This window comes from Heterocephalus glaber, unplaced genomic scaffold, assembly GCF_053883595.1.
Source record: "Heterocephalus glaber isolate CG9 unplaced genomic scaffold, H.glaber_assembly_v1.0 deba00001571, whole genome shotgun sequence".
In the NCBI taxonomy this organism is placed as follows: domain Eukaryota; kingdom Metazoa; phylum Chordata; class Mammalia; order Rodentia; family Bathyergidae; genus Heterocephalus; species Heterocephalus glaber.
In genome coordinates this window covers 1,069,416-1,306,120 of record NW_028258356.1, presented here as the reverse complement: position 1 = coordinate 1,306,120, position 236,705 = coordinate 1,069,416, and the positions used below count along the sequence as shown (strand labels likewise).

At 38.9% G+C, this 236,705-nt stretch overlaps 3 protein-coding genes, 1 long non-coding RNA gene, 1 other non-coding gene and 2 pseudogenes across 7 annotated transcripts; 3 read left to right on the top strand and 4 right to left on the bottom strand.

The window, feature by feature from the left end:
• Window positions 1–24,029: 24,029 nt before the first annotated feature.
• Window positions 24,030–24,136, bottom strand: LOC147823650 (U6 spliceosomal RNA). The gene has a single exon (XR_015443490.1). It is a non-coding gene; the product is annotated as a U6 spliceosomal RNA (small nuclear RNA).
• Window positions 24,137–30,113: 5,977 nt separating this feature from the next.
• On the top strand, window positions 30,114–36,663 carry Lrrc10 (leucine rich repeat containing 10). The gene has a single exon (XM_087192492.1). It carries the CDS (start codon window positions 31,257–31,259, stop codon window positions 32,094–32,096), a length of 840 nt encoding a protein of 279 aa, XP_087048618.1. The 5' UTR covers window positions 30,114–31,256; the 3' UTR covers window positions 32,097–36,663.
• Window positions 36,664–38,081: 1,418 nt separating this feature from the next.
• Window positions 38,082–59,555, bottom strand: Cct2 (chaperonin containing TCP1 subunit 2). The gene is made up of 17 exons (XM_004845060.3): window positions 59,545–59,555; window positions 52,559–52,829; window positions 51,715–51,789; window positions 51,555–51,620; window positions 50,962–51,073; window positions 50,255–50,331; window positions 50,029–50,141; window positions 48,847–49,049; window positions 47,746–47,846; window positions 47,412–47,539; window positions 46,130–46,233; window positions 45,361–45,480; window positions 44,855–44,983; window positions 44,359–44,462; window positions 43,887–43,986; window positions 42,520–42,661; window positions 38,082–38,362 (listed from the first exon to the last, which is right to left on the bottom strand). Exons 1-17 carry the CDS (start codon window positions 59,553–59,555, stop codon window positions 38,332–38,334), a joined length of 1,887 nt encoding a protein of 628 aa, XP_004845117.2. The 3' UTR covers window positions 38,082–38,331.
• Window positions 38,738–39,682, top strand: LOC147823649 (PEST proteolytic signal-containing nuclear protein pseudogene; annotated as a pseudogene).
• Window positions 59,556–59,773: 218 nt separating the features above from the next.
• Frs2 (fibroblast growth factor receptor substrate 2) lies at window positions 59,774–184,044 on the bottom strand. 3 transcript variants are annotated; one of them, XM_087192490.1, is made up of 11 exons: window positions 183,899–184,044; window positions 117,929–118,025; window positions 116,837–116,877; window positions 76,856–76,950; window positions 75,762–75,778; window positions 71,507–71,518; window positions 71,309–71,400; window positions 68,897–69,083; window positions 67,683–67,841; window positions 67,182–67,345; window positions 59,774–65,463 (listed from the first exon to the last, which is right to left on the bottom strand). In XM_087192490.1, the coding sequence occupies exons 4-11, from the start codon at window positions 76,909–76,911 to the stop codon at window positions 64,513–64,515; spliced, it is 1,638 nt and encodes a 545-aa protein (XP_087048616.1). In that variant the 5' UTR covers window positions 76,912–76,950; window positions 116,837–116,877; window positions 117,929–118,025; window positions 183,899–184,044; the 3' UTR covers window positions 59,774–64,512. The 3 variants fall into 3 exon arrangements, with proteins under 3 accessions (XP_087048616.1, XP_004845118.1, XP_012927786.1); XM_004845061.4 differs by lacking the exons at window positions 71,507–71,518; window positions 75,762–75,778 and having other exon boundaries at window positions 183,899–184,042; XM_013072332.3 differs by lacking the exons at window positions 71,507–71,518; window positions 75,762–75,778; window positions 76,856–76,950; ... (1 more) ...; window positions 117,929–118,025; window positions 183,899–184,044 and adding an exon at window positions 76,074–76,098.
• LOC101726735 (large ribosomal subunit protein eL22 pseudogene) lies at window positions 121,447–121,925 on the top strand (annotated as a pseudogene).
• A 12,378-nt stretch (window positions 184,045–196,422) lies between the features above and the next one.
• On the bottom strand, window positions 196,423–236,295 carry LOC147823648 (uncharacterized). Its single transcript, XR_015443481.1, has 3 exons — window positions 234,295–236,295; window positions 201,732–201,859; window positions 196,423–197,353 (listed from the first exon to the last, which is right to left on the bottom strand). It is a non-coding gene; the product is annotated as an uncharacterized LOC147823648 (long non-coding RNA).
• Between the last annotated feature and the right edge of the window lie 410 nt (window positions 236,296–236,705).

Here is a 236,705-nt window from a genome sequence, read left to right as displayed (position 1 = left end):
ATTGCTCATATTCAAGTAAGTTCCTACTTTGCTACTTTTGAAATATAATCAATTTGCATACCTAAATCTAACATAATAAATTATCTGAGAGTAGAATAATACATTTTGTGTAAGGATAAGTGAGTGTTAATTTATTTCTGCTTCTGTCCATTCCTTTTATGCACCTTTATCCAGAGAATTAATTTCCTCAATATTTCTTCAAAATTTGGAATGGCCTCCCATTTTCTCTTTGCATGGAAAACTGAATTATAATTTGTTCTATAAGCCTGTCTGGTGGAAATTAGCTATAAATTCAAGCCAGTTCAGAGCAGATGAAAAAATTCTGTACTCATTCTAAAGTGAGTTTTTACCCAGCACAAACCAAAGTTGCAAAAACAAAAGAATTTGGGCCAGGGATTTAGCTCAGTGGTTCTGCCACTTGCCCTATAAGCACCAGGACCCAAGTTCAATCCCCAGTACCCACCCCCTCAAAAAACGATTTTCTTCTCATGTGCCTGATTTTCATAACTTGCCTAGCCTACGTTTTCCTGAGCTCTGGAACTTTCTACTACATAAATGATGGTCCCGTGGCCTGGGAATTTGGTCCTTTGGTCTTGACCATTCCAATAGGCTCAGCTTTGCTCTGCATTAAGTGTAATCTACAAGCCAGAGCGTGAGGTGAGACCATGCCCTATCTGTTGCATTCTCTCCCTGCTCTCCGAAGATAACTGCCTGACACTGGGGTCCAAATTCAGTAACGTAAAGACCCACTAACTTCTTTGTTGCCCAAGAGCGTAGTGATGACTGGCTCCTGGCCAAACAAAGATGGCTGTTCTCCCCTTCTTTTATTATCCTGTCTACTTCGTGGCTAATCACTTTCACCACTCCAGGCCTGGTTTCAGCCTTGTTCAGCTAAGCTGCAGAAAACATATTTTAAATGGAACAGAGAAATGTAAAATTTTTCATTAGTAGAAAGAAAATACTTAGGGTCTGGGAGTGTAGCTCAGTGGTAGAGTACTTATCTAACACGTGTGAAATCTTGGCTTCCATAACCAACAATGCCAAAAAAGAAAGAAGAAAAGACTCACACACACCCCTTCTTCTTCAGTGTCTTCTCTGGTGGCTTTCTCTTCTCCCAAGAAACTGATTCAATCTTTAATAATTTCTCAGAAACCTGATTATCATGATATCTGCTGTCTGAGAGTCTGGCAAGCCCAGGCAGGCAGTTATGGAATAAGTGCTACAAAAAATGACACATGAATTCCCTCAGGAATAGCTTTAGAAACTTGAACAAGCAACTGTCCTTTGCATTTCATATTTCCTTCTGTAAAATGTGCCCTTCTCTGGATCATTTCACTGGGCCATCAAGAGGCATTTTAGACGGTGGATGTGAAAAGGCCGGGGCCCTAGGCCTCACCATGCATAGAACAGGTATGATTGAGATTGACGCCCCTGAGGATTCACCATGAACTTCTCTTTCTCCACTTTGGTAGTTTGTTTATCAGGATCCCCTTATTCTCTGGGATTCTAACCACTTTCATTCACAAAGTTTTCCTTCTAACATTCATAACATTAAGATTCCAACTTATTAATCTTGTCTTTCTCTTTGGGATTCTTTCTTCCCAACTTTCACATCTTTCTTCTCTTTGGCATTTTTCATCCTTCCTCACTCCCCACAATATCCCAGACCTCACCACCATGGCAATGAATGAATGAATGAATGAATGCCCTAACCCACTGTATCAACCCCCTCAATTAAAACGTAGAACCAGAGAAAATTAATTGTGTGTGTTCTATCCACTATAAATCTAGAAGATTTAGAACCCTTGATTCAAGGTCAGAAGACCCCAGGACATTTAATTTCCCTAACCCTAAGTTCATAAGGAATAATACTTAAAATGTAAAACTCCTAAGCAAGAGCAAATTAGAACTGCCTTTCCCTCATGACAATCACACGTGATCAACAACAAACATTTTCTGATCTGTGCTATTGAGAGAAATAACCAAGGACTTCTCATTTTGTCTTACTGAAATACAGAAGGTAGATCCTCAATTCTTTTGAACATTTTTGTTTTGCTTAGGTCTTTGAGCTCTAATTTTTACGACAGTCTTTCCAATGATACAGCCATTGAGTTGAAAGATGGAATTCAAGAATACAGGATTGTTCTCTGACTGTAGATCTTACAAGACCCAGAAGAAGGATTCCAACTCATAGGCCAGGTTTGGGAGACACCAACCCAACAAACATTCAGTTAGCTCTAAACTCCCCCTTAACCACTTCTTCGTGTCCAATTAGCAAAAAGAAAACAAAGCAATTTTTCCACAAGATAGAGACTTGAATACCAACGTTTTCCTAAATACTCCATTAGCTTAGACTGGGGATTAACTGTTTGCTTTGTTTCATTTCTGAATTAATTCAGAAAATAAGGGCTGGGGATTTAGCTCAATGATGTGCTGCCTGCCGCACAAGGTCCCTAGTGCAATCCCCGGTACAAACAAAAAAAAAGAAGAAAATAAGCCCAAATTTTCATTTGGCCACATAAAACCATCTCTGAGCTACTAGTTTTAGACATTTGCCTAACAAAGGAAACTTTGTGTGTTGTATCTTGAAAACAAATAGCAACCTTTCCAGAATAGATTTTGCACAGAAATGCTGATGTTTCCCAAGTTCTTTGTCTGGGCTAGCGGATCTCAACAAGACATGATTTTGTGCACTGGGCATGTCTGGAAATATTTCTGGTTGTCACACAGGGGTGTTAATGGCATCTGGTGGCCAGAGGCCAGGAACACTGCTGAATGTTTGCGACACACAGGTCAGACACCACAACTATCTGGCCCAAAATTCCAAGACTAAGAAACCTAATTTAGGCTAAAGGAAGGTAAATATGAAACAACCATCAAGGAGATTAATGATGAGAGATGAGTTAGAGAAAGATACAGAACTTGAGAGAGGATAGATGAACCCAGCTACTGGCTAAATCCCTGTTCTGTGCACAGCTGAGAAGTAATCACCATTACTCTTGTGATGCTAGAGGATTTGATGTCTCAAATCCCAGAGAAATTTGATTTGGACTTTGCAGTTCGCTCTTAGAGAATTCGTTGGATGGCTGTTACCAGTAAGAGTAGTTAAATGCCACTGCTGGCATGACTGTAATTTTTTGAAATTGTAGTTCAAATAAAGGATAACAATGTATTCTACCAAATTTATTTAAGAACTTGTACCAACAAACTGCTAGACTATGGATAGACAACTGATCAAGCTTCAGCTTTAATGCATGTCCTATCTAGAAGCAAAGACACCATATCTTCTAGCCAGATAATTTAACACTTTTTTATAAAAATGATTATTTTTTACTAGAAAATAGTTACTATAAAGAAGATTCATTACTTCCTTCACATAGGCCATTCAAATTCATGGAATCTTGGCACTTCTAGGAGAAAAACATTAAGGAATTGATGAAGTCCTGGATGGTGTCACCAGTTTGATTTTTATTCCTAATCATTCATAAAACATTAGCCACTGCAGCATCTAGTGTCAGGTATTCAGCTATAGCCAGGTACCCAGGAAGTCCTGGTCCTCCCAGCTCTGCCCCCCACACACAGATAAACAACAAAAAACCCTCTGAATTTCATTAATGTTTGCTAGTATATTTGTTTCCTTTCATTCCCAATTCTGTTCCCCTCCCAACTATTTTAGTTTGTTTAATATAAAACCCTTTGTATACATTTTTACAAAATGTGTATTTTCATTTTGTGTGTATTTTTAACTAACCTAAATGTTTTTATATTATAGGTCTCATCTGTTTCTTTGTTTGATTGTTGGTTTTTTATTCTGTACAATGTTTTTTAAATCCTACCAATTGAGTACATCTGATCCATTGTTTTAGCTGCTACATATTCTAAGATCTTTTATGTCTTGGTGCCCCAGTTCCCCAGTTGCCTTCCTGCCCTCTGTAAGCATCCTTATAGAGTCTCTTTTTTAACTCAAAGGGTTTTTGGGGGGTGTGCAAACCTGAAAGCAGGTTGGCCTCTCCCAGAAGCACGTAAGTGTTCTTGCATCTCTACACTTCGCCTTCCCCACCCCAAGCTTGGCATCACCACCTCCACTTCTAAATTTTACAGCCTAACGAGTATAAGCTGACACCTACTTGTTGTTTAATTGGCATTTATATGATTACTAATGCCATTGAGCACCTCCTCATATGCTTTTTAATTCCTTTGGGACTCTTTCTGAAAATTACCTTTACAAATTCTTTCCCCTTTTATCTAATGCAGTTTCTGTATTTTTCTTACTTAAGAGTACCTTCATTGTAGTAGATGATAATAGGCCCTTGCTGGTTTTAGACATTGCAACAGTCTTTTCTAATTTTTTGTGTGTCTGTCAAAAGTGTCTATGATGCCATTCATTGCACAGAATTCCTTAATTTTATATAATCAAGGTCATCAATTTATTACCTTGTGCTTTTGAAGTTTTGGATAAGGAGTCTTCCACATCCCTGACATGATATTCACCTGCATGTTTTGTTCTATTGTCTTTACAATGTTAAGTAGGGACCAGTTTTATTTTTCCCCATAGAATGTGGTGGTTTCCCCACAACACATCTTACTAAATGACCCTAAATGGCCGGTTTATAATCTCCACATATTTCATGCAAACCACATACACTAATATGAAACAAAATCACCTCTGAGAAAGATGATATCAAGGTGGTGTTAATGGAAGAAAACCTTAACCTGATGAAGCTCAGGCTCCTCCTCACTAAATATAAACCTTCTCCAAAATACATCACCTCCTGCTACCTTTGGACTGATAACTTTCCCCTTTCAATGACCTGGGTGCACACATCTACGCAAAAGTCCACTAAAAATAAGCCATTTCTTTTATCAGACTGACACTAAGCTGAAGAGCAAAGCCTGATGCATAAGGAGCTGTTGCTGAATGAGAAGCAGAGATAATGTTACATGGAGAGTTTAAGATCCTTTAACACTCAAAAGAAGGAGGATCAGTTTCAGAGTCACAGAGTCCACCATCTGATGGGGGAATTGGGTGTTTACTACCACCGGTGACCATGTCATTGGAAATCAGCTGCCATCCAGATGGTTTCAGAAGAGAATTAATCTCTTCTTGCCTTCATTTCTCTAGAACAAAACTTTCTGAAAGAGGCAGGCTCCTTGACACTAATGATAAGCTCATTATTCATCCATGGTCATTGGACCCAACAAATTCCAAGGGGAAAACACTTTTGAAGACTAGAAAACATTTAACCAGGCATGGTGGTTCACGCCTATAATCCCAGCACTCAGGAAGCTCAAGCGAGAGGATTGCTGCAAGGTTGAGGCAGCATTTCAGCTTGTTGAGTCTCAGAAAAGCCCTAGATCAACCCAGCAGGTAAATTAGCTGAAATCAAGGGTGAATGATGTTCATCCTCAGGATAAAAAAGGTTCTCAGATGCACTTGACATTGTCCCTTGGGGAGGAGACTTGGGACACAAGTAGACACGGTTGGAGTAGTCAGGGCCACCCTACGGTGTGTGGCATCCCATCTCTGTAAACAGTTTCAGTCAGCCCAAATCAATCTCAGCACCTTCCTCTGGTGACCCAGTCTCACATAAGGAAAACAAACAAATGAGCCAGTCCTAGAAGTGCTCTGATCACCAGGCAGTGAACTCCCCTGCACTTGCCAAGTACTGAAGGACAACCCATAAGCTTCAGGGCACCTTTCACAGATGGTACATCCAGCACTCCCTCCCAGCTGTCCCAGGGATGATCTTGTACATGAGAAACTATAGAGGAAAGAGCTCTGAAGCACAGAGGGGATTGAGGAAGGGTAGGAGCCTCTTTAGGGACAGGTGTCCCTGGGTCTAAGGTGATACCAAAAGCTAAGGCAGGAAGCATAAGGTAGAAGGGGAAGAAAGAAAAGGAGCAAAAAATGGGAGGAGTATCCCATGTGACCCTTCAGGCCCACTCAGTAGCCCCAGTGCCACAAGTCCCTGTCCCTTCCTTAAATTCTGAACACCAACCAAACACACACCCCAAGGGCTTCATAAGGTTAGGACCAAGAACAGTCCAAGAATGCACACATTAGTTATTTCTGAAAACTTTTGCCAGACATAGCGGCACATGCCCACTGTTAGGGCTTGTACCTGGATGTCCCCTCAAAGCCTCATGCGGTAATAGGTGTGGCTTTTCAGAGTTGGCTGGATCTAGGGTGTGAGAATATGGATTAAGGATGTGTGAAATCTAGATTAGTACCCTAGTTGGATTACCACAGTTCTGGGTGTGGCTGAATGGATTTGCCAAAGAGAGAAACCACACCCTGGGTGTGGGTAGTACCAATCAATAGGCTCATAGCCTTCATGGACTATAAAGTGACAAGTCAGGCTTGCTACTTCTTGACTGCCGTGCCATGGACTGTTTTTCCTCATCAGTGCCCCTCTTCAATGCCACCTTGCCTTAGAACCAGCTGACCATGGACTGAAACCTCTACAAACTGTGAGCTAAAATAAAGCTTTCCTGCTTTAACTTTGGGTGTCAGAGATTTTTGTCTCAGCAATAAGAAAAGTAACTAAGACACCTGTAATTTTAGCTACTTGGGAGGCTGAGACAGGAGGAGCATGAGTTTGAGGCCAGCATGAGCAGCTTAGTGAAACCTTGCTCAAAATAAAAATAGCTCAGTACCACAACACCTGCCTAACATGCATGAGTCAAAAAAGAAAAGAAAAATTTTGTCAACATTTAAAATCCTTCCGAATAGATTATTTACCAAAGACCGAATCCAAGAAATGACCAGCTGAGAGTCATGCCAGGAGGGGAAAATGACCCAACAAAGATGAGAGTGTCATCCAAGATTAGGGAGGTGACACAACAGCCCCCTTCCAGGCATGGTTGACCCCCAGAGCCTAGTCAGATTAAAGAGTGTTCAATCAGACTTTTTGTTAAGACCACAAGCTCTCTGAGATGAAGGGCTTATTGAGCTACTGTGGATACTAGCCAAATGGTGAGAGGACCAGTCCCAGGACAGATTTTCCTAAGCCACCAGCAGCATGGCCAGATAGCAATTGGGAAAACGTCTATGGAAACTAGGAGCCCCAGGCGTTTCATAATGAAATCTGGGGGTGAAAAGCATAAATCATTGTTTATATTGAACATACACTGGCTGTAGATAAGTGGGGCAGGACACCATGAAGCGGGCAAAGTTCAGGGATAAATTAGTCCATAAAGAGAAGTTTTGTACTTCCCGAATGGCTGGTTCTGAATGCAGAATGTGATGAGGCCTTGATGGGTGATCTTCAGCACACAGGAAAGGAATGTGGAGCAGTCTTCTTCCTTTTTCTTTATTGATTTAACTTGAAGCTGTGAGTTAAAATGACCTTCTCTTATCTCTTTGCTCCCTCCATTCTCTAGCCTGTAACTTAACTCAGGACATCTCTGAATTCTTCTCTTACCAGGAGACAGATGAGAAAGGCAACAGAGAAGGTGATACTGTCAATACCAATCTAATACAGCAACTTGCACAGGGGTAGGGAGCTTCAACCTTCACCACACCTGGGACCCCTCCACTCCAGCAGGTCTTGTCTTCTCAAATCAAGGAGAAATTGTGGGATGGAGAGCTGTTTGTCTGCAAGACACCAAGGAATAGACTACAGAGCTGCTGGCACCCACTGGCTCCAGCTAGTTACAGTGAATGCATTCACACTGGGTCTCTGTATCAGACAGTATATACTAGAGAAACAGACACAACACAAGATATACAAATATATATGAATTTACAAGATTGGTTTACAATGACCACCCACAGAGTCATGAGGAAGAGTGCAGAGGGTCTGTCTGCACACTGGAGACCGGAGGATTTAGTCAAAGGTCTGGAGCTCACTGCAGTGTCCCTTGTGAGTCCATATCAGGAGGTTGATGGGTCTGCAATGGAAGGCTGAAGAGTCTACGCCAGAAGGCTGAAAGATTCATGCTGGAAGGCAGGAGATGACGTACAAGGCAAAGACCGGAGCTTCTTCGAAGGAGCAGAAGCAGATCCACCCTTCCTCATTTCCTCTTTATACCATCCATTCCCCTTTATACTAAGCCCTAGGGCGTGGAACTGCTGAACCAATGAGCTAAGCTTCTCTTAACCAAACTTCCCAAGGTGACACAATCAATCAACCATCACAAGTCTCCATGTCATTGATCAGTCAGTTCTTAGAATAGTGGTGTAAGAAAGAAATTTTGATGTTGCATAATTAAATGCCTCATTGTGTGATGGAATTCTACCTATAATATCTACAATATCCCTGCCAAGATTCACCCAACCAGAATCCCTCTCCCAGAAGACAGTTCACAGTCCCACCCACCCCCACCCCCGCCCAAGGTTGCACTCTGACCATACTTGGAAGGCCTTCTCCATGGTGGGCTGAAAGCTGCCATTGGTTCTTTTTTGAATTTTTTTTAGTGGTACCGGGAATCAAACTAAGGACCTTGTGGTTGCAAGACAGGCACAGTGCCACTGAGCTAAATTCCTGGCCCTTCGTTCTTATTCCACCTAAGAAGTTCATCCTTCTGCACATCAGGACAGGCCTCAAAATCCTAGGAGTATGTTTTTGCCACTTCTGTACAGGACACGCACACGCGCACACACACACACACACACACACACATACACACACCAAGGTACGTCTTTATTGAGAGTGAACCCTGCCAAATCAAGAACCAAATTGTTCTTTACATGTCATTATTTGAGTCCTTCATCGTCCTGATCATAATTTCACAATAATCCTTCTCAAATGTGTACTGAGAAGCATACACGACACTCCTCTTTCTGTTCATTTTAGTTTGAGTTGGTTGATTTGGGTTAGTTTGGTTCTGGCTTTCACCAGATCATGCAGTAAAGCAGTGTAAATGCCCCCTTGTCATAGACACTCTGCTTCTGTTCATGTGGCCCATGTTACCTGGGCCCACGCCTGCTCTGTGGAGTGCTATGCTTCCTGGAAATCAGGCCACTGTCTGGGGCAGGGCAGATGCTCAAGAGGTATTTGTTTCATACATGAATGGTATCTTGGGCATATCAGCTCTTTTTGTTTTATTGTTTGTTGTTGTACTTAGTGACTGTTGTTGTTATTAACAGTCAAGAGGAACTGTAGGATTTCTATATGACATGATACTTCAAGGTTTGCTGTTGGAAATCTGTAGCAAGGTTTAGGTTTACTAATTGTGCCCAGTATCCATCCCAGGGGTGGAGAAGTGACTAAATTTGGGGAATGGAATGTGAGCAAAATCTGCTCACTCTCTTTCCCTGTTCCTGCCAACTAGGACATAGGGTAACTGGAGCAGTCCTGGAAGGCCTGTGTTGAGGATGACAGCGCCACCTATCTGCCCTGGACCTTATCCATGACTTGAACGTAAACTGTCTTGTATGTGGGCAATGTCTCTATCTTGTTTGAGTGCTATAGTTTGGGATCTCTTTGTTACAACGTGTTAGCTAGTACATTAACTAATAATACAATAGATCCTGGAATTTCATCATAGGAACTCATTGTAGCATTAGCCTAGACCATGTAACCTCTTCAGTAATATTTCAGACCCTGTTATCACCAATACCATCACCACAAGCCCTCAGAGCAACAGTGAGAATTCCAAGGACTAATATTAGACTTAACGTTTTCAATCAACCTCTGAAATCCTAACCCCAAGGCAAAAGTATCTCCACAAGAATTGATAATTACAAAAACAGAATCTAACCTGAATATTGAAAATGTTATTAAAAGAAAAAAATCAAAGACAGAGGTGCCAATTTTTTTTCTCAAGGTCACTACTGGACACAGTTTTGGCCTTGATTGTATTGTTTTTCTTTCAACCTATTTCTGTTGGACCTACTAGTCTCACAGCAACTATGCAGTGTTGGTCACTATTATTTCCACTTTCAGATGAAGAGTCAGAGACGGGAAGTTTCACATAGCTGTCTCAAAGTCATGCAGCTACCAGGCAACAAAAACACAAGTCAAGCCTGTCCACTCCAGAGCGTCACCACCCACTAGGACTTTGCTGGTACCACCTCGAACATGGAGAGGAAGAGGAAGAAGGCACTGCATATTTCAGCTCTGAGGGGGGTCTCCTTCCTGAGGCTCTGGACTCACCCACCCAGTTGGGGTAGGAGGGCCCCCCAAGGCAAGCCAAGAGCTTCGGGAATTTGTATAGAGGGGCCATCAGTGAGGGAAGTGTTTGAAACCACAATGATTGGGCACCTGTCACAGCAAAGTTAAATCTGCTCTCAAATGTTCACACCCAGAGAACCTCTCCCAACATACACACATGGAAATACAGTTTGCCAAGATTCAAAATAGCAGAGGCACTTTATGCCAGATGGGAGGTGGTGAAAGCATCCACCCTGAAGGCCTCCAGTGTATCCTATCTGAGGAGAGACATCAAAGAAGATTCCTGAAATGCCCCAGGGATCCCAGAGCTCCAAAGAGGGAGTTGGGACCTCCACAGACACAGCCACCCATATCCCTAGCTTGCATCTACACCCTCCAGTGAGCTGTGCAAACATTCTCTGGGCAGTTGCACAATGTACCTTACAGGACATTATACACTGAATTGCAGACCAAGTGAACATTCAAAGCTGCACACCTCATCATTTTATTTACAAAGTGTTGTGGGACTGTGTGATTCAAAAGTTAATTACTCCCCTAGATTCTGTTGTAAATTTGATGGTTGGAGTGTGTTTGCCTCGGGACAATGGACAATCAGTAATAGGGCAAGGTTACTCAGCCATCTGTTTGCCCTAAATCCAAATGTCCCGGGGCCCAGTATCTATAGGACAATCTGTAAACAGGGTGGTCGTAACTGTCAGTCAGGATGTCTGCTGAACATCAGCATGTGACAATGAGCCACTAACCTTTGTTCTTTTTTTTTCTGTGAATCCACATGTTAACCCCTCCCCCCTTAACCCCCTATAAAACAACCTCGGACTCTGAGCCAGGTGCCTCTCTGAGCTATTTTGCTTTGGGAGTGCCGTCTGGCCAGACTAATAAAGGTCTGTTTCCCAACATGGCCGGTGTGTTCCTTCCCGGGTGTGCTCCACTCCAGCTCCTTGGAGCGTTTGGTAAGGCCTTTGGTCTTACATTCTGGAGGCACCGCTGGGATCCCCGGGTGTGCTCCACTTCAGCTCCTCGGAGCGTTTGGTAAGGCCCTCGGTCTTACAGTGTTAAATCTTTCAAGGGACTATCCTCAAAGTGAGACACACAATACAGTGCACAGGCACCACACCCCTGGTCTCTGCTCCCTCCTCAGCTCCTCAGCTCACTTCCCACAGCTTCCCCCTCCTTCTCCCAGCCATTCGCAGCCTCACTTTGTCTTTCTCTTTTCCCAGCAACCTGCGTACAGTTCAGCTCTACTCATAGCCTCTATTTCCTCCAGCCAGAGCCCTTTTTCCTTCTGAGTGAAACCACCAAGCCCAAAGGGGCCACCATCTGGTTAACACCCACCGATCCCCAAGGATGTCGCTTCCCGCTAGAGAGATTTCTCCCAGCCCGGGGTTCTTCCTACAGGATCCCATGAGCTTTCATGTCCCCTGACTGAGTACACAGTCTCTATTAAACTGAAGTTCTGTGATGATGCCAAATAAGACAGTGCATCTTTTTCAGTGCCTAACATAGAGTAGACCTTAATAAATATTGTTGAATTTGTCTCTCTCTTAGCTCACAAGCTCTGTGAGGGCAGAGGCAACAGGCCCAGGTCTTAGTTTGATACCTTTCATATGTTAATCATCCATGAATGCTTTTAGAGGCATGATTTTTTTCTTGTCAAACTAAGACCCAGTCAACACAAGTTTCAATGTTACTGGCTTTCCCTGAACGAAAGGCAAGGTTTAGTTTACTTTACTACAGCTTGCCACCCCCCGCCCCCATTCCACCTGGGGAAAGGGACAGAACAATGATCCCTTTTGTCAAGTGCTAAAGTGGATCTCATTTTACTACTCAGATGTCCTCATAAGTCACCCAAACTAAATTTCCAAAAATGGCCTCACTCTTTGGTTCCACACAAGTCCTTAAGAATCAGGGAGATTCCCAGCAACCCAGAACTCTCAATTTATGATCAGCTGATAGTTTTGACTCCTCTGAACAGTATGATACATGAAGCATTTTCTGGGCACGTCTAAAAGACGTGATAGTAAAAATACAAACCACAGAGCAATAAATCAAGCAAAAGAGCCCAGGAAAAACCTAAAAGCAATTATATTACAGTGGCTTTCCTCACCCTCCTTCACAGAGGTTTGTTAGCAACTTCTTTCCGTGAGTTTGGTCCAGTGGATAGACCCTGAGTACAGGAATGACCAACACCACCCAGAAACAATTCACTTCAATGGCCTTTGCCAACCCTGAAAAATCAAAAAAATAGATATTGAGAAGTCAAATTGGCTACAGCAATGAAAGAAAGTGCAGAAGGAAAAACACACTTTCTCAGACCCATTTGAGCAGGAGCTGTTTGCTTTCTATGTCACAGGACCAAAGATTCCCAGTCAGAGAGATGATTGTCATGTCTCTGATCCTAGAGGCCTTGCACAGCCAGGTACCAAATCATAACGAGCCACACCTTCCTGAAGGCACTGTCAACTCTGCAGAAGCAGTGAGATGAGGACAAAGGGCATGAGAGGCAGCATGACAAGACCTGGGATTTTGGTGCATTGTCACTTACTGTGTGGCCTTAGACAAGCTACTTTAGTGAGTACTCATTGAGAGAAAACATAAAAAGACGTTAGAAAAGCAAAGCATAAGTACTAGTTATTGTGTGATGGTTAATTTTGTGTCAATTTGGCTAGGCCTTTGTTGGGAGCAATGCTACATAATTTTAGGGAAAAATCATTTGATTAGGCCTAGTTCTCCTGCCTACAGCCCAGCTATGGCATTCCGAGACATAATTCCATTTTGGCCTCCGGCCACAACTGAGACTTCAATGGTCCAGTGATGCTGTGATGCTCCAGGACAAGATTACACCAACGGGAGACATCCTGGGAGGAACCAAATCTTCATCTGTTCAGTTCCTCATTGTTCTTGGATTTCCACCCCCCACCCCACCCCCCTGTCTTTTGTTACACCTTGTTTATCCCCATGTGAGGTACCAAACTCTCTGCATTTCATCTGTTGCATTTGTTTCTCCCAATGTACTGAACAAAAGGTGCAGCAAGCTCGGGGATTTTTGTCTTTGCTGCCCAGAGCAGCACTGATCAGGCCCAAAGCTCAGCTTCTTCTCCAAGTCTCATTTTGTCTACCTTTCCTGTATAATAAGTTAATTTGTCGTGTGCGCCATGGCTCGAAGAGAGTAGGACTCACTGCAGAGCTTCTAGTAACATCCCCTTTCCCAGTTCCCTACAGGCTTTGATGCCCAGATATTATTCTAACACTTCTTTTCAGACAACTTTAGATTATAGGAATTAAAAAGAAGAAAATAAAAGGCCTGAAGATGGAAATGAATTATTCTCCATTAAGATAGCAGTCCTAAGCAGTGGCTCCTGATGGTAGAATTTACTCTGCACCAAGAATGCGAAATTTGGTAAATAAACAAAATGATGGATGTTAGATAAGAAGAGATCTGAGCAACTCAACATCATCTTGCACACTGAATGAGCGGATTACAAAATGTTAGCAATGACTAAGGAATTTAACGTGTGTTTCATCTCTGTCCTTCCTGCTACAGGTAAAGACTCAGAGGCTCAAAGCTGAAAACATAGCTGGCCTGGGAGAATTAGGAGCGATCAGTCTTTGGCATACACACCTCTGCCTCCAACAGTCCAGTGTCCTTCAGTTACCCCTACAATTTGAGGAGGTCACAATCCTATCCTATAATACCACACTACTATGTCAGTTCAGGCTGCTGTAACAAAATATAGACTACAGGGCTTATAAACAACAGAAATTCATTTCCCACAGTTCTGAGGACTAGAATGTCTGAAGTCAAGATAGTGGAAAATTTGATGTCTGGTGAGGGACCGCTAACCGATGGAGAGCCACCACTTAGCTGCGTCCTTATAGGTGGACAGAATTATCCTGTTTGTGTTTTTTAGAAGGGCACTAACTTCATTGTGAAGGCCCCACCCTCTTGCCTTCATCTAACTCCAAATATTTCCTAAAGGCCCCATCTCCATTTACCAAAACGTTAGGAATTAGAGCTTCAAATAGGAACTTAGAGAAAAACACAAACTTTCAGTCTATGGCAATTATAAATTACTAAATAAGTAAACTTCATTCTAAAAGTACACTGTTTCACTCCAAGAACCTAGGGCGGTAACTCCATTAAATATAAGAGATACATAATTTTGTTGCACTAGGGGATGTATTTAACTTCAGTGGTTTTTGTTTGGTTAGTTTGTTTTAATCTTTCATTCCTGTAATATTTCATGTCTAATGATGTTTCTTATCAGGACGCCTTGGGCCAGAAATTTTTCTCACTGCAAGAACCAATAATTCTAACAATTTTTTTTTTTTTTTGGTACCGGAGATAGAACTCAGGTCCTTGCACTTGTGCAGCAGGCGGCAAAACCACTGAGCTAAATCCCCGGCCCAAGAACCAATGATTCTAAAGCCCAGGCTCTTCCTCACCTGACATATATTTGTGGGCATGCATGGTATGTATGGCAGGCACTGGTCTGGATGCTGAACATACACAGTGAGCCAAAGAGAAAAAGGACCTCCACTGGAGGAGAAGTGGGAGTGGCCAGCAACACATACATTCAATAAATCTAGGGCAGGGAATTACCTCAGTGGCACAGTGCCTGCCTGGCAATTGTGAGGTCCTGAGTTCAATCCCTGGTACAAAAATAAATAAATTAATTAATTAATCTATAGTTTAGTAGATGGTGATAGTGCTCTGGAAAAATATCACAGGGCAGGTAAAAGAAATCACAGTTCTTGAAAAAGTAATGGAGGAAGACCTCACTAAGAAGCCTTCTTTTGAGCAATGATGTAAATGTTGGGGAATAAGTCATGCAGTATGTGAGGGAGGGTGAGTGTTTCCATAAGGCAGTGGTGGCAAACCTATGGCACATGTGCCTCAATGGGCACGCAGACTCCTCTCTGTTGGCACATGAGGCAAGACACCCCAGCCAAGCATTGGATAACAGCACACACCAGGGCACAGGTGTGTTTGGAAAGGAGTAGCAGTGCCAGCAGATGATGTCACAAGCCATGACTCATTAGCTGCAACTCTTCTGAGCTTTTCCATGGCCAGCCAGTGTGCTGCCAAGGAGATAAACTGGACTGGGTGAGTTTTAATACTTTCATTTTTATTAACACAAGATTTTCAGCTTTGAGTTTATGAAAATTTGGAATTTAATATCTGAGATTTAGCAAAGAGATGTTCTAATTAAGAAATTGAGATTCTTTTAATGTAGGAAATTCTACCACATTTGTAGATAATCCTACAATCCATCAGGAAATCTGCAGGGAATTTTCAAGCATTATAGAAGTTCCAAGGGAGAATTTTATAGTTCCATAAGAGAGACAACCCTATGTTTTCTTACTTCTCCAGATAAAGCCAAATTTGAAGAACTTGAACTTTCCTGCTTCCAATGGTTAGATTTCAGAAATCTGGAAATGGAGGTATTGGAATTTCAAGAAAGCTGTATCTGGAAAAATAAATTCTATGACCTGTGTGCAACACTTGAGAAGACAGAGAAGATCAAGTGTGAAGGGGTATCAAATGACAGCACAGTTGGTAGTTCTGAAAATGAAATCCTTAAAGTGTGGAATTATCTGCCAAATAATTTTAAGTCAATGAAAGCACTTGGGATTGCTTCTCTTACTTTGTTTGGATCAGTTTATGCTTGTGACCAGATGTTTTCAGCTTTGAATTATATCAAACCTGATACAGGAAATGGACTAACACTTGACCCAAGTGCTGCATATGTTGCTCTCAAACAACGAAGTATGAGCCATGGTTTGACAGATTATCAGTATGCATATTGATCACATTAACTGTGCAAAAGCACAACAAATGCAAACTTTTACTTTTCAATAAAAAGCTGTTTGTATCATTGAAAACTCTGCTATTGTATTTTTCTTTTAAGACAAAAGATGTTGATATATGAGGGTTTTTTTCTAAATAAAAACCTCAGTATTCATGTTTAATTGTAGTGTTGGCACTTTGCAATAAATAAGTGGGTTTGGGGCTGGAGTTTGGGCACTTGGTCTCTAAAAGGTTTGCCATTACTGCCATAAAGGAAACAGTAAGTGTAAAAGCCCTTAGGCAAGGGAATCCTTTTCCCCTCATTGGATCCATTTAGTCAATATTAAAAATATATCTAGGGCCAGTGATTTAGCTCAGTGGTTCTGCTGCCTGCCTCACAAGCACAAGGTCCTGAGTTCAATCCCTGGTGCCACATATATAAAAAAAGTATCTACTATAATTCCAACTACTTGGGAGGCTGAGGCAGGAGGATCCTAGGTTCTAAGCCAGTTTGTGCAACTTAACTAGACCCTGTCTCAAAATAAAATAAAAAGGCCAGGTTTGGTGGCATACATCTATAATCCCAGCACTCTGGAAGGCTGAGGCAGGAGGATTGCAAGTTCAAGTTCAACCTGGGCAACTTTGCAAGACCCTGTGATATTGCTCAATGGAGTGCTTGTCAAGAATGCATAAGCCCTGGGATTCAATCCCCAGTACTCAAAAAACTTAAAATTAAAAACTTACTTACTCAAAAGAAAGGAACATTGGTTCCTTCACCAATTGCCTATCCCTCCTGTTAACCAAAACATGGCTCCCTTGCTGATGGTGCTGGGTGCTACAGAGCAGACCCACACCAATCTCACTGGGGCAAATGTCACTCAGGCTCAAAGACAGCCTTCCACTCTTGTTTGCTGCTGCTAGTGTGGCCAGCATTTCCCATCAAAGGCCAGGAAAAAGCCCAGAAAAGAAGAAGTCGCTGACTGCAATGGGGCTGCAGGAGAAGCTGGGGCCTTCAATGTGTGAACTACAGCAGCTGGGCACAGCGGCCCTGCCAGCCAGCAGGTCGCCCTCTACCTTGAGGCCCAAACAGCTCCCCATCAATATTCACAAACCACCTGGTCCCGCCTCCCTTTCACACTCAGCAAGGGACGTGTGCTATGCCATGTTCCACAAGCAAGGCAGACAACACTGATGAAGACTGACAAGTCCCAGCCAGGGCGGCATTCACTCCCTACTGGGGGAAACAGGCAAAACCTGGTAGAGTGAACAAGGCAATGTCAGTGTGCAATGAGGCTTCTAGAAAAAATAAACAGAGCAATGTGATGGTGACCATGAGAGGCAAAAGAGGGTCTCCCTCGGATGTGGTTGGGTTTTGGGAAGGCAAGGGAATGTTCTCTGAGGAGGTACCATTTTACCTCAGGCCCAAGTAGAGGAAAGAACCATGGCTGGAAGGATCTTTCAGGATGGGCGTAGACCACACAGGTTTCACAATCCAGAATGGGGAATTTGGATTTTATTCCCAGAGCAATGTGAAGCTCTCAGATGTTTCCATGCCAGTTTCTACAGTTGGGTTTAGCTTGTCAATGGGGTACTCTCACAGCTGTATGAAGAGCGATCTGGACAGATGATGGAGACCTGGACTGAATAGTGGCAGTAGGGGTAAGGAGTTGGGGAGGAGTGGGAGAGTATGTATCAAAAAACAAAAGCAACAACAACAAAAAGACAAGTATTGCAGGTTTTCTCTCATGTAGAAAGGGAAAAAAAGACAATCTGAAAGTAGAAGAGGGACTAATATGGAAGGAGGAGGGACTCGGGGGTGGAGAAAAGGCGAGAGAGGGAATTGGGAAGATAGGTTCAAACCAATCACCATATATGTATGTATGGAAATGTCAAAGGGAAGTCCATTCATCTGTACAATTAACATGAGTTTATAATTTTTTAAAGATGTGTGGTTCAGATCTAAAATGTCCCCCAAAGTCTCCCATGTTCAGAGGTGGGGCTTTGAGAAGGTGGATGGATCACAGGGCGCTACACTCAACAGTGGATTAACCCATCAGGAGTTCCTAGCTAAATGTGCTGTTAGGGGCTGGGGCTGGTTGGAGGGGCTCACTAGGGGCGTGACCTGGAAGAGTGAATTCTTATCCCCAGTTCCTCCCTTCTCTCTCTCTCTGTTTCCTGGCTACCACGGTTGAGAAGCTTTCCTCTTCCATGCCCTTCTGCCATGCTGTTCTTCCTTGAAGCCAGCAGACCATGCATAGGCTGAACCCTCTGATGTGAGCCAAAATAAGCCTCTTCTTTTTTTTTTCTTTTCCTCAATACTAAGGATTGAACTCAGGGCCTTCACACTGAGTTACATCCCCACCCCTTTTGTTTATTTTTATTTTTATTTTTATTTTGAGACAAGGTCTCACTAAGTAGCTAAGGTGCCCAGGCTGGGCTCAAATTTCAGCTCCTCCTGCCTCAGCCACCCAGAATGCTGAGATTAAAGGTGTGTGCCACAACACCCAGCTACCTCGTCTCGTCTCCTTTAAATTACAGGTGTCTGGTATTTTCTCCTAGCAACAGGAACATGACTAATACAAAAGGGGAAAAAAAGGCAGGGAGAAGTTAAATGTATTTTACTAAGTCAAAAAAAGCCAGTCTGGGCCAGGGATTTAGCTCAGTGGTTCCAGCGCCTGCCTCACAAGCATAAGGATCCGAATTCGATCCCCGGTACAAAAAAAAAAAAAAAAAAAAAAAGCCAATCTGAGAAAGCTACATTCTGAGAAACAGAAAACTATGGAGACAATAAAAGATCAGTCGTGGCCAGGTACTAAGAGATGGGGAGGGATGACCAGGTGGAATACAGAGGAGTTTTTAGGGCAGGGAAAATACTCTGTACTATCTCACAGTGGTGGATACATGTCATTACATCCAAAGCCACAGAACGCACAGCACCAAAAGTGAACCTCACTGTGAACTATGGGACTTCGGGAGGTGGTACTTTTGTCAGTGGAGGTTCATCTGTTATAACAAATTTACCACTACCATTACAGATGTTAATAGTTTGTGATTGGCATGGCAGGGACAAGAGGTATATAGGACATTCCTGTACTCTATGTTCAACTTTGCAATAAACCTAAAACTGCAATAAAATAAAGTTTGTTAATTAAAAAAAAAAAAGCTTTAAACCCAGAGAGTTTGGCTCCAGAGCACACTCCTTCAACTATTAGGCTCTGCCTGTCTCCAACCTATAATAGAAGGAGAAATCCAAGTTTTAATAGAAGTTAAAAAGAAAAACTATACATGCAAACTGAAACGAGGAGATTCTAGTTTGGGGAATATGGCTACAGTTCAGCCCACCCGTCCTTCCTAACACATCTGGCAGCCAGGCAAGGCCTGAGGCTGACTGAGCCAAGGAGTGTTTGATAACAAGCGCCTGACATATGGTGCAAGGCCAGCACTCCGGGGACCCTTTGATCTGGAAGACAGCTGTGAATAATGTGGGCTGGGAGAAGAAAGCTTTATCAGTAACCTGTCCTAGAGCTGCTGGGAGGCTCTCCATCTGTTTGTGTGGCTCAGCCTCCAACTGCCCTATTTTTAGACAGAAGTGTTTTTGCTGGGCACACTGATACAAAGCCAGCTCTGTCCTAAGACCTAGCCAGAGTAGATCACGCCACTTCTATTCACTTTCTGCAGGGGTTTTTTTTGTTTGTTTTTTTTTTGGTACCGGGGATCAAACTCGGGTCCTTGCGCTTGCAAGGCAGGCTGCGGAACCACTGAGCTAAATCCCCAGCCCAACTTTCTGCAGGTTTGTAGACCACCCTCCACTGCATTTAACCAAAAGCTTTATAGAATGCTAGCTCATCAGCCAGTTAGGATTACCCAATGTAATGTGGCCTTATATCCAAGGAAGGGGCACATATGGCATTGCAAGTTATGGTGCAAGCAGTAGCATCTTGCCAAGAGCCCTAAGTATACCATCCATGGTCACCCAGCAGAAAGTCCATGCTGCCAAGCTTGGTGGGGCTCTTAGGGGTAATATAATCTAACCCTGTTGTTTTCAGGTGACTGAAAGGAAATCACGAGAAGGCAAACAACCTGCTCAAGGTCACTTAGTAATTGAAAAACTTCAAACACAAATTTTTGGAGTCTAAGTTCCATGCCTACCCAACAATATCACTCCAACTGAGAAGGATTCAGCAAGTATTCAAACTGAACCCAACTGGTCTCCTGAAGTGGGATGACATTGAACTCCAAAAGTAAGTGAAGAACTCTAACAAGAGAAAAGTCCTGGGCCTCAGAAGAGTCCAGGTTGGTTTGTGGTCCCTTAGAGCCAAATGTACCCAGATAGACCCATATAATTACTCATGTAATCACATAACTGCAGTTTGTTGTCCTGGAATATAAACACACTTCCTGAGGGGTGCCTCCTGGATATCTCCAAGCAAAACGTCCAGCTGGTGATGTTCTATGAACTTCTTCAGTGTCCCTGTTTCCCAAAGGTGATAACTACTGGGCATAAAATGGTTCAAAGAAATCTTGAGCTGGGGATTTAGCTCAGTGGTTCTGGCACCTGCCTCCCAAGCGCAAGGTCCCGAGTTTGATCCCCAGGGCAAAAAAAAAAAAAAGAAATCTTGAAAAGCTGGAGGGCTGGCAGTGTAGCTCAGTGGTAGAGTACCATCCTGGCATGTGTAAGGCCTTGAGTTCAATCCCCAGCCCTGGGGACCAGAGGGGTGCTGAGCTCACAATCACAATATTGGTCTCATCCCCATTTCAATTCATCTCATTCCAACATCAACTCAGCAATGTCTGGGGAATGAGAAGTGACAATTAAGGAGAGACAGTGTCAAAACCTGAGACTGTGCCAAAGGTTCCCTTATCTCACCTTGCCTACAACAATCTGAAAACACACCAGGGCCCACAATCAGCTTCATTGTTCTTGTTGTGTCCTCTGCCCACCCACCAGACTTTTTGATGGCTCACTGGTTTCCAAAGTTGTGAGGCTATCCCATCAATTCCAGGAAGTTCTAAATTGGCAGCAGTTTTCTCAGTGGCTGGAGCTGATCACAGACTTGGGCAAATATCTACATTCCTTAAAGATATGAGGTCTCAACAAACAAGGACTGAAAAAAGAGAACATCTGGAGAGGGACAGGAAAGAATTGATGTATATTAAGCTTCTGCTGTGTACCAAGTATTTACAGTCATTAATCCTCCCCCAAATAATAGTATTATTATTATCCCCATTCAAAAAATGTAGACTTTCAAAGTACATAAACAACTTCTCCAAGGTCACATAGTCAAAAATTGGTAGATGCTCAGTGGTAGAGAACATACTTAGCATATGAAAGGCCCTGAGCTCAATCACCAGCACCAAAAGAAAAAAGTAATGGCAGAAGCAAAATTCCCACACAGATCCACATAACCGTTGCCTCTACACACCAGCCATGCAGGGGCAGGCACTGCAGATTTCCTACCTAACCTCCCACTTCTTGCTTACTGATAAAACCCTGGTGGTGTTGAGGCCCAGTGTGCCCAACCCCAGGTGGCTCCAGAGTTAGTAGCGTCTCCCATCTCTGCATTACCTCTTGCTACTTGCTCTGATGCTTGGACAGCAGCTCAGAACCCATCTCCACATAGAAATCATCTCACACACAGTAGTCAGTAATACACAAGCACTGACCATCCATGGACTATCCACACTATCATCCAGCTATTTGGGGGTGCTAAGGCAACTTTTTTAGGTTGATCTGGGTTACCATGATGTATGGCATTGTTTCTACTGGAAAATCCATTTCAAGATTCACCAGCCCATGTCTGACAGCCCAGTCAGCCAAAAAGATTCACTTAGTAGATTCATTATATAAGGTTCATTAGTAAATTCACATTTCCTTGGTCCAAACCTAAAGCTGCTTTCACAACATCATTCCTTCACCCATCAGAAAGATCTAGCAATAGCAGGATTGCCAAAAGAAAGTCTTGAAAGTAAGACTCCACACGGGGTACTTCAATACTATCCCACTCCCACTTTATTAAATTGAAAGAAACTCTCCCCTAAAGGTGAAAAAAATATCACTCCACTCAAGAAGATAAAATACCAGTAGCTTTATCTATTTTATGATTATATTGATGCAGTTGCCGGGGAAAGGATTGGCTGGCATCAGTATAGCTCAAGTGTCCAAATTGCAGCACAGAAGACAATTGGGGCTGGATTGTCTGGCTGTGGGTGGGGTCTGCCCTGTTTACTAAGTTACTGAGTTGCCCAGGCTGGGGTTGAACTTGCAATCTTTCTGGCTCAGGTGTGTACCACCCTTACTTTCTTACAGGTGTGTACCACCATCCCTTACTTCAATCAAATCCTGTAAATCCCAACTCTTCCCTAGCTCACAGAGGTGCTGCTAAAACCTGCTTGGTAGCAGGGTGTGGTGGCACATGCCTGTAATCCCAGCACTCAGGAGGCAGAGCCTGGAGGATCGCCAGGAGTTCGACCCCAGCCTGGGCTACAAAGTGAGTTCAGGGCCAGCCTGAACACAAAGCAAGACCTTTTCTCAAAACAAACAAACAAACAAACAAACCTGCTTGGTGCTCGGGCACTTGCTCGGTGCTCATCCTGTTCGTAAGGGGAGAGTACAGATTCCTGGCTCACTGCTCTGAAATGAACCTAGTGCAGCATCATGAGTAAACAGCCTTTAAGCACAGAAAGAATGTGTTTCTAGTAAGCACTACCACTGACAACTGTGTTCACTACTTGAAGTATATCCTCAATCTAATCCTCATAGTAGTCCAATGGGATGGATAACAGAAACTTTATCCAGAGCCCTGAAACAAATAGATGACAGAGTCCAGACTCAATATGTAAATGATCTCTTTAAGGACAAAGTCTCTGCTCCTATACTAAATTCTACTGCCACCTCATAAACCAAACTATGATAGTAAAAGAGTCTGAAATCATCAAAAGTCAACATTACGGAATATAGTAAAAAGAAATTACTTTTAACTTTTAAAACCATGGAACCAAGTCAACCAAGTACTACCATGAGGGAGTTCTGTTTTGATTGGCTGATTGCTTTCACTTCACATCACTGTTTATTTGGGTTTTGTTTGTTTGTTTGTTTTTTGAGATAGGGTCTTGCTATGTAGCCCAGGATGGCCTTGAACTTACTTTGATCCTCTTGCTTCAGCCTCTCAAGTCCTGGGGTTACAGGCATGTGCTACCATGCCTAGCCTAAATGTTTATTTGTAATGGTTAATACATTTTCCTGTCATCAACTGCTGATACAGCTGTTACATTAATCATGACTGGACTCTTTTTTGAAGATTTTAAGATTATAAACCTTCCGTTCAACCATGTGATATTTGAACATGTGTGTCCAATTATTTCACTTAATAGGATAGTCTCAAAGTGCATCCATTTAGCTAGAAATGTCTCAAGCTTATCCTTCTTTATGGCAGAGTACTACTCCATTGTGTTAAACACACACACACACACACACATTTTCTTTATCCATTCATCAGTCGATAGACATTTGGGCTGTTCCTAAGATTTAGCTATTACCAACTATGCCATGAATGTGAAAATACCATTGTGGTATGATGCTTTTAATTCTTTCAGGAAGATAGCAAGAAGGGGAATAGCTGGGTCAAATGGAACTTCTAGTTTTAGTCTTTTGAGGTATTGCCACACTGATTTCCACAGTGGTTGCACCAGTCTACACTCCCACCAACAGTGGTGAAGGGTTCCGTTCCCCACACTCCCACCCGCATTTTTTATTGGTTGATTTCTTGATAATAATCATTCTTTCTGGAGTGAGATGAAACCTCGCGGTGTTTTGTTTTTGTTTTTTTTTTTGTACTGGGGATCAAACTCGGGACCTTGTGCTTTCAAGGCAGGTAGCGGAATCACTGAGCCAAATCCCTGGACCTGGGTGTTGTTTTAATTTGCATCTCTCAAATAACCAGTAATGTTTAACATTTTTTCATATATTTATTTGCTGTTTCTACTTCATTTGAGAAGTGTCTTTTCATTTCAGATGCCCATTTTTGGATTGGGTCTTTAAATTTGGGAGATCTGATTTTTTTGAGTTCTTTTTATATCCTAGATATTAGTCCTCCTTTTAATTCTTTCTTTCTTTCTTTCTTTCTTTCTAAATGGAAAGCTTCATGAATTTGCGTGTCATCCTTGTGCAGGGTCCATGCTAATCTTCTCTGTGTTGTTACAATTTTAGTATATGTGCTGCCGAAGCAAGCACTGTAATTCCTTTTATTCTCCTTCTGCTTAATTGCTCGCCCTACCTGATATATTCATTCCACTAGACTTTTTGGCATCATTAGCTTCATTGTCTTTTTCTAGAATATCCCTGATAAGTTGATATTTTTTTTGTACTGGAAATCGAACTCAGGGCCTCACGTCTTGATAATTTTTAAAGGTGCTGGTTTGGTGGTCATAAATTTCTCAAGAAGCTCTTTGTCATGAAAAGGTCTTATTTCTTCATCAATTTTGAAAGTTAGTTTTGCAGCCTGGACCAGAAGTTGTTTTCACTCTGCACCCTCCTAGCCTTTAAAGTTTGTGTTTGAGAAGTCTACTATAATTCTAATAGGTTTATTTTTTATTTGTTTATTTATTTATTTTGTACCAGGGATCGAACTCGGGTCCTTCTGCTTGTGAGGCAGGCAGCGGAACCACTGAGCTAAATCCCCAGCCCTTATAGGTTTATTTTTATAAGTAATTTGTTGCTTTCCTCTAACAGCTTTTAATGTTGCTTTCCTCTAACAGCTCTTTGTGTTGGACTTCTGGGATTTTAACTATGATGTGCTATGAAGGAGTTCTTTTCTGATTGTGGCCATTTGGTGATCTGTATTCCTTGCCTACCTGTATGTTAAATTCTTTCCCTACATTTGGAATATTTTCTGCTATTATTTCTATAAACAGGGTTTTTTTATGCTACTGATTTTTCACTAATTTTAATTAATCTTAGGTTAATCTTTACTTTACCTAGCAGCTATAAGATTCATTTTTCATGATCTCTTGTTGTTTTAAGGTATCTCTGAGTACATGGTCCACTACATCAGCCCTATCTTCTAATTCTGACACTCCATCCTCACATTGATTTCTACTGATCATACTTTCAATAGAGTTTTCTAACTCCTTAATTTGTTTGGACTCTAATTCTCTGGATTTGTTTGGACTCTAATTCTTTGCTAAACTAGTCATTCATGTTTTGTACCATTTTATTTAAACTAGCTTTTTATTAGTGTCTTCTCTAAGGTCACTGATCATTTTGTTTATTGTCTATTATCAATTTAGTTATATCATATGACTTTGAGCTCACCAAGCACCTTATTGATTTTTTTCCTCTTCTTTTATTTTTTGGTACTGGGGATTACACTCAGGACCTTGCACTTGTGAGGCAGGTGGCAGCATCACTGAGCCAAATCCCTGGCCCTCCTCCTCTTTTATTACTCTGTATAATTCAGCTGTTTGGCTTTGGATAGCTTACCCCATCAATGCCCCATGGGTCAGCTTTGGAGGAGTTGGAAGTTTTGGAAGATATTTTGTTGCTGTTTTCTCTCCTTTCTTTCTTTTTTTTTCTTTTGTGCTGAGGGTTGAGCACTGATAAAAGTGGAAAGATTTTGTTGTTAGTATGAAGACCTCTCTAGTTAGTGACAGTTTCCAGTGATGCACTCTGGGCCTGTCTAACTATAGATCTTTGCCTTGATCCCAAGATCTGACCACCTCTATTAATTTGGGGTAGAGAGGGTGCAGTATAACTGATTCTCTGGAAATAAACCACAGTAATGTTGACACAAAGACAAACCAAGTGCTGGCACACTATATAAATAAATTAATAGCAACTATGCCACCACAGGCAATAGCCAAACAACAACAACAACAAAACCCCAGCAACAATATTACAGTCAAAGACAAAATGGATATTAACATACTATGAGAACCAATAAAAGTCACCATCATACCACCCTTAACAACAGAAAAGAGATCTGCACCAACAATACTGCCACAAAGACAAACCAAATATTATATGTGCTGCCAAAGCAAGCACAAGACAAACCAAATATTGACAGGCAGAAAATATCTGTTAAATGCAACAACTATACCACCATTAGCAATAGAAAAGAATTCAATAATAATACCATAGAGTCACTAAACATCTGTAGATTAAAAAAGCTTAATAATAATACTAATAAAATGGAGGTGGTGAGGAAGGGAAAAATGAAAGAAATAAACTTTGACAAATAAAGAAAAAGGTGGGGGGTGAAGTAAATGATCTAATTAAAAAGTAAAAGAAGGGCTGGGGATTTAGCTCACTGGAGCCGTGTCTGGCTTGCAAGCACAAGGTCCTGAGTTCAATCCCTGGTGCCGGAAAAAAAAAAAAGGAAAAGTAAAAGAAAGTTAATAGATAAAAGTAACAGAAAAGAACAAACAAGAAAAAAAGTACAAAAGAGTAAGAGCAAAAGAGGGGGAAAAAAGAAAATTTAAAAGAAAAAAACTCAAACTGTCATAAAGCAACAACAAAAAAAGAGAAACAAGTCCCCAAACTTCCTTCATGTGTTTAACTAAGCAGTTTCTTTCCAGGGTCTGCAGCACTGAAATCCACCAAATATGGGAGAGGGATAGTGAGTCACTACTTCAGTGCTATTCTGTTTCCACACTCAGATTTTTATGTGGAAGTGCTAGGACCTGCCCTGCTTTCCCTGCTGGGTATGGTCAATGGTGTCTGCCTAAGGCTACATGCTGCTGCTCCCAGTTTCCAGGTCCTGCTATGTGCCCCAAGTCATTGCTTTTTGTCCCTACCTTTACAGCCTGTGGGTTTATGAGATGGCTCCCTGCTCCAGAGGTCCCTTTTCTGTACGACCAGGGTATGGCAACTCTTCAAGCCAATGAATATCCCTGACCTTGTTGGCAGATATAGAAAGCACACAGACTAAGCACACCACTAAACTCCGTGCTGGATACAAGTGGCCAGCAGAGGGATCAACCAGTTTGGTGGACTTAATGCTAGCACTTTCAGACCCAGTCCCCTCCAAAAACCACACCATCCTGGCTTCTCACCATGGGTGGGCAGGATTCTTCCTGGTCTGATTTTAAACTTCTCAGGGACTCTAATGTCTAGCCCAGCCCTTTCCACAACTGTATCTTGTTGCTCCCCAGTCACTGTAGTAAGGTAACCCCAGAAACACTGAAGTGTAGTTGTTCTGTGTTTTCTCCTTTTTTGTTTTTTTTTTTTTTTTTTTTTTGATACTGGGGATAGAACTCAGGTCCTTGTGCTTGTAAGACAAGCAGCGGAACCACTACGCTAAATCCCCGGCCCCTGTTCTGCATTTTCTGATTCCCTGACTAGCTCAGTCTTAAATGATTAACTCCTTCCCAAAATGGCTCCTGGTTAAATACTCTCAAATATGGAAGGTAGTGGAATGGATTTCTTCTCCAACTCTAGCCTGCCGTGCAGAAGAAGTTACTTTCACAGTAAAATCCCACACTGTTTCTGCAGCTTACAATAACTATGGGCTTTTCTTGGGGCCAGTGCTGCTAGCCCAGTCTTTCTTGTTCCTGGGGCTGCCGATCCTCTCAGGCCTTACCTTGTGTTTGTAAAAATAGGTATCCTTGGTTAGCATTCCAGCCTGCTTCCTTCTAGTCTCTGTGTTGTCTTCAGTTTCTCCAATTTCTCTGTAGTTTCTAGTTTTCCTGTCAGCTCTTTCTTGATTTCCAGAGATCTACTTTTTTTTCTTCACTGAGTTGTTTTCCAGGTGTCTCAATTCTAGGTTCCAGAGAGGCTGTATTTTGCTGCTGGTCTTTACTCTGCCAATTTTCTTTTTTTTTTTCATGGATGTTATGTCATCCAAGAGGAGGCACAATATTTGGAACACAAATTGTAGAGCAAGATTACCTGGGTTCAAATCCTGGCTCTGCTACCTGCTAACTTGTTGAAGTTGCAGAATCTCCTTATTCCCTGATTTCCTTGTATATCAAGTGGAAAAATTAATTGTTCATACATTTTAGCATTGTTATAAGGATTAAGTGGCTAATAATACTATGCCCAACAACTAGGTACTATATTTAACTCTCTTAAAATATTACAGTATAATTAATCATGATTGTTCTTCTCTCTCCTTTGCTGTTTCTTGTTTTCTTTTATTCTGTTTATTTTCATTTCCATTTTTCATGTAAAAACCTTCTTGGTACTTGGTTATTATCTTAGTCTGTTTTCTGGTGCTGTAACTAAATACCTGTGACTAGCACTTTGTAAAGGAAACAGGCTTTTTTTTTTGGTACTGGAGATCGAACTCGGGACCTTGCACTTTTGAGGCAGGTGACGGAACCACAGAGCTAAATCCCTGGCCCAGAAACAGACTTATTTAACTCAATTTTGGAGGTTAAAGAGCAGTGTGCAGGCATCTGCTAAGCCCTGATGACTGCCTCATGGAGGATGGTATTGTGGTGGGAGCTCAAGGAGAGGCAAGAGACCATGGCAGGGCTAGGCTTGCTCTTTTTCAAACCACCCCATGGGAACTCATCCACTTCTACCAGACCTGACCCATTGCCAGGAGGCCCTGACCCACTATTCCTACCACCTCAATGCTGCCATACTGGGGGGTGACCTTCCAGGCACATGAACCTGTAGGGAACAAACCACATCCAAACCATAGCACTTAACCTGCTTATACTTAGGGCCCGCATTAAAGTGCCCAGTGAAAGTTCTCTCTACAGGGCAAAGTCTGTAAACTTGTGTGGACTCTCTGTCCTGATACAATTGGATACCCTGTGAGATTGGGGTCTTATTGATAGTCACTATATTCCTGCCCAGTAAATATTCAGTGTCATTATTAATGGCTCTTTGAGCCATCCTTTGTTCATTTGAAAAGTGGAGTGAAACATTTACCTGTGCTATAACAATTTATATAAACACTGTGGATTTAGCTCAGTGTCACAGCGCCCGCCTGGCAAGCTCGAGGTCATGAGTTCGATCCTCTGTACCAAAAAAAAAAAAGTATTTACATAATCACCTAAAGCACCTGGCATAGTACTTATATGTAGCAGATGCTCAATTTATCATAACTAATAGCAATATATCATAATCATTTCCACAGACGACAGGGCTGCTGCTTCATGACCATTTGTGGTCACCACTCACCATGCTAAAAATAGAGGAGGCAAAGCATGGTACTTGTTGACGGGCTAGTTTACTTATTAGTTATAAGTAAAGCAAGGAGAGGACTCAAGTGCCTCAACATTCAATGCATAGAAACCCTAAGAACACTGGCTTCAGTGGTGACCTTGAAAGCAGAAATTAGATAGTGCCTCTGCTTCACTAAGTGTCTCAGTAGAGCCATCGTTCACACAGATGTTCCGGTCCATAGCTCAGCCCAGTCTGTTAGAGTAAGGGGGTGAAGGGGGTCCAACGATGAGCCACTCCTCCCACACACCCAGACACATTTTGAAGAGGACAAGTAGGCTGATTGATTCATTTTTGTTTTCTAGACTACAGTTTTTAAACTTATCATTTTTTTAAACAATCAGTATACACAAGGGTGTAATGGAAAAGACCGCATCCCTATCACCTCCAAATCTCCATGCAGATCCCTCATAATCATATTTATTACAGATATTTTTATGTATATACAAAGATATAGGCATAGTTTTTCACAGATAGGAATCATTAAAAAACTGCTGTGAATCTTGCTTTTTTTCCCCCCAATTTATTTTTCCAAATCAGTATGTGTAGGTTTACCTCAGTTTTAATGACAACTCTATTCATGAGATAATATAACAAATAAGCCCCCGGATCTTAATGACTTAATTAAAGTGTACTTCTCACTTAAATCCAACTGGTGGTTGAGTGGAAAGTGGGAGAAGGCAGGTGTCTGCTCCTAGCACTTACTCAGGAATCCAGAATGACCTGAGGCCCTGCCAACTTGAACATGTGACTTCCACATACTTGGTAGCTTCTGCAGTCACCCTGGATGATAACATCCAGCCAAGGCTAAAGGTGACATTAAACATTTCTACCCACATTCCCACTGGCCAGAACTGGGAGGCCCCTCTTCTAGGAAAGGTTCTGGCTGGCTGCTGCTTCCTTGCAACAACTGGATACTACACAAGGGAAGCACAAAACTTTGACAGACATTAAATGTATCTGACACAGTTGCACTGAGGGAATGCATTCTAATTTATTTAAGCTTTTTTTTTTCTTTTTTGTTTTTTTTAGGTCGTGCTATGTTGTTCAGGCTGGCCTTGAACTCATTCTATGTAGTCCAGGCTGGCCTCAAACTTGTAGCAATTCTCCTGCCTCAGCCTCCCGAGTGCTGAGATTACAAGCCTGTGCTACCACACTCAGCTATTTAAGCCTTTGAAGGCTAGCTTTCTTCATTTCTTCTTTTCTTCTCTTTTGTCAAAAGCAAGATTTGGGGGCATGGGGGGAAGTAGGTAGTCCATTGATAGAGACTAAACCCATGGCCTTGCTTATGCTAGAAAAGTTCTCTACTTCTGAGCTACATCCCTATCCAAAGGCAAGTTTCTTAAATATGGAAAGATATTACCTGGTAAGAATGAAGAAATAAGGAAATGGACATCTGTAGCCACTGCTTCTGGGTATATACACTGGTCTAGGTTTGGTGTTGGTAGAGAGAAGACTATCAATTAAAGATCTTTAAAGGATGTATACCTTTGACCCAGTAATACCATTAAGGACATTTCCTATAGAAATCAGTGGCTCACTGTTCACATCTGTATGTACAGTACAAGAATATTTATAATAGTCACACATTGTAAGTAACCTAGATGCCCAACAGTGGAGAACTGTTTAAATCACTGTACATCCATATAATAGAGTAGTATGCAGGCATCTAAAATAATTATTTAGATACCTGGAAACAAAAATACATGTATGATATATTATAATAAAAGACTCATATGGTACAATTTTTTAAACAAATTGATCGCTTTTAGCAAAAAGGATGGAGGCCCATATTCATCCAAATGTCTACAATATTTATCTCTTCATAGTAGAAAAATTTGCATTTTCACTTTCTTTTGTACCTTTATGCAATATCTTAATATTTTATTAGAATAAACAACACATTTTCTGCCTGGAATGAAAAAAAGAGAGAGCGAGATAAGGGGGATTAGGTGATTAACGGCAAGTATGTAAGTTAGGCATGGCCTCCCAGCCCCTGCTGTCTGTTGGACCTGTCATCTAACACTCAAGTTGCTATCAGGAGCACTTTTCTGTCAAAGTGACTGGCTTTTGTTCTGCCATCTCTAGGTTATAAAGGGAGGGTAGGGGAGCCTCAAGGCAGTGAGCAGAACAGCCCCACTCGCTTGGTGAGTTGGTGGCCAGGTGCCTCTAGCTCCACATGGGGAACATCATCAGGGCCCTCATGGCCTTCATCCCTGCAGACCGCTGCCAGAACTATGTGGTCAGAGACCTCCGGGAGATGCCACTGGATAAGATGGTGGATGTGAGTGGGAGCCAGCTGCGCCGCCTCCCTGTGCACGTGTGCACCTTCACGGAGCTAGTCAAGCTCTACCTGAGTGACAATCATCTCAACAGCCTGCCTCCAGAGCTGGGTCAGCTGCAGAACCTCCAGATCCTGGCTTTGGATTTCAACAACTTCAAAGCTCTGCCCCAGGTGGTGTGCACCTTGAAACAGCTCTGCATCCTCTACCTGGGCAACAACAAACTCTGTGACCTCCCCAACGAGCTGAGCCTGCTCCAGAACCTCCGGACCCTGTGGATCGAAGCCAACTGCCTCACCCAACTGCCAGACGTGGTGTGTGAGCTGAGTCTCCTTAAGACTTTGCACGCGGGCTCCAATGCTCTGCGTCTGCTGCCAGGCCAGCTCCGTCGCCTCCAAGAGCTACGGACCATCTGGCTCTCAGGCAACCTGCTGACTGACTTCCCCTCTGTGCTGCTTCACATGCCTTTCCTGGAGGTGATTGATGTGGACCGGAACAGAATCCGCTACTTCCCCAGCCTGGCCCACTTGTCAAGTCTGAAGGTGGTCATCTATGATCATAATCCTTGCAGGAATGCACCCAAAGTGGGCAAAGGTGTGCGACGTGTGGGAAGATGGGCAGAGGAGACGCCAGAGCCTGACCCCAGAAAAGCCAGGCGCTATGCATTAGCCACAGAAGAAAATCAGGAGCCACAGGCATCTGCCCCACCTCCTCCACTTCCTCCTTCCAGCCCCTGAAGAGCTGTAGTTGTAGGTCAGTGCCAAGGACCCCACTCCAGCATGCTCTGAAGACTTCTCCATTAGAAGGGAAGGGAAGGGATTCTTCTGGGTCATTGGATGGGACTGCTGGAGAGTCAGGTGAAATGCTATAAAGAAACTGAGAAGAAAACCTTTTTGGTCAACAGCGTGCCTTCCAAAGGGAAGTTGTGTGCTATCAGTGGCTGGGCTATTCAGAGTGATCATTACTACTTTGCAGGAAAACAGCTTCTCCAAGCAGGTGCCTTGAAACACTGAAGAGTGAGAAGGGCTGGGACACTTTGACCTCCTCCATTCTGCAGCAGTGGCTGGTCATGAGGTTTTGTGAGATCCTTGAGGTACTTGTTAACCCACTGAAGGCCCTGTTTCTAGCCCTTTGGAAGACATGTTTTCTTTACTGTGAATGATCATGAATATTATCAATGTATTGTTACTAATCCAGGCCACTTACAATAGGACATTTCTACCTAGTCTATCAAATTCACAGAAAAAAAAAAAAGCTGTTTGTTGTTGCAAAGGCTCAAGATGAAACATTTTCCCCAATAGTTTAACACCTTTGAGAAGACTCCTAGCTTGGTGGGGTCCAGGTGCCAATGGTTCATGTTGATTTCACTCATTTTCGATTAAAAGTCTGGCTCAAGGTCTGCTTCTAACTGTATACTGTCACTAACCTTAGAAGCCATCTGGAAAGTAGAACCCCTCTGAAATGTAGTCTCACTAATGTTATATCTCAGCGATTCCTGGGCAACACCCTTCCACTCCCAGTAAGGCCCTCCTGCTCATGGTAATGGGACTAAATGGAATACATCCTTGGAGGAAAACCACATTTCCAGAATCACCTGAAGTGAAAGGGAGTAGGTGAGAAATCTGTTCACTCAAAGCTTGTCTTGAAACTTGACTTGCAGACTGTAGGTTATGTTGGAAGTCTCCCTGCCTCTTTAGCCTCAGCTTTTCTGCTTTTGTTCCCATTTGTTTTCATTTTTAAAGACAGGGTCTTTTGACAGTGCATAAACCTAGGTATTTTGGTCATTACTTTTTAAACTGTAACATTCCCATGAATACATAAACTTGAAAGAAATTGTTGTCAGTGGGTGACAATGCACTTTTTTTTTTTTTGGTACCAGGGATCGAACTTGGGACCTTGCGCTTGCGAGGCAGGCGCTGGAACCACTGAGCTAAATCCCCGGCCCCAACAATACACTTTTTTAAGAAACAAGGACACAAAAAGTGTCTTAACTAAAACAAACTGTACTGAGCTTTTAAAAAGTACTTTCCCCAGAACAGCACCTTAACCCAGAAAAATTTGGTTCTAAAATAACCTAACAAAGCAAACTATTTTTATGTATGGTTTTGTACCAGAAATATTTCTTGCTGCACTAAATGAAGTTCTGTGATATCACATAATTCCTTCCTGTCATCTGTCAAGTATCTGCTACCCACCGATCAGACTGCCAAAGGATCCCTTTGATCATTAAATTTAACAGGCTTTTATCTGTAAGTAAATCATATTCCTCAGTAATAAGCCCAGATTTCAATTAGACAGCTAGGATTTATACTCTTCTCATTCCTAATGATTAAAATCAAATATACTCAGCACTGACATTAAATGATGTTTGCCAGCAAGAATTTCTAAGCTGATAATCTACAGCAGAGCTTATGAATTGCTGACTTTGACTTGTCGTCTCCTCGCCCCCAAGATTAATGACCCCACCTTTTTCAGCACAGCTGCAGGTTATAGCCGTAACACAGAGTGAAGTCAGTTGACTCATATGGAGCTCTCATCGCATGAGATAATTCTTCTGAATCAGATGTCGAGTTATGAATATCTTGGCTTACAGTCAAGCTGTTTTCTTCTAAAACAATCGATAAACAACAAAAAAACACTTCTCAAATAACACAGTTAATGATCTTGCTGTCCAAACATGTTTTCACTGTAGATTTTCAGTTTTATAGAGCGTACAAATGTCTATTTCTGTAGTCCAATCTGACATCACCAGACAGTAAGATAAAGGGAGAATGGTGAAGCACCAAACAGAACTGCTTTTACTCCCAAGTGTTGAAACGTAAAGCACTCTGTATCTCAGTAAGGCTCTTGCAGTACTGGGAATGAAACCCAGGGCCTCGCACACATGAGGCATATGTTTTACCTCTGAACTACACCTTCAGGCCTTTCTAGAGCTTTGTATACGGATTTTAACTTCCAGAAATAAGAGGGGTACCAACTAAAATTTTTACATGGATTCTATGAAAAATGAACCTGCCATCGTTTTTCATTGTCTTAAAATGCAGCACAATAGTTTGTAATTTTACACTTAAAAGTGCATTTGTCCTAAAAATTGATTGAACTCAAGCAACTTTAACTAAAAGCACACATCAAACACACAGTGATCCAGAAGCATTATAGTACCATGGCTAACAGCAGCCCTTCAGACCACCTGGCCTCAAATCCCAGCTCTGCCTTTGTTAGTTATCACTTGTGTACATGTTTCCTCAACAGTAAAACAGTAAATTTCTACCTCATAGGGCACTGTAAAGATTAAAACAATTACCATGTTTAAAGGCATAGAACAGTGCCTGGCATGTGACAGTAAATATTCATGTAACATTCTTTTACTAACTGCTATACAATGCAGCTTAATACTTGTATTTATTCTAAAATCAGTATAATTCCTTGCTTTATGAAAAAACATAAATGGCTGCAGAGCCGCTGCCACCACCACCCCGAGTAACCTTTTCAGCCACAGAATCTAGTACTGATTACAAGAAATATGCTTGCAATTTGGTCAAATGCTTCTGGCTTACCTAAGCACAACACAGATCTGAATACCAAGGATTCATTCTTTAAATTTCTAAATGAATGTACTTTGTGGCTTCTGGAATTCTAAACATCACAAAAAAATCACCAAACTTGAATGCTGCCAGATACATCACTGCCTTGTCATTGTAAAAAGAAAAACATATATTCCTTATAACCTCATTACCCTGGAAAGAATAATGCTTTATTAAAAGGACAAAGTATATGTATCTTTTTTTTCCCTGGTACTGGAGAGCGAACTCAGGACCTTGCGCATGCCAGGCAAGCACACCCGGCCCCACTATCTTTTCCTCTCTTCTGGACTTCCCACACTCCTCCAGAACAGGAAGCAGGTCTCATTTAGCTTCACATTGCCAGTGCACAGTGCAGTTCGGTCACGTCACTTGAACAATTCAGGTTCTGTCATGCAGCCAGCCCATCCGAGATGGGCTGACACTGTTGGAAGTCGGGTAGTATCTTCAGGGTCTTCTGTAAGTCACTTACTCCTTTCAATTTTCCTTTGTAAACAGGTGTTATATACTGCTGACAATTTTAAATCAGGGGGTTAGATTTAATTTAGTGGTAGAATACATGCTTAAGATGTGCGAGACCCTCAGTTTCATCCCGACACCAAAAACAAATGAATATTTATCAGGAATTTATCACGTTTTACCTTTATTTTTCATATGGGGAATAGGAAAAGTTCTATAGTAATTCTATGCTCTAAAGAAAAGGTTTACGTTTCAATTGTTCTAATGTACTCCTAGGGTATAAGGAAGATTTTAGAAGTTTTATACAGAGTACTCCTTATCCTTCAGGGTCCTGACAAGAATCTGCATTCATGGAGAAACAGAGACCATTATTAGACAGGATGAAAGACAGGAAAAAAATAAAACAATAGTAATGCACACAATTACCTATAGCAGCTGCTGTTGCTGTCCAGGCTGAGTGAACAGGAAAAAGAAATACATGCTCAAATCCACAGCTGAGAGCCCTGGAAGAGGGGCTGGCTAGCAAAGATGTTGTGGTAGGTCTTGCCGAGAAGCAGCTACTTCCAGAAACAGCGAGCAAAGACCGGAAGAAAGTAGAAACTACCTCTTTCCAATCCTGTCAGCACCTCCTGAGTTACACCACAGGAAGCCAGTCCCCGGGAGCTGAGAGGCAGTTAGCAAGGGTCAGCCTCTAGAGTCTCCCAGTAGGAAAAGAATGGATCTCAGCATGAGAACAGTGAAATAATCAGCACACAAATTATCAAAGAATAAATGGTTACTAGATTTAAAGATACTAAGCAGTTAAACAATCTTCCAGGGACAGTAGTGACTGTAGATTTCACATCTATTTATTTTTATTTTTATGGTGCTCGGAGTTGTACCCAGAACCTTGTACATTAGATCAGAGCTCTCCCAAAGATACCACCCCAGTCTGTTCTTTTCAAAAAAACAATCCATTGCTTCCATACTTGCTGTTCCTGAGTTCAAAGGAACTCCATCCTAAGGAATTAAAGGGGATAGATCATACTTATCTACTAAATGAAAAGATTTAAAAATTTATACTTAGAATTTTTCTATGCCCAAAACAACTAAATCTGTAAAAAACATCAAAAAATATTAATTCAGAAAGTGCAAGAAGTCAGGCTGGAGAAGCAGCTAAGTGATAAAGTACTTGCCAAGCATGTGCAAGGCGCTAGGTTCCATCCCTGGCACCACAAAAGGGTTGAGGGAAATGGCACAGGTGTATTCTTAGATACAAAATAAATAAGTTCCCACATTTTTACCTTTTTAAACTGATAAGACTGTAAAATATACTGGCCTATCCCTTTTAAGATCTTCAGAGAAAACATAGCCAACTACACTTTATTAAGATCTAACTCCAAACTACCTAGATACCTTGCGATAAATACACCCACCTCCACCACTGAAACAGCTGCAGGTTTTATCATGCTTACCTGTTCTGCCTCAGCTGAGGAATCAAAAGCGGTGCAGGTGGGCTGGGGATTTAGCTCATTGGTGCAGCCGCCTCCCTTGGAAGTGCAAGGTCCTGAGTTTGATCCCTAATACCAATAGCAAAAATGATCCAGCATACAGCACTTTGGCGAGGGCAGGGTTTTGAGAAAGGGTCTCACAATGTAGTTCAGACTGGCCCCAAACTTACAAAGTACTAAAACTGTGGAGACAAATTTTGTTTCTCAAGATGGTGTCTATTTTGTCCAGGCTGACCTCAAACTCATGGGCTTAAGTGATCTTCCTGCCTCAGCCTTCTGAGTAGCTAGGACTACAGGAATCTACCTACCACTGTGCCCAGTAAGAAACTTAACGATACCTCCCCACCAAGGCTGGTGTGTCAGTGTATCTTTGAAATCCCTTCTGCTCCTTTGTGGGGCCACCCCTCCATGTTAGCACAGATGTCCAGTAAAACCCTGTAAGTTACTACTGGGCTTCCTCATTTCCTGTGCATTCTGTAGTGTGGTATTAACTTCCAAACTTTAAGGGCTAAGGGTGTAGCTGGGAGGCTGAGTGCTTGCACAGCAGAGGCAAGCCCCTGGGCTTAATCCCCAACACAAAACCAAAAAACTTAGTCAAGTTGCCTTCAAAACAAATTCAGTACTTATCTATACCCATTCTCAATCTGCTTACCAAAACCAAAAACCTTAACAAAATACAATCACTAATCTATTCAGAAAATTAAATGAGTACCATAGTTTATGGTACTTTCACTACACAAAATCAAATGGGTATTAAAACTTAAGCGTGACTCAGGGCTGGGGATTTAGCCCAGTGGTTTCACCGCCTGCTGCGTAAGCACAAGGACCCCAGTTCAATCCCCAGTACCAAAAAAAAAAAAAAAAAAGACAAAAAGAAAAAAGTTTCATAGCTGGGCCAGATAGTTAGCTTAGTTGTTTCGCTGCCTGCTGCGCAAGCAAGTGCAAGGACCCAAGTTCGATCTCCAGTACCAAAAAAAAAAAACCAAAACCAAAACTTAAGCCTGACTGAACATTTATCTATGACCTAGCAACAAAACTAAAAGATTAATGTATGGTGTATTTATATTTGACTTAAGCTTGTATTAATATACTTATTTTATAAAAGTTAAGATCACTCATTAATTAAGTAGAACACCTCTCTACTGCAATCATTTCCATAAAGTAGATTTTAAACAGGGCATATACAGATCAGTAAGATATAACTGCTTTTTATTTTAATGACAGTGTAAGAAATGAACTTTTATATTAACTGAATTGTATGGAAAATCAAATAGCAAATAAATTAGGCCTATTTTTAAACAGAAGGTCAGCTAAGTGTCCAAACTTAAGGGTATAATGGGCACAGATAAAAATCAATTCCACAGTCTTCTCTAAGAAGTTGAAGTCTTTCAAACACAACTTTGCTATGAACTGGTCCAGATAACAGCAGCACATGGGAATGCTTAACAAGGATGGTGATCAGGAACACGTTTCCTGTAAGAAAAAAAACACAATTAAGAAAAAAGGGCTGGGGATGTAGCTTAGTGGTAGTGCTTGGCTGGCATCCAAAATACCCTAAACTCAATCCCCAGCATCACCAACACCAAAAAAAGTTAACATGAAAATGAAAAGCATTTTAACTAAAGTTGTACACTAAATATAAACACAGCTAGAATCCTAATTTTATTAAAATCATCATAGTTCAATCTTCTATAAGAAAGATGTTTCTATTTCATGACTAACATTCAATTACTATGTTATTAATAAGGACATTAGAAACTATGTAGAATGTGAAGGGCTGTAGATATTTAGCAATTCTCAACTTCTCATCCCTACAACCTACTTAACCAAGATATAATCTTCAGAAAAATGTTAATTCGTGTGTGTGTGTACAGTATGTGACAATTTTACTCAATTAGTCAAAGACAGTTACTTTCGATCAGACGTTATAAAACAAGGCAGGGGAGACCGCAGGCAGGAAAATGGCGGACGGAAATGCCTGAGAAGCGGAAGCGAACTGGCGCTGCTGGAGTAACGGAGGGGAAAGTTCCAGTCCTAGCACTGAGAGGCAATCAGCTGAAGAAGCTGCAGACCTCCCAACAAAGCCTACAAAGATCTCCAAGTCTGGATTTGCCACAGGTAATCAGACAACAAAGAAAGCATCAGCTATATCCATCCAACTTGGATCAAGTAAGCCTAAAGAAACAGTTCGAACTCTTGCTCCAAAAACCCTTTCAGTAGCAGCAGCTTTTAATGAAGATGAAGACAGTGAACCAGAGGAAATGCTTTCAGAAGCAAAGATGAGGATGAAGAATACTGGAAGGGATATACCAACATCAGCTGGACCAAACTCTTTTAATAAAGGAAAACATGGGTTTTCGGATAACCAGAAGCTATGGGAATGAAATATAAAATCTCATCTTGGAAATGTCCATGACCAAGACAATTAAATGATGTGTTTTGAACTGGGTGTGGGGTGGATGTAAATTTAAAAGGAACAGTTTCCTTTTTTAAAGAACGGTATAAAGTTATCTTTGGAACTGCTTTTTCCTTTTCTTTTTTTAAGATTGGTACACTAATAAGTGAGTTTGAAATTAGAGGTAATTTATGTTTTGTATACAGATTTCAAGACATTTGCTAATTGTGTAGTTTCACGTGATTAGTTTCCAAAGGTTACAGATAATAAAGAAATTAGAAATGGTACCGGTTTTAAGAACTGCGTATTTTTTTAGACACAACTATTAGCACATTAAGAGGGAAGCAAAAAATTTACTCCTAAATTAACTCCCTCATTACCTAAACTGTCTGGCTCCCAGGAACAGCCTTATAGAGAAAGGGGGGAGTATTATATTGAAAGGAAAAGGTTGCTTTACTATTGACTGAAAGTAAATTTAAATAAAATTAAAATAGTTTTTTTCCTTATGGGCATGTTTTGTTATCATATTATTAGGTATTGCATTGCTATCAGTGAATGCAGATCCTTAGCTCTTTCACAAAAAATAATTTAAAAAAAAATTTCTATGTGAAGTATTGTATTTGAAATAGCCCATTTCACTTTAATGGTCTTGTCTACCTTCATTAGTCTTCAAAGAACAGACATTTGCTACCAAAGTAAATCAGCATTTTGAATGTGCTTTTCTTGGTTTTTGTTTATTAGCTAGTTCTTGTAAGCATTTCCACCAGAACTTGAGGCAAATCATAAGGAAGCAGTTTCTTTTGTTTTTGTTTTGTTGTTTTTTTTGTTTTTGGTACCGAGGATTGAACTCAGGACCTTGTGCTTGCGAGGTAGGCGACAGATCCTCACTGAGCTAAATTCCCGGCCCCAGGAAGTGGTTTCTTTTAAAATAAAAACCACTACCAAAAATTTAAATGTACATACTGCTTAAGTATTTGGCTGGTTTTTATTTTTTTTTATTTTTTAGTTACCGGAGATCGAACTCAGGTCCTTGCGTTTGCACAGCAGGCAGCGAAACCACTGAGCTAAATCCCCTGCTGGTTTTTATTTTTTAAAATGTTGCCCTTTATTGATCCCCAGTACCAAAAAAAAAAAAAAAAAAATGTTGCCCCTTTTTTTGGTACTGGGGATCAAACTCAGGACCCTGCGCTTTCGAGGCAGGCGGAGGCACCACTGAGCTAAATCCCCGGCCAAGGTTTTTATTTTTTAAAAGGTATAAACACCAAAAAAAAAAAAAAAATTAATATTGTAGAAGATGGAAAACAGTAAGATGCATTTTCTGTAACTTTGTCTACACATCTACATTACTAAGTTGTTAAATCCAATTTGAATTGAATGCACTACAGGATTTATTAGAACAACTATATGGTGTATTTTAAGTGTATACATACTGCCCAGTGGCCTGGGCATATTGTAGGTACTGAAAATGAAAGATGCATCTTCAAACACATTTTATGGAATTGTTCATCACATATACTGTTAGATTTGTGTACTGTAGGATGTTTTTTATTGTATTTCTGTATTGTATATGGACTTTCTAATGTGACATTAAACACATCTTTGAAAGCAGTCACAGACAAAAGAAAAATGATAGTGATTTCCTACAATGTTAAATCTGGAGGCAGCTTCAGACTATTTTATTGGTAGTAGTTACTTGCTGATCTTTTTTAATAGATAGTAACTCCAGAGAAGAAACTTGTGCATATGCTTAATAAGTTGTTCTTTTACATTAAAGTTTAGCTTAAGCCCGAAGTAAAATGGAAAAAAAATATATAGAACTATTAGTTCTTACATGATTTAATTATATCAAGATATATGAATTTAACTTTACTTTTCTGTAGGCAAACTATTCATTTTTATCCATGTTACTGTTTGTTAAAATAACATCCTTCTCCTACATGCTCTTTTCTGGACCCAAATGAAGTACTAATCTAAGGTCAAGATGAGGAGAGAAACGACTGAAATGAATGTCTTTACTAAAATAACCAATAAATATTGTCAAATTAAAAAAAAAAAATTGTAAAACAAGATACTGTACTGGGTATTCTAGGTGAAAAATGCTGGATCAAAACAACTGCTGCCAGCTGGGAACTGGGCAGGCTAACTCACTTCAGAAAGCAAATATCCCTCACACCTTTTATTTTCTGGTGACTATATAGTGAAGGAACATAAGAGAATCTTTTGGGAAGAATGGAGATAAAGGTACTAGTGAAATTTTTAACTTGATGCTTTGAGGAGCTAAAGTTTAAGAAACATTGTTTCTAAAGGTGAACAAAACAGTAAACAGACTCCAAGAACAGAGTATTACACTGAGGCCATACAGAGGTAAACTTTCCAACCTCAGCAGCTTATGGAGGAACTAGGATACTAATCCTTGTCAAAAAGTCAGCAAATGAGTCAAGGTGGAGCTGGGCATGGTAGGGACACATGTCTGTAATCTTAATATTTGGGAAGCTGAGGCAGGAGGATCACTGTGAGCTCAAGGCCAGCTTTAACTACATAACAAGACCCTGATTCCAAAAAAGGGAGAAAATAATAAGCCAAGTGTGGTTGTACACCCCTGTGAAGCCAGCACTCTGCAAGGCTGAGGTAGCATGATTAGAAGTTCAAGCCCAACCAGGGCAACTTAGCAAGACCCTGTCTTTGTAAAAATAAAAAGAACTGGCAATGTAGCTCAGTGCGAAGGGCCTGGGTTCAATCCCCAATACTGGGGAAAAGGGAGAGAAGAAGGGAGGGAAGAGAGAAAGAAGAGAAAGAAAAAAGGAGGGAGGGAAAAAGAGACAGCAGAGGAGGGAGGGAGGGAAAGGAAGACATGAATGTCTATATGGAAGTGTACCCCAAACTGGAGCTGGTTCACCCCAGTAAGACGACACAGGCACTTACTGCAGCACTCCACACCTTATACAGTATACCCTCCCCACAGCCCCCAAGCTCCCTGGAATTTGACCTTACCAACCAACCCTTACTTCTTTCAACCCTAAGAGCTGCCCTAGATGCCTGCCCATGCCTCTTTCCTCCTAACCTTTCTGACTTAAGTACTGTGATTACATATTTTAAATAACCTGGATACTTTTAAATTAGGCCAAAATGTTTCCCTTTTCTATTAATTATAATTATCTAATTGTAAACAAAGCTCCCTGGTTTTTCTGTCTTGGTGTTAGTAATTTTTCTCTGAGAATTAAATATGCTCTAGTACCTTGGTGCTGCTTTGATGATGTTATCCACACGCAGAATCACCTCTGCTGCTTCAGCTGCACTCAAAAGAACCTGTCGCTTTACTTGGAAACTTTCTGTTATACCCAGTATTGCCATATCTCCAATGGTACCTTCCTTCATATCTAAAAAGACAAGGTACATGTTTACTAAGTAATGGTTAGCCACTAAGGTATGAAAACCTCTCCAATGACATAACAAATAAAACTTAATGTGACTGTTACAAAAAAAAGATTACACCACCAAACCACTTGATTTAGTTAGATCAGCCTATAAAGCAAAACACTCAAGGAAAGCCTTTTAAAAAATTAAAGTCAAGCCGGGCATGGTGGTGCACGCCTGTAATCCCAGCACTTGGGAGGCAGAGGGCAGGAGGATTACCAGGAGTTCGAGGCCAGCCTGGGCTACAAAGTGAATTCAGGGCCAGCCTGAACACAAAGCGAGACCTTGCCTCAAAAAAAAAAAAAAAAAAAAAAAAAAATTACAGTCAACTACTGATCAACTGTATTGGCAGAGGGCACCATTGTCAAAAATGATACAGTAGAACACAGTAATCTTTTTTTTTTTTGGTACTGGAGATCGAACTCAGGACCCTGAACTTGTGAGGCAGGCAGTGGCACCACTGAGCTAAATTCCCCAGCCCCTTTTATCTTCACACCTATATATAAAATTACTGCAAAAAAAAAAAATTACTGCAGAAAGAGGCCGGGGATTTTGCTCAGAGATTCCATCCCCTGCCTCGCAAGTGCAAGGTCCCGAGTTCGATCTCTGGTACCAAAAAAAAAAAAATTAATGCAGAAAATCAGAATCCTAAGAGTTTAAGGGAAGTCATCTATCCAATTTTTTTGTTGTCTTGAGAATCCTAGTTCATCTTTGGAGATAACCAATTTGCTCTCTTATTCAAGGATAGGACTATCTGCCTTCTAACACTGTTTCTATATGTCTTGCACAGCTTGTCAGAAAAATTTTCAGCATTAAATCTGCCTCACTGATTGACTATTATCTATGGATTATAGATCTACACTCAATGCTATTGAAGGTTTACTATGAAATCAGAAGTTAATACTGATAGTATTTAAGAAATACAGTACAGTACATTTTACATTTAGTTCAGAATATAAGCACTATGCCATTATATATCAAACTAGTTACAACTCTTCTAGTTTTTACCTCATATGGTAATGTTGAGAATATGAAGTTAAAGCACATTTTCTCAGCATATAACAGTTACAAAAAGAAGAAAAACAGGCTCTTTTATACAGCCATCATGCAAACTTTGATCTACCACGAGAAATAAACTTAGAACTAGAGTTACTTTTAACTACTACCAAGTTCCACTTGATTTCTTACCTAGTCCAGCAGTTATTTTGCCTTCACTATGAGCAGCTCGGAGCTGGGCTACCAGATCTGCACTGTCATAGCCTGCATTGTCAGCTATGATGGTTGGCAACTATGAAACAAAGACGACAAATAAGTACCTACTTTAAGAACTGGAGAAAGACAGCTTTTTAAAATTACACATTTGGGGGCCTGGGATTTAGCTCAGTGGTTCCAGCATCTGCCTCACAAGCACGACCCAAGTTTGAGCCCTGATACCAAAAATAAATAAATAAAATAAAATTATACATTTGGAAACAATGTAAAATCTGCTTCATTTTAATTACTGATCTTGAAAAGTATAAAATCCAGAATCAAATTTAAAAATGGTATGAACTGTTCATTTTCTTAAAGCCAAAGAAGTGACCATTTCTAAGAAATATGCACTCATTTTAAAACAATACCCACAAAATTTAAGTTCAGAGCTTATTTTTAGTATTATTACCATTCTCAAGGCTTTAGCAAAGGACTCCATTGCAACTGCTTCTTTTCCTGGTGTTCTACTGGCAAGCTGTGTCACAGCATGAGCCATCAGCATCTCAGAACAGCCTACAATTTAAAATTCCAACAAACTATTGTTATGCCTGTCTCTAGGAATTGCTGACTTCCCTTAAGACAGCCAAGCATTTTAAAATTTAAGTTCAAAGGCAACAGTTTCTGCAAGAACCACTAGAACCATTTAAAGCATAGTGTAATTTAAGAAATAGTGTTGGCCAGGGATTTAAGCTCAGTGGTTTCACCGCCTGCTGCACAAGCGCAAGGACCCGAGTTCGATCCCCAGTACCAAAAAAAAAAAAAAAAAAAAATAGAAATAGTGTTTATTACAGGGTGGGGATGTAGCTCAGTGGCACAGTACCTGTCTAGCATGCACAAGGCACTGGGCTCCATGCCCAGCACAACAAAAAAAAGGAGTAATACTGTGTTATTTTCCAAATGCTTACCTCCTCCATAAACTGTCCTAGGATCCTTCACAGTTTGGGCAAGAACACAAAGAGCATCATGCAAAGATCTTTCTGCTTCATCTAAAATTTGTTGAGTGGCACCACGCAAAACAATGGTACAAGCCTCACCTAAAGTTAAAACATAATATTCTTATGCCAGTGACCATCTAATCATAGAGTATGAAAGTTTGCCTTTTATTATTACTGTTGGTAATTCTGGGTACTGGAAGCTGATGTCCTCCACTATTTACATTTTCTTTCCTAACAATCCATGTTCCTAATTGCTCTAAGTTTCAGGAAAAAACTATACTAAAAACACACTTCACAAAGACACAATAAATACAAAGTAAATCTCAAAAGAATTGAAACAAAACATGTATTATACCCTTTCAAGAGTTAAGACTTACAACATATCATATTCCAGTACTGGAGAAATTTTTTTGTTAACTTCAATAGAACCTAGCAAGGATTTAAAGACCTAAACCAAGATTTACATAATCTCTCACCCAGGGCAACGCCAGAAAAGTGAATGAGTTTGTCTTCTCCAATCATGACTTCTTCAATAAGTTTGCAACTTCCAAGCTTTACCAGTTCTGGATGATCGAAAGTAGAGGCAATTTCACCACCTATGAACATAATAATTAAACACTTAAAACATTTAAAATTTGCTTTCGAACAACCACGAGAAAGGTCTTAGTATCTTTAATAACATAACAAAAAGTAATCTGTAGCTATGAAGACTCTGGTATATAATTTGGTATACAGTTTAAGCGTTCCTAAACTAAAATTCAAAACCCAAAACTATTTGAACAACATACTACCACAAAGGGAATATTCCATACCTGATCACGTGACAGTTCTGTCATAATGCAGGCATACTAAAAATATTATGTAAAATCACCACCAGACTGCATATCAGGCATATACAAAACATCAATGAATTTCAAGTTTAAACTTGGGTCCCATACCCAAGTTCTCTGATTATATATATGCAAATATTCCCAAATTTTAAAAATTCCCAAATCCAAAACACTAATTTCAGATAAGAAACACCATGGCACAATCAGTTCGCACAGTCTTTATACGGATAAGGAACACACAAGTAATGTAACAAAATCAGTGGTGTCCAAAAATATAAATTAGATTTCTGAACAACTGTTTACAGACTCTAAGCTCCTTAAAGGGGTTTCTTCATATTCTCAACAATTAAGCAACCCTCATAAATCCCAATAGTAACTATTACACTGCTTAGAAATTAATTCCTTTTTTCCATACCTGTGACAAGAGCTAGGCGTTCCACACCTGCAAAATCTGCATGCTCAATAGCCATGACACCAGCAGCACCAAAGAGCTGTTCAGGATAATTATAAATTAACTGCCTGCAAATGAAATATATAAAGACATTATGCTCAAAACTGTTAAATTATATTAGACTAAAAAACATGGAAACATTTTTACTTTGCTGAAAGTCAAAGAAATGCAAATAAGAACAAGTCACCATTTTCATCTATACAATTTAGTACTAATGGATCCATACTACCACTGAAGGCATACTGATTATACAGCTACTGACTGTCATTCTGGAAGTCAATTCAGTGGTAATGCATCAAAAACTTTACCTTTGTTCATGTTTTAATTCCTGATAACCTACAGCAATAAAATTAAATGCTACTTTTAAGAATTTTCATAGACAGTAAGTACCCTCCCTGATCCATGGTTTCACTTTCTCAGGTTTTAGCTACTCATGGCCAATTGAGGTTCCAAAATTTTTCTTTTTCCACAATATTAAATGGAAAATTTCAAAAATAATTCATCGGTTTTAAATTACACCCAGTCTTTAACAGCCTGATAAAATCTTATGTTGTCTAACTGCATCTCCCAGGACCTGAATCATCCCATTGAATGCTGTATCCACAATGTATATTCTAGCCATGTGTTAATCACTAGTAGCCATCCAGATTTTCAGATTGATGTATCTCAGCACCTCTGTTCAAGTAACCCTGACACAGTAGCCTAACATTATGTCACAATGCCTAATTCATTTTGGTTCATCTTACCACACAGGTACTGTATTGTCTCATATTACAAGAAATGTGAATATAGCACAATAAGGAATTATGAAAGGTACTGAGACAACATTCATCTAACTTTTGTTACAGGATAGTTATAATTGTCTTTATTGTTGATCTCTTATAGTGACAAATTTACAAACTGAACTTTCTCATCATACATTAAGTATGAAAAAAAGTATCTGAAGAGTTTTAATACTATCTGCAGTTTCAGACATCTTCTGGGGGTCTTGGAATGTTATCTGCAGATGAAGCAGGAATACTGTCCAACATAACACTTCCCAGTTATGATATAAATGTCCACTAGGAGTGTGTAAACTGTTAATTATAAAATTCTATAATTTTAAGTAAAAATATATATAGCAGTTTCTGAATAAGGCATCACTGACTCAGTGTAAATAATTCAGTATGAAGTATTTCAATATATATTTATACAAAAAAATCAATTTTTAAGACTACAAAAACTGTTAGCATAAGAAAACACAGACCTGTTAATAAAACAATTTATTCCGTGCTTAAGAATACGTTCAACTTTCTCTTTCATTTTTTCCTTTTCTGCATGTTCTATTTCTGCAACCTTTGCTGTAGAATCAACTCTTACCCGGGAACCAAATATCTAAAACAAAGAAAAAAATAAGCATGACATCAGCTTCATTACTCTTTTTAAGTGTCCCACAGCATTACTTCCACACTTGTACAAACCTATGTATCAAAAAGTTGTGTGTGCATACATATCCAAACATGTATTTTCAGCTTTTTAGTGTGATTCCTAATGTGAGTTTATAAGCCAGCAATCAAATTTAAAGAAATGTAATTACACACCTTTATTTTGTCTGTATCCATTCCAGTATTTGCAATAAGAATTTTGGCATTTTCAATTCGCTTTGGTTGATTTACTCCAATTTTTTTATCCAACAGAAAGCCTACCATAAAAATAAAGATACTATTAAACACTTCAGTGCTACAACTGTGAACTTATAAAGCTGTCCACTATCAAATTACTAATTCAAAAAATGCATTTAAGTTTGATTTACCAAGCTCCCAGAACAATGGTGGTGAACCTATGGCATATATGCCAGAGAAGGCTGTATGACTGAAACCTCTAAGAGGGTTGCCATTACTGTCCTAGAATCTATAAAGCACTGATCACAAAAATCAATTTTGTGGATTTAAAACACACAACCAGACATGGTGGTACACACTCGTTACCCAGCCATTTGGGAGGCTGAGGCAGGAGCATCCTAAATTCCAGGTCAGCCTGCCTAGGCAATTTAACAAGACCCCATCTCAAAAAGGCTGGAGTGGACTGGGGATTTAGCTCAGTGGTGCCACTGCCCGCCTCACAAGGAAAAGGTCCCAAGTTCAATCCCTGGTAACAAAAAAAAAAGATAAAGAAAAAGGGGTGGAGATGCAGTTCAGTGGTAGAGTGCTTGCCTAGCATGTGCAAGGCCCCAGGTTCAATCACCAGTACTATTAAAAAAAAAAAGCCAGGCATGGTAATACATACCTATACTACCACCACTCTGGGAGGCAGAGGCAGGAGGACCCTATGTTCAAGTCTCACTTAGGCAAGTCAGTGACTTAGTAACATCCTGTCTCAAAATAAAAAGGACTAGGGGTATAGATCATGAAAAGGCCCTGGGTTCAATCCCCACTACCACTAAAAAAGACTGCAAATGACTTCTTGGGGTAGGGTGAAAGCTACAGACTACCAAGAAAATGCCAGAATGGGGTGATAAGATGAAACACAGTCACTGTAACAAATGGATTAAAGTGACAAAAGTGGTTGTAATGACTTGTCCTTAAAGACAAGATTCCTGGCTTTGTAAAGTATCATTGGTCCCTACTAACCAAAGACAGTATTCAGCCCTCAGGAGCTAATCAAAGTTGCTTTCCCATACTGGACACACATTACATACATACCTTCATCTAAATAGGAATCTGCGAGACTCCCTCCCAGCTTCTTGATGACATGTATGGCCTCCAGATTACCAGACCCTTTTAGTCTGAGAACAGCCTCTACAGCTAATTTGGTAAAGTGGTCTTTGTGATGAGTAAGTAGTTTTGAGGATAATGTTGTTCCTGCTATATTCATCAAATCCTGACGGAACTTAACTTCATCAGAACTAAGTAAAAGCAATTGAAAAAAAAAGTGCCTGTTACTGAAATGCTTATCCAAAGCATTACTCAATTCTACTTTATTTTTCAAAATCTCTCTAGATATTCATAAGTCAACAAATACTCCTACACTTACCAACAAATGATACTGTTTTCCCCACCAAACTGCAGGGGGTGGGAGGTGCACAAGCCAACGAACTGTCAAATGATGTTAAGAAAGTGGGGAAACAAGGAAACATTTTTTACGCAGGTAGTAGAAGCTAAATTTTTCTGGAGGTTATTTGGTAGTGTACACAAAAGTCCCTTAAATCATGTATATATCCTTGGACCCAGCAATTACACATCTAGAAACATTTGTTTGGGTTTTTTTTTTCTAACAGGGTCTCATTATACAGTCCAGACTGGTCTCGAACTATGTAGCCCAGGCTGGCCGCAAACTTACAGCGATCCTCCTGCCTCAGCCTCCCAAGTGCTGGGATTACAGGCATGCACCACCACCCCCAGCTAGAAACATTTCTTGAATAACAAATATATCACATTATAAAACTAAAGTATGTCAAAAACACATATCTCCAATGACAGCAATGTTAAGGAAATTATACTAGTCATATATTCAAATGTCTAACTAGTAAAACAAAAATTGCAGAGTATCAATACCCAGACATACACTTGTTATCCACCTAGGTGAAAAAGAGGCTAATAAACCCTTTATATAGTATATTTGTTTTACTTGCACGTTAATTTGATTACATATGTAAAAGAACTAGAAACTCAAACTTTCACTTTAGTGGTTAACTCTGGAGAGTGATATGGGTTTGACTGCTGGAGTGGGTGAGGATCATGCTGTGTATGCAGTGTTCTCTAGGTTATTTACAACAGGGCTAGAGATTTAGCTCAGCGGCACCAAGCCTGCCTCAAAAGCACAAGGTCCTGAGTTCAATCCCTCGTACCACAAACAAACCAACAGTAGCATTTTAGTATACCAACCCATGATCAACTGCGGAACTCAAGAGAGCCTCTCTTGCAGCCTTTGTGGCTTCTCTCCAACCAGCGATGATGGTCTGTGGATGAATCTTTTTTGCAATTAAAGATTCAGCTTCCTATTAATAAAGTTATACAAATACATTACAAAAGACTTGATTACTTCTGGTATTCAAAACCATAGCAGCAAAACCAATAAACCAAGGTTAAAAACTACTTCAGTTACTCTTACCCTTAATAATTCTGCTGCTAAAACAGTAACAGAGGTAGTGCCATCTCCAACTTCATCATCTTGAACTCTTGACATATCTAGAAAAAAGTTAGTTAACTTCAAAATTATTTCTCCATAGTTTAGTAAGTTCTACCCAAACACGCCTACTTATCTAAATCTCACTCATCTGGTCCCTCACCTGACACACTTTGAGGAATTCTTTTAATGTCTGAAATGCAGAAGTTTTACCCACTCCCATGGCCTGAATATATACCCAAAAGTTCATGTACTAAAAACTTAAACCCCAATCTCTTTCTCTCTCATCTGTGCTGAGATGCTGTGGCAACCAGAATGTTCTCAGACATGGTACCTTGATCTTGGACTTCCCAGCCTCCAGAACCATGAGCCAAATAAACTTCTATGATATATAAATGAGCCAGCCTATGGTTTCTGTTAGAGCAGCACAATATGGACCAACATAACCACCAATAACTACATGGCACTTCTGAAAAACTGTACTTAAATAATGACAATACCCAATTAAAAAGTTATGGAAATCATTACAGTACTTTTAGTCAATATGGCCATGTTTTTCAAAATGGTGAGCAAACAGTATTATCTGCATGCATTTTTTTTTTTTTGGTACTGGGGATAGAACTAGGGATTTTGAGGCAGGAGGCAGAACCACTGAGCTAAATCCCTGGACCCAGTATTATCTTCAGACTCACCAACTAAAACTTTAGCAGCTGGATTGTCAACACCAATATTTTTTAGAATAGTGGCCCCATCATTGGTTACCATAAGAGATGCATCTCGTCCACTGCTTAAAAGAATTTTGTCCTAAAGGAAACATATTTGCCTCAAGTTAAAATACATCTTAGAGAATGTATGTGAAACAATTTGACAGTAACAGAGACAGTGCCATTTGACTATTTGAAAATTTAAAAAGCCAGAACACTTAACACTGAAAGTTGAAGCACAGCCTACAGAAAAAGTACATGCAAATATCATGTATATATAAAACAGAATCTGTTATGAGAATAAGAAAATGTATAATACTTAAGATACAAGTATCTATAGAAGTGAACAGAAAAATATAGAAAAGCTGTACATTCAAGTAGGGGGTGGTGATCCAGGACTGTGATTTTTAGCAAGAAGAATGTATTTATCTTACTTTTACAATTAAGTAACACAGAAAAATTGTTGTGTATTTCCACTAAGGACTTCAAAACAATACTCAAAGTTTATTCCTGGCTAGCTTGGGAAACATAGCAAGAAGTCATTTCAAAATAATAAAAAATAAAATTTCTATTTTTCTTACCATGCCCTTGGGTCCCAAGGTGCTCTTTACCAAGTCTCCAATGGCGATGGCACCAATAAAAGAAGACTGCAATAAAAATCAAGATGTGTCAGAATTTTATAGTCAACGAGAAAATTTTGTAACATTTAATATTTAAAAGAATGGGCGAGAACAGTCTTACCAGTCGAGCTGTCTCTGCTCTCTCTTCATCAGCTCCAGCCTTGAAGATGTTAACAGGTGCAAGGGAAAGGGATGCCTGAGAAGGAAAAATAAACATTCGGTTTACATACCAATCCTTTTTTCCTTTTTAGAAACAGAATCTCGCTGTGTAGTTCTGTCTGGCCTTGAACTCGAGGCGATCCTCTTGCCTCAGCTTCGAGGACAGGAATTACAAGCTTACAAGCTTGGGCCACCACCCCCCGCTTACTAATACTCTTTTTAACACTCACACTACATATGTAAGAAAAAATTCACTTACAACATTGCAATTTCAACAAATAAAGCGCCCATCATCCAGCAGGAGTCTTACAGGAGGATGCTAGGGATAAAACTTATACACCAGCAAGACTATTACGTAAGGCAAAACTGAAGACAGCGTTAAACTAAGCATAAGGCATGGAGAGGCTGCACGCCGTCCGCGGAGGCCTCCATCTTCCACCCTCGGGCGGCTCCCGCTCGCCCTCCAAGCTCCGCCCGACGAGGGCGGAGCTGGCCGGGAGCTAGAAAATTCTCCGCTCGGGATAAGGCCCAAGTCCCGGAGATCTCGGGGTCCCGGGGCTGCGGAGAGGCCGAATCAAAGACTAAGGGCGTACGGACCAGCGCCCCTCCCAAGGAGCCTCGCGGGCTTCGACGCCGGACCGCGCAGGCCTCACGCCGCGGCCCGCGCCATGTGCGGCGAGCCCAGGAGACCGACACATAAAGCCTGCGACGCTGGGAGGGCAGAGGGAGCAGCGGGGCTAAAAGAGCACAACGGGGCAAGGGCAGGACCAGCAGGTAGGAGGTAGGAAGCAGGCGGCCAGGCTCACCATGGTTCCGAAGAATTCGGCACACAATCCGATGGCGCCCCGGAGCCAGCGGAAGGAGGAAGGCGGAAGTGACGTCACAGTCCTACTCCAAAGGGCGGGGGCGGGGGGGTACCATTTTTGAGTAACACCCCTTGAACCGGAAACGCAAGCCAGAACACGGAGGGGGAAAGGTCTCGGCTCGCGCCCCGCCCCTGCGGCGTAAACCGCCGCGCTAAGAAGCCGGGCCTGGAGTTTTAGAGTACAATCTTTCCCCTCCAACAAGGAGGCTGTTCTGCGGAGGTTGCCAAAGCAACGGGGTTCCAGCTCATAGGTTTTAAAAAATTTAATCTTGGGACGGGGATTTAGCTCCGTGGTTTCGCCGCCTGCTGCGCGAGCTCAATGACCCGAGTTCGATCCCCGGTACCAAAAAAATTTAATCTTTCCTGCCAGGCGCGGGGTCCTCAGTTCGAGCCCGGTACCAAAAAAAAAAAAAAAAAAAAAAAAAATTGATCTTTAAAATTTTGTTGATAAGTCGTTTCTTAAAAAATAAGGTTTCCTCTCAGCGGCAACGATTTAAAGGTCTTCGAGATATTTGGGGTTTTTCTCTTTTTTTTGTTGTTAACTACCAGCATATTCCTCAATAATATTTTGTTGCTATTTTAATTTTAAACATTTATTACTACAGAAGACTTGCTTTCCTTTTATCGAATTTTAAAACGCTGCTTCCAATTGGACCCTGACTGTTCAGGACAAGGTCTTGTGAACACTCGAGGAGACATTATCTTTGCCCTATTTAACCATTCCAGGAGGTTGTGCACTTTACTCTTTGTTCTCCCCCAATAACTGAAGTAACTAATGTGCTCCTACATGATGTTTTGGTAGAGATCAAGATCCATCCCAGATACTTCAGCTTATTTGTTTTTTTGGTACCAGGGATCCAACTTGGGTCCTTGCACTTGCGCAGCAGGCAGCGAAAGCACTGAGATAAATCCCCAGTACTTACTTCAGCTTATTAAAACGAAACTTAGTCTTTTATTTTTTCTAAATTGACCTAAAGATGTCTAAAGCAAAACGTTGTGCTTCAAGAAAAAAGAAAAAACAAAAAACAGGCCCTGTGGTGGCGCAGGCCCAGAATCACAGCACTCAGTAGTCAGAGGCAGAAGGAACACAGAGACATAGAGGCCAGCCTGGGCTACATAGTGAATTCAAGGTCAGCCTGAACAACATAGCGAGATCTCGTCCCCCAAAAACAAAACAAACATACAACAAAATAATAAATCTGTTGGTTTTCTAGCATCTACTGATAACCACTTTTCTCCTTTAACCGCTTAGCAAGCTCTTGGATGTGTAACCATTGCTAACACTGAGAGGTATTTTCAGTTCTTAGTTATGTCTAATCTGAGACATACTCTCAAGTGAGCTTACACCAGGGGTTAGCAAGCTATGCAGAGTCAAATTCAGCCTGTCAACTGTTTTTTGTATGACTAGAGAGGTAGGAATAGTTTTTATATTTTTAAGTGGTTGAGAAAAAAATAAGATACATGAAAAGTAGGTTAGAATCATATTTTGCTGTCCATATAGCTTTGTTGGAACACAGGCATGCTCATTTACTTTTTATTTCTTTATTCTTTTCCAGTACCGGGCATCAAATTTAGGACCTTGCACTCGCCAGGCAGGCATGGCGCCCCTGAGCTACATCCCTGGCCCCTCATTTACTTTTTATACTGTCACAGTACAATAGCAGAGCTATGCGATGGACAGCTGAGTAGTTAGGACAGAGACTATATGGGCCCATAGGGCTAAATTATTTACTGTCTGATTCTTTATAGAAAAAGTTGACTGCCTATTTCGCATTATCAATTATTCATTCTCATCATTGGTACATTTTAGGTATACAATATAATGACATTCATCATTGGAAATTTGCACCTTTACATAATCTCTCTTGGTTCTTATTTTTCCCCACTCCCCTGCCCTCCTTTCAACCCCTCCACCCTTCCCTATTTACAAAGACTTTGTTTCCATTTTCTCATATTAATTCCATTCCCTTCTTTCCTTTCCCCTACCCCTCCCACTTCCCCTTCCCCTTTGCCCCTTTTCTTCTTATTTCACATTATCGATTTTACCTTTTAGTCCTTATTTACACTTTCAGTTTCTCACACTAGAGAAACTATTTGGTATTTATACATGTGTGAAGGGATGGCAGGGAATGGGGAAAAAATAAGAACCACGATACATTATGTAAAGGTATACAAGTTCCCAGTGAGACATGTAGATGTATTGTATACCTAAAATGTACCAATAAAAGAATTTAAAAAAAAAAGAAAGAAAAAGTTGACTGCCTCTGGTTTACACTATTCCTAAGGCCCAATATGAAAAGGGGTGTTCGGACTGGGCAATTGTTATTTTAAATCAATCAAGAATTCTCTGTTCTTTGTGGGAAGACATGCTCTTCTTTCATTTTGGGGTTTTTGTTGTTGTTGTTTTGTTTTGGTACTGGGGATCAAACTCGGGACCTTGCTCTTGCGAGGCAGGAGGCAGAACCACAAGCTAAATCCCTGGCCTTGCTCTTCTTTCAGGAAATATATTTTAATGGGCATGTCCCAAAAGGTATCTGGGAATGAAAAGAGTAGAAATGAGAAATGAAAGTGCCTGCGCAATATTGAAAAAATTTGTCTCTTGGTTCTTTTCTACCTCCCTTTGTCGCCTTTCCTATGCCCCAGAAATTAAGCACTGTTTCTGGAACCCTGTAGCATGGGTTTGAACTTCAACTCTGTGTGTGTTACTGGGTCCTGAACTCAGGGCATTCACACTGTGCTACATCCCTAGCTCTTTTTGTTTATTTCGATATCAGGGTCACTGAGTTGCCCAGGCAGGACTAGAACTTGAGACTCTCTTGCCTCAGCCTCCCAAGTACTAGGATTACAGGCATCCACCACTCTTTGAAGGGAGTCATTGACATTCCAGAATGATCAATGAGCTGAATTTATTAGCTTACCAAAAACGTGTCTCTTAGCTTTTTATACATGTGCAGCAATTTGTGTTAGATGGGTTACAGGCCTAAAAAGGTGGTGAGACACTAGGAATCTGAATCATACTTGCTCAATCTCCATCTTCTCTGCTCCTGTTTCTACTTCTCTTAGTACACCCCTCTCTGCCTCACCAGTCTTTGTAACCCTCTCCTCTGTTGCCCTCAGCCTCTTCTTTCTTCCTCTTGGTATGAGTTGGCTTTCAGTGAGTTGACTGTTAATCAGCTTGTAGTTATATCACCTTTCTGTGCCTCAATTTCCTGATGTATGAAATGGGAATGATAGTAGTACCTACTTCAGAGAACTTTCACCAAGACTAAATTGCTTAGAACAGTGTCTGGCCTACAGTAAGCTCTCAGGATAGGCGTTATTATTCCAATAAGCCTAGTTTGAGTGCACTGGGCATGACAGGGAAAGCAGTGTACCATAATATTATGTGATGGCTACAGGTCATCTGGGCACGAGGATGGGCCTCCCATTACCTGGAGTGAAATAACTAAAGTGGCAGACAGCAGACAAAACAGCTGTGGGACTTGTTGTCTTTCAGAACAAACAGCTGGCCAGGGGAACCAGGGCAGGGACCCAAAGCCCATGGTCACAATGAATCAGGGCCATCCAGAGCCTGCTGTGTGGGTAGCAATCAGAAGGCTGGAAACCTTGATAACATCCAGACATCACACATAGTTCTGACACTTAGTGAAGTTTGCCAAGAAGAACAGGTTGCCCAAGTTCTAAAAAGGAAGGCCAAGATGGTCTTTAAGGTCAGCCAATGCAGTGTTTGTGAAGGTGATTGTTAAATTCCAATTTCTGTGAAAAAAAATACGAATATTGGGCCAGGGATTTAGCTCAGTGGTTCTGCTGCCTGCCTCACAACCACAAGGTCCTGAGTTGTATCCCCAGTACCAAAAAAAAAAAACAAAGGAAAAAATAGAATATTAAAGCAATACACTGCTTTAGATTATGTAGTTGCTTTAGTTGATTCTCTTTGTATTTATAGATAACTTCTGGATCCAGTGGTTCTCAAATGGGATGGTACTGACCCTGTGGAGGTGGTGGTGGGTGAGAGTGAAATTTTCAGAAATATGTGGGACCCTTTTATTTTCATTTTTGTTTTGCTTTTTGAGATAGGGTTTTGCTATATACTTCAGACTGGCCTTGAATTCCCTATGTAGGCCGGGGATGTAGCTCCAGTGGCACCACACCTGCCTGACAAGCACAAGGTCCTGAGTTTGATCTCCAGTGCTGGGGAGAGGAAGGTGAATTGAAAAGAAGAAAGATTCACTATATATCCCAGGCCAACCTCTAACTCACAGTTCTCTTTCTGCCTCAGCCTCTCAAGTGCTGGAATTACAGGTGTGCACCATCATGCCTGACTGCGGCTCTTTTAGGTCATAAAAATGATGGAGTGTTTTATTTTATTTCCATAGCTTAACAACCTGCTCATGATGTAACGAGCCTAAATCTTCAATCTGGCTTCTACATACACGGAGAGGCCTTATTAAAAAATCAGTATTGGGGCTGGGGATTTAGCTCAGTGGTTCCGGCGCCTGCCCCACAAGTGAAAGGTCCTGAGTTCGATCCCCGGTACCCACAAAAAAAAAAAAAAATTCTAACCTATCTCAGATCAATACTTTTGGAACACAGCATTCTATTTATGTACACTAGGCCTGGCTAGTTTGAGTGAAGCCTTGTGGGAAATGTTACAATAAAGTAGGTTACTCTTAAGAAGTATCTTTAAAACTTTACCATTGATAAGCCAGGTATGGTGGTGTATTTCTGTAATCCCAGCTGCTCTGGAGGCTGAGGCAGGAAGATCTCAAGTTTGAGGCCAATCTGGCAACTTAGACTGTGTCAAAATTTAAAAAGGGTGAGGCTCTCAGTGCACTCTGGTTCAATTCTTAGTACCAGACACACACACACACACACACACACACACACACACACAGAAAAGATACCTATAAATTTATAACATCTGTAAAACTTTTGTTACTGGGGAAATTATTGCTGACAGAAAACTAGAAACTATCCAACCACCTACTGCACACCTCCATGTGCATTGCCCACAGGAATCCCAATGGAACTCACCATCTTTCTTTCCAAACCTATGACCCCAAAGTATGTTTTTAATCTCAGTGGAGTGGTATCATCAACTATTTAGTCACCCAAACTGAAAAGCTGGGGTTGATCCTGGACTTCTCCATTTCTGTCATCCCTCTTGGCAGAAGAGTTGACTCTTCCTTCTTCACTGGTGGTAGCCTGCAAATAGACTGCTTTTTTTTTAAACAGAGTTACTATGTTGCCAAGGCTGGTCTTGAACTCCTGGGCTCAAGTAATCCTCATCTCAGACTCCCGTGAGTAACTGCAACTATAGATGTGCAACACCATCATGCTCAGCCTGAATAGACTATTTTTGGTGTTTATACCTTTGTATAATCCCCTTCCTATAAATCTGGACAGGGTCTATAATTCAATAGAATGTAGCAGAATTGACAGACATTGTGCCAGTTCTGAGGTTAGGCCTCAAGAAAGCCTAGCCCGAGTCCAGAGGTGTAGCACAATGGTAGAGCACTTGCCTAGCCTACCAGAGCCCGAGTTCAATCCTGAACATTACAAAAATGAAAACAACCAACAAACAAAAGCCTAGCAATTTCTACTTTTGAGCTCTTAGATACCCTAAGCTGCCACCTAAGAAAAAAGACCGACTACCTGGAAGAAAACCCTGGAACTCAACTAGAACTCAAACTCAGACATGACCCAGCTGAGGCTCTAGTGACTTTGGTGAAGTCAGCTTTCCAGACTTTGGGCAGAACAGAGATGAGCCATCTCTGCTGTGCTCTGCCCACCCTGATCTGTATCAACCTGGCAAATTCTTAGCATGACTGTGGCTTTGAGCTGCCAAGTTTGAGGGTGGTTGAGTAACAGTAAATAAACATTCATTTAATAATGCTCTTAGGCATTTATCAAGTCTTACCTCCATTTCTAAAAAAGCCTCCTAACCAATCTTCCTGTTTTATTAAAATCTCATGCCTTTTAATGTAGCCTTAATGTTGATGCCTGAGTTAACTTTTTTTAATGTTTAAAATCCTCCAAGTTCTCACCTCATCTAGATTTTTAAAAGGAAGAAACAAAAACTTCTTGGCATTCTGCATCTATTTGCTCTCTAGTTTCTTTTCTGTCCCTCACCTGATGGGACCTCCTGCCACCATGACAGTGTTCTATGCCTCTGTGCCTTTTCACATGCTAGTCCTTCTCCTTATGACTTCCTCCTAAAAAAAAAAAAAAAAAAAAAAAAAAAAAAAGACATCCTCCTTTTCCCTTGTAACCTATAAAATTTCTTATCCAAACACCTCAGGAATTACCTCCTCCAAGCTCTGCTTGAAAATCTCACTCCCTGTGTTGTGTGTATCCTTTGTGTGTACCCTTATCACACCACTTATATTAAGAACTGGAGTGACAATTATCACAGTTCTCTTAAGGCATATATTATAGCTAGTACCATTCTAGAGATATCAGACTGAAGTTACTCCATTGATATGCAGTATATGTCTCAGGTCTTAATTCTCTAGGAAACAATAAGAGCACTGCTCCCATTAGAAGGGATGGTCTAGGGCTGGGGATTTAGCTCAGTGGTTCCGCTGCCTGCCTCAAAAGTGAAAGGTCCTGAGTTCAATCCCTGGTACCAAAAAAGAGAAGGGCTGGCCTAATTATAAATTCTTCTGAGGACAAGGACTGCTATCTTCATGACTAGTGCAAGGCCTAGTTCATAAAATAAAGAACATGTGAATCACTATTGTCCTCAAAAGTTTCAAAGGAAAAATACATAAATAATCCAAAGTTTTAAATTCTGAGAACAAATGTGCTGGTTTTCCAAAGTGCAATCTGCTGCCACAGTAAAACCAATTCAAGGGGTTCCCTAGTGTCTGGTACATAGTAAGCACCCAATAATTTGTGGACTTGTCTGTTCTCTACATTGCTTACATGGCCTCCATCGTGGAGCTGTACTCACCTTACTTTGTAACCTCACTCTGGAATCTCAGAGCTGAGAACCACTAATTTTAATAATCACACACAGAAAATTATAGGAAAGTCTGTCAAATAAACACATTATCTTTAACACAGCATATGTTCACTTTGAAAATGGAAGCAATAATAAAGCTTATCAAAGTTTCAAGTAATGCATAAAATATAAATAGAGTAGAACTTTAAATGTGTGTCCAACCAAACTTTTATTGGGGTTTTATTGCAATCTACTTTTGGCAATAAAGGGAAAGTGACCATAAGAACTCTGATCAGATTTTATTCAACAAAGCAGTTTTTCATGAATGCTTAAGGTCAGTGTATAGTCAGCTCAGCTTCCAGTATCAACTTGAGTACCTCATCATGAATATTTATGCCAGAATAACAACAGTAAGGCATTGCAAGATGCTACATGATCTAAGATTAAGCTGTATTTTCCATATTACAACTTTTAGGACAGTAAAGTATACTAATATACTCTACAATAAATAAAGATTTTAAAAATGTGTCGCTTAGCCCTTATTGAACAAATTATTAATTAGCTTATTCTTTACTCCAGTTAATAAAGGTTTGATTGTATTTCAAGAACTCTGAGTTTTCCAAAGATAAAAAATTAGTTATTTGTTATGACAAAAAGCTTAAAAGCACACACTTGTCCTTAAAAGCATTTTACATCATTTATAACTCTCATGCCTGATGACATGGCTCATATGGCAAAAAGAATTATATGCAAAGGACAATTAGAGGGCAATCCTCCCATCTCCACTTCCTCCAAAAAGCCACACTTGGCCTCAATGTAAAAGTTATATTTTATTGCCATGCTACAAAATGTATGAAGTTGGCACTGATAGGGAGAAATAGAGAACAAACAGTGGGAAGGGATGGAGGGTAAATGATGATGTTACATATACAAGGTTTTATTTTAATTAACAGTGGTTAAGTTTTGCCAATATCAAAAATGCAAACCAAAATGTAAAATGCTGATATGAAACAGCATTGAAATACAATTTATGCATAGTACAGTATCACTTATGTCTTTTATTAGAGAAATACGGAATGTTTATAAAAGAAATTAGCCATAGGGGTAAGATTCATATTTCATATACAATTTGGCAATGGTAGTCCCACTGTTAGACAATTTTTATAAAAGAAAAAATTAAAAATCTAATAAGCTACCTTTATACAAAGTTGCTATATTTATGCCTTTATGTAGGAAAAAAACATTTATAATGCAAATTAGGACATACAATAATCTTACAGTATTATACAATGTAATGAAAATAAAAACATAGCAGTTTGTCCTTTATAAAATGTGTATTTTGCATTTACTAATGCAAATGTGGCACACTGGTGACTACTGTACTATTACTATCAGTCTGTTTCCATGCTATAACTGTCCAATTGTCATAGAATTGTAACTGTAATGATGCTACAAAAGAACTGTTATATCAAAAAAAAAAGAGGAAGTAGAAATGGGGAATTGAGATGTAAAGAACAAGAAAAGACATGATGCTGGTTTGTGCAGAATACATTGTGTTATGTCATAAAATATCATTAACTTTTCAAGCCAAAAACATTTTCTATACATTCTGTAATTTCGTACCAATGCTTTTATTCAAATTTGGCAAACATCAAGGAAAAGGTAATTAGTACCATATACCTCATATATCAGAAATATGAATGAGATGCCAATATATCAGTTACTTCTGAACGATGTCTCTGATGGTATGTCTGTTTCAAGAATATATATGTGTGTGTGTGTGTGTGTGTGTGTATACATACATACTACGCATTGCACAAAACACTTGGGCATTATGGGTTAGGAACAGCACAGGGGATTTGGGAAGTACTTTTTAGCTAGCTAAAACTTTTCCCTTGAGGCAAACACAGGGTGGCACATTGTTGGGAAATTATGAAAACGTAAGGCCCCTGTCCCATTTTTAATAGAACAATATTGAGGTACATTTTTATATGCTGTGCCACAGATGAGGGGGAGGATAAACACCAGTTTGACTTATTTTCACAACATTGAAATGAGGGTCAACATTAATATCTATAAAAACAAAGATTGCTTGGCAAATTTTCTTAAGTCCCAAATGTGATCTATTGTGGATATACTGGGAATGAAAAGCTTTTTTACTGAGTCTTCAAGAGTAAAGTGCATATCTCATCACTCCACAGCAGCAGTAAATAAAAGGAACTATTTGCCAATCTTCTGGAGGGAGGGAAGGCACCATTATTTTCATTTCTTTAAAAAAGATGAAACAGGGAAATGAAACACACTAAGAAAAACACAGGTAATACCCACATCAGCTTCTAACCTTGATCTGGGATAAATGCTGTTATGATCTATATGGATAAAAGAGGCTTCTATTTGGGGGGTGGGGCAAACCCAAATAATGGGATCACATGATCTATCAACAAAAATGGGCACCTAGAATTAGGTTCACCTCAGAAAATCTGAGACATATGGCCATATTTATATGTCAATAAAATATCTCATGCTAAAATGCACCTAGTAATAGGTACACTCTTTCCAAGACAGCTTAATGCCCATTACTAGAGTACTGCAAAGGGCAAGTAGTATTCTAAATTATTTTTTAAAATAGGAGTACAGATGACACCCAGAAGACAACTAGAATAAACACCAGCTGAATATCTCTTCCTAATACTCTTATAGTACCCTAAAATCAAATTCTTAGCAGACAAATTGGTCCCATTTTCATTCTTAAAGCACACAGTATTTAAAGCATAAACTTACTGATTATATTAGAATTACCTAAAAAAATATAAAAACTAATTAGAATCTGGAAGTGAAAAGGGTGAGGGGAAAAACATATCCAACCTCCAAAACAAATAAATGTATCAGCCCTTTCATTTGGAGATTAGTGTTCTGCTGTGACTGCTTGTTTCAAAGAAAACCATTTGCATTGGTTGCATCCTAATTCCTATTCCACATTACAATAATCACTACATAAATTTGGCACAATTAGCAAACTACTTAAAAGAAAGATAAATGGAACAATACATTTAAAATAGAAATTGTATTAGGGAAACTGCACATCTATACTACTGCTCTTTTTAAGAGAACAGTGAGCATTTTAGTAAGCACCAAGTTCACAGAGCGGGGAAAAGGAAAAGTAGAAAATTTTGCTATGCTAATAAACCAATAGCACTGAAAATGATAAAGACACCTGTAATTAGTTTTTTTTAATGGTCCCACTCTATTGTTCTGCTAATGCATTCATTGTCCTATAATTAGGTTATTTATTGAATAAACTGTATAAGACTGAAACTTTTTCATGCTAAATTAGCTTTAGAAACATTTGATAGATCCAGATCATAACTTCCAACTTCCTTGTTTTTAGAGAAACAGCACTATTTTATAAAGTTACCTAACCTTTTCACTCTATCTTCTTGTATTCTCTAGTGTTTGGGAATTTGGAATATTCTTGATTTTCTAAGAGTTTTGACATCGGGACTCATCAATTTATAGAAACTTCAGTTCATTTTAAATCCTAAATTATGACACAATCTCATTACTACAAGACTTCCACTTTACCTGCTATGCTGGCAACAATATTAACATTCCAATGAAATCAAGGGATAATCAAGATCCAGCTACAAGTGAAAGGACAGCAGAGCTGAGGAACACTAGAATGGTCAGAGTACAACTGTAGCCGTGTAGCTGAAGAAAATCCCTGCTAAAGTGCTGGGGAGAGTGCCCATAGAGAACACACAGTACCTTTAGGGAACTTTGCATGTTAAAAGGACCTTCCTTTTTTTTTTTCCTCAACTGCTAAAGAGATCATCTATGGACACAAGTGAAATTTAAAATCAAAAGAATGTTTTTATCAACTTGAAAAGTAAACAGCATATAAATAAATACTGGACAAGGGCAACCCTGTTATAGAATAACAGCAAGTTCCAAATGAACCTTCAAAACTACAATTTGACAAAAATGCAAACTAAGTAACAGTGAACACATAATCCAATTTCAAAACTATATACAAACTCAAACATTTTAAATTGAAAAAGACATTAAGCAACACAGTAAGTTATCCCAAACACCAAAATAAAAACCGAAGGTAAATGGGAACCAAACACCAAAAATGCCTGCAGAAAACAATGCCTTGTCAATAATCTATAGGACAGAAACTTCAAGAGATCATGGTTCAGTTTTTCAAATGTTTTTGGGTGAAGTGACCTGAGACTGATCCTTAAGCCTACTGTAATTCAGAGTAAGACATCTGGACATACCCTTCAAATAACATCATGAGATGAGTAAACAGAAAATCTTGTCTCCTGCCTACCTTTCAACACACCAACAGCAAACTATATTCACAACATACGATTCTTTCTAGTAACACTGAAGGCAAAAGAGCTGACTGGTATACAAGGAGGTGTGGTACTTCCATTTCCTTTACACATGTTTTGGCTCAAGTCAAAAGCCTTTAATTAATGAAATAAATGATTCCTCATGTTACATGCTGGAGGCCACATACTGTGAACACTGATCTACAAATATTACTTTCAAAGCCTAGAGTTATCTGTTACCAATGCACATTACCAAGAGGCTTTATAAAAAGTTTTAAATGCCAACTGTGACTCAGACATGAAAGATATGCATAAGTCCAAAATATTGAATAAAAATCAACCAGTATGTCTTTCACTTCAACTCTCATTTTAAATAGGCACTGTGAAAATGGGAATGCTGCTGTACAATAATGAATAGTATATAATGAAATTAGTGTTAAGGAGTACCTGCTCTACAATAATTCCCTTTAGTTAAAGATGCACATGAAATACTCAGAAAAAATTTTTTTTATCAGTTTATAAAAGGAGTTAGTGTAGAAATGAAAATGAAGCATTTGCATCTTCATTTTTAAAAACTTCACAAAGGTGCAAACAACATAATGCTTTCCAGGCTCACATGGGCAGATCAGTACTATTATGTCTAGTTTTCCTAGATGTACCATCATCTCGTGGCAGTGCTTTCTGCAAATTGGACATAGCAGCAGTTCTCTCGATGTCTATCACAGCATACAGCTCTGTGCGCCTTGTAGGGGTTTGTGGCAGGGGAGTGGTAGGTGTTTTTGGAGTCTGAGGATTGTCAGAGTCACTGCCACCTTCCAAGTCAACCTGTATATAATTGAGTTGCCTGTGTTCTAAACTCGGGCGTCTGATATCAAAGTTAAAGACTGTTGGTGTACAGTCCCGACGCCTTGAATATTCTATTTTGTGAGCACTTGCCGGCACTGTTACATTCTCTGTATTTACATAGTTATGCATTGGATCTAGATTATTATGGTAGCCATTTAGAGATGGAGTCTTTGGTCCTAAATTGTCATCTTCATCCTTACTCAGCTTGCGGGCTTCCCAAACAGGAGGCAAAGATGGTAAATTTTCATAGTTTAATAACGCAGTTCTTCTCTGAGCTGAGTTGTTGATATTCTGGGTATCTGAGGTACTAGTGGATGTCAGACGACCTCTCCTGACCCCTGAGGCACTAGGGATAGATAGCCCATTTATATTTTCATATACCAGTTTGTTAACCGAAGGTGCATCTCTGCGTTCATCACTGTCATAGCCAGTGTCCCATTCTGTGTTATTTGCACCACTTCCACTAACTTGGTCTCTTCCAAGTTGCTCCAGTTTCTCTTTTTCCATTAATTGCTTCTGAACAGGAGTTGGTCCTAAAACAAATTTGACTCCTTCGGGTTCAAGAAGAATCTGAGGGTCTCTGTCTTCAATACTACTTGGTTCTTCTTTTGGTGTGTTGCTCTCAGCATTTGAAACCCTTGCCTCCAATGGGACATGCGCACCTGCGCGGTTTTTCTGCTCTTCTTGTACACCTGTAGTGTTGACATAGGTATGTATCTAAAATGAAAGAGAATTCAAAAAATAACATTTAAAAAACAAAATGAGACCATGTCAATTAATTTTATTAACTTTTTCTTTAAATGGACTCTTCAAAACTTTTATACTTCTTTTTTTTTGCGCAAGCACAAGGACCCGAGTTCGATCCCTGGTACCAAAAAAAAAAAAAAAGCAGAACTTTTATACTTCTTTTTTTTACTAATAAAAAGGTGGGGCAAAGTGAAGAAATATAAAAATGTCTGTAATTTGATAAAAGAGTAACTACTTTAAAATAACATGCAGCATTTGATGGTGAAACATGAAAAATATTGTTAAAAATAAGGAATACAATACAAATTATTTTGGTGTTGTTCTATAAATTCTTATTGATGCTTTAAAACATTATATAAGGGGGCCAGGGATTTAGCTCAGTGGTGTGGCCAACTGCTTCACATGCACAAGGTCCTGAGTTTGATCCCCAGTTCCAAAAAAACCCAAAAACCCCCCCAAAACCCAAAACATTACATAAGAAATTATATCAGGTCTAACAGTGCAAGCCTGCAATCTGTAGGAGGGTATTTTAATGGCAATTGACCATTAAGTCATGTCTCTCTTAATCTATAGATGCACCTCTCCTGTGAACTCAACACTACTGTAACAGTAAGTTTCCCTTCACATATTTGAACATACACTAGCAAACACATGGCATTCTTCAAATGCCTCAGCTGCTTGGGAGGCAGAGGCAGGAGAATCAAAAGTTCAAGGCCAGCCTGGGCAACTTAGCCAGACCTTGTCTCAAAATAAAATAAAAATAAAAAAAGCTGGAGACATAACTTAGTGACAGAGATCTTGCCCAGTAAGTACAAGGCCCTGGGTTCAATCCCCAGTGTTACCCCCCAAACAAGTACTGAAGAAGAAATGGCAAATTTATCACTATTTACTGATAATCCAATTACATAAAGGAAAAACCTAATGTTGGTAAAATGAAGCTGGGTGTGATGGTGCACACCTGTGATCCCAGCACTCAAGGGGCCAATGCTAGAAGATTGCTGAGAGTTCAAAGCCAGCCTGAACTGTACAGCAGCAAGACCCTGTCTCAAAAAAATCAAAAGGGTAAAGAAGTGTTTTGTAAAATGTACAGATATAAAATAAATAACATCCAGTAAAAAATTATCATAACTTAGAAAAGCTCTATGGTATTTTGGAGAGACAATACGAAAATATTTGAAAGACTATACATAAAATTTTAAAGATTCAAAAATGAAAAGAAAAATTGGGTAAAATGTAATTAAGAACTTGTTAGTTTTACTACTACATAATGTTCAACCAGATACTTCATTTCACAAGTGAAAACTAGAACAATCAGGAATACTAAATCATAAAAACCTTAACAACAAAATCTACCCTTCTAGTTGTTCACTGATTTCCAAGACTAAAACACAAAAGCAGCATAAATTTTAGCATAGTGGAGGTTATTATAATGGCAATTGACCATTAGCCATATCTTTCTTAATCTATAGGTGCACCTCTCCTAGGAACCCACAAACTACTACTATAATGGTGTTTCCCTGTGCATATTTGAGAATAATGCCAGTAAATATATACTATTTACTCGACTGCTCACTACAAAAGTAATTTATAGTGAAAAGTTAAAATTCAAACTGAATAAAATCAAGAACACAGTAACACTTTAACTGCAAAACATTCATTATTGCTATTACATGGTAGCACAAGCTTACTTGTTCCTCAGCCACAAGCAAAGGATGTGTAGATTCTTCACCAACTGAAGGTAAGCGAGCACTTCCCACGGAAGGATGTCTGCTTGAAGGATGAGATGAAGCATCTCCAAATGAGGGGTATCGGGGATATCCATTAGGTAAGCTCTGACCAGCAAATCCTGGAGCTGAGTTTTTGTTTATTGGTTTAAGAAGCCAGCATATGGGTAAGGGTAGAGCAGAGAGAATAAAAGTGAATGAGAATCTAGTCTGAAGATTAAGAAAGGTGTTTTGGACAAGCCATATAGAAATTATACTAAAATAAGACCTCTACCCATGTCTTAAATGATATGGAATAATAAATGTTTTCATTTAAAATGCTTACAGATAAGAATTGTTTTAAAAAACTGATGACCATTATACTTCTGTTAAATCAATGGTGATTTCAAGTATGTTATAAATATTCATAATTTACAGCTTAGAAGGTTTGATGATATTCAAGTTATAAGGGAAACTGCTACTTACTTGTAGGTGTTCGAGGTGTTCTGGGGACCTCTAATTCTGTCTGATGATTATTTCTTTCTACCACTGGCTCTTCCACTACATTTATACTATTGTTTTGCATAATCTCCTGCAACATGTTAAATAATTCTTCTGCACGGGCACATTTAAAGGCAAAGATTCCTACAAATACAAACCAAGAGAGAAAAGTGGCAACCACACCTTTAAAACAGCTCTAAGAATATGTGTCAAAGAACAAAACTGTCAAGTAAACATTCCTTGTGCCAACAGTAAGAAAGGTCTTTTAAATAAATTTCTGATAAATTAATGATAATACCTGTTTTAAAACATAAACTCTAAAGTTTACAGAATAATTTTCATTTGTCTAAAGGAGATAGCATAAAACAAAGCAAAATTTGCACAGTTTATTCTGTTTATAACAGCAGGGGGAGCCTCTTAGCCATTAACAAGGCAATCATCTATTTATTTATTTAGAGACAGGATCTCCCTCTGTAGTTCAGGCTGGCCTTGAACTCACTATGTAGCCCAGGAAGGCCTTGAATTCACGATCCTCCCGCCCCAGACTCCTGAGTGCTGGGATTATAGACATGCGCCACAGCGCCTGGCTTCATTTACCATTTAAAGGGAACTCTTGCTAAAGAGTTCACAACTGTCTTATTTTAGTATTACAATACTATAAGACAGGTATTATAGGTATTACCATTATCTTTTTATAAAATTTAAAGGAGGAGTGGGCCGGGGATTTAGCTCAGTGGTTTCGCCGCCTGCTGTGCAAGCACAAGGACCTGAGTTCGATCCCCAGTACCAAAAAAAAAAAAAAAAAAGAATGTAAAATTTAACAGAGGACATGTAACTTGCCAAGGCCATTCAAATAGTAAATAGCAAAACAAAACAAAAACAAAGCAAACCAAGCTGTGTTCTATGAGATTCTAAAATTTAGTTCTTTCCCCCAGGTAAACCAATAAAGACAGTCAATTTAGCAGAACAATCATTTACTGAAAATCCTAAATTTAACACAAGTCAAAAATTTTGATGTAGAAAATGTGCTTAATAAACCCTTGATAAATAAATACATCTCTTATTATAGCTTTTCTTAACCTATTTGGGGAATTTTCTTTCAGAAGAAACGATACTAAGTTAAACACTACATATAGAATAACTGAAAGAATGTTATTTGAAATGTGGTCATATTTGTAGAAAACAAAGGCTTTACCTACCTTGTCCAGTTTGACACCTTCGACCACTTTCAAAAGAGAAGAGGTTTGAGTCATAGCCATAGCGCCGCAGGCAGAGGTAGTGCCATTTTACTGAGTCACGTTTGCGAGTATATAAAATCAGTTCTGTGTCTGTAAGCTCCATTATGCCGGAACCTAACTCATTCCCATCGTCATCCACATTAATGACCTAAAAAGGTGACAGCCAAACACATACTTCACCAACTCATTAGGAAAACCATTGCTGCTGCTTGGCTTAGTCATTTGTTCAATTTTTAGTTCATTAAATAATGTGCACAGTTTTATCTGTAAGGAATTTACATTCCTGCTGGAAAAACAAGATACAAAAACAAAGCTGACACCACAACACTGTGTATGATTAATTGACAAATGCAATACAGGCTGTAGAAAACAGTTACTGCTGCCTAAGGACACTGGAGACAACTTTATATGAGAGGAGTAAGAACTTCAGCTGGACCTGGGGTATAAATAAACTTAGATGGGAAATCAAATAAGGAAAATCTGTTGGCTCAGGAAATGCATGCTACCACATGAAGATACGATGCTAAAATAGAACACAGAAGGTTTCTTTTTTTTTTTTTTTCCATAGAAGGTTTCTTTCAAGGAGACCAAAATAAGACTAGCACAAAGTTCACAAAACAAATAGTCTTGCACTGCTGAGCTTCAGAAAATGCCCAAAGACTAATAGATAAGACTTAGACAAACATTCCCAGGGCAAAGTGCTTTCCATGTATTTTTCTCATAGCAATCCTACACTGAAGGTGTCCTTTGTACAAAAAAGGAATTAACATTTGGTGATAATGTAACCTGCTGAAGGTTACAAAGCTATGAAGTAACAGGGGTGTGACTTACACTAGGTTTGTGCAATCCAGAGGCTAAGGCTTACAGGAGACTGAGGTCAGGTTGCAAGAAACACTAAATAGCTGTGGGAACATTTAGCCCACAACACCACAGGGATTTTAGCAAACAGGTTAGTGAACAATAAAAGACTAATTAATTTAATGCAAGCACAACATGGGTGACAGGATGACTGGAAGTAGAGTACAGTTAAGAAATCATGCAGGCATCCATGAAAGTAAGGAGTGAAATGTATTGCCATAGTTTGGATCTTAAGTGTTCTCCCAAAGGCTATGTGTTAAAGTCTCAATTCTCAGCCTGTGGCACTACAGAGGTGGTGGAACCAGCGGGAGGTCTTCTGGTCATCAAGGGTGTGCCCATGAAGTAGCCAGTGGGACCCCGGTCCTTTCCTAATCCTCTTTTGCTCCACCATGCACTTCCATTACAATGTGCTATCTTATCTCACCACAGTCCCAAAGCAATTGGGTCAATAATTCATGGATTGGGCAGAGGATTTAGCTCAGTGGTTCTGCCGCCTGCCTGGCAAGCACAAGGTCCTGAGGTTGATCCCCAGTACAAAAAAAAAAAAAGAAAATCATGGACTGAAACCTCTAAAACTGAGTCACAAGTTGGTTTATCCCAGGTATGTTTGAGTAACAAACAGAAAGCTGATTAACACAGGTGATGATGAGCATGGAAAGGCACATGAAAAATGACATCTTGCTTGTTGCTTTTTGCTTTCTTCTGCCACTGTGAACTGTTTCCCTTGCTGCCTTTTCTACCCTGTGGGCACCATGTTGTTTTTCGTCTACAGTGCCTGTTTGCCATCCCTGCTTTGGAGCCAGGTCATTATGGACTGAAACCTCTACAAACTGTAAGCCAAATAAAACCCTTCCCTTCTACCAAAAAAAAGACATTTTAAGGAAAATATTGCCAGAACTCCATAGTTAATTGGATATAAAGGACCAAACAGAAAGTCATGTTTTGAAGGCTTGGTCCTTGGCATGTCAATGTTCCTTGTTTTAATCCTATTTTTAGAGAAATCATATGGGAATGTTGAGGTGGTCCTTAGGTTATTGGGGTGCACCTTCAGAAGGGATTAATGTAGTTCTTGTGGGACCCCAATTCGCCCATAGTAAGTCTCTGGTTTCCTGTCTTCCAACGTGATCTTCCTTTCCTACATGTACAACCATTACATTGATGGTATCGACCACAGTGATGATATTGGGCATGAGGTGACACAGTCACAGGGGTCTTTGTCAGAGCCAGTGCTGTGTTGCTTAAACTTTCAGATTCCCAAATTGTAAGCTAAATATATTAATTTTCTTTATAAGCTCACAAGCCTCAAGTATCTCATTAAAGGAACGAAAAATGGACTAATATAATTCCATACTGCCAGTAAGAAAAAGTTATTTATTCAAATAGGAAAAGACAGAGTGGGAAAAAAAGGAAACAGAAGAGCCTGGTGATAAAGTAAAGAGATAAGATATATGAAATGAAGTGAAAGAGGCACATAAAGCAGGAAGTGAGCTGTATAGCTAAACTGGTTTTACTTACCTTAAACTTGTTCCGATGGTTATCTGGGACAGTGTCTTTATCTGGACAGCTGCAACAGCTACCCATGGCTTCTTTAGAAGACCATGTGAGCACTGCATGCAAAATAATTTAGAGAAAATTATTAGAAACCATAAAATAAAAAGACTTCAGAAATAATCTATCAAGCACTGTGTTTTAATGCAGAAAAGTAAGCCCAACAAGGTATACTGGCTGAAGCTAAACATATAGGTAGTGGTCAATTTTACTCAGTTAACAAAAAAGATAAATTTTGTGAAGCAGAAATCTCAAATTTCCAGTTACTTTACAATGGTCTGCCTATTCTGAAATTATCTTAAAAATCAATTTAGAGTCCCATATATAATACTAGGTAATTTATGGTTATTAAGAGTTAATCATAGGGCCGGGGATTTAGCTCAGTGGTTCCGGCACCTGCCTTACAAGCGCAAGGTCCTGAGTTCAATCCCCGGTACCAAAAAAAATAAAATAAAATTTAAAAAAATAAAGAATTAATCATGAAATTAATTCTTTATGGCTTATTAAGAATTTCATGTTCTTCTTTAACAAAGAGATTGCCAAAAAGATGCTAGACTTCTAGCTTGACAGGTTTTAGTTTTTCTTTCTTTTTTTTGTACTGAGGATTGAACCCAGGGCCTTTGCACTGAGCTGCATTCTTAGCCCCCTTTCTTGTTTTATTTTTTATTTTGAGACAGGATCTCACTAAGTTGCTAAATTGCCCAGGCTGGGCTCAAGCTTGCAATCCTGCCTCAGCTCCTAGAGTGCTGTGATTATAGGTATGCACCATCACACCTGCCTGCTATTTCAATTCTTGTTACTCATTAGAATCTTTTATGTACCTCAAGAGTTCAGTAAGACACAACATCAAGTTTGGAATAGTGCATTAGAAAGAGAGACTCAGAATTAAACCAGTACTATACACAGAGAACTCCAGTAGAAATGATATAGCATGTCTACTCAATCTTCCATTCTCACAGTTTAACACTAAAAGGTGGATGACAGTAAGTGCTCAAAAGCATCCCAAATGAACAAAGAAAGGAAAAATTCAAAGCCTCACTTCTAAACAGGCAAGAACTAGAATGAATGTGACAATATTTGAAAAAGGAGAACAGGAGGATGCATAGGGGCTACAAAACATTATAAACATATCTGACTGAAACTCAGAATTCTTCAGTGGTTTTCCACCACTTTCAGGATAAAATTTAAAACTCTTCAGAGCATGGTAAGGTTCTTCACAATCTGGTCCCTGTCTCTAGGTCCAGTCTAAACTCTCCCTTTTGCCTGCTCAAGCCCTACACCCTTAGTCCAGTCAGAAAGAACATGCTGCAGTTTCCCCAGAGTACCTTATTTGCTCACATTCTTCCATAGGTACATTCTTTCTGCTTCTTCCCTTTCTCAAAATAACAAGAGGGCAGTGCCTCTAGGAAATCTTCTCCAACACCAACCTACTAGGTGAGTTATAACTTGCATGTAACACCCAAAATGCCCTGGGTTTCCCAATGTTACAGCATCACATTTAGTACTTGCAGAAATTGTGATAAATTGTTTATCTGTATTCTCCTTCCACTGTGAGCTCCTTCCCAGCAGGGGCAGATCTTATTCATTCTTGCATTTCTACTGCCTGCTGCAATACCTAGCACACAGTAGGTGCTACAGGCCCTTTGTGAGTTGAATGGGATTATACTAAATAAAGGTGAAGAATACCTGGTAGAGGTTTAAGCATTAAGAAGATGGAAAAAAGGCCAGGTGTGGTGGCAAATCCCTGCAACCCCAGCACTCAGGAGGCTGAAGCAGAAGGATCACCATGAGTTCAAGGCCAACCTGGGCTCCATAGCTAGTTCAAAGCCAGCCTGAACTACATAGTGAGACCCTGTCTCAAAAAAAAGATGGAGAGGGCCGGGAATTTAGCTCAGTGGTTCTGCCACCTGCCTCACAAGTGCAAGGACCCAAGTTAGATCCTCGGTACCAAAAAAAAAAAAAAGATGGAGAAAGTATATTAGTGTATAAATCAAAAGAAATGCTAAGCATCATTGCAAAATTAATTATGATTCATGATATTTGTTATTTTGTTCTAATATGGCACCTGAGTATCAAAGGTGATTAAATTGCTTTCTGTGCCTATGAAGAGCAATGAATCTAAAGGGAGAGACAGAGATATAAACAAATAATGTACTGTGACCAATGTTATATTAGAATATGAGCAGAATACTGAGGGCACAGACAAGGGAGCAATTATCTTTTTGTGTTAGGCAGGGCAGGAATTTAAAAGGGTTTGGGACTGAGCTGGGATTTAAAAGGTGAGCAGAAACAGTGTGCCAGGCAAAAAATAAAGACAGACACCTAAGACAGATAAAATAATAAAGTACATGCAAAGACAAAGGTCATGAAAGGTGAGACTGCATTCAAGAGAAAGTGAGGTGTTCAGTGTAAGTGGAGTATGTGGTATGGTATAATTCAGTACAGGCAAAAGCCAATCAGAAAGCATACAGAACAACGAGCTAGGAATATGAGACTGGATCTTTCAAGGAACTTGAAGCAAGCCTGCCTCTAGTGTGCCCACTGTGCAACAGCATAGCCCTATCATAATCATTCACATTCTACTGTAGTATTTATCTGTGCACCACTCAGTTCACTGTGATCTCACAGAAGACAGGAACCTTTTCTTCTTCAGTGGACTGAACATACTGCTCAATATAACACATGTTCTATAAATGTTTAATTTTTTTAAACAGCAATGTTTAAGCCAGGAATGGTGTCATCTATAAGCCCAACACTCTGGGAAGGTGAGACAGGAAAATCTCAAATTTGGGCCCAGCTTGAGCAACCTAGTGACTTATTTAGACTTGGTCTCAAAAAATAAATAAATAAATAAATAAATAAATAAATAAATAAATAAATAAATTTTTAAAAAGGGCTAGGGATATAGCTCAGTGCAAAGGCCCTGGGTTCACAGGCAGGAAAAAAAGCAGAAAAATCATGTTTCTACTTGCTACCTTCACAGATGACCTGTTATGGCAGAACTTCCCATGTGGGTGGTTGGCAGGGATGTACGGGTGTGGAGAGACCTATGTGGGGACTCTATCAACACTGAATGTTCAGTTCAGTAAAATAATTAATGAAACATCTAATATGTGACATAAAAGCAATATATGCCATGCCGAGAAGAAGGGACTGTATCTTATATATGGGAAGCCAGTGATGTATTTTAAGTAGGAAAATGAGGTGGTCAGATGTACATTTAAAATTCATCTACCTATGGGATATATTTAATAAAGGAATTTAGCTCAGAGAAGAGGAAATCAGTTAGAAACTAGCAAAAAGAAAAAAAAAAGAAAAAAGAAATATGATAAAGTCAAACCCCAGAGAAGCAATAGTAGAAATGAAAAAGGGATGAATTTAAGAGATATTTAAAAGAAAAAAGCAGCATCAAGTGGGTGGCTTGACATAATGGAAGCAAGAGGCAGTTTCTGGTGTGGCAAATGAAGGATGCTAGTTCATTGACCTGAGATACTGGTAGCCTTCAAGTGGAAGTGATGATGATTTGCTTAGTTTTAGATAAGCTAAACTAAGATTCCTAACAACCCATCAGGTGGAGACAAGCAAAGAAGAGTTAAGTATACAAGTATGAGTTTGATGGAAAAGATAAAAATAGTAGTTCATTTTTTTTTTGGTAGTCTTAAGGATTGAACTCAGGGCCTCTGTACTACGCTACATCTTTTTATTTTTATTTTTTGTTTGTTTGTTTTATGGGTACCAGGGATCAAACTCGGGACCATGCACTTGTGTGGCAGGTTCAGCACCACTGAGCTAAATCCCCAGCCAAGCTACATCTTTTTAAAATTTCACATCTTAAAAAAAAACAAAAAATAACCCAACACTAAGAATCTCACAAAGTTGCCATTTGTGCTGAGATTACAGGCGTGCGCCACCACAGCTGGTCACATACAATATCTGAACCTATGAAAGAAAAGGCACTGCTCAAGGACACTATGAAGACAGGTCTGGGACTGAAATTCTGGGGGAATACAAATGAGCTCAAGTACAGGAGTAGACAGAAGCCAATGAAGGAGAAAAAAAGAGATCAGAACAGTACAAACTAAAGAGAACATCAATAAGGAGGGCACCATCCAGGTGGACCAGGAGAGATGGATGCCAAACTGCAACAAGCACCTGGAAGGTGAGGAAGATGTCTTCAGAAGATGGAAACTGTTCTTTCAAAAACTGACCGAGAAAATAAGTTGAGTGCTAGAGTTTGGATAGATATAAGTTCAAAAGAAAGTATGTTGTTTGAGTTATTTACTGTTTTAAGATTATATAAATTTAACCAGGCTTATCATTAATAGGTCAGGAAAGGTTAGAAATATGGGAAAAAAACAAAGGAAAGAGAAGAGTTAAGAGATGGATTAAGGTGGAGGAGAAAACTAAAGATGAGTTCCACGGCCCTGACTGAGAGGTCTACCCAGAGCTGGAGGAATGCCTCATGCTCTGAGGAAAAGAGGAAAGAAGTAAGGATGGGTATAGTACAGAGACAAGCTGAAGTAGGTAACTTCTATGGTCCTAAATAAATTTCCTAGGTAAAAGAGAAGGCAAGACTTGCAGAATGAGGGTTTTGAGGAAACTGGTAGGATTATTTATCAAGGAGCTATGCAAGAAAAGCAAGCAGGACTAAGTCAGCTGGAATGAGAGCTCAGCGGAAGATGCAGTTTGCTAGCTGTGCTCAGCAGTCCAGAGGGAAGACAGTTTGACTGACCCAGGGTCAGAGGGTAAGAGAGCAACGAAATTAAAAACTGTTGGCCATGCAGGAGTCTGAAGTGATGGATTGTCAGACCTGGGGAAGAAAGCAAAGAAAGAAGAGGGTTAATAAAATAAAAATAAATGAAGGAAAAAAAAGAAAAAAAGAAAAAAGAAGCTTCAATAATGTTAAAGAATAGGTTTATAGGTTTAGCATGAACGAAGGACTAAAATGCTGGAACACAAGCAGTTGTACTCCATTTTCCAACTTCTGGAAAATGACTTTTTTAATGTGGAATTTTCATCCATTCTTCCTGAACCACAAACTCCTAGGGGCAAAGGGAAAGATTAGATACTAGACAGTTTGAATTTATGTCCACCACATTAATATTTGGAGACCACATCTGAGTTATGTGAGACCTAATAATATACACTAGTATTGTAAACATTCCATGAAAAACCATGTGCTCTCATCAGCATATCCTCCTCTCTGAGCCTAAAAGTCAGCAAAAACAAAAATTGTCTTATTATGCTCCCTCAAGAGAGCAGCTAAGGTACATTCATAAACAAAAGGCAACTCCTATCTAGGAAGATCAATATTGATATAAGTTTGCTGAATATTTTAAATTAGCAAACACTGTCTTAGTTTAATTCAAGTCATTTGTCCCTATTCTTTGGGGGAGAGTCAGCAAGTCAGGAAGCAAAATGGTTGAATTCAAGAAAATACTGAATTCTCTACTTTAAAAAATATAAGTTGTAGACTTACTTGGTCCTTTTTTTTAAAGGTAAATTTCAACTTACCTACATAGAGCCATTAATATTCTTAGCCTCTGCTGCTGCATCAGGAGTTTAATCATATTTCAAAATACCATGTTTTCTTTATTTGCTGAGTTAACCTAGAAATAGTAGAATACAATTAATAACATTTCTTTTAAAATAATTTTCCTTATGAGATTTCTAGTAGCACTGTAGCTCAGTTAACCTAAAGAAACTCAAAAGTGGGCCGGTGATTTAGCTCAGTGGTTCTGCCGCCTGCCTCACAAGCTCAAGGTCCTGAGCTCAATCTCTGGTACCAAAAAAAAAAAAAAAAGAAAGAAAGAAAGAAAGAAACTCAAGTCTAAAAGCTTGATTAAAAATTTAATATAAGAAATTTTTTTCAAATTAATGTTATATACATGTTACCCATTCCTTTTCAAAACAAAAAGTAAAAATGCCAAAGCTTTAAGTTCTATGATGTTTCTGCCCTCCCCACTATAGCTATGACACCGGACAACTCACTTCTCTATACTTATCTCTTGAGCCATAAAATGAGAGGTTAGTCTAAACCACCTTCAAGATTTCATTCCAGCTCCAAAGCCCCATTTTAGCCAGTGGCAGACTAATTCCCCACCCCCAGTGACTTTTTCTAAACCTCACTCATCATCCAGAAGAGCTGACACTTTAAAATCTACCTTGTGTATCTTCCTATTCCACAATACCCCTCAGAACCAGTTCAGAGAAGTCATTTAATCAGAAAACAGATTAAGCATGCCATAGAAGTCACAACACAGTGACATTACAGACATATTAAGTCTAAAGTTACAATATATTTTTTGGAAGATTTCTATTAATTTGTTCAGTCTTCACAATAGAGAAAAGAATCAAACTCGTTCAAACAGGGGCACTAATACAGTATTTACTAAGCACCTAAGTTGCATCAGGCATTGTGTGAAGGGTTAAAGGAAGAATCTCATTTCAATCTACATACAAATTAAATTTAACAAATATGACTGATATCCAAAATGATACTTCCAAAATCAGGTACCCACACATAGTGAATACGTTTGATCGTTTGTTCATTCATTCTTTCTTTCCGTACTTATTTTTGGTTCTTTGAGTCAGGGTCTAGCTACATAGTTCATGCTGGCCTTTCAACTCACTATGTAGCCCAAGCTAGCCTTGCTCACAGCAATCCTCTTGCTTCAGCCTCCCAAGTGCTAGGACTACAGAACTGTGCCACCAAGCCCAGCCACAGTGAACAATTTTAGCTCTGGACTTCAAATACCCTATATATAAAATTAGCATGCCAAGTTCTTGGTTATATTCCTTGTGAATTGCTCCTATATATACTTTTAACATAGGAACCAACCAGTACCTCTTCTGTAGTATTCCCTTCTATTCTCCAGAGGCTCAAAGATACACACTGCTTGTTAAATCTACCATGTGCTTATATGAATATGTATAGTCTTTGTCCACCTCTCTCTTCTAAAGGCTTTTAGCCAGTTAAACAGGAAATCTCTCTTACTTTCTTCATTCCACTTACATGTATTCTCCCATACCCATCCGGAAATGAGTTTACAGAGAGTAAATAAGATTAAGAAAAATGAGAACAATCCATTTTTAAACTCAAACTCAAGGAAAAGTCAAGTTTTGAGTTGAAGTTAAACATATTAAAAAATCAGTACACCAAACTATAAAGCTCTTGAAAATATTACAAAATCCCCATTTAAATTTCTGGAAAGCTTTTACTCTAATTTCTTTTTAAAGGTTAATATTTATTCAGTTTATTGTTTAATTATTTTGATTATTAACATGCTGAAGTATTATGGAGTTCTGGCTTTTTTAAAATGAGTTTTTCAGCTCCAATGTCCAGCATGTCAATTGCATTGGGGATTAAAAGACTTGTGCCTCATTTAAAAGGAAACATCCTACAAGTAAACACATTCTGAATTCTAAACAACTGACATACCAAAACACTCCTGGTATGAACATAACGTAATGGACTGCTAGTATCTTGCCTTTGACTTTGGAATATGGATGTCTCAGATACCCTCCATGACTTCTTTTCTTTTTTGGTACCGGGGATCGAACTCGGGACCTTGTGCTTGACAGGCAGGCAGCAGAACCTCTGAGCTAAATCCCTGCCCACCCCCTTCATGACTTCTTAGCCCTCTTTGGTTTCTCACCACTGGTGGAAGACAGAGAACTAAAAGGTAATTTGGAGGTGGAGAGGGAAGAGGTGGTTACAGAAACAATACAGAACTACAGTGATACCTTGGTTGTCAAACGGCTCCAAGTTCAAACTTTCCACTACTTGAACAGCAAAGTTCGAAAAAAATCTGCTCAGTATTTGTAACTTTGCTCCATAGTTGAACCAAAAATCCAACTTAAAAAAACCTTTATGGGCCAAGAGTGAGTTGGGCATCACATCTCTCTGCACACACAAAGGGGTGCTCCAATCTAAGGGCCGCTCTCGCCCAGACAACATATAATGCTTGTGTAATTTTTGGGCCTCAGAACCAATTATTTGGTTTTCAATTATTTTTTATGGGAAAAACATGTTCAGTTCTTGAACTTTCCGGTGTTCGAATACGAATTTGGAATGAATTGAGTTCGACAACTGAAGTATCACTGCATAAACTTGTTATATAATGAATGTCTTCCTATAAACTAGGTACGTATAACAGCATCAAGTATAATGCCTACTCAAAAAGCATGCCATGATTTTACCAAGAAAATTATCAAAAGGCTAGGAAACTATAGCATCTATTACAACTATTTTTTATAGCAAACTGACTTTAAAGTTCCTTGATTATACGACGGACATACAATCATTTGCATCATGTCATTTAATCCAAACAATTACTCTGTGAGATAGCTACTACCCTTGTTTCCATGCTATAAATGAGCAAACCAATGCCTTAAACAGTTACAAAGCTTTCCAAAGGTTAATCGGTGATAAGAGGAATAATCAAAATTAAATCCTAATTTGACTCTACCAAGTCCTAGCTGTTATTAGTTAATGAATGTAAAAGGCTTAAAACAATGCCTAGCACAGCACTCAGAAAATGTTAGCTACTGAAATAACAATAATCTATCATAAAACAATGCTGTAGACTTTTGACAACTGGTTAACTTTTCTGTGCCGAAATTTCCTCATTTATATGATCAGAACACCCATTTCACAGAGTTACTGTGAAAACTAAATAAATTCTAGATATAAAGACACTTAGAAAAAGCATATAGTGTTTCAGCTGAATGTGGTGGCACATGTCTATAATACCAGTGTTCAGAAGGCTGAGGCAGGTGGATTGTCAAAAGTTTGGGGCCAGCCTGGACTACACAGAAACACCCTGTCTCGAAAAGCAAAGCAAAGCAAAGCATACAGTGTGGGCTTTTGTTTTTGTTTTCCCCAGTAACAGGGATCGAACTCAGGACCTTGTGCTTGCCAGGCAGGCACAGCACCACTGAGCTGCATCACCGGGTCCCAGGGTTTTAAAAGATAAAGCATTACTGGGCCGGGGATTTAGCTCAGTGGTTTCGCCATCTGCTGTGCAAGCGCAAGGACCCGAGTTCAATCCCCGATACCACAAAAAAAAAAAAAATCTCAAAACAAAAAATAAAGATAAAGCATTACTATATCACCACTCCAGGTAAAGTTCTGCTTTTATATCACAAAGGAGATTTTTACACTGTAAGCACAAAACGCTTAGAATTTAAGCACCATCCTCATGACAGCTGTTACATTAATACCTTCAGTAAAGCTACCCTAAATTTGTCCTGTATTTCTGCACAATTACAAGCAAAGAGAACAATGAACTCTATTTACAAGTGTGATTACATATTTGGTGCTTAGAAAGGTATATTTGCTCTTTTAGTTCACTAGCTCTGAAGGTGAATTTGGCTTATCCTACAGTAGTTCTGTTCAAATACAGCCAGGGCAGAATATTTATAGTAAGAAGCATAGAAATACAACTAAATTTTGGACCCAGTTAACTGCCATGTTGAATTACATTAAAATAATCAAGATAATGGTACTCAAAAACTGTTAGTTTTGTGTCAGTGTTCTGGCTGGCTTTTTAAAAAGCCACTGGAAGGGACGGGGATTTAGCTCAGTGTTTCTACCAACTGCCTTGCAAGCGCAAGGTCTGAGTTTGTTTCCCGGTACCTAAAAAAACAAAAACAAAATATAAAAGCCACTGGGTAGGTCTTTTTTATTTATGCATATCAATTTTCTGCTTATTCTTAAAAACAATTGGAATTTTCTATTATTGATATCATTCTGAAGAAGAGGAGTTTTTAAAAAGCCAAGAAAAGGAGATTCTCAATATATTCTTCTAGTAACCTAAACCAGAGCTATTATTTGAAAAGCAAGGGCACCTGTAACTTACCATGTGAGCTGAAATTTTAAAGTACACAAATAGACACAAAATTACAAAAGTACATGAGTACTTTTAAGCATCTGTGAATATAGTTGTCTCTGAACACAGTTGCATATTCTAAACAGATTTCCTTTTATTTTGAGGCAATGTTGGTGAACCACCTCACAATCCATACCCTTCACCTACCCACCCCTTTTAATGCATGAAAAAATTAATTATATCATTTATAAATCACTTCAATATCTGAAAACTATGCCTAATCCAAATTCCTTAGACCAGATTCCTTCCATTTTCCCCAAGAAAAAAGTAAAACCAGAGTGATCAAGAAAAATTAAGCCCATTTATATTTAAACAGCCACCAACTTGTTTTTCTATGGATAAATCTAAAATATTAAAGTAGCATTTATTTCAAACATAATTGCTTGAATTATGAATTATTAACTTACAAAAGGAGATAAAAATAATTTTCAGACTACCAATATTAAGGAGGGAATTTAAAAACACATTCAATCTTCATATGCACAATGAAGCATCAGCACTTTTTGAGTTCCTACTCTGTCAGGCACTAAGCCGAATGCTCGATATAAAGATACAAAGATAAAAGACACATTCCTTGATTCCACGAGGTTACTGTTTTACTGGCAGAGTCACTGACCCATTTGCCAGTGCTATGAGAACATTGAACTTACAGTAGAAGGAAAAACAGAAGTGTCAAGGAAAGCTACCTGGAAAGATGGTACCTAAGGTGAGTCCCGAAAGATAGTTGAGAATGAGGTAGTAGAGAAGGAACAATTATGACAAGAATGCATGCAAAAGCACACAAGGCTAGAGCTGGAATGTAGGGTATGCATGGGAAAACATTACAAAATAGGTGGGAAAGAAGGCACATGGCCATTCATCAACAGTCAAGTCTGTACTACTAAGTGCAGTTCACATTTTCCCTTACAATCTAAGACACCAGTGATGCTCTATCAAAATACTTTCATTGTCTGTGGTGCTCGATGTGTAACCTTTAAGACACAGCACTTGTCTACAAACAAACATTTCCTCTGCAAGTACCTAGATTTCTAATGAATATCATCATAGGCTATGACCAGATTCCCACCTCTTGTCCCAGACCTGGAAAAGCCACCTATCTTAACCTCGTATTTCACAATGAATCTGACAGTCACTTTTAATTATGCATTTTGGTTTTTAGGAACAGACATACAAAATATATACATTATTTCTCTGTGTATATATACACACAAATATAGATTTTAATTTCTATGGGTATTTAGCAAATACTTAGAAAACAATACTAAAATGGCTTGCTGAAAACAAAAAAAAAAGCTAAAATGCAATGATACAAATTGTAGTCTCCACCTTTAACAATGTTAGTCATAACTCAATCTTGATTCACCCTTAACACTGGAGAATATTTATATCCAGACACTCTGGTGATACAATTTACACAATTAAATCTGAGCATTCATAATCTTTCACTTAAGATATGTGCAAACCCAGCAGGTGAGTCACTCTGCCTTAGCTAATTCAATAATGTATTCAGTACCAAGGGCAACAATCCCAGCACTTTCAATCACAGGAAAAAATAATCAGCCTTTGAAACTCTCACAGTAACTCTTAGTTTAGTGCTTTATGCTGCAACATAAAATCATGTACAGCAAAATCAAATGCACTGTCCTCCAGCAGCATCAAACTAGAACTTCTATATGAGGGATCATGTGGCTCTCTCCATTAGAATGCAACATAGAATAAAGAAATATGATTTAAATGTATACATAAGAGTAGGCATTGTCCAGAAAGCATTTATCATTAACTCTCAACTTTTGATATGAATAAATGTGATGTTATAGAGACAGTGCATCCAATTTTCTTTTCTTTTTCTTTTTTTTTTTTTTTGCAGTACTGGGGAATCCAACTTAGGACCTTGGGCTTGCGAGGCAGGTGAGGTGCCACTCAGCTAAGTGCCTGGCCCCTGCATCCAATTTTCTATAAACATCACAAACCAAAATCCTATGTCTGTGCTGATTTCAAACACAGTCACATGTTGGTACTTAACTGCTTTGAAACTCATAAAATTTGGTATGTGATGCAAAAAATTTTGTCCAAGTACTTGTCCTTTGGTACTTGACATACAAGGTAGAACTTGTCAGTGTTGACTGCCTTGCGACTCGCTTCCCTTTCCAGTTAAAGCAAGTTGTCTGGTACAGTGCTCATCATTTTTGGTAGCGGTGTCTCCTAGAACCAATTAACAACAAGTACTGAGGTACCTCTGTACTAATTTTAACAACTGTGCCATATTAACAAATGAATGTTTACTTCTCATAATAAAACTCTCATTTATAAGTTTACTAACGGACACAAGCAAGGACTGACCTATAGCATAATGAATATTTAACTTATGAAAAGCCACATATCACACTAAATCTGTGACCCAATCACCATGTACCAAAAAACAGGTAAATTTAAATGAACTATTTCCAAATAAATGCTATATTCTTCTTGAGAAAAATCACTGAATAAACAAAAGCAATCCAGTTTTTCCCAATAGTAAACTTGCATTTTAAATGAAGTTTTATTGAACTAAGCAACAGTAGGAGTCAATATTTTCTTTAGGATGGTATACCTAAGAGTTCTTTAAAAGCATGGGACTTGTGGGTTTATTCTTTAAAACACAGCTATGTATATATATTTATTTATTTATATTTATTGATTTTATGCTTTGGTTTTTTAAAATTCTTTTTTATTCTTTTTTTTTTTGGTACCAGGGATCAAACTCGGGTCCTTGAGCTTGTGAGACAGGTGGCAGAACCACTGAGCTAAATCCCTGGCCCGCTTTGTTTTTTTTAATTTGTTTGGGTTCTTTCTGGTTCCAGGAAATATATATATATATATTTATATAGACAGGATAAAATATATTTATATATATTTTATATATATTTATTTTAGACAGGATCTCTCCATACAATTCAGGCTGGCCTCGAACCCACAGAGACCCTCCTGCCTCAGCCTCCCGAGTGCTGGGATTACAGGCATGTGCCACCATGCCCAGCAACAAAGCTATAAATTTAAGTCACTCTAATTCTGAACTTTACGTTGAGCCTAATACATGCTAGGCAAACACTCTATCACTGCTGTATCCTCTTGAGTTAAGGTGAAAAAGGACAAAAACTGTCATTAAAACAAAACATTAAATATAGTATCTTAGGTTGGATCTTGAAACTGAAAAGTGACATTAGTGGAAAACAGTGGTGAAATTCAAATACTATAGTCTGTAGTTTGGTTATAAGCATGGTACCAGTGTTAATTTTTTAAAAGTTTATTGGTACATTCAGGTACACCTTATGATCACATTCATCACTGAGAACTTGTACCCATACATGATATATCTTGATTTTTTTTTTTTTTTTTTTTTTTTTTTTGGTACCGGGGATTGAACTCGGGTCCTTGCGCTTGCGCAGCAGGCAGTGAAACCACTGAGCTAAATCCCCAGCCCTCTTGATTATTTCAGTGTTAATTTCTTACTTTTTACAAATGTATCATGGATAATATCGATATTAAGGGGAGTTAAGGAAAGGAAATATAGGCATATGGTAGTATTTTGGCAATTTTTCTATGGTTATTTTCCCATCCAGTAGCAGATTTGAGAGATCTGCATTATTTTAAGGAATAACTTTACACTTATTTTTCTCTTCCCAATGCACCCAATAAATAAACCAAGACAAAAGACTAAACTAACATACACTAAAATGCTAACACGGGTTGACTTGTTGGTAGAATGAAAAGCATTTCTTTCTCTTTATAATATTTCACATAGAGTATTAATTACTCCAAGTCAAATTAGAGAATATACAAATCAATAGTTATTAAGGGTTTCTTCAAGAAGAAAAGCTGTAAGTGTCTAAGCAGAGCCCAAAGGCAGACTGTACAACACAGGCTGAGGCAGGGCCGGGGATTTAGCTCAGTGGCACTGCGCCTGCTTGCAAGCGCAAGGTCCTGAGTTCAATCCCCAGTACCCCCCCCCCAAAAACCCAGGCTGGGGCAGAGCGTGAAGGACACAGTGGCCAAGGAAACTGCCAGGAGATTTCAGTACCTAATTAACCTAATTAACAAGTGCTGGAAATCTGCCAGTATGTAGAATTTAACATCTATTCTCAGGCTAAAGATGCCTGACGTCTACAGAAGTTATGAACAGAATTCATGTCTTGAGGTAATATCCCAAAAAGCTACCTAATACAAAGTTGTATAGCCTGGGTTTTTTCCAAACAAAAATAATGCAGTTGGAAACCTTGTGCACAACTGTCCATTGAGAACTTTTACAGACATACTTCAATATCACAATATGTTCCTTAAGTCCCCCCCCACTTCCCACTGTAACACATCCTTACCACTTATGCCCAGGTTACTAGCCTTCTGGCCTAAAAATGGCAACTGGGTGCTATTCCCAGTATTACCCAGGAACATGGGTAGAACTATCAAAGTTTAGAGACCAGTGGGATTAGAGAATCAAATTCTATGTTAGACGTGTGACATGTGACTATCACTTTTATTTTCTCCTGATATGGTTAGGGCAGAATATGTTCTAGCAACTTCATTAAGCCATAAGAGGGGGAAATTTAATCAAGAACAAGTGATCCCCAATCTAAATGAAAAAGATAAAATACATTTTGTCCCTTGAAAGATGTGCCAGTGGGATTAGACACATTGCATTTTGATGAAGAATCCCTTCTAAGCTGTAATGGGTCGGGGTGGGGATATGACTAATAAATATTAGGTTGCTTACTCCTCCTGCAACAGTTCCAAGTGCCATTTCTGGGTTTTGTGTCACCTTTTAAAAAGTTTACTAATTCTTTGTTTCTGGGTGACCCTCATTCTTAGTTGAGACCAAAGCAGGTATGATAGCAAGACTGCCAAATAATACACATGTATATCCATTCTTTTTTTAGTTTGTTCTTTTGAATTCTCATGGACTCTATAATCAGACATTCTTAATAAGGTGCAAAATAGGGTCCTATATGCAAAGCAATTAGCCTTCACTTCATAACTTCTGTATCAGTGATTTTAAGTATCAGAAGTCTTTTTTGTGTTTCCAGTTTTAGGTTATATTTTAAGAAAACAGAGGGTAATAAAAAAGTGATTCTCTGACACAAAGGCCACTATATTGATAGTTATTATTTTGAAACTGATGTTTTTCATCAAAGGTGAAACATGATTAATTGTAGGACCAATATTTCATACTGAAAAAAAAGGTTCCAAAATATGCCATAATGTGTTACTGATTATAAGATACATGCAATTTTTGGTGATCATAGTTGGGAAATACTATCTTACAATCAATAAAATATGGCACATAGTTAAAGAAAGAAAAAAAAAAACTATCAACACACTACAAATAACACTAATGGGCCGGGGATTTAGCTCAGTGGTTCTGGTGTCTGCTTTGCAAGCGCAAGAACCTGAGTTCAATCCCCGGTACCAAAAAAATAAAAATAAAAATAAAAAACGAAAATAGCACTAACAAGCCCAGGATGATGGTGCACACTTGTGATCTCAGCTATTACAGACACTGAGGCAAGAAGATCCTACATTTGAGGTCAGCTTGAGCAACTTGATGGACTCTTACAAAATAAAAATAAATAAATAAAAAGGGCTGGGGATGCAGCTTAGTGGTAGAGTACTTGACTAGCATAAGTGAGGCCCTGGGTTCAATTCCCAGTATCACCAAAACAAACAAAACACTAATGAAAGTTGCTGCCCAGCAACATGGCACATGCCCATAAACCCAGCCCTCAGGGAGGCTGAGGCAAGAGGATCACAGTCAGCTGGAGGCCAGCCTGAGCACCCGTAGTGGATTCAAGGCCAGCCTGAACTGCATGCACAGCCCCTGGAGAGAGAGGGGAGAGGGAAGGGGAGGGGGAGACAGAGAAAGGTTTACACTATCTTTTTTTTTGCTCCTTCTCCAATGCTAGAAGATAGCTATAATCAAGTAGTAGGATTTCAAAACATGTAAGATCAATGTCCTTAGGAGTAGGCAAAGACTTCATGAAAAAAACCCAGACTGCACGAGAAATACTACAAAGAATCAACAACTGGGACATCATCTTATTAAAAAGCTTCTGCACAGCAAAGAGAAACCAACGACAGAGTGAAGAGACAAAAAAAATATTTTTTATCAGCTGTTCAGATAAAGGACTATTATCTAGAATATTTAAGGAACTCAAAAAAAAAAAAATCAACCCTCCCAATTTTTTTTTTTTTTGGTACTGGGGATCGAAAACCCTCCCAAATTTAAACCCTCCCAATACAAAAATGGGCATCTGATACATACGAATTGCCAGTCAAATGAAGCAGATATAGAAATTCTAAACACCCCAATTACAATGAGTGAAACTGAAAATGCAATAAAAAAATTTACCAAAAAAGAAAAGCCCGGGTCCTGATGGCTTCACTGCTGAATTCTACAAGACATTTAAAGAAGAATTATCTATTGCCATTACCCTTTAAACTCATCAAGGAAATTGAAAGGGAAGCAAGGATTCCACATTCATTCCTGGAAGCAAGTGTTACTTTGATTCCAAAACCAGGGAAAGACCCAACCAAAAAGAGAACTACAGGCCAATCTCCCTAATGAACATAGATGCAAAAATCCTCAACAAGATACTGGCAAACAGAATACAGAGGGTCATCAAGAAGATCATGTTCCCTGACCAAGTCGGATTTATCCCAGGGATACAAGGATGGTTCAACATATGTAAGTCAATAAATGCAATACAGTATATTAACAGAGTCAAGGACAAAAACCATATGATCATCTCAATAGATGCAGAAAAGGCATTCGACAAAATCCAACACCCATTCATGATAAAAACCCCACAGAAAATTGGAATAGAAGGTCTTTATGTCAACCTGATTAAGACTGTCTATGAAAAACCAACAGCTAACATCATACTAAATGGTCAAAAATGGAAAACTTTCATGCCAAAATCAGGAACAAGACAAGGATGCCCACTATCACCAGTCCTGTTCAATATAGTTCTGGAAACATTAGCCACAGCAATTAGAAAAAAGAAAGAAATAAAAGGAATAAAGATAGGAAAGGAAGAAGTTAAACTGTCATTATTTGCTGACAATATGATACTTTACATAGAAGACCCAAAAAACTCCACCAGAAGACTTCTAGACTTAATTGACAGATTCAGTAGAGTAGCTGGATACAAGGTCAACACTCAAAATACAATAGCCTTCTTGTACACAAATAACAGACTCACTGAGAGAGAAATTAGGGAAACAATTCCTTTTACAATCGCATCCAAAAAAATGAAATATCTAGGAATCAATCTAACAAAGGAAGCAAAAGACCTCTACACTGAAAACTGCAGCACTCTGAAAAAAGAGATTGAGGATATAGGAAAATGGAAAGACATCCCTTGTTCCTGGGTAGGAAGAATCAATATAGTGAAAATGGCCATACTTAGAAAACTATTATATAGATTTAATGCAATGCCAATTGAAATTCCAACAATATACTTCACAGAACTAGAGAAAACAATCCAAAAATTCATTTGGAACCAGAAGAGACCTAGAATAGCAAAGCAATTCTAGGCAACAGAGATATGGTTGGGGGTATCACAATCCCCAACTTGAAACTATACAACAAAGCTACTGTGATAAAAACAGCATGGTACTGGCAGAGAAACAGACCGGAGGATCAGTGGAATAGATTAGAAGATGCAGAAGCAACTCCAGACATATTCAGCCACCTCATCTTTGACAAGGGAGCCAACCACCCTCACTGGAGGAAAGATAGTCTATTTATTAAATGGTCTTGGAAAAACTGGATTTGAACCTGCCAAAGATTAAAACTAGACCCATACCTATCACTATACACTAAACTAAGATCAAAGTGGATTAAAGATATAAATATTAAAACAGAAACACTAAACTTGCTGGAAGATAAGTTAAGTAGAACTCTTGAAGACACCGGCATAGGAAAAGACTTTATGAACAAAACCTCAGTAGCACAGGAACTAGCACAAAGAATCAACAACTGGGATTTCATCTTATTAAAAAGCTTCTGCACTGCAAGAGAAACCACCAAAAGAGCTAACAGACAACCTACAATGTGGGAAGAAATTTTTAGCGGCTGTACCTTACATAAAGGACTACTATCTAGAATATATGAAGAATTGAAAGAAAACCAGACCCCCCCAAATTCAAAGACCCAATTCAAAAATGGGCATCTGAAATGAACAGACATTTCTCAGACAAAGAAAAGCAGCAAATAAATATATGAAAAAATGTTCAACATCACTCATCATTCGAGAGATGCAGATGAAAACAACACTGAGATTCCACCTCACCCCCAAAAGAATGGCTGCTATCAAGAAATCAACCAATAACAAATGCTGGCAGGGTTGTGGGGAGAAAGGAACATTTCTCCACTGCTGGTGGGAGTGCAGACTGCTGCAACCACTGTGGAAATCAGTATGGAGAAACCTCAAAGAACTAGGACTAGAAGTCCCATTTGACAAGCTATTCCCCTGCTGGGTATCTTCCCAAAAGAATTAAAAGAATCATACCACAGCAATATATGTGCACCCATGTTTATAGCAGCACAGTTTGTAATAGCTAAAGCTTGGAAACAGCCCAAGTGCCCATCAACTGGAAACTGGATGAAGAAGATGTGGATTTTTTTATAAAATGGAGTACTACTCAGCCAAGAATGAGAATCTAGAGATTTATAGCTAAATGGATGCATATTGAGGCCATACTCTTAAGTGAAATAAATAGGAGACACGTGTAAATACCGAATAGTTTCTCTGGTGTGAGAAACTGAAAGTGTAAATAAGGGTTAAAATGATTAAAACCAATAATTGATTTTTGGGGGGGGGGGTACCGGGGATCGAACTTGGGACCTTGCACTTGCCAGGCAGGCGCCGGAACCACTGAGCTAAATCCCCGGCCCTAAAATGAATAATTGTTAATTTGAAATAGGAAGAAAAGGTCCAAAGGGGTAGGGCTGGTGGCAGGGGAAGGGGAAAGGAAAGAAGGGAAAGGAAAAATTATGAGAAAAGAAAAAGAAATGGAAGTGAAGTCTATGTAAATAGGGAAGGGTGGAAGGGGTGAAGGGCCGCAGGGAATAGGGAAAAAATAAGAACCAAGATTCATCATGTACAGGTACAAACACCCAATGATAAATGTAAATGACTAAAATGTACCAATAAAAGAATTTAAGAAAAAAAAGGGGGGCATCTGAAATAAAGACACTTGCAGACAGATAAAGAATTAGAAATGGCAAATAAATATATGAAAAAATGTTCAGCATCACTGGTCATTCAAGAGATGTAAATTAAAACAATGCTGAGACTGCACCGCACTTCAGAAAGAATGGCTACTATCAAGAATCAACAAATGATGGAGGGGATGTGGGAAAAAGGAAGCCTTCTCCACTGCTGGTGGGAGTGTAGACTGGTGCAACCACTATGGAAATCAGTGTGGAGATTCCTCAAAGAACTAAAACTAGAGGTTCCTTTCAATTCAGCTATACCTCTTAGTATTTTCCCGAAACAATTAAAAACATCATACCACAGTAATATATGCACACATGTTTATAGCAGCACAGTCTGTAATAGCTAAATCTTGGAAACAGCCCAAATGCCCATCAATTGATGAGTGGATAAAGATTTTTTTATACAATGGAGTACTACTCTGGCATAAAGAAGGATGAGCATCAGACATTTATAGCTAAATGGATGGACCTTGAGACGATACTCTTAAGTGAAATAAATCTGACACGTTTAAATACTGCATTGTTTCTCTCATGTGAGAAACTGAATGTAGAAATAAGGACTGAGATGTATAATGGATGTTGTGAAATGGGAAGAAAGTGTTCAAATGTGAAATGAAACAAGGGAAGAGGGAGGGACAAAGGAAGAAAGTGACAAGAAAAAAGTGAAAATAGAAGGAAAATGTAAACAAAGCTTTTGTACATAGGGAGGAGAGGAGGAGGATGGGAGGAATGGGATAAAATAAAATTTATTTTAAAAAAGATCAATGTCCTTTTAAGCCCTTGATAAAACTGATCTAAACAACAACCTCAAGAAATTATTTTCTCCATTTTTTCTTTTTTTTTATTTTCTTCATCTTTCAAGTGGGAAAATGAAGGTGAAAAAGTTCAGTTTGTCTTCTTAAAGATTTATCTTGATTTTTAAATTCAGTATATCAATCATCCATAGTGAAGGAAATTCTGAAATGACACTCACAAATCTAGCTAAGGCTAGTCTGAGCGTAACATACAATAAAATATATGAAAGCAAAAGTGAGAATATTTTCTTCCCTGTTGTTTTTTTAAAGACAAAAATCTCTACAGAAAACAGCTGGAATTTCTATGATGTTTTATTCTGTTCACAAAATGTTTCTTCATCAGTACTGGCTGAAAACTATACTTTAAATCCTCTTTCATAAAATCTTTGAACTTAATTCAATAGCTAGCTACAAAGAATGTTAGTTTTGCATAGTTATGCATATAAAATACTCATGTCAAAGCCTTAAATTTTAAAATTTTCCAATGCAAATTATAATTCTGAATTCCTAGAAACTATTAAATCTTCTAAATAAAAGGTACAGCATGGGCCTGGGCAAAATGTTACTTTTTTTCCCCCAGAGACAGAGTCTTGCTGCACAGTTCAGGCTGGCCTTGAACTTACTCTGTAGCCCAGGCCAGCCTCAAACTTGTGGTGATCCTCCTGCCTCAGCCTCCCAAGTACTTGGATTACAGGTGTGAGACACCACACCCAGAAAGATGTTACTATTAATATAACTGACAAAAAAATATATAACTGACAAATGGCATACAGTATGTCTACTATCTAAATGTACTTTAAACACTACATTATAATCTAAAGTAAAAGGCTTTGGGGGGGGGGGTTCCAGCAACCGAACTCAGGACCTTCTGCTTGCAAGGGAGGCATGGTGCCACTGAGCTAAATCTCTGGCCCAGGGCTTTGTTTTTAATGTTCTATATTTCTTCAGTAGAAGGCACCATCAATCTCCTAATACCAGCAGGGCAGCATGATGCTGTGAAACACAGGTGTTTGAGCTTTGTCTGCATCCAAATTTCCTCACGTGGAAGTTAAAAACATTTCCCATTACCACCTCTCCTTATCTATGAATGGTTGTTAGAGGTTTAGAGGAAATCATGGGAGTCAAGTCAGAGAAGTGAACAACTGAAATGGAGAAAGGAGGGGGTCAATTAAGGTAATACTATACTTGGGAGTTATTGTCAATAGCTCCTGATGTTTCATTAGACTGGGAAGCAGTGCAGGAGTCAAGGAAAACTCCCATTTTCTGTTTGGGTGATAGTACTTTCCCTGAGCTAGGGAATAAAGGAAGGACACAAGGCTTAGAGAAGCATGTAAGTTGTTTTGAATGTACTGTGATACCTGTATGATATCTAAGTAGAGATGCTTCATAAGCAAACAAATATAGGTATGGAGAAATATCTGAAATTCATTCCACTTGCAGAACCAAGGAATGAGACAAGAGGAGACTGCCCAGTAGAGGAAGAAAAGGAACCAGGAATAAGCCACTGTCGTAGAAGCAAGAGAGGGCTGGCAATGTAGCTCAGTAGGAGAGCACTGCCTAGCAAATGTGAGGCTCTAGGCTCAACTCCCAGCATAAAGACACACACACACACACACACACACACACACACACACACACACACACACTGAGCAGCAAGAGGAAAATCACCTTGAGTGTGTTATCACAAGCCTAGGGAAGAATTAGTCAGGAAATGGGATAGGAAGAAAAGTGTTGAAGAAAAGTGTCTTACTGGGGCCAGGGATTTAGCTCAGTGGTTCTGCTGCCTGCCTCGCAAGCGCAAGGTCCTGAGTTCGATCCCCAGTTCCAAAAAAAAAAGTGTCTTACTTTCTCATTGCTGGGACAAAATATCCAACACCCACAAGTGTGGAAAGGAAGGTTTATTTTAGGTCATAGTTTGTAGAGGTTTCAGTCCATAATCAGCTGGCTCCAAAGCAAGGGAGCATGGCAGTGGAGAAACAGTCCATAGCAGGGCAGACAGGAGGCAGCAAGGAGAGCCAGCAGTGAGCCTCCCTTTCCCATTTATTCCATTCAGGCTACAAACCTATTGACTGGTGCCACCCACACCCAGAGAAAGCCTTCAAATCACCCACTTCCAGAACTATGATAAACCGATCAGTGGATTAATGTGGTTGTCACACACCCTTAATCCATATTCACACAACCTAGATCTAGCTATAACAATCAGTAAAGTAAGAGTGAAGAAACCAGGATCAGTTAGTTTGGAAGAATGAATGTTTAGTAGTATAAAGAGTAAAACATAAACAACTGTCTTCAATATGGAATATGGACTTGCCTTACTCCTGAAATAAGATTACAGAAGTGTATAGAAATAGAACAAACTTCTACCTAACAAAAAACTTAGCTCCTTTAAATGTTGAGTTCCCAATCACTAAGAGTATATCAGTAGATTCCAATCCTGGAAGAAGTTAGATGATTTGAGGTTTATTCCAAGTGAAGTGAATTTCAAGGACCAAACTAAAACTGAACTATTTTGCATTAAAGTGAACTTAAAAAAAAAATCTTTTAAATACTTAGAAATATAAGCTAATACTTCTATCAAGTTTTAAAAATTATATTCAATTAATTCAAGTAGAATAAGAAAAATGAGGCATTTTAAACTTCATTAGTCCAAAGTAATACATTTAATATAAAAATTTTTAACTTTTTATCAAACTTTAGTTTTTAGCTGTAACAATTGTTTAATGTCATTAAAACCTACTGAACTTAGTTTTTATAACTTTTTACTACCAAGATATTGTTTTCTTTTCATTTTACTTTTTTTAAAATTCAGAAACATAAAGGTGTTTGTTTAAAAACAAAGATTAAAAGTTCTCTGGAATTCCAGATAACCCTACAGAGCCATCCTCTTGACATTCTCCACACTACTCAGCCAAGGAGATCTTCATGGAGCACCAGACCAGCTTGGCTGTGCCCCCACTTCTCTGTGAAGTTGCTGTACTGATGGTCCCTATCAGGCAGCCCCTAGAGCTCTTGCTAGTTCAGGTAGTCACTCCCCTTGTCCATTTTAGACCCAGAGGTCTAACAGCTTCCCATCGTTGGTAGTTTGGTTGCTGGTTTCCCTTAATCTGCCCACTCTATAAATACAGATATTCCTCGTTCAACAGCTATTTGGGCTTACAAACGACCATCGGACACATGCAGTCCTTTTTTGGGTACAGTTCTGTACATCTTGTGTATAAAGCCTCAACACCCTTTTTTGGTACAGTACACCTTGTTTATACTGTACTGTAATTTTTGTGGATTGTACTACACAATTCTATAGGTTTATGTTATTATATATTACAGTACTGTAAGAGTTATGCAAATAAAAGCAAAGTTAAAAAAAAAAAAGCAACGTCATCAAGTTGGAGTTTCCTTTGACCTTTTCTTTGTTCTGAATTTTGTACATACTACTGTATATTCAAGTCCTCATTTAGCAAGCCATCCATTTAACTCTTAGTTGCAGGAATGTAAGTAACTCTGTTGTTAAACGAGGCATCAGGTGAGGTTCCAACTTCATCCTTTTACATCTTGAATGATCAATTTTCCCACTGGGTGAAGGTCCAACTTTCTTCCTTTTACATCTTGAATGATCAGTCTTCCCAGCACCATTTGTTGGAAAGACTGTCCTTCCCTCATTGAATGGTCTTGGCAGTTCCCTCAAAGTAACTGGATCACCAAGGCTCTATCAGTAGCTGAATTGGTTGATGAGATCGATATCTGATGGCATTATTGGGAGGTAATGGATTAGGAGGTGGAGCCTAGTCTAGAGTGAAGCCCTAGTCACTGGGCCATGACCCTGGGGGTTATATCCTGTCCCCAGACCCTCCTCTCTGGCTCTTTCCCTCTAGCTTCTTCCTGGATGCTATGGGGTGTGCAGCCTTCCTCTGCCATACCCTTATGCCATCATCTTCTGCTCTGCCACAGGCCACAGCAATGGAGGCAAACAACCATAGACTGAAACCTGTAAACTGTGGGCCAAAATAAGCTTTTCTTCCTTTACGTTGTTTATGTCAGGTATTTTTGTCACATCAACAAAAAGCTAACCAATCCAGCATTTTTGTCAATGATATTTTTTTTTAAAAAACCATGTTAACAGTTTATTTCTGGACTTCCTATGCTAATTCACTGGACTACATGTCATGCCAGTATCATGTACTATTTTAATTACTGTGGCTTTATATTAAGTCTTGAAACCAAGAAGTCTGAGTTCTCCACTTTTTTTTTTGGTACCGGGGATCGAACTCAGGTCCTTGCGCTTGAGCAGCAGGCGACGAAACCACTGAGCTAAATCCCTGGCCCCTGAGTTCTCCACTTTGTTTTTTTGTTTTTTCAGTCAGGGTCATGTTATGTGGTTCAAGCTGGACTTGAACTCACTGTGTATGTAGCCCAGGCTGACCTCAAACTTATGGTGATCCTCCTGCCTCAGCCTCCCAAGTGCTGGGATTACAGGAGTGTGCCACTGTGCCTGGCTCCACTTTGTTCTTCTGGATGCTCTAATGAGTGGAATTGTTTTCATCATTTCCTTTTCAAAGTGTTCATTGTTTATGTATGTTGACTTCACATCTGCTAAACTTTTCTAAATTCATTAGTTCAACAGTTTTTTGGTGAAATCTTTAGGGTTTATTACATCAAGATCATATGTGAACATGATCTTTACCATTTGAATGCCTTTTACTTCTTTTCTTACCTAATTGTTCTGGCTAGAACTTCCAGGCTGTGGTAAACAGAAGTGGTGAGAGCAGGAATCTGGAGAAGTATTCAGTCTTTCATCATGGAGAAATGTACTCACTGCAATTTTTTACACATAGGTTTTATTGTACTAAAGCAATTGTCTTTTTTTTTTTCCCCCTGGTACCAGGGATAGAACTTAGGACATTGCGCTTGCCAGGTGGGCACAGCACCACTGAGCTACATCCCTGGCCCAGTAGTTGTCTTCTATGTCTAGTTTGTTGAATGTTTTTTATCACAAAAGGATGTTGAATTTTGTCAAGTACTTTTTCTGCATGAATTGAGATGATCATGTGGGGTTTTTTTCCCCTTTCAATCTGTTAACGTGGTGTTTTACCACACTGATCATTCTTCATTTTATGGGGAACTATCCTTATATCCAGGGGGAAAAAATTCTACTTGATTATGTTATATACAGTGGTACCTTGGTTTATAAACTTATTTTACATTTTTAGGAAAGATGGCCATGGTCATATTTCTCACTTGATGCAGACTTTGTGAGAAGCAGCAAAATTCTGCCAAGCATTTTTGTTTGTGAACCAAATTATTTGCATATAGAAATGTTTGTGTGTGAACTGAGTCATTACTGTATAATCCTTAAATATGCTGAATTTGTTTTGCCAGGTGTTTTTTGGGGGGGGGCGGGGCAGACTTCTACATCAATATTCATGATTCTGCTGCATTTTTAAGTTTTCTACAACTTATAGTACTCTAAAATAGAGCAAAGAAAATGAGAGGCTGGGCATAGTAGCACATGCCTGTAATCCCAGGACTCAGGAGGTGTATGCAGGGGAATTGCTGTGAGTTTGAGGCCAAGCTGGGCTACATAGTGAGTTCAAGTCCAATCTGAACTACAGAGCGTGACACTGAGAGAGAGAGAGAGAGAGAGAGAGAGAGAGAGAGAGAAAGAGAGAGAGAGACACTCAATGGATGTGTCAGACAGGGCACTCACTCATCAGTGTTAGTCAATTCCAAAGTAGTTCATATTTTTCCTGACAAAATCTTGCAATGGCTTCCATAGGCCCCTGAAGATAATATTTATAGACTCTTCAATGGGCTACAAGGTCTTGAATATTTTGGTATCATTTCCTGTCCATGCTGACTCCACTACTAATCAGGTACTTTACAACTCTTCCCTCTCCACATTCTGCTCCAGCACTACTAGCCTTGGTGTTCTTTCTGGACTGCACTAAGAATGTTCCTCCCTTAGGTCCTTTGCAACTACTGTTCTTTGTGCCTAGAATTTTCATCAGATACCTACATAGATTGTTCTCTCACTTGTGAGAGATATTCAAGCATGAATCAACCTATTAGAGGATCTGATACAAGTAAGGCTTACTGTATCGTATTTCTCTGCCATATTCACCAAATGACTTGTTACTAAGAGGCACATTGTATATTGACTTATTTTTGATTCTTTATCTCTTACCCTACTGACAGTACAAAATGTAAACTCCCTAAGGCGAAAGACTCTGTCAGACACATAGCAGACTCTGAGTAACTGTTAGTTAAATAAAGACCCTAATACTGTATACTGTTTACAGCCTGCAATACAAGTGTCAATAAAACCACAATAATTTTTCATTAGAACTTATTATTTTATTAAATCGACAGCTATTTCATGAAAAATGATTTAAAATGTAGGATTAGCTTGCCTGAATGATCTACCATACACATTTCCAACATCAATACCTTTAGTGTACTGAAAATATTTCAACTGAATGGGAATGTTGTTAATCATATTAGAAAGCACAACTTCAGAACATTCAGACTACTGAAATGATGGTCTAGCTATGAACAATACTAGTTTCAAATATTTTTTCTTGACCTTAATTCACTCAAAACTTTTGAAAAATTTAGTTTAAAAAGTTTGTCTTTCTTTAACCTATAAATAAACATCAAAGCCATCATAAGACTTCAAGTTTCTCTTGTTGATAAAGCTTAAGCTGTTTAGGATTGGATTTACCAGCATACACATTTTCACTTTTTAATTAAAATGTCACAAATTCATGTGTTTGTTAATGCTAATTAATGCTGTTTTCATTATGGATGAGCCTGGTAATACTTGCTACAGTAACAAATAGATAACCAAATCATGATTCAGGTGTCTAGGGCAAATTATTCTGAAAAAGGAGTGACTTGTTTGAAACTCGTATCTCTCTTTAAAAGATTATATCAAAGAATAAGAAAGAATACTTCTATAGGAAAAAATATTAGATTAAAACAACCAGTCCATCTGAACTAATAAGAATACAATGTTCCTTTTTTACCAGCAACCATACTAAAATATAATTAGACTTAATGCTGTAGTCTTTTTTTTACAGGGTAGGCTAAACACACAAATAGACATTCATTGTACAAATACGTAATGAGTTATAAGTCTAATGTATTGTCAATATTTTTATAAGAATTTTGTTAAAGATACAAAATTTTGGAAAAAAAAGATAAAAAATTTTGAAATGATATTAAAGGAGTTAAGATTTTAATAAACTTTCTGCCATTTGTTCCCTTCTGCTGGCCACAAATGCAGAATAATAAATGTTGGCCCTCTTTGCAACAATTAGTTATCCAATACTCTTAAACAAATTACTCTTTCACTAGATTTTTTTTTCACTAGATTTTTTAACAGCTTTACTGTTCCAGGAGTAATGCATACTTAATAGTGGTAGAAGTTGTAAAGGACATGACTTCTGCCATTTTAAAAAATGTTTGAGGGCTGGGGCTGCCACCTGCCTTGCAAGCACAAGGTCCTGAGTTCAATCCCTGGTACCAAAAAAAAAAAAAAGTTTGAGGGATTCATTTTTTTAAAAACATAAACTCTTTTTAGAGCAGTTTTTTATTTAGAAAAACAAAGAGAAAATATACAGAGTATTGCTATAAATCCCATATCCATCTTTATTATTAACATCTTAAAAACTACATTTGCTATGAGTAATAAACAATATGGATGTTATTAATTAAAGTCCATACTTACTCATATTTACTTAAGTTTTACATGTCAAGTCTACTTAGGCTCCTTTTGGTTATTAATAATTTCAAGAATTTTCCTTGTTTTTGATGACCCTTAGAATTCTGACGAATACTTGGTCAATTATTTTATAGAGTGTTCCTCTATTGGAATTTGTCTGGTGTTTTTCTCATTGTTATGGGTTTTGGGAAGACCACAGAGATAAAGTGCAATTTACATCATATTATATTCCTTGAAATATTCTATCGACTTCATTTGTTATAGCTGATGTTAACCTTGATCACTTGGTTGAGGCAGTGTTTGTCATATTTCTGCACTGTGAAGTTGCTCCTCCCCCAACCTCCTTTGTCAACTGTACCTTTTGGAAGGCACACAGTGCCCACATTTAAGGAGGAGTAAATTATGCTTCATCTTGAAGAAGGCAGAGTATTACATAAACTATTTACCGTTGTTCTGGCAGGAGATTTGTCTCTCCTCCATTTATTTATTCATTCAATCTTTAAATACTAATACAGACCCATGGGTATTTATTTTATACTCTGATTTATATCCAGTTCTGGTATATATTTATTTTCTAACATTTGGAGTTCTTTCATTTGGCTATATTCCTTTGACATCTTCTTGCCACTGTGGGTATTTTTCTTTTTTTTAACACATCCTTAATTTTTTGCACAAGATAATCTAAGCTGATGCTGTATTATTTCTTGCCCTTACAATCAGCCATTTTTTCTAAGGAGCCCTTTTACCAAGCTCTGGACTCTAGGTTTGCTCTTACTGCAGGGGCATCATTGCTTCTAGGAGGGTCTCTTTTTAAAATTACATTTTACGTGATTTTTGTGGGGAATGTGCATGACAAAATATAAAAATAAACAGAAAAAGAATCAGAATTTATTTATTTATTTGGTACTGGGGATCGAACTCGGGTCCTTGCGCTTGCGAGGCAGACGGCAGAACCACTAGGCTAAATCCCCGGCCCAATAATCAGAATTTAAAAACTAATGCAATTGTAGATGGGATATTTATCATCACTTTTTCATAGACATGTTTTGAAAATATCTGAAAAATATGAGGGAGACTAAATTTTTAAAAACAAAATTGAGACACAACTTTTTGGGAAACAGGACAAAGTGATAAACAGCTTCATTTTGGTTGCTGTAGCAAGCAGCAATCTGTATTCTGGAGAATAAAGGTTTCTCTCCTGAAGAAATTAGAATAATCTTAATACTAAACATAAAAAGGATAGCACAATAAATGAAAGTTATAGGCTGATCTTTATGCAATCAGTGCAAAAATTGTAAAATATTAGCAAAGTGAGTCCAATAAAATGATTAACAATTCATGACTTTGCTAGAACTATACTAGGAATCTAGCATTTGCTTAAGTAATTCTTCACATTAATAGAATAAAGGATAGATAAATCCCATTTTTAATAGATACAAAGAAGAGAAATGTTTTCAGAGGTTTCTCAACAGAAAAGATAAAACTGTAAGGCTGAGTTCAGAGGTTGAAGTAGACTAGGAGGACTCAGCTCCCCAGAGCCAAGGTCAAACTGAGGCTGCAATGTTCAAAGGGAATATACGACAGAAGTGCTACCAAAGAAACAAATTAGGGTAAGAAATCCCCAAAGTGATGCATCTGGACTTTCAAGAAGATGGTGGAGTAGTGAGCAGCTGACAAAGAGCCTCTCCAAGATTTGGTGTCCTGACACTGCAATATAGTGATGCAAGGAAGTGAAGGAGGAAAGTGGGTCCCCAGAACCCCGGAAGGATCTGAACTGAGAAGTGAAATCCACGGGGAGAGTGAACAAAAAGAGACTTCAATGAAGAGGAAGGAGTTAACAAGCAGCGCTTGCTCCCAGGGCTTGGTTGCAGTGTGCGTTGGTGGTGGTGGTGGGGTGTTCAAACCTGCACACTCGCAGTGACTACTGGCAAACCCAGAGGCCTCCACAGAGAAATGCACCAGTGGAATAGAGCAGTGGACACAGCAGACTGCAGTGGCTGGTGAGTTATTTGGGTTCAGACATCACCCAGAAGAGGGGAATTGGCAGGTAGCCATCTTGGAGAGGGGTCAACTGAGCTAGGAACTCAGAACAGTTATGGGCTGACTCCATCTAGTGGCTCTGGTGTCTTGGTGCAGGTGGCAAGTTCAAGTCAGCACGAGGTCAGGGAGCAGAGTTCAAGCTGGCAGGAGGAGGCACATCAACTGTAGTAGGCTCAAGGAATTTGGTTCCAGTCTCATAGCCATAAACCAGCCTGAACTTCAGGGAGACTAAAGAGGTGGGATGGCTGGGATTTTTTTCCACTATCCTACCGTGAAGCTGAGGCTGGCTTGCTGGGATTAATCAATTTGGCTTTGGATTCTGTCTGCCTGAGTTGCCCATCAGTGACAACAGAGAAACATCTTGAATTGGACTTTTTCTTTCTTTCTTTCCTTGTTTTTCCTCCTTTATGGTTCTTGTTTTGTTTTTCTTTGATTGTTTGAATACAGTTTCTAGTTATTTTGTTGTTGTCCTATTCTGTTTTTGTTTTTATTTCTTCCTTTTCTCTTTCTCCTGTCTTCTTCAACAATTTCCTAAAATTTGACCTCCAGACTTGCTTCTGATCTCTTCCTCTTCTATTTCTTGTCCCTCACCAACCCACTTTAAATCTTCTCCTGCCTATAAGGGTAAAAGTGTTGTATTAAGGGCTTATTTATTGCATACAATTTTTGGATTCATTCTAGATTTTGCTATGTAATCACAAATCTAGTTCATATGGTTAAAGGCAGCAAATTAATAATTACTACAGGGCCGGGGATTTAGCTCAGTGGTTCCGGTGCCTGCCTTGCAAGCCCAAGGTCCCAAGTTCAATCCCACATACCAAAAAAAAAAAAGTTACTACACTTTGTCATTTTCTAGGCTATATTTGATGATATTGTTACTGTTGAATTGTACTAGCTAATTGTGGTAATCAGCTGCTCCTCCTGGTATACCAAGACTGAGATTGCCTAAGGGTCTTTAAAAAAAAAAGAAAAACCAATATGCCAGTGCCAAAAAACTGGTGGCTGGGCCAGGAGGCAGAATCTCCTCATCTTCAATAAACTGAAGAGGCAGGACTGTGCAACAGACTCAAAACTCAAAAGCCAGCTAAACCTGGAAGACACTTCTGAGAAGTAGTCATTTCCTAAGGGTTCTAAATACTGGGAATAAAGCTACTTGCCATAAGCAATTTACAAGCATTAACTCAGGAAATAAACTTAAAAAAAAAAAAGCGAGAAGACACTTAAACAAGACACAACCCCCTCAGACTTTCAGCTCACCAAAGGCAAACCCAAGGGGCAATGAAGTGGAACAATCTGAAAGCCATCCATCTGGACTCTCTGAAGTGGTAACAGCAGAAGCAACAAAGCAGATGAATGAAGTTCTAGAAAAAATTCAAAGCAGAAATAATTTCTCAAGGGCCAGGGATTTAGCTCAGTGGTGCTGGTACCTGCCTTGCAAGTGCAAGGTCTCAAGTTCAATCCCCAGTACCAAAAAAAAAAAGAAAAAAGGAAAAGAAAAGAAAAGAAAAAGAAAGAAAGAAGTTCTCAGATAACTACAGAGATGGTGATCAGAATGAAAGACATACTTAGTGACTCCAGAACAGATACAGATTAAAAATAGAGGAGCTCAGAAACATGATGGAAACCATGAACACCCAGCATAGGAAAGAAATGGAATCCATGAAATAGATTCAAACAGATACAGGAGATTAAAAGTTCCATTGAAAGTATACACAGCAGAATGAGCCAATGTGAGGACAGAATATCAGATACAGAAGACAGGATTGTGGTTAATGATTATGTAAAGGCAGATTTCTTAAAACTAGCAAGGGACCATGAGAAATCAATCTAGCAAGGGCCAGGGATTTAGCTCAGTGGTTCTGCAGCCTGCCTGGCAAGCGCAAGATCCTCAGTTCGATCCCTAGTATCCCCCCCTCAAAAAAAAAAAAGAAAAAGAAAAATCAATCCAGCAGCTGCTAGATGATGCAAAGAAGAATAACATAAGGTTGATTGGAGTCCATGAAAAAGCAGGAGTTAGTGCAAATGACATACAAAAACTCGTTCACAACAGTAATGGCCGAAAACTTCTCAAACAGAAGAATTTGACACACAGATAATATGTGAGGCATATAGGACTCCACTTAGCCATGATTAAAAAAAAAAATCTTCCCCAAGATTTCAGAAGTTCAACACAAGAACAGAATATTAAAAGCTGTTAGAAAAAAGAAACAAATCACTTATAAAGGAAAAGCCAATCAGAATCATAGTAGACTTCTCAACACAAACCCTCGAGTCAAAGGAGAGCTTGGAATGGAGTATTTCAAGCCTAAAGGAAAACAACCGCCAATCCAGACTGATGTACCTGGGAAAACTGTCTTTCAAAATTGATGAAGAAATAAGATACTTCCATGTCAAAGAACATGTAAAGAAATTCATGACGACCAAACCAGTACTTCAAAGTGTTCTGCAAGATATTCTAGAAAGAGACAGCAAGGATTATAACTTCATGAACACCAACAGAATGAATCATCCAGGTAAGGGAAGAAATTAAACAGAAAAAGAAGAAAGCCAACACCAAGAAAATAACATGACAGAGATAATACATATCAGTTATAACCACCAATGTTAATGGAATCAATTCACCAATCACAAGAAACTTACAGAATGGATCAAGAAGCAAGATCCAACAATATGCTGCATACAAGAAACACATTTAATTCAAAAGGAAATTCGAGCCGGTCCCAGCACCCGGTGCCAGCACCCGGAAGGAAGTTCCCCCGCCTCCATCCCAGGCTCCTAGGGCAGTGAAGCTCAGCCGGTCCCAGCACCCGGAAGGAAGCTCCCCGCCTCCATCCCAGGCTCCTAGGGCCAAGAAGGTGAGCTGGTCCCAGCACCCGGAAGGAAGCTCCCCACCTCCATCCCAGGCTCCTAGGGCACAGAAGGTGAGCCGCATGGGCGCCAGAAGCAACCCCCCCACCCCGAGGAAATGAGAAGACACATAAACAAGCCTCAAAAACAGACTTCCAGATCACCTACAGCAGCCCCAAAGGGAAACAGGATGGAACACTCTGATACTCAACCATCTGGACTCTCTGAACTGGCAACAAAAGAGGATCTGGGAAAAATGAAATCAGAAATAATTTCTCAGATAACAGCAAAGATTTTGCTCATGGTGCAAGACATGATTAATAAATCTAGAGAGGACACAGATAAAAAAAGAGGATCTGAGGAACATGATGGAATCCCAACATAGGAAACAAATGGAATCCATAAAACAGATACAAACAGATTTCCAAGAGATTAAAAACTCCATGGAAAGTCTGAGCAGCAGAATGAACCAATGTGAGGATAGGATTTCACATTTAGAAGATAAGATTGCAATTAGTGACCAGGAAAAGAAAAATTGCTTCAAAATTGTAAGGGAACATGAGAAATCAATACAACAGCTGCTAGATGATGCAAAGAAGAATAACATAAGACTGACTGGAGTCAATGAAGAAAGAGGAGAGAGTGCAGATGACATAAAAAAACTCTTCACAGAAGTGATGGAAGAAAACTTCCCAAGGAGGGGAAAAGAACTTGACATACAGATAAGTGAGGCATATAGGACTCCAGCTAGCCTTAATCAAAAAAAATCTACACATAGGCATATAATAGTTAGGAGTCCAGAAACCCAACAGAAGAACAAAATTCTACAAGCTGTGCGAGAAAAGAAACAAATCACATACAAAGGAAAGCCCATCAGAATCACAGCTGACTTCTCAATGCAAACCTTCAAGGCAAGAAGAGCTTGGAGTGATGTATTTCCAGCCCTAAAGGAAAACAGCCTCCAACCCAGACTGATGTACCCTGCAAAACTATCTTTCAAAATTGATGGAGAAATAAGATGCTTTTAAGATAAAGAGCACCTCAGGAACTTCATGAATACCAAACCGGCACTCCAAAAAATTTTAGACAATACCCTAGGAAAAGACAATGAGGATCACAACCCCAGGAAACCCAGCAGAATGAATCCATTGGGCATGACAAATTAAACACAAAGGGGGAGAATCCAACAAAAAGAAAAAGTCATGACAAGGCTTTTAAAACTTTTAACTTCATCTCCCTAATGAGTGTATAATTCAATTTTGTTATTGTACTGATTAGTATTTTTCTCATTCTAGAATTGCACACCATTCCTTGTGCTGTACTATTTATCATCTTCTTATGTCTACTTTTTAATTGGGTTGTCTATTAATGAGCTCTAAGAATTCTTTATATATTCTGCTCATAGGTTACATGCATTGTAAATATGGTCTGTTTAAGGACTACTTTTCATTTTAATGATGTCATTTAAAGTTCTAAATTTTGATGGAATCTCATCGATTTTTTTTCTTTTATACATCATGCTTTTGTATCCTAGGTAGTTCTTGCCTACCCTGAATTCATAAATATTTTCCCTTACAATTTCTTCTTAAAGTTTTACACTTTTAGGCTTTCTTATTTAGGTTCATAGATCCCTTCACCTTATTTTCATGTATGGAAAAAAAGGGTTGAGGTTATATTTTTATATACAGATACCAGGTGTTCTAATGTCATTTGCTGAAGACACTATCTCTTCCTCGGCTCTTGAATCGAGTTTATATTCTATAAAATGCTAAGGTTAAATAATCTTTCAAAACTCAGTGGACCATATACGTGTGCTTCTATTTCTAGATTCTCTGTTTTATTCCAATGATCTATATGTCTTTCCTTACACCAACACTGCCTTGATTACTGTAGCTTTAGAAGAAGTCTTAAAATTGGGTGCTAAACGTCTTCCAACACTGTTTTTGTTTTTGGCTTTTCTGGATCCTTTGTACTCCTACATAACTTTTAAATTTCAATATCCAGTTATTCATTTATAGTAAGTATACACAGACCTGAATTTTTATATATACCTTGTGTTTTCTAATCCTGCTAAATTCAAGTACAAGTTCTAGGGGCTCCTAGAGATTTCTTAGTATTTTCTCTGTAGATGATCATTTCATCTACATATAAAGATTTTACTTCTGCCATGCCAATCTTATCCTAGTTGTGTCATTTTATTGCCAGACTATTTTGGTTTCGACCTATGTTTCAAAGTCTAATGGACAGATGAAGAGTAGGCATATATGCCCTTGTTCCCCACTTTAAGGAGAAAGCATTGTATCATCTCCATTCATAAAGGGAGTTTTTGTTGGAAGTATGGAGTACATGTCTTTGATGTGTTGAGAAGGTTCTGTTCTACTTCTAGTCTCCTGATAGCTTTTGCCATGAACAGCTGTAGAATTTAGTCCAATACTCTTTCTCCAACTAGTGACAGGATCATATGGCTTTCTCCTTTCCTCTGTTAAAATGATTACTTTTTTTTTTGTACCGGGGATTGAACTCAGGTCCTTGCGCTTGTGTAGCAGGCGGCGAAACCACTGAGCTAAATCCCCGGCCCAAAATGATGACTTTTGGGGGTGGATCTTCCAATGCTGAACCAACACTGCCATCCCTATAACAAAATCACTTTCTACATCCTGCCACATCTGACTTCCAATAGTTTGTTTTGTTAAACAAATTTCTATCTATGTTCATACTTTTTTCCTCTATTATCTTTATCCAGTTTTAGGATTAGCAAAATGTTGAGTTCCTAAAATGAGGGGAGAAGTGTTCCTTCTTTTTTCTCCTTTAATTGTTTGATATAATTTATCAGTTAAAATGTTTATGAGCCTGCTGTTGTCATATAGGTAGGTTTTCAAGATAGGAATATACTTTCTTTAATAGGTGCTATTCAAATTTTATATTTCCTGCAGAGTTAGTTTCATTAATTTGTCTTCTAAGTTACTTCTTAGAAGTTGTCAAATTTATTTCAAAAAAGATTTTTGTAATATGCTTTCTATATCCTTTTAAATTCTGTAAAATCTGTGGTAATGTCTCCTAGATCTTAATATTGTAATTTAAAAAATGTATAACTGATATTGTGTAACAGGAAGAAAAGGTCTAAAAGAGCAGGAGAATTGGGAGGGGTAGGGGAAGGGAAAAAAGGGAAAGGAAAAAATATGAGAAGAGGAAAAAAAATGGATACACAGTCTTCGCAAATAGGGAAGGGTGGAGGGGGTGAAGGGATGGCAAGGGAAGGGGAAAAAAAAGAGACTCATGTAATGGTACAAGATCCCAATGATGAATGTAACTGTATTGTATACCTAAAATGTACCAATAAAGTTAATGGGAAAAAAAAAAAAAAGGAAATTCATAGACTGAAAGTCAGGGGATTCAAAACAATATTCCATGTGACAGGAACCTGGAAAAAAGCAGAGGTGGCTAGTCTATTTGCAGATAAAGTGGATTTCAAGACAAAATTGATTAAGGGAGACAAAGAAGGTCACTACATCCTGGTAAAGGGAACAATCCAAGAGGAAGAGATAACAATCATAATACATATGCACCAAACAGCACTGCACACAACTATATAAAACAAATATTAACAGACATGAAAAATCAACAGCACTAATACAGTTGTAATGGGGGACTTCAATATCCCATTATCACAAACAGACAGATCAACTAGATCAAAAATCAACAATGAAGTATTAGAACTGAACCAAACTTTTGAACAAATGGACTCAGTAGATGTCTACAGAGTTCTACTCCACAACATCAGAATATATATCCTTCTTGGGCCGGGGATTTAGCTCAGTGGTTCCGGTACCTGCCTTGCAAGCACAAGGTCCCGAGTTCAATCCCTGGTACCAAAAAAAAAAAGAATATACATCCTTCTCAGCTGGACACAGGATGTTCTCTAAAAGAGATCGCAAACTAGCTCACAGAACATGCTTAAGTAAATAGAAAGGAATTGAAATGATTTCATGCATATTATCAGGTCATAGTACAATGAAATTGGAAATCAATGGCAAAGAATCCTAAAAGTATTTTTTCTAATTTTCATATTAAATGTAGTTATGCTATTATACCTTCACACATTTGTTCAGATAGTCCACTCCTAACAATTTGCAAGGCAAAGATGTACTATGATGTCGCTCCCTCAACCCTCAAGCACTTATTAATCATGTGTATGAAACGGTTGAGATGAATGGCACAACTTTTTTTTCACCCTTACTCAGAATACCCGATTATAATTACCTTTTCCCCTCCCCTTGCTGCTATCTATCCTATGAAAAGGCTTCCTAGGTGAAGGAGGCACCACTGTTTCCATCAGCACAGATACTAAGGAAGTATAGCAGAATCTATCTTTCTCCAATTTAAAATTCATCTGAAGACAGTTGGTTAGAACGGGAAACAAAAACACATAGGGCTGGTAGTGTAGCTCAGGGGCAGCGGGAAAGCATGTGCTAGCCTGTGTGAGGCTCTGTGATCCATCTCCAGCTTCTACATACATACATATATACATCATATATCTTCAATATTTTATTTTACCTTAAACATATAAAAAGTAAATCAGGGCCAGAGATTTAGCTCAGTGGTGCCACTGCCTGCCTCGGAAGTGTAGCCTGCCTTGCAAGCGCAAGGTCCTGAGTTCAATCCCCGGTACCAAAAAAAAAGTAAACCAGACATGTATGTTTAAATATCACATTGTTTCTCTTGTATGAGAAATCAAAAGCATAAATAAGGACCAACTGCACACTTAAAGATATAGTTAAGATGGTAAATTTTATCATAATTTTTTTTACCTCAGTAAAAAATAAATTTAAAAAAATCAAGCAGGGTAACACGAGGAAAGAAAATTACAAGCCAGTATGCTAACTCATAAAATAGATGTAAAGATTCTAAAAATGTAAGCAAGCCAAATCAGTTATCCCAGGAATGCATGGTTATCCTCATTTACAAATCAATACAACTTTTCATATAAGATAAGAAAAAAAGTTGGAAGGCTGGGGAATTTAGCTCAGTGGTTCCAATGCCTGCCTCAAAAGCTCAAGGTCCAGGGTTCCATCCCTGTACCAAAAAAAAAAGTTGGATCGTCTCTAGTTTTAGGAAAGTATGATTGTAATTCAATTTCCATTTATGTTTAAACAACAAACAAAATGCCTAACAAGCAAAGAATAGAAAGAAACTCCCTTAACTTCATAAAAGACATCTTTTAAAAAGCAAAAAGCCTACAAACATCATTCTTAATGGTGAAATTTGAAAGAAATTTCTGTTGTGATCAAGAACTAGACAAGAAACAAAACTGAATATATTAAAATATCTAAGGTAGGGGCCAGGGATTTAGCTCAGTGGTGCCGCCGCCTGCCTTGCAAGTGCAAGGTCCCAAGTTCGATCCCTGGTACCAAAAAAAAAAAATCTAAGATAAGTAATGGTTCAAGGATAGACAAACAGGTCATGAGTACAGAGAGTACAGAAAAAACACTTTATATATAAAGTTGATTTACAATAGTAGGGACCAGATCAGAGAGGAAATGAAGGCTTATTTCAACAGATAGAGCTAGGATAAACAATTGGCCATGTGGGGAAAAAATGAAGTTGTATTCCTTACATCTCACTCTCAAAAAAAAAAAAAAAAAAATCAAGCACTGAAAAATATTTAAGTATTAAATATGAAAGACAAAACAATAATGCTTTTAATGTAAGGAAGGATATCTTTATGATTTCTGGTTAAGAAAAAATTTCTTAAACTATAAAGAAAAACCACGCAAGGTCATGAGTTCTGAGTTCGATCCCCAGTTTCACACACACACACACACACACACACACACACACACACAAACCCACATATACTTAACTGTATTAAAATTAAGGACTATTGCTATACAAACTGTGTACATTTTGCTATTATACACAAGGGCAGGGCAGGGAGTGAGCAAGTTACAGAGAATGTTATCAAGGTCTACAGGAGAAATCTCAAATAATCAACTGAATCTTTCAAATTTTAATTCTTTAAATTTTCTTATTTTTTGAATCATTTTTTCTTTCTTTCTTTTTTTTGGTACCAGGGATCGAACTCAGGACCTTGCGCTTGCAAAGCAGGCGACAGAACCACTGAGCTAAATACCTGGCCCCTGAATCATTTTTTAATAGCAAAACATCTGTTGGCACACCCTTGACATATACAATGATAACATTCACCATAGGGAACCTACACCTGTACATGATACCTCCCCCTTCTCCTTATTTTATAATTATAAAATTAAACAGTGATCTTGTCAAAGCCACTAAATTATCTGGTGAAGAAAAAAATAATACAATGCGAACATGGGACTGTCAGTATTCTAATTACTTCAGATCTTAAACATTACATATTTGTGCCTGCTTTTTTAGTTTGTTTGTGGGTGGGTTTTTTTCTGCTTTTCTGAGACAAGGTCTCACTATGTAGCTTAGGCTGGCCTGCATTTAAAATCAGCGGGCCAGGGATTTAGCTCAGTGGTTCTGCTGCCTGCCTCGCAAGTGTAAGGTCCCAAGTTTGATCCCCGGTACCAAAATAAAATAAAATCAGCACGTGACTGTAAAAGTTTGGAGACAATATTAACAAACAAAACAAGTTTCAGTAATTGTCTATATCAATGCCTTTATCTAAATCTTAAAGTATTAGCAATGATGCTCTTGGTAGAATCCAAATAGTGTTCAGGTAAGTGGGATGTTAATGTGACCCCTCCCACTGTCCTTGAATCATTATGTTTTATCAGATGGGCTACTTACTTGGCAGACACAATGCCAGAACCTATGTTGGATGATTCAGGGAAGAAACAATGTATTAAGAGCTACCTAGCCAGGGGTAATGGCTTGTGACTATGGTCCCAGTTACTAGACAGGCTGAAAAAAGATCACTTGAGCCCAGGAATTCAGGGCAAGCCTGGGCAACAGAGTGAGGTCCTATTTCTCAAAACTAATAAGCCAGGGGCGGGGTTTTAGCTCAGTGGTGCTGCTGCTTGCCTTGCAAGTGGAAGGTCCTGAGTTTGATCCCTGGTACCAAAAAAAAAAAAAAATAATAATAATAATAATAATAATAATAATAATTAGCCAGGAAGGGCTGGGGATTTAGCTCAGTGGTTCTGCCTCCTGTCTCATAAACTCAAGGACCTGAGTTTAATCCCCAGTACCAAAATAATAATAATAATAATAATAATAATAATAATTAGCCAGGTGAGGTGATGCACACCTGTAATCCCAGCATTTGGGAGACAGAGGCAGGAGGATTGTCACAAGTTCAAGGCCAGCCTGGCTACAAAGTGAGTTCAAGGCCTGTCTGAGATGAGACCTTCCTTCAAGAAAAAAAAATTTATTATTATTTATTATTTATTTATTACACAAGGCCTACACACTGAGCTACATCCCCAGCCCTTTTTAATTTTATTTTTTCTTATTTTGAGACAGGGTTTTCCTAAACTGCTAGGTTGCCAATAGTGGGCTAGAACTTGTGACCCTGAGTCTCTTGCCTTAGCCTCCTGGAGCTGGGATTACAGGTGCACACTAATATACCTGGGAAATATTTTTTAAAATTAAAAATTAAAAAAGGTAATAAACAGAGCAGACAACATGTTTTAGGACTTTCTAAATAATTCTGGAATTAAAGTGCCCAAGAGGGCCAGAGATGCTGCTCAGTGAAGCCGCGCCTGCCTGGCAAGTGTAAAGTCCTGAGTTTGATCCCCGATACTGAGAGGGAAAAAAAAGTGTCAAAGAAATATCAAGAAAAATCACTTACTTGAACTATTAACACTGTATTTATGACTGAAAATGAGTGAGAAAAACACTTATTTCAAACACTTTTTAAAATAACAACGCCATCACACAAAATAACTCATTTCATCCAGCATCAAAATGGCCTCCCCTCCTTTCGCTCCCAACACACACATACATACAAGGTGGGCAGTTTCCTTGTAAACCCTGCTTCACAGTAAAACAATGACCTTAAGCACACACAAGCTCCATTTAGACTTGTAGTTTCTACACCCTGCCCACACAGCACTTTGAGAGCATGTGATTAGGAGGAATGATGCGCAATCACACCACATTCTTTCCCTCAGCTCACACATCAAGAACTTGCCCTCTCAGCTGCATTCTTCCCCAAACAGCCATGGTCACCTTAGCAACCCTATGTTCCTAATATGGACAGCTGGTCCATTTAAAGTCAGTCCTTCTTGGCAGGGAAAATGCTTGTTCTTCAAATTGGGGTAGAGAAGAGAGGTTTTCCTTTCAATACACATTACAGGGGTTGATTTAACTTGATCAGCACTTTTGTTCTGTGGCAGCAATTTGTGTGAAGTCTCAACCTATTCTGAGTTTTGGAGGTTTTTGTTTTTCTTTAATCCAAAATCAAGTAGTTGAAAAAATAAAATCAAACCAGCACATATGGAACTCTAAGAGTAGAATATAAAATAAAAAGCTAACTAAAATAACTGTATTCATTTACAAAACATTAAAACGATCCACATTTTTATGGATAAAATTTAAATTCAGCTAAATTGAACTATAATAACTGAAAGTGTAATGTATAGTAAGAGATCAGAGTCAGAAGACCTGTGTCTTTTAAATATCATAATCTTTTCTTTGAAAATAAAAAACGCTGCTAGGGACTGGGGGTGTAGCTCAGTGGTAGAATGCTTCTGCAGCATACAAGGCCCTGGGTTCAATCCCAGCATCGTTACCACACCACCAGTAATAACAACAAAAAAACCACACTCCAGAGTCCCATACTCCAAGGTATTAAATGGACTATCAATCAGTCAATCAGCATTCCTTTATTTTATCAGCTACATGTGAAATTTCTCACAACCTATCCCCAGGCTCAAATCAAACAGGGTAATTTATTTGAAGACCCTGTAGATCTAGCATGACCTAACACAACACTAAATTACTCAAAACCAATCTTGACCTCTCCCTGTAATTGAGTCTGAACCAAATTAAGCCTCTCAAGATAAAAGATACAGGTTTAAAATCCAGTACCTGATTTTCACACTATAAACAAATAATTTAAGGGGATAAAATTAACTACATTCTGAAATATGAAGTCTAATTACTCATTCTATATCCACATAAGGATTTTAATGTCCCATCTGCCAAAATGAGACACATGAAAGAAAATTAACTGATATGCTCTGCCCTAAATATATCCAAGCTTATGTTATTCATCCTAAATTGGATGTATTTATGAAAAGACTTTTCTGTGCAACAGAACTAGACCAAATCTATATCAATTTAATAAATACTGCTTTAATGAACCTTAAGGTTTAGTGATTGTCACCTATATTATTTATTGTTTATATTTTTGCCTGTATAAGTGTTTAAATTTCTCAAGCCATGAGGTTCTTCCTGGTTAGAAACACTTCTCTCAAAACTAACCTAGCAATTACATCTTCTGTACAACAGAGCAAAGGATCAGTTGACAGAGTGGCAGTATAAATTAGTAAAAAAAAACAAAAACAAAAATGAAACCTAAAAATCAATTCTACTCCTGGTTTGCTATTTGTAAGATGGGAAAACTATCAGTTTTGCTTATGCAGTGTGCTAACACATCAGTGTGACAATACTGTGCTATACACAAAAGATTCAAAAACACATCGGACAAAGTGTCTTTACATTACTTGATATTTAATTTTTTAATTCTCTAAACTGTTTAGTATCAACTTCAGGAGTTTTTGTTCTTCTCACAAAATTCTTATAAATCCTCGAGTGCTGACATATAAATAACTTCTTTCAAAAAACCTCAACCTTGCCAGGCATGGTGGCGCATTCCTATAATCTCAGCACTCAGGAGGCTGAGGCAGGAGGATCATCACGAGTTCAAGGCCAGCCTGAACTACATAGTAAGACCCTGTCACAAAACAAAACAAGACAAATCACAAGTTCCCACTCTGTCAATTTCTAGTTAGGAGCTTAAAGAGAAGTTGCTCCTCCTGATACTGCACTACTATAGATGAAATAGTTCACAAACTTAATTTGTTCTAGGATTTTGGAAAAGATGGCCACGGTCATGTCTGAGTTTGCAAACAAAAACAAAATTTTGCCAAATGCTTCTGTTTGTGAACCAAATTGTTTGCAAACAAAAGCATTCATGAACCAAGGTACCACTGTAGTGTCTCTGCATCCCACATACAGAGCCTGGCACTTGTACTGGTTATTATTCAATTCTTACTGTATATTTCATTCAGCAAAGGGGTTTCACAGAAGACAGTTCTGCTTTGTGGAATTAGAAGAGAAGATTAATGTTTAAATATAACACACTACAGAAATTAATTTGTGACAGATAATGACATGGTTTCATATTATTGGCATTACCTTTTCTCTTGGCATCAGCCAATTTAACTATTAAGCTTTAGTGAGATAATACATTCTGACACAATTTCCAGAAGAAAAATACATGTTTTTATAAGGCTCTACCATCCTTTTCTTTGACAACTCTTAACAGACCAAGATAGGAAGCCTCCTGAACAGATGTTTGTATTTCTTCCTCTAAACATCCACAGCATCTAAATTATATTCTTTTAACTTTAATTCTAATATAAAGAAAAAATAAGCTCAAAATCTCTGATAGAAAAAAGTCCTTGGACTAATATAAAGAAATAAGCACATAGGGCCAGGGATTTAGCTCAGTAGTTTCGCCGCCTGCTGCGCAAGCGCAAGGACCCGAGTTCGATCCCTGGTACCAAAAAAAAAAAAAAAAAAAAAAAAGAAAGAAAGAAGCACAAAATGGCCTTTTCCTAAATATCCATTTTAGGTGCTTTACATATTGAAGAAATTTTACATTTAATGGATTCATTTTTCATAAACATCAATATGGAGTACAGTGTATTAGTTAGACAAAGTAAACTAGATGAACACTCAGCAATGTGGCCTGATCTTGGAGGGAAATGCAGGGGGAGAAAGGTGGAACAGAGATCAAAAATCAGAATAAGTTCTAATGTGTATGTCCTTTGTATATGGTATATGTCTTAAATCATTTTATTCTAAGGTTTGTTATGGTCAAGAATACTACTTTTTAAAAAAAAGAACAATACTGGGCCAGGGATTTAGCTCAGTGGTGCCGCTGCCTGCCTCGCAAGTGCAAGGTCCCAAGTTCAATCCCCAGTACCAAAACATAAAAATTAAAAAAAGAACAATACTTAATTATCTGTGGGTTTCTTACATTATATTAGATATGGTAGGGTGACATATTTCTCTTTCTCTCATTTTTTAATATAAATTAAAACATAGACACATAATATAACCCTTTATAAGACACTAACAAAAGAATACACACCAAACATTTAAAGGTCATCAAGCTGGGCATGGTGATGCCTGACTGTAATCTCAACACTGGGAGGCTGAGAGGATCACAAATTTGAGCCTAGCCAGGGCAATTAAACAACTTGGTGAGAACCTGTCTCAAAATAAAAAATAAGGGGCTGGTGATGTTGCTCAGTGTGAGGGTCCTGAGTTCAATCCCCACTACTGTATAAATACGTATCAAACACTTTACAGTTGAGCCCTAATAGTATCAAACTCTATGATCCATCTTTATTGTATGTATTTTGCATTGTATTAATGTAGATATAGATTTAAATTTCATGTGTCAAAATGTGACATATTAAGATGTAATAGACTAAATTTGTGGAGATTAAACCTTTTGAAGTGTCTGTTTTTGCTTTCAGTACTGTGGTCCCAGAAAAGGAGAGTCTGGGTTTCTTCTAAAGTACTGCCTGACTTCACTGCCTTTGAGCAGGGGATTGGATAGTACCACACAAAGGTCCAGGACTTCCTTCCTCAAGCTCCTAAAAATAGAAGAAAAAAATAGGGAAAAGGAATGTGGAAAGGAACAATCTTTGTATTTGTTTTTCCCTTTTCCTCTTCAGTTAGTGGGTCTCTTCATTTTAACCCTTTGTTTCCAATACCAGGATAAAAACTGACTCGATTAACTAAAACTACAGTGGTTTCAAAAAGGCAAGAGTATTTAAGAGTACATGTACTCCTCAAAACATGTAATACTGAAAAAGGTGAATAAATAAGAAATAGAATTGCTGATCTGAAATGCTTTAAAAGCATTTTCGGCTGACAAGTTGTATTAACATAGCAAATGATCACTACAACCTACTCCAAATAGTTCCTGAGAAAATGTAACCAAAGTAACTTCTTTGGCAGCTTTAGCTTCCGAACAATTGATTTCAAGCTCTTAGCACAAAGAAAACAAACCAATAAAAAGATTTTAATATCTATCCACTTGAACATTTCATACATCAGAAGTCTAAAGAATGTTAACTGATTAATGATAACAAAACCCACTAAAAGGTGATCATTCAGGAATTTTAAAAAATATACATTAGATGTTTTTTATAGTTTAATGTTTATATAGTATAATGTGTTTTTTTGTTTTTGGGGGGGTTTTTTTGGTATTGGGGATCGAACTCGGGACCTTATGGTTGCGAGCCGGGCAGCAGAACCACTGAGCTAAATCCCCAGCCTACAGTATAATGTTTTATATAGTAATCTATCTGGTAGAAAGCAATCTACTTGTCAAACTAAGCATAGGACTTACACAGTTTCCCCAGAGAACTTTAAGAGTCCTCTACTCCCTGAAATCACTTAGGCAATATCTACTGAACTTCAACGAAAAAGAACTTTTTTTCCCAAAAGAGATAAAACTACTCTCAAGGAGCTAGGAATAAGCAATACAAGAGTTTCAGAGATGACTACTTTTACCAAACTCTTAATTCTAACTTCAAACGAGACTTCTGTCTTGCTAGCAAAAAGTAGTAAAAGAGAGAGTAATAAATTTATGAGAATCTTATAATAATCCAAAAAAGATACATCATAAATATGGGGAACAGGATAAAACAATCATGAGCTACTAAGCCTGGATTCAACTACATTTGTTTAATGACTATATTAACAATTTCTCACCTTGTGGAATTCTCTTCTGAGAAAAAGATATAATTTTGTTCCTAAAAAAAAATTTCAGGTAGAAAAGTTGAGATGTTAGTTTCAAAACAGTCTCTTAAAAATAAGTTATAAACTGCTTACTTAGTATATTCAAAATTGCTACTACCAAAGCTTAAGAAACATCAGATCTCTAATAAAAGTATTTTAATAAAAAAACTCATGAAATTCATTATTTTTATTACTAAAAGACTATTCTATGGACTAAACATCAATTCGTTTTTGCTAGATATATAATAATGTGTGACACATCTTCATATTCTAAAATGTCAGTAACTTAAGTGAATTTTACTGTCCAAGATCATATTCTAAAGGCTATTTATTTATTTATTAGTACCGGGGATCAAACTCAGGTCCTTAAGCTTGCCAGGCAGGTGGCAGAACCACTGAGCTAAATCCTCGGCAAGGCTGATTTTTTAAAAGATATAATTCACACATCATAAAAGTCACCCATTTCAACATAAGTTTTTAATGTATGCACAAAGTTTTGTAACCATTACCACCATCTAATTCCAGAATATTTTTATCATCCCAATAAGAAATCCCATAATAAAGGGCATATTTCTAATTCCAGGAAGAAGCATCTGAAACAAATTTAATTTTAAAAAGATATGTAAGAAGCATACTGTACAAAATATGATCAAAATTTAAAATACGTAGAACAAGGACTGAAGAAAAAATATATATTAAAAAAAAATTTTTCCAGATAGGGTCTTGCTATGTAGTCCAGGCTGACCTTGAATTCACCATGATCCTCCTTCCTCAGCCTCCCAAGTGCTGGGATTACAGGCATGCGCCACCACGCCCAGCCTACAAAATTGTAAGAGTAGCAATATTCGGATAGTGGTATTTTCTCTGTATCTGTGATTTACTATTACTATCTTCAAGATTCCTAAAAAGGTACAGTACAGACATACATTCTATTGCTGTACTCTAGAATTTGAACTACAAACTAAAAAATATAAGGTGACACTTTTCTAATATCCACCGTATTTTTATTATATGTTCTCCAAAACAACAGATAAAATTATAGTTAAAAGATTTGGTTACACTTACTAATCTGGTTGAAAAGCCACAGCTGCATCTTACTTTACGACAAATGGACTGTTTCAAAACCCTTTGCATCTGGACATCTACTTCTTAATGGCCATTTCTGAAACAAAGGTACAGTTATTAAAAATGAGACTCTTGTATATATAACCAAAAAATTACAATTTTTAAGGACAATTACCTAATTTGTAGTTACCAGACAACCATAAAAATAATTCTTGAGCAATCTTTTAATAAAAACAAAACAAAACAAAACAAGAAAATATTACAAACAGGGCCGAGGGTGAAGTGGGAAGTTTAGAAAATTGGCTATTGTCCCATGGGAGCAAAATGCTCTGGCCACTGATGCCTTTCACCCAGCTGGGCCTCACAATTCCTGAGTATTATTTACACACTGGAACAAGAAAAAAAGGGGGAAAAGGAAAAGTGTAGATTGGGAGCCCTAAAATCACACATGTGAACATCATAAACTGTTTACTTACTTTATTTATTGTCTATTTACCCATTACCTAGAATAAAAACCCAGAAAGTTTTGTCAGTTTTACTTATTGATATTTTAAGAACCTAAAATAATGACTGTCATACCAGAAGTGCTCAGTAAATATTCACGGAAAGAATGAATAAACTGATGAATTAACTTAGTTGACATAATATTTAACCTTTCAGAATTTTAAAATAGCAAGCCTGAAGATGGCACTTCTTTCACAGAAACTGCTAGGACAACAAACTTCATATAAAAGATATCACCAAGTAATCAAGCAGTCAGTTAATGAGATGTCTTCCTTATAGGATTCAAAATAATAAAAATGAAAGGAATGATGGGATTACAAAAATCACCATTTTGTCACCCCTAATAATGAATATAGAAAATAATCAGTGGTTGCTAAAACCATTGGAAAAAGAGAAACAACAGATGGATCAGGCTAACAAAATTTGAACCCAGAGAGCCAGTGCTGTAGTGGCACAACTATAATCCCAGCTGTTTGGGAGGCAGGAGGACCCCAATTCAAGGCCAGTCTAGTAACACTTGGGGAGCTTGTCTGAAGGGGGAAGCAGCAAGGTGAGGGGCAGAGAGGATGTAGCTCAGTGGTAGAGTGCTTGCCTACCAGGCAGTAGGCCCTGAGTTCAATCTCCAATACTGCAAAACCAGACCAGACCAAACCAAACCAAACCTTGAATTCAATGATTAATTTTACCGTTAAAAATGGATTAAGTGGGGCTGGGAATTTAGCTCAGTGTTCCGGCACCTGCCGCGTAAGCACAAGGTCCCGAGTTCGATCCTCATAACCAAAAAAAAACCAAAAACCAAAAAACAAAAACAAAAATGGATTAAGTAAAAAAAAAAAAAAACAAAAGAAAGGATCAAGTAAACTCATCACTATTGTTCATTTTACAACTCCAGTTTTGAAAGATACATGGTAGCAACACTTTTAACCATTTCCACTCTTTATCACTATGATCCATACCACCTTATTTTGCATTTGCATTACTATAATAGTTGCCTGTTTAATCGCCTGGCCTCTGCCATGTTCACCTCAACAAATCAGTCAGACTAATCATTTTCAAAAGAAGTCAGACTGGGCGTGGTGGTGCACACCTGTAATCCCAGCACTCTGGAAGGCTGAGGCAGGGGTATAATAAATTCAAACCCTGCCTGGGCAATTTATCACCTTAGTGAGACCCTGTCTCAAAATTAAAAAAAAAAATTAAAAGGGTTGTGTATATAGCTTAGTGTGAAGGCCCTGGATTCAATCCCCAGTACCACAAACAAACACAAAAGCAAAGAGAAAGATCAGGTCACTCTTTTGAACAAATGCTCTAATGGAGTCCATCTCACTAATTTAAAAGCCAAAACCTTTACAATGGCCCATAAGAAACATAATCTGATAACCCCCTCCCTACTTCTCCGACCATACCATTCTCTTTCCCATTCATTCCATTCCAGCTATACTGGCTCCTTTCCTTTCTCTAAATACCAAACCCATTCTCAGGGCCTCCGAACTTGTGTTTTCCTTTGCCTGGAACACTAGACGTCTCTTTGGCTTATTCCTCATCTTCCTTTAGGATTTGGCTTTAGAAGTCATCTCATTTGGAGATCTCCCCTGGTACCACAGGCAAGCCCAAAATATCTGCCTTAGTTTTCCTTATCTGGCAGAGACTATACGAGGAAAAAATAAGTTGTAAAGTTAATGGGGTAAGCAAACACATCGCCATCAATTTTCAGATCTTTCTGTCTAAACATCTATAGAGCTACACTGTTCCTTTTAAAAGATTCTATGGGGCAGGGATTTAGCTCAGTGGTTTCGCTGCCTGCCTTGCAAGTGCAAGATCCCAAGTTCGATTTCCGGTACCAAAAAATAAAATAAAATGATTCTATGCTCTCAACTTTAAAGAATTAATGAAACTATCCTATGAAGATGGTGTAGCTGTTTTGTTTATTGGTTGTTTTGTCTTTAAATTATTTGTACTAGGGCGAGGGATTTAGCTTAGTGGTTTCGACGCCTGCTATGCAAGCACAAGGACCCGAGTTCGATCCTCAGTACCAAAAAATAAAAATAAAAATAAATTATTTGTACTAGAATTCTAGAAAAGACTGGTAAAAGATTTTCAGTAAATAAGTTTTATTAAAAACAACAACTGGGGCCAGGGATTTAACTCAGTGGTTTCGCTGCCTGCTATGCAAGTACAAGGACCCGAGTTCAATCCCTGGTACCAAAAAAAAAAAAAAAAAGCAACAACTGGGCCGGGGATTTAGTTCAGTGGTTCCGGTACCTACCTCACAAGCCCAAAGTCCCAAGTTCGATCCCCGGTACACACACAAAAAAAGCAACAACTAGTGCCAATGCCTGGCAAGGGCAAGGTCCTGATTTTGGTACCAAAAACAAACAAAAAAACAACAAAAAAAACAACTACCAATATAAACAACATTCCCTTTTCTCCTACTTTATGGATTTCTATTTGTGAATACATTATAAAGTTCCAAGTAATAGGAAAGGTTCAGCTACTTCAAATTTATCTGTTACCTTTAGGTACTATGACCACCAGAGAGAATCAAAAGAACTTCTAACTCTTTTTTTTTTTTTTTTTGGTACCAGGACCACTTGGGAGGCAGGCATGGTGCCACTGAGCTAAATCACCGGCCCACGAACTATTAATTCTTAACATGACTAAATTTGCTATCACATGGTAGAGATGTTTGAACTTAATTATTTTTCTTTAAATAAACAAACTCCCCTGGGTCTGAGACCTACTCTGTCTTTTAAGTATCCTGTGGCTGACAAACTTCAGGATTTTCAGAGAGAAAACCAAGGGACAAAGAAAACAGCAAGTGTGACTCAGTGATTGCATTTAATAGTTTCTGAGAACCAAAACAAAGATACTAGTTCTGGCAAGAATTCTCTAGAATTGCTCAAAAGCTAACAGATCCATATGCTTTTCATCTGAACAATCTATTTTCCCTTAAAATTCACAAAGCACTTATTATATGACTCTCACATAAACCAAGGTATAAAAATAAACCAAAACCCCCTTTCTGATTCCTCGGCCTCCATGGCACCCGTGAAAAAGCTTGTGGCAAAGGGGGTCAAAAAAAAGAAGCAGGTCCTGAAGTTCACCCTTGACCGCACACATCCTGCAGAAGATGGAATCATGGATGCTGCCAATTTCAAGCAGTTTCTCCAAGACAGAATCAAGGTGAACGGCAAAGCCGGGAATCTCGGTAGAGGGGTGGTCACCATCGAAAGGAGCAAGAGCAAGATCACCGTGACTTCCGAGGTGCCTTTTTCTAAAAGGTATTTGAAATATCTCACCAAAAAATATTTGAAGAAGAATAATCTACGTGACTGGTTGAGCGTAGTTGCTAACAGCAAAGAGAGTTACGAATTACATTACTTCCAGATTAACCAGGATGAAGAGGAGGAGGAAGATGAGGATTAAAACTCATTTGTCTGGAATATTTTTTATGAGTTCTTGAATAAAACTTGGGAACCAAAATAAACCAAAACCACCATATGGTATCATACATCTGTAATCCAAGCAACCAGTAGGCTGAGGCAGGAGGATTGCAGATTCAAGGCTAGTCTAGTCTTTTATAAAGTAAGACAGTCTCAAATAAAACATACATCAAAATCCAAAAGTACAATAAACAATCAGCAGGAGTTCCAAGAATCGGATGATGAAATTTAATTTTAAAATCTACTTTTGAAGGAACAGAGAGTAGAGAGAACACAAATATTTTTAAGTAGAGATACTCTCACTTAAAAATCAGACTTTAACAGATTCAACAATATTAAAGTTATTGCTGGGCGTGGGGGAGCATGCCTGAAGGCAGGATCACTGTGAATTCAAGGCCAGCCTGGGGTACATAGTGAGTTCAAGACCACCCTGAATTAATAGTGAGAACTTGTCTCAAAAAAATAAAAAAAGGGCCAGGGATTTAGCTCAGTGGTTTTGCCACCTGCTGGGCAAGCGAAAGGACCCGAGTTCGATTCCCGGTACAAAAAAAAACTTTATTGAACAACTTCTCTGAGTGCCAAATATATACATTAGGCTTACTTAATTTTCAGAACTCCCCTATGTCAAAGCTAAAGAAAACACACAGTTAAAATCCCCAACAAAGATGGATCCAGGATTCAAAATCTTCCATCTGTTTTTTTTTTTTTTACTATATAATCTGCTGTAACCTGGGATAAAATTATTAGTCACAAATCCCACATTTACACCACAGGACTAACATGTAAATCCAGGCTACTCATTTATGACATTTTTTCATTTTTCTAAAGTTGCTTTAGATAATAAAGGCAAAAGGGGGAAAGGTTCACAGTTATACATTAAGAAGAAACTTAGGACATTAACTGATGCATACAAAGAACACATGACACTTAAATTTAAGAGAACTGATCAGGAGTAAGAAAGGAAGAGCACAGGACAAGAACTGGTTTAAAGGACTGGCAATGTGGTTATATGTATTTTAAAAAGCTCTGGCATTAATGGGTGAATGCAAAGAACATATGACACTTAGATTTGATGGAATTGATTAAGAATGAATCAGCCTCCTTGGTTTTCAGAGCTGGGTATGTAGCTCAGTGATAGAGCACCTGCCTAGCATGTGTGAGGCCTGGGGTTCCATCTCCAACATGGCAAAAACAAACAAACCACCAAAAAACTCCTTAGTTTTCATTTGCAATGATTAACTGGAATCATTCTCAATGACTGACTGCTATTTCATACCCACAGAAAAGTCAAGAAAGAAAAAAGGTAAGAATGGGTATATAGTTTTTACCAAAATAGTTTCTTTGAACATTTCTATCCCTTTCTTTATATACACATACATATATACTTAAATTGTACATAAAGTATTCCATTAATTTTTTAAAATTCACAATAAAATTATTAGTTATGATTCCTGATTTCCTCTTCCAGTAAAATCCTCTTGCATGGAGTATCTTAGTTCCTAACATTATCAAATGACACTAATGAGGGACTTTAGTTCATATTTAACAGGATCTGATTTTTTAAATGTCAGTCAAAATAATGTGTATGAATATTCTTTCTAAATTATAAATTTGATTTTTTATTATTAGATGTAACTAATTCCTAATATGACTCCTTAATAACAGGACACATTACTAAGAAAATGTGGCCTTGCTCCATTAATGTCCTCAATTATTTGGAAAAAGTAAAAATTCCTTGAAACAAATTATTCTCCTGACTAAAAAAGATGCCATTTAGGGGCCAGGGATTTAGCTCAGTGGTTCTGCCACAAGCATGAGGACCTGAGTTCGATCCCTGGTACCAAATAAAAAAGATACTATTTGAACATCAATACAACTTACTGATCTTACAAAGAAGAGACTGAACTCATTGGTCAGTTTAAAGTTTCACAATGGCCAGGGATTTAGCTCAGTGGTTTCACCGCTTGCTGTGCAAGCACAAGGACCCAAGTTCGATCCCCAGAACCAAAACAAAAAAAGCTTTTTGGGCCAGGGATTTAGCTCAGTGGTTCTGCTGCCTGCCTTGCAAGGACAAGGACCCAAGTTCAATCCCCGGTACAAAAAAATAAATAAATAAAGTTTCACAAAGGACTAAATACATATGCTAATTTTCTAAATACTTTTGTCCTGGGATTTCTACACTTACATTTCCCTTTCCCTTTCAATCTCAACTCATTGCCCTGATGGTTAAGAATGAAGAAGGAAAAGAGGATATACTCTCTTAAGATACCACTTATAAATAACACAAGTTTATTTTTTTAAAAAACTTGGGATTTTGATGTTTCTTTCTCAGCAACAAAACAGTGTACAAACCTATAACTAAATCAAACAAAGATAATGGAATGGTCTGTATGGTTTTGAAACCAATATCGGGGGCATCACCCATGGCGTTTGCTTTATAGGGTATATAATTTTCCCAGTACTAGGATTTGAATCCATGACCTTTGCACTGAGATATACCCCTTGTCCATTCATTCATTAATACATTCATTTTTGGAGAAAGGGTTTAAACTTTTGATCCTCCTGCCTCATCCTCCACAGTGCTAGGATTACAGGTGTGTGCCAACTTGCCCAGCTTTTGAAACTTTATCCTACATGTAATCTTACTGATAGTCAGCCTTTGTATCTTGTCCCTCCCTTTCCTCTTTGTACATTCATATACAGTAGAAGTAACTTATAATTTAAATCTTTTGATTCATATACAGACATGGTATTCACATTGTAGGCCAGTGGCAAACCTATGGTATGCATGCTGCAGCTAGCTGTTTATCATTAGAAACACTAAAAGATTTGCCATCGCTGTTCTAGCCCATAATAAAATATCTACATATATTTCTTTTTACTAAGACATAAGATTACATATTAATACTATTCAGAACAGCAAAATCAAAGTAAAAACTTCTAGAGTTAATTTTCTTCTGTATCTTCAACAATATGCATAAGAGATACATACAAATCTAAACATCAGAGTCTCTGGTTTTGTTTTTCATGAATTTTAATGCAATACACAAAATATTCACTATGGAGAATAGCTTAGCATTAAAGTAAGTTTAATACTAAACTAAAATTACTTAAATAACAAAACAGCTTGGGCCTTGATAACCTCCAAAGAGGTTATCTTCATATGTCCCCAAGACTGTCAATGTACTCCATCAACCTCCTCAGAGTAGAAAGCAGTTTTTATAATGCATATTCCAGTCCTTTATTTTCTAGGGGATAATCCACAACTTCGGAATCAGAAGACAACCAAAAATAGTTAAAGATTTTTTTTTAAAAACATTCCTCCTTAAATCAGCTAGGAATAAAACCATCTCCATTTTTGTGGAAACTCTAAATACCTTTTGATGTATATGGTATAGAAACCTTTCCTTTGGAAGTGGGGGAGGGGGTAACTGGGGATTGAATCTAGGAGCTCAAACATGCTAGGCAGGGCCTGGATTTAGCTCAGTGGTTTCACCACCTGCCTCGCAAGTGCAAGGTCCCAAGTTCGATCCCCAGTACCAAACCAAACCAAACCAAACAAAACAAACAAACAAAACACGCTAGGCAAGCACTCTACCAGCAAGGTACATCTCTGATTGCTTTTCTTTTAAATATTGAAAAAAATCTGCAAGTAGAGTCTTGATAAGCTGATCAGGCTGGCATCAAACTTGCAATCCTCTTGTCTGAGCTTCCCAATAGGTGAGGTTACAGGCATGTACCACCATGCCACCTAAGACAACTTTTCCCACAAACAAAGGCTAAGATAATTTCTCATGGTGTGTATTGTACAACGAACACTGAAAAAAGGAATGATGTCTTCAACCTTTTTCCAGCAAATACATGTCTCATAAAAGGGTCCTTTAATAAATCCATATTCCAAAGCACTCAATACAAGCTGTCTTTTTCTGTTACTATATCAAAATATCTGATGCTAGGTACTTTATAAAGACAGGAGATTTATATGGCTCATTGTTATAGAGGCTGAAAGTCCAAAAATTACAATGGTACTGGCTCTGTATCACAATGATGAGAGTGCATGTGGCAGAAAGTATAAGGCGTGACAGCATGACAGAAGTCAGAGGGTGAGGAGGGGCTAATCTTGCTCTTTCAGAATAGTCCTATTGCAAGAACTAACCAGGACCTGCAAGCTCTACATTAATTCTTCATAGGGGCAGGGCTCCCAATGGCCTATCCTCCACTAAGTCCCACTGCTTAAAGCTTGTATTACCTCCCAACATTACCACACTGAGGACTAAGCTTCCAGCTTACGAATCCTTGGGGACTCACTTAAGCCATAGCACAAGCCACATCTCTGAACTACTGTTGTAAAATACTATTTTTCTTGAAATCCACAAAACTTAGTTGCAGCCTTAAGATAAGTCAAATGAATTCAGTGGCCATCTTTAACTTCTGTCGCTTTCATTATTCATCAAGAGCCTGCTCAATATTCTATACTTAAATGCCGCATTTAAAAAATGCTATGAAGAGCAAAGAAAGGAACAACCCCATAAATAGGTCATATTAGAAATACCAGAACGGATTATAAGAAGGGGAAAAAAACTTAATCACCTGACTCAGTTATTCCCCTTCTAGGTATTTTCCCCAAAGAGTTAAAAAAGACATCACAATAAAGTGATACAAGCAAACTCAAGTTTATAGCAATACAACGCACAACTCATAATAATCTTGGAAGCTACCTGTATGTCCATCAGGAGATGAATGGATAAAGAAAGTCTGGCATTTATACATGATAGAGTACTACTCTGCCATAAAGAGGGATAAAATTTGAGCCACACATAGATAAATAGATGTGCCTTGAGATCATAATGTTAAGTGAAATAAATCAGACACATGAGCAATATCACATGGTTTCTCTTACATGAGAAGTCCAAAATATAAAGAACAAAATAAAAGATAATAAGAAAGAAATAGGGAGACAGATTTTTTGCAAGAGAGAAGATCAAGGGCTGGGGATTTAGCTCAGTGGCATGGCATCTGCCTGGCAAGCACAAGGTCCTGAGTTCGATCCCTGGTACCGCAAAAAAAAGAGAGAGAGGACATCAGGAGATGGAAGGAGGAAGAGGAAAGAGGATTTAAAAAAACAAAGAACAAAAATGTGAGCTGAGTGTGGTTGTGCACACCTGTAATCCCAGCACTTGGGAGGTCCAGGAACAGCCTGACTACACACTGAGTTCAAGGCCAGCCTGAATACCTGTCTCAAAAAAACAAAACAAAAAAGATGTATTATGTCTCCCCATGAGGAATACAATCATTATGTAATACAAACACATGCCAATAAAAAAATGTTCTTTAAAAATGAGCCAGGCATGATGGCACACACCTGTAATCCCAGCACTCACGAGGCTGAAGCAGGAGGATCACAGTGAGTTTGAGGCCAGCCTGGGCTACACAGTGAGTTCAAGGTTAACCTGAACTACACAGCGAGACCTTGTTTCAAAAAATAAGTAAATAAGGGATTTTAGTTCAATCAGAACAGATTGGAATTAAAGAATTTAAATGAATATAGTATATAAATTAAGGAAGTTAAGCATGGCCAATGTGCTCTTTAGAAATTACAGTATTCTGAAAGGTGCAGATAAAAAAATAGAGAGGCGCTTAGGAAAATGATGGAAACCATGAACGTCCAGCATAGGAAAGAAATGGAATCCATGAACAGATTCAAACAGACAGCCAGATTAAAAACGCCACTGAAAGTATACACAGCAGAATAAACTAATGTGAGGACAGAATATCAGATACATAAGATAGGATTGCGGTAGTATCAGGAAAAGATATTCCTTAAAAATAGCGAGGGACTATGAGAAATCAATCCAGCAATTGCTAGATGATGCAAGGAAGAATAACATAAGATTGATTGGAGTCAATGAAAAAAGAGATAGCACAAATGACATAGAAATTACAGTATTCCAAAGAAGTAATCTGTATTCTTGGTACAGCTTTTTAATACAGTTTGGGCTGGATGGATCACTGCTTAGGTTCACCACACCATCTCTTATAAAAATGATTAAAGTCACGATTAACTAATGCCCTAAAAGATTTTTTTAAAAAACTACATAGCATCCAAAACCCTGTTTTCAACATGGTGATTTAATAAAAGGACTACTGGTCATTTTGAGGACTGCTGGTTTACTATAACTGTTTGCACAAGAGGCATAAATCTCAAAATAAAGTAATGCAATAGAAGGCTATATAACGCCAAGTAACATTTATACAAAAAAAAAAAAAAAAGCCCACTTTATACAGCTTGTACTGGCCTGAAAACAAAAAACTGAGAAAGAAAAGAGCAGGTCTTGCTGGGCATGATGGTAGACACATGTAATCCTAGCACTGCAGAGCTGAGGGCGAGAAGATTGCAAGTTTGAGTCCAGCCCGGGCATTTAGCAAGACCTTGTCTCAAACAAAAAAAAAGAAAGAAAGAAAGAAAATCCCCCAAAACAAAACAAAACCCGGGGAGTTGGGGGATGGGTGTGAGATGTGATAGGTTCAGGACAGAAGGTAAGGAAGACGGGAGGACAAACATTTCTTAAATTAAAAATTATATCCTAGAAAAGACTAGATGGGGGTTGGGACAAAAAGCAATAATGAGTAATTTCAATACTGAAATTTTAAATCACTTTAATTTCACAGACATCTACCTTACATCTATTTCTCTAGCACACAGATTATAGTAAAACAGTCTACAAAATAGTGTGCATCTTTACACTCAATCTACTCAATTTTACAACCCATTTCATCCAAAAAGCACAAATGACTAAAATACCATTATTATAAAGTGCTTTCCTAGTAGCAGAGAAAAATCTGTAGGACACACTTGTATTAAAGGGGTAATGAACAATGGTTGTGGCCTATAAAGAAATATTAAAAAAAAAAGAAATATTCAAGTTTGACTGACATAGTAGAAAGGATGGAAATCTATCTTTATTTTTCCTGCCTCAAACCAAGATAGCTACTTCCCAAATTAAATATCAGCTCCTGTTTATTGCTTTTAGATATTACACAATCTTTTTAGCTTTAAATTAGAAAAACATAAGTCAACTTAAAGCAAACTGCTACAAAGGCTAAAAGCCTACTGTTTACTCTAGAGAAGGCACTGATTCAAACTTTAACAAAAAACCAAAAGACCTCGATGACTTTCCTAAAGCAAAGAAGAATTTCATTGTTTTTCCACCTATTAGAAGTAACAGAAGAAAAGAAATACCGTTTTAGGGTAACATCTGGGTCCTTGTCCTTCAAGATGCATTTAGGCTGCGCGCGTGCGTGTGTGTGTGTGTGTGTGTGTGTGTGTGTGTGTGTGTGTGTGTGTGTGTAATTATCTCCCTTTCTCCTTCAATCTTAGTCACTCTGTATTTCCTCTCCTTCGTGTCTACCTGTAAGAACTCAGTTCCAAACACTGATTTTCAGAAAGGATTTTATCAAGTTGTGACCTATAGCAACATTAATTAGAAAAATAGTCAGAAAATTAAAAAAATAAATCAGATACTGAGCTGGGAGACTGCCTTGAACGTTGGAGGCCTTGAGTTTGAACCCCAACAACAGGAAAGGGAGAAGAATGGGGGAGGGGGGGAAATGCTTGTAAAATTCTTAGTACATAGTGAGGGCTATGGTGCCTGCCACACAGTGAAGGCTCAATGCCCAAAACATTAGGTTTAGAGAAAATCTATCCATTCTTTTTGCCTACCTGAACTTTCTCCATCTTATTATTTCAGACAGTCAAATACCTTCTCACATCTTAACTCTAAGAATTTTATCAATCTTCTAACTTCAGAAGGTTAAAAATTTTTCCCACACTTCCTATACATCTAGGATATATACTTTGCCAAATACATGTCTAGCCCAAGCTACAAATGGGCAGCAAGTGAGGAGAAGCAGAACACAGAAGGAACTTGCTCTCATACTACTGCAGCAATTGCAGCAAGGTCAAGTCCAGGGCAGAGGTGGCAGCATTTAGAATCATTCAGAGCTAGCAGGTCACTGGGGCAGGCTGTGGCATCTGTCTGTCTCTAGATGTACTCTCATTCTCATGGGAATTGTGCGATGTGATTTTGGGCACTGTTTCTGGTTGCTTAGCCCTCAATTTGAATCTCTAACCCTTGCAACAATTTGATGAGCTACTGAGTTGTATCTATCCCATGTCCTTTTAAAATACTTGATGTATTTGAATTGGTTCTTATTTTAAGAAAACAGCTTTTTTTTTTTTAAAGTATACTTTATTTGAATTGGTTTTAACTATGTCCAGGAAAGACAAAACATTACTGCCCAAATTCAACCTTTGGATTTATCCTAGTAATTCTTGGAAACTTTATTGTCTAGGCAACCTTATATTTATTTTAAAAGAACAAGGAGAAGTGATGAACACAGGAAAATAACTATGCAAAAATAGCTTTCCTTCAGAAAACAGAAATTATTCCAGCATGCCCAACCAACCCATGTATTCACAACAGTTTTCTTCCCAGCATGAGCTTTTCACCTGAGGTCTAAACCAAGGAGTCACCCCCACTTAAGAGTTACTAAGGTCAAACTTTTGAAAAGTACTCAAAAGCCATAAACAGTCCTCTTTTGCTTTAATTAATAATCAGTAAAACATCTGCATAGTTAAACAGTTCATTTTTCTGTTAAAACAGTTCATACTGAGTAAGTCAGTGCTTGACTGTCATAGGCTGATACACCTCTTCCTCTGCCACATTGCTCTACGGGTCTCTTCTATGGTTCTCTAATGCTTTTCCCAGTGTCTAAAATGTCAAAGCTTATATCTGTTCATTTTATTTCTTGTCAGTATAAATGTGATACAAGATTTGTGAGAAAAGGGAAACTGGAGGATTAAATGCAGTTTTTTTTAAAGTATCAGGAGCCAGTTACCATACAGCATGAATATCCAATTTTTCAGCTTGCCTGGGCTGCATTGAGTGAAGAGGAACTGTCTTGGGCCACTTATAAAATATGTAATACAGTTAATATTTGTAAGTAGCAAAATTACTATCTTTAGTATAACATTTTTAAAAAGTGAGTAACATACACATAAAACTGGTAGGTATGTGACCTTGTTTTTACGAAACTAATGCATCAATGCCTGGCTCCACTGAAGGAGTTGCAATTCTTAGCATTCTGTTACAGCCTACACAGTCTGTGCTCAAGCACCAGGCAATGGAGTCATGAAAAATATCACTAAAAATCACAGAATAATATTTATGATTTTGTGGGGCCATGGGCTGAACATACCTGCCATACAGACTTGAAACTGCAGTAGTCCTCCTTTAGGAACAGTTTCAATTTCCATGCTTTCAGTTATCTATGGTCAACCATGGTTGGAAAATAAATAATAAATGGAAAATTCTAGAAATAATTTAAAATATTTGTTGTGTTTTTTGGTCCTGGGGATTAAACCCAGGGCCTTCCACATGCTTAGAATGCACTCTACCACTGAGCTACACTCTCAGCCCAATGAAGTTTAAGTTTTAAATTGTGTGCCATTCTGACCAGCATAATAAAATCCTACGCCATCTCATTCTGTCCTACCAAAGACGTGAATCATTCCTCTGTCCAGCATATCTACCACCTGTTTACTAGTCACTTAGAAGCACTCTCAGTTATCTGTATTACAGTGCTTGTGTTGAAATAAACTGTAGTTTACTTAATAACAGCCCCAAAGTTCAAGAGGAATTTTATTACAGTATATTTATACTTTTTCATTTTATCGTTAGTTCATTAATCTATTATTGTGCCTAATTTGTAAATTAAACTTTACATAGATATGTGTGTAGGAAAAAAATATAGTATATATTGAACTCAGTACTACCTGTAATTTCAGGTACCCACTGGAGGTCTTAGAATGAACATATGTCCTCTAGATAAGGGGGATCTGCTTTATGTTTTAATTACTAAAAGAATAATCTAAACAAAATCAGGGCTGGGGATTTAGCTCAGTGACACTGTGCCTGTCTCGCAAGTACAAGGTCCTGAGTTCAGTCTCCGGTACCGCAAAAAAAAAAAAAAAAAAAAAATTCAAGCACAGCTTTAAAACAGTTACGTTTCAGATTAACATTAAAAAGAACCAAGCATTTAGAAATGTACACTAATGCATATACACCTAATATACTAAAAAGTCATAGGAAAAAAACTCCAAATTTTGGCAGCAATTTGGGGTTGGGGAAAGTCACAGAGTTGTAGGGTTCATGACAATCACATTTTAGAATTATGTTACAGGATAAATTTGTTAAGGCCTTGGAGTTAAGCAACTTACCAAGGAACCTATCCTCTGATTCCTGAGTAATACCATTAAAACATCTTATCTCATTCTTCAAATAAGTGAAAATAAAGTTAACTAAATACCATATAGTATTATTTCAAAATCCAACACATTCTTTTTATAAAGTTCTAATTTACAATTCATAAAAACCCTGAACTTATTGATGTAAAAAAGGTGAACAAGAAAAGTAAAAACATTTTATACTGTCCATAAATTCATCTCTATGAAACTTCCAGTATGTGCTATAAAGTAAATACTTTCGTCTATATGTTAAGGGCTCTAACACAAATCACTAATTATAATATATTGGTTGGTATTTACTTCATACTTCAGAATATAACTTATACCTAAAGCCTTTCTATTTACATTTATGCCAATTAACAAAACAGATATTAAGGAAACCCACAAACCTTTAGGGAAAAATTTCTTTGCATCTGCTTACTTTATACTGTACTAAAGATAGTATTTTTACGCAAGGGAATAAAAGGGAAAGGTTCACACAAAATCTAACTCTTCTTTAAATAAGACATGTCCAAGACAGCCTTAAAAATTAACTATATTTGTGTTTTATGAGAGGCCTAGAAAATATGCAGTACTAAAAAGGACCTATGGCTACTTCTGAATTATTACTCTACCACAAAGAGTAATTATGCTATGAAGTAAATAAAAGGAACAGCCAAAACACTAAAAATAAAAATGAAGGTAATAAACTCCTATTAAAATAAGGTGCAAGAACAAAAAGTACCTGAAACCCAAAAGAGAACAGGGAGAGTGTGTATAGAGACAAAAGAAGATTTACAGCAACAGTGGCAAACCTAAGACACATGTACTATTTCTCCTTCAAATCTGAGAGACACAGGTAACAGGTGACTGCTCTGTGGAGTCTAGCAAAGGCCTAAGAAACCTTATGATCGCTATTATAAGCAATGGGTGTTGTCAGACCAAATAACACCTGCTATCCCTGATATTAGTCTGAATAGATCAACACTGTGGAGAAAGTCCAATAAGGACAAAATAAATGTAAGGAAAACAGTAACAACTGTTCCTATTCTATAGTTGGGGGAGGGGGACCTCAAATTATTTTAGAGAAATTTTTTTTTTTTTTGGTACCGGGGATCAAACTCAGGTCCTTGCGCTTGCACAGCAGGCGACGAAACCACTGAGCTAAATCCCCAGCCCCTATTTTAGAGAATTTTATAAACACACCAGAGTCATTTATATAGTATGTAACACTATACATTACTTCTTCCAGTTTAAGTTATTATCTAAATGCCATAATCTATTATTGTCCATCCAGATAATTTCAGAACATGTTCATATACAAATAACTTCAAGGTGCTAACTACTTCAAATTCTAACTAGATCTGTCATTCCACTTTGATTTTTCACCGATAGGTTTTAATGCTATTACAGCAGGCAACATCTTCATAAAGATGAAAAACGGATTCACCAGAAGACAACATACAGGACATTGGGGGAGCACTTCAGATGTATTCATTTAATCTCACATCATCACATGGTAGGTGCTACCTTTAGCTTACAGGTAAGGAAGTTGAAGCACAGAAAGATAAGAAACTTGCTTGTTTCTATGAACTCATTCTGATCAATCATGCTTCTAATCACTTCACAATGCTGACTCCCAGCAACAAGCAAAAGCATTTAATACAATTTTTGGCACAATCTTCTATGGGCATTAGTGATTAAGGGCACAGCGGTAATATGCTTGCCAGAAAATAGGACATTCAGTCAATCTAGATGGATTATATATTCATTTAGTAAATCATTATTTATTATCTATCATGGTCGGTCTCCAAACTGTACGAGAATGTGGGAGTGTTCTCCAAACCTTCTAAATACAGTCTAAGAAAGGGCTGGGGATTTAGTTCAGTGGTTCCACCGCCTGCCTTGCAAGCTCAAGTTCCGGAGTTCGATCCTCAATACCAAAAAAAAGTATGGCTACAATCTAAGAAAAAAGATGGCAACATGTAATGTAGATATCTAGTGCAGACAGACAGCTCTAATAAAGTATAAAACAACTATTCACTGGTGTCAAGACACAGAAGGAATAATTGTGCCTAAGCCACTCAAGACAGGTTACACAGACAGAAGAGGAAATACCTCAACTACATCTTTTTTTTTTCTCTTGGAGACAGGGTCTCACTATGTAGTTCAAGCTGGCCTTGAACTATGTAGCCCAGGCTGGCCTCCAACTTGTGGCACCCTCCTGCCTCCCAAGTGCTGGGACTACAGGCGTGCGCCACCATATCCGGCATCAACTACATCTTGAATAACAGACTTCTTCTACCTGGCTAATAGTCTCTCTCCACAATCCAACCTCTCATGAATGCCAGACTCTTAATGCCATGAAAGTGTTAGAGTAGAAGCATGGAATGTGGTTTAGCACCATGATAGCATCTTAGTGTGCTGGAGGAGAGGTGGGACCAGGGATTGTGTCTTGTGAGGTGTCTGGTCAATCAAACCCCTGTCAACACAACAGGAACCAATGATAGAGGAGGCCATTTACTAACCTTAAAGTTAATGTTACTATAATACTCCCTCTGACATATCTGTAAGTTCTGAATAAATTTTTATTCTTTTTGGTTTTAGAAGGGGCTTGTCTCACTATGTTGTCTAGTCAGGCCTCAAACTCCTGGGCTCCAGCAACTTCTTGGCTCAACCTCCCAAGTAACAGGGATACAGGCATGCACCATTGTACCTTGCTCCTATATTAAATTCTTAATAAAACTTTAAAATAGTAAAACCTAAAAATAAAAAACCCTAATCCTAAATAAAAAAGGCATGATAGGAGGAGGGCAGGCTTTCAGTTAAGCTTGATTGACCTGTATTTTTTCCTGAAACCTCACTTCAAAAGGTTAAAGAAAAAAAGAAAGGTTAAAGGAGTTTTTGGAAGCATAAAAGTCTTAAGGATAAAGAAAATAAGAAAAGATACAACAGCAAAGGAGAAACATCGACAATACTGTGGAAGCCAGAAAGGGAAAAGAGTGGTAACTAACCTATCAAGACCAAAAAAGCTGAACCCTAAATCTGAAGAGAGTAAAACCAGAGAAAGGCAGAATAAAATAATGGTTGCTACAGGATATGTGAGCAAGAAATAGGGAGTTACTGTTTGGTGGTTACAGTTTTAGTGGGGATAATGAAAATGTTCTGGAGATGGATAGTGATGTGAGATGCCCAACAGTATTAATGCATTTGATGCCAATAAACTGTATATTTTTAAATGGTTATAGTGATAAAATTTTATGTTACTATATTTAACTATACCAAATGGCAAGCTGATTCATGCTGAAGAGATTCAAGTATTAGGCACAAAGACAAAATACGGGGTGGGCAGGGGCGCCCTGGAAACCAGATGACTGGAAGTTCATGTGAGTGGTCTCCTCCAAACATTAATCTCTATTCATGATAAAGCCCAGAGATGCCTTTCTGGAGGAATGCACCAGAGACTCTACTCTTAGAACACACATCAGAAGTGAAGACAAAGTGCTTAAGTGAAAAATGGGGAAATTATATGCAATTCTGTTCAGGATGCAGAAGACTGTCTGTCTCCAAGGTGAAAATGAAGCTGACAGTTTACCTGATATCTCCAACCATATTAAAAGGTGATATACATTTGTCAGAGAATTGGAAGTGAATAACAGGCACAAATTACCAAAATGAACAAACAGACAAACTGTGATAATTACTTGGGAAAACAATCAGTTGAACAGGTGGAACAAGAAAGGAAATATAATCTTAGTCTTATGATGCAACTGTGAAAAAAATTTGCATAGTTATAATAAATAATGTAAATACTAAATAATTTATCTCCCAAAATCTGATATTACATAAAAGGAAAATAAAGGGAAAAATATATGTTTGAGGGTGGTAGAGAGATTAAGATGAATTATCCTCATCTTTTCGTAGAAGAAAGTCATTAGCTACTATCTAAAGTGAGAAATCAATAAAAAGCAGAATAACTGACTTAAAAGACAAAGACACCCAAGTGGCACACACCTGTAAAGCCAGCACTGAGGAGGCTGAGGCAAGAGAATCACTGTGAGTTTAAAGCTAGCCTGAACTACGTAGTGAGATCCTGTCTCAAAAAAAAAAAAAAGACGAATATCAGAACAAGCAGCTGAAGAAATTCAAACTGCCTCTAAAGATTGGGAACTGAGGTAAGGAGAGAAGAAATGGGAACACTACCATTTTTTTAAGCCATGTTAATACAACTAAACTTTGTAAACTATGCACATGCAAATATCACTTTTCTTCTAAAAATAAAAATTTAGAGAAGCAGAAGACTATGTCATGATGTTAAAAAGATCTAAAATTGTCTACATTGAGAACACATTGGAAGATGGCAGAGCAGTAAGTAGCAGAGAAAGAACCTCTCTGGGACTTGGTATCCAAACACTGGAATATACCAGCATGAGGAGGAGGAGGAGAAGGAGGAGGGACATGGGTCCCTGGGACACAGGAAGGGTCTGAAGCAAGAACTGAAATCCACTGGGAGATGGAAGAGAGACTTCAATGAAAAACAAGGAAGTGGCAGGAGGCGCTTTGTCCCAGAGTCCAGACTCATGGCGTGGAAAGGGTGGGTCGAACCAGCAGACATACGGTGACTACTGGTAACCCTCCAAGGCCTTCACAGAGAAAGGCACCAACGGAACGGAGCAGTGGAAACAGTGGACTGCACTAGCTGGTGAGTTATTAGGGTTCAGATATCACCCAGAAGAGGGCAATTGGCTGGTAGCCATCCTCCAGAGGGGCCAACTGAGCTCAGAACCCAGAGCAGCTACTAGCCCTCTCCATCTAGTAGCTCTCAGTCGAAGTGAGGGTGCTGAGTTCAAGGAGGCAGGCGGTCAGGGAGCGAAGTTCAAGCTGGCAGGAGACAAACAGACTGTGGCAGACTGAACAAACCCAGCCTAGCCTCATGGCCAGAAACCAGCCTGAACTTCAGTGGAAATAAAGGTCCAGGCTTGCTAGGATTATCTACAACACTACCATAAATCAATGGCTGGCTTCCTGGGATTAAACAACTTGAATCTGAATTCTGTTTGCCTGACTGTCCACTGGTGACAGCACAGACACACCTTGAATCAGACTTTTTTCCCCCTTATTTTCTTCCTTTTCTTTTTTTCTAGGTTTTTTTTTTTTTTTTTGGTACCGGGGATCAAACTCGGGACCTTGCACTTGTGAGGCAGGCAACAGAACAACTGAGCTAAATCCCTGGCCCTGGTTTTTGTTTTTGTTCTGTTTTATTTTTCTGGATTATTTGTTCTTGTTTTTACATGAGTGTGAACACAGTTTCTAGTTTTTTTGTTGTTGTGGTTGTTCTGTTCCATTCTTGTTTTTATATCTCAAATGACATAATGAACCCATTCATAGAAGTAATGGCAGAAAACTTCCCAAACAGGGAAAAAGAATTTGACATACAGATAAGTGAGGCATATTAGAACTCCAATTAGCAATGATCAAAAAAATCTTCCACAAGACATATAATAGTCAAGATTCTCGAAATTCAATACAAGAACAGAATATTAAAAGCTGTTAGAACACATCGCTTGCCCTATTATTTTTTGTTAATTCTTAGAATTTTCAGTGATTTGAGGTTGTCATCACATCAAATGCCTTCTTATAGTACCAACTCATTAACTAATACAGCATACAATTCACTAGAGAAATACACTGGACAAGTAGCAATTCTAAAGTGTAACTATCTAAAACCATTTCTCAGACCACTTTCTTTCTTTCCCCCAATAATATATATTTGGATATATTTTGCAACTCTGGGGTCAAGTCCAAATTTTGACAGATTGAATGACTAATATTTACAAGCATCAGTGATAACAGCTGAACTTTATTTAAGTCTGAATAACAAATTATACAAATGGAAAAACTGAAAGCCTACCTCATGGGGAAAAAAAGTACTAAAAATATGCAAAAGGAAACAGGAAACAATCTTATCTCCAAGAACTGTAGCAACTTGCAACTTTTTTTTTCCTTTGGTACCAGGGATCGAACTTGGGACCTTGTGCTTTCAACGCAGGAGGCGGAACCACTGAGCTAAATCCCCAGCCCAAAATTTCCTTTCAGTTAATGACTTTTCTTTTCTTTCTTTTTTTTTTTTTTTCTGTTACCCAGGATCAAACTCCAGACCTTGAGCCTGCAAGGCAGGTGCTGAAACCACTGAGCTAAATCCCCAGCCCGCAACTTGCAACTTTTTCAAAGTCACATTTTTGTGAGTACAAATTCACCAACTAAATATAATCTAATTAACATACTTCTTCACAGTCTAAACCAAAAATGATATTCCAGAAAAAGAAAATGGTTCAAAGCGCAAGATTAAAACCATGAACTGTATCAGAATCTGATTAAAAAAAATTAATGAAAGCCCAGCATGGTGGCATGCATCTGTAATCCCCACTACTTGGGAGGCTGAGACAGGAAGATCACCCATTCAAGGCCTAGAAGCAACTAGAGACCCTGTCTCAAAATAAAAGGGCAGGGGGATGTAGCTCAATAGTAGAGCACTTGCCTAGCATGCAAGAGGCCTTATTCAATCCCCAGTACTGCCAGAAAGGGGTGGGGGGACTCTTTTCACATAAGAGCCTTGGTTTGCTTTCACAGTGGTACTAATGGACTATGCTGATCTACAACATAAAGATGGTTCAATTTCATGTACTTACTATATAACAAAATTTTTTTCAGTACCAGGAATTGAACTCAGGACCATCCATTTGCCAGGGATACATGGTGCCACTGAGCTACATCCCTGGCCGTACATAACAAATTTGCAAATAATTAAACAACTATTATAAAAGCTAAAAGTATTCAAATTTTGTTATATTATTCACATTATACATAAGATAAAGAGACATGGCAATCAATGAATACACCAGTTATTTTTAGATTGCCCATTATATGAGAGAATATGAGAAGTACATGAGACAAAAGTCCTGCATCCAAGGAGTTTAAAATTTAGCAGTGGAGAAGGATGCAAGAAGTGAATATGGACCAGGTGTAGTCATCCACACCTGTAATCCTAGCTATCTCGGAGGCTGAGGCAGGAAGATCATAAATTCCAAGCCAGCCTGGGCAACTTAGCAAAAGATCTTGTCTCAAAATAAAAAATAATAAAACTTAGAAGGTTTGGGGATGTGGTTCAGTGGAAGAGCATTTGCTCAGCATGCCCAAGGACCTAGGTTCAATCCCCAGCTCTGCAAAAATAAATTTACAAAAACAACAAATTCAGAGAAGGGGATGGTAATAGAGGGCTGAGACTCTCCTTGAACTTGTAATCCCTACTGCCTCAGCTTCCCAAATAGCTAGGAGTACAAATTATGCACCATCAGGCTGGCACCTACTCAGAACTCTGTGTGTGTGTGTCTGTCTATCTATCTATTTAGACAGAGTCTCACTATGCAGTTCAGGCTGGCCCTAAACTCACTATGTAGCCAAGGCTGGCCTGGAATTTGTGGTGATCTTCCTGCCTCAGTCTCCCAAGTGGTGGGATTACAGGCCTGCACCACCCATCCCCAGCTTAGAACTTTACTATTTTTAATTCTCTCAATATGTTATCAGTTTCTACAGGCTATTATGTATTAAATTGTTAGTCTATATCAATGAATAAATGAAGTATAGTCTAATGAATAATCAAATATTTTAGTCACAGTTCAGCGGTAAATGTAAAAAAAAAAGCTACACAAACCTCCACAGCTTATCAATCCATATTTCCATGTATTAAATGATGTAATCTTCATTGCTACCACTTTAAAATTTTATGTAATAGCTGAATATAGCCCTAGGAGTTACTATGCAGCCTTCCATTTAATAAATATATTTAAGTTATTATGAATATTAATTTTTTTTTGGTACTGGGGATCAAACTCAGGTCCTTGCACTTGCACAGCAGGTGGCAAAACCACTGAGCTAAATCCCCGGCCCATTAATATTAATTTTATTAATTTTATTGTTATTAGGAGGAGTACTTCCTCCTAAATAAATACCAGTACTTCCCAAATTTATCAATAATAATAGTAACAGTACTATAAGTAGTACTACTCTAAACACAGGACAAACTAAACAGACTGCTGAAAGTTGATTATAATTTTATGAAGGATGTGGATCAAACAAATTGAATTAAAACAATAAAAGCAAATACATTTTCTCAGAATACTTTTTTTTTTTTGGTACGGGAGATCGAACTCAGGACCTTGTGCTTCCAAGGGAGGCAGCGGAACCAATGAGCTAAATCCCCAGCCCACATTATACTTTTTTTTTTAAAAAAAGAAGAATCTTACCAGACTTTTGGAACTTGTATTAATATTAATAGATTAAATTTTGAAACAAATCCCAGAAATATTAATGCTAGATATGACTCTTCTCCATGAAGAGAAATTTATGAAAAATAAACATGTCTTACTAGCTAATTGAGTATTATGGTCAAAATAAAAGACATCTGGGGCCGGGGATTTAGCTCAATGGTTCCACTGCCTGCCTCACAAGTGCAAGGACCCGAGTTCGATCCCCGGTACCAAAAATAAAATAAAAAGACATCTGAAGACAATTTTACTGTCTCAATTTTTTTAAGCACTGGGAGAAATTTTAATATCAGTATGAAAATATTTTGTTAAAATATGAAAATAAAAATTAAGAGAGGAGGGCCAAGCATGATGATGCACACCTGCAATCCCTGCACATGGGAGGCTGAAGCAGGAGAATCACTGCAAATTCGAGGCCAACCAGAGTTACACAACTCAGTTCAAGACCAGCCTGAACTGCATAGCAAGACTCTATCACAAAAGACCCCTTCAAAAAAAAAAATTAAGAGGTAAGGTGGTATTGTAATTAAAGACAAAAATAGGGGAAAGAAAAAAAAAAGACCAAGAATTCAGGTGCAAAAACACTGTTGAAATTCTAGACTAAAAACTTAACCATACAAAATAATGATTATAAAATATGAGGTCCCATCTGCTATGCTTGAAGCATAATGAGTTCATATCACATTTCTCCATGCAAACAAAATGAAACAAAAGGTTTTTGTTGATGCAATTTACTACTCCTATTCTCAGCCCTAGGATATTTTTGTACCTCATCTCAAATTAGAATTAGGATGCTGTCGTCCTCAAATGTTCAGTTATTGTCAGAAACACAGTTCTATGTCTAACAACTTTTATTCTCTACAAGTCTTTTATGTTATACCCTTCTTTAGATGTAACTAAGACCACTCATATATTTAGAAATATAAATCAATACTTATAGGATACATAGTTCACTGATATAATGGATCAAAATTCTTTAGCATGAGAATAGTCTTAGTACTTACAACAAAACTCTATTGAACAGATTACTTGGTATTATATATATCCCTTATTTTATGCAACTAGTATTCCAAAGTTGGCTACACAAAAAATGCTATTTTTCTGCCACTGTAAAAGAGATATGTTCAACATTAAACATAGTCCCAAAACATTAAGCCAAAAACTGTCTCCTTTAAAAGAACGTTGATTTTTCCTTTGCTTCCATCTCTGCATTTGACAATATTAGGCACTATGTGATACCAGTATTTCTTAGAAATGGAAAGCTGAAACATGCTAAGAATTACGTTTCTACCACCAGATTCACTACTGGGAACAACTGAAAAAGTGAGGAATTAAAGTTAGTTGTCCAACTTCTTGGAAGACGGCGGACAAATAGCCTCTCTGATAGTTGTAATCCAGATGCTGGAACACATCAACATGAGGAAGATGACAAAAAGGAGAGAAGAGTGGGTCTTCAGGACCCACCACGTATCTGAAGTGAGAATTAGAGCCCAGGAGAGTGAAGAGAGGGACCACAACGTGGAAGAGGGGGTGGCAAGCAGTGATTTCTGCCTAAGCCCCAACGCATGGCATGGGAGGGGTGACTCCAACCTGCAGATGCACGGTGACTACTGGTGATGCCAGAGGCCTCCAGGGAGAAATGCATTAGTAGCCTGGTGCAGTGTACTCTGCGGACTGCAGTGGCTAGTGACACCCCCACCCCCACAGGGCGATCAACAGCCATTTTGGAAAAGGGCCAACAGAAGTCAGAACTCAGAGCAGCTGCAGGTTGGCTCGATATAGCGGCTCCAAGAATCAGGGAAAAGCGCAACTGAGTTCCAGCCAGCAGAAGGTCAGGGAGTGGAATTCAACTGCAAGGAGTCACTTAAAAGTATTGCAGGCTGAAAAACATGGGTCTCAGCCTTATAGCCAAAAACCAAAAGCAGCCTGACCTTCAGTGGAACTAAAGGCCCAGGTTTGCTGGGATTACCCACCATCGCCATAATTCTACTGCCGGCTTTCTGGGATCAATCAACATAGATCTGGGGTCTGTTTGCCCCCTCTGCAAACCAGTGACAGAAGAGACATGCCCTGAAGTGAACTTTTTTTTTTCTGCTTTTCTTCCTTTCTTTACTTTGTTTTTTAAATTTTTTTTTTTTGCTATATTTTCTCTTTTTCTTGATTGTTCTTGTTTTTATACGAGTGAGAAGATAGTTTCCGGGGGAGGGGTTTTTTTGTTCTGTTCTTGTTTCTGTCCCTTTCTTCTTTCTCTCTCTGTCTCTCTTTCTCTGTCTTCTTCACCAGTTCCCAAAGCTTCCATAATCTTCCTTTGTCCACTAGCCCTGATTCTAATCTCTTTCTCTTGTTCTATTTCTCTATTTTTTCCTCCTAACCCATTTTAAATTTTCTCCTCTGGTGGTAAAATTGTCATACTGAGGGGATATTTACTGTGCACAATTTTCTGGTTTGTTTTAGATTTGGTTATATAACTACAAATCCTGTTCATATTGTTAAAGGTGGCAAATTAATAGTTATCACAGTTTGTCACTTTCTAGGGTATGTTTGATACTATTGCTATTCCTGATTATATTATTTCAGCCAAGGTGACATCATTGTTCTAAGCAGTTGTTCTTCTTTGTATGCCAAGACCGAGACTCCCTGAGAGTCATAAACAATACTATAGGCCAGTGACAGAGAACCAGAGAATAAGCCAACAGGCAAAAATTTCTCATCCTCAATAAATGGAAGAGGTAGGATATTGCAACAGACTCAAAATCCAAAAGCCAGCTACGTCTGGAAGACATCTCTGAGAAGTAGTCATTTCCTAAGGGTTCTCGATATTAGCAATAAGGATACCTACCAAAAACAATTTACAGGAATTAAACTAAAAAAAAAAAAAAAGAAAGAAAAATGAGAAGACACTTAAACAAGATGTCACCCCAGACTTCCAGCTAACTAAGGGAAAACTCAGAGGGCAATGAAGTGGAAAAATTCAAAAGCCACCCACCTGGACTCTGAAGTGATAGCAGCAGAAGTAACAAAGCAAATGAATGAAGCTCTAGAAAAATATCAAATCAGAAATAATTTATCAGGGCCAGGGATTTAGCGTAGTGGTGCCATGCCTGCCTCACAAGCGAAAGGTCCTGAGTTTAATCCCTAGTACTGGCCTGGGGGGGGGGGATAATTTATCAGATAACTTCAGAGATGATGACCTTAATGAAGGGCATGAGTAGTGAAGCTAGAAAAGGTAGATTAAAACAAAGAGGAGCTTAGGAAAACGATGGAAACTGTGAATTCCCAACATAAGAAAGAAATGGAATCCATGAAACAGATTCAATCAAATGTCTGTGTTATTAAAAATTCTACTGAAAGTATACACAGTACAATGAACCAGTGTGAGGACAGAACATCAGATCTAGAAGACAGGACAGTGGTTAGCAATCATGAAAAGAAAGATTTCTTAAAAACAGTAAGAGACCACAAAAAAATCACTCCAACAGCTGCTAGATGATGAAAAGAAGAATAACATAAGGCTGATCAGAGTCAATGAAGAAGCAGGAACCGGGGATTTAGCTCAGTGGTTTCGCTGCCTGCTGTGCAAGCTCAAGGACTGGGGTTCGATTCCCCAGTACCAAAAAAAAAAAAAATGAAGAAGCAGGAGAGAGCACAAACAACATTTAAAAAATCTGTTCTCAGAAGTAATGACAGAAAATTTCCCAAGCACAGAAAAAGAATTTGACATACAGATAATAAGGCATACAGAACTCCAATTAGCCATAATAAAAAAAAAAATCTAGGGCCGGGGATTTAGCTCAGTGGTTTTGCCGCCTGCTGCACAAGCGCAAGGACCCAAGTTCTATCCCTGGTACAAAAAAAAAAATCTACCCTTTGGTTCCGCTGCCTGCCTCACAAGCACCAAGGACCCAAGTTGGATCCCTGGTATCAAAAAAAAAAAAAAAAGGACCATTGGCAGCAAAAGAAACAGACTGGCAGAATGGATCAAGAAACAAGATGCAACAATATGCTGCATATAAAAAACACATTTAACTCAAAAAGAAATTCATAACAAACAAACAAAAACACACACACACACACAATGCGCAACAGGAACCTGCAAAAAAGCAGGAGTAGTTATTTTATTTGGAGACAAAGTGTATTTCAAGCCAAGACTGATCAAGAGAAACAAAGACGGTCACTACATCCTTGTTAAGGGAACAATCCAAGGGAAGAGATAATCAGAAATATATATGCACCAAATACCAGTGCACCCAACTATATAAAACAAATACTAATGGATGTGAAAAATCAAGCACTAACACAACTGTGATGGGAGACCTCAATACCACATTGTCACACACACACACACACACACACACACACACACACACAAAAACAGATCAACTAGACAAAAACAAAAAATCAGAACTGGGACAAATTTTTGAACAAATGGACTTAGTAGGCAGATGTCTACAGAGTGTTCCACAACATCAGAATATACATTCTCAGGGACACACAAGTCATTCTCCAAAATACACCACATACTAGCTCATAGAATATGCTTAAGTAAATTGAAAGGAATTGAAATTATTCCATGCATATTATCAGACCACAGTACAACAAAAATCAATGGCAAAAGAAACCACAAGAACTTTATAAACACATGGAAATTAAGTAACACCCTCCTGGCCTGAGGAATTAGCTCAGTGGCACCATGCCTGCCTCACAAGCGCAAGGTCCTGAGTTGATCCCCAGTACCAAAAATAGATAGATTATAGATAGATAGATAGATAGATAGATAGATAGATAGCACCCTCCTGAACAACCAATGGGTCACAGATGAAATTAAAGAAGAAATCAGTCAGTTTCTACAATTAAACAATAATGCCAATACATCATACCAGAACTTATGGGACACAATGAAAGCAGTCCCACAAAGGATATTTATAGAGTTAAATTCCCACATCAGAAAAACAGAACAAGCTAGCTCACATAAATAACTAAACACTGAACCTCAAGCTTGTAGAAAAAGAGCAAGTGAGGCCAAAGGTCATATGAGGAGAAAATTATAAAGAATCAGAGCAGAAATTAATGTAATTGAGACTAAGAAAATAATACAAAGAATCAATGACTTGAAGAGTTGGTTTTTTGACACAACTGTTGGTTCTTTAGCCAACTGTACCAAAAAAAAAAAAAAAAAAGGAAAGACTCAAATCCATGCAATTAGGAACAAAAAGGGTGAAATCACAATGAATTCTGCAGAAATCCAGATCATTAATGCCTATTTTTTTTTTTTTTGGTACCAGGAATCGAGGAATCGAACTTGGGACCTTGCCCTTGGGAGGCAGGTGGCGAAACCACTGAGCTAAATCTCCGGCCCTATAAATGCCTACTTTGAGAAACTGTATTCTAATAAGATGGAAAATACAGAAGAAATGGACAGATTCCTAGATACATATGAATTACCAAAGTTTAATCAAGAAGATATAAATTCTAAATAATCCAATATCAGTAAATGAAACTGAAGATACAATAAAAACCTACCAACAAAGAAAAGCCCAGTTCCTGACAGATTCACTGCTGAACTCTGCAAGAAATTTAGAGAAGATCTAATGCTATTACTTCTCAAACTCTTTAATAAAATGAAGCAATACTCCCAAACTCATTCCTGGAAGCAAGCATTACCCTGATACTAAAACCAGAGGAAGACTCAACCAAAAAAAGAGAGTTACAGGCCAGTCTCCCGAATGAACACAGACCCAGAAAATCCTCAATAAGATACTGACAAACAGAATGCAGCAAATCATCAAGAAGATCATACACCATGACCAAGTAGGACTCATCCCAAGGGTGCAGGGATGATTCAACATATGCAAATCAATAAGTGCAATACAATATATTAACAGAGCCAGGGATAAAAACCATGTGATCATCTCAACAGATGCAGAAAAAGCATTATACAAAGTCCAACACTCATTCATGATAAATAACCTATAGAAAATTTGAATAGATGGTCTTTACCTCAATCTGATAAAAGCTATCTGAGGGCTGGGGATTTAGCTCAGTGGTTTCACCACCTGCTACGCAAGCGCAAGGACCCGAGTTCGATCCCCAGTACCAAAAAAAAAAACTATCTGAAAAACCAATAGCCAACATCATATTAAGTGGTCAAAAACTGAAAGTTTTCACTCTAAAATCAGGAAAAAAGACAAGGAAGTCCACTGTCACCTCTCCTATTCAATATAGTTCTGCAAAGATGAGCCAGAGCAATTAGATAAAAGAAAATAAAAAGAATAAGGATAAGGAAGTTAAATTATCATTATTTGTGGATGACATGATTCTCTACATAGAAGACCCCAAAGGCACCACCAAAACATCTCTAGATTTAATAAGGTAATTCAGTAGTGTAGCTGGATACAGAGTCAACACTCAAAAATCAATAGCCTTGGGGGCTGGGTATTTAGCTCAGTTGTGCCACTGCCTGCCTCAAAAGCACAAGGTTGTAAGCTTGATCCCCAGTACCAAAAAAAAAAAAAAAAAAATCAATAGCCTCCTTGTACACAAATAACAAACTCATCCAGAGAGAAATTAGGGAAACCACACCTTTTATAATAGCATCAAAAAAAAAAAAAAAAAGAAAAGAAAGAAAGACAGACAGACAGGCAGACTTGGGAATCGAACTAACGAAGTAAACAATCTTTACATTGAAAGCTACAGTACTCTGAAAAAGGAGATTAAAGAAAGTATATGAAAATGGAAAGATATGTCTTGTTCTTATGTAGGAAGAACCAATATAGAGAAAATGACCATACTTCCAAAATTGTTACACAATTTTAATGCAATCCTGATCAAAATACCAAGAGTATACCTCACAAAACTAGAAAAAAAAATCCTAAAATTCATTTGAACCAGAAAAGACCTAGAATCGCATAACAATTCTCAGCAAAAAGGGAAGGCAGGAGGCATCATGATCCCTGACTTTAAATTATATTACAAAGCAAAAATACAAATAAAAATAAATTATACTACAAAGCTACAGTGATCAAAACAGCATGGTACTGCGGGGAAGACGCAAAGATCAATGGAACAAACTAGAATATTCAGAAACAACTCCAAACACAATCAGCCATCTTATCTTTGACAAAGTGCTAAAAACACCTTCACTGGAAAAAAGCCTTTTTTTTTTTTTTTTGGTACCAGAGATCAAACTTGGGACCTTGGTCTTGCGAGGCAGGCAGCAGAACAACTAAGCTAAATCCCTGGGCCTACATAGCCTTTTTAATAAATGGTACTAGGTCTGGGTATGGTGGTGCATGCCTGGCCTGTAATCCCAGCACTCAGGAGGCTGAGTCAGGAGGATTGCCGTGAGTTTGAGGCCAGCCTGGGGTACACAGTGACTTCAAGACAAGCCTGAATTACATAGTAAGGCCCTGTCTCAAAAAAAAAACCAGAAAAAAACTTTGTAAATGGTGTTGAGAAAACCAGCTTTCCACATTCCAAAGACTAAAATTAGACCCATATCTAAAATCAAAATAGATCAAAGATCTAAGAATTAAAACACAAACACTAAATCTGCTGGAAGATAAAATAGGTAGAATTCTTGAAGACATTGGTGTAGGCAAAGACTTCATGAACAAAACCCCAATTGCACAGGAAATATCACAAAGAATCAATAACTGGGATCTCACCTTATTAAAAAGCTTTTGCATAGCAAGAGAAATCACCAAAAGAGTGAAGAGACAACCCACAGTGTGGGAAAAAGTTTTTGCCAGCTGTTCCTCAGACAAAGGACTACAATCTAGAATATATAAAGAACTCCAAAAAATCAGGAGCCCCCCCACAAGTTTAAAGGCCCAATCCAAAAATGGGCACCTGAAATGAAAAGACAAGAACTAAAAGCGTCATACCACAGTGATCTGTGCACACCTATGTTTATAGTGGCACAGTCTGTAATAGCTAAATCTTGGAAATAGCCCAAATGTCCATTAACCAATGAATGGATAAAGAAGATGTAGTGTTTTTTACACAATGGAGTACTACTCTGCCATAAAGAAGGATGAGCTTGAGATATTTATAGCTAAATGGATGCATCTTAAGACCATACTCTTAAGTGAAATAAATCGAACACATATGTTCAAATATCACATGGTTTCTCTGATGTGAGAAACCAAAAATGTAAATAAAGACTAAAATGTATAACAGATATTATGAAATAGGAAGGAAATGTTTAAATGAGAAGAGGAAATAGGGACCAGGAGAGGGAAAGGAAGGGGAAAGGAAAAAATGGAAACAAATCTTTTGTAAATAAGCAGGGGAAGAAGGATTGAAGAGAGGAGATGAAAAGGGATAAAAAGAATCAAGACATAGAGCCAGGGATTTAGCTCAGTGGTTCCGCCACCTTCCTCACAAGTGCATGGCCCTGCATTTGATCCCCGGTACCAAAAAAAAAAAAAAAAAAAAGAATCAAGATATATAACGTACAGGTACAAATTCCATATGATGAATATTATCATCATGTATATCTACTATGTACCAATAACAGTGATTTTTTTAAAAATAATAAATGAATCAAAAAACTGTTTTAAAAAGTTGCCCAGTTATTTCTATCAGGTTCTTGTGACTTTACTTGAGGAAAGATTTGTCCTGTTGAAGTCACAGTAATGCATATATTAAATAAAAAGGACATTATAAGAATCTGCCTATTAGAAAAATACATTCCCAGCGTGGTGGCGCACTCCTATGATCCCAGCACTCGGGAGGCTGAGGCAGGAGGATTGCTGTGAGTCCAAGGCCAGCCTGAACTGCATAGCAAGACCCTGTCTCAAAACAAAACAACAACAAAAAAAACCAGTAGTCTTCCCATATCTACAGTTTTGGTTTCAGTAACCCATAAACCACGGTCCAAAAATATTAAATGGTAGATTCCAGAAATAAGTAATTCATTAGTTTTAAATTCACACCATCCTGAATATCCTGATAAATTACTGAGCCATTCTGCTCCCTCCTGCTCAAAACATGAATCACCCCCTTTGTCTAGTGTATCCATAATGCATAAGCTATAGATCCCAAAGTCAATTAAGTAGCCAATTTGTTCTGAGATCAACTGTCATAGCATCCCAGTGCTAATGTTGCCTAAGTGCTACAACTTATGCAGTAGCCCAGCCATATATCCAAATGTAATTCAGTGTGCTGCATCTCATCATGTAGGTACTGTACCATCTCATATCATCAAAAGAGGGGCAAGTACAACTAAATAAGGCATTTGAGGGATCATGTTATAATAATATACCATAATAAAAATTACATGAATCTGAATCCATTCACATTAAGTGAATCCACATTCACATAATTTTTATTTCAGTACATTGTTATAAATGTTCTCTCACTAACCTGTTATAAGTTACTCTTTATCATAGGTATGTATGTATAGAAAACATACATATATATGGTTCAATCTATCCACAGTTTCACACATCCATTACATTAAGGGTCTTGGAACATATCCCCCATGGATAAGGAGTTGGTTATTGTGTGTATTTTATAATGGAATGCAATTGCTGACACAGTAAACTTGAATTTTTTTTTTTTTTTTGAGACAGGGTCTCACCACATAGTTCAAGCTGGCCTTGAACTCACAGCAATCCTCCTGCCTCGGCCTCCCAAGTGCTGGGATTACAGGTGTGCACCTGGTGTGCACGAGGCCTGGCTACTTGGATTTATTTTATTCTACAATTTATATTGTTTCCTTCAGTCTTACTAAATACTCCTTTCCATTCCATTGTTCTAAACTTTAAATTACCTTAAAAACTTTCTCTCTCTTTTTTTTTTTTTGGTACCGGGGATTGAGCTCGGGACTTTGCACTTTCGAGGCAGGTAGCAGCACCACTGAGCTAAATGCCTGGCCCAAAACTTTATATTTTAAAGTTTTATTTTATTTTTTTGGTACCGGGGATCGAACTTGGGACCTTGCGCCTGTGAAGCAGGTGGCGGAACCACTGCGCCCAAAACCCTGGCCCCAAAAGTTTTATATTTTAAATAGAACATAACACTTTTCACTTGAGGAAGGAAAAAAATACTTTACATGCTCATTTCTATAAAATGGCTGACCTCTGACCCCCAGGGAAGTAATACAGGGCATGAGCACCTACATATTCACTGCTTTTTTCCCCTGAGCCATCATTCCTAATCACTAGTAGCATGAAGAGGTAAATGGAGAGTCACCACTCTACTACCTTAGCCAGGTCCTATCAACTACTTATGCCCTAACTCCTCTCAGCACTCCAAAGGAAAATCTATCACTGTCATGACAGAAGCTCATAGTGTCTGGCCATAGGTAGATGTATGAAGGAGGACTGCTAATTCTCCCCTTGACAGACAATAGCCAACTATAATACTTACTGGCAGCCATGCAGTGAGGATGTCTGTAGTAGGCTGAACCCTAAGATAAAAGATCCATGGCTCCCTAGTGTACACAGGCTGCAAAAGCCCTAGAACAGTGGTGGTGAACCTATGACATATATGCTGCAGCAGGCTTTTGGTATCACTGAAAGCTCTAAAAATTTCACCATCACTGCCCTAGGATTTTGAATATGATGGGATTTCACACCCCTGCTTAGGTTAACTTTAAGAAAGGGGGAGCTGCGCATGGTGGTGCACACCTGGAATCCCTGCACTCAGGCAGGAGGATCACTGTGAAATTGAGGCCAGCCTGGGCTAAATAGTGAGTTCAAGACCAGCCTGAACTACCAGCCTGTCTCAAACAAACCAATAAAGAAGGGGGAGGGGAGGTATTAGGCCTGGGGTTGCAGCGCAGGGCAGAGCACTTGCATAACATGTGAAGCCCTAAGTTTGATCCCTGGAAAGAGAGGGGTGAGGGGAAGAGGAAGGGGAGGAAGCAGAGGGGAGGGAAGGAGGAATATTGAAATTATCTAGGTGTCCTTGGGAAAATAGGAACAAAATCTTTGTAAATAGGGAGGACTGGAGGAGATGAACAGAGGGCTGGGCAAGGGTGAAAAATAAGAACCAAGAGAGACTAGGTAAAGGTGCAAATTTCCAATGATGAATGTCATTATATTGTATACCTAAAATGTACCAATGATTAGAATGAATAATCAATAATGCAAAATAGGAAGAAAAGGTCCAAAGGGGTAGGGGTAGTGGGAGGGGCAGGGGAAAGGAAAGAAGGGAAAGGAAAAATGATAAGAAATGGAAAAAATGGAAATAAAGTCTTTGTAAATAGGGAAGGGTGGAGGGCGTGAAGGGAGGGCTAGGAATGGGGAAAAAATAAGAACCAAGATGTATTATGTAAAGGTAGAATTCCCAATGAGAAATGTAATAGTGTTGTATACCTACAATGTACCAATAAAAGAATTTAATTTAAAAAAAAAGAAAAAAGAAATTATCTAGGTGTCTAATCGTAAACTAAATACATAAACACCTCAAATCTATCTCTTCTGGACATAGAAATCAAGAGAAATCAGTGACAGAGATTAGAAATGAGGAATAACCAATAGCTGGCTCTGAAGGTGGAGGAAGCATCCAAAATGAGAGTGGCTCCCAGCTGGCAGTCAGCAAGGAAACAGGACCTAAATCCTAAAGCTGCAAGAACTGAGTTCAGCCAATAATCTGAATAAACTTGGAAGTGCATTTTTCTCCAGTCTATTAAAAAAGGGGCCAGCTACCATCTTGATTTTGGCCTTACGATACCCTGAACAAGAAACTAGCCACACTGTGCCTGCATTTTTTATATACAGAACTGTTGGTTAATGAGTAGGTGTTTTAAGCCAATGAGTTTTCGGTAATTTATTAAGTAGGAAAACTATTAAGAGACTCCTTGGAAGCAAAGGTTGTAAGCTAATACTGCTGCGATATGCTTCCTTTTAATAGCAGCAATACTGAAACAGGAAGATGAGACAGAACATAAATTTGCTTAAAAATTAAAGAGACATGCTTAGAAACTACCCTGCTTTCATTTCCTTCAGTTACTATTACTGGACTATATTAATTAGCTTGCTGCTTGTCTCATTCAATGGAATGAGGGCTCTATCAGAACAAGAATATAGGGATATGTCTCTTATTCTCTCCTGAGGCTGGAAGATTCCAAGTTTGAGCCCAGTCTGAGCAATTTAGCAGCTTAGTGAGATTCATTTCAAAATTAAAAAGTACACGTCGGGGTGGTGGGGGTGCAAAGGTCCTGGGTTCAACCCCTAGTACAAAAAAAATGGGCCACACAGGCATGCAGCCAATATTTGTTGAAAGAACAGTCAACAACCAAGTCACAATAAAATGTGTTTTATATGAGATTTCTTAGAATTAACTACATTACCAACTGGACAAGATATACCCACCAAGGTCCATCCTAACAAATAATCTCCCTGTAATACAAACCAGATAGTCATTTCTCCATACACAGTTGTTTCATACATGCTTTTGTAAATTTCTACAATGATTCTCCATTAAAGAATACTTGTAGCCTGGTAAATATATCAACAGCATTGTATTTAAATAAATGTACTCCCTAGCATGCATGAGGCCCTGCACTTGATACCAGGGTGGATGGATGGATGGATGGATGCAAAGATGGATGAAAAGAAGGAAGGAAAGGAGGGAGGAAACAAGGGAGGGAAAGAAAAAAAAAATGAATCCCTAGAAAAAAGAAATTCCTAACATCAAACTGATTAAGATAGGAAAATTACTTCAGCTGATGAAGCCAACTCAAATCATCATTTCTTTCTACACAACTACTCATAGTCCAGAGTTCAAGAATTCTGACAAGCTTGAAGAAATTTATAAGCAGAAAAATCTCGATGAGCAAAAGCATATTTCTACAGTAAATAAATCACATTTACATCTGTTATGCTAAACTGAACACTGTTCAAAATGAGTTTAAAATCTCTATTATAACGCAACAGAAATTTATTAACAATTGTACCTTCTACTAGGTATATTAGGTACCAGATTCAGGCACTCTCAAGAGCAGATACTGGCAAGATATCAAATTATCTTTTAATCCCTCTTTTCTGCCAGAACCAATTATTTCTACAACAGTTGTCAAGTTAAATATGGTACATTCCAAAATGACTGGTTAAGGCTGGGCATGGTGGCACACACCTGTAACTCCAGCACTTGGGAGGCTGAGGCAGGAGGATCACCATGAGTTTGAGGTCAGCCTAGGCTACAAAATGTGTTCAAGTTGAGACTAAATTACATAATGAGACCCTCAAAAACAAAACAAAACAAAACACAGTATTTCTGGCATTGGGAATGTAGCTCTGCAATACAACAAATCCTTGGCATGCATGAGAATCTGAGTTCAATCTCCAAAAACAAACAAAAGAATGTTCACAGAGTTAATGGTTGCTATATATGAAAGCTAAGAATATATTTTCCTCCTGTTATGTACTGTCTCTCATTCATTCATTCATTCTAGATAAAACCTGCTAACACACTAAGAAATCTATCAATTCCTATAGTTGATATAAGCAAGTTGGAGGAATCCAAATACCTGAGAATCACCAGAACCCAGGAACTTCACATGTGTTTAATAGGATCACATCTTGATGGTCAGTTCTCTCAAGCTCTTCGCATCTTCAGTAGCATCACAAACACTTTCCTAAAATTCCCATCTCGCTGACTTCCAAAACATCATTCGCTATCTCTATCCCCACTGCCAATTCCTCCTCCTGAGCCATTCTTCATTGCTTCTAAGCATGGATGTGTACATACTTTAGGTGGCGTGTATTTCATAATCAACTTTATCATGAAAGAGTTAATAGCTTCTCAAGCCTTCACACCTTCTAATTACAAAGTCTTAATCACTTCTATGTAACTTAGTAGACTTAGGTTCAGAGGATCTATCAGGTGACAGTATCTAGCTAAAATTTAATACCATTACTTCATAGTCTTCACTTTAATTTTCCTATTACCAACCATATAAATGAAAGTGATTATTAGTTTTCCATTTAGTTTCCATTAGTTTCCATTAGTTTTCCATTTCCATTTATGATATGAATATATTGTTATTCTCTTTAAATAAATGTATTTTAAGTTTTTTTTAAATTTATTTAAAGAAAAGCACTAAGGAAACAAGTGAACTTCAAGATGGTCCTCCAAAATCTGAACTGTTAGAAACTGGCTAGAACTGTGGCTATTTCTTCCTTCCTTCCTTCCTTAAGAGTTGTAACTTTCTAAACTCAATTTTTTTCTCCATATTTTCTGGCTTGACAAACCTAAATTCTCAACAAAACTATTTCAACTTAGAATATTGTACCAGCACATCAAATTTAATACTTCAAATAAAAACTATTCTCTTCTGATTATGCTACTCCCAACCAACCCATTCCCAACCTCACCAACAAAATTCACAATCTCGAAATCCAGGAGTCATCTTTGACTCAACCCTCTATTCACTGCATTCCAACATTTGCCAACTCTCTCATTCCACAAACTCCTGATTGGTTCTTGCTGCATGTGAAAAAGATGTTATTTTAGAAAGCTATTTCTTAAAAAAAACTTCACACTCTATCAGATGCAGACACGTACCCCTGTGGATTCTTTCTCAAAAACTGGGTGAAGAAGGGAAAACAGGAGTGCGATAGTTAACTGCAGTGTCAACTTGAATTAAGAAAAGCCTAGCTGGCTGGTTTAGCATAGTTGAGTGTGTGGATGATTGACTTACTGAAGACATGAAGACCCACTCTGAGAGCGAATGGCACCAACCAATAGGCTTGTAGCCTGGAAGGAATAAAAAAGGAAAGAAGGAAGTCTCCCTTCTGCTTCTTCTGAGGAGCTCCAGTCTTTGGCACTGCCTTTGTACATCATCTCCAGGTTTCCATGGCAGATTTTCAGCCTTCCAACGCAGAGACTCTTCAGCCTCACAGCACAGTCCCTCTGGCTTCCCATAGGACTCTGCAGTGAGCTCCAGGTCTTTGACCTTTGTCTGGATCTTTCAGCCTCCCAGCATGTGGACTGCCCACCTGCATTCTTCCACACTGAATCTGCAGGCAGCCCTCACTGTAAGCCTACACTGTAAATCCATACTTTTTTATACTAAATTTGCTCCTCTAGGGAATGTAAACTGATACAAAGAATTAGAACAACCTGAAAAGAAATGCCCCAGAATATTAACAGTGGTCATTTCTACATAGTTATAGTACAAGTAAAGATAAGTATCATTTTCTCATAATTTTCTGTACCTTATAAATTATCTAATTTTTATAATCAGAAAAAATATGTCCAAAAACAATGTTCCCATTTAGACTTGTTCCATGACTCCTATTCATTCAAGTATGCTTGTTTAGACTCCGTAAGCCTTCATGCCTGGACTCTTAACTAACCTTTCTGAAGGTCATTTTCCAATATATTACATGTGCAATTGCCTGAGTAATATTCCAGAAATTTACCAGGTTAATCCTCTCATCACCAAATTTTAGTGGTTCCCCATGGACTATAATCATTAGAGTTGCCTATTCTGCCATCTTTTTGAAAACTTCTGTAATCTAAACCCAATCCTACTAATATAATAGCATTTCCATCATACCTAGAATCAAACCATTCAAACAGTGGCTCCATCATGTACCAGCTGTGTGACCCTACTTAAGTTACTTAACCTCTAGGTACTTTAACTGTGCATTTGTAAAAAGAGAGCTAAAAACACTTTGTAAAGTTGTTATGATAAACATCATTTGTGTAATAAAGGCACTGATATTGAAACATTACTCCTTTATAATCCTACACACAATCTCTGCTCAAGAGTTGTTTACCCACTGTCACAAAAACACCTGACTTTACACAGTGACTTGGCTCACTGTGTCAGTCATGGCCAGAATAACCTTTGCTAACCTCCACTTTTTCAAAATACATCAGCTCTGAGACTGTACAGGACAGGCTTCTCCTACTTGTTGCATCTTCTTGCTCATGAGTCTCATGGCAGGTAAATTAGCATCAACTCATCATAAATCCTGTAGCATTACATGCTGTCTTAGTGTCTACCAGACTATAAGCAGTATGATAGTTTAATAGTTTTAATAGTTTTATACTAATACATTCAGTTTAGGAATGATACTCAATGTAGGATACTCGACATAAAATATTCAATATAAAATAATTGCTTTACATATTTTGCTCTTCCCTTTTCAACTAGACTGTAATCTTCTTGTCTAGGGTATCTTATGATTTCCTTGTAATCATCAAAATACCTAATATATTGCTACTGAGACACTCTACATTCCAAAAAACATATTAGCTGATAAATTTCACATAAAAACACAACACAGAACATATCAAATTTCTACTGTAGTGTTAAAATGCACAACAAAAAATCTGAATAAACAAACGAGGCTTGATAAATATTGGTGGAATTAGGTTTGTTTCCCTGAGAATGCCAATGCATACGTTGTCGTGACCCCCCTACCATCAATTGTATCTGCACTAGGAACACAGCAGTCTTATCCTATCAGATGACTCTTCCACTCAAAACCCTTCATGGGCTGTGGACTTAGCTCAGTGATGCCCTGTCTGCCTCGCAAGCTCAAGGTCCTGAGTTCAATCCCCCATACCAAAAACACAAAACAAAACAAACCCTCCAATGGCTTCTGTCTTTCTCAAAAAATTCTTACCAATGATTTAAAATATGATCTCCCTATGTCCAAGATAGGGGATTAAAATGTAGGCCTTTTTCTTCTTCCTTGCAGTTCCTTGAATACAGTAAGACACAAATTATCTCAGCCACAATTTTACATTTGCTTTTCCCTCTACAGATGGTCTCCATTTTTTCAATTTTATGATAGTACAAAAGTCATATGCACTCAGTAGAATCTGTACTTCAAATTTTGATCTATTCCCAGGTTAGCAACAATAAAACCACAGCTTTAAGTCAGCTATACCATGAGGATAAATAGCGGATGCTCTGCAGCAGTGATGATGAACTTACAGCACACGTGTAGCAGCAGGCTGCTTGTTCAACGAAAGCTTAAAAGGATCACCATCACTGCTCTACAATGTCCTGTGTTGCTAGACTATGATATTTGGTAGGTTAAGTGTAGTAAAAGCAGTCACAATATTTTCAATTTATGATGAGTTTATCTATTGAGAAACATCTATACAATACTTGAAATGTTCTACTTACAAATATCCACACAACCTACTCCTCCACGTCCTTCAAGAAACCTCTAGAAAGTTGTCCTCTTACTATCTGCTGGTCCCCCCCAATTTATATGTTGGAGCTGGGCTGGGGATTTAGCTCAGTGGTTCCATTGCCTGCCTCACAAGTGCAAGGTCCTGAGTTCAAGCCCCAGTAGCCCCCCGCCAAAAAAAAGAATAATATATGTTGGAGCCTTACTAAGAGCCAATGCGATAATATTAAGAGGTTTGGCCTTTGCAAAAGTAATTAAATCCTGAGAGTTGTGCCCTCATAAATGGGACAAGCATTCTTATAAAAAAAAAAAGTTGAGAGCTGGGCATGGTGGTACACACCGGTAATCTGAGTACTCTCAGGAGGCTGAGGAAGGAGGATCACCATGAGTTCAAGACCAACCTGGGCTATATAGCAAGACCCTGTCTCAAAAAAAGAATGAAATCACACATTTGTAATCCCGGCACTCAGGAGGCTGAGGCAGGAGAAAATGCCATGAATTTGAGGCCAGGCTGGGCTACACAGTGAGTTCAAGGCCAGCCTGAACTACACAGTAAGACCTTGTCTCCAAAAAAAGTTGAAGGAAGCTGCTTTGCCCTTTCTGTCATGTCACAAAGCAAGACACATCATTTATGAAGCAGAGAGTAAGATATTACCAGACACCAAATATACTGACATACTGATCTTAGACTCCCCAGTTTCCAAAAATGTAAGATATAAATTTCTATTGTTTACAGCCAAGCATGGTGGCACAGGCCTATAATCTCAGCACTCTAGAGACTGAGGCAGGAGAATCACCATGAGTTCAAGGCCAGTCTAGACTACAGAGTAAGTTCAAGGCCCACCTGCACTACGCAGCAAGACTCTGTCTCAAAAAAAAAAAACAACCTCATGAAGTTCTTGTAAGGACTAAGTATGTGCATATATAACTTAGAACAGTACCCAGCACACAGAAAAAAGTGTGCTATTGCTATTAATTTCAGTCACTTATATCCAGCTACAGTTCTTACATATAATTGTATGGTTCCTATTTTTCATACTTTAAACATAACTAGTTTTATAGGCAAACAAATAAGCAACTAATATTTTCTCTAACCAAAGAACCCCACAAACTATGGTGTTCCCTACTAATGATTTTCACTAAAAAAACTGCATATAGCTGCTTGTCAGATCAGAGTACTGTTAGACATTTATTATATATGTTCATTTGTTCATTTGCTCTGAGGCCTGTAAGAGCTCTACAAAACCAAAAATATATTGTCATTTTTAGCGAGACACTTTAAGATCATAATAAAGAAGAAAGCGCAACTGGGCTGTGGGACCACTTCCCTTCCATTCACCTAACTTTGGCAACAATGCAGGTCTAATCCTCTCTTCTTCCACGGTCCTATGAGAAGTGGAAATAAGAACAGAAACCCAAGAAATTTCTAAAGCTCCAGGCCAGGGCACATTCCTGTTAGATACAGTGACCTACAATGACCTTTCCTAACTCAAATTCATTAATGGTCCACATATAGGAGCTGCATGTCATGCATGCAATTATAACAGTGAATTATGGGAAAGTCCTGCACAATAGATACCACTGAGATGACTCAGCACCATATTAATCATTTTGTCAATCATATCCAGAGAGACCAATGAGATCTGCCCTAGGCTGAACACACATTTTTTCAAATCTAAAAGCCTTACTTACCTTTATTCCTTTTCTCATCACCACCCTGGTAGCACTCTCTTTCCCCATTTGTGCTGACTTTTCGTTTCTGCTGGCACAAACCCACTTGTTCTCAGCACACCTTCCCCTGTTAACTTCAAAAATTGTAGCTGCTTTATGCACAAGAATCTGGAATCTATCTCCTGGAAACCATCATGCACTGCATCACTAAGAGTGAGTGTCTCCTTGCCTTACCCTAGTCCTCTCCTAGGGCAGAGTGAAGAATATTAATGTCCTACAATGCACAGAACAATTTCCCACAACAAAGAAGTATCTGGTGGGAAATGTCAACAGTGCTCAAGCTGAGAAGACCTGCTCCAAAAGGAAGAACACTGAATTAGAATTTTAGCTCTTTAACTTATTAGCGAACTTTAGCAAATTATATCACCTCTCAGTTTTCTCATTTATAAAATGAGTATTTGCTTATACTAAAGAATTTTTAGGAGGAAAAACTGAGATACTCTTAAAGATTAGACACTCTAAAAACAGTAGCTAGTATTCTTCAGAGTAAAATCAGAGACAAAGCTCTAGTGTTCTCAAAGATAACACCAGTAATACAATTGACTTAATTTCTGTATCTTCAAAGAAAAGCCTACAAACTTTATTTAAAGATAAAGCTCTGCAAGGCGTGTTGGCACACACCTGTAATCCCAGCACTCAGGAGGCCGATGCAGAAGAATCACCATGAGTTCAAGGTCAGCTGGGCTACACAGTGAGTTCAAGGTCAGCCTGAACTACATAGCAAGACTGTCTCAAAAAACCCAAAATAAAAAAGTTAGAGTCCTTGCCTTATTGGACTTTGTATTCTCAGCCTCTACCACAAATGGACAGATAAGCTTTGTTTTGTTTTGTTTTTGAGATGGTCTTGCTATGTAGTCCAGGCTGGCCTTGAACTATGTGGCCCAAGCTGGCCTCGATCTTGGGGCAATCCTCCTGCCTCTCTCAGGCTCCCGAGTACAGGGATTATAGGAATGGGCCACCATGCTCAGCTTGACAAATAAACTCCTAAGAATCTACTTGCTACAATAGAGCATACATTGCATTGTGGAGAATTACCAAATAATCTGATAACTTTTACCCTGAAAAATTTTTTAAATATTAAGATATAATCAAAAAGCAAAATACACAGATTTAACACAATAGGTACTCAACTCATCCCCCCACACCCATCCCGCACCAGAGATCGAACTCAGGACCTTGCACTTTCGAAGCAGGCATGGTGCCACCAAGCTAAATGCCCGGCCCCCTCAACTCATGTATGGATGGGTAAAATCAACATAAATAGCTGAAGCCACAAACATGAAAAGTGCAAGAAACAGAATTAAAAAGATTTAATCAGCTAAAAAGCATTTTTAATTAACAAATGATATGTATTTGCAGCTAATCTCTCCTAAAGGCAATGAAACAGTACATTTAAACAGTAACATCAGGTCCGGGGATTTAGCTCAGTGGTTCTGCTGCCTGCCTCGAAAGTGCAAGGTCCCGAGTTCAATCCCTGGTACCAAAAAAAAAAAACTGCTGTGATTTTGTCATTTTAGCAATACTAAAAAAAATTTTTTTAGCAATACTTCACTGAATTTGTTAATTCCGTTAATGGCAACATTTTAACAAGTTCAAAAATTATTTTAAATCACAATTTATAAAACAACTTCTAAAATCACCCAGATTTTAATGGAAGTTTATCAAATTCCTGCCTTTTACAATTCATCTTAATTATACCAAATGGTCTGAGACAGAATAAGACCAAAGGCGCTGTGCCTAAATGTCTCAATACTTTGCTGAAAAAGCCAAGTTTAAGCATACCTCAAATATGTTAGAAGTGATTTTTTAAATGCACAAATCTAATAATTATTTTTAAACTAACAATCTTAGAAAAAGAGCAGTTCCTATCTAAAACTTATATAAGTCACTACAAATGTCAGCAAAATTTTAAAATGTTTTTCTAAAGTAATAGTATCTCCTGTTTTCCTGGGTATCTTATTTTGCCTTTAGTTTCAAAACTAAGTTTTCCAACACTATTCCTCTCAAAAACCTCAGGAATTCCATTACTAGTTTTAAACTAAATTAAAGAAAAATAGACGCATTCAACCCATGGCAAAAGTATGCACAAAGTGTTTGTTGATGCTCATAAACAGACTGAGAAATTTAGACAAGTCTGAAGGACAACGGCTGTATAGTCAAGTCTGTTTTGCTCTACCATGTAACCAAACGGAAAGAGAATTAATTATTGCTACACCTCCTCAAGTGAGACCAGCACTGGATACCCTTAAATTAACTGGGATATAACAAAACATTTTCTAATTCAGAGCTTATGTGCATGTTTTCACTTCAGGGAAGAATGGTTAGAGTACTCTTTAAAAAAATCCAAATGGGGCCGGGGATTTAGCTCAGTGGTTTCGCCGCCTGCTGCGCAAGCGTAAGGATCCAAGTTCGATCCCCAGTACCAAAAACAAAAAAAACAAATAAAAAAATCCAAATGGTCCTAAGATTTTACTGTCCTCTTTCTGAAAAAAATCCTAAAAATATCCTCAACACTGCTCATGCACTTTCCTCCAAATTTTATATATCTATATCTATCTTTCCCCTAGAAGTTCATTTCCCTTTTCTCAGACTCTGCAAATCTTGCTGACAATTACAGCCATTTCCACTTTTCAACCTCTTTCAGCACCTCCTTTAAGACCTAATTCCTCTCAACTCACCTCAGTCTCATACATCAGTAGCCCCTGGGCGTTGGGGACTAGTCACATCTTTCACTTTTACTACTCCCTCTCCCTTGGCCTGTCCCAGCACTAGAACAGCAACGAATGGACAAGGGCAAAAAAACACTCTAGGTTAATTCTATTACCATGTCTCACTCTTATCATCCATAGCTCATTATTTCCCTCTACAGGTATTAGGTTCTTCAGGGGCTTCACCCTCAGGAGCCCTCATCCCCCTGCCCAGGTAACCAAAGTCACAGTCAACATCCTACACTTGGGTATACCCAGTTACCTAAGAAAAAGTTGCAGCAGGACAGATGCATTTTCACCAGTGTTATAAAAGGTAGCTAGAATATAATGGGTTACATTTTTTATGGCCTGCCTTGGTAAGCTAAACACCATTTTTACATGACTTACTGAGAAATTCCAAGTCGCCCCCCCCACCCCCGCCGCAAACTCCCATTTCCCTTGCCCCTAGCTCCTGACAAAATTCCTTTTTAAACACAATTTGTTCAACAAGATGGAGGCTACCTATTATATTAAAAAGTAAAATTACAGGGGCCGGGGATTTGGCTCAGTGGTTTCGCCTGCTGCGCAAGTGCAAGGACGCGAGTTCAATCCCCGATACCAAAAAAAAAGTAAAATTACAGCAACTGGTAGTAATTAAAATACTATACTTTTTTTTGACAAAGTAAACAGGTGAACAGCAACTGTTTCTACAACAAGTGATCTGTACTAGCAACAACGTAATTAGTAGAAACAGAATTTAGTTATGAAGGACATACAACCACCTAGCGATCACTTTTTTGCAGAGAATCTTACGGTTATGGTTTATATATAGATGTCCCCCAAAGCCTCGTGCGCTCATAGGTGGAGCTTTGGGGAGGTGACTGGATCATGGAGGTATAATGCTCATCAGTGAATCAGTCCACTGATGAGTTTACAGCTAAATGTTACATTGGAAGGTAAGGCCTGGTAAGAGGAGGGAGGTCACTGGGGGTGTGACCTGGAAAGGTCTTTCCCTCTTGATTGCTGTTTGCCACCACAAGGCCATGAACTCTTCCTCCTCGGTCATACCTCATCTTGGGGCCAGCCAACCATGGATTGAAACCTCCACAGATTGAGCCTAAATAAACCTTTCATCCTTTAAACTGTGGGTGTCGGGTTTTGTGTCCCAGCAATGAGAAAGTGACTAAGAAAGATTTTGGTCAAAGAGAAGTAGGGTGATGACCATTATGATATCTGACCATAAGGTTCAGAAGAATTTGGAACTGGCTTGTGGAGAAGTTTGGAGAGGTTTGGAGATGCAGGCTGCAGAAGAAGATTGATGAGAGATTCTGGTCAGAGATCAGAAGACCAGAAGGCTGATAAAAATAAAGACCAAGCTCAGCAGGTCTGAGTTGAGAACAAGAACTGGATTGGCAGTTGGATTCCAGGCCATGTGTATGATGTTCTGGCAGAAAATTTGTTTACATTTTGCTCCTGTCCTGAGACACAGGAGGAAACTGAGGTTGAGGGCAGTGGACTAATTAAGAGAAGAAATCTCAAGGCAATCTAATGCTGAGTTGGTGGCATGGCTACTGTTGGGGACTTTTAGCCAGTTCTACCTTGATAAGAGCAAAAAGGTACAGCTAAATGACTTCAAAAATTTTGAGTTTTATGGGCCGGGGATTTAGCCCAGTGGTTCTGGAGCCTGCCTTGCAAGCACAAGGTCCCAAGTTCAATCCCCGGTACCAAATAAATTAATTAATTAATTAAATAAAAAAGTTTTGAGTTTCACCAGAAAGGAAGTTCCTGTAAAGTTGGGCCCACAAAGACAGAGCAGAGAAGAGCTTGGTTAGTGAAAAGATTAGCATTAAAAAGAAGCCAAGTATGGAGGGGTTGAAGGGGGGTGGGGGTGGGGGTGGGGAAAAAATAAGAACCAAGAGAGATTATGTAAAGGTGCAAATTTCCAATGATGAATGTCATTATATTGTATACCTAAAATGTACCAATAAAATTAGTTAAAAAAAAAAAGAAGCCAAGTACACTAAAACCCTGGATTGCAAGTAATTTGTTCTGTGAGAGTTCTACAAGATGAGCAAACATTTCTAATAAATTTTAACTTGAGGGCAAGGAATGTAGCTCAGTGGCCCCTCACCTGGCTGGCAAGTACAAGGTCCTGAGTTGATTCCCAGTAACGGGAAAAATAAATAAATAAATTTTAACTTGATAAATGAGCAATGTCATGCAATACAAATAGTACCCAAAGTGGGCCAGGGATTTAGCTCAGTGGTTCCACAGCCTGCCTCGCAAACTAAGGACCTGAGTACCAAAAGTACCGATCCCTAGTACCAAAAAGAAACCAAAAAAAAAAAAACCACAACCAAATAGTACCTGACACTGAATATCACCTGATTACAACTGAGCCCACGGTTCCCTTCCCCTCCCCTTCCCTATATGTGGAATTATGGGTGATCATCTCCCAACAGCAAGGGATTATGGAGGAGATCTCTTCTGGAGAGAAGGAGAAAAAAGCACAGGAACCCCTCACTTTAAATGAGATTAGAGACATGTAAAATGTGGGAAACAGCAAAATTCTGTAGAAAAGCACCACCCAAATAAGGCTGTAGCAGTGCAAGGGATGAATCATTTTAATGACAATGCAATGTCACCCTTCCCTGAAATCCTCAAAAGGAGGCAAAAGCAAGTGTCATTGGATAGGTTCCTTGTTAAAGTTGCATGAAAAGAAAGATTTCATTGAGCCAATAGACAGCAGTGATTGTGTGAAAGATAGTGAAAGTCGTCCTACACAATATAACCCTCCTCTCATCTCCCTCACATCAGTCATGAAGGTTTTCAAAGGTATGTGCAAGTTTATTTTTCTTTGTATTTTGCATTTTCTTTATTTTTGGTACTATACCATTGTAGTCATTTTTATATGAGTATTTTTGGGTTGTGGAATGAATCATCTGAGTTTCTATTATTTATTATGGGGCAATTCACTTTGATATACAAGTCCTTTGGATTATAAGCATGTTTCCAGAATGAAATATGCTCACAAACCAAGGTTTTACTATACTTTACTACAAGACAATAAGAAAAATGTCTTGAGGGAATATGAGGAACCAGCAAAGCCCCACCCTTCACAGACACAAAATTCCAAAGTGAAAAATTTGCTTTGAGAAAACAGCCCCTGAGCACCATGCTCCAGAATGGCAGCTGCCTAGGGAATTTGTTCCTCAGGAATTCAGTTTACAGTGATCAGCCAACCAGGCACTCAGAGACCCCTACAACAATGATAGGAGGAAGCCTGGCTACTGCTCCAGCTGGTGGCAAACCTTGGTGTCATCCACATGGTGCTAGTTTTACATGTATGAAGAATGCAAGAGCTGTGATATCAGGAAGGCTTCTACCCTGATTCCAGAAGGTCTGAGAGTCCAGGCAGTGTGCCCCTGAGAGGGCAGTGAATAAAGCTGTGAGTGTGAAACAGTGAAACAGTGGAGACTCCAGTATTTTGGAAACACCCAGGAACATGGAACATGTGTAAGAGCCACAAGAAGAGAGCAAAGTCATCCCAAGAGAGAAGCTGTGAGGACTGCAACCACCAGCAGTGCCACAGGCATGGGACCGCACAAGCAGTTTGGAGTTCACATCTTGCCTGAGTGCTGAACATGGAACTACAGGATTTAATGTTTGCCCTGCTGAGTTTCCGTCTTGCTTTGGTCCCATTCCTTTTCATCTCCCTATTTCTCCCTTTTGGAATAGGAATGTTTACCCTGTGCCTTTATATATCAACAATGTTTAAGCTTCTTTTCATTTTTACAGGGGCTCACAGGTAAGAGTTTGCTTTAAACCTCAGAAGACACTCTGGACCTTTCACCAGTGCTGAAACTGTTGGGACTCTTGCAACTCTTAGAAATGGACGAAATGCATTTTGCCTAAAGGGATAAGCATTAGTCTTTTGGGTGCCAGAGGCAGAATGTTATGGTTTATATGTAGATGTCCCCCCAGAGCCTCATGTGCTCATAGATGGAGCTTTGGGGAGGTGACTGGATCACAGAGGCACATGGTATTAGGAAGTGAAGCCTTGTCAAAGGAGGTGGGCCACTGGAGGTATGGCCTGGAGGGCATATTTCTCTCTCTCACTCTTGACTGCTTTCTGCTGCAGCCGTGCCAAGAGATCTTCCTCCTCTGCCATGCCATCCTGCCTTGTAGCCAGCCAACTATGGACTGAAACTTCCACAAACTGAGCCAAAATAAACCTCCTTTAAATTGTGGGTGTCAAGTTTTGTGTTCCAGCAACAAGAAAATGACTAAGACACTTACTAAACTAACATTCTTACTTCAAAGTGAATATACCAAGATAAGCTAGCAGTAAGAATCAAACTTTTTTTCAAGAATGCTTATTTTTCCCAAATTTTTATCAATGCATATTGATTATATTAACGAGTTTCATTTTGGCAGATATTGTACATGCACATAACATTCTTAATCCATTATCTCCCATCAACCCTTCAATCAAAGATTAATGTATAGCCATTGACACAGTAATTCCACTTCTAAAATTTAAATTACTAGCCGGCTTTGGTGGCACACACCTGTAATCCCAGCATTCAGGAGGCTGAGGCCCCAGGGTTACATAGTGAGCTCAAGGACAGCCTGAACTACATAGTGAGACCTAGCCTCAAAAAAACCAAACAATTATAATAAATAAAATTTAAATTACTGACATATTTGTGTAGGTGTGAAATATGTACAGAATACTCAATACATAATTATCTTAAAAGTCAAAGAAAGGAAAAAAGTATAATGCCCACAAAAAGGGAATTTAGTACATCCCAAATAATGGATACAGTGCAGCCATTAGAAAAGATCAATATGGTTGAAAACATAAGAAAACTTGTTCAACCCGCACTCACCTCAGGGGAGGGTAGCAGAGACGAAAGAAAAAGGGGAGGGAAAAAGACACAGGGAAAAAAAGGGACTTGCTTTTCACAATACTGTGAATCCTTTTATATCCTTAAATTTTAGATCATGTGCATGTATTATCCTTTTGTTGAATTAATATGAGAAAATGAAAACAAATACTTTTAAAAGTTGTTAAAGAGGACCAGGGATTTAGCTCAGTGGTTCCGGCACCTGCCTCGCAAGCACAAGGTCCTGAGTTCGATCCCTGGTACCAAAAAAAAAAAACAAAAACCCAAAAGTTGTTAAAGAATTTTGACCATTCTCTTGGATCAAATATATAGTTCTACTCCCTCATCTGCAGACTGTTAATTAGGACTGAGATGCTAGGCTACTGAAGGTTATCAATAACCAAGGATCGGCTGGGGATTTAGCTCAGTGGTGCCGCTGCCTGCCTCGCAAGCGCAAGGTCCTGAGTTTGATCCCTGGTACCAAAAAAGTAAAATAAAATAAATAAGCAAAGCAAAACAAAACAACAAAGGGGGCAGGGTGTAGCCCAGTGTAAAGGTCCTGGGTTCAATCCCCAATACCTTAAAAACCAAAAAAATACCGTCATGGTAGCACATAGCAATACCTCCTAACACTAGGTGGCTGGGGCAGGAAGATCACTACCTTCAGACTACCCAGGCCCTATCTCAGACAGCCTGGCATGGTGGTGTACACCTGTGATCCCAGCACACTACACAGTGAGACCCTGGCTCAAAATCAAACAAACAAACAAACAAACAAACACAGCAGGGCATTGTGGTGCACACCTGTAATCCCAGCACTCTAGGAGTTGAGACAGGAGAATTGCAAATTCAAGTAACACTTGGGGAATTTAGTGAGATCCTATCTCAAAAAGAAAAAAAATTAGTCGTTCCACCACCTGCCCCACAAGCGCAAGGACCTGTGTTCAATCCCCGATACCAAAGAAAAAAAAAATTAGGCTGTAAATATTGGCTAAACATTCAAGTTTAATCAGAACAAAAAGTCAGTATGCTACATGAGGAAGACAGAACTATACCTATGAGTTACAAAAAGTCTGTATCTCTATTTTTCTTTAAATCCAAGCAACTCAACTGATGCTTCATGAAGTAACTAATGGATGAAGATGGACATGTATAATGATGAATGATCAAATTCCAAACTGTTAAGGAAATTTAACAGTTTGAAGAACAATGTTTACGTATGTGTTCTCCCTGTTTTCCTTTAAATTTCACAATTATTATAGCAGTTTATAACATTGCAAGGTCAAAGCCATATACAATCCCCACATATCCAGAGCCAATATAAAATTTCAAAAGATTATAAACTTAATTTTCACCCTGGAATGCACTCCCACTTTTTAGAGTGTAAAAGAACTAAGGAGCAAAATGAACTAGGACCTAAGATGGAGCAACTGTAAGAAAGCAACCCCAAACTTGACCTAAAGACTACTCCAGAATACTTAATATTAGATAAATTAGATGACCTGAAAGGCGTCTAGCACCTGTATAGCAGGTAAGAAGATATACTATAAAGGCTGGGGATTTAGCTCAGTGGTTCCGTGCCTGCCTTGCAAGTGCAAGGTCCTGAGTTCGATCCCCGGTATCAAAAAAAAAAAAAAAAGATATACTATATTTGAATCCATAAAGATCTAGGTACAGGGCCAGGGATTTAGCTCAGTGGTTTCGCTGCCCGCTGCGCAAGCGCAAGGACCCGAGTTCAATCCCCAGTACCCCCCCCCCAAAAGATCTAGGTACAAATCCTGAGGTGCTCTCTTTATTATCTCCCTGACCTTGACACCACTTAGCTCTCTGATGCCTTAGTTTTCTCACCTATAGAAAGGAAACAAAAATAATCATTCAGCAGAAATGTTTTTAACAGATCTCTATTTTATCAACTTACAGAAATACGGCCAGGGATTTAGCTCAGTGGCTCCACCACCTGCCTCGAAAGTGCAAGGTCCCGAGTTCAAGTTCAATCCCTGGTAGCAAAAAAAAAAAAAAAAAAAAGAAACTTACAGAAATAAAGCTTGCTAATCCTTCCATAAATCATTTTCTAGTGGCCACTGGAAGCTGACCCCTTGTACCTGGTGGGGTTTTCTAAGTAGACTACTGTACTTAGTATTTCCCCCACTTATTGCTTGCACTAAATGAGCTGGATGCTTAATAAGGGCCAGCTGTTTGTTCTCAAACTAGTTATGCCAACTGTACTTGTTACTGTAATTATGTAATTTAAAATTATGTAAACTAGTGAATTATGAGCAGGAAGAGGCTGTTTATGTGAAAAGTTCAAAAAGATTCAAAAGCTAATTTCTTTAAGTTACTACAAAATTAGATATATATAAAATAGCTTTAAAAGAATAGTGGGGAAAGCATAAAGAGTAGAAGCCAGACACAATGATATGTGCCTAAGTCCCAGCTTCTTGGAGGCTGGGGCAGGACAATGGCTTGAGCTCAGGAGTTCAGGGCCAACGTAGAAAATACAGCATAGCCCCATCTCAAGACAAACAAAACACTGTAGATGGATTTTATATATTACAGTGAAAATGCCTTCAAGTTCTCTCTTCTATACGAAAAAACACACTAGTAGGACACTTAATAGATAATGCCTATCCATGGGTGTAGATTATGCCAAAAAGACAATCTAGAACTCTAATAAAAGCCCATACAGGAAGAAAAATTCTATAGGGGGAAAATGGAAGAAAATAAAGTATATTCAAGTTAAAAATTTTTTAAAATGTAACACTATGACTCCCTGGCAACCAATTTTTTTCAATTATTTACATATTCAACTAATCACAAATAAGGTCTTTATATTTAGCCCCTCAAAAACTTATAGTATTGTGAAAACTAATTAAATAATATACTTAAGTGCCTAGCATTTAATAAATATTCAATGTAAAACTTGCCAACTGGGCATGGTGACACGCACCTGTAATACCAACTCTTGGGAAGCTGAGGCAGGAGAATCACCATGAGTTCAAGGCCAGTGTGGGCTACATGAGTTCAAGGCCAGCCTGAACTACATAATAAGACCTGTCTCAAAAAAAAAAAAATTGTTTTAGGGTTAAGGGTATACCTCAGTGTGCAGCATGTGCCTAGCATGTGCAAAGCCCTGGGTTCAATCTCTAACACCACAAACAAAAACCCAACAAAGCTGTTCTACTTACTTAAGGGTTTTGTTGTTTTTGTTGTTACTCTGATGGTCTACTAGTGTAAGGATATAGTACTCCTGCTGGATGTGGTTGCACATATCTGTAATTCCAGAACTTTGAAGGCTAAGGCAAGGGGATCATAATTTGAGCTCATTCTGAGAAATTCAGAAATTTAATGAGACCCTATCTCAAAACTTAAAGAGGGGGAAGGCATTGGGGATGTAGTCAGTGCAAATGCCCTGGGTTCAATTCTCAGTACCAGAAAAAAAAAAAGAGTAAAGAATGAATATAGTACTACTATCTCCCAAAACAATATAGAAAAGGAAAAGGGCCAGGCATGGTGGCACATGCCTATGATCCCAGCACTCAGGAGGCTGAGGCAGGAGGATTGCCGTGAGTTCATTAGCCTGGACTACATAGTGAAATCAAGGTCAGCCTGAACAACAACAACAAAAAATCACTTGAAAATCAGATCAAATAAAAAAAACCTCAAATTTAAAACTTTCTATAAAATAACTGACCTATGTTCTTCAATTGGATGAAACAAAGAATGGCTAAGAAACTCTTTCAAAAAAGAAGACTAAAATAAAAGATCAAATTGACAAAGCTGAAATATGAATTGTCAACTAGATAAAAGTACTATGTCAGTGGGGCATGGTGACACAGATGTGTAATTCCAGTTACTTGGGAGGGTAAGGTAGGATAATTTGGAGTTTAAGGCCAGCTAGAGGAAATTAGCGAGACTCTGTCTTAAAAAGGGCTAGCAATGCAGCTCAGTGGTATAGCCCACCTGGGTTCAATCCCCAGTACCAGAAAAAAATAGCAAGTACTATATAATGTTAAATTTTTGATAACTGTACTGTGATAACTTAAGGAAATGTCATTATTCTTAAGAAATATACCATCAAGATATTAAGATGTAAAAGATATATAACTAAAAAAAAAAGATATGTAATTTACTCTTTCAACAGTTCATTAAAAAAAAATGTATGTATATGCTACAAGACTAATATGTCAAGATGTTAAAAACTGGTGAATATGGATAAAGAGCATACAAAAGTCTACTATTCAAGGGCCAGTGATGTAGCTCAGTGGTGCCGCACCTGCCTGGGAAGATCCAGGTCCTGAGTTCACATCCCAGTACTAGAAAAAAAAAAAAAAGTTTACTGTTCTTGCAACTTCTCTATTAGTTTGAAATTATTTCAAATTTTTTAAAAAACAAAGAGAGCAGGGCTGGGGATTTAGCTCAGTGGTTTCGCCGCCTGCTGAGCAAGCGCAAGGACCCAAGTTCAATCGATCACCCATACCAAAAAAAAAAAAAAAAGAAGAAGTTTCAAAGAACTTCACAGTCAAAAGTTGTTAAGGCAAAGAATTAAGGGTGTGGCCTATGTTACAGCAATTGCCTACCATGTTCAAGGCCCTGGGTTATATCCCCAAAGCGGAAAGAAAAAAAGCACAAGGCAAAAAAGCATGACACCACAAGCAAACAGCAGCAAAGAGCAGGATCATACCTGCAAAGGCCTCAAATGTTGGAATTACCAGACACAAAATATTAAGCTAAATATATTTACCAGGTTTCTAAGAAAGTCCTGAAAATAAAACCAACCAAGAACAGGAATAAGACTACGCAAAAACCTGTAAAGCAAGGCCTGAGAATGTAGCTCCATAATATGGATGGAACTGGAAAATATTGTTAAGTAAAATAAGCCAGATACAAATGGAAAAATATTGTATGACTCCACCCTATATAAATCTGAATACTCAAATTCACAGAAACAAAAAGTAAAATTGTGGTTACCAAGGGTTAAGAGATGGAGAAACGGAGAATTATTGTCTAAGAAACTGCAGTTTGTGATGATGAAAATGGTCTGGAGATGACTCGCGGTGATGATTATACAATGATGTGAATGTACTTTTGTCTTTTGGTGGGGTTTTTTTGGCGTTTTGGAGCAAGGTCTCATTATGTTGTCCAGGCTAGCCTTGAACTCACTACGTAGTCTAGCCTGGCCAAGAATTCATGATGATCCTCCTGCCTCAGCCTCCTAAATGCTGAGATTGCAGGCATGCACCACCATGCCCAGCAAAGGGAAATGTACTTTAATAACACTGAATGATACACTTAAAATGGTTAAAATGACAAATTCTGCATCATATATATTTCACTACAATGAAAAAATGAGTACTACAGTAAAACAAAGTAAAAAAAATATAACACAATAAGCTGGCTGAAGAAACAACCAGCTAACTTCAAGAAAAGACACTAATTATCCTGATACAACACAGGAAGGCAAAGAAATGGAAACTATGAAAAACAGGTTAAGAGTCATGGAGGGTAAAATAAGATCTAACATACTTCAAATACAAGTTTCAGACTGAAACAAAAGATTCTAAAAGTAGCCACAAAGAAGCAACAGATTACTACCTATAAAGAAATGGCAATTATACTAGTTGTGGATTTTTCAACAGCAATAAAAGCCAGATGAAAATGAAATAAGATCTATAATGAAAAAATTTACTACTAATCTACAATATACATTGAGAAAAACTATCTTCACGATGAAATTAAGACAAACACATTTTCCAACAAATGAAAAGTTTTACAACAGACATTCACTACAAAAAATTCTAAGAAAGATCTTTAAGGCAGAGAGAAAATGATCCCAGATCACAGATAGGAGGTCTGAGATGCAAACAGGAATGAGGAGCACAGATATTGTAAATTTATGGTCAAACCAATAAAAGTGTTTAAAAAACTAAACTTTCTGGGGTTGAGCAAACTAAAATAAAGGGAAAACCATACAGAGTTTAACTTTCAGGAAAGGAGCACTGCAACCCCCAGTACTGGGGGCGGGGGGCCATTTAAAAAAAAAAAGTACTTTCATGTAAGATTAAAAAGAAAGACTAGAGGGGCTGGGGATTTAGCTCAGTGGTTCAGCTGCCTCGAAAGCTCAAGGTCCTGAGTTTGATCCCCGGTACCCACCCCCGCAAAAAAAGAAAGACTAGGAGGGCCAGGGATTTAGCTCAGTGACACCTTGCCTGTCTCGAAAGCATAAGGTCCTGAGTTTGATCCCTGGTATTCCCCTCCAAAAAAAGACTAGGAAATTCAGATGAAGGTGCGGCAAATGCCTGTAATCCCAACCCTTGGGAGGCTGACCAAACCAGGCATGGTGGCACACACCTATAATACCAGCACTTAAAGAGGCTGAGGCAGGATTGCTTCCAGTTAAGAAACTAGCCTGGGATACATAGTGAGTTCAAGGCCAGTCTGAACTACAAAATGAGACCCAGTCTCAAAACAAAACAAAATTCATTCTGCCACCTGTCTGGCAAGCACAAGGTCCCGAGTTTGATCCCTGGTACCCAAACCAAAATTCAAATAGTAGTTACTTAAGAGCATGTAAGAATGTAAAGTGGTAAGGAGATATAGGAGCTTCAAAGGTGAGTCAGTGTTCTATGTATTAAACTGTTGGGGTACACTGTAGTAGTTTATAATTCTTTTACTTATACTAACTACAGTGTATTCTTTTGTAAGGGTAATAAAAGTAAAATTTTAAATCTATACAGAAGAAGGAAAAAAATTAAGACTGCAAGATCACTCTCCCCAAATCACTTCACAAACCTTGGTCTTTAAAATCAAAACAAAAACTGCTCATTGTGGTGCACACCTGTAGCCTGTGATCTTCACACTCCAGAGGCTGAAGGCTAGAGGAGCACCATGAGTTTGAGGCCAGTCTGGGCTAGAAAGTGAGTTCAAGGCCAGCCTTCACTACAAAGGGGAGGACCCCCGCCCCATCTCAAAAAATTAACTAAATATGGCCGGGGGATTTAGCTCAGTGGTTTCGCTGCCTGCTGCGCAATCGCAAGGACTCAAGTTCAATCCCCCGTACCAAAAACAAACAAACAAACAAAAAAAAACCCTAAGTAAATAAATAAAAAAAATGGGCACAGTGGCACACACCTGTAATCCCAGCACTGATGGAGGCTAAAGTAGGAATATTCCAAGTTCAAGTCCTGCCTGAGCAATTTAGTGAGATCCTGTCTCAAAATAAAATATAAAATTAGGGCTGGAACTGAAGCTCAGCAGAATGCCCCTGGGTTCTATCCCCAATACCACCTCCCCCCAAAAATCAAAGCAATAAAAAGATTCTTGATTATTTCATTCAAGAAATACCTAATGACCAGGCATGGTGGTGCACACCTGTGATCCCAGCACTTGGGAGGCTAAGGCAGGAGAGGAGGACTACCACAAGTGTGAGGCCATCCTGGGCTACAAAGTGAGTTCAAGGCCAGCCTGAATTACAGCACAAACCCTGACTTAAAAAAACAATAACAGGAGAAACTAGAGACATTTATAGCTAAATGGATGCATATTGAGGCCATACTTTTAAGTGAAATAAATAGGACACACATGTGTAAATACCAAATAGTTTCTCTAGTGTGAGAAACTGAAAGTGTAAATAAGGATTAAAATGATTAAAACGAATAATTGATAATTTGAAATAGGAAAAGGTCCAAAGGTGTAGGGGTGGTGGGAGGGGAAGGGGAAAGGAAAGAAGGGAAAGGAAAAATTATGAGGAAAGGAAAACATGGAAGCCAAGTCTTTGTAAATAGGGAAGGCTGGAGGGGGTGAAGGGAGGACAGGGAATGGGGAAAAAAATAAGAACCAAGATACATCATGTACAGGTACAAGCACCCAATGATAAATGTAAACGTATTGTAAAGAATAAAAAAAAAAAACCATGGGGCCGAGGATTTAGCTCAGTGGTTCTGCCTCCTGCCTTGAAAGCGCATGGTCCTGAGTTCGATCCCTGGTACCAAAAATCTTAAAAAATTAAAAAAAAAAAAAAAAAAAAACAATAACAAAAAGAAACAATATCTTGTGAACAAATACTTCATGAACTTAATGAGTGTCAAATCTAACTAAATTTGAGCTGAGGATTGCCATAAAGATGTCTAACCTCTTCTCCCTTTTGTCTTTCTAACCCTATAGCAACACTGTCCAATACAGATAGTAACCTCTAGCCAGAGGCATCTACTCACATTTAAATTGGTTAAAATGATATAAAATTAAAAATTAAGTTTCTCTCTAACACTAGACACATTGCAGACACATAGTAGCTACATATGGGCCACCATATTGAACAACACAGTTGTAGAACATTTCCATCAATGTACAAAGCTCTATTAAGCAGTGCTGCTACATTTTAACAGGAGAACTATACTGATACTCTTAAAAGAACATATAATAAATTTTTTAGATCCTTTTGAAATGGTTTCATTTCTATGAAAACTACAGCTCCTCAGTAGTACAGATAACATAATTTTTCTTTTTTTTGGACCCAGGATTGAACTCAGGACCTTGTGTTTGCCAGGCAGGTGCAGCATCACTGAGCTACATCCCCAGCCCTATTTTTCATTTTATACACACTCACATAAAATCAAAAATTCTTCATCATCTATGTTCCACAGGATTTTTTTTAAAAGGCAAGGGAGGGCCGGGGATTTACCTCAGTGGTTCCGCCTCCTGCCTCACAAGCGCAAGGTCCGGAGTTCAATCCCTGGTACCAAAAAAAAAAGAAAAAAAAAGAGGCCAAGGGAGTCTGAGGCAGGATCACCATGAGTTTCAGGCCAGCATGGGCTACACAGTGAGTTCAAGACCAGCCTGGAACACACAGAGACCCTGTCTCAACAAAACAAAGGCAAAAAATAAATTAGCTCAGTACTATTAAACTGCACTGTAAGCAGCCTCATCTACAGGATATACATATTACTCCTTGGGACAACAATTTCAGTGGACAGAACTTTTTTTTTGAGACAGGGTCTTGCTATGTAGTTCAAGTTGAACTTGAACTCATTATGTAGCCCAAGTTGGCCTCAAACTCATTATGTAGCCCAGGCTGCCCCCCAAATCATGGTGATCCTCCTGCTTCAGCCTCATAGCCATGCGCCACCATGCCTGGCATTAGTAGACAGTACTTTAAAACAGTGTTTACATACATAAAAGATAACAAATACAAATCAAAAAGAAAGAACCTACAGGAAGCAAGGCCTTTTCAATTTATAGCAGACACACTTTGGGCCACCATCCCTGGACTTCTGAGGGCAATCATCCAACTCACTTCTGCCACTGGGAGTCCTTGGTAGAAAAGTTAAAGCATTGTTAAAATAAATGAATTAAAATTTAAAAAAAAATTTTTAATTACCAGAAACAATTATATACAACAAAACTCTATAAATCAGTATAACCTTTCTTATCTAAAGCATCAGACCTTCAGTTTTCTTTTAAATGTAAGAACAGAGCCCAAGCTATTTCAACTTAATCTGAGCATTTTGCTTTAGGCATTCTAATACATGTTTAAGTACTGTATTTCTATAGCACTCTCAAAAAATTACCCAACTGAAAACACTGAAAGGAAACAAATGTCTGTTAAATTAACCGTCACCTACCTATGCTAGGTTTGCACCTTAAATTCCTGTACCCCTCCCTCACTCTAAGTGAACCAGGGAGCACTATGCTTCTCATCTAGACAACTGATGCAATTTCATTAAGCGTTTATGTTAATAATTGGTTTGTGTCCTCGCAGGACTTCTGTGGCCCCACTTACAAAACCCATTATGCACGGTGCTGCACTATTCTCTTTCTCCAGAAAGCATTTTAAATACTGACACTTGTACAAGGTTTATATGTTATATTAAATAAAAAGAGCTCTTCTCATTTTAGCTTCAACTATCTTTCCTGCAGAAGGGGTGAAAAAGCCACTTTCAGCTACTTCATTAAGTCAAAGGCAAGTTATTCATCTTGGTTAATCAACAGAGTGATAAAGCAGCACCCTCAAGCAGCTCCCAGTTTACCACCTTTCTCCTGGGGCTTTATTTGAGAAACACAGTCTTAAACAAATAAAGTGCAACAATTGAGATGAACAGCAACCAAAAATAGCCTAAACTGCCCCTTGAAGTGTGCTCTAAGTATCAACTGTGAAACCTGACAAAATTAAGTTCAATGGTGGTGAGAATAACTATACACCTTCTATAACAGTGACAGCAAAACTTAGAGATCAAGTGCCCAAATTGCAACCCAAACTCGCTTAGCACACAATGCCAACATTGCAATTAAATCTGAGTGCTCCGCCACTGGGTCAATGCTGGGACGACTTGGCTCTACGAGCCCGCTGCGGCACACGTGCCATAGCTTTGCCACCACATTCTATAGGACAAAGGAAGGGCAGAATGTACCCAAACCTAACTTGAACAAGCATAAATCTACTGGATAAATACTCTCCCCCATCCATCCCTCAGGTACTTTAAGCCAAGATTTTCAAATTTCACCGAACCTTTAGGGGCAGCATAGGGTTGCCAACTTTTATGCTGCTGAAGGAATAAAAAAGAAACTATCAATGACCATTACATTATCTCATAAAATAGCATGTTCCCACCAAAAATGATAAAATTAGAAAAAAATTCTTCTAAATTCAATAGATTTAGCTTCACGAAAAACTAACATTCTCATTTCACTCAGACAAGTGAAAACTTTTGTCATACACTGGCAAAGTTCAGTATTTAGGTACCTACGGGTCTAAGTAGCTAGCTCCCACTTAGAAAAGGAAAGCAAGGATTCATTCAGGAGGTGCCCCGGTCAAATATTAACTTCCCTAATAATGAGGAAACAAGGCTTGGAGAGGTTTAGGGACTCTCCCAAGGTTGCAGATTTAAGGGTTTTAACATAAGTCTCTCTAATTCCAGAGTCAAAATTCCTAATCACTACAGTAAGTTTCCTCTAATACTCTTCTAATAGTGTAAAGATTAGCCCTCAGCCAGTCACCTTTGTGACCAATGACAACCAAGGAATTTGCAAGACAGCTGGAGGGAGTGAGAGGTACACTCCCTGGCCATCATTCAGGCTAAAGCTAAATGGAACTCCTGACCTTTGCCTCATTAATACCAGGCTCACTGAAACTAGGCCAACCAGCTCAAACAAAGCACACACAAAACCCTCTGCCTTCACTCTGATGCAGGACTCTGGACATTTCCAAGTGCTGATGATACAGTGAAAAACAAATTCCTGACAAACAAAAAAGAATGTATTAATTCTCAAGAAGGAAATAAACACTTCCATGGTAACTCAGTCTAAAAATAATAAACTTGTCTCTAAAAGTTAAAACTCTAAGCCTCATTCTGCAAACTATTACAGTCTCTTGTAAATCAACACACAAATCCTTCCTAAACAGAAAACCACATAAAATTCTATAAATTTATAGTTCTTAAAGTTTCCAAAATAAAACAGGTAATTTTCATATACACACCATTATATGATAGGTAAAAGTATTTTATAGAATATTCAAAACACTAGAGATAAAACTACTCAGGCGAGGGATGTAGCTCAGTGAAAGAACACTTCCCTAGCCTGCAGGAAGCCCTGGGTTCCATCCCAAGCACAGGAGCAGAGGGAGACACGGAGGGGGAAGAAGCTGCGGCACAGAGAGCGACAGAGAGAACACAAAGTATTTATAAACTGTACGTAGTGGCACAATTTGAGAGGCTGAGGCAGGAGGATGGCAAGTTTGAGACCAGTCTGGACAACTTACCCTGTCTCAAAAAAAAAAAATTTTTTTTGGTACTGGGTACCGCACTCAGGTCCTTGTGCTTTCGAGGCAGGCAGTGGAACCACTGAGCTACATCCCCAGCCCTCAAAAAAAATTTTAAAAGGGCCAGGGACGTAGCTCAGTGTGAAGGTCCTAGGTTCAATACCCAGTGCCACAAAAAATAAAAAATACATAAAAAGAGTACTTATAAAAGAGGGTTGACTTGAGGCCATAATACTAAGTGAAATAAATGAGACACAGGTTATTTATCACACGGTTTCTCTTATATGAGAAAACCAAAGTCCTATATAATTTAAAGAGTAAAATAAAACAGGGAGGCACACTTTGCAGAGATGGGAAGGGGATCTAGGGATGGAGACAGGAGAGAAAGAGAAGTAAAAAGGATTCAGATATGATGTATGTACACCATCTCCTCATCATGAATGTATTCATTATGTTTCACAAACACATACTAGTAAAAAATAAAATAAATTTTTAAAATAAAGAGGATTGGAAGAAAAAAATAAATACAATTTTCTATAAAAGACAATATTAATGAATGGCTGTAGTAAGAGTATTATGTTAATATTCAAAGGTTCTCGGGGGCGGGGATTTAGCTCAGTGGTTTCGCCACCTGCTGCGCAAGCACAAGGACCCAAGTTCCATCCCCAGTACCAAAAAAAAAAAATTCAAAGGTTCTTGCCAGATGTGGTGGCACACACCTGCAATCCAGCACTCAAGAGGCTAAGGCAGGAAGACTGCTGCAAGTTCGACACCAACCAACCTGAACTACATAGCAAGACCCTGTCTCAAAAAATAAATAAATATATATACACACACACACACACACACACACACACACACACACATATATCTACACAGAGAGAGGTTCTCGATATTGAAACCAAAACCTGTCATACACATAAAGGGAATTCTTTATTAGAAATTTACTTCCATATCTTCACGAATCAGTTTCCAAACAAATGTCCAAAAGAAAAAAACCAAACATAGCTTTTAAGTAACCAAAGTCTGACACACTCAACCAAATGAATCTGAAACACTTTGTCCTCCTCAAAACACTGTAATGATAGCACAACATTCCTGCTGTCAAAAGCAAGAAAAATTAATTTCCCAACTGAATTTTTAATAATCAGATTCTACTCTATCTGAATCTGGAAGTAAGGAAGAGATCTACAAACTATTAAATTCTTCACCTACCGCATAAATAGTCTTAGTTTTGTTAGAAATAGATGACATCTAAAATGCAGGACTTGGTTTTTGTTTTCCTTTCCCTTCTACACTCTCCCATGGCACTTTCATCTCCTTATACCAACTCAATCTGTACATCCATCTATATCATTCCCTACACCTATGTTTAATATATTCCTAACCCTGACCTCTTTATCCAATTACAAATTCACATTTCCAAAAACCTCTATGTATTTGGCAAGTATATAAAACACCCAGCATATCCAAACCCGATCTCATTATGCAACTACTTGCGCAGAGTACACCATCAACATTGCCCATACTTTTAAGAAGTGTAACCTTCAACTTTTATCTCCTCCAAACTTTCTCTTCACCCCTCCACCCACCTACTAAATTAACAGCCAGATCCTTTTGAGGCTTCTCATCTTACTGCCATTTCCCTTACCCAGTACTCGTAGTACTGTATCAAAAGCCAGCTTGCCACAAATCATTCTGCAGAACTACACTATTAGACCTCGGTCACTTCTCATTACCTCCCAAATGTCAAATTTCTAAATACAGTGTTTAAACACACTCAATAATCCACCCCCTACTTAAACTGCAAACCTCATCTCTAATTCTCAAAAAGGAAATGTATATTCTAGATAATCTGGTCCACTAACTTCTTTTAGTACACAATGGAGTTTCCCACCTCCACACTTTTTTTTTTTTGGTACCAGGGATGGAACTCAGGACCTTGCGCTTGCAAGGCAGGCGCCATAATCACTGAGCTAAATCCCCGGCCTCCACACTTCTGTTAATGTCATTCTCTTTATTTGAAATGCTTTCATCATCCACCTAATCTTTGTTTTAAAAAAGTTTTACCATCTGTGACACTGAACTAGGTTATCAGTTTATTGGGGGGTAGCACCCTGTAGTGGAAATACACAGGCTTTGGCATCAGGCAGATGTGGATTCAAATGGGAGCTGTTTGTTCTCTTACCTGCTAGCCACATAGCCCCCAGGAAAGTTACTCAACACATTTAAGACTCTGTGTCCTCTTTAAGAAAGGTGCTGGGGCCAGGGATTTAGCTCAGCGGTTTCACTGCCTGCTGCGCCCCAGTAACCAAAACAAAACAGAACAAAACAAAAAACAAAAAGAAAGATGCTTAGGGCTGGGGATTTGGCTCAGTGGTTCCACTGCCTGCCTGGCAAGCACAAGGTCCCGACTTGTAGTTTCAGCACCCAGGAGGCTGAGGCAGGATGATCACCAAAGAGTTCAAGGCCAGGGGCCGGGGATTTAGTTCACTGCTTCCAGTGGTGCGGCAGGGCCCGCCTCTCAAGCGGCGCCTGCATCTCAAGGGCAAGGTCCTGAGTTCGATCCCCAGTACCAAAAAAAAAAAAAAGAGTTCAAGGCCAGCCTGGGATAATGAGTTCAAGGCCAACCTAAACTACATAATAAGACCCTATCTCAAAAACACACAAACAACAACAAAACCCAAAAAGTATTACTAAACCTCTACTACTTTCCAACACCACTTAAGCTAAAATGAAACCTTTTTCCTTTTGTACAACTCCAAACTTTAGATCAATCCACCCAGGTGGTTAAGAAAGGGTGCTTAGGGCCAGGGATTTAGCTCAGCAGTTTCACCACCTGCTGCACAAGCACAAGGACCTGAGTTTGATCCCCGGTACCCAAAAAAAAAGAAAGGGTGCTTGCCTAGCACGTGCAAGGCACTGGGTTCAATTCTCAGTAGCACTGCAGTACCAAACAAACAAAACAAAAAAACCACAAAGACTTTATCTCTGCATACTAGAATGAAGAGCAAACTTAATCTATGCATCCTATAATGACTAGCAGACAGTACAATTTTCATGATTTCAGGCACCTTAGAAAATTACTACTATGCCAGGTGTGGTGGTGCACCCCTGTAATCCCAGCACTTAGAAATTAAGGTAGGAGGATCGCTGTGAGGTTGAGGCCAGCCTGAACTGGATAGTGAGACCCTGTCTCAAAAAACAAAAAAAATAAAATTACGAAAATATGAATCTCAATTTTTACGACCATATCCTCATTTACTTCTACATGGTTGCCTAACATAGCTTAACATACAATGAACATTTAATGTCACTGAATTGACTTGAGTACAGTAATAAAGTTTATAATGCTTGAAAATCAGATTTTCCCCGATTTCCTTTTTCTGCTTTTATCATTCTTGTAATATTTTCCTTCAAAGTACACTATCATATCTAAGTACAGATCCATAACCAAATCTAACTTGACTCCTTTTCCAGATTCTCACAATTACAATATTCCAATTTTATGCTCTAAACAAGTAAGCACTTCAAATGTTCAAGAATCTACAATTTCTAATTAAATCTAAAAATTGTGCAACTAATTTCCTCTCCACAAGTTTTTTAGGGACTTTAAAAATCATTCGCCTCTTGCCTGTTCAAGATCAAAAACCCTGAAATAGGGCCTGGGATTTAGCTCAGTGGCACCATGCCTGCCTTACAAGCGCAAGGTCCTGAATTCAATCCCCTACCAAAAAACAAAAAATAAAAAAAAGAAACCCTGAAATAAATTTTCTTTTGCACAGTACAGCTCACAAAACTTGTTACTTTGCTCTATTCATTTTCCCTAATTCATATTTCCTCCCTTTCCAGTTGTGGGAGAATGACATAAGCACCCCCTTCAAAAAAGAAAAAAAAAGGTTACAGAATAAATCCTAATATAAGCATAAGATGGGAATTGCAGATAGTGTCATTAAGATGGTCCGTATATACTTTACACTTTATACTTTATGCAAAAACAATGGTCATCTGCTCAGTCATAATCTAAATGCATTCCCTTATGATCATATCACCATCATATGTGATCTGATCACCTACTTCCTACAAACCTTTTACCAGCAGTTTACGACCTAAAGTCTGTTCACTAAAAGTAACTACCTGTATCTCTTTCTCCTCTAGGAAATTCTCAGTTTATTCAAAGTGAACACTTCATGATGTAAATTTAAACAAAACACCTCTACCCACTTGTATCTCTCTGCATTGCACCAACAGCTGTAACAGTTACAAGGCACCTCTCAGGAGAAACCCGACAATTTTTCTTTTAAAGTTAAGGAAAATGACAGTTCCAAATATAAAAGTAAATAAACTCTGGGAGAAAAGTGATGTAATTCTTCAACCCTCTGCAATCAATACTTGCAAGAGCCTCTGACTGAACTCACCCCTTAACTGTGATGTGACTTCGGAGAGCCACAAGAATTAGGCGTACAGTTAAAAGAACAGCATCATTTGTTTTTACGTCAGCAACAAAATAGGGCAATTTATCAGAACTATCGATTTGTCTCAAGTAAGCTCCTTTTTTTTTAAAGTGACTTCCACAGCAGCTTTAGCAACCTTTTAAGTGACGACCCTTACGAGGCGCGCCGGTGAAGCATCTGCGACTTACGCATCCAGACCCAGTTCCGAGAGCAGCTCAAATCGAGCCTGGGCTACTCTCAAGTGGGTCTGGACGAAGAACCTCGATCCCCGGCATCTACCAGGCAGCGCCCCACCCTAGGGCTGCGGGAGACGACACCCCGGGACCCAGGCTAATTACTAAGCAGGGCGGGGGTGGAGGGGACACGTCGGGGACTGACTCAGAGGAGGCGAAAGTTGGGCGCTGGGGCACAGGTTGACTTTGGTGTCCAGGTTCCTACCGCCAGGTTCGACACCGAAAATCAAACTAGGGAGGCGGTGAGAAGATCTGGGGGCACGGGAAAGAGCGGTCGCCAGGACAGACAGAGAAGGCCCACCCCATCCCCACTCTCGAGCCCCAACAGCAACAGCAGCTCCGGGAGCCCCCTCCCCACCGCGCCCCGCCCACCTCGCGGCCCCACATCCCGCTTCTTCCCGCCCCGCAAGCTAGGCGAAGACCGCGGCGGCCGACACCCCCTTTCCTGGACCCCGACAGCTAAGCCCGGAGCCTGGAGCCCGAAGCAAGAAGCGGGGGCCCCGCAGCGCCAGTTCCAACGCAGGCCTGCCGCCCACCCAGTCCCCTCCCCGGCCACTCACCGTCAGGCCGGACGCTGGGAGGGCGCAGGCTGCGGGTAGGCGGGCGCGGACCTCCTCGCTCGGACCCGGGCTGGAGCCCCTATTCGGAGCCGACGGAGCGTCAGCGGCCGGGTCCGCAAGGCCTCTCTCCGGCCCGAACCCTGGAAAAGCACTTCCGGGGGAGCGGGGGAGGGAAGGCTCTGGCACCGGAACTGCTCGCGGGCTGGATTGCCCGGGCCTCCCGGTCCGAGAGGGCGGGGCCTCCCCCCCCCCCCCCGGCACCCGCACCCCCGCCGTGCGTGCCCGCTAACCCCTTCAGCCCCGCCGCTGCTGGTTTCCCGGACTACTGGGAAGCCTCACGTTTAACTGCCCTTAGGGTTGCTCCGCTCAAGCTGCCTAATCTTACAGAAGAGAAAACCGAGCCTCGAAGAATTGAGTTGCTAGAGCCCAACGCATTCACCTGGCTTCTCCATTCTCTCCAGTGTAATCTCCGATCTGTCTCCTTTAAAAATGATAGTTAAAATTATCGAACGCTTACAACTTGGTAGGCACTGTATTTAGCGCTTGGGGTGCTAGCTCTTTGAATCATCTGTAAACCCCTTGAGACTGATAGTGTTCGCTACATCTTGCGGCGGAGGAAACCTGTCAAAGATATCAAACTCAATACCTCAAACGTTGGATTTGATTTTACTATAACACATGTTGTGTGTCTAACTTTCGTTCTTCTACCCCTAACAAGATTTTTTTTAATTTTTTAAGAACAGGAATCGATCGCTACAAGTTCGAGGCCAGCCTGGGCTTCATAGTGAGTTCAAGGCCAGTCTGAACTACATAGTGAGACCCTGTCTCAAAAACAAAACAAAACAAAAAAACGGGAATCAAATTATGCTTCTATATTTTGTCATCACTTGCGACTTCAATAAAGGACAAGAGCTGGAGGACTGGGATCTTACTGCCTGCCTGGGTCCTGTCAGTTTGCTTTTTCATCCTGCCAAGTTACTACCTGTCTCCAGGGCACAGTTTCCTCCTTTGGTTTGTGTGTATAATCCTCTCTGGATTGTTGTGGAAATTCAAAATGATAATGCAGTATAAACATCTTGGAGTATCTAGTACTGAATAAAAGTCAATAGTTTTTAATACCTCACCCGCAACAGGCAATGGAAAAGGCCTGGATGCTTGTGAAGCTTTGAGCCAAAACAGTATGAAGACTCACTGAATGAGATAGCAGACAAGGAAAGGACAGAAGAGGAGAGTTAAGGGATTCCTCCGCCACAAAATCAGGACATCAAACATAGAGGCAGACTCTGTATCTGAGGCTAAATTCAAGAGGGAGCAGGCAAACTATCTGCAAAACAAATACCTTGAGGGAAGATTTTTTAAAAGACTGCTAACAAAGGCAAGGGAAATGAAAATACCTGAGAACCCTTTATTACAAATTTTAGGTGCACACAATGCCACTGCTAGTGGTTTTGTTTGGGTTTTTTTTTTGAGACAAGGTCTCTATGTAGTTCAAACTGGCCTTGACCTCACTATGTAGCCCAGGCTGGTCTCTAACAGCAATTCTCCTGCCTCAGCTTCCCGAGCTGAGATTACAGTCATGCGCCACCATGCCCTACTGGCTTTGTTTAAAGTGCTCTCTTATTTTTATTTTTGTGGCACCCTAGTGTTTGTAAATACTTCCATAATACCTCAATTCAAGTATCCTTTCACACCTGAGAGTAGGAAGTGCAAAACAGACCCCGCATTGGCAAGACTTAGAAAGATCTCTTTCCACCCAAGGCCTAGTGGTGAAACTATGACACTACGACACGGGAGCTCCAGCAGGCAGTTTGTATCATTGAGAACTCCAAAAGGTTCATCATCACTGGCCTAGAGGAATGGTGACAGGAATCTTGAATCACAGACGAGATGAGACATGGTGGGTCACACAGCTAGCAGAGTTGGTGCAGGAGGCAGAGGAGCTAGTCCTTGGCCATTTAACTTGGCCTTTAACTGGTAGAGGGTGCAAGCAGGATTTGAAAGCAAGTCTGTTTTCTTAGATGCTTTTCTCCATTATGCCAGCTATTCTCAGAATTTGAGAATGTATCAGAATGCTTATTAAACAAATTGCTAAATCTTGCCCCCAGCACTTCTCTTAACCTTACAGAGCTTTTCAAGGTGTAGCCTCAGGATTAACAGCTGGACATCACCTGGAAACTTGTTACAGATTCAAATTCCTGGGCCCCGCCCCATACCTTTCAAACTAGAAACTCTGAGGTGGGACCCACCAATCTCTGTTTTAACAGATCCTCCAGGAGATTGTGATAGGCAATCAAGTTGGAGCGCCAGTGCACACTGATATCTTCCACAGACTTCTTTCTAATTATCCCTAAGAGGTGTAACTTGACTGAAGCAGAAGTTCTTCAGTGATTAAATGACATTTTGGAACATTTTTATTCTGTTTTCGCTATCCATGAGAGATGAAGCTAGGAAAAAATTAGTATTCTTCTGATTACTTTAAATTTAAACTCAAATTTAACCAGATAATAATGGGTTGGATGTGGAACAAATCTTATTTGAGAACTGCTCTGTGCCAAGGCTTTATATGCATTTTCTAAATTAATCTTCACTATACTACTATGAGGTTTTATGGTCTTAATTTACAGATGAGAATAACTGAGACTTAGGTGAAGTAATTGACTTAAGGTCGCATTCTTGTTAAGGGGCAGAAACAGAATTGTTCAAATGAAGATCCCTCTAATTGCAAAACTCAGGCACTTTCCACTTCGTGGCTGGAGCCCGGAGACCAAATTCCAGTGTGGTCTCTGCCACCTGGACTATGCAACACTGAGTAAGTGATTTAATCTATTTTTTTCAGTTTCTCCATCTATAAATAGTGTTATCATCAATCTGCCCTTCCCACACTGAAATGTCAGAACAAATGAGGAAATACAACTTTCAAAAGCGCTTTCAGCTTTTTTGAAGGAAAACAGTAAAAAAGGCAAGTTATTATTCTATTGTATGTTTAGGCAAGCGTTGCTCTGTGGACCTGAGCATTGAAGTTTTTGCTGTTTATCTCCTGATTCAAATAGAAGAGTGCCCCACCACCACCAAGTTATTTGACTTCATTTCCCAGTGTCTCCTGGAGGTTAAGATGACAGAGTATCTTATGCATCTCATAAGATCAAGTGGGGGGCGTAGCTCAGTGGCGGTATGCTTAGCACACACAGGGCACTGGGTTTACTCTCCAGTCCCCCAAATAAATAAAAATGACCAGATTCATAAGCTCCTACTTGTTGCTAAACTGCTGGCCCATCATCACTAAAGATCCCTTTTCTCAGGACTGAGGATCTAGTACAGTGGTAGAGTACTTGCTTAGCATGTTCAAGGCTCTGGGTTCAGCTCCCAGTCTTGACCCCCCCACCCCACCCCGAGAAAGATACCTTTTCTCCAGACCATTTTCTTCTTTTCATTCTAGACATCCCTCCCAATCTCCTCCTTCAATTCACTAGGGAAGACTTAAAATTCCTGTTATTTTATTATGTAGAAAGATTTAGCTCTCAATCCTCATTTTCAGGCCAGACCCCAGGCCACCTTTATTGACATAATCGCCAGGTTGCACAATTCCAGGGGGTACTATTCACAAAGAATACAACGTGAATGATGCTCAAAGGGGTGCCAATTGCAGACTCCATGCCTCCGGGAACCATGCAAGGCTGTGGCTGTGTCTATGCTCCGCTCCTACCCCCAAAATCCATTAAGGCATTTGTTAAACAAAAGAGCCATCTACTTGGGTGTTCATCTTTCTCAAGTATTGAAATAATGGGGTTCTTTATTTTTTGTTTTAACATAGCCCCAGTCCTTTACCACCCAGCTTGTCTTAGGTTCTACACTTGGCATTTTTCACTTACTTCTGTAACATTGTTGCCATCTCCCAGACTTCCTTAAGACTGACTTATATTTTGTCTTTCATTTTTTTTGGTACCGGGGTTGGAACTCGGGACCTTGCGCTTTTGAGACAGGTGGTGGAACCACTGAGCTAAATCCCCAGCCCCAATTTGGCTTTCTTAAAACTGACATTTTGTCTTCTCACCTTCCATTCCTTCCTTGCCATAAGTGCTTGCAAAATGTTTGCTTTGAAAAACAGCACAGTATAGAAGCATATATATATTTTTTAATTTATTTATTAATTTTTTGGTACCGGGGATTGAACTCGGGACCTTGTGCTTGCGAGGCAGGTGGCAGAACCACTGAGCTAAATCCCCGGTTAGCATATATGTTTTAGTGTAAGTAACTATGACAAAGATCTGAAAAATGCCTCCTAAATATGTTGTTTGACCCACAGTTTTGTATTAAAAAATAAATTCAAAACTGTAAAATTGAGAAGCGTCATGTAAAAAACTTTAATTTCTGAGCCAGGCGTGGTGGTGTACGCTGTAATCCCAGCACTTGGGAGGCTGAGGCAGGAGAATCAGTGAGTGAGGCCAGCCTGAACTACATAGCAAGACCTAGTGTCAAAAAAAAAAAAAAAAAAATTCTAATATCTGCATCTCTTGAAAATGTAGAGCCAGGGATTTAGCTCAGTGGTTCCACTGCCTGCCTCTCAAGTGCAAGGTCCCTGAGTTCGATCCCCTGTACCAAAAAAAAAAAAAAAAGAAAGAAAACAAAATGTAGGCACTCTGGTGAACATCTGGTGTGCACCCATAAGCAGTATTGTCTTTAGTTCAGATGCAGCTGCCTTTTTCCAGTAGTACAATGAGTTGGCCTCACTGGCCTGTGAATTCTTCTTCATGGTAGAGTTTGAGGCACCAGGATATAAGATCATATGGATGTTTTTAAAAAGCTAGTATAAAATTTTGCCTTATGGATTTTGTGTGTGTTTATAACTATCCAATATATTTTAAGGTAATTTTAAGTTGTTTTTCTTGGGTAGTAGATAGTGGTGTGCCATGTACCATTTCTAAACATGCAAGGCAAATGCAGACATCAAATTATGAATATCACTATCACCAATGTTTTTTTGGGGGGTACCTGGGATCGAACTCAGGACCTTGCAATTGGGAAGCAGGCAGTGGAATCACTGAGCTAAATCCCAGCCCCCATTATCACCAATCTTTTAATGGAGTTGTACCTAATATTTGTCAACTACCTTGGAACTAAAAAAGGCAATGACAAATACTTCAATAAATTTCATAGTAACCAACCTAAGAGGTATGATCCCCCCCTTTTTTTTCTTTTGTTCTGGATGGAAAAACACAAGCACGGCTAGTTAAGATAGCTAGCAAATGATGGAACCAGGATTAAAATTGAGACAATCTGTCTCCAGAGATACTTCACCACTAAACTAATATTTACTGAACCTTTCCCATGTGCCATGCTCATGACTGTCTCCCACCTGAGAAACACTAGATTTATGGAAGAATTCATGTATCTCCTCCAGGCCTTTTACAGGGAGTTGTAATAAACCCACACAGATCTTCCTCTCATCTCCCTCCTCCTTCCACCCTAATCATACTGGCATGTTTGTAACCTTTATGTTTATTTCTTTTTTGGTACCAGAGATCGAACTCAGGACCTTGCGCTTGCGAGGCAGGTGGTGGAACCACTGAGCTAAATCCTTGGCCCCAGTAACCTTTATTTTTAAAGTGTACAAACTGCCATACATCTAAAGCTTTCTATAATTTCCGTATAATTCTTACACGACATTTATTTTTATTGAAACTTATTTTGAAGGGCCGGGGATTTAGCTCAGTGGTTCCACCGCCTGCTTGCCTGCTTCTCAGCGCAAGGACCCAAGTTCGATCCCTGGAACAAAAAAAAAAAAAGAAAGAAAGAAAGAAAGTTATTTTGAAGAGTCCTATGCTTGTGATGAACAGAGGCTTCTCTCACAGACAATGGAAGCAATATAATACTGAAACCGGAAACCATTATCTGTGGTCAAATTGTGCTGGTGTGGAGAAATGGAAGATAGCAAGGTTGAATTTGAGCAAAAATACCTCACTGACACAAATGAAGTGGAAGCTCAAAACTAGACAATCTAAAAGACATAGTCCATGAAATTTTAGCATATTTTACATTTAATTTGTAATTAAATATCAAGAAAAAGGGGCCAGCAGGGATTTAGCTCACTGATGCTGCCCCCTACCTCCCAAACCCAAGGTCCTGAGTTCGATCCCTGGTACCAAAAAAAAAAAAAAGAAAGAAAAAGGGGTCAGGGATTTAGCTCAGTGGCACTGTACCTACCTCGAGGGGGCAAGGTACTGAGTTCAATCTCCAGTACCAAAAAAAAAAAGTATTACAACTGACACCTTCCTCTGCATATGTGTGTGTGTGTGTGTGTGTGTGTGTGTGTGTGTGTTTGCGCATGTGTGTAACTGGGGATTGAACCCATGGTCTCACACGTGCCAAGGAAATACTCCACCACTGAGCTACATCCCAACCTTTTTTTTCTTTTGGTTTTGGTGATGTTGGTGATAGTGGTTTTTTTGTGTTTTGTTTTTAATACTGGGAATTGAACCCAGGGCCTCAATCATGCTAGGCATCTCTACCACTGAGCTAACATTTCCATCCCTCCTTTTTACTTTTTATTTTGAGATGGCATCTAAAATAAATTGTTCCCAAAGAAACTAAATTGCTCAGGCTGACCTCAAATGTGGGACATTCCTACCTCATCTTCCTAATAGCTAAGGTTTCAGGCACGTCCTCCCCAACTGGACACCCTTCTTTAAAGAACTACATTAATTAAACTTGGGTAATGTCCAGATTGAGCTGTTTAGTGAGGGTCAGAAATTTAAGGGATTTGTGTTCTACTTTTGTTCTTGTTTTCTTTGGTGTTCCCCCCCACACACTTTGGTGTTTTTTCTTTCCTTTCTTTTTTTTTTTTTTTTTTGATACCGGGGATCAAACTCGGGACCTTGTGCTTGTGAGGCAGGAGGCGGGAGGCAGAACCACTGAGCTAAATCCCCAACCCCAACTTCCTTTGGTGTTTTGAGACAGAGTTTCACTATGTAATCCATCCTGGCCTTGAACTCACTATATTGTCCAGGCTAGCTTCAAACTCACAGTGATCCTCCTGCCTCAGCCTCACAAGTGCTGGGATCACAGGTGTGTGCTACCACACCCAGCTCTTTCATTCTTTTTTTTTTCTTTCATTCTTTTCCTATCAAGGTGGTGGCCCAGCCTACTCTGTCTCAGCTTCTCTTTCTGCAAAATATGCATAATAAATGTATTTCTATACTGTAGAGATGTGAGACTTAGCTAATAAATGATTGTAAAGCACAGCTCTTTGAAGTATAAAGCCCTGCATAATTACTAAATACTATAATAATCATCCTTATAATAATAGTAGTTTTGGGCTGGGGATTTAGCTCAGTGGTTCTGGTGCCTGCCTCGAAAGCGCAAGGTCACAAGTTCAATCCCCGGTACCCCAAAAGAAAAAAAAAATAATAATAGTAGTAGTTTTCAACCAACAAATCAACCAGACCCAGATACCTTTAGTCACCTCCCAATGAGACGAAAGTGTATATGCTGACTATGAAATGAAGTAAAAATCTTACACCACAGACTAGGCCCACTCCCTCCCTTTTCTCATACAAAATCTGAAGGCAGACTTTCAGAGACACAGCTCTGTCACCTGCTAGCTGTATAATCCAATTTGGTCCAAGACAAAACTTCTCTGGCCTCTATGTCTCTGACTGACATAAAATAATAATAATATCTAACTCATAAGATTTTTGCAATGAATGGTCTTCTCCCCCCCGCCCCCCGTACCAGGGATCAAACTCAGGACCTTGTGCTTGCAAGCAGGCGCAGCACCACTGAAATAAATCCTTGGCCCTAACTCAAGATTTTTAAAACAACAGAAAAAATTTTTTAAAATCTTATTAGTACCTATCTGTGATATATAGTGATTACATTCAGCTTTGGGGGATGGATACATATACATATCACATCATGATCCTTTTTAGTCTTCCTGCCCCAACATCATAAGATTTTTGTGAGAGTTCAACAAGGTAATACTAGTAGAATGTATACCTGGATGTACGACTGCTTAACAAACTAGAACTCAGTAAATGTTACTGACGATGATGACTAGCAGCAATATCTGAAAAAAACCCAAAACAAAACAGAAAAATTAATAGTGGGTAACAATCTAAACATTTTATTGGGCAGAAGAGAAAGTAATGTCAATACACTCTATTTGGAGGGTGATTTCAGCTGCCCTTTAGAATTACCATGCTGACATTTATCATACAGGAGCTGTTTAATATTAAACTTGAGTAGCAAAAGCAAAGACACTTAAACCAGGTATGGTGGCGACGCATATAATCCCAGCACTCAGGAGACAGAGGCAGGAGGATTACTGCGAGTTCAAGAGGCCAGCCTAGGCTACCGTGGCTGGCTTCGCCCACCTCTCAAGCACAAGGTCATGAGTTTGATCCCTGGTACAAAAAAAAAAAAAAAAAGAGCCATTTAATTTTCCCAGCCTGTGTAATTCTTTTAAATAATTGTGCATGTAATAAATGAATCCATTTTGGTTACAATGATTAGAAAGTAGGAGGAGTAAATGTAAAAGTACCTCTTTACTACTAACATCCCCTGTCTCCCAGCTTGCTCCTCCCCACAGATGGAACCCCTGTAAATGATTTGCTGCGCTGCTTTCCATGCCTTTATCATTGCATTTATACTCATATAAACAAAACCCAGAATACAAAGTATGTGCTTAAGACACCAGCAAGCCAGAACCTCCCAATAAAACTTTTCAAAGAATTTAGTGGTTTGCCCAGCATGGTAGTGCATGCCTGTAATATCATCTACTTGGGAGGCTGAAGCAGGAGAATCACAAGTTCCAGGTCAGCCTAAGCAACTTAGTGAGATCCTGTCTCAAAACTTAAGAAATTAAAAGAGCGAGGCATTGTGGTGCTTGCCTATAAGCCCAGCACTCAGAAGGCTGAGGCAGGAGGATCCCTATGAGTTGAGACCAACCTAGGCAATATAATGAGTTCAAGTCCAGCCTAAACTACATAGCCAACCCTGTCTCAAAAAACAAAACAGAGGGCCGGGGATTCAGCTCAGCGGTTCCGCTGCCTGCCTCAAAAGCACAAGGTCCCAAGTTCGATTCCTGCCCCCCCCAAACCCAAAATAAATGGCTTGTGAAAACAAACAAACAAACAAAACAGAAAGAAAGACAGACAGAATGAAAAGGGCTGGGAATGTAGCTCAGTGGTAGAGCACTCCTGGGTTTAATTCCCAGTGTAGCAAAAGAAAAAAAATTGTGTTTTTACAAGTAGTTAGAAATTGAAACTACAATTTTTTGCAACTTCTTTATAGTTATTTTATTTGAATATATTTTTAATCTTAAATTGAACAATAACACTATCAGCTTTTTGGTGCTTAGGATTATTCTTTTTTTTTTTTTTCAGTACCAGGAATTGAACTCAGGACCTTGAGCTCTCGAGGCAGTCGGAATGCCACTGAGCTAAATCCCCAGCCCCACTTAGGATTATTCTTAAAACCTTAATTCAAACTTGCTTTATGTTTATTGAATATGTGCATCCATTTTTTAAAAATATAAACATAATCATACTGGTTTGCAAATGGCTTTATGTATTGTTTTATTTATCATTAAATGTTTTAACAAGTTTTAATTTGACAGTTGTATATATTAATGCAATATAATATGATTTTTTAATACATGTATACAATATGTAATGATCAAAAATGTGTAATGATCAAATCAAGGTAATTGGTCTACCCATTACTTCAAACATTTATTACTTTTTTATGTTGGGAGTATTTGAAAGCCTCTCTACTAGCTATTTTGAAATATGAAAATAATGGTTGGAATTGGTGTGTAAAACACTTATCCAGCATGTGTAAGGCTTGATCCCCAGCACTGAAACAACAAAAAACAAAGTCAACCATAGTTAACCTACTGTGCTATAGAACGTTAGATATATTACTCTGATCTAACTGCAAACCTGTACCCTTAATGTCTGAATGATTTCAGACATTGTGATATTTCTGTAGTGGCAATTTAAAGAAGAAATTTATACCATATCTGCCATTTTATTTCACTAAGAATTATTCCTGTCAAGGGTCCTATTAGAATGATTTGAGTTTCAAAAACTACCTTCTTGGAGCAAAATAAAAGATAGATAATAGGAAGTAGGGAGAAAGAGTGTTTGCAAAGGGGAAGGGAACTGAGAGATTGGGGGAGGGGGGAGGAAGGGAAGGGATAAGAAAAAAAAGGAAATGGGATGTGTTATGTACATCTACCAACTCCACACAAGGAATGTAAATATAAGTACTACAGGCCGGGCAGGGTGACACACACCTGAAACCTCAGCATTCAGGAGTCTGAGTTAGGAAGGTGGCTTCAAGTTTAAGGCCACCTGTCCTACGTGGTGAATTCAAGGCCAGCATGAACTATATAATGAGACCTTGTCTCAAAAGAAACAAAACAACAAAAATTATGTACTGCAGGGCCGGGGAACCAGCTCCGCAGTTGTGCTGCCTGCCTTGCAAGCACAAGGTCCTGAGTTTGATCCCCGGTACCAAAAAAAAAAATTATGTACTGCAAACATGTACAAAAAAAAAAGGAGGAAGGTGATCAGGAAATGAGTAAAAGGGTAAGAAGGGACAGGAAAGGGGATGAAAAAGGAATTGAGATGTGTTATGTGTGTGTACCAACTTCCCACAACGAATGCAAACACTATGTACTAATAAACTAAAAATTTTTTAAAAGCTTTTTTCTTGGTAAGTCAAATTTCATTTTCCATCACATTTTCAAGCCAGTGTAATACAAGCCTCTCCTAATCACCTCAAAGTATATGGGGGAGAGAAATCCTGCAGACCAGGAGCTTTCTAAATGGTGACTATGGAAAAGTGCCAAGGAAATAGACTGATGCCAAGAATAGAGTCCTCAAGTTGCTCTCTAAACCAACAGAAATTCATTTGGAAACTGGGTTTCATTGAAGCACCAAGTTATTTCACCTACAAAGACAGAGCACATGTAGAGATTATATTTGGGATCAGGGAACAAAGAAGAAAAGTAAAGCTACAATGTATTTCAGGAGACAGAAGAAAACATTCCCTAAAGAAATGACTAATGGCCTTCTGTGCAAGAAGAAAGAATACTAAAGCAATAGTTTGTAACTAATATACAATATTTATAATGTTTCCCTTGTAGAAAATTAGCTGCTGAACTTTTATTATTCCTACAACAAGCTCAATGTACTTAAAAGATGCAAACATATTTACAGATCCAGAGTTATTTCTTTTTTTTTTTTGGTACCGGGGATTGAACTCAGGTCTTTGCGCTTGTGAGACAAGGGGCTGAACCACTGAGCTAAATCCCCAGCCCAAATTATTTCAGATTTTAACAATTATATTTATTTGAAATACCCCTGGATCTATCACTGCAAAAGTTTACTGCATGCTCACTGTGAACAAAGCACAAAATGTCATGGAGAATACCAAGAACTCTTAAGTCCCAGGACAGTCCATTGAGAATTAAAATGCCAGTTGGGGAGATAAGTTATTGGCTCATTGAAAAAAGAACCATAATAATGCAAAGCATCCTGTGATAAATACTGAATGAATAACAGAGTCATTAATTTTTGGAGACTTCACCCAGCATTCATAGTCTTAAGACCAAATATTAGATGGGATTTAAGGTCTTAAAGGATGAGTAGAAACTACAGGGAAAGTGGAAGCATAAAAGAATCTCAGCATTCAAAAAAAAAAGTATGGGTGGGGCCAGGGATTTAGCTCAGTGGTTCCGCCACCTGCCTGGAAAGTGCAAGCAAGGTCCGGAGTTCCATCCCAGTACCAAAGTAACAAACAAACAAACAAATAAAAGTATAGGTGGAGGACAATGCAGAGCACATCTAGAACGCTTTGAGCAAATCTGTTGAACTGAAATAAAGGGTTTATGTCAAGTAGAAGACTTTTTTTTTTTTGGTACCAGGGATCAAACTCAGGACCTTGCACTTGTAAGGCAGATGGTGGAAAGAAAACTTTAGATAAGTAGATTAGGCTTCTGGTCAGAAGAGTCAAGACTACCGAATTAAGATATTGAGACATTATCCCTGGGGACAATAAAAAACAAAGCTTATTTTCTAACTGTGAAGCAACATACAGTGTGCTTTTCATTTTTTATTTTTTTTGGTACTGGGGATCGAACCTGGGACCTTGAGCTTGTGAGGCAGGCACTGGAACCTGAGCTAAATCCCGGCCCCCAAAGTGTGCTTCTTTAAAGACTGGGAGAGTAGCTCAGTGGAAGAGCTCCTGCCTTGCATACATGTGGCCCTGAGTTTGATTCCCAGCCCTGCTAAACAAAAAATTAAAAAAAAAATGTGCCTGACATGGTGGTGCACACCTGTAATCCCAGCACTTGGGAGGCTGAGGCAGGAGGATCGCCAAGAGTTCAAGGCCAGCCTGGGATACATAGTTCAGAGCCAGCCTGAACTACAAAGTAAGACCCTGTCCCCAAAGAAAAAAAAAATTAAAATTAAAAAAAGTATGCTTCTTTAAAAACATCTTTTTTAAAAGTTTATGTTTTAGACAGGGTCTTGCTATGTAGTTCACCACAAAAACTACATTTTTATTGAAGGGCATTTTTATTTTTATTTTTTTTGGTACAGGGGATTGAACTTGGGTCCTTGCGCTTCCACAGCAGGCGGCGAAACCACTGAGTTAAATCCCCGGCCCCGAGGGGCATTTTTAAAAACTAAATTTTATTTTATTTTATCCCATTCCCCTCTTCAAGCCCCCTCCCCTGAGGGGCATTTTTAAAACACAGGAAAGATCCTCTATTTTTTTATCTGTGTTCTCTCTAGATTTATTAATCATGTCTTGCACCATGAGAAAAATCTTTGCTGTTATCTGAGTAATTATTTCTGATTTCATTTTTCCCAGATCCTCTTTTGTTGCCAGTTCAGAGAGTCCAGGTGGTTGAGTATCAGATTGTTCCATCTCATTTCCCTTTGGGCTTGCTGTAGGTGATCTGGAACTCTGTTTTTGAGGCTTGTTTATGTGTTTTCTCATTTCTGGGGGGGGGGTGCTTCTGGCACCCACGCAGCTCACCTTTTCTGTCCTAGGAGCATGGGATGGCAGCAGGGGAGCTTCCTTCTGGGTTCTGGGACTGGCTCAGCTTCTCTGCCCTAGGAGCTTGGGATGGTGGTGGGGGAGCTTTCTTCCAGGTGCTGGGACCAGCTGAGCTTCTCTGCCCTAGGAGCATGGGATGGCAGCAGGGGAGCTTCCTTCTGGGTTCTGGGACTGGCTCAGCTTCTCTGCCCTAGGAGCTTGGGATGGTGGTGGGGGAGCTTTCTTCCAGGTGCTGGGACCAGCTGAGCTTCTCTGCCCTAGGAGCCTTGGATGGCAGCAGGGGAGCTTCCTTATAGGTGCTGGGACTGGCTGAGCTTCTCTGCCCTGGGAGCCTGGGATGGAGGCGGGGAGCTTCCTTCCGGGTGCTGGGACCAGCTGAGCTTCTCTCTAAAAAAATGAAATTATTAATTTGAGGGCCAATACATGGGACTTTTCCAACCTTCTGAAGTAACTCTGCGCACCAATCATTGTACTACATAAGCTTAAAGAAAATGACTTCAAGTAAACATATTTTTGTGGGGAAAGAGAAAAAATATTCTAAAATTGAGAATACATAGAATTAAATACATGATGGAATCCCAACATAGGAAACAAATGGAATCCATAAAACAGATACAAACAGATTTCCAAGAGACTAAAAACTCCATCGAAAGTCTGTGCAGCAGAATGAACCAATGTGAGGATAGAATTTCACATGTAGAAGATAAGATTGCAATTAGTGAGGAGGAAAAGAAAAATTGCTTTAAAATTGTAAGGGAACACGAGAAATCAATCCAGCAGCTCCTAGACGATGCAAAGAAGAATAATATAAGAATGATTGGAGTCAATGAAGAAAGAGGAGAGAATGCAGATGACATAAAAAAACTGTTCACAGAAGTGATGGAAGAAAACTTCCCAAGGAGGGGAAAAGAACTTGACATACAGATAAGTGAGGCATATAGGACTCCAGCTAGCCTTAATCAAAAAAAAAATCTACACATAGGCATATAATAGTTAGGATTCCAGAAATCCAACAGAAGAACAAAATTCTACAAGCAGTGAGAGAAAAGAAACAAATCACATACAAAGGAAAGCCCATCAGAATCACAGCTGACTTCTCAATGCAAACCTTCAAGGCAAGAAGAGCTTGGAGTGATGTATTTCAAGCTCTAAAGGAAAACAGCCTCCAACCCAGATTGATGTACCCTGCAAAACTATCTTTCAAAATTGATGGAGAAATAAGATACTTTCATGATAAAGAGCACCTCAGGAACTTCATGAATACCAAACCGGCACTCCAGACAATTTTAGACAATACCCTAGGAAAAGACAATGAGGATCACAACCCCAGGAAACCCAGCAGAATGAATCCATTGGGTGTGACAAATTAAACGCAAAGGGGAAGAATCCAACAAAAAGAAAAAGTCATGACAAGGCTTTTAAAACTTTTAACTTCATCTCCCTAATGAGTGTATAATTCAATCTTATTATTGTACTGATTAGTATTTTTCTGATTCTAGAGTTGCACACCATTCCTTGTGCTATACTGGCTATTTATCATCTTCTTATGTCTACATTTTAATTGGGTTGTCTATTAATGAGCTGTAAGAATTCTTTATATATTCTGGTCATAGCTTATATGCATTGTAAATATGGTCTGTTTAAGGACTACTTTTGTTAAACAAATTTCTATCTATGTTCATACTTTTTGCTTCTATTATCTTTATCCAGTTTTAGGATTAGCACAATGTTGAGTTCCTAAAATGAGGGGAGAAGTGTTCCTTCTTTTTTCTGCTTTAATTGTTTGATATAATTTATCAGTTAAAATGTATATGAGCCTGCTGTTGTCATATAGGTAGGTTTTCAAGCTAGGAATATACTTTCTTTAATAGGTGCTATTCAAATTTTATATTTCTTCCAGAGTTAGTTTCATTAAGTTGTCTTCCAAGTTACTTCTTAGAAGTTGTCAAATTTATTTCAAAACAGATTTTTGAAATATGCTTTCGATATCCTTTTAAATTCTGTAAAATCTGTGGTAATGTCTCCTAGATCTTAATATTGTAATTTAAAAAATGTATAACTGATATTGTGTAACAGGAAGAAAAGGTCTAAAAGAGCAAGGGAATTGGGAGGGGTAGGGGAAGGGAAAAAAAGGGAAAGGAAAAAATATGAGAAGAGGAAAAATAATGGAAACAAGGTCTTTGCAAATGGGAAAGGGTGGAGGGGGTGAAGGGAGGGCAAGGGAAGGGGAAGAAAAATAAGAACCAAGATACTCGTGTAAAGGTACAAGATCCCAGTGATGAATGTAACTGTATTTTATACCTAAAATGTACCAATAAAGTTAATGGGGGAAAAAAATAAAATAAAACGCAGGAACGCATCAAAAATAAATTAAAAATTAGCAGTGCATAGTGGTGCATAACTGTAATCCAAGCTATTTGGGAGGCTGAGACATGAGGATCACAAGTTGGAACTGAGCCTGGGCAACTTAATGAGACCCTATTTTTAAATTAAAAGAATAAAAAGGGGCCAGGGATTTAGCTCAGTGGTTCCGCCGCCTGCCTCACAAGCGCAAGGTTCTGAGTTCAATCCCTGGTACCGATAGATAAATATGTAAATAAATAGGGCTGGGAATGTAGTTTAGCATTCCCTGGGTTCAATCTCCAGTACTCCAGTACAGCAAGGAAATTAATTAATTAAAGTCACCTCGAAACCCATATCTAGTAATGTTTAATTTTTTTTTCAATCCTGGGGATTGAACCCAGAGTTTTTGCTTTGAACTACCTATCCAGCTTCCTGCATCTGGCCCCCCCTTTCCCCTTTTCTAATTTCTTAGTTTTGTGATAGGGTCTTGCTAAGTAGCTAAATTGGCCAGGTTGGGCTTGAACTTGTGATCCCCCTGCCTCAGCCTCTCAGAATACTGGGATTACTGACTCCCCTGACACCATGAGGTAAATTAAATCTTTCCTCCTTTTAGTTGTGAGTGACCGGTATTGTGTTTCAGCAACAGAGAAGCTGATTGATACAATCAGTTTAGGAACTACAATATTAGTGGAGGGCTGCTTAAATAAATTAAGGCATATTCACACAGTGAAAAAATGTTTTATATTACAATATAACTGTTACTTCAAAGAATGATGCAGCTCCTTCTGTACTATTATAGCATGACCTCTAAGACATGTCTTCCTGTTTTTGTCCTCCTCAATCTCTTCAATTTGGATTGTTAGGGAACTTGGTCTCTTCTCTTTCATCTACAACTCCCCCCCCTGGATCTCATCCAGTCCTAAGACCTCAAGTATTGTCTATTCAGTAACCTGCGTATACAGGTTTTCTGAAAAAGAATTCAAAAATTTAAGTTGAAAATACTGGGTCTGTTCCATTGCTCTCCATCAGGAGAAACCCCAGGTGCAGAATGCTGGCGTCCTAACCTGGGAGGGTGTGTACTACCGCTTAAGCAAAGCCATAGAGACAGGAGCACAACGGTTACAGGAAGGATTCAGGTAGGAGACACCATTATTACACAGTTAGAGAATAAGTGGGCTGGGTGGAAAAAAGTCAGTTTGGGCAATTTGCACTTTGACCTCTATTCATTCCAGTGTTGGTAGAATAACTTGAAGCCATCATTTCATTTGCATTTCTAATAAATGTCACATAAGCCATTATGATGGTGGTGGAGAAAGACTTTATAGACCAATGGACAAAATAATGCTCCTGAGATAGGAAGCAAATTCATATGACTCTTCATTTCAATATGTTCTCCATGTCAAAATGTCTTGTTGTCTCTATTATTCTGCTTTTTACCAAGTGCCCTCCTCAGCTAAAATTTGCAAACAATTCTTTTTTTTTTTTGGTACAGGGGATCAAACGCAGGACCTTGCGCTTGCCAGGCAGGCAGCGAAACCACTGAGCTAGATCCCCAGCTGGATAAAGAATTCTTTCTTTCCACATTGAAAAGGCCTGGCTACTTTTATATGATTGAAGTATGCCCTTCATTCTATGTGAGTACAAACACATGAAAATATTTATACATCTTTCCAATCTATAGAAAATCATTTTGGGATCTTGAACACAGACTCTGTACAGATGGAAAGAATGTGAGAGAAATTCCCTCAGTGTGCTGGCTGGCAGGGTCTGCCCAGCACTGTACGTCTTCTCAGAACAGGGGATGCTCTGCTGAATGAGCCCTTGTATGTCAAGATTCAAAAAGTTCTTGTTTGCTCTGGGTGAACAAAGCAGTCACAGACAGTGGGATCTGCAGGGTAGCCACCAAGTGTGTTAGACCAATGTTCCCGCCACCGCAGTGCCGGACAATCACCGTACTGGTGGTTCTCACCTTCATGTGTGGAGGCTGGTGTTCGCGGTGCTGTCTTGCATAGAGCTCCCACTGACTTCACAGGAAATGACATAGAACAGAGCCCCGTGGTGTGAGGGTAAACAAGAAGCATCTGACCAGGATTGGGCCATATATTTTTTTCACTTTCTCTGTAGAAATGGCTAAATTTATATACTGAATATCTAAAGGCCACTTTTCACTTCAACCATTTATGAAATGTCAAATATACATACATATACGTATACATATTAGGAAGCTTGACAGTGAACTGTGTTTTATGTAGGAGGGGGAAGGAGAGGGTTGTGGTCTAGAGAAACCCATCCTGATCTTACATTTTTCTTGGTCTGTAAGACCCTCCAAGAAGCCAAAGTGACTGGGACTAGCTTATTGTTCTGTTTTTTGTTTTTCAGAGACAGTGTCTCCCTAAGTAGTTCAGGCTTATCTTGAACTCACAGTGTAGCCAGGGCTGGCCTCAAATTTGCAGAGATCCTCCTGCCTTAGCCTGTGAGAGCTGGGATTATCGTGTGTGCCACCATGCCTGGCTTCATGTTGTTTCTTTAAAGTTGGCCTTGAGGCATATCCTAAAGAAGAAGGAGGAGAAAAAACCATAAGAAAGGGAGAGGGATGAGAAAGGAGAGGGAGAGAAAAAAAGAAAATTGCAGTATAAGTGTTTATTAAATTTTTTTTTCTCAGTACTGGGAATTGAACTCAGGACCTTGTGCCTGCCAAGCAGGTGAAGCACCACTGAGCTAAATCCCCAGCCCCTATGTATTAAATCTTTAGATAGAGCCAGACATGGTGGTGTACATCTATAATCCCAGCACTTTGGAGGCTGAGACAGGAGGATTGCTACAAGGCCAGCTTGGGTTACACAGTGAGTTCAAAGCTGGCCTAAACTACATAGCAAGACTGTCTCAAAAACAAACAAACAAACAAACACTCTAGATAGAATGTGGGGGGAAGGGAATGAGAAAAAAAAAGCAGCAAGCTATATCATGTACAGGTACAAATTCCCTATGATGAATGTGATCATTATGTATATCTAAAATGTACCAATAAAATAAAAAATGTGCAAAAGAAGGGTCTTGCTAAATTTAAAAACAAGAGGAGACTCACTAGAGCAAAGATTAGTAGTTTTGTTGTTATATTTGCTTTTCTGTGGTACCAGGGACTGAACCCAGGGACTTTATACTGAACTATATCCCCAGCCCTTATTTTAATTTTAATTTTTGAGATAGAATCTTGCTAAGATCACTAAATTGCCAAGGTTAGGCACTAATTTGTGATCCTCCTGCCTCAGCCTTCCAGAGTGCTGGGATGATAGGACCACACCCAGCTAGGATTCGTAGATTTAACCACAAAAACTTAACATTTCTTGCTTTTTTTTTTTAACCTGGAAACTTCCTTTCATATATTTAAAATCATCTCTAGATTACTTAAGTGTAAGTGCTTTTTTTTTTTGGTATTTTTTTTGGTACCGGGGATCGAACTTGGGACCTTGCACTTGCGTGGCAGGCGCCGGAACCACTGAGCTAAATCCCTGGCAAGTGTAAATGCTGTATAGATAATTGTTAGACTGTGTTGTTTAAAAGCCTGTGTATATTCGGTATAAACATGATTTTTTGGCACAACTGTAACTAATTTTCTACTGAGGTTGGTTGAAACTTTGGGTGTGGGACCTGCAGATACAGCAGCCGACTGCAAAATGCTGCAAGCACCCAGCCTCCTGAAGTAACGCTGAAGAATATTCTGACAAACTAAGTGATCCATTACACACTGCTTTCCTCTCCATGCCAGACCATTTCCGTTAGGAACCAAGCATGTGTTCCATCATTCTCTCTGCACGCAGGACATAGCTTGCCATTTCTCCCTTCTTCATCTTTTTTTTTTCCAGTACTAGGGATTGAACCCAGGGGCATTCTACCTCTCAGCTGCATCTCCAGCTGCTTTTTGTTGTTGTTGTTGAGACAGGGCTCCACTAAGACAAGTTGCTGAATTGCTCAGGCTGGGCTGGAATTTACAGTCCTACTGCCCCTGCCTCCCAGAGTGCTGGGATTACAGGCCTGTACCACCAGGCCTGTGCCCTTTGGGCACAATCTCTTGCCTCATTTCTCTCTGTCCTTCAATTTGTCTTTGGAAGGAGGGAGAAGCTCTCTAATCATTATCCTCACTTTTGTTCTCTCTCCCCATTTCCAAGGCTACTCTTTAAAATACAAACTCTGGGGCTGCAGTGGCTCCCCTGAGTCCAGGGAAGTGTTCTGGAAGCCTTTGCTCTTCGTAAGGGCCCCAGGTTATTTTTTTAAATTATTTTATTTTATTTTTTAATTAAACATTTCTATAAGTCAAAAATAAAGATACATGGCAAATAAAAAGCCATGACAATGTCGACAGGGGAAAGAATGATATTCATAACATACTAGAATTTTCTACAAGTTGGCTAAAAAAAATAAGTTCTAGATAGAGACAGAGTTGAAACTTGAATTTTCTGAAATTATTCAACAAAAATATAGTCCTCTCTTCTGGCTGAAACCATGCAAGGTGCTGAAGAGAAGAAAAGGAAAAGCGATCATGCCATTCTCCTTGAAACCCTTCTGAGATTTCTAGCCTGGTTGAACAAATACTTTTTGGCTATGGCTCAAAAGACCCTGCATGATCTGGCCACTTGCATAAGGTCTCCAACTTCATAACATGTACCTTATCCTAGGTATCACTTGCAACTCTGTAGTTATAATATTCTCTCAATCAACATTCCTAGAACACACCAAGATCTTTCCTATTTCATGATTTTTGCACCTGCTCTTCTTTTAGCTTGGAATGCTCTTCTTTCAGCTTTTCACATGATTGACTCCATTTGTTTCATTCTTTTATTCTTTGTCTTTTTTTTTTGTTTTTGAGACAGGGTCTCACTATGTAGTTCAGGCTGCCCTTGAACTCACTATGGAGCCCAAGCTGGCCTCACAGCAATCCTCGTGCCTCATCCTCCTTCCTGAGTGCTGGGATTACAGGTGTGCATCAGTACTCCCGACTTCTTGTTTTCTTATGTATTCCCATTGCCTAGCATACTGTCTAGTGTGTACTGTATAGTTGATATGTTTTTGTTGAATTCAAAAAATACTCAGAATATATATGACTATATATCAATTAAAAATAAAAATGTATGAAAGAAATTTACTATCCATTAGGTGCTAGGGATTAAGAAGGAAAACAAAAATTTCATCTCACATGGTTTATAAGCTAACAGAGAAGCAAACTGGAAAGTAAATAAATTGTAACTGTATAATTAGTGTTGTTATTGAGGGAAATAGTGGACAATATAGTATCATATAGGAGAAGTCCTTATTCTAGCCTCAAAGAAGATAGCAAAAGGTGAAACCTGCTGGCTGTGGATGAGTTGGTCATGGAAGATATAGTGGAGTAGGGAAGAGGCAGAGAAGAGCACCTGCCGGGAAATGAGTGGAACATGACATGTTAGGCATTCTGAAAGCCTTAAGGCAGCCTTTGGGTGTAGCTCAGCAGTAGAACACACCCTTAGCACCTGCAAGGCCCTAGGTTCAATCCCCAGCACTAGAAAAGAAATAGCCTCCGGGATGGAGTATAGGATTGAGGATAAGTGGGATAAGTGGCAGCAGATGTAGCTGGAGAGATAAGCTGATAGGATGGTCATTAAACTGATAGGATGGTCTTAGATGCTCATTATGCAGCTCATCTTGATGGAATGGGGTGGCCATTGACAGATTTTATGGAGATAGTAACACAGAGGTCATTTTATCTGCACTATGTTCTGGGACTGAAGACTATGAAAGAGTTAGAAGGCCATACCAGTAATCTAGATGAAAGCTGGCAGGATTATGGTGACCTAAAGCTGTGTAGTAATGATGGGAACACAAGAGACAAGACAGAATTAGAGGCTATTTAAAAAGTGACAGTCACAAAATTAGCAATTTAATAAATAATTTGGTAAATGATGTGAGGACAAATGGTTAAATATTTGGAGGAAAAGATTTCAAATTGCATCAAAATTAAATCTAGGTCAATGAAAGAGTTGAATGTTTAAAAACTGAAAATATAGAGGTACCAAGACTTAGCTGGGCATGGTGACACATGCCTGTAATCCTAGCACTTGGGAGGCTGAGGCAGGAAGATCACTGAGAGTTCGAGGCCAGTCTGGGCTACCATAGCAAGTTAAGGACAACCTGAATTGCCTAGTAAGACCCTGTCTGCACAACAACAACAACAACAACAACAACAACAACAACAACAGAAACAATAAATAAAATAACCAAGGCTTCTGGTCAAGATGACACTGAGGAACCCCAACTTCTCCAAATCTACTTGTAATGAGTGGGTAAAAACCAAAGTTGGTGTCACCACTCTTCCTGAGTCCATAACATTATATGGAGCTGTGGACATGAGGAGCTAGAAGGATAAATGCATAGCAAATAACAACTGAACAAAGTTGACCGCTCTCTCAGTGTTTGGCTCTGCACACCTCTGATATTATTCTAATACAGCAATTTTGAAATGGCTTTGTAAGACCTGGCTTTGGGTTGAGGGGCCAGAGTTGGGTGGAGGTGGAGGCAGCCATAAAACAGCTAGATTTAGAGGGAAAGGGCCAGGGATTCAGTTCAGTGGTGCCTTGTCTGCCTGGCAAGCCCAAGGTCCTGAGTTCGATCTTTGTACCAAAAAAATAAATAAATAAAGAGAAGGTAACAATAGATTTAGAGGCAAGAGCACAGGAACTGGGGGAAGAAAATAAGTCAAAACAAAAACAGAACACACACACATACACACACACACACACACACACACACACACGCGCGCGCACCTTAAAATGAATCAAAAGATCTAAATTCTAAAACATGACAATAAAACTAAGGCTAAGAAAAAGTTTTAAATAATTGGGGGCTGGGGATTTAGCTCAGTGACACAAGTGCAAGGTCCTGAGTTCGATTCCCAGTACTTCCCCCAAAGGCTGTGATATACAGTAAATAATTGGTACATGAATTAAATTAATTTATAGAACAGTCTGACAGTTTTTGTTTTTTTGAGACAGGGTTTCACTATGTAGTTCAGGTTGGCCTTGAACTGACTATGTAGCCTAGGCTGGCCTCAAACATGTGGCAATCCTCCTGCTACAGCTTTTTGAGTGCTGGGATTGCAGGCGTGTGTCATCAGGCCCAGCTGACAATTCTTTTTTTTGGTACCAGGGATCGAACTCGGGTCCTTAGCTTTCGAGGCAGGCGGTAGAACCACTGAGCTAAATCCCTGGCCCTCTTTTAAATAAATATTTTATAATGCTCAAGATATAAATAAGGGAATTTTTTCTATCAGAATGAAGAAGAATTTATTTAGAAAGTATAAATAAAATAAAAACCATCTGGATATAAAATACAAGCATCTAAAGCCAGGCATGGTGATTCATGCCTATACTCTCAGCTGTGCAAGAGATTGAGGCTGGAGGCTCACTTGAGCACACAAGTTCAAGACCAACCTGGGCAAGAAGGAGGAGGAGGAGGCAAAGGAGGAGACAGCAGCAGCAGCTAGAAACAAATAGAGTTAAACATTTTTATAGCCATTAAAACCTTAAGATAGACTGTAGACTAGGTACAGTTGGAGAGTATCTTATTAAATTGGGAGACAGTGCAGAGATATTCACCTAGGCCAGTGATGGCAAACCTATGGCACAGGTGCTGCAGCCGGCTGTTTGTTATCATTGACTAAAAGGTTCACCATCACTGATCTAGACTATGCAACAGAAAGCCAAAGAGATTATGTATCTGTCTCTCTGTCTCTCTCTCTATGTATAAATTGTACTATATGTATGTATATTTCTGATTATATATAAACATCTATCTATCTGTATCTGATGTTTAGTGACATTAGTTGGAAAATGTGGAAGATAGATTAAGAGGCTTCAACCTATATGCAATAAAAATTCCAGAAGAATGAAGGGAATGGTGAAGAAACAATATTTACAGAAATAATAAATAAATAAATAATTGTAGAATTGGAACACATACACACACACTATCAAGCAGGATAAATCAGTATCAATTCAAAACTATGTACATTAAAATAAAATGAAAATCACCTGGGATATAGAGATGATTACTTTAAAAATCTAATGTAATTTAGATTGATAAGTCACTTCTCATCAGAAACAATAGATTTGGGGCCAGGGATTTAGCTCAGTGGTACCACGCCTGCCTTGCAAGCACAAGGTCCTGAGTTTAATCCCCAGTACCAAAAAAAAAAAAAGAAACAATAGATTTAATTAAGATAATGCAGCAATATCTTCAAAAAATTAAAGCAATACCATTACCAGCAAATCAAAATTCTTATACTCAGCTAATTCTTTCAAATGGAAAAGATGGAAAGATGTTATAAAGTACAGAAATTAAGACAATATGTCGTGAGTCCAGGAATAGCTAATACATCAGTGGAATGGAATAGAAAACCCAGTACAGAGCCACATTAATGGGGAAACTATTATGACAGTAGTAACACTGAGAGACAGAGGGGTGATGTTAGTTTGAAAATGTGGAAGACAGATTGGGTTGTGAGTAAGTGGTACTAGAAAAATAGGTTACTTATATGGAAAAGACAAAAAAATTTTTTTTATCTCATACCATACATTAAATTAAACTCGAGTTAAAACTTACATGTGAAAATCAAACCTATAACACTTTCAGACAAAACCACAAGAGAATATATTTATGGGGCTGTATAATCTATTGTTACTTCAAGCATTTTATTGCTTCCTAACCTGTCATGTCCCAACTGTTGCTCCCCCCTCCATGCTGGAGATGGAATCCAGGGCCTTTTGTATGCTATACAAACATTGTCCTACTCAGCTACACCCCCAGCCCTACAACTTCCATTATTTTCCTAATTTACTTAAATTCTATGATCAACCATTTTGACTTATATACAATGTAAACTTCCTTGTCTTATTCCTGTTATTTATTTATTTATTTATTTATTTATATTCTGTAAATTCCACTTACATCTAACTTTCTGCCTGTTTGCTACTGGTATAATTTGAACTCTCTATTTAACTCTACGCCAGCACCTCTGTAACTGAATGTGGTGGGGGGAAAAAACACACGACCACCATGATCCTCAAGTGGGCCTTAATACTGCCTACTACTCATGATTTTTCCCTAGTTCATTCCAGTTTTCATTCATTTACCTACTGGTATATACTGCAAACATGGAAAGAAAGAAAAGAAAGAAAGAAAGAAAGAAAGAAAGAAAGAAAGAAAGAAAGAAAGAAAGAAAGAGACAGAAAGAGAGAGAGAAACTGTTGTACTTTCTTCTGACTTTCAAGTCTCTGATAACTTCTCATCTTCACTTGCAACTGATGACTTGTATTTTATTTCTATTGAATAATAGGAGCAATCAAAGAAGAATTTTCACCTACTCCCACTGACCTCCAATGATATAGGGAAAATAAAATAACTCCCAGCTGGCTAGATGTCAGATACACTGAGTTCATGTTCCCCGAAGTCAAAGGATGAATTCTAAGGAAAAACAGAAGATAAGAATAGGAAAATTTATTGGGGAATAAGAATGGGAATAGGAATAGGGAATAAGAATAGGAAATAGGGATAGCTCCCGAGAGACAGTAAGGGTCTCCAATAGGTTGCCAGCGAGCTCACTTTTCTGAGGAAGACCACTGAGCTAAATCCCCAGCTCTCTGAGGAAGTTTTATAGAGCAAAGTCATGAGAGGTGAGTGCAACGTCATGGGTTCCCAGATCCAATTTCCTATCTGGCATCTAGGCTGCATTTCCATGGTCTGCTGCTGCGTGATTCTTTCACAGGTGTGCAGAGTGTGTTCATTGCCACTAACAGTTTCCCAATCGGGGTGCAGAGCAGTGCACATCGCTGCTAACCGTTTCTCATTAGAGAATATCAATTCTTGGCTCCTAAGCCAGTGGGGTGCTTCTGTTCCCCTTGTCTTGTCACAAATCTTTGCCAAACCTAACCTCATCTACATTTATAGTTAGAGTAAAAGGCAAGGTAGAATCAATGACTTGGAGGGTTTGTGTGACTGCCACTTTTTGAGTCCTGGAGACAGCTTTTGCTGCATCTAAAACCTAGTCTCATGTTGTTCCCTTTTTGGATTATCTGGAATTATGTTTATCTTTTTTGACCAGACAACACCTATGAGTTGGACAAGGCCAGTTCTCTGAAACCCTGTCGTCAGATGGCCCATTTCTAGGGCAGCAAAGCTTTTACCTTGTCTGCTATTGGCCCATCCCCAGGGCAACAAAGCTTTTTTAGACGGTGAACAGTGGCGTTCAGAGTTGTAAGGCAATTGGAGGTTAACATAATTGGACAGACAAGCCAGTTCTGGACCTTGTCTTAAAATCAGAGGTTAACATAATATCATCAATATAATGGAACAAAGACACAGAGTATGGATTGGTCCAGGTGGCCAAGTCCCGGGCCAGCAACCCATAACACAGAGTTGGGCTGTACACATAGCCTTGTGTCAACACCTGAAAAGTTTATTGTCTGCCCTCTGTGCAATGCAGGAGTCACTTTGTTCAGTTCCTGGTAGCTCACAGTCATTTACTAAGTCCTATTTGACTTCTGAACAGCCAAACCAGTGAATTGGAAAGGCTGTGTGCAGGTCGTATCATCCCAGCTTCTTCCAGCTGTAAAATAGTCTGTCGTACCTCAAGGCCTTTAGGTAACCATGCTGATTTGTAAACAGAATTTTCCCTCATGGTACCAAGCTGAGCATCAGTCAATATGTCCGTCCCCAGTGTATATTCAGCACTTGGGGAAACACAGACATTTTAGGGATGTGGAGCCAGATGCTCAATGTCTAAAGTCATTTTGGCTTTCCAGCCAGGCCACTAGCTAGGATCAAATCCTTACGTGCATTAGGAGCAGTTTTTCATTAGGGCTACAATACTGCTCATGGAGCTGTCCATTTATTTTATCTGTGGCTAGGATGGTAGCCAGCAGGTTCTTGCTATGTAGTTTAGACTGGCCTTGAACTCATTATATAGGCTAAGCTGGCCTCAAACCCCTGCCTCAGCCTCCCTTATGTTGGGATTACAGGTGTGTACCACTATGTCCAGCTCTTTTGTTTTTTTTTTTTTTTTTGAGACAGGGCCTTATTATATAACATAGGCCGACCTCAAATTTGTGATGATCCTTCTGCCTCTGCCTCCTGAGTGATGGGATTGCAGGTTTTCACTACCATGTCTAGTGGTAAGGACCTTCTTGCTGTGCCATCCCATGGCAAAAGAGAAGAAAGAATGAGAGACAAAAGGGGGCATTTTATAAGGAGCTTACTTTTGCAATAATGGCATTAATCTATTCAAGGCTTAATAATCTCTTCAAAGTCCCACCTTTGAATACTGTTACAACTCCAATTGAATTTCAGCATGAGTTTGGGAGGGGACAAACATCAAAATGATAGCAATCATCTCTAACCTTTCAAGGCTAGTTTATTGCCTGGGTTCTTAATCCCTTTGACTTTTTTTTTGGTACGGGAAGTGGGGGAAATGATCAAACTCAAGATCTCCCACTTGCCAGGCAGGCACTATGCTGTTGAGCTACATCCCTGGCCCACTTCATCATTTCATTAATTTTCTTCTTAAGATCAGCAAAGATTTCCTATTGCTAAATGTAATGGGCAATGTCAGTCTCATCTTCTTGACCTGTTGGTAACATGCAACACAGTTGATTGCTCATTGCCTCTTGAGGCACTTTTTGCTCTTGAATTTCAGTGTTTTCTCACTACCTTACTATCTGTTCCTTCTCAGTGTCTTTTGTTATTTTTTCCTTGTGTCCATGACTTCTGAACATTGAAATATCTCAGGGGTCTTTGGAGTTCTTCTCTTTAATGTTTACACTCACTGTGATGGGTTAAGTTACGGTTTACAACTATTTATTCCCTTCTGTGAAGACTGTACATCTATACTCTTTGGATTTGCCTTAAAATCTCCCTTCTGATTTTCTTTCTTTCTTTTTTTTTTTGGTACTAGGGATTGAACTTGGGACCTGGCACTTGTCAGGCAGGCGGCAGAACCACCGAGCTAAATTCCCAGCCTGTAAACCAATCTTTTTAGTGAATATAGATGCAAAAATCCTCAACAAGATACCAGCAAACAATGCAATGAATATCAAAAAGATCATACATCATGACCAAGTAGGCTTCATCCCAGAGATTTGAGAAGGTTTCAACATATGCAAATCAATAAATGTAATACATCATATAAACAGAAGCAAGGACAAAAATCACACAATCATCTCACTAAGTACAAAAAAAACTTTGACAAAATCCACATCCTTTCATGATTAAAAAAAAAAACCTGAAGAAAATAGGTATAGACGGTACTTAGCCTGATAAAAGCCATTTATGACAAACCTATTGCCAACATCTGAAGACTGAAAATTTTCCCTCTAAAATCAGAAACAAGACAAGGATGTCCTCTATCATTGCTCATGTTCAGCATAGTACTTGAAATATTAGCAAGAGAAATTAGGCAAGAAAAAGAAATAAAAGGGACATGTATAGGAAAGGAAAAAGTTAAATGAGCATTATTTACAGATGATATGATCTTCTACACAGGAGATCCAAAAGACACTTAGAATTAGTAACCACATTCAGTAATGTAGCAGTATACAAAATCAACACACAAAACTCAATAGTGTTTCTATACACTAATAATGAACCCAGTTCTTTGCCTGCCTGGCAAGTGCAAGGTCCTGAGTTTGATCTCTGGTACAAAAAAACAAAACAAAACAAAAACAAGCCAAAAGAACCCCAAACAACTTTCTGACCCCAATTGAATAAGAAATAGTTTTGAGAATCAACAAATGAGATTATATTAAATTTATTTATTTTTCCCATTAAGTTTATTGGTACATTTTTGGTATAAAATACAGTTACATTCATCATTGGGATCTTGTGCCTTTACAGGAGTATCTTGGTTCTTATTTTTTTCCCCTTCCCTTGCCCTCCCTTCACCCCCTCCACCTTTCTCTATTTGCAAAGACCTTGTTTCCATTTTTTTTCCTCTTTTCATATTTTTTCCTTTCCCTTTTTTCCCTTCCCCTACCCCTCCCAATTCCCCTGCTCTTTTAGACCTTTTCTTCCTGTTACACAATATCAGTTATACATTTTTTAAATTACAATATTAAGATCTAGGAGACATTACCACAGATTTTACAGAATTTAAAAGGATATAGAAAGCATATTTCAAAAATCTTTTTGGAAATAAATTTGACAACTTCTAAGAAGTACCTTGTAAGACAACTTAATGAAATTAACTCTGCAGGAAATATAAAATTTGAATAGCACCTATTAAAGAAAGTACATTCCTAGCTTGAAAACCTACCTATATGACAATAGCAGGCTCATAAACATTTTAACTGATGAATTATATCAAACAATTAAAGCAGAAAAAAGAAGGAACACTTCTTCCCTCGTTTTAGGAACTCAACATTGTGCTAATCCTAAAACTGGATAAAGATAATAGAAGAAAAAGGTATGAACATAGATAGAAATTTGTTTAACAAAACAAACTATTGGAAGTCAGATGTGACAGGATGTAGAAAGTGGTTTTGTTATAGGGATGGCAGTGTTGGTTCAGCATTGGAAGATCCACCCCAAAAGTCATCATTTTAACAGAGGAAAGGAAAAAGCCATATGATCCTGTCACTAGTTGGAGAAAAAGTATTGGACTAAATTCCACAGCTGTTCATGGTAAAAGCTATCAGGAGACAAGAAGTAGAACAGAACCTTCTCAACAGATTAAAGACATGTACTCCATACTTCCAGCGAGAATGCCTTATATGAATGGAGAAGATACAATGCTTTCTCCTTAAGATGGGGAACAAGGGCAGATATGCTTACTCTTCATCTGTCCATTAAACTTTGAAACCTAGTCCCCACCAAAATAGTCTGGCAATAAAATGACACAACTAGGATAGGATTGGCACGGCAGAAGCAAAATCTTTATATGTAGATGAAATGATCATCTACAGAGAAAATACTAAGAAATCTCTAGGAGCCCCTAGAACTTGTACTTGAATTTAGCAGGATTAGAAAACACAAGGTATATATAAAAATTCAGGTCTGTGTATACTTACTATAAATGAAGAATTGGATATTGAAATTTAAAAGTTATGTAGGAGTACAAAGGACCTAGAAATGTTAAAAACAAAAACAGAAACAGTGTTGGAAGACGTTTAGTACCTAATTTTCAGACTTCTTCTAAAGCTACAGAAATCAAGGCAGTGTTGGTGTAAGGAAAGACATATAGATCATTGGAATAAAACAGAGAATCTAGAAATAGAACCACAAATATATGGTCCACTGAGTTTTGAAAGATTATTTAACATTAGCATTTTATAGAATATAAACTCAATTCAAGAGCTGAGGAAGAGATAGTGTTTTCAGCAAACGGCACTAGAACACCTGGTATCCGTATATAAAAAATTAACCTCAACCCTTATTTTCCATACATGAAAATAACTTGAAGGGATCTATGAACCTAAATAAGAAAGCCTAAAAGTATAAAACTTTAAGAAGAAATTATAAGGGAAAATATTTATGAATTCAGGGTAGGCAAGAACTACCTAGGATACAAAAAACATGATGTATAAAGAAAAAAATTGATAAATGGGATTCCATCAAAATTTAGAACTTTAAATGACATCATTAAAATGAAATGTAGTCCTTAAACAGACCATATTTACAATACATATAACCTATGACCAGAATATGGGATTATATTAAATTTAAAAGCTTCTGCATAGCAAAAGAAACAATCAACAGAGTGAAAATACAACCTAAAGAGTGGGTAAAATTTTTTTTACCAGAGATTCCTCAGAGGACTCGAATCTAGAATACACAAAGAATTCAAAAAAAGAAAATTGGACCCCCCCTCCCAAAATAAAAGACTCAATCAAAAAATGGCCAAATGAAATGAGACACTTCACAAAAGTACAAATGCCCAATAAATACATGAAGAAATGCTCAACATCACTGGCCAATAGAGAAATGTAAATTAAAACAACACTAAGATTAAGATTCCATCCTAACCTAGAAAGAATGGCCATCATCAAGAAATGAAATAATTGCTGGAGGGCTGGGGATTTAGCTCAGTGGTTCCGCGACTTGCCTTGCAAGCCCAAAGACCCAAGTTTGATCCCCAGTACAAAAAAAAAAAAAATTGAAAAAAAATTGCTGGGGATTTAGCTCAGTGGCACTGCGCCTGCCTGGCAAGTGCAAGGTTCTGAGTTTGATCCCTGGTACCAAAAAAAAGGAGGAGGAGGAAGAAATAAAGTAATAGCAAATGCTGGAGATGTGGCAGGGAAAGAGGAACTTTTCTACAGCATGTAAACTAATATGGCCAGGGATTTAGCTCAGTGCTGCTGCCACCTTCCTCCCAAGTGCAAGGTCCTAAATTCAAGTCCCAGTACCAACCCCCCCCAAAAAAAACCCAGAACATAAACTAGTATAACTACTATGGAAATTAGGGAGAGTCCTCAAAAAACTGAAAATAGAAATTCCATTTGACCCAACTATTCTCTTCTAGGTATCTTCTGAAAGAAGTAAAGACATTATATTACAGTAACACATACATATTCATGTTTATAGCAGCATAATTCATAATAGCTAAATCTTGGAAGCAACCTATATGTCTATCTATAGATGAATCAATGAAGAAAACTGTGGTATTTACAATGGAGTATTACTTTTCCATAAAGAGAAACTTGAGTAATTTGTAGGAAAATGAGTGATCCTTGAGACATAATGTTAAGTGAAAGAAATCAGACACACAAGTTTAAATATCACATGGTTTCTCTTATGTGAGAAACCCAGAGGGAAAAAAAAAGCAAAAAAAAAAAATAAATAAAGTCAGTTCCTGACTTATGAATGAGTTCTGCTCTGGGAGAAAGTTCGTAAATTGGATTCCTTCATAATCCAACAAAGTGAGTGTTATACAGTACACCTGTGGAAGTTTGCAACTCAAATGTTTGTAAGTCGGGGACTTACTGTAATAGTATATAGGGAGATGGTTTGTTTCTAAAGGGAAAGGGGATCAAGAGATGGAGGAAGAGGGAAGGGACAGGGGATGAAAAAAGAAATTGGGGTGTGTTATGCAAATATATGAACTGTACACAAGGGTTATAAACATTATACACTGCAAACATATACAAAAACAAAAAAGAAAGGGAGGGAGGGGATCCTGAGGTGGGTGGAGAGGGGGGAGAGGGAGGGGAAGGGGATGAAGAAGAGAAATTAGGAGTATTATATGTGTGTACGAGCTTCCCACAAGGAATGTAAACATTACGTACTACACACATGTACTCATAAACTAAAATTTAAAAAAAAGAATTAAGATGTGGTATGTACATCAAGAATTGCTGAGTCTCGAAAGCGCAAGGTCCCGAGTTAGATACCCAGTTAAAAAAAAGAACTGCTATGAGTTTGAGGCCAGCCTGAGCTATATAGTGACCTGAACTGCATAGTGAGATCCTGTTTAAAAAAAAAGATGTGTTATGTAACTGTACCAGCTTCTCACAATGAATGTAATCATTATATGCTGCAAACATGTACTAATAAAACCTTTTTTAAACTATAGAAAATTTTCAGGGCTGGATTTAGCTCAGTGGTGCTGCTGCCTGCCTCGCAAGCGCAAGGTCCAGAGTTTGATCTCCAATACAAAAAAAAAATTACAGAAACTTTTTTTACAAAAAGGAAAAAAAGCCGGGGATTTAGCTCAGTGGTTCTGGCGCCTGCCTTGCAAGCACAAGGACCCGAGTTTGATCCCCGGCACCAAAAAAAAAAAAAAGGTTGAAGATGTAGGTAGCTTAGTGTGGAGTCCCTGGGTTCAATCCCCAGTATTGTCAAAAAAATAAAAAATAAAAAGGGCCAGGGATTTAGCTCAGTGGTTCTGATGCCTGCCTCGCAAGTGTAAGGTCCTGAGTTCATCCCTGGTACACCTCCACCCCCAAAAAGTTTCTAGAGCAGGAAAACAAAAGTTAATCAACAAGTATCTAAAGAATGCTACCTATCCTCAGCTGGGTGATAGATACTGGGTTATCTTTTATCTATCTCTAATCACTTTTACTTTTTACTGTCTCCCTCAAGGTCACCATTATCTCACCTGAAATAGTTTGAAGTCACCGAGCTGTCTGTCCCCTGGTAGACTTTCTAAGCACTAAATCAGATTGCAACACTCCTTTGCTCAAACTTTCCTTTCCTCAGCTGGCTTCCCACCTCACCAAGAGAAAAAACAAGACATTATAGTGGTCTACATGAACTCTGCTTTACTGCGCAAATCTCATGTCTCAGGACTCTCCTTTTTCCCATTTGTCTTTGGCCATAGTACTCTCCTTCTAGTTCTTAAACACACCGTTTATGGTGCCACTTCCACACTTTACAGTCATTGGTCCTTCTGCCTAACATGCTCTTCCACCAAATATCTCTATGGCCTGCTTTTTAACCTTTACGATTTTACTTACAAGCTATCTTGTTGGCAAGGACTTCAAAGGATTTAAGTTGCCCCAGAACACTCTATCCCTTTCTTCTGCTTTATTTTTCTCTACATCATTCATCAAAGAGTGGGTAAAATATAACATAATGAACTTTGCTTATTTATTGTGCTTATTGTTTCTCTCCCTACACTAGAATGTATGCTTCACGAAGTAAGAATTTTTTTTAGTCTGTTTTGTTGTTGTATCCTCCAAGCATCATAAGTGCTTAAAATATTTGCTGAGAAAATAAGTATAACAAGGCATAACATACAGAATAAACAAAGTACTACTACATGTCAAAGGAAACAAAGATAACTCATTGAAAAATTAGCCAGGGATATGAATTCACAAAAGCAATACATAATCAATTAACTCCGAGAAAAGGGATTTAGTTTCCATAGTGATGAGTGAATTGAACAAAATGAGATATCATTGCGTAACCATTGTGATATAGGGAGAATAGATGTAACTCCCAAACCTATTAGATGTCCGATGCCCCAAGTTCCTGTTCCCTAAAATTGAAGAATGAATTCTGAGGAAAAGGTTAAGAGTAGGAAATTTTATTGAGAGAGTAACAGCTCCTAAGAGAGACAGGAGGGGACCCAGAAAGTGAGGTTACCATGGACTTCACTTACAGGGGAGGTTTTATAGAGCAAAATCAAAGGGTGGGTACAAGGTGGAACAAAACTATGATCATCCAATAGGATTACAGGTATAATTGCTTAGGTAATTTTTTTTTGGTACCGGGGATCCAACTCGGGTCCTTCCGCTTGCACAGCAGGCGGCGAAACCACTGAGCTAAATCCCCGGCCCCTTGCTTAGGTAATTTTGATCCAATGGGGAAACAAGTCATGTAGCAAGCGTACATGGATGACATTGTTAACCTTGATAGATAATGCATACTTTTAGTCTTGTCTTCCTTTTAGTAGCCTTAGTCTTAGGCTTTTTTTTTTTTTAAGAAAAACTAGCAATCTTCACGCTATTTATTCTTTTTTAAGCACTTAAACGTCAATCAAATGAGAACTTATTTACATAAAATTCAGTTACCCATTTACATGTGTTAAGACTTTATATGAAATATTTTGGGTAGGTGTACGGTATAATATTTGAAATTCGGGGGAAGGAAAAATGTATGATCTGTAAAATGCGATGAGACTAGAGCATTTCTTTTTCAAACAACTTTTACAAACTAATTTTACTTCAGAGATTTCTGATGAGCAGTTAGGAGGCGGAGCTGAGACAGGTTTACAATTGGTTCGTGACCCCGACGACACACTTTACTCTTGCTTCACTATTGATGAGGGGCCCTATAAAAGAAGGCATCGGGTCCAGGGATTTAGCTCAGTGGTTCTGCTGCCTGCCTCAAAGGAGCAGGGTCCTGAGTTCGATCATAGTTGCCAAATTGGGCCAAATGGGAAAGTTGATCTTGTGGCACTGCAGCTCCAATATCTTCATTTCCCAGTGTTGTGTCCTGCTGTTCTTCCTTGTGTCTCAACCAGCTCATTTCCCCATACAGTGGTCTGGTGGTCTGGTGTCCTCTGTGTCTTTGTGGTGTGGAACCAGATGGCAGTGCACCCAAGAGGCCAGAGGAGGGGGGGTCCAGTGGATTGCTGCTGGGGCTGGATCAGCATGTAACGCTCGGCTGTGGTCCCTGCTATGGCTCTTAGTCTTAGTCTTAGTGGGTGGGAAAAAGATGGCCTGCCCTTAATGAGATAATGGTTTATTTATGGACCTCAAAAGGGTGGTATTCAAGCTTTTGTTTAACCCTCAGTGGTATATAGGCATTTCATCTTTATCTTGAGGCCTGACATTCAATGAATGTTCCTTCAGCCAGTTTTGATGTGTTCTCATTTTTTGCACTGACTCCCTTGAGGGCCTAGTTCTGTGTGACTGCCTACAATATTTCTACCTAACTTATTTGTCTATATCAATAGGATTGGGAAAAAGTTTAAAAATCTTAAGTACTGAGAAAGACGTAGAGGAGCCATAACTCCTATATGCTGTTGGCACAACTGTGGAGATTTGTGGATATTTAGTAAAAACTACAAATGCATGCACCCTTCAATCCAGCAATTCCAGTCCTAGATATACACTTAAGAATTGAGTATTAACATGTCTTTTTCATAAGACAGTCACAAGAATGTTCATGTCAACATTGTAAATAATAGCCACTAACTGGAAACTCAAATGTCCACTAACAGTAGAATAAATCCATAAATTAGGTACATGTATACAATGGGATATTTTACAGCAATGAAAATGAATAAACTACAGCCCAACCCAACAACATAGAAACTGTAAAAAAATAGGGGCTGGGGATTTAGTTCAGTGGTTCCACTGCCTGCCTCAAAACCACAAGGACCAGAGTTCGATCCATGGTACCAAAAAAAAAAAAAAAAAAGAAACTGTACAAAATTACCTGCAACCTACAGGGCAAAGGCACTGGAAGATATAAGTCCCTGGAGACACCCAGAGCAAGGCCAGGGTGAGAGACACTTCTGAGACCTAACATGGAAATAACAGGGACAGGGAGAAGCTTGGGTTAGAGAGCAGGTCTCCTTGCAGGCAAGGTAGTAGTAACCTTGGTGCAGCTGGTTGATTTCCAGACAGCTTAAAATGAGCACCATTTTAGGGGCCGGGGATTTAGCTCAGTGGTTCCAGCCCCTGCCTGGCAAGTGCAAGGTCCCAAGTTCGATCCCTGGTACCAAAAAAAGAAAAAGAAAGAAAAAATGAGCATCATTTTGGATTATCCCAGTTGTTACTGAACAATGTATTTTTCCTGTGCATCCTTTTCTCTTTTATCCACACACTTTATTGATCACTGCTTCATTGATCAGGTAAGGTGTTAGGTGCTATAGAGGAAAGGAAGTAATCTAGTTCCAAAGACAATGTTTATACATGATGAAGTGTTATATTCATTTGGTCATTAAAAACCAAAGTATCAGCTAGGCATGGTGGTGCCCAATGGAAGGCCCAGCTACTTTGGTGGCTAAGGCAGGAGGATAGCAGGTTTGAGGCCAGCATAGGCAACTTAGGGAGATCCTGTCTCAAAACAAAATTTTTAAATGGTGGGGACATAGCTTGGAGGCAGAGGGCTTGCAGAAGGTCTTGGATTCAATTGCCAGTGCCAAAAAATTTAAACAATACAGAAAAATAAACTGATAATAATAATGTAGATTAGTTGGGAAGGAGGTATCTAGAAGCATGTCTATTATTATAAAAAAGGATTATGTTAACTGCTTATATGCATCATTTAAATTCATCCTTACAATAACCCCATTAGATAGTCTTTAGTATTCTAATTTTTTAGGAGAGAGAACTGAAGTTCAGCAAGTGTTTATCATTTCATAAATTCACACAGCACAGAAATTCTAGAGCCAGCCTGCAAATTTGGATCTTTTTACACCAAGGACTATACTTTTTTTGTTGTTGTTGTTACCAGAGATCGAACTCAGGACCTTGTGCTTGTGAGGCAGGTGCAGCGCCACTGAGCTAAATCTCCAGCCCTCAGCATTGTTTTAATTTGCACCCCTCGAATGACCAGTGATGTTGAACATTTTTTCATATATTTATTTTTCTTTTTTCTTTTTGGTACTGGGGTTCGAACTTGGGTCCTCAGCTTGTGAGGCAGGTGCCGGAACCACTGAGCTAAATCCCCAGCCCTATATATTTATTTTTCAAAAGAAGTGATTTTAAACCGGAGAAAAGTATGGATGCATATGGACACGGTAGGCAGATTTCAAGATGGCCCCCAACAATTTTTGCTCCCTGGTACTCATATCCTTGAATAATCTCCCCATGAATGTGGACAGGACTTGGTGACTCATTTCTAGTAAACAGAGGACACCGAGAAGCCTACAGAAGGGTTCTGACTCCTGTCACAGAAGCCTAGATTTCTTAGATACACGGAGCAGTTAAAACCCATATCCCCTCACTGTTTGTGCACACTGTGGCAGATTACAAGGATTGCCTTAATCAGTGCCAATCCTAGCATCCTCCAGTGTGCCAAGCCTGAAAAGTTAGAACAAACCAACAAACGTGGTACATTTCTCAGACTCCATTGCATCTAGGATTCCAGATATAAATTAGGTTCCACAATTAAACACACTTGCATTAGTTTTGGATGGTAGAAGTTAGGTGCAGGTCATCTTTTGGTTCCTTGACTATTGCTTATGGTCAGCACTATTACAGAGATAGTGAGTTTTTCTGCTGCAATCCTAAATCCCTTAAGTGAGGCTACAGAGACACAGTGGAAGCATGGAAATGGTAGCTTTCTGAGCCTGGGGACACAGGTGTTGTGTGTGTAACATATGCTTCAAGTGTAGCATGTGTAGCATGTGTAGAAGGCCTAGCCTTCTTCTGAATCCTCTCCAATGCATTTGGAAGGTCCTAATTACTTGATTTAAATCTTTTTCTGCTAAAAATATCTGTAGCCAGGCATGGTGACATATGCCTGTAATCCTAGCCCTCTCAAAGGCTAAGGTGAGACGATTGCAAGGTCAAACCCAGTCTGGACAACTCACTAAGTTAACAAGACCTTGTCCGAAAATAAAAACTAAAAAAGGGCTTAGGGTCTGAGGATATGAGTCAATGTGAAAGCCCTGGGTTTAATCCCAAGTACCAGGAAAAAAAGTCTGAACTGGCCTCTGTTATTTAATGAACACAGAATGATACACCCATCCTTGCAGTAAACAAAGGATGTTTATTATCTGTTGAAGTTCAACCAGAAGAACTCTAGACCCTGAGACAGTGTGGGTTCAAAGCTACATATTAAACATTCCGTATCATTGACTTTAGACACTGGCTGGCAGGATACAGTGCCCCATTTTCAGAGGGGGTATTACAGTATTTGTCATGGCAGCTGCTGCCTTTCCAAGACAATGGTGCTTGACAAGAGAGGACAAGAGCCCTGTCCACTCATCCTTCTCATGCAGAGAGATGCCAAAGGACTTTTTATTGCCACTGACTGACTGCTTACAGTGCTGGGGCACAAACCCAGAGCCTCATGGATGAGGTAGGTGATCTACCACTGAATTGCCTCATTTTTAGTATCAACACACCACTAATGGGAAACATATGTTACAAGAAAGACTCTAATACAAAAATATTTAAAAGCCCGAGCTCCAAGCCTCTAAAAATGAATTACAATTGAAATTATACATGGAGCAAAAGAAAGTATAAAATTTATAATTACAATCATAATTAATGCTCTTAGATTGCATTTTTGAAAAACAATAAGATGCCATTAAAGGACTACATTCACTAGTGAAAGAAGTAAAAGAACTTTACATGGAAATCTATAGTACTCCGAAAAAGGAGATCAGAGAGGATATCAGAAAATGGAATGGTATTCCTTGTTCTTGGGTAAGAAGAACCAATATAGTGAAAACGGCCATACTTCCCAAATTGTTATACAGATTTAATGCTATCCTGATCAAAATTCCAATAGCATATCTCACAGAATTAGAGAAAACAATTCTAAAATTCTTTTGGAACCAGAAGAGACCTAGAATAGCAAAGGCAATTCTGGGCAACAAAGGCAAGGCATGGGGCATCACAATCCCTGACTTGAAATTATACTACAGAGCTACTGTGATAAAAACAGCACAGCACTGGTGAAAAAACAGAGCTGAGGATCAACAGAACAGATTAGAAGATGCAGAAACAACTCCAGACATACTCAGTCACTTTATCTTTGACAAAGGAGCTAAACACCTTCACTGGAAGAAAGATAGCCTCTTTCATAAATGGTCCTGGAAAAACTGGATTTCCATTTGCTGAAGATTAAAACTAGACCCACATCTTTCACTATGCACTAAACTAAACTAAAAATAGATCAGAGATCTAAGTATTAAAACAGAAACACTAAATCTGCTGGAAGATAGAATAGTTAGCACTCTTGAAGACATTGGTGTAGGCAAAGACTTAATGAACAAAGCCTCACAAAGCCTCAGTAACACAGGAACTATCACAAAGAATCAACAACTGGGATCTCATCTTTTTTTTTTTTTTTTTTTGGTACTGGGGATCGAACTTGGGTCCTTGCACTTGTGCAGCAGGCAGCGAAACCACTGAGCTAAGTCTCCGGCCTGAAGATTTTTTTTTTTGTTATCAGGGATCGAACTTGAGTCCTTGCGCTTGCAAGGCAGGCAGTGGAACCACTGAGCTAAATCCCCGGCCCTGGGATCTGATCTTATTAAAAAGCTTTTGAACACTAAGAGAAACCACCTACAGAGTGAAGAGACAGCCCACAGTGTTGGAAAAATTTTTGTTAGCTGTTCCTCAGACAAAGGACTATTATCTAGAATATATAAAGAACTCAAAAAAATCACACCCCTTATTTTATTTTATTTTATTTGTACCCAGAATCAAACTCAGGGCCTCACTCTTGATAGGGAGGTGCTGTACCGCTGAGCTACATCCCTGGCCACAAATTTAAAGACTCAATCCTAAAATTGGCATCCAAACTGAATAGACACTGCTCAGATGAATATATGAAAACATGTTCATCACTGGTCATTCTAGAGATGCAAATTAAAACAATGCTGATATTCCTTCTCACTCCAGAAAGAATGGCTGCTATCAAGAAATCAACCAATAACAAATGCTGGCAGGGCTGTGGGGAGAAAGAAACCCTTCTCCATTGTTGGTGGGAGTGCAGACTGGTGCAACCATTGTAGAAATCAGTGTGGAGATTCCTCAAAAAATCTAAAACTGGAGGTTCCATTTGACTCAGCCTTCTTTTTTTTTGGTACCAGGGATCGAACTCTGGACCTTGCGGTTGCAAGGCAGGCAGACTCAGCCTTCTTGACTATTCCCCTTCTTGTTATCTTCTCAAAAGAATCAAAACCATCATAACACCGTGATATATGCACACCTATGTTTATAGCAGCACAATTTGTAATAGCTAAATCTTGGAAACAGCCCAAATGCACATCAACCAATGAATGGATAAAGGAGATGTGGTTGTTTTTTTTTTAATACAATGGAGTGCTACTCTGCCATAAAGAAGGATAAGCTTGAGACATTTCTAGCTAAATGGATGCACTTTGAGACCATATTCTTAAGTGAGATAAATTTGACACACATGTTTAAATACTGCATTGTTTCTCTGGTGTGAGAAACCGAAAGTGGAAATAAGGATCAAAATGTATAAGAGACATTGGGAAGGCCCGGATATTTAGCTCAGTGGCACTGTGGCTGCCTTGCAAGTGCAAGGTCCTGAGTTCAATCCCCAGTACCAAAAAAATAAAAAACAAGACACTGGGAAATGGGACAAAAAATGTTCAAATGAAGGGGAGCAAGGGAGAGGGGAGGGGAAAATAAAGAAGGAACAAGGAAAAAAAGAGAATAGAAGGAAAAAATGGAAACAAAGCTTTTGTCTATAAGGAGGGTAAGAGGGGTCAAAGGGAGGGGGGATGGGAAAAAATAAAATTTCCTGTAATGAATCTTACCATTATGTATATCTAAAATCTACCAAAGGCCAGGGATGTATCTCAGTGGTGTTGTGCCTTCCTGGCAGGTGCAAGGTCCTGAGTTTCATCCCTGGTACCAAAAAAAAAAAAAAAAAAAAATCTACCAATATATGTTTTGCTTAAAAAAAGAAATGAATGGGCTGGGGATTTAGCTCAGTGGTCCCACCGCCTGCCTCACAAGCACAAGGTCCCAAGTTCAATTCCCGGTACCAAAAAAAAGAAAAAGAAATAAAAGAAAAGAAAAAGATGAAAAAAAAAAGAAGTTAAGAGTTACTGAAAGAGTGGAGGAGACAGGTCTATAAGCAACTACTGGTCTGCAAGGTGATAGGTGCTATAATAGAGGTATAAAAGATACAAGTTTTGGAAGCCTGGCAGGAACCATGGTTAGTTTTTTTCAAAAGCTCAAGTGTCAGAGAAAAATCCACAGAGTAGGTGAGGTGTGAGGAAGGCCTTCAGGGGAGTAGACATTTTGTTTTGTTTCTTGAGACAGAGTTTCACTATGCAGTTCAAGTTGTTCTTGAACTCACTATGTAGCCCAGGCTGGCCCCAAACTCAAGCAATCCTTCTGCCTCAGCCTCCTAAGTGCTGGGATTACAAGCACGTGTCACCTTCTTTGCATCTAAAGTAGACATTGAAGGTGAATCTAGGAATTTTAGGCACATCAATATGTAAATAAATACCCAGACATCTTCCCTATACCACTAACTGATGCTCACACAGCAGCAACCTACTTTGTGTTTGGTTTCCTTGGTGGGAAAAGAACTCACACACAGGTTAATATAAATTGCCATCCCACTGTCTGCTACCTTTCATCATTGCAAATGATGACACTGGTTTCTGGTTACTTATATGGCTTGGGATTCATGAGCTAGTTTTTCTCAGGGCTTGATCAGCCCAGAGGTTACAGGGGTACAGAGGCAGAAAACCCACAAACTCTAGACCACCAGCCTACCCCTCATCTGTGTATGGTGAAACAATAAGCCCACAGAGAACTTGGTTTATAATAAAGGTGTTCACTGAAAGGAACAAAAGGCAAATACATACTCTTCAATTTAGTTGTGTGTGTTGCAGGATATGAATCTTGAAAGAGAGATGGAAGAGACTTAATGAACACATTTGAATAGGTATTAAGGTTTGGGTACTTTGACCATTTGTATGCACTGCATTAATAATGAGCCTTTGGCACCATGTTTTTATGCTTTCAACCACAAAAATTACCAGTAAAGAGAAGAGAACTGGGTGCCCTGTTCTTGGAGCCTCTTTGAACCAACACATAAGGTCAGTTTGACATCACACACTAATGTTCTGCTTGATCAAGTCTGACCACTTTTTCTCACAGTTAATAGGGTTGCTCTTTTCCTGCTCTGTGACTTCTTGCTGGCCTTGAACTGCTATGGCAGCAGTAACCGGTGGAAACACGGGCCAAGTGTGTGGCTGAGCATATACAAGTCAAGCCACAGTTGGCTGTCAGGCCCTACCTGTGTTCTGACTTGAATTGACCTATACACTGACATCCCAACATAAAACTGTCTCCATGTCCTTAGCCCACCCCGCTGTACTGAGATTTTATGGTTTTAAATTCATGTCCAGTTTTCTCTTCTTTGTGTAAAATCCTTTGTAAGTGTCCCCAGAAGACCCAAAGGCATATATTGTCCTCATTTAAGTTCTTATGTCACATTTAAATAAAAGATCCTATTTACATGTGGTATCAAATACTTTGCCACTTTTTAATATTGCTTTCATTGCTGTGTATATGTACATTTTTATACAATTGAAATCAAGTTGTTCATTAGCCTGTTTATTATATTTATTCCATGTCGGACACGTACATTTAGGCACACACTCATGCCAATGCCTAGACTAGATTCTTATCATTAAAAGTAGGTACAGAATATTCTGGTGTATTGATAGAGCAAGGTTGGCTTAGTGCTGCCTTGTATTGTTAGGATGTGGTTTGCTTCTAAATTTTTATATTATGAATAAAGATGCTGTGTACATGCTTATACAAACTGCCTCTTTTGCTTTTAGGTTATGAATTTGAAACATATTTCCTAAGAAAGGATTAATAAGCCAACGGATGGACAGTGGGGAATCATCAAGGTTTATTAGCAGGGAAAAGGGACGATCATATCTTCGTCTTTAAAATATCTGTCCAGGGCCAGGGATTTAGCTCAGTGGTTCTGTCGCCTGCCTCACAAGCACAAGGTCCTGAGTTTGATCCCTGGTACCAAAAAAAAATATCTGCCCAGTGAGGGCAATACCTGTTACAGGGTTATTGCGAATACTAAATGGGGTCAAGAAGCTGATAGCACAATAAAGAAATATGCAGATATGAATTATTATACTCATAGTATTGTCATAAACTATAACAGCAAAAGAGTCATAGTTAATTGAAGATCATCAATTAACTTAATCACACATGCAAACTGTTTCTTTGGGGGCTCTTATTTTATCTCAGAGTTCTAAGGCTAGGGCAATGCCATGAGAAAAACTGAGCCTCAACAAATAACCACCCAAAGATGACCTATTCTTTGTCCCGTGAGGAAATACCTGCTTCGGGAACGTGGGCTTGCCTCAGAAGTATCGAAGTAGCTTACTCTTGAAGCACAACAATGCCTGTGACCTGATAGGGAAAAAGGAGACATTATCTAGTCTAGACAAGGGCTTAACGGACAGCATCTCATATTTCTCTTCGCTCTTTTCATTTGATCCATTGTAATCCTCTCATTATATTTAAGTCCTGGTTTTTGCCTTTCTGCTCTTAAGTACTCAAAATGTCCTAGCTTTACTATTTCTGAACTCTATTTTGTCCAGAAAATGAGGAGGTGCTCTTGACAGTCACTAGGGGCCCTTGAAGTTCTGACCTCATGGGCTCTATTTTGTCTTCTCGCTCTCTCTTTTTTATTCCCCAGTATCAGGGATCAAACTCAGGACCTAGTGCTTGAGAGATAGGCCCAGCGCCACTGAGCTAAATTCCTGGCTCAGTCTACTCTCTCTTGATGGCAAGGCCCAATCTTGATCCAATCCAGTGCCCTGTTGTTTCAATTTTCCTACACCATGAATCATTCATTCCTTACAGAAATCTTTGTCAAAGCGTGACATCCAAATCACCTGAAAGCATGCAAATTACAGATTCCTGGGCTCTAAGCTTACAGAATCTGAACCTTGGGAAAGTTATGTTTGTTCTATAAAAGATAAATATGTATTTGATACTTGTGACCCTGGGCCAAACTGCTAAAAGACTGCCTTAGAGAAACACTGCACCCTGAAAATCCCTTTAGTCTTTACCTTTCCAGTCTTTTTTTTTTTGGTACTGTTGATCAAACTCAGGACCTTGCACTTGCAAGGAAGGCGCCAGAACCACTGAGCTAAATCCCGGCCCTACCTTTCCTGTCTTACCACCTACTCCTACTAAGTCCAAAGAGTGACATCAAACACAACAGATTCAAATGAGAGGACATCAGGCGTTGGAAAAGGAAGATCCCCTCAATCCTGTTGACCCCCAAACCCTGCCTCATCTGTAATTGCTCAATCTATTACCAGCAAGGCTGACAGTAATTGTTGCATTAGGAGATGATTACAGGTTGAACTTTGTCCCCTCCAAAATTGACATGTCGAGGGCCAGGGATTTAGCTCAGTGGTTCTGCCATCTGCCTCGCAAGCACAAGGTCCTGAGTTTGATCCCCGGTACCAAAAAAAAAAAAAAAAAACCACACAAAATTCACATGTTGAAACCCTAATCCCCAGTGCTTTACAATGTGACCCAATTTGGAAATAGGTTTGTTGTTGATATGATTAGTTCAGAGGAGGTCATACTGTTGTAGGGTACCCGTAATTCCATATAACTAATGTCTTTATAGAAAGGAGAAATTTGGATACAAATGGAGAAAGGCATGTGAACATGAAGGCAGAAATTAGGGTGCTGTGTTCTCAAGGAACACCAAAGATTGCCAGCAAATCACCAGATACAAGGAGAGAGGCATACATGATTCTCACAACTCTCAAAAGGAACTACTCCACTAACACCTTGCTCTCAGGTCTTTAGATCCTAGAATGGTTAAGACAATAAATTTCTGTTATTTGCTTATTTATTATTTTTATTTGTTGCAGTACTGGGAATTGAACCCAGAACTTTCACATTGAGCTACATCCCCAGCCTCTTTTTATTCTTTATTTTGAGACAGAGTTTGCTATGTTCCTAAATTATCTAGGTTGGGCTTGAATTTGTGATCCTGCTGCCTCACCTTCCCAGAGTTCTGGGATTACAGGTCTGCACCGCCACGCTGGTTTAAATTTCTGTTATTTAAGCCACTTGATTTATCAGTCACAGCTGATGAATACAGAGATTTTGGTTACAGTCCTTCCATGGTCACAAGGACTATGGGCTATCACTTTAGGGACTGTGAGCTGCTGTGTGCCATCTTATTGAAAGGACAGAATATATTGTGCATTCATTAGAAGATGAATATTGAATATTGCATGACATCTCTGCAAACATTTCTTTTTCTTTCTTTCTTTCTTTTTTTGGTACTGGGGATAGAACTTGGGACCTTGCACTTTCCAGGCAGTCAGTGGAACTACTGAGCTAAATCCCCGGCCCTTCTGCAAACATTTCTAATGAGATCAGGCAATCAGGGAACTGCTTTAGGAAGATTATCAAGGAATTTCTTGGTAATCGAGAATTATTCTTTTCTATGTATAGGAGGCCCCAGGCTTCAGTTACCTAAAATGTGCTGATATAGACGAATTCCCTGTGCTCCTGTCTGAAGCCAATCTCTCTCCCTGAGCACCAGAACACATGCCCTCTACCTTAGCCAAGGACATCACTCCAGCAGTCTTTTTCTCTTTCTCTCCTAAATCTTTTATTTTCTCTTTTCATCAGCATACAAACATCCTATTTATTTTGGCAGTTTATAAAAACCCTTATTGAGCTGGGTGTGGTGGTCCACTGCTGTGATCTGAGCACCTGGGAGGCTGAGGCAGGAGGATGAGCGTGGGTTCAAGGGCAGCCTGAACTACAGAGTGGAATTTTGTCTCAAAACACATACACACAAAAACAAAAAATGAAAAAATCCATCTTTAAAATTAGTTTCTCTGCATTACCCATTTTTTCCTACCCTCTGCAGCAAGACTTCATTGAACTCTTCTATAAATGCTTGTCTCTAGTTTCTCTTTTATCATTTTTAATTTTTAATAAATATTTAGACATTTAGAAATGTACACAAAATTCTAAGTGCTCAGCTAATTTTCACAAAATGAAAACTCCTGCTAACCAGCACCTGGATCAAGAAACCCTGTCTTATCAGTATCCCAGAAGCTTCTCTGACCTCACTCATCATTAACCCCGAAGGAAACACTCTTGTAATTTAAAGCACCATAAACTCCTCTTTTTTTTGTACCGGGGATTGAACTCGGGTCGTTGAGCTTGGGCAGCAGGCAGCAAAACCACTGAGCTAAAACCCTGGCCCTCGTTTTTGTTTTTGAACTTTAAACAAGTGGACATGTACAGTGTGAACTCTTTTGCACCTAGCTTCATTCTCTCAACATCAGATTTAGGAAATTTATCTGTTTCGTTGTAAATAGCAACTCATTCCCAATGCTCTTGTCCAAGGATTAGCAAATTTTGTACAGATTGGATAGTAAATACTTTAGCCTTTGTGGGCCATCAAGTCTGTCACAACCACTCAACTCTGCTGCTATAGTTCACAAAAACACTCATAGCTAATAATTAAGCAAATGACCAAGGCTGTGTCCCAATAAAACTTTATTTAAACAGGCTCTGTGACCAATTTGACCCTCAGATTGTAGTTTACCAACATCTGCTTAGTTTCCAGAATTCTATCAAATGAATATGCTATAATTTCTTTTATCCATTCTAACATTGATGGATAACATTTGTTTCATTTCCAGGTTTGGTTATCTTATTTCAGAGCTCCCTTCCCACTTTTGGGCTTTTTTGGGGGGTGCTTTTTGAGACAAGTTCTTGTTATGTGGTTCAGGCTGGCCTTAAACTCACTATGTAGGCCAGGCTGGCCTTGAAAGTTGCATGGATCCTTCCCTGAGCACTGGGATTACAGGCCTGGGTTCCACCTTTGGGCTTTTAAATTAACCTTGTGGAGTATAATTCACATGTAATAATTGGACCCAGGCTTTTATAAATCTGTTATAATCTGGATTTTTCTCCATCACTCCCACAACATTTTTATTAGCAAAATCAGTGATGATCTCCATGTTGCTAAAGCCCATTGTCAATTCTCAATCTTCAACTTATTTGACTTCTCAATGACATTTGACACAGTTGACATTTATCTTCTCTTTGATGCACTTTTTCACTTGGTTTCCAGAATTTAACATTTAGGTTTTCCTCCTACTGCACTGATCGCCGAACCTCGGTCTGCTTTGCAGTTTCCTGCTCTTTCCTAACCCTGTGCTGTTGGAATGCACAAGGGCACAGGCCTTGGTCCTCTTCTCTATTTACACCCACTCCCTTGGTGATGTTGTCCAGCATTCGGTGGCCAATAGCTCCCATGTGTATATTTTCAATCTAGACTTTTCCCTTGGCCTCCAGACTTACGTACCCAGCAACTCACCCCACTTGGAGAAATTATACACCTGGTTTTCCTATTTCCATATTTGCTCCCATAAAGTCAACTCACTCCTCTGTTCAAAATTCTAATAGTAAGCCAGGTGTGGTGGTATATTCCTATATCCCAGCACTCTGGGAGGCTGAGCCAGGAGGATCCTATGCTGAAGCCCAGCTTGGGCAATTTAGAGACTCGGACCTTGTCACAAAACAAAGCGAAACAAACTTTCTTTTTTTTTTGGTACCAGGGATCAAACTCAGGACCGTGCACTTGTGAGGTACTTGTGAATTTAGCTCAGAGGTATGGTGCCACTGAGCTAAATTCCTGGCCCAACAAACTTTTAATAGTATCCCACCTCATTCAGAGTAAATGTCTTACACTGTACAAATCCCTCTCTTGGCCTAAAAGCCCACATGATTGGGTCCTTCTTAACCCTGCCTATCTCTGTCCAAGTCCCCTTCTTCAAACATACCAGGCATACCCCTGCCTAGCTGTTTCCTTTGTCTGGTATACCTTTCCCCAGATGTTCACCTGTCCAATGCTCTCAACTTCTTTAAGTCTTGCTCAAATATCATCTTAGTAAATCCTATATTGACAAATCTCTGTAAAATTGTAGCTAGCCTTCTCCGAATCCTCTTTATTGTGCTTTTTTTCCCCCTGTAACACTTATCATCTTGTAGCATGCATTACATTATTTTTTTTCTATCATCTATCTTCTCTATACTTGAGTAGAATGCTCATGAGGGCATGAATCTTTGTTTTGCTCAATGATACCACTAGGAATAGTGCCTTCACATAATAGGCACTCAATAAATATTTGTTAAATTCATGAAAGGTTGTATCTCTCTTTAAAAAGCATTAGTCTCTTTTTTGGTATACATTCTCACCCTGGATTGAAAGCTAAAGGACTCATCTGTCAAGTTCCCAGCGAATGGTTTGGCAATTATATCAACTATGAGAAGGTCCTCTTAGGTCGATGGACACCTGAGGGTATTTATTTTATTGGCGAAAGCTTGGAGTGAGAGCTTTTTGTTCCAGTTCACGAAAACAGCAGTGTTCTAACCAGCAGCTCCAATAAATCTTACACATTCTTGAGCCCATAGGCCCTGGCCTTTTGCCTTTCTACACATCTATTCATCTGAATAAGAACCTCTTGTTGGAGCACACAGGGGCACTTGATCAGTTAGGGCGATGGAAGGAGGGCTGTCTTCTTCCCTTTCTGCCCTGGGGACAAAACTTTAGGGTGACTAGATCTTTGCTCAGGACAGGTAGAATACGGCAGACAAGAAAGACCATACTTCTCTTTCCATGAATTCCAAATAGCCTGCCCCACTGTCCAGAGGCAGATAAAGTTAACACGTAGTGCCATGCATGGGCATAGGCTTAATCCAGGGTGAGTCATATTTCCTCCTGGGACTGTCAGTTGCTATGTGGCCACCAGAGTCTGTAGAAACTAAAAGGTTAAGAGATGGTGCATCCAAAGGAATACATTTCCTATAATAACTTTCAATTTCCATAACTCTTTACACATACTCTTTATCATAGTACTTTTCACATTTTGCACAGTAGCTAGTTGTTTACATTATTATTATTATTATTATTATTTTTTTTTTTTTTGAGACAGGGTCTTACTATTAGTTCAGGCTGGCCTTGAACTCACTATGTAGCCCAGGCTAGCATAAAATCCATAGATTCTCCTGTCTCAGCCTCCATGTGCTGGGATTATAAGTACATGCCACCACACCTGGCTTGCTGACATTTTGTAGTTGTTTGTTACATTCCTTGCCCATCTCCTGCACCAACTATTATACTAGCAGTTCTCATAGCTGCTGCTATGGCTTATTAACTTGACAGCCAAGTGTGCTAGTTAAGGGCATGGACTTTGAAGCCATGCTATGTGAGGCAAGTCCCAAAATTAGCACTTATTAGCTGGATAATTTGGGCAAGTTACTTAAACCTCTATTTACCTCAATTTTCTGCCCTGTTAAATGAAGATTTAGCAACTTGCCTCCTGAGGTTATTGTGAGGGTGAAGGGAAATAATATATTAAAAATCTCTTAGCACAGCACCCGGTATATGGGCAATATGAATGGGACTTTTTTGGGGGGTGGGGTGAGACAGGGTCTTGCTATGTAGTTCAGGTTGGCCTTGAACTCACTATGTAGCCCAGGCTGGCCTTGAACTCACAGCAATCCTCCTGCCTCATCTTCCCAAGTACTGGGATTACAAGCATGGGCCACCACACCTGGCTCAGGCAGTATGAACAGATACATCCTTGTTTATGTAACTGGAAGCACTTGAGTCTTTGTGAGGTGATAGAAATTCTCTGAGATTATCTTTCAGTATGACCCTTGCATTATGAATGAGCTGGCTATTTGGCAAGAAGATTCTAACAAGATGTTAAGGGGAGAAAATAAAATTGACCCTGTGCGCACACTGCAGATGTATTTTGTCTTTTAGCAGAGCTGGGCTAATCCCATATGCTAAACTCCCCAGCAGAAGTTTTGGAAAAGAGATGTCACAGGACTGGGGTTTCATAGGACACCACCTGGGTGCAGAGAGGGGGAACTGGTGGCAAAATTTAAGGTAGATTTTATTTGCTTCATTCTTATCCTTCAAAATATATTCTAAATTTCTGTGGTTGTTCTATACATATGTGAATGAGTACCTTCCACCTAGCCTATGTTTGTTAGATTCTTTAAGTGCTTATTGTTGTTATTTTGTCATACCAACCCAGGACCTCATGCATTCTAAGAAAGTGCTCCATAACTAAGCTACAGCCCAAGCCCTTTTATTTTATTTTATTTTATTTTTTTATTTTTTGGTACCGGGGATCGAACTCGGGTCCTCGCACTTGTGGTGAAACCACTGAGCTAAATCCTCGGCCCTATGCCCTTTTATTTTGAGATAGTTACCCAGGTTGGCCTCGAATTTGTGATCCTCTTGCCTCAGCCTCCCGAGTAGCTCTATTATAGGCATGTGCCAACATGCCCAGCTTCCTTTACAGCTTGCTATGGACTGAATTGTGTCCTCATTAACCCCTCCAAACATATTCATACGTTAAAGCTCTAGCCCCAGTATGGTATTTGGAGATAGGGCATTTAGAAGGGAATGAAGATTAAATCGTAAGGGTGGGATCCTAATCCAGTAGGATTAATGACCTTCTAAAAAGAGAGAGAGCAATCTCTCCCTTCCCGCTACCTCACGCCAAGAAAAGGCTATGTGGAGACAAAAAAGATGGACACCTGCAAGCCAAAAAGAGCCCTCAGTAGAAATCACCTGGATCTTGATCTTGGACTTTCCAGGCTCCAGAACTGTGAGAAACAGATTTCTGTTGTTCAAGCCACCCAGCCCATGGAATTTTGCTATGGTAGCCCCAGTTGACTAAGGCAGGCTGAAACAGGAAGCATGCTAGATAATCCCTGACAGTGGGGATTCATTACCAGGATTCACGGAGCTACATGGCTGTCTTCATTTCCTTAGCTGGGAATCTGTTCATGGTGTCAGAGGTTCCCAGATGAGGATGTCTATGGAGAAATGAAATAAAGACAGCATGGATTAGGATACTGTTTATCCTTTGTCATTTGGTATTTATATCTCCTGGTTGAGTTGATTTGCTACTGTCCAACATAGTGTTCCTATTAGGCAGACTGACACCAATCTCTTTTTGGTGTCCTTCTACTGCCTCATTCCTGGGGGATCTTGGCTCTAACCAAATGTTGCTAGAGTAGGAAGATATATTCCACATGGCAAAAAAATATGACAACAGAACAAATCACCAGGAGCCTATTTCTCAGAAGAGAACTCAAGAGCTTCTAGAATTTCCCCTCAGTATAGAGCCTACACTGAGTTCTTCCAATGAGAATAAAACTTGAAAAGAGTAATTCTAAGGTAAACTCGTCTATTTTAATGCTTCTATTAGTTTCCTAGGTTTACTGTAACAATATGTCACAAACTGGGTGGCTTAAGACAACACTAATTTATTCTCTCACAGTTCCAGGCTAGAAGTCTGAAATCAAGAAGTCAGCGTCTTGATTTCCTCCCCTGTTCCATAGCCAGGCATTTATCCAGGCAGAAAGCCTGAGTGGTCTTAGGGTCACCTTCTGCTTTGTTTTTTTTTTTTTTGAGATAAGGTCTCACTACATAGTTCAGGCTGGCCTTGAACTCACTATGTAGCCCAGGCTGTCCTCGAACTCACAGTGATCCTCCTGATTCAGCCCCCCAAGTGCTGGGACTACAGGCATGTGCCACCATACCTGGCAGGGTCATCTTCTTTCAAGAATCACAGTACCTCGCTGCATGTTGTCCAGAATCTGATAAGAATTATATCATATTTCGTCCATTTTTGTAGCTTTTCAAAGTTAATTACAAGCCCTTTCATTCCATTATGGCCAGAATCTAGTTATAATGGAATAGGAACCTGCTCTTTTGAAGAACATTTGCTGGGCTTGGTGGTTCATGCCTAGAGTGCCAGCACTTGGGAAGCTGAGGCAGGAGGATCATGGTGAGTTCAAGGCCAGCCTGAGCTACACAGTGAGACCCTGGCTTAAAATAAATAAATAAATAGATAGATAGATAAATACACACACGCAAATAAATCAGTAACTCTCTTTAGGTAAATCCAAGCATTTTCCCCTACTTTCTTGTTCTTAAGATAACATTTGGTCATTGGCCACAGCCTCCTTAAAATTCTCCCTTGTACCATCCTACAATGCCCCCAACTAGTCTCTCCTACTTGTCATTATCTTTTCTTCTCCAGAGGATCTGGTAAGAGGGTAAGCTCATTAGAATGCAGCTCATAGTTGAAGCAGGCAATTTCCAGTTTGATCAGGAGCATAGTAGCAGAAACCTAGACAATGGTCTTTAGGCAACAGTCTTCTTTTCAATCCCCACAATTAGCATTTAACAGATCTTTGCTGCCTGACTCTGGGCCCACTGTACTCTCATCATTAGTGAGATGGCTGACAGGTGACTGCGTTTAATGTGTACATATTTCAGCACATGTGCTCTCATTCCCAGGCTCAGTTAGGGGAGTTCTACTCAGTTGAAGGTTTTTCGTCCCTCAAGAAAGTATAGTTGAGTAATTTAAAACTGAAATGATTATCCTTGCCATATTGATTGTACCTCATTTTTTTTTTTTTTTTTTGCTTATTGGGTCCCATTCAAAGTGTACAATTTTATTGCTTTTTCCCAGAATAAACTCAATATTCATTATTTTCTTTTTCACTTTGTTTATATATTTCTGTTCTGGGTGATTTCATAGTATGCTAAAAATTTTAGGCTTTGTTTCTTGTGTCAGATGAGATTGTGCATGTTAATATCTTTATTATAAATTATGTTTTTCATTTATTTTGGCTAATGATTCCAGACCCCTACAGGCAGAGGTATCCATAAGACGATTATGTTGCCACTGAGATTCCAGGATCATTTCCCCCACTTTGAGGATTTTTCTATTACATATATATATATATATATATATATATATATATATATAACTCCTACATGTATTCAATATAAAACAAAAATGACTGCGTGAAGATGTCTGTGAAAAATAGAATAATGCTTAAAAGTAATACAGTATTCAACTTCTGTGAAAAGAAAATAACTCCGACACTCATTATTTGCTGCAACTTTTATTGATATTAGATAGCATTGCGATAACCAAACATCAAGCAAAGGATAATTACGTCTTTAAATTATTCTTTCAACTCTTTCAGGAAACTTGTCAACACAGGCTTGATGGATTGGGAAATACTACCACTTTAAATCATTATCAAGCTCAAACTGACAACTCAGTGTTTAAAATCAAAGACAAATCTTTGCTTATCCTAAGAATGAGTTGGCAACCCTTAAG

What these genes read in the sequence shown, in the direction of transcription:
- Lrrc10 (XM_087192492.1), top strand. Translation starts at nt 31,257, where the DNA reads ATGGGGAACATCATCAGGGCCCTCATGGCCTTCATCCCTGCAGACCGC.
- Cct2 (XM_004845060.3), bottom strand. An exon ending in AGCTGCTAAAGTTTTAGTTG is followed by an intron (nt 50,332 to 50,961) that starts GTGAGTCTGAAG and finishes ACTTTTTTCTAG; the next exon opens with ATATGTCAAGAGTTCAAGAT. An exon ending in TGGATACAGACAAAATAAAG is followed by an intron (nt 47,540 to 47,745) that starts GTGTGTAATTAC and finishes TCTTTGTTTTAG; the next exon opens with ATATTTGGTTCCCGGGTAAG.
- Frs2 (XM_087192490.1), bottom strand. Translation starts at nt 76,911, where the DNA reads ATGATTAAACTCCTGATGCAGCAGCAGAGGCTAAGAATATTAATGGCT. An exon ending in ACCATCGGAACAAGTTTAAG is followed by an intron (nt 69,084 to 71,308) that starts GTAAGTAAAACC and finishes TCACCTTTTTAG; the next exon opens with GTCATTAATGTGGATGACGA. An exon ending in AACACCTCGAACACCTACAA is followed by an intron (nt 67,346 to 67,682) that starts GTAAGTAGCAGT and finishes ACAAAAACTCAG; the next exon opens with CTCCAGGATTTGCTGGTCAG.